This window comes from Equus przewalskii, chromosome 20 (genome assembly GCF_037783145.1).
Source record: "Equus przewalskii isolate Varuska chromosome 20, EquPr2, whole genome shotgun sequence".
Lineage (NCBI taxonomy): Eukaryota > Metazoa > Chordata > Mammalia > Perissodactyla > Equidae > Equus > Equus przewalskii.
The window spans coordinates 10,783,719-11,052,733 of NC_091850.1; the positions used below are offsets into that span (position 1 = coordinate 10,783,719).

The 269,015-nt window shown below is 40.1% G+C and overlaps 3 protein-coding genes and 3 long non-coding RNA genes across 16 annotated transcripts; 3 read left to right on the plus strand and 3 right to left on the minus strand.

Annotated features, from left to right (window-relative positions):
* Positions 1-7,074: 7,074 nt before the first annotated feature.
* Positions 7,075-10,102, minus strand: LOC103564710 (uncharacterized). Of its 2 annotated transcripts, none has more exons than XR_548145.2 (3): positions 9,963-10,102; positions 8,440-8,704; positions 7,075-7,313 (listed from the first exon to the last, which is right to left on the minus strand). It is a non-coding gene; the product is annotated as an uncharacterized lncRNA (long non-coding RNA). The 2 variants fall into 2 exon arrangements; XR_011530558.1 differs by having other exon boundaries at positions 7,075-7,558.
* Positions 10,029-20,596, plus strand: DIMT1 (DIM1 rRNA methyltransferase and ribosome maturation factor). 3 transcript variants are annotated; one of them, XM_008540608.2, is made up of 12 exons: positions 10,029-10,621; positions 10,971-11,044; positions 12,206-12,292; positions 14,027-14,088; positions 14,171-14,264; positions 14,348-14,397; positions 15,497-15,620; positions 15,755-15,847; positions 16,693-16,757; positions 17,399-17,462; positions 18,426-18,532; positions 20,046-20,596. In XM_008540608.2, the coding sequence occupies exons 1-12, from the start codon at positions 10,543-10,545 to the stop codon at positions 20,086-20,088; spliced, it is 942 nt and encodes a 313-aa protein (XP_008538830.1). In that variant the 5' UTR covers positions 10,029-10,542; the 3' UTR covers positions 20,089-20,596. The 3 variants fall into 3 exon arrangements, with proteins under 3 accessions (XP_008538830.1, XP_070443609.1, XP_070443608.1); XM_070587508.1 differs by having other exon boundaries at positions 10,384-10,621; positions 14,348-14,391; positions 15,490-15,620; XM_070587507.1 differs by lacking the exons at positions 10,029-10,621; positions 10,971-11,044 and having other exon boundaries at positions 12,228-12,291; positions 14,025-14,088.
* KIF2A (kinesin family member 2A) lies at positions 18,383-86,057 on the minus strand. Of its 7 annotated transcripts, none has more exons than XM_070587500.1 (21): positions 85,629-86,057; positions 51,513-51,607; positions 51,010-51,129; positions 49,163-49,217; positions 47,486-47,608; positions 46,807-46,907; positions 44,941-45,036; positions 43,386-43,440; positions 42,844-43,006; positions 40,203-40,293; positions 40,005-40,068; positions 39,350-39,441; positions 38,840-38,982; positions 37,998-38,202; positions 37,148-37,258; positions 35,736-35,803; positions 32,504-32,617; positions 31,458-31,608; positions 28,447-28,548; positions 26,230-26,365; positions 18,383-23,791 (listed from the first exon to the last, which is right to left on the minus strand). In XM_070587500.1, the coding sequence occupies exons 1-21, from the start codon at positions 85,690-85,692 to the stop codon at positions 23,706-23,708; spliced, it is 2,235 nt and encodes a 744-aa protein (XP_070443601.1). In that variant the 5' UTR covers positions 85,693-86,057; the 3' UTR covers positions 18,383-23,705. The 7 variants fall into 7 exon arrangements, with proteins under 7 accessions (XP_070443601.1, XP_070443603.1, XP_070443602.1 ...); XM_070587502.1 differs by having other exon boundaries at positions 47,543-47,608; positions 85,629-86,039; XM_070587501.1 differs by lacking the exons at positions 32,504-32,617; positions 85,629-86,057 and adding exons at positions 84,798-85,004; positions 85,495-85,556.
* Positions 85,997-193,310, plus strand: LOC103564714 (uncharacterized). Its single transcript, XR_011530559.1, has 4 exons — positions 85,997-86,232; positions 97,331-97,437; positions 170,628-170,713; positions 192,267-193,310. It is a non-coding gene; the product is annotated as an uncharacterized lncRNA (long non-coding RNA).
* OOSP4A (oocyte secreted protein family member 4A) lies at positions 163,681-164,970 on the plus strand. Its single transcript, XM_070587675.1, is given in 3 exon segments — positions 163,681-164,206; positions 164,209-164,256; positions 164,259-164,970. Coding segments are annotated over 3 exon segments (540 nt in total). The 5' UTR covers positions 163,681-164,157; the 3' UTR covers positions 164,702-164,970.
* Positions 193,311-225,599: 32,289 nt separating the features above from the next.
* On the minus strand, positions 225,600-252,728 carry LOC139077805 (uncharacterized). 2 transcript variants are annotated; one of them, XR_011530320.1, is made up of 5 exons: positions 252,557-252,728; positions 241,022-241,272; positions 237,981-238,069; positions 235,437-235,563; positions 225,600-227,682 (listed from the first exon to the last, which is right to left on the minus strand). It is a non-coding gene; the product is annotated as an uncharacterized lncRNA (long non-coding RNA). The 2 variants fall into 2 exon arrangements; XR_011530319.1 differs by lacking the exon at positions 225,600-227,682 and adding an exon at positions 228,456-233,019 and having other exon boundaries at positions 252,557-252,715.
* Between the last annotated feature and the right edge of the window lie 16,287 nt (positions 252,729-269,015).

Below are 269,015 nucleotides of genomic sequence, written 5' to 3' on the forward strand. Positions count from 1 at the left end.
GGTGCTTAGGTTGCTTCCATGTCTTGGCTATTGTGAATAATGCTGCAGTCAACATAGGGGTGCATAAATCTCTTTGAATTGTTGCTTTCATGTTCTTTGAATAAATACCCGGTAGTGGGATAGCTGAGTTGTATGGTATTTCTATTTTTAATTTTTTGAGAAATCTCTCTACTGTTTTCCATAGTGGCGCACAAGTTTGAACTCCCACCAGCAGTGTAGGAGGGTTCCCTTTTCTCCACATCCTCAACACTTCTTATTTCTTCTCTTGTTAATTATAGCCATTCTGACAGTTGTGAGGAAATATCTCACTGTAGTTTTGATTTGCATTTCCCTAATAATTAGTGATGTTGAACATCTTTTCATGTGCCTATTGGTCATCTGTATATCTTCTTTGGAAAAATGTCTGTTCATATCCTCTGCCCATTTTTTTTTTTTTTTTTTTTGAGGAAGATTAGCCCTGAGCTAACTACTGCCAATCCTCCTCTTTTTGCTGAGGAAGACTGGCCCTGAGCTAACATCCATGCCCATCTTCCTCTACTTTATATGTGGGACACCTAGCACAGCATGGCTTTTCCAAGCGGTGCCATGTCTGTACCCGGGATCCAAACCGGCAAACCCCGCGCCGCTGAGAAGCAGAACATGTGAACGTAACTGTTGTGCCACTCTGCCGGCCTCTGCCCCCCCCTCCCCATTTTTGATCGGGTTATCTTTTTTGTTGTTGAGTTGTATGAGTGCTTTATATATTTTGGAAATTAACCCCTTGTCAGATATGTGATTGGCAAATATTTTCTCCCAGTTGGTGGGTTGTTTTTTCATTTTGTTCATGGTTTCCCTTGCCTTGCAGAAGCTTTTTACTATGATGTAGTTTCATTTATTTTTTCTTTTGTTTCTCTTCCCTGAGTAGACATGGCATTTGAAAAGATACTACTAAGACTGATGTCAAAGAGTATACTGCCTATATTTTCTTCTAGGAGTTTTATGGTTTCAGGTCTTACATTCAAGTCTTTAATCCATTTTGAGTTAATTTTTGTGTATAGTGTAAGAAAGTTGTCTACTTTCACTCTTTTGCATGTGGCTGTCCAGTTTCCCCAGCACCATTTATTGAAGAGACTTTCCTTTCTCCATTGTATATTCTTGCCTCCTTTGTCAAAGTTGGCTGTCCATAGATGTGTGGGTTTATTTCTAGGCTTTCAATTCTGTTCCATTGATGTGTGTCTGTTTTTGTGCCAGTACCATGCTGTTTTGATTACCATAGCTTTGTGGTATATCTTGAAGTCAGGGATTGTGATGCTTCCAGCTTTGCTCTTTTTTCTCAGGATTGCTTTGGCTATTCAGGATCTTTTGTTGTTCCATAGAAATTTTAGGATTCTTTGTTCTATTTCCATGAAGAATGTCACTGGGATTCTGATTTGGGTTGCACTAAGTCTGTAGATTGCTTTAGGTAATACGGACATTTTAACTATGTTTATTCTCCCAATCCATGAGCATGGAATATCTTTCCATTTCTTTATGCCTTCTTCAATTGTTTTCAATAATGTCTTATAGCTTTCAGTGTATAGGTCTTTCACCTCCTTGGTTAAATTTATTCCTAGATATTTTATTCTTTTTGTTGCAATTGTGAATGGGATTGTATTCTTGACTTCTGTTTCTGCTAGTTTGTTATTAGTGTGTACAAAGGAAACTGATTTTTGTAAGTTGCTTTTGTACCCTGCAACTTTGCCATAGTTGTTGATTATTTCTAATAGCTTTCTGGTGGATTCTTTAGGGTTTTCTATATGTATAATCTTGTCCACAAACAGTTTCACTTCTTCTTTTCCGATGTGGATTCCTTTTCTTTTTCTTGCCTAATTGCTCTGGCCAAAACCTCCAATACTATGTTGAATAGAGTGGTGATAGTGGGTACCTTTGTCTTGTTCCTGTTCTCAGAGGGATGGCTTTCAGTTTCTCACTGTTAAGTATGATGTTGCCTGCGAGTTTGTCATATATGGCCTTTATCATGTTGAGGTACTTTCCTTCTATACCCATTTTACCGAGAGCTTTTATCATAAATGGGTGTTGCATCTTGTCAAATGCTTTCTCTTCATCTATTGAGATGATCGTGTGATTTTTATTCCTCAGTTTTTAAATGTGGTGTATCACATTGATTGATATGCAGATCTTGAACCATCTCTGCGTCCCTGGTATAAATCCCACTTGATCATGGTGTATGATCCTTTTAATGTATTGTTGTAGTCAATTTGCCAATATTTTGTTGAAGAATTTGCATCTGTGTTCATCAGCAATATTGGTCTGTAATTTTCCTTCTTTGTGTTGTCCTTGCCTGGTTTTGGTATCAAGGTGATGTTGGCATCATAGAATGAGGTAGGAAGCATTCTGTCTTCTTCAATTTTTTGGAATGGCCTGAGAAGGATGGCTATTAAATCTTCTTTGAATGTTTGGTAGAATTCTCTAGAGAAGCCATCTGGTCCAAGACTTTTGTTTTTAGGAGGTTTTTGATTACTGTTTCAATCTGTTTACTTGTGATTTGTCTATTCAGATTCTCTATTTCTTCTTGATTCAGTTTTAGGAGGTTTTATAAGATTAAGAATTTATCCATTTCTTCTAGGTTGTCCAATTTGTTGGGATATGGTTTTTCATAGTATTCTCTGATAATCCTTTGTGTTTCTGTGGTATTTGTGGTAGTTTCTCCTCTTTCATTTCTAATTTTGTTTATTTGAGTTTTTTCTTTTCTTAGCGAGTTTGGCTAAGAATTTGTCAATCTTGTTTGCTTCTCAAAGAACCACTGATCCTTTCTATTGTCTTTTTTTTAGTCTCTATTTCATTTATTTCTGCTCTGATTTTTATTATTTCCCTCCTTCTGCTGACTTTGGGCTTTGTTTGTTCTTCTTTTTCTAGTTCCATTAGGTGTAGTTTAAGATTACTTATTTGAGATTTTTCTTGTTTGTTGAGGTAGGCCTGTGTTGCTATAAATTTCCCTCTTAGTACCATTTTTGCTGGATCCCATAAGAGTTGATATGTTGGGTTTTCATTTTCATTTGTCTCCACGTACTTTTTGATTTCTCCTTTGATTTCTTCATCGATCAAATGGTTGTTCAATAGCATGTTGTTTAATCTACACATATTTGTGACATTCCCAGATTCTTCTTGTAGTTGGTTTCTAGTTTCATGGCATTGTGGTTGGAAAAGATGCTTGATATGATTTCAATCTTCTTAAATTTATTGAGGCTTGTCTTGTTTCCCAACATATGGTCTATCTTTGAGAATGTTCTGTGTGCACTTGAGAAGAATGTGTATTCTGCTGTTTGGGGATGCAGTGTTCTATATATAGCTATTAAGTCCATCTGTTCCACTGTTTCATTTAAGGCCACTGTTTCCTTGCTGTCCAATCCATCTGTCTTTTGATTGGTGAATTCAATCCATTTACATTTAGAGTGATTATTGATATATGAGGGCTTAATATTGCCATTTTATATATTTTTTCTGGTTCTTCTATATTTCCATTGATTCTCTGCCCTTGTATTGATGACTGCCATTTCAGTTTGGTGGTTTTCTGTGATAGTCTTCTCTATTTTCTCTTTATTTATGATTTGTGGCTCTGCTCTGACTTTTTGTATTGTGAGGTTTGTATAAAATATCTTATAAATGACATAGTCCTTTTTCTGATAGCCTCTTATATCCATTAGCCTAAGCAGGTTCCATCACATTCCTCTCTACTTCTGTGTTTTTGTTGCCACAAATTATTCTTTTTTTTGTGTTGTGAGTTTGTGAGTACATTGAAGTGTTTATAGTTATTTTTCGTGTTTCCTTTCCCTTTATCTTTTATGTTATAATTAAGTTTTTGCTAACCTGTTCTGATCGAGAGCTGAAATTTTCTGATTTTGTCTACCTATTTATTTCTTTGCTTGAGGCTTTGTAACCCCTTTCTTTTTTTTTGAGATATGAGAGCCTTCTTGAGCATTTCTTGTAATGGGGGTCTTGTGGTGACAAACTCCCTTAGCTTTTGTTTATCTGTGCAAGTTTTTATTTCTCCATCATATCTGAAGGATATTTTCACTGCATAGAGTATTCTTGGCTGAAAGTTTTTGTCTTTCAGAATTTTCAATATATCATTCCACTCTCTCCTAGCCTATAAGGTTTCTACTGAGAAATCTGCTGAAATCCTGATGGGAGTTCGTTTATAGGTTATTTTCTTCTCTCTTGCTGCCCTTAATATTTTTTCTTTGTAATTTACTTTTGACAGTTTTAATATTATATGCCTTGGAGAAGATCTTTTTCATTCATGTAATTAGGAGTTCTATTGGCTTCATGTACTTGTACGTCCAGTTCTTTGCTCAGGTTTGGCAAGTTCTCAGCTATTGTATCTTTGAACAAGCATTCTGCTCCTTTCTCTCTCTCTTCTCCTTCTGGAATACCTATAACCCTCATGTTACTTTTCCTAATTGAGTTACATATTTCTCAAAGAAAGTCTTCATTTTTAAAAAATTTCAGTTCTCTCTCCTCCTCCACCTAAAGCATTTCTAGGTTTCTATCTTCAAGGTCACTAATTCTCTCTGCATAAGTTCTAGTCTATTTTTTATGCTTTCTACATTATTTTTTGTCTCATTAATTGTGTTCTTCATATCCAGAATTTTTGTTCTTTGGTTTTTTTCATTCTTCAATTTCTTTGGTGAAGTATTCCTTCTGTTCATTAATTTTATTCCTGAGTTCATTGAACTGTCTTTCTGAGTTTTCCTGTAACTCACTGACTTTCTTTATGATAGCTGTTTTGAATTCTCTGTCAGTTTGATTGTAGTCTTCTGTGACTTCAGGTTTGGTTTCTGGAGAGTTGTCATTTTCCTTCTGTTCTGCAGTGTTACTGTAGTTTTTCATGGTATTTGATGATTTGATCCTCTGCCAGTGCGGAGTGGTAGTAATAACCTTTTCTTATTTGGGCACAGCTTTGGTTACTTTGCTTCTGGTCACCTGGGTCTTGTGTCCCTCCCCTCGTTCTCCATGGGCTCAGATGCTGCTGTCCTGTGCACCACTTGCAGTGCTATTCCTCGGTTGCCTTGGGGTGTTGGTTGCACCACTGTCAAGGGTCCTGGGTCTCAATGTCACTAGGGGGGACCTGGAGACCCAGAGACTTGTATCCAGTCCCCACTGCTGGTGGAGCTGGTGTCAGGATTGTCACCACTGGGGGCTGGGTCACTGCTCTGCTCTGGTCCCTGTTGCTTCTGGTCACAGATTCCACCTGTTACCATTGGGAGGGGCAGGGCCTGCTTTTTCTGTTCTTGCCCCATCTGCTCATGTTGTGTCAGTCTGCTACTCTGCATTTGCACAGGCCAGGCTGCAGCTGCTCAGCAGGGAGCATTTGGGTGGACAGGGCCACTGTGACACTAGGGGTGCTCCTGTGGGTTGGCCTACCACCACTCTGCAAGCATTCACATGCGGCCCAGGCTGCCCCTGCCTCTATTCACAGTTGCACTGGCTGCCGTGTAAGGATCCATAACCTGGATCACTGCCACTGGGGAAGGAGATGGGGCCCACTCCCCTAGTTCCACTGCTTCCCGGGGAGTCCAGTCCACCTTCCTTCAGATGTATAGCTGCATGGATCTCTCAAGCATCCTATTGTGCTATGTAGGGAATTCTTTGTTGGTTAATGGATGTCCATTTAGTTGTAACTTAGAGGGGAGAGACACAGGGAAGAACGCACTCTGTCATGATGTTGATGTCACTCCTGGACACAAATTATTCTTAAATTCATAGTAACCAAAGTTTTAATTTTTTAACTTCATGCTTTAGAATTCACTTGAATCCTATATTAGATTGTTATTAAAAAGTAAAATTGATTTAAATTTTATTTAGAATGATTCAGTATCTTTTGCTTCCCTGCCATTCCACCATGATGAGAGCAATTGACTGTGATACCAACACTCAGCTGGAAGTAGAGACCAATAGAGCCCACTGAAGGCAGGCTGATGTTCTGCTGTGGCAAGGGCACAGACTTACACCCCCACCTCTGCTGCCTACTATCTGAAGGACCTTGAGCAAGTACCTTTAATCTCTATGACACTCAGCCTCTTCATATGTAAAACACGGTGTTCATGGCTGCCCTAACAACTTCACAAGGTTTCACTGAAAATCAAGTTGTGTGGAAAATACTTTAAAACCCATAAAATGCAATGTAAAAATATAATATATAAATACAAATATAAAAATATAATATAAAATAGGTTCTATTATATTCCACAAACAGAATTCTCAGTAAAATAATAATTTAATTTTTGTTGTATTTGAATGTAATTTCATCACATTTTCTGTTAAGATTTAGACAGCACAGTAGAAACTAAGTCTCTAGGTACTCTTTGAAATTGTCCAGCTTGTAAATCAGCACTTCATCTTAGCATTTAGATTTGGATATTGTCACAATAACAATAACATTTCATTGTTCTAATCAAATTGAACAGCTTGATATTAACTAGATTTCAATTTGATTTTTTTAAGGCTTTTTTTTGCTGAAGAAAATTCACCCTGGGCTAACATCTGTTGCCAATTTTCCTCTTCTTGCTTAAGGAAGACTTGCCCTGAGCTAAGATCCCTGCTAATCTTCCTCTATTTTGTATGTGGGTTGCTGCCACAGCATGACCAATGATGAGTGGTGTAGGTCTCCATCCAGAAATCACACCTGTGCCATCAAAGCAGAGTGCGCCAAACATAACCACTAGGCCATGGGGCTGGCCCCTCAATTTGATTTTTGTTTTATCATATTCAGGAGAATTATATCCTTTTTTCATAGGAACATAGTATTTTAGTGTTAATGAATCTATGTTAAAAGTGTGAAATTCAAATAATCTTAATGTTTTCATGACTTTTAAATACATTAAAAGTCAGCGAAGAACTCTATTTTATACAAGAAAATGCTTAAATCATTTTATTTTTATTCTTTATTATATTTGCTGGCACATTTAAAATGTTATTTCAAGCATGCTGTGAATTTAAATAAGCCTCTTCTTCTACCAAATACTATTATACTTTTTTAAGTCATGATATGTTTTATTAATAAAAATGACAATGAATCAATTATGCACAACCAAATCAAGAAATAATTATTTTTAATTAACAAAAGATATAAACATGAAACCGAGACACATAAAATTGTTTTTTATAATCACAAAGCCATTCATACGTGCAGAGATAACTCAAAAACATTCCAGCATAAATTTCCAATGCTCATTTCCTTAATGCAGCCCATTTCCCAGCATCACACAATTCCTTAGGACTCATGGATCCATGGTGCACCCAATGTTGTCTCATATCTGAATGCTGCCTTGGTACTAACAGAAAAAAATGGATAAAATTTGGCCAGAAGAATAAATGATCCCAAATATAAGAACAATTTCTTTTTTTTTTTTTAAAGATTTTATTTTCTCCTTTTTCTCCCCAAAGCCCCCGGTACGTAGTTGTATATTCTTCGTTGTGGGTCCTTCTAGTTGTGGCATGTGGGACGCTGCCTCAGCGTGGTCTGATGAGCAGTGCCATGTCCGCGCCCAGGATTCGAACCAATGAAACACTGGGCCGCCTGCAGCGGAGCGCGCGAACTTAACCACTCGGCCACGGGGCCAGCCCCCCCCCACATTTTTTCATATCTGTAGGAATTCCTCAACCAACTACGTTATTTTGGTGAAGAAAGTAGTGAATCCCCACCTTCAGTGTGCATCATAACCTCCTAGAGGGTCTCTTAAAAACACATGTTCCAGGGGCCAATCTTATTCTAATTCAGAATGTTTAGGCTGGGGCTCAAGAGTGTGAAGTTCCATTATGTGCTATATTAGTTTGTTAGGGCTGCCCTAACAAAGTACCCCAGACTGGGTGGCTTAAACCACAGAAGTTTATTTTCCCACAGTTCTGGAGGCTAGAAGTCCAAGATCAACATGTCAGCAGGGTCGGTTTCTCCTGAGGCCTCTCTTCTCAGCTTGTAGACGGTCCCCTGCTCCCTGTGCCCTCACATGGTCTTTCCTCTTGTACACACATCCCTGGTTTCTCTTTCTGTGTCTAAATTTCCTCCTTTCATAAGGACACCAGCCAGATTGGATTGGGTCACATGCTGAAGGCCTCATTTTAACTTGGCCACTTCTTTAAAAGCCTTGTCTCCAAATACAGCCACATTCTGAGGTACTAGAGGTTAGGCTTCAACCCAAGAATTTGAGGGGGACACAGTGCAACCCGTAACATTTGCCCTAGAGTTTCTGATGCAGGTGGCTCAACGTTCACACCTAGACAAACACCAAATGAGTCTCTAGGTAAGCTAAATGTGCACACTCACTTCAGTCATTTAGTTTTATGTAGCTTAAAACACATGACCTCTTCCAGGAGGGTCTTGCTATTTTACTGCTAAACAAAATAATTTGGTTCCCATCCTTATTGTCTACCATGCTACATAAAATAGCCTCTCCCACTCACCTGTTGATCTCTTTCTCCTCTGCTTTACTTTTTTCTTCACACTGATCACCACCTGACATAATGTCTGTTTTTCCTCGCTAGAATGTAAGCTCCACTGTTGTTTTGCCTTCTGCTGTACGCCCATTGGGTAGAACAGTGACCCTGGAGACGAGTGTCCTTGATGTGATGTTGCATTCCTTCCGCGAAGGCAAGGTCTTCTGCTGAGAAGGAGCTAGGGAGGTCGTACGGCAGGAGAACTGAGAAGAATTAAGAAGGTTTGAAGAGCCTTTATGGAGAATGGGAGAGGAAGATTAGAGGGAATTCAGGAAGAGCTGGCTGGGCAGGGTTCAGAGCCCAGCCAACTGTGAGCCTATGAGTCCTACCTGCACTGCTGTGTGATGTCCAGCAGTTATCACAGCCGGGAGAGGAGCAGAGAGGGCAAAACGGTTATTCTGATTCTCAATGACCACCATTTCTCCTTAGCACAACATTTTAGGCCCTTCACAGTAAGTCCCTATTTACTCCTCAGCTATACCAAGTTTTTCTTCCTTAAACATCTTTGTACCTTGGCTTTGTGAGTGCTGTTCCTTTTGAATTCTCAACCTTCCCCTGGCTAATTTTTGTTTGTCCTTTGAAGACTCTACTCAAATATTATATTTTGAAAATATTCCATAGTTCCCTCAAATATTAGCCACACTGCTATAATCACACCTCTTTTAATGTGCACAGTCTTTGGAACATAGACCTAGGTTTAAGACAAGCCTGTCATTTTCACTGTGTGATCTTGAGCAAGATAGTAAACATTTTTGTCCTTCAGTTTCCTCATCTGTAAAATGGATATAATGATCAGACCTGTTTCAGAGAACTGTTTGAAAGGGTTAAATGAGATAATGTACCTAAAGTACAGGGCACATAACTGATCAGCAAATGGTGCTACTATAGTAATTATTTGCATGACTCCCTCTCCTGACAGAAAGTTCTTTAAAAGCAGGGATCATTTCATGCTCATCTTTTTATTCCTAACATTTGACACAGTGCCTGGCACACTGTAGATTCTCCAGAATTGTGGAATAAATTAATGATTAATGGAGTGAAAGAGGTGGTTGAGGATGCTACTAGGGCATATGACTTTTTCCCTCAGTTAGAATTACAGCAAAGACAGACCATGACTTGGGCATGCACACGATTAGTTGCACAGGGAAGAGTCAGCTTTGGTAATGACAGAGAAAACTGCTTCTTCAAGGAAAGAGGGTACACACAGAAACATTAAAAACTGAAAGCCATTATATTGGCAGGCAAAACAGACACAGAGCTTGTGCTCGTGGAGTTAACAGGCGGATACCTCATCCTATCACAATACCCAATGCATACCAATGACCACATCTACAGAGTTCCAGACTTTTTGTCTCTCTCAATCGCAAAAACTTTGAGGAGAGCAGTTTCCTATTTAACTTTGGATCTCCAGCACCCAGCAGTGTTTAACACACAGCTGGAGCTCAATAAATGAATGACGTGGCACAGAAGGAAGCGAAGGAACTACTTACTACATTCTCGAGGTTCCTTCGACGCAAGCAGCGGAGAACTCACTTCCCCAAAGAAGCGAGCTCCTCATCCCCACACCCGGGGTCTCCCACCCCAGAACCTGCTGGGAAAGATGAGAGAGCCACGTGACAAAAAGAAACCTTTGGATTTCAGCGATCCCAGAACGTGACTTCATAAGGCATCCACGGCTCCCCTCGCATTTGACAACTTAAACCTCCAGGATACCACACTCAAACCTAGTTTAACAGCTCGCGCAGAAAGGGGCAACAGGCCCCGCCCCCAATTCCAAACTAGCCAATCCAAATTGCCAGAATCAGTAGCGCGGTGCCTTCTGGGATCTGTAGGCTCCCGAGGTGACGCTTTCCTCCCGCTCATGACTACAATTCCCGGCGGCCACTTGGCTCTAAGTTCGGCCCTCTTTCTAGGGGCGGAACCCAGAGCGAACAGGGGGCGGGGTCCTCGCCCCTCCCCCACGTGGCCGGGAGTGGTGTGGGTGGTGCGGCGTAGGGAGCCACACGTGTGGGGTGTTTCGGTGTTGGTACTCGTTGATTTCCCGGACCTGAGGGCCCGCTGCCTGCGAAGATGCCGAAGATCAAGTCTGGGGCGAGCGGCCGCCATCGCGAGCGGCAAGAACAGCGCCGGGAGCTGAAGAGCGCCGGAGGTGGGGACAGCTGGGAGGGGGTGGGTCGGGTCGGGTCCTCCGGCGGGACCCAGGCGAGGGCCGCCGACCGAGACCTGGGCCGGGCCTGGGAGGCCGGTCGGGGCCCGCGCTCCCCGAGCGCGCAAGTCCCGGGCTCCCGGCTGGCCGGCTTCGGGCCCGGCGCGCCGCCTCTGGCTTCCTCCCAGGGCGGAGGCTTGGACGTCCACAGCGCCAGCCGGGCGCCCAGCGTGACGTTGGGTGGGTCTCGTTGGCTCAGAAATCTTCCCCCAGGCCTCCTACTTTCATCTTTGCGACGATCTAATATCTAATCTTAGTTGGGAAATTAAGGCTGTTTCATGTTTTCTTCTAGGACTCATGTTCAACACGGGCATTGGGCAGCACATTTTGAAAAATCCTCTCATTGTTAACAGCATTATCGATAAGGTGGGTGTGGAAGAGGAAAGGGAGAGAGTTGGTAGGTTATTGATTTTATTCTTAGGAATACTTAAGCGCAGAGAGGATGTCTGACACAAAACAGATAGTCTTGTTGAATGAATTGAACAATTGGCAAGATTCGTACGCTGTCTTCGGCATGATTTCCTTCATTCTGTGGGTCTGGGTTTCTCCTGGCTCCAAATTCTGTCTTTCTATAGATTATTTACGTCATACCTGGACGTTTGTACTTGTTCAATAGCAGATTATTACTGTTCTATTCCTAAACACATTTTCCAGGCACCATCTAACACCGTTAGTTTTTATTTACTCCGGAGCCTAAAAATGTGTCTAAACACCGCCTTAGGACGTTTGTTCCCCAGAGAAACTTACACGGTACGATCCAGTGCCCATATAAATTCTTTCCAATTTTCCTGCTGTATGGGTTATTGATGTTCTCTCGTTATGGGTGATTGGGTGTTAGGACATGAAATACAGGTGGTGTAGATTACTTTCATGGTTACAAAGGAAGCATCCTGGAGCTGTAGAAAGAGCATTAGATCCTTAAAGGATCTCATCTTGACTTAGTGTCATTTGCAAAATGAGGGCCTAGCCTTCTAACCTTTTTGGCTCTTGGATTCCTTTGAGCATCTGATGAAAGCTGTGGATCCAGAATACTGCAGCTGTGTGCACACAAACACCCAGTTTTGTGTATAGTTTCTGGGTACTCCTGTGTCCCTGAGACCATACATGGGATGAGAATTGAGAATTTCCAGTACAACACGCTATGATTCTGAGGCACGTTCATCATGTACAGTCCTTTCCGGTTTGAACTTGTTGATAACAGAGTTGGTAACAAGATGCTGTTGGAAGCATTTCCAAGGTAGAAAGCGGAATGCCCATCTCAGAAAGAAGTGCTCTTCCTACTTTTCTAACTCCTAGTTTTCTGACTCCGGACTATTGACCCAACTTAGGAGGCGTGTTACATATCCACTTGCACCTAATGTTAATGAGGTAATTTTGTTAAATACATGGATCATGAAGGAATCTCCTAAAAATGGAGTCAGAATAAGATCTCTTAGCCAAGTGCTTTTGAGGGAAGATATTCAGGTGTAAATGAAATGATGTGTTCGGGTGTGCCAGTAAAGCTAAAGTGGTTGTGCTTGCTTGTAGGCTGCCTTAAGGCCAACTGATGTGGTGCTGGAAGTTGGACCTGGAACTGGCAATATGACTGTAAAGTTGCTAGAAAAGGCAAAAAAGGTAAAAAGGGCATTTAGTGTTTTGGTATCAGAAATGGCTATGTGAGCAAACTCAGCTGGTTTACAAATATAAATCTATTTTAATTAATTGCTATTATTTTAACAACTCCTCTTGCTCCTTTGCTAGAAACTTTATCTTAGAAAATATGGGCAAAACGGGTGAAGGTGGTCAAAAGATACAAACTTCCTGTTATAAAAGAAATAATTCATGGGGCTGTAATGTGCAGCATGGTGACTACAGTTCACAGTGCTGTATATTTGAAAGTTGCTAAGAGAGTAGATCTTCAAAGTTCTCATCACAAGAAAAAAACATTTGTAACTATGTGAGGTGATGGATGTTAACTAGACTTACCTTGCACTATATACATGTATTGAATCATTATGTTGTGCACCTGAAACTAATATAATGTCATATGTCAATTATGTCTCAGTTTAAAACAATAGATAAAAGAAAATAGGGGTTATGTCAGTCAGGGAAACGGAAGCTACATTAAATATTTCAATACAGGGAATTTAATATAGGGAATTGGTTATGTGGTTGTTAGAGGACTCAAAGAATAAAATGGGAACACTGAGGTAACCCAAAAATAATAATTGCAAAGAGCAGCTACCACCTCTAGGCTTGGGGGAACAAAGCGAGGAGGGTGGAGTTACTGGAACCTAGAGCCTTGGAGGAGGAGATCTAAAGAGCTGGAGCCACGGGCCTCTGAGATTGTGCCACCTGGCCACTGCTGGTACTTTGGCTCTTGGCTAACCCAGTTTCTAATTAAATGGAACCACTGTGGTGTACTCTGGTGAAAGTAGGGAGCACATTTTAAAGACCTTATCTGAAAAGAGTTTAATGAAGAGACTCTTTACAAAATGTGGGAATGGGGTTAAGGGAACCAGTAAGCATTAGTGAAATGCCCAGGAACTAGCAAAAGTAGGAAACAGTTACCATCCAAAGGGCTCAAGGGGCAAGAGGAGGGAACTGTGTGCAGGAGCCCAGTAAGCGTGGGAGCCATGGAGCAGGGGCCACTCCTGATGGAACACAGCCACGACCAGAACTCCTGCAAGGCATGGGGCAGGCATTAGGAAATATTCCGCCTCTCCCCTTGCACCCTGTGATGCCGGTACCTTTCATTGGCCAATCCCAACTGGAAGTCAAAGGGCAAGGGAGCTGGACTGTATCACGCTACAGGGCATAGAGGAAGCTGGAGAATGGATCTGGGAGCCAGACACGCTAAGCAGCACATGTATCTATTCTGCAGACATGGTCTTCCTGGAAGTCAGTAAAACCTCAGCTGATATTGAATTAAGATGACAATTTCAGCCTTTTCTGCTGTCCCTTTTCATTTCCTTGTGAAGTTATCTATGCTGCATACTCTGGACCTTAGTAGACGAGACAAGTGACATACTCATGCTGGGAGCAGTTGCTTTGTATGCTTCTAAGAACATTCACTGCACAGACATTTTATGTGTTTTTTCATCTGCTGTTCAGTTACAAAGCATGGAGCCAGATGAGCACGATTGTCAATTATTTGGGTAGAACTCTGACATTGTCTGGTTGTCTACTTTTCTGGGTGGTGCTTTTTGTTGTTTGAAATGGTAGAGTACAATTGAAGGAATATTGATGATAGAATTGGGAAAAGAAGTTTAATTCATATAAATCATGTAAGAGTTATTATTGAGATAATAAAATTTAGAATCCATAATTAACCTGAAAAACTCTCCCCCCTACCCCCCCAAACTTTAGGTAATTGCCTGTGAACTTGACCCAAGGCTAGTAGCTGAACTTCACAAAAGAGTTCAGGGCACGTGAGTATACATAATAGAATTAAAGTGCATTTCAATCTCATGAACAGTATTCATTTTTAATCGCTTTTTTTCTTATTTTCAGGCCTCTGGCCGGCAAACTTCAAGTAATGGTGGGTGATGTGTTGAAAACAGACTTGCCATTTTTTGATGCTTGTGTGGCAAATTTGCCTTATCAGGTATGTTTTCAAATTGTCGGGAACATTTTACTAAATGTTTCTCTGGTCTCTTTCCCAGAAATAACTAGTTAATTCTCTTGCAGATCTCTTCTCCTTTTGTCTTCAAGCTGTTGCTACACCGACCTTTTTTCAGGTTTGTGACAAAAGCCAAAGTTGCTGCCAAATCTTAGAAAGATTGATGGTTTAGGCCGTGAACACAGCCAGCCAGCCAAAGATGAAAGTTAATTCCATTGAAAAACTACTAGAGAATTTGTTTTGTAGAAAATATCGATTTATGTGGAGGTCGTTCTCTCTCTTTCTCTTTTCAGTTGACAGAGTTATTGGGGGAGGTGTGGGGTCAGTCCTGCTTCTGAGACCAAGACGGCCTTTCCCTATTTTCTAATCCTCCTGCATTAGCCCAGGTCAGACTTTTATTACCTTGTATCTAGACAATTGCAGTGGCCACCTAACTAGTTTCTAGTACAGTCATACTAGTGGTTTTCAAACTGCAAGTCAAAAACCCCTTAGTGTTTATAAAATAAGTTTAGTGAGTCATGACTGTCCTTTTTATTAATGACATGGCTTAGAATATATCAGAGGGCATTCATTGCATGTGGTCCAGATGATTACAGTGTCATGAAACTTGTTTGAGTTACATAAACACATAGACATAGAGAGATTTGCAGCCTGGGTTGCAATGTCAAGTGTATTTCTTAGTGTGACTTATTGTCAAAAAGTTTGAAAGTCGTTGAAGCCCAGCTTTGAAGGTGCTCTTCTCCTGGTCAAGAGCCTCCCAGAGGCTTCCACATTGCTTGCTGAATAAGAAGTCCGTGTCCTTAACCTGTGAAATCAGGAAGACACTGATCTCACAGCCCGCCTCTCCTGCCTCGGCTCTTCCTTGAGGGTGTTCGCTGCCCCTGAATACAGTTCGGCTGCTAAGCCAGTTTTGTTTGTTTGGGTTTTGTTTTCCTGGCAGGGGTGATGGGCTAGTGGCAATCTGAAATACTTCCTCATCTGATCATCGAGGGCTTACAGGTGCAAGAGGTTAGCAATGCAGCCATTATAAAATGAAAAACAAAGCCAACTGGATCATTTTGTGGCTGAAAGTGTTCTCCTCCCTTCCAACCAGCTGGACTAATTATGAACCACAGATATTGCTTTGCTCTATTTCCCTCCCAAGAAAATTCATTACAGTGAAAAAACATTTACAGTAGCAAGTGACCATTTTCCTATCCTTTCTGTTGCCTTTTCAGATGTGCTGTACTTATGTTTCAAAGAGAATTTGCGCTCCGACTGGTTGCAAAACCTGGAGATAAGTTATACTGCAGACTCTCAATTAATACCCAGCTGTTAGCACGTGTGGACCATCTAATGAAAGTAAGTGACTGTTACTGAAATAACGTGGCTTAATTCATCCTTGAGCATCTAGCAGTGCCTTCTGTGAGCAGAGCCTACTTGATTACTAATTTAAAGTTTTTGAGAGAACTACTTAAACATTTTCTGATTAACAGGTTGGAAAGAATAACTTCAGGCCACCACCCAAGGTGGAATCCAGTGTTGTAAGGATAGAACCTAAGAATCCGCCACCACCTATCAATTTTCAGGTGAGGTTAAAATACTACGTCATTCACTAAAGGGGAAAAAAAGCCCAAGCTGGAAGATGTGTGTCTACAGTCAACCTAAATGCACAAACCGAAAAATGTTAATTACGATACATCCCTGTGATGGAGTAGATGGAATAATTTGACACAAGATAGTTGTGAAGACCACGAGAGAGCATGGAAAATGTTTGCAAAAGGGGAAAAGATTACATGTCATTGCATTTTGCTGAAGATTATAGCTGTGGAAAACATGTACCTATTTGAATAAGACTTGGAAAACAAGATAAAATGAAAATAGTTGTTAGAATAATATTATGGGTATAACTTTTTAATCAAAATTCTTGTTTTAGTAATTTAAAAAGTGACGAAAGCCAGATCACTTGATGTAAAACCTCGCTGCAATCGCTTTGGATAAAAACATGATTGCTTGCGTAGTCAGGAAGCGGTGGTAAATGGAGGGGTTTGTCAGTTACTCCTTCCGGGGGTTCAGGTGAGTTGCACAGCCTGTATTCTAAATCATTGGAAAATGGTACTTAGATTTAAATAAATGCCATGTTCTTTGTTCAGATGATCTATTTATCAAAGATGATCTCTTTGTTCAGATGATGTTCTAAAAATAGAACAATGATCTATTTTTTCTGATTTTTAAAATTGAGGATAAAATATTCAGTGAGGTGTGCAAAAATCAAGTATACACCTTACTTTTGCATGTGTGTCAGCCAGATCAAGATAATAGAACATTTTTATCACTCCAGAAGGTTCTTTTCAGTTTTATGTATTAAAAGAATACCTAGCAAGCATAGGCAAGGTTCGATATTTTGTAAGACAATACCCATTTTCTGTTTCAGGAATGGGATGGCCTAGTAAGGATCACCTTCGTTAGGAAAAACAAGACGCTGTCTGCTGCGTTTAAGTGAGTCTTTCCCTAACTTCTAACGGAGGAGGCCCCATGCTCCGTGTGCTGTGCTAAGTGCTGGAATTTGGTCCTTTCCCGAACAGACATCCTAAAGCATAAAGATTATCCGTGTCCAGACACACTTTACCTTTTTGACTAACTTTATACTTTGGGAGGCAGGGGAATTTAATGAAGATAGTTCCTGGAGTTGGGAATTAGATCAGGCTTTTTTGCAAAACAGGGAAAAAACCAACAACTGACCGGACATCTGCTTAGTTTTCCTTGGAAAAATGGGGTGGTGATAGATTCCTTCCACACTTGTGAAAGATTTGTGCCATTTTATTAACTTGGAAAAATGTAACAGCAATTTGGGGCCCCAGGGCAAAAGAGAGGTGAAAGCCATAATTTTAGCTTTTTTTTAAGGTGATGTTTTGTGGAGTCTAAAACATCTTTAGGAACGTAAGAGATGTGTCTTAGGACTTTACTTTTTAAATGTAACTAGTTCGTGATTGTTTCCTAAGTTTAAATATTCAGCACCTTTTTTAGCTCCTTAATTTCACCATATGGAACACTGACTTAATCTTACAGTAAACTGGAAGGAAATTATTTATAATCTCTGGTTTTGGGATAATAGTGGACATCACTTCTTTTTGCTCTAGGTCAAGTGCAGTGCAACGGCTATTGGAGAAAAATTACAGAATCCACTGTTCAGTCCATAATATTGTAAGCAGAAAATGTTTCTGTGGCTTCAGTGATTTGTTGTGTTTTAAAATGTCCCTCTGCTTGTTACTCTTTTTCATCTATCATTACAATATTCTTGATTTTGTACATTCCATAGGATCCTTAAATGCCAGTATGTAATAGGTAACTAGCGTAACTTGATCTTGAAGTCTGACAGGGCAGTGCTGCTGTAGTTTGTGGAACAGATCTGAGCAACGCTGATTACTCCACTCGATCCTCTCTAACTCCTGACACTGGTTTTTGGCTATAAAACAAAGACTCAGGGATTCAGCTGAGTCATCATTTTCTCAAACTAGGCATGTGTAGCTTGCTCAGCTTAACTTGTATACCATTTGCCATCCTCTGAATTGTGACCATCCCTTCTTGTTTCTTGCTCATGTAGCAATTACAAATTTAACATTACTATTTACTCAGTAACTTTTTTTAATACACATAAATTGAAATAATTAGAATAAAGTGTAGACTGCAGAGCAAACTTTTGGTTGTGAGCCTCATGCTTCTTATTGTTATTATCTGTGCAGCACTTTGAGTGTGTATGAGCACACATACACATATTCATATATAATGACTATGTGATGTTTGATAACTTACTAGTCATCAAATTATTAAACAGCAGACATAAAAATAAATTCCCTTTGTATTTTTTGACTCAGATCTATGGTTTAATATACCACAGTGCTACCTCCATTTTCTCTTTTATGGACAAAGTCATTAGAAATCTGCTTAAGTAGGAAAATATTCAACTGGATTAAGAAAAATCTTTGGATTAAAGATGTGAAGTATGAAATAGTTAATATTCTCAAGTCTTATCTGCACAAGTAGGCTTTAGAAACTCATGAACAGATAAAAGTGACTATTTTATGACTTACTGAACTAAAAAAAAAAGAGTCAAGGTGACTTCATTAAAGATACGTTGTTCATTTATTCTGAATCTTATATTGATAGATAATACCAGAAGATTTCAGCATAGCAGATAAAATACAGCAAATCCTAACCAGCACAGGTTTTAGTGACAAGCGGGCCCGTTCCATGGACATAGATGACTTCATCAGGTAATTACATTTTTCTTTTTCTGAGTGTTTACATTTCTTTCCTGTGACACCTTCAGATTAGGTTAAAGGCTTTTGAGCGGTATAAGGTGCTACCTGGGAGTTATTGCATAGCACTTCCATGGCATGGAATAGTATTTGGTGTAAAAGATGGAGGCTAGTTAGCTGCAGCAGAGTGAACCTTTCCTTTAAGAACAGTTCGAGCCTGGAGAAAGCCTCGCTGTCAGTGTGGCCTGCGCTCCTCCCGTCCAGCCCCCTCCCCCATTCATAGTCCCATTCACAGTCAGTCTTCATAGTTTGTCTCCTCACCGTAGCCTGTAAGGTAGAAGAATCCTAATACATGTAGTTGGACCTAACTCTTATTTTGTTGGGAATAGCTGTTGTCAAACAGATCCTAAGCATGAAATCATGCCAGTTAAATCATACCTGGTTATCATTTCTAACTGGTCTAGGAATACAGTTACTTGTTTTATAGGCCGAGGCAAGTTCTGCACACCTAAAGTAAAAGAAAGGTGTCATCATTATTTGGGCAATGTAGACCAAAATTTGTTTCCCTTGAATTAAGCAAGTCAGTCTTATGAAAGCAGAGTAAGGCTTCAATTACCCAGGTAATTATTAACCTGTACTCACTGCTTTTAATCACTAACACTTTGATTTCCTAACTAATAAACCATCACTTACCACACAGAAGTTTTTGCCTATTTAGCCAATTCATTTTTAAAGCTTCCATGTTCTAGGAGCTGAATTAAAAATGAGGGTAGATTGTTACAAAAGTCATCGGTTTGACTTTTCTAAGCTGGAAACACCGTTCTGTATAACTAAGACAGATGGGGTTAATATTTTATATTGGCGGCTAGCAGTACTAGAGTCTTTATTAGATATTAATCCTAGGAGTTGAACATTGTTCCTAAGTACCAATCTTCCTTTTTCAGACATTTTAACCCATCTTTAACTCATCTGTTTCTATGGGCCATCCTGAAAATAATCTCAGGTCTAAACAGAAACATTTCATCTTATTTCCTTCATTCTCAACAAATTTCTTCAAGGTTATTTAGCGTATGCACTTTGCTAACTAGGATCTCGTAAGTACATGGGTGTCCAGAGAAAAAGCCATGTGCATTAATGTGAATCTCAGTTACAGTGAGCTCCGAGGAAGAATGGACGTGTAAGATGAACCATTCATCCCTCTTCCGTCTTGTTCACGTACCATGTTGAAATGGAACAAGTGCCTGTGAGCTCTTAGGACTGGGATAGTGGAGGTCTAAGATATTTTTAGTCAAATTCATCATAACTTAAGACATATAGACAAGAGGCACCAAAATGATGTGGTTTTAACTAATATATATCTTACATAAATTTAGTGGAAGAATAAACTTGAATGACTAGTGTTAGGAGGGGGTGGGCTTCATAGGTCTGATATGTTCATGTTTTAGAATTCATGCTAATAGGAACTGTGCACTGTTATGTCCTACAAATTAGCTTTTCAATACTATCTCATTTTGGTTTCTTTTTTCAGATTGCTACATGGATTCAATGCAGAAGGTATCCATTTTTCTTAGGTATCTGGAAAACAGAATGTTTCAAACTCAAGTCAAGAAACTGGAATTGTATATTTTTAATAATTTGAGAAGATGAACTGTGCTTTTGTGTCTACTAGGACACTATGTGCTCGACTATTTTTGACTTATACTACTGCTGTCACCATTTATTACTCTAAATTTTCAGGGTAGTAAGTCAGTCAGTTCTAAGTACCCAGCGTTTTTTTTTGGTTTTGGTTTGTTTTTAATATCAAATATACGGCAGGGTCCAATCTATACCTGATAATCTTCAAGAGCCGCAGACACGCACAACTTTACACTTAAACTTATCATTTCTAACAGTTTATTGTATAAAGATGTTACTCTTCCATTTTCTATTATATATTACTGTGAGCTTCTTTAGGCCTTCAGCTCTTTAGGCCTTTGTCCCTCAAGTGGTGAAAAAGCTAAAATATGCTTAACTTAGTCACATATTCCCTATACCATTTCTTGTTATTCATGTGTACAGTAAAACAACTGTTTCTCAAAATGTTTTTATTTTGCTTCTCTCATTCTTTCTGTTTGCCCCTCACAGCTTCTATCATTGCTTCCCCCGTTAGCTACCCTGTCGCATCATAGGCTACGTCGGGGTTCTGAGTAAGCCTGAGTCTGCTCCTGCCACCATGTGGAGCAGGCATATCACCTCCGGGTGCGATTCCTAACCTGTGCAGTGAGGATGCTTGACTGGAATGAAATGAACTATAAGATTATTTTTTCTTCAGGAGATAGTCATAGGTTTCACAAAATTTCAAAGAGTTTTGTAAATCAGAACTGACTTAAAGTTAAAATCTCTGCCCTTCAATTTCACAACAAACAAAAAAGCCAACCAGTCATTTTCCTACAACTACAGGCTTCCAGTATTCATCTGACATCAGGATAATTAAAATTTCCAGTACCTTTTCATATACCTGATGCTTAGTTTTAGAATATTTTTTAAAACAGCAGGTTGAAAATTTCAATAGATGTCATAAAAAAGTCTTAATCAGCTACCAGGTTTAAATCATTATCAATAGGATACTAAATGTTAATGTCTTTTAATAAAGCATTATAGTAGCTGATTATTTTATTTATATAAGGAAATTAATAAAAAAAATCTTCACTGATATTTTGCTTTCTTTATACCTAATAGAAGGAGTGTTTCCAAATTATTTTAACAGAGGTACACTGAGTAAATTTGGAAGGGAAGATAAATTGTTTGCCTAAACAGACTTTTTTGAAATCTGGTTCCACGATGATAGAGTAAAACATTCCTACAGAATTAAAATAATGTATATTCTTAGTTACTTATTAATAGGGCTATCAGCTTTCAAGTCTGAGACAGTAAAGAATATTTAATCCAGATCCAAGAAATTATTCTTTAAATAACAGCTGCATCAAGCCACTTTTGTTACATAAATATTAAATATACTTCAGAGTAGAGTTTTCCAGTATCACAGAACTACTTTGCAAAGTTCACGTGTCCCATCTCTCTCCTTATAGCAACACTGTAAGACTTAATTTAGCATTCCCTCTAGTTCCTTTCCTGCTATGAACTGCTGAGGTGTAGTCCCCTTTCTGGCCATCGGTTTTCCCTATCTGTAAAACTGAAGGACTGGATTATACTACCGAGATCTTTTCTGGTACCAATTCTTTATATACCTTAGTTACTGATCAGAATGAAGCCATTACAGTATAAAGCAGCATATGTGGATATAAGGAGACCTTCCAGAGATAGTATCCATCTAATTTAAATAATAAGTTCAGACTAATCTGTTGTGCTTTAAAATGAGCAAGTTCACAACTCTTGATTGCCCTTTGAAGGTTGCTTAGCCTCAAAAATTACTTTTTAAATAGCCTCTGCAAGGTCAACAGTAATGGTTCTCCATTCCCCCTCTTCTTTTTGAAGTAAACACAAATAGAATATATCTTACAGCTGCAAGAAAACCTGAGTCCCTTCCAAAACAAAGGAGATTGTATTGAAGTAAATTATCTCTAAAACTCATTCCATAGATTTCACTTATTAATAAGCACACTGTGAAAATCTACCTTTGTTCTAGATTTCAAGTTTACAGAGGAGCGTTTCACCATGGTGTTAGGATGCCCAGCACGACCCTCTGACTTCTATCGACAGTGAAGTAGGAGTCTGGCTCACGTGACTCTCTATTCATAGCTTCCCTTTGGCCCGTATGAATGAGCTAGTAGTTCCCTGGAGTCAGTCAAAACAAGATATCCTTGGGAGACGTTCTGTTGTTGATCTACTCCTGGGCTCTACCCTGGGAACTGAGGGAAAACTCCTAGAGAGCGATAGAAATCTTTTAACAAAATATTTACATGAAAAGAGGCCAGTTTTCTTCCTTGGAGTAGCAATCTGTAAAAATAAGTGCCACCACTTAAAAAGTAGCATACCCTAGACCAATTTATTGGTGAGAATTTGGATATTCTCACGAAGTAATGGTGAAACATCACACATTAGGTAATGGAGGAAGCCTGGGTTAGATCTGCCTTTTAAGGCAAAGTCAGCTCTTTTTTTAGCTTAATTCTTTTTCAAGGGAGTTATGTACTGTCTACACTTGGCTTACACTAACAGTTCTATTACGGACTACTTTCGATGTACATGTAAATGTTCATGCATCAGAAGCCAATTTCCTTTAACAGTACATTTAAAACGTACATTTTAGGGTGCTAATGGACACTTCAGCTTAAGTAATGGTATTGGTAAGGATCAAATTGCACTATTAGTCTTGTTAATACCACACTGGAACACACACTGCATATATATGTATTATCCTAAGATAAAACTCTTCTCAGAATTTCATTACTTTTTATTATACACCAACTAGTTTATATTTTAGTTCTTTACAAAGAAATGCTAAGAAAATTATAACCACATATATGGTTTTAAAATCATAATTCCAGATTTCTTTACATATAAGATGGAATGGTCCAGCAGCTATGTCCACTGTCACAGACTTTAGTTCCATTCAATGATATGGCACATCCTGCAAAATTAACTAGTCACACACAAAAAATGTCTCAAATACAGTAAAAATGTACACACAAGAAAGGTAATTTACAATGACAAATACGGAATGTAATTTATCTTGGCTGTGCTTCAGAAATTTAGGGTCAATAGCCTTAATCAAGGCACAAAGCAGGAAGAGGTGAGCACAGCTGTCTCTAGGAGTGGTCAAGGTATGTACAATCACAGATGAGGTATGCATGCACGCAAAGGATTTAAAACTGCTCAGTCTTGCTACAAAAATCGAACCGAGTTAAAAGGAAATGCTGTGGCATCCTCCTACTATTCGCCTCTGGATCAAGTCCACAATCTTACTTCATCATATGGAAAATAAAATTGGCAAGGATCTCCAAAAGTAAATCACCATTTGGGTGAATGAAACAAAATGCTTCACTATTCCCAAATGTTGGTTGTGCCTCCTGGACTAGAAGCATTTTGTAGACAAAGGAGTGCTTCACAAATTGAAATGTCATTCAGGTGAAGGGACAAGACATTTTCCACAGACACTTAAAATTTCAAACTTTCAAATGGCCCTTACAACTGAATCGTTGTATGTTACAGTAGCGAGGGTTCTGGGGATCCTTTAGCAGCAAATACCAATTTAAAGGGCTCGGGGTCTCTTCGGGTTGATTTGCTTGCTGGCCTGTTCTTCTTCTTGCAGAGCTGCACGAAAAGATTTCACTTTATCTTGGAAAAAGAAAAGAACAAGGGAGTAAGTATTGCATTACATGCATTACAGTATACAACTTTGCGGGTCCTATCAAGTCACTTAACATTAACTCAGAATTTTTCCTTTTCTTCTTTGTGGTCCAGAAACTCAACTAAATACAATGCTCAACTACAGCAACAGTTTCATAGATACCTGGAAGTACGTTTTTTTCCCTATATCTTCAATAGGTTTCAGTTCTGTTTGGCACATTTAACAGTGTTTAATTTTAAATTTATTTGAATTCCTTTTGGAGTGTAGACAGGCTGTGTACATGTGTAAAATATGTACAGTCATGTCCAAAAGGAACACTGTGAATCCTATTAAACTGTAAAATAGAAATTTTTTCTCTCATCATTAGGAAATTTCTACTCCTAATTCCTATTTTACCTTTTTAAGCTATGAAATTTTAAGATATTTGAATTTTAAAAACAGACGTCATTTTTTGCTTATCAGGGGTTGTAAAAGGGGATGGGGAAAGGGGATTACAGGATAATACATTTCTTGATCTTACGATTCTGTGTTACCAGCTGTCATATACTGATTCAGAGTCACATAAAAATAAGAAAGAGGTAAGTAAACTGGCAGAGACAAGTAACCGTCAGCTGTGAAGACGACAAATCTTTCTATAACACTGGTTCTCAACCAGGGGTGATTTTTGCCCCCACAGGAGACTCTTGGTAATGTCTATAGACATTTTTTAAATGAATTAATTTTTTTTTTGAGGAAGATTAGCCCTGAGCTAACATCTGCTGGCAATCCTCCTCTTTTTTTCGCTGAGCAAGATTGGCCCTGAACTAACATCCCTGTCCATCTTCCTATACTTTATATGTGGGACGCCTGCCACAGCATGGCTTGACAAGCAGTGCTTGGGTCCGCACCTGGGATCGGAACCGGGGAACCCTGGGCCACTGAAGCGGAGTGTGCAAACATTTAACCACTGTGCCTGGGCTGGCCCATGTCCACAGACATTTTTGATTGTCACAACTGGGGTGGTGCTACTGTCATTTAGTCAACAGAGACCCAGGATTCTGGTAAGCATTATACAATGCACAGGACAGCACCCCTCATGAAAGAATTACTCAACTTAAAATGTGTTAATACTGCAAAAGTTATGGCCTTCAGAAGAAAAGATATAAAGTTGGAATTTCAATTTCTTTCTGCTCTTCAGAAGTACAATGATGTTAAAAAAGCTGACTTTTCTGAAATTTAGAAAGGAGTTCAAGGACTTCTGGATCTGGTGCCTGTTAATATATTCTAAGATAAAAGCTTTCAAACTTATTACCAAAATTATCTCTGGATGGTAAAAAAATTTTTTTCTAAGAAAGGACTGAATAACACAATATCTAGATAGCAATTTTCTCAAAGTTATGGATATGCTTGATAAACATGAATCCTGAGAAAATTAAAGAAACGAAGTCATCTAAGTTGAATGTAACATACTACAGAGAAAAAAATTAGAATGCACTACGAGCTGTCTTCTGAATAAAATGCATACAGAAAAGCTGCTTGTGAGTTATGGCAGATTAGAAAAATGATCAAAACACTTTAAATCAAGGCTTGAATATGAAGAACATGAAAAACAAAAGTAAATTTTAGAAACCCTACATCTGCACAAAAAATTCAGAATTGGGAAAATGGTGACTGCTGACTATAGGAAATGATTTCAACCAACTTCACAAAGGACCTAGTTTTAAAAATTAAGCAGCTTGTTTGGTGCTAAAAACTAGCAATTTCAATCTGATTTCATGTTGCATTGCCATGTACACACACACATACAGATGCCCACTTGCATATAAATGGAGACAGCTAGTTTGCCAATGCCTAAGAAATTAGTGCAAACAATAAATGTATATCTGAAGCTGCACAGATACGCTACTTAAAAAGCCAAGATGACAGGGCATGTGGGTGAGCCACATGCTTCCCTTCATAAACAAAGGAAAAGGGTAGTTGTCTTGAAATCTCCCCCTTGATTTTTTAAAGCAAGTGTTCAAAGGAAAAACGACACAAGATGCACAGAAAAAAGATGAAGACAGGACGCTACAGATGACCCCGAACAGATCTAATCCAAGGAAAATTAATTCTGAAAAGCATCGGCCTACTAAACTAAAAATATGGATGGGTATATAAAATTTACAAATTTGTCAGAATACATTTTCCCTCTTTAATCATAAGATGTCTTTATTTTCTCAAAAGACTAAAAGAAAAAAGATGACTAGACAGCACTTGAAATGATACTCCATTTTTTTTTTAAGAAAAAAAAGAAAGGTTGGTTTGTCTATAGGCCTCTAGAAAGATGTTAAATGGTGCCCATACTCTTCATTTCAGATGTCCTCTTGCAATATGAAATCCTCCCACTAATTACATGTAATAAATATTAAGCAGATTTCAGACACCATTAAAATGAAAAAAGAATTACCCCGCAGTTCAGTTAAAATGTCTATTTTTTGCTCAAGAATAGCTTCAAGTTGTGTAGCGTATGAATCTACATCATAGTCTACTTCTTCAGTCATTTCTAGAAGAGCCTTTTCATCTTCTAACCATCGAATAGATTCCTAAAAGGACAAAAATTCAATAATCCAATAAGCCTTTTTGTAAGAAGAAAGAAACCAATTTACAAATTTTATGTATGTTAAATATAATCAAACACACTCAAGATGGTATTCTCTAAGATATTAATAAACATAAAACATCTTTATTTACAGAGCAAAATTAAGAAATATTTCCTTAAATTCAAACACAAGTATGACAAGCCAAGCAAGATGACTTCAATTTTCTACTTTGATTCTACTTTTGGTGGAGGTTTGGGGGAAGGAATGAATCAAACACATAAATATCAATGACCAGAGTAAGTCTCAAAAAACTATCCCTAAAACAGGGAGAATGGGTGTAATAAAACTACTGAGCAATCTGCTGAAGTCTAGAGTAACTTAGAACTTGCAAATCAGATGGGATTAACACATTCATTTGGGGCTTCACAGTGGTTGGGCCAGGGGGTAACCCTAAATTTTAAACACTAGCTCTTCAAAATTATTGTGATTTCAAAATTGTGACCATAAGCGGCCTAGTGGATAGCCAATTTTAGAACAAATGAACCACTAAATAGTAGCTACTTACTATACTTCAAGGAAGCCATTCTTAACTGATTTTAGATAGGCAGAACTTATGTTTCATTTTCTAGCAATGTCATGAATCATGATTTATTAATAAGGTCAGATCATTCTGACTTAGAGTTTTTGGACAGAAAAATGGGCACTTTCTAGCTTTTTAGGGTACATACAATTTCAGTTTGCCAAACAGCAATGCAATTTAATGGCTAGTAATAAACTATGTATCACGAGACAGAATTGGTTAACTTAGGTATAGGAATTTATTAGAAAACTATATTTGTATTGATTAAAATCCACACACCAGTATTTTTTCTTTTCCTTCAGCTATACACTTAATTGTTAAAAACAAAACCCTATTTTGAGAGATGGCAGATCACAGTATGGAGGAATTATATAATGGAATTATAAATGGAATTGTAAAAAGAACACTGGACTGAAAGTCAGACACCTAGTTCTGCCAATAAACAAATAAAGAACCTTTAGACTTCATAAAATGGCAGAGTGGGAAATGATGGCCCTTGTATGACACCTTGTTCGAAAAGGGCAGACAGTAATTTTCTTAAATTACAAGTATCCTTCCTTTATTTAATCTAAACATCTAGGCCTCTAAAGAGATTCTCATAAGGGTTTGACTAAAATTTTAACAGTTTTAATGAATGTACATCCTTTTCTGAAATTATAAAATAAAGTGTTCTCATATTTTTGAGCCCTTCCCCCAGGTGCTTGAATGGCCTAGAGCTGAGGTATGTTAATATTTGTTCACAGATAAATAAAGATTTCTTCAACATCACAGAAGGAATACAGGTCAACAGGAGACTGAGTTATTCCTCACTTTTTTCTCAGAAGGTATTTATAGTACTATGGGGAGAGGGGGAGAAGAGGCCTACGGTACAGTCTCCATAAGAAGGGTCAAATCTTACCTTCATTTCCTCATGGGTTTCGTCCCCCAGGATATTTTCTTATGGGGGGGGGGGGAATGGGGAGAAAAGGATCATACACTAAAAGTGCTTTCAATAGGGTGAACTCAATGGGATGACTACCTAAGGAGTTGCTGCCACAGGCAGGGATATAACATCTCCCACTCACACGCCACTGACAGCTGTCAGAGCAGTGACTCTCCTTGGCCCGAAGCAGTCTTCCCTTTCCGCAAAGACTGACTCTCCTCAACTGCTCTGATACCCTTCAAGAGTTTTTCTTACTGCTTTCAAACAAACTGGTCTAACATGAGGAAAGGGGTAGTAGGGGGCAGAAGTTCAACCCTTTTCTAAAAATGGACAACTGACAAAAGCAAATCAAGTGGGAGAGTGGTGGTAAATAAACTGGATGTTTTCACCATAGTGCGAAGAAAGGTGTTTTGCAGCCATCGTGCATTCTATTCAAAATTTGCCACGTCATATGCCCTACAAATACATATATACATACATGCAAACAAGTATTTTTTGATTAGTGTGATATTCGAGGAACTCTGAAAGTTTTCAGTTAATTTCTCTAGAGAAACACTGATGCAAGGTCCCGTCTCACTTTACCTGGAACACCGCCCTGTGATCTTCTACAACTTGTTCTTCCATTTCTACCATCTGTGAGACAGCTTCGTGGAAAGTGAACAATTGTGGAGAAACCTCTTCTTCCTTAAAATAGAAAGAGTTTAAAAATTACGACATAAAGTTTATATTTTAAATGTTATGAAAAAGTAGTTTTTCTATGTTATTTACAAAAATATTCAGAAATTGAGGAAGCTTGAATGGTACAGACTACTAAAATATAATATGAAAGGCAAAGCCACAATTTCTTTTTATGGGTCAAAAATATTTAATGTTAATACTCAAGACAGCCGAAACCTAACCATATCAATAAGGGATAGTTTTCACTTAACCCAGGCTTTACTGCAGAATTACCCTAAAAAGGCAATCTCTTGGAATAGTGCAACTTTTCAGAAATACATTATAAGGCTACATATGGACTGAAATATTTCCTCAGTATTGTTTACTTTTCACTAACAGTTTAAGTCATATATGTTTTAAATTTCTTTTCATCAGAACAGAGATTTGAAGAGAATGTCTTTCATGTCCGTGGCTATCCAATTAGTGTGCTGAAGGTCTCAACTCTTACTAAATCTTAATTTCCAAATTGCACTATATAATTTGCTTACTGGTTTCTACAGAAATTTTAGTGGACAAGTCACAACTTTTACTTAAATGTTTTATAAAATGCGAGTAGAAAAAGCAACAGTTTTCAATAAAATACACGATTCTAAATACATGTGCATATTTTGGTTAACTGAAAAATTCTAAGTAGACATTTGACTCTTTCATCAATAAGCTACCATCCCTAAGAGTTTATATAATCAGGCTGGCCAAAAAACTGTTTATTCTCTTTGGGAAAAGAAGCATCTGCTTTTCATCAGGACATGAAGGGATTATTCTCTTACATTCTCTCTCTGATAAATACACACTCAACCACCTTTACTCATTTCATCTGCCACCTCCCCGCCAAGCCCAGAATGTCCTCTTTCTTTCCTTTGCTTCAATATATTATCCAAGTTCCTATCATTTCCAAGACTACTTCTGGAGTTCTCATGCACTTGATTATCCTCTAGGTGGTCTGCCTGTATTAGCTTTGTCTCTAGGGCATGTCTTAGACATTATCCCATTTTCACCTACCTTGGTAAGACTTAATATAGCAATACGGATACGTACACATGCACCAATACTTAACTAAAGGCTAATGGTGAACTATCTCACAATATGTCCCTGGGGATGGCAGGGCTGAAAGAAATCCACACTCTCTCAAATATGGAGGAGGCTGCCGAGAACTCATGATGTCATGCTTAAAGCCTCTTGATTAGTTCTGGTCACCCAGCCAACCTCTCTAAATTAAGGTCCTGCAGAGACCCACTGTATCCAAGAATAAAATGGAAAAGATCTGTTACAGAGAATGCCTATCTTGTTCTGGTTTTCCCTATCTTTGGTAGGCACCATATCTAGGTGCAATGCAGGGTTTGCTTTAAGAATTCTAAAGCAACTATGGTCTCCTTCAAAACTTTTGAGGACAGGGGATGGACTAAGCCCAGGATCTCATTTTTTGTTCTTTATCTTCTGTGGTTCTAAGTTTAGACCTCTTACTTTAAACCAGGTTTCTCAACTTTGGGACTACTGACATTTTTTGAGGGAGGGGAAAGGCTGTCCTGCGCATTGTATAATGTTTAGTAGCATTCCTGGCCTCTATCCACTAGATGCTAGCATCGTCACCCCAGAAGTGACAACCAAAAACATCTCCATACATTTTTCCCTCGGGGGTCAAGTTGCTCCTGGTTGAGAACCGCTGCATTAGCCCTGCTTTATAAATAGAGAGTAATTTGGAACAAAAAGCAGTATGTCCGTTTGTTACTCCAGAATATTTTGGACTTTTAAATACCTGCTAGAAGGAATAAAAAACATTAATTTAAGTTATATTGTTTCCAAAGAATACTTAATTGCAGCTAGCAATAAATTTAGTTGACATAACATTTGGCTCTTGAATAAGAAAGACCCAGGTTTCAATCCTGCTTGACTTTGGCACTTACTGCTTGCATGATCTTAGTCAAGTTACTTAACCTTTTAGAAAATCAGTTAAAAAATAGGGATAATTATAGTACCTACCACATGGAATTGTGAGGATTACATAAGATAATATGTAACATGCTTAGCAAATGTGTGTTATATAGTAAGCAACTAATAAATGCTACCTTTTATCATTATCAGAAAATGCCACTACAGGCCTCTTAGTGGGAAAAGAATGATACAAAAATATATAGACTATGAATTTAAAAAATGGAGTTAAGTAACTATATAAGCAACTTTTACATGTCACATAAAGAATCCCCTCAACATATTAAAGTAATTATATGGAAATGTGTATTATTTATGCTTTTTGGTTATTTCTTTATACCTTTTTGTCCTTGTACAATGGGCACATAATTTATTATTATTTTTTGAGTAACTGGAGAATCAAAATTTTAAATTACGGAGTGTCACTAAACATTTCAAACATGTAGAAAGCAACTAGATTTAACAAATGTTAGCATTTTGCCATGTTTGATTTTTGATATAGTTCATGCATCCTTTTTATACATATGCATGTGTCTATACTTAATTTTGTTTTTAAGCTTTATATATGACATACTGTATATATAATTCTTAAACTTATCTTTTCCCTATATTATTTAAAAATCCCCAAATTTTAATATTGGTATAAAATCTCAAAAAAAAGTTTAGATCAGGGCTCAGCAAACTTTCTTAAAGGACCAGATAATACATATTTTGGGCTTGTGAGCCATACAGTCTTTGTCACTTCTGTTGTGCTAAGAAAGCAGCCAGATAACATGTAAATAAATGAGCATGGCCATGTTTCAATAAAACTTTATTCTAAAAACAGATGGCTAGCCCCTAGGCTATAGTTTGCTGACCCCTGATTTAGATGATAGTTTTCAATTATTAAATTCTGCTATGGATGAAATGAACTAAAGATTAGATAATTACAACTATACTAAGTCACTCACATTTTGCTCACAAAGAAGTTTTAAATCGTCTCTCTGCGGGGAACTCCCCACACCCCACTGTGCCTCTAAGTCATCAATCTGATTTGGTGGATGGTGCATTATTGGACGGACATCACCAGCAGCAGTTGGATCCACTGTCAGTTCTTTCACCCTATAAACACAAAAGAGGTATCTAAAATTAACAAAGATTTGTGCAGAGGAAAAAGAAAATACCAACCTATTCAATATAAAGGTTATTCAATTAACATACTAAAATTGATGATGTCAGCTTTCCAGATCAAATTTACCTGAAATCTGTGGAAACACTAAAGGGATGTTTAGCTGTTTAATTTTACTTAGGAATTTACATAGGTCACTTTGTAACTACTTCAAATATAATTATTGTGCATAATAAGTGAGAATTAACAAAATATACAGATTCGGTATTTCAAAGTAAGAGATTGTTGTTGCACTTAAATTACATCAACAGAAAAATGCTAACAATGGCACTTAGATCAACAAATAGATCATTGCCAAAATCAAAGAATTTAATACACTTTGCATACTTTTGGTAGTTATAATGCTCAATTAAAATAGTTACATGTGAAATAATCTTATTTATAACGTATAAAGATAAGATGTTAAGTTCTATCATTTAAAAAATGTTTACCCATAACTTAAATTTACACATTTTGGAGAGGGTACACTTTCTAAGTCAAAAGGATTCTTGCAGATAAGGAAATTTGCAAGAGCATATAAAATCAAGGTTACTTTTCATTTTAAACAAGAAAGTTTACCTTTCAATAGTAAATATGCAAAGATGACATCATCCGTAAAAATATGAGGGAAAATAGGAAGCCTGAATTCTAAATCAACATTTTAAAGCAAATAAATTAATAAAGTACATAAAAACGAAGATCATGCAGTATAACCACAACCTGCCAAATGAAATGAAAATGAAAAATAAAATGGCTGAGGACAAAAGAAGTATAAATGAAATATTTATATACAGCACAATTCAAAAGAAACTATTTAAATAAACATCTTATGAATAGAATGAAGTAGACCTGGTAATCGAAGGAGAAAAGTCGTCATACTCATAAGAAGGAGAGAGATCAGGGCGACTGCCACTACCCTGTGAGAAGGGAATGTCTGATGGACTAATTCCAAACTCCTTTACTCTGCAGCACCAAAACAGCAACAAATTAAAAGAAAATGCTCTTGTAAAGACAGCAATGAACATTTCAAGTTTTCATTTACTACTCAGTTTAATTTGTTTAGAAAAGGATGTCAACATTGTTATGACAACGTATTTCTAAAATAATCAATTTTAAGAGGTGTTTGAACCTCTGTCCTATTGATTCCCTACTCCACAGTCCTTTTCTGGTGTATTTTCATGATCCTTTCTACAAGTTTAACTGGACCATCATCTAAATTTAAATGCCCCTTATTTAATTACATGACCAGTCAATCTAATTTTCTTGTGTAGTCAATATGATGAATATTTTGTTTACTGGCATTGAGTCCTTAACACTCTTGCACTATTTTCAAACAGGACACAAGAGAATTAAGTTCTAATGGCATCCACTGTTTGTAATAAATTACCTTCTTTCCTATGCATCTAGAATGTATTAGCTATGAAGCATCCTTGGTACAAACCGAGAAAACAGTCACTCAATTTTCTGTGTTCCATAATTCATATGAAGAACCCTGGCTGAGAAAAGCCTTTAGCAATGGAATTTAAACTGCTTTTCTAATGTCTCTAAATAGTTATATTTAACAAAATTATTGCTTTTCTGACCCAATCTTTGTGATTCCCTATGTCCCTTTTGGGCCAATCCCATTTCATAACAGTAGGCAATATTTATTAAGTACTTTCTATATGTCAGATATTATGATTAGTAATTTTTAGGCATTATATTTTTTAATCCTTATGACAATCCTGTGATAATATTATTACCATTTTACAGATGAGAAATTGGCTCAGAGCAATAAAGTATCTCACTCAAGAGGTCATTCGATGAGAATGTGGCATAAATGAGTTTCAAACCTAGCTTTGAGTACAAACCTTATGTTATTAAAATACTTCAATATACTAACCATATTTTCCTTTTTTCTCATTATTTCTCTTAGGTTGAACTAAACAAAATTATTGTTTTACAGGTCAAAAATAGTTACATAGATCAAACTAATAATTTCATGTAGCTCAAACTAATACATGTTTCCCACTTACAATCTTTCTTTGACCTATTGGTAATGTCTACCATCAAAGGTTCAATACTAGATTCATCTGCTCTTCATCCTTTATAGTCACTTTGGAAAGCTTATATTTACCACACATGCTGACAAATCTAAATATACCGACTTAACTCTTTTTACTCCCAACTCCACTTATTTTATTATTTCAGAATCTCCTAATTTAGATACCCTATTTGCCCCTAACCACGCATTTTCCTCTATCCAAAGCCCTCTTGCCCAATCTCAACTACACCATATACAGGAGTTATACTCCTCAAATGAGCTATCAAGGGAGCTTGAAAATCTCTATTCCTAGAGATTTGGAAATAAAGGGCAGAATTATTTGCCCCAGATGGTTAGTTATGTTGCAAATGAATTACATTACATGATAATAAATTAAAACATTTTACTTGGACCTAAACAAACCACAGGAATGGCCAGAGAGAGCATTTCCACATCAGAGGGATTCTTTTGCAGCCAGCAGTCTGAAGACAGGGAGGATCTGTATTTGTTTTAATTCTACAACATGGCAATATTCCACTACACTAGGCTGTCCCTCATTTCTCCTGTGAACAATTTCGAAATAAGAAGCATTTTAAATTAACACTAAAAACCCCACAATACCAAAAATGTTCACTACAAAGATCAATTAAAAGTACTATAAAGGTGTGCAGCTAGGAGCTCATAATTCAAAGCTTAAAAAGGATTAAATTTAGAAATAAAGTTCTATTATGTTTTTAAGGAAGTTATTATATTTTAGTATCTTTTTACAAAAGGTCAATAGGTTTATACTTTCCAACAGTTTTTACTATGATTAAAAAAAGTCTCTTCAGTTGAAGCAAAAGCAAGATGCAAAAGAACAAAGGTTATGATCTCATTTACGTAAAGTTCAAATACAGCTCCCTGTGTTGTTCAGGGATACATTCACAGGTAGTAAAACTATTTTTAAAAAAGAGAAGGGAAGAAGCATGAGAAAATTATTCTGCAGAAGTCAGGACACCGGCTACGTCAGGGTAGAGATTAATGGATTTGGGCATGTTATTCAGGATTCGTGATCAGGGAAGGACACATGGGGAACTTTCTCAGGAGCTTTGGAAATGTTCTATTTCCAGATCTGATGACAGGAATTTTCACTGTATAAGTGTTCATTAAATTATTCACTTATATTTTGGATACTATTCTGTATGCAAATGTATTTCATATTTTAATAAAAGACTAAAAATAAATTCTCCATAGTGATTAAAACTATGAAATGTGACAAATACTTGTGTTCAGCAAAATTAGGAGACTCTCCACACTAGAAATGGAATATAAAGAGGAATTTTATCTCTAGGTTAAAATTCACAAATGCAATATGTGATAACAGAAACTTAAAACTATATAAATAGTCATTCAAAACCAGAGCAATGGGAACAATCTATGGAACAAATATAAATATGCCCACCACAATCCAAAATTCCAAGGGCATTTCATGACTATAAGGAATAAACTGCTTTTTGTCCTTTCATCTTTAATACAGTTGTCTATTAAAGTGTGTAACTAAAGTGTGTAACTACTGACGTGAATAATAAATGTAACCCGTACAGAACAGCAGAAAGAACTGTACTATCACTACTTCCTCAAACCCTAGATTCCCATGTATGACACTTACTATTATCAGAAATAACTTTCAGCACATAGCAAAACAATTTAAGAAACAGAGCCTGGCACCCTGATACTCACTCACTTTTGAGTCTTAGTATGACACAAAGAATTTGCATGATTTAAACACAGTAAAATATTATAAAATATAACTTGGTTAAATGGAAAAATATAGTCATGTTCTAGGATAGAAAGACCAATTCTACTAAAAATAGAAACCTCTTCCCAAATTACACATTTCCAATTACTTTTAGAACTTAACAAAATGATCCTAAATATCATCTCAATTAACATCATGTAAAATTTTTGGTTTGAAAATTGAAAGAACAAAGTAATAAAATTTACTCTACTTGATATTAAATCAAACCACATAGTGTCCTACTCCCCTCCAATTTCAAAATGGATGACCATTTCTCATACCTATTTGCATATCTTAATGTATTAAGAGTATTTTCACAGGATGCCATTCCTGGAGAGATTGTGGCAATCTATGGGGGAAAAATGCAAAGGTAAAGAAAATGTTATAAATGATAAAGATAGTAAAACTGACATACAGATCATTAAAGTCTAATTTTAATAGTTATCTAAAAAAATTTATTAATGATATTTGAACTCTAAGATAATTCTATAATTCTAATAGCCATAATCAGATAATAACTATAAACGCTGGTTAAAATATAAACAACTCTCTGAAGGCACCAGAAAATGATCAAAACCAGGCAGAAATGGAGGTCAACATCTAGAAAAAGGGAATAGCACTGAGTGACTGCCCTCTTCCCTCTTTTAACAGCTTTTCTGCCTAAGGGCAAGCCCCACTGCTGTCACACAGGACAACTAAAACTTCGTTAAAACCTGGAGTTTCACTGGTTAAGAAACTAAAGGACAGGGTTTGGAGGTGGGGACCACAGCAGCTAGAAAGTGAAGTTTGCCCTACAAGAGAGACAACCACAGAGAGAGAAGCTCAGATTCTACATATAAGCTGCCTAAATCTCTCCTGATCCCTGAACTAGGCACACACAAGGCTGACTCCACACAACACAGCTAGTCTAGAAGAGCTACACGGAGACTTCACTTTCAGCTGCTGTCCACAGAAGGGGAGACAAGAGTTTGGAGTACGTTCAGCTAAGTTCACTTCCTGCTAAAGCAACAAAAAAATCAATATGCTTTAGAAGAACATAACAGAATCCAGAGTGTCTCTAAGTTAACTCATAATTCATATTATATCATGAAAATGATATAATACAAAATTACTTGATATATGAAGAAATAGAAAAGTGTGACCCATATTCAAGGAAAACAGAAATCAACAGAGACCAACCTCAAGAAGTCTCAGATGTTGGAATTAGCAGAATGTTTTATAATTGCAATACAATCCTCTCTATTAGACTGACAGGGACCACATCTTTTTTTTCTTTTTTTTCCTTTTTCAAATATCAATTTACACTTTTTTTTTTTAAAGATTTTATTTTTTTCCTGTTTCTCCCCAAAGCCCCCCGGTACATAGTTGTATATTCTTCGTTGTGGGTCCTTCTAGTTGTGGCATGTGGGACGCTGCCTCAGCGTGGTTTGATGAGCAGTGCCATGTCCGCGCCCAGGATTCGAACCAACGAAACACTGGGCCGCCTGCAGCGGAGCGCGCGAACTTAACCACTTGGCCACGGGGCCAGCCCCTGACAGGGACCACATCTTAAGAATCACTGTATCTCTCAGAATAGAAGGATTTAAATGATTGTCATTAATGTATATTATAATTTTTCCATAGATAGTGCATAATCATTCATTCAGGAGTATAACAAAATAAATAAAGAAACCAAAAACAAACATAAACTTACCATGCAGGTGCGAGAGTTTTCACCGATGAATGAATCTCTTAACACCTGAGTGAGTTTACTTGCTCTGAAAGGAGTATGAGGTTTATTTCTACCTAAGGCTCTGATGCACTCCTGAAAATTAAGAAACCAAGTTTCACAGATTAGGCTTCTTATAAAGAGTATCTTAAGTAACACATTTAGAAGATCTCTTACCATAACCCTAACATTTAAGATTTAATCAGCTCTGAAAATCCTACTAACAGGTTTACAGCATAGTAAAGATGTTCTCATAAATCCTAATTCAAGAAAGAGAAAAAAACAAAAAATACAAAACCCAACAATCTCCTTTATTATACCAAAAGATTCTTCTGGAGACTATGACTAGTGTTTAGAAGTGACAAGCAGTAGGATAACTGTAAAAAGTTAAACTTTTAAAGTGACACCACAAAAGAAAAAACAGAGAATACTTTCTTGTAGTCCTGCCAATCTTTGCTTTTCTAGTCAGGGAAGAGACACAACATTGGCCTAATTTTTTGAAAGCCATTCTACATTTTTCTGACAAACTATTTCGTAGCTCAGTTTTGTGGCTCCTTGCCCTCCTCCAAGAAAACGTGACTGATTAAGGCTGTGTGGAATCTCCCTAAGTAGCCCCGAACTGGCCTGCCAACTAACAGATCCTTTGTCCTAAAAAGAATGAACAATATGTGTAAAGAAAATTTCTGGGCACAACATAAATTTATAACTGCAAATATGAATGACTAAATTTTGATAACCTCTCTTATTAGACTAAACAAGTACTGTTTTGTAGCCGAGTAAACAAAATTAAAATCAAAAGTAAAAAACTTTTCACAATTAAACACATTATATTTACCTTGAGTGCTAAAAGGCTTTTATTAATTTCAGCACCTTCAAGCCTAGTTTGCCTATCTGCACTGGAAGTATCAGCTCCTCTTTCATTTCCAGCCAAATCAATGAGAGAAAATTTGCCATGTAGTTTTCCTTTCCTTCTAAGAATAATCTGAAACACCGCATGGCTCCGAGATGAATGTGCATTTGCAGATGTTTGACCGGATGTTCTACAACGTGATTAAGGACATTTTGATACAATAAAAACTTCAGTTTATATGTTCAAACCACAGTATTTTCATTTAGAAAAACAAAAAACTATCCAATTTCTATCATTTAAGCATAAAAGAGACATTTTGAGTTAAGAACACAAACATAACCAGATTCATACAATTTAATCTGACATACTTCTAGTATATTTGTAGTATATCAATACAGTAGCTGTCGCTCAAAGTTTATATGTAAAAAGAAGCTTTTATGAACAGTGATTTTTACTTCCAAGATGCATTAAGTAACATCTTACTTTGTTTTTGTTATACCCAAAGTATCTAAAACTGATTATGAAATTGTTTCTATTTCTTTCTTTCTTTTTTACAAGATTGGCACCTGAGCTAACATCTGTTGCCAATCTTTTTCTTCTTCTTCTCCCCAAAGCCCTCCTAGTACACAGTTGTATATTCTAGCTGTAGGTCCTTCTAGTTGTGCTATGTGGGACGCTGCCTCAGCATGGCCTAATGAGCCTTGCCATGTCTGCCCAGGATCTGAACCAGTGAAACCCTGGGCTGCTGAAGTGGAGAATGAGAACTTAACCACTCGGCCACAGGGCCAGCCCCTAGGTTTCTATTTCTTAATTAAAATGAGATGTACCTGCAACTGTTGCCTATGTCAATGAGTTTTAATACATCTTCAACACATTTGACCTCCCGTTCCTGTAATCCGACCACTTGAACCTGCTGTTTTCCATCTTCCAGCACTCTTAATTTTGTTTTCCTGTTTAGTAAGTCAAACACCTATTAAAAAAAAAAATTCAAATTAGAAAACTAGCTTTAAAGAAAAAAGAAACAGTTTTATAAAAATGAGTCATTCAGAGTCTGAAAATTATTTCCAAGAATTATAATAATAATTATTAGAATAACAATGCTTAATATTGAAGTTGAAGATTCAAAGGCAATTAAAAAAAATCTCAACACAAAATTCTAATATAATATTCTTAATACACATAAAAATTATGTTGTGGTAGTGGTCACATAATGTGAATATACTTAATGCCACTGAACTTGTACACTTAAAAATGGTTAAAATGGTAAATTTTATATTATGCATATTTTAACCACAATTTTAAAAACTAAAAAATTGTTTTTGAAAGTTTCTACTTACCTTTCCACTATAAATTTCAAAAAAGGTTGCATATACTTGAAGTTCTAACTTCTTGTAGTTTGGTTTCTTTAGCATTAAAAACACATCTCGAGCTGTCAAGAATTTTACATGTAGAAAATTTATTAAGATGCAACAAATACTATTTTTAAAAAACAATTCAAATTTTCTAGTTTTAGAGGAATTAGTTAATCTTCATCTTGAGTGATAATATCAATAATAAAATGAAAACTAAAGTGAACATTAATTTAAAAAAAAATAGTAACTTTTTTTACAGTTCTGGTTTAGAATGCCACTCAGCTTCATATGCAGTAAAAGGATGCTAATACTTATCCTTATAAATAGCATAAAATTATAGGTGATTATAATAAGGTTACCCTCATAATCATATTAAACAGCTTTTCACAAATCAGTTATTCAACAACAAATACTAAGCTCCAACAATGTGCCAATTACAATGACAGAAATATAATCAAGATTTCTGCCCCCAAAGCATAGTTTTTTCGAGCAGTCTGATAACCTAAAACTGACATAATATACAGTAACTATAGCACTATAGTTACCCTTAAAATCTTGGGCAATATTTCCAAGTCTTACTTCAAAGTCACCTGAATAATATTTGAGAATATTACAAATAATATGCAAAAAGGACAGTTACCTGCTAATGCATAAATTCCTTTAGAACAATCTTGATTCTTTCCTGAAAAGTCACCTCCCATAGTCTATATATGAAAAAGAAAATAAGGAATAATAGACATTATTCAGGAACAAATCTTAAGAATTTAGGTCTCAGAATTAAGCCATAAGGAAAATAAACTAGCTTCATACCAGGATGTAACTATAATGAATTACTTACATGAGTTTTTCCACTTCCAGTCTGTCCATAAGCAAAGCATGTAGCCATTCCTCTCTCAAATATAGTTTCCACTAGTGGTCTAGCTGTAAACCTTAAAAATAAAATGCACCAGTGAGAATGTACGGTCAATATTTAAGTTAAACCAATAACAAATAAAACTAGTACCAAGTCTTATTAACAAACAAAAGTTATACCAAGATTTTTTTTTTTTGAGGAAGATTCGCCCTGAGCTAACAGACATTGCCAATCCTCGTCTTTTTTTGGCTTGAGGAAGATTAGCCCTGAACTAAGATCTGTACCAATCTTCCTCTATTTTGCATGCAGGTCACCACCAGAGCATGGCTGATGAGTGGTGTAGGTCTGCGCCCAGGATCCAAACCTGGGCCACTGAAGTAGAGCGTACAGAACTTAACCACTAAGCCACAGGCTGGCCCCTATCCCAAAGATTTTTAACAAACCAATAGGCTCAACTTGTGAGGCTACAATTGAACCCACTGATTTGTTAAAATTTTAAATAATCATATCTAGAATTGCTTAAAGCTCTTTAAAGCATAATTTCAAACAATAATTCCATAATAAACAATGGTCACAATAATGGACAGAAAAAAACTGCAACTGAGCTAAGACATATATAGAAAACAACAGGAAAATTTTTATTTATTTATTTTTTGAGGAAGATTAGCCCTGAGCTAACTACTGCCAATCCTCCTCTTTTTGCTAAGGAAGCCTGGCCCTGGGCTAACATCAGTGCCCATCTTCCTTGACTTTTATATGTGGGATGCCTACCACAGCATGGCTTGCCAAGTGGTGCCATGTCCACACCCGGGATCCGAACTGGTGAACCCCAGACCGCCGAAGTGCAGCGTGCAAACTTAACCACTGCGCCACCAGGCCAGCCCCCAAATTTTTAAAGATAACAACAAAAGATGGTAATATTAGTCAGACAAGTAAGACATTTTAATGAAAACCAAAAAAAAAAGTTTCAACAGAAACAGAATCAAAAGAGTGGTAATCTCAACAGAGACAAGCTAAGGGAGAAAAAACTAAAAAACATGATCTAAGACTATCTAAACCAGCAGAAAAGTGGTAAGATTTCCTTAAGTGTGGATAAGTAAATATAAACTATGCTTGTAAGATACTGAGTTCTGAGTTGGTAGTCCTTATTCAGCAAAAATATGCAAGAATATTGTGGCTTGGATTATTTTTCAAATTGGTGTAGTATTGGTGTAGTCACTGCTAGAGTTAAAATAAAAAGGTAAGAAGTGACAAAAAATACTTCATTGAGCAGAGCACTAAACAAATACACTTGTTATACAGGCTTCAAAGTAATATATGTAGGACACTTTATACAGTTCTGATTTTTTTAAAAAAGGCACAACTGGAGAAGGTGCAGAATAAAAGGAGCAGAAAAAAAATTCTGGTCAAACAGAATTAGAAATAAGTCTGCAGAGTGATTAGACAAAAAAGGGCCTAACTCCTCAATCCTTAAAAGTTAAGGATAAGAGAAAGGGGATAGGATCAACATTGGTCAAGTTAAGAAGCATAAATATAGAGTGAAACACAGAATGTTTACTAAATCTAGCATACACACAGAAACATACCCTATTAAAACGATTTCTTGAAAATGATTATAAAGTCAAAAAGACAGTTTATGAGACAGTAGTAGAAGCAGAGAAGGGAGTGAGCGGGGAGGACTGTGCTCTCAGAAAAGTAAAAATATACAATGTATAATTCCATTTTAAAACAAATTCTCCACAATATTTCTAACATTCATACAGTCTTTAATTTTGTCTTTCTTTTTTTTTTTTACAACTGAACTCCCAGTTTACTGGCTTAAGACCATGGAATTGGTCTCAACGTTATTTCATTTATAACATCTTCAATTCTTAGGACTCTTATTAACTCTTTAATTTTCTGTTTTCCAGTCATATTTATAAAAGAAAAGGGCAACAAAACATAGCATTCAAGTGAATGCCAAGACAGTTCTATACAGACTGCAAGAGCAATGCTGATAAAACTGAGCTGTTAAAATAATTAGAAGTGAATGTTTACAAACTATGTATGAAAATCTAAATCTGGCATAAAAATTTGGGATATCAGTGTATAAAACATATAAGTTTGAGTTGTTTATAAGTTGAATATGTCAACATACAAGAATTTCATGTACTACAACTATTCCAAAGCTTAGAGATGATAAAAATCAAGCACATTGCAAGTAGATTTACAGAACTATTTTTTCCCCTTAAGTGGTAGTACATGCTAAATATTTAGACAAATAAATGACTGATGTCTAACAGATATTTCAAATTTCTTTATTAGTACAGAGATTAAAAAGCAGAAAATAAAAGTCGTCTTCTAATCACATCCCATTCTCAGAAGTAAAGGTCAACATTTTCCACAAATTTCCTATCCATATGTACAGTGTATGAGATATGTATATATAAGTGAATCAGTAATGAAAACTATGATTTTGGAGAACATTAATATTCATTAGAGTGTTTATTACACATTCTTGTTTAAACTTAGAATAAATAAGCATATTACACATCTGGAAAGATATGCCAAGATCAATCTAAGTTTCAAGGTGGTGATGAACACACGGCATAAGAACAAACTTCTGATGCAAAGCAAACTGACCTACCTGTAAACCATTTCATTAGGAGCTGAGTCATCAAAGGCATAATCAAAGCGAAATGTCTGGTTTTCTAGGTACCTTGTTAAATCCACTTTCTGTTTTGGTTCATGTACCATCACAACATCTTTACTAGGGATTGTGATTACATCAAGATCTTTCATTTGAGTTTCTAAAAGAATAAATGAAAATCAATGCCCAGTAATTTTCACAGCACTTCATTAAAGTACAAAAATTACTTTAAGCAGTAAGAATTTAGATTAAAAAGTACTAAGTTCTATAAATATAAATATGCCATTCACTAAGACAATACTTCAACAACAAAGTAAAAAAGCCAAGATTCCTGTCAAGTAAGAACCAGGAATGGCAATGTTTCACAGAGCAATAACAAATCAACAGATCTTTTAAGTATAGAAATCTGCCTAACGGTCATATGTAAATGAAATGATTTACATTTAACTCGTCCAAACCAATCTGATTTCTGCTATTACCAAAATAAACAACAAACAGGACAAAATCAATCTTTCATCAGAGCTCAATAAGCATCATACCTTTTTTATTGAGTGGGCGTTTTCTTACACAAACACATATCCTATGTTCATCAATCTAGAAATAAAATATCTTATTTCAGTGATCATCAGTGGTATGTAAAACACTGAAAAGTCAATTATGTAATACTTCTTCCAGAGGTTTAGAAATTTACGCATAGTATAAATATGATAAGTGAGCTTAAGAACAAATTAGCTTACATAAATCTTAATATTTATCAGACATTATTTCTAAACTTCTGAGTATAATGGAAACACCACCATTTGGTAAACCATTAGGAAATAACTTTGTAGAGGGCACTACTATTCTTAGTAGCATCAGGTTCATGTTAAGAAGCTGCCTGATTCACTTCCAGATGTGCTGTATACAACAAAAGCAAAATTTCCTCCGAAGTGACATATTTTCAGATTGATCATGGGGAAAGTTATTGGCAAAGATAACTAACTACACATAAGTAACAAAATTCCCAGAAGGTTAATAAGCAAAATAATTTGAAAAATTTTATAAAACGTCAAGTCTTACACAAATATTTTTTTCATAAAACTTATTTTCCCAATACCTGTCTTTTAATGATAATTAACATAAAGCAGGGACTGGCAAAGAATGGCTTGCAGGCCTAATCTAGCCCACTATCTGCTTTTGTAAAGTTTTACTGAAACAGTCGCACCCATTCATTTATGGATTGTCTTATGGCTGCTGTCATACTACGAAGGCAGAATTGAGTAGTTGTAACAAAGACCACAAGGTTCACAAAGCCAAAAATATTTACCATCAGGTCCTTTTCAGAAAAAGTGTGCTAATCTCTGTCCTAAAGTATAAGCTCAGATGTAGTAGGTTAAACACATGGAGGGGTAGCAAGGACTAAAATACATGAAATGCAAATGTTATGCAGAGCAACTCTATCAAATCCTATATATCTGCCTAACACAAATGTATTTTGTGTACCCAATACGTTCTGTATATGTTAGGTCAGATGGATTATTTTTCATAAGTAGCAATTACTCACAGAAGTATTGTCTGTCCAACAAATTCTCATTCTTCAACAGGAAAGGAAGTGAGTACTAAGATAGGAGAATATTTTTCCAGCACTAGATTTCTGGTCTACTGCAGTCCTCAACAAGCATCACTTATTGTTAAAAGCCAGAATAACATTTATTTAAAATAACTAACTAATAGTAAATTGGAATGACAGTGGGATCTATAGCCCAAGCCAAAGAGGAAATAAGCGTGAAACTGAGATCAAAGTATAAGTGATGGTCAGAAAGCAAACAGGGTCCTCTGCCATCACTCCTCTAGCTGCTGCTCTGCCCCACCACAGACAGGGTGGCTTTGCTCCCTAAATGGACATCTCTGTGGGAAGCATGTCTTGATACATCGAATTATGCGAGATAAGCATAAACGTGATTTCTTGATTTTCTTCTTAAAACATGGGGAATGAGCACCCACAAAGTGAAGAAAAACTACATAGCTAAATACACTATTAATTTAGTGGGTATCAAACATATTTTTATTTACAGCATAAAAAGTTGTAGAGCAATAGTTTACAAAGAATCTTACAGGATCTGCTGTTGTTAATGGTCTATAATCCAAACTTCCTCTAAAGTCTCTGATCATACACATAATTTCATAATTTGGGTTTGTAGCATCAACATCCTACAAGAAGACAGAATTCACCATTTATTATAATTACAATAATGTGGTTATCTGTATATTTATGCTATATATAGTTTGAAAATTAAAACTTAAACTAAATGATTGTATCACTTGTCATAGCCAAGCCCAAACTCAAACTGGAGATGGTACATAATTTCGTTTGAGAGTTTAGGATTACTAATATGTCCAGGAATCACTTTCATATTAAAAACACAATTCTCTTAGTCTACATGCATTCTGTTAACTCCAAACCAAACACTCATCATTAAAGCCACTCTGGACCTATTACAAAAATTCATCTGTTGTACATCTACCTTAATTATCCTAGAAAAAGGAGCAAAAGAGAAATACTGCTCATCTTAAACACTGATAAAGAACTCTGGAAAAACTGAAATTCTGGAAAAACTCATTTCATCAAATTCTTCCCAATTCTTAATCCAGTGTTTCAGCAAAGTAGAAATATGGATTCATTTATGTTCATTTCCTATTTCTGTTGACTCTCTAAAATAGACTAAAGCATGGAAAAACAGCCCCAAATTGATAGGACATAGAATTTAAAGGATTCAAAAGTCAACATAATACTTTAAATCTTTAAAATCCAAATTACTGAATGCTGACTGCAATATATTTTTTGGCTTCAAAACTGAAAAAATTCAGATTAAAATACAAATAGCAATAATTAACAACCTCTCCTAGCCATGAGTCATAAATTATGGAATATTCTAAGAAGTCAGATTTTTTTCACATACCATATACAGATTTGCTTTGAATGTAATTTCAAAACCATTTAATGAAACTTACTTTCAATTAACCTTTTCCTAGAAATAATACCAACTAGGTCAGTAGAGAAACAAAATGTAAAGTGAGAACTGAGTGAAAATATTATGAAGTACCCACAAGAAACACCAGGTGGCATCCGTGCTAAGTGTCAGAAAAGCTATCTGTTTTGTGTTATTCATTTATTTCAAAACCCAACTGGTCACTCTCAGGTTACTTTCAAACATAAGCTAATTTATTCAGACTGACTATTACACTGGTTCCACAATTCCACAATACAACATCACTATGACTAAGGGCACTCGAACATACCCCTACATAAAAAAACCAATCCTAATATTTTATTACAGGAAACAAGTTATGAGAATATAATAGATCCAAAACAAGCACAATGGAGGAGTTCTGTGTACAATAACAGAATTTCTCCTAGATGAAGACCTGTAGAGAGAGAAAAGACCAGTCCTCTATGCAATTTTTCACTGCCAGTAAACAGTTTGCTACCATGAGAACATGAGAGGGGCACAACAGAGATACATTCTCGATATCTAGTGAAAAACAAAACACAAGCAATTTCCCCCTTTTTGTTGTGATACGTTGAAATTATTAACCATTGGAAAACAATAACAAAATTTATAGTATAAGCATTTATTTTAACTGGATATTTTTCTGAATGTATTTTTGAGCTCTTAAAAACTCAAAATCCTATTATTTTTGAACGTTATATGCATTAGAATTCTGTAACACAATGGCTTATTATTAAAAATGGAACAAACTTTAGGACTAATACATACCTAAAATATGAAAAGTACATGTAGGAAAAGTCTGTTATGATAACTTATTTTCACAAGAGTTTGTACTATTCCTCAATATCAATTTAAGGAACTATATTGAAATCTTTAAATGAATGCCTCAACTATTTTTTCATAAGCTAATCACTTTCACAGTCTAATCTTCAGTTGGTGCATAAACTACTTGTATGTTTCTATTACAAACCTGGGCTCTCTTTTCTCTCAGTTCTTGCTGTTGTAGTCTCCTTTTTTCTCGTTTTTCCTGTAATTTTTCTACTTCTTTCACACAATTAGATTTTCTACGTGCTGAAAGAAAAAGACGAGTTGTAGAAGTACAGTTTTCTTTTTAGAGTACTGTACTTACACACAAAAATTTTATGTATAATTTTACCACATACACCAAAAAAAGGTACACAGTGACAAAGCATGCCTATGATAACTATGTGAACTTTACTATGAGCTGCTTTAACAAAACTAGGAACAGGACAATAAACAAGTAAGAGTCAAGAAAAATGACTCTAACATATTGATACATGTCATCTCTTGGTTTAGAATCACAGATCTTTGAATTGGAAAGAATCAATAAGTACAAAAATTTCTTCAACATCTGTCAAATTATCATCTGGAGAGAATTTTTAATTCAAAGCAACTAAAACCTTGTTATAATTTTATATTTACAAAACTTTTTCCCTCCAAAATACACATATAAAAACCCAATTAACAGACTAAACTAACAACAAAAAAAATAATTTTCCACAGTGGTAAATGAAATCTGCGATCAAGTTTGTAATTAGACCGTTTACCATTTGGGGACTTATAAGGACGACCAAGAGAGAATACATGTATGCCTAAAATGACTAATCCTTGATACATGATTTACATACAAGGGGGTCCAAATTCCTTTTTTGCAGCTTGAACTGGAGATATATCTGAAACACTACCATTCTGTTGTGCAGAGGAAGACTGCTCAGGAAGCTGACTAGGCCGTGCACGTGCAGAACCAACCACTGTAAGTAAAACAAAATTTTTAAATTCAGACTGAAAATTAGTAAAGGAGAATTTTGGTAAAAAGAACAGCGATATATCAAAATAACTGATACTTAAAGTTGCATTAGCAAATTGCCAGGTTTTCTACTTACAGGTGCATAAAAAGAATATCTAATAATCAATTCTGTCCAATAAACTGACAAGCTAAGAGCCTTTCAAAGTAATATGTGCAGACTTAGGTAATTTTAGCTACAAAACTCATTCTGAATAATTTATATAAAAACCAAAGGCAAGCTTGATTTTTAATAATCGTTTAAAAAATCTAAGTGCAAAATATGAATTTTAAATGCATTCTCATTTTGAAAAATTTACACAATTCAGAAGTACATAAAGTAAAGCCTTGAGTCCTTCAACCCTCCCTGTATTACAAATCCCACTCTTTGCTCCTCAAATATGCAAATTGTCAGCAGGGAATTTCCCACCACGAATGTTATAAAAGTGGAAAAAGGAATACAAAGTTAAATACAATATCACATTTTATAAAGAAACATCAATTTTCACAAGACTCAAAGGATAGTGATTAAAAGTGGACCTCCCCTCTGCCTTCAATCTCTCCTCTAATAACTATGTCCACCCTGCCTCACCATCCACCCATAGAGAGAAACATCGCTATTAGAAAGGACGTTCTGAACTGCTGAATAGTAGAAAAAGAATTAAATACACTTTATATCTCCTGGCTGAGAATATACAGAAGATCTTCAATTAACTACAATTTATACTTGTTCGATTTTTCTTTAGCCGACTCCAAAGCTACGCATAACCCCTTTTAGAAGACTGTTCACCAGAAAATCATGCAGAACATTGTGATGATTAAATTTACCCTTATCAAATCAAGCAAGTGACTGCTTCCCCATTCCTTTCTTTCTCATAATACTCTCCTCAAATCTGAAAAGTTATTGGGTAAATGAGACGAATCAAAAATTGCATATATCATGGAGTTTCATATTCATCACATACCTTTATAAATCATTTTTTGATATTATTGTATTAGGAAATAAAGAAGATACTGATCTTAAAATTAGCCATGTAGGAAGACCCAAGTGCCCATCAAGGGATGAGTGGATAAAGAAGATGTGGTATATATATACAACGGAACACTACTCAACCATAAAAAGGACAAAATTGTCTCATTTGCAACAACATGGATGGACCTTGAGGGTATTATGCTAAGCAAAATAAGCCAGACAGAGAAAGACAAACACCGCATGATTTCACTCATATGCAAAAGATAAACAAACACATGTACAAAGCAGATTAGTGGTTACCAGAGGGGAAGGGAGTTGGGGGGTGGGCATAAAGGGTAAAGGGGCACATATATACAGTGACTGACAAATAATAATGTACAACTGAAATTTCACAATGTTATAAACTATTATGGCCTCAATAAAAAAAATTAGCCACATAAAGTTTAAATGAATAATAATGCTAAGGGTAATATTTTACTTTTGATTTACCTTATCAGAGCCATACTAAAAAGTCAATAGGAAGAACTAATAGGTAAATTTTTACTTTACCTCTATTATCTCTTGGAGGAGGCTCATTCTTAATAGAAGCCACAGTCCGTCGATTCTATAAAAGAGAAAATGTTCATCTTACTTTCTCTTCTCTCTTTACTCCTCATGTACATGTCATAATCAGCTTCCTTTAAATAAAAGTATGTGGATATACAATATAAAACTAAATGGAGAAAAACTACAAATAATCTTCTAGTGAATTATTACTCACGCTATCAATATTCTAGTTTCTTTATATGAGTATTCCTCCCCCGACCCTGCAAAAATATTTAGGAATTAGGCACTGCTCTAACGACTTTATATGTACTGATTCATTTAATCTTCACAATAATGCTGTGAGGTCATTATTATTGCTATTCTGGTTTCACAGATGAGGAAAGTGAAGTAAACAAAAGTTAAGTAATTTCATGAAAGTGTGTATTTTTAATCATCATGCTACCCTGCCAAAACTAAGTAATACGTTTCATCTTTGGACATCAGGGGGTTAATAATAAAACATTAGCTTTAAGTAACTTACGACCCATTGTTAAAATGCAACATCAAAATACTATGAAACGCACACCATCAGTTAAACTGAAAGGTTTCATTAGACTCTCCAAGACACTGACTCAGCATAGCTTAGGGTAGCAAATTTTTGGTCCTATTATTTATCTACCAAGACTTCATTTTATTTACCTGAAAAAAGACATCAAATAATGCAGTTGTTCTCAATGCTAATGTACATTCAAATCAGATGGGTACTATTAAAAAAGGATATTGATTGGCCTCCCTTTGGATAAAATAAAACAATCTCTGGAAATCGGCCTAGGAATCAGTATTTTAAAAAATTCTCCAGGTCATTCTAATGCACAGCAAAGGCTGCTAATGATATATCAAGAAGAATAAACTATGAAGATCCTTCAAGGTGGTGAAGGCAAATATGAAAAAGTTGGTTTCTAAGTGGTAACTGATAACCCTGAAGTAGTGACTCTCAATAGCTGAAATCACATGAACTAACAATCTGCATGGTTTAAAAAGTAGAATGTTTTGCTGATATTGTTAAGCATATTTGGATGCTTATATATGTCTTCCCTGCACAACAGCAAGTTCCTATAGGGGTACAGTCATGTCATATTCATCTTTGTAGATGACAGAATCAATAATGTAGAAAAATCAACAAATGCTTGTTGGATTGAAAACAAAAAATTGAAGATTCAACAACTTTAAGGGACTAATTGGTTTAAAAAGAGCTATATTTTGATACAAAGTTTTAACAGTGAGAAGTTTCAAAAGAAAGGAAGAATTATCTTCTAAAATAATAAAAATAACATGCCTTTCATATTTTGTAAAGGTTAACTGTTAGGGAGGATATACTACGACTTTAAAGTTCATCTTCACAGATAATATAGAAGTAGTTCAACTACACTCTATCATTTCCCATCTTTAATAAACAAATAGCAGAATTACTATTTCAAAAGACTATCAGAGTAGGAATTTATTATGACTAATAAACAGTCACTCTTTCTTTATCAATGTCATATGTATTCACTCAACAAACTGACAAGCAAATGGCTTCGACTCATATCTCCTGAGAAGCTATTAGTCTTAGGAAAAATCCTAATCAGGCAAGGAATTTCTAGGATCTTATCTAATGATTGTCATAACTGTGAATTAAAACAACCTCAATCCTTGAAAGTATGTGTGTATATATATGCATGTGGATGGCAGAAAGAACTAAGGGTTTTTTAAAGAAAGCAAACTAATTTTAAAACATGCTCTTTACAGCTTGCCAATTTCAAACCAGAATACACACACACACACACACACACACACACACACAGAGCCTGCTCTGAATTTTCACCACTAACCTTTACAATTTTGTTTACTTTGGCTGAGGATGTTGGAGGTGGAGGTGTTTCTGGACTGGGCTCAATTTCCTCATCAGGTACAAGGTCAGGGTTAAGTGAAAAGATGCTCTCCAGGTCGATCTGTTTTAAAAAACACATATATTTGAGAGTGTATCTTGACAATTAACCTTTTATTTTTCAAATAAATTTACAGAGAGATAATGTTAAATGATTCCAGCCTAATGAATGGTATTGCCTTGAAAACTAAATTGTCTAGAATTATAACCCATGTATATTTTAAAAAATCTCTTAAGATAACATTTTCTGGTCTTGATTATATGTCCAATTTCATAAGATATGCAGGAAGAATCTACCTTTTCTTGATGAAATTATTCAATGATTTGAGTTTTTCAAGGAATGATAAAGAATACATGCACTATATAAAAATTAAATACTTTTGTTTTGTCTTATATTCAGAATCTTGATTGTAGGACTAGAAATAAAACTTAACCCAGTGATCACACCTCTTTGCCTTTCGTGTCTCCATTCTCTATCCATTCAACAGTTACACTTTCATTATCTTCATTTAAAGATGTTACCATTGCTTGATGTATTCGGCCTAAATGGGAATAAAACACACATTTTTAAAATTATAGCATTCCTAAAACTTTCAAAAAGACTATGATACTACTTTTCTTACAAAGGATTTCCACAAACTCTCAGGATTAGAGAATGAGCTTTGTTCATGGAACCATAAATCAATCTGCTACTTGTCAAGACCAGGAACTCAAGAAACTGAATTAGACTGAAAGTTTATTTTCAGTATACACAATAAATGGTTACACACTGGCATGGAATGCCTGAAATTTTATACTCTTAAAGAGTTCTAATTATTAGAAAGTTTCCTTACTATGAGCCAACAATGACTCTGTAGAACACAGAATATTTATAAAGCAATTTTTAATACTATATTGATATAAAAATCACTATCATATACTGTACAAATTGATAATATTACTTTAAAATTGAGAAAAGGAATGAGTCCAAAAATGTTGAGAAATGCTAATCTAAAACATTCTCTTTCTGTACGTTGCCTATCCAAACCCATTCTACTCCTTGCTTCATCTGACAACTCCAGTACTTACCACCTACAGAGAGAGGACATTATACTATATAATATATTAGACTTGTTTTCCCTCTCTTAAAATATTGTGAATCTTACCTATTAATACTTAATAAATATAATTTTTAATTATTACATAATATTCCACTATGTTTATCACAACTTATTTAATACCTATTGATGGTGACTTAAGTTATATGAAGTTTTCTTATTATTATAAACATTGCAACAAATACTGCTGCACATTTGTCATTACGTACCTGTCAGAGTATTTCTTTGGGACAAATTCCCAGAAGCAGATCAGTAAGTTTTATATATGTATGTATGCGTTTGTATGCATGTGTGTCTATTTATATATTTTTTTATTTCATGTTTTATCATTTTAACTTACTTCACCCACCCATTATTAGTCAAGTGAGGAGAGAAAGTATTTGTCATATATCTGCATTTCAATATTACCTAGTAAAATGATGAACATATGGAATTTTCCTATGTATTTCTTAAATGAAATCCTTAGGGCATCTATAATTTACCCTAGCTCTTTAAATATCTAAAAAAGCTACAGCTCTTAAATATCTAAAAAAACCCAGATATATAGTATATAAAACAATGTTACTGTAATAACGAGGCATACAATATATTTAAAGAAAATACCGATACTCATTATTTTTATAAGTATTATTGTTTATACATGACTATCAATCACTCTCTTTTCTATATGGGCTCATATAAAAATCTGAAGAAGTAATAAATGAATATAATCTTGTTAAAAATTCAAATATTGAAGATATAAGTACTCTCAAGTGATATACTTGTGCTTTTTTTAAAACTAAAATATATACTGGCAATCTTTCCATGACAGCATTATAGACCAACATATTAATTTTAACAACTGCATAGCATTCCATAAAAGGAACATATCACAATTTAACTATTTCTTTACTAAGAGTAATTTCAATTATCTCCAATAGTTTGCCATTAAAAGAGGTTGCACTGAGTATCTGTACATAGGTGTGAACATTTTCATAAATAAAATTTCTAGAAGCAGAATTAATGGGTCAAGGAAACCGAAATTTTGCTAAATAATCCAAAATTGCCCTCCATTTACATTCCCACCAACAATGCAACCTATTCCTCCACACCCTAATCAACAGTGAGAATTACTAATTTAAAAACTTTTACCAATCTCAAAGCCAGTTCTTTCCTTCAGCTAATAATTTCTAAGCATGTATATGTCAGAGACTGGCTCATTTACTCCATATTGGTTCATTTCACATAACAAATATACCTATGAAGTAGATATCTCCATTTTTAAAATGAGGAAACTGAAGCTCAAAGTTAGACAGCTAATGAGCAGCATGGATTTGAACCTTGGTCAGATGCAAAAGCACTTGCTATTACCACTAAACTTCTCTGCTCCCTTAAATTAAGCTGATGAAGCAGAAGCCTATGTGGCTTAAATTCCAAACACCTCTGTAAAAATTTATAAACTGTAGCATAGCACAACTCTCACCGTGCACCAAAAACTCCTAGGGAGCTTTTACAAAACAAAATGATGATGCCTGAGTCTTATCCCCCAGATAATGAGTCATTTCTTACCAATTACACTGCAATCCCCTTGGCAAGCCACAAATGCCTTAATCTTGGATTATTGCAATTCTCTCCCAACTAGTCTCCCTGCTTTTACTCTATCTTCCTTTCTGTCTACTCTCCATAGAACAGCCTGAATATTCCTGGTACAAACTACGTCAGATTATATTACTCCTTTGCTCAAAACCTTCCAGCAGCTACCCATCTCACACAGAGTAAAAGCCAAAGTCCTTCCAACAGCCTTTGAGTGACCTACATAGCAAGACCCTACATAACCTGACCCCTCATTATCTCTGTGACCTCATTCATCCCTGACTATGGTAGTTCTCCATTTACTGACTGATTCCTATCTCATACAATACTCCCCCTGGCCCCCAAAAAGTTCTAGATGGTTCAAGGACTTAAATGTGAAGACAATGTAAAAGCAACTGAGTAAATAGTGGTGCCATTTACTGAGGTAAGTGGACATTAGAGAAGAAGCAGGTGTTGGGGGCTGGAGGGAAATGATGAGCTGGAAAATACTGGCAAGATTCAAAGGAGAGGCTTAAAAAAGGGAAATGAGATAACCCTCACACAATTTGATTTGGACAGAAATTAGGTAACTAACCAGTAGAAGTGGTATGTGTCAGTTGGATCCTCTAGGAAGCAGATGTTGAGACAAAAGGACGAGAGGTTCATTGTGAAAGATAAAAGGAGGAAACAGGATGGAGCATGGAAAGTTTTCAGACCATGATGCAGATCTGAATGCTGTGAAGGAAAAGGTATATAAAGCAGGATTGCGCAGAGAAAGCCTCAGACCTTGATGCAGATCTGACAAAGCCTTGGCCAAGCCAGCAGCGAGCTGCAGAGCAAAGACTGCCCATTAGAGAAGGCCCACACTGACCAAAATGGAAATACCCTAGTACCCACACCATCTTCAATCACCAGCTGGATGTTTCCCAGGAAACGCAAGGCCTCAGCTCAAAAGCTAAGGAGTCTGAAGATATTAAGAGCTAGAGGCTGTCAGCTAAATGCACTCCCTGGAGCTGAAGGAGAAGTTTTTTCTTAAAGGGAGATCCAAGCAGTGCATCTACATGGTTGCCACAGGATATGAAAAAGAGAGAGATTGAGTTTAATTGGTCGTGGAAGTGGAGAGTGGACCCCAGAGAGCCATGAGCTGCTCTGCTGGTCACCATCACAATCTAGGAGGAGCTACCAGTGCTTGCATTAAGCCTCACATTTATCAGCATCTCCACAACATGAGTAGTGAGGCTGAGACCCAGCAGCCACTCTCCCCACCACCCCACCACCCCTGGGAGCCTCACAACAGTAATTCCCGCTGGTGAGGACAAGATTACTGCAACAAAGGTTTTGGGAAAAGTGAAGCAGTTTAACATAAGACATTGATAAGACTTCATCAATAGGAAATTACACCAAAGAAGATGTATTTGAACACCAGACTACCATAAAAACTTCCAGCAGGAAACAGAGAGGCTGTGGTTGAGGTTGTTGAAGAAAAAAGTACAGATGGGGTCTCCATGCAATTACCTACAGAATTACCCCAAAAATGAGAATGAGGAAAAGCCTGTACATGTTTCAAGACCTACACCAAGAATCCTCCTGTTAGGCATCTTCCACAGTATTCCCACCTTCCTGAGAAGGGAGGAATGACATAGTGTACTGATAACTAGGTGTGTGAGAAAAGGCAGACCAGTAGAACAAAATCTGTATTAGTACTTATAGATCATAATTTCACAGGGACCTTAATCTCCAAAGACCTCCTAGAGACACAGCAATGAAGAGGATAAAGAAATTCAAGGAGATAACACCCAGTATCAGCAGTCTTCTCAACATTGGTACCTCCACAACTTCAATTACCAATGCAGACACCCAGAAAGCCTTAAGCCACAAGTTATCAGAGTCAAAAACAGCTGATCTGCCAGTTATGACTAAGCTCTAGAAGTTTAGTAGGGCAAGATTGAGAAAATGTTGGCTTATCTCTACCATGGTCCAGTTTACTCACCCAATGAGAAGAAATGAATATGAAATTCCAGTAACAAGAAATGAATAGAAAGATGGAGTTGAATGAATGAAGTCTTAAGGGTGGCTTTTTGTGGGTGGATCAGATAATTAGAAATATCTGCAGTACCTGTGCAGCATGGGGTTTTTATCATTTTTCCCAGATGTCTCTAAAAAAATTTTTTTAAGCCTGACTTTTCCCAATATGCCTTTAAAGGGTTTTTTTTTTTTAAGAATTTATATATAGTTCAATTGAGATACTCAAATACCTCATTTTTAACTGTAATAAAAATCTACAATTTCATTTTTTCCAAAGTCAAATAATAAGCACCTGCTAACAAAGGTGTTAAGTAATAAAAATATATGATATTTTTGATATATATGAAGTTTTTCAAAGGAAAAGATCATTATGATAGTGATAACAAATAGGTATAATAGGCAAGTTTTGAGCCTGGATGACTGGGAAAATGATGGCACTAATGGCAGAACAATAAAATACTTTATCCTAAGTCTCAGTTGTTAAGAGAGATCATGCAACGAGCGTTAATAAGACAACTACAGATATAGAACTACAGCTCAAAGACAAATCAGGGTTGGAAATTTCTTCCCCCAGAACCTGAGTCAATATGCCTACATGGCCCTCCAAATACCATCCCATTTCTCTGGTTGGAGAAAATTCCTGTGCTCCATTCCTCACTAACTCATCGCCCTTTGACTCTCTGATTCTTCATTTACTCTTCTGTGAATTATATTATATATACTTCTACATTTAAAAAATAGAGCAAACACCTATGTATCCACCACCAGCCTGGTTAAGAAACAATACCTTTGAAACCCCTTATGTCCCCCTCCCTAAGTGAATCTCCCTTTCTCTCTTTTCCCTCCACCAGAAGTAACCACTATCATGATATTTGAGATAATCATACTGTGGCTTTTCTTTATAGTTTTGTCACTTATAAACGTAACACTAAAAAATCTAAACAGTTTGCCTATTTTTAAACTGTATATAAATGGACTGACACTACTTTAAGACTCGTTTCTTTTGCACAACCACTTTTCCAAGATTCATGTTGTTATATATAACTGTAGTTCACTCATCTTCACTACACATGAATATGCCAAAATTTATCTATTCTGCTGTTGATGGACATTTGTTTTTATGTGTTTGCTGTTAGGAACAACGGCGCTGTAGGCATTCTTATACAAATGTACTAATACAAATATGCAAGAATTTCTCTGGGATATATAATAAAAGAAGAAATACAATGTATGCACATATATAACTTTTCTAGTAAGTGCTACGTTTCCTATAGTGGCTATACCTACAATGATTTGTAATCCCACTAGCAATTACTTCACATCCACAACAATACTTCATATTTGTCACATTTACTGTATCATTTGTGGTTCTAATTTCTCTGACTTAATGAGGCTGTGCCTATTTTCGTGTTTGTTAGTCCATCAGGCCTTTCATGTGTTTGTCTTTTTCTTATTACTTCTCTACAGAAATTCTCTCTGTGTTCTTGGTATTAATCTTCTGTTAAGTGTGCTGCAAATATTTTCTCCAAAGTTGTGGTTTATCTCTTCACTTTCTTTATCGTGTCTTTTGACGAATTTAAGTTCTTAATTTTAATGTAGGCAAATACGTATTTCTCAATTACGATTTTCTATGTCATGAAATTCTTCCTGAGACCCAGGTCATTAACAGAGTTTCTTACATTTTCTTCCTAAAGTTTTACAAAGCCTTTTATATTCAGGACAGTGATCTACTGTCGTTTTGATCTTTGTGGATGGTAATACAACTTCCGTTTTTCCCCCCATGGAAAACAATTTGTTCTAGTGCCATTTCCTGAAAAGCCCTTCCTTCTCCTATTTATCTGCAATACTACCTGTGAAATTTCATGCATGTGTCTATGTCTTTATGCCTGAACCCAAATTACACTGTCTTAATTATTGTTACAGCTTTGCAATAAGTCTTGCCATCCGGTGAAATAAGCCTCCTGCCTTATTGTTCTTTAAGTTTCTTTGATCTTTTTAGCCTTCTGCATGTCTGTATAAATTTTAGAATCAGCTTGCCAAGTTCCAAAAATTAAATAAACAATAAAATAGACCCACCTATTAGAATTCTGATTGGAATTGCATTGAATATGCTGTTTTGGATTTTTACATTATGATCAAGGGTAATACAGGGGAGTATTCCTTTCTCATACCAACCTTATTCAGGAATAGTTAGCGTAAAATTAGAATTATTTGACCCTTGAGTGTGTGGTAGGCACTGGTTAAAACCATTGTGGCTTAAGGTTTTATTTGTGAGAAGATTCAATTTCCTTAATAATTATAGGATTACCGTAGTTTTCTATTCTTGACAGTTTTGGTAATTATATTTTTCTAGGAGATTTGTATAAGTTTTCACATTTTGGCAATAAAGTTATTCATAATTATGTTGAAAGCCTGCGGCATCTGTAATGATACTTCTTCATTCCTAATTTTTCAACCTTTTGTCTTGATAAATCTCACCTGAGATTTGTCAATTTTATTCATCTTTTCCAAGAACAACTGTTGGTTTTGTTGAGTCCTTTTATTATGTGTTATTAAATACTTAATTATTGGTCTTATCATTATTTCATTATTTCAACCTACTTTGGACATATTTTGTTGGGTTATTTTTTCTTAAATTCTTAAGATGGATGTTTAGCTCGTTCATCTTTATCCTTTCTTTTTTCCGCATATACAATTAAAGCTACACATTTCTCTCCAAGAACTGCTTTAGCAGCATCTTAATAATTTTTATATGTAGTATTTTTGTTACTGTTCAGTTCAAACTATTTTCTAATTTTCTTTATGATTCTTTGACTCTAGGTAGCCTGTTAATTATTTCTAAAGGTAAGACACCTGACCAACCAGAACAGACAACGTCACAAATAATTGGTATGACTTCCCCAGTGAACAGTGGTTGAGTATCACCCCTGTATTTCTACCTTAATTGCACTGGACTGCCTACCTTGGAGGAAAATTTTCTATAAACCTAGCTCCAGGGAGCAAATCAGGAGCAATTTTTTATCAACATCTTTAAAGAAGAGTGACACAAGTCACTGTCTTCAAACAATGAACTTGACTCTGTTTTTTATTTTTTATTTTCTGTGGGTTTTTTTGGCTGAGGAAGACTGGCCCTGAGAGAACATCTGTGCCCATCTTCCTCTATTTTGTATGTGGGAAGCACGGCTTGATAAGTGGTGTGTAGGTCTGTGCGTAGGATCCAGGCCGGTGGACCCTGGGCCACCAAAGCATAGCACGCAAACTTAACCACTGCGCCTCTCTGTTTTTTTAATCCTCCCATCATCCGATAGCAGTCAAACTTTTGCCATCCTTGCCTGCTCAGCCTCACCCATCCCTGAGTATTTCTGATCCATTTCTGCTCCATGGTGATATCTTATTCTGGAGCTCAACTACGCCTTCTTGATTTTCTCTTATGAATCTGGGGCAGAAGGATGTCAATATGTGAACTTTATTGTACTATTTTGACCAGAAGTCCCAATCCATCTTTAAGTCACACATCATATTTACAGAAAATGGGAGTCAGATTTGAAAACTGTAAGTTCACATTATATAAAACCAACATTATATAAATTAATTATAACCGTTAGTTTCAAGATTATGATTTTTTGAAAGTTAAAAATCTAAAGACCTATTTAAAAGTTTTCAGCTTTATTCCAACCTACTTGTAAAGATAAATTATGGTATAGAGAATGTCATCTCTTGAGAGTGAAGTAAAAAAATACTTGCAAAGAATTTGGAGAAGTACGGGCAAATCCTGCTGAACATCTCAGCAATTATTTTCCCAGTAGAACACCTCTTGGTTTTTAACACCCAAACTTCGCAAAACTTCTTTCTTAATGCAAGATATTTTGGCCAATGTTTATATGTGAAAAGATTTATATTTGTATATGCCAAAACTCAATTTGCATTTTAAACAAGAGTGTCCAAGAAAAATTCCAAGTTACACTCCAAATATAATTGATAGACGGTCAGAACATACAAAAGCATACCAAGTAGCAAGTGATAACAAAATATAGGCACAGGATGATGTCTGCATCATACTCCGTGTGAGCCATTTTCTGACACTGTGTGGTTGCCCTGAATGTATTTCCACACCTTCTATCTATTTAGTCTTTGTTTTGCCTAGTGTTGAATGAGTCCCAAAGTATTTAAGAAAATGTTCAAAGAAACTCCTGGGGATAGGCAAAAAGCAATTATGACGGAAGAAAAGATTTTACTACATATAAAACTGATTTGTTGCCCTTATTTATTGTTTGTTAAACATAATAGTATTACAGTTACATTTTTGAAAATAGTTGGGGTTTGGGTTGATAATTAACACTGCAATTTTTTCCCATTTAAATAAAGGGAATGAGCATTTTCACACACAATATCTGATTTTTAGAAACAGATCACTGACTTTAGGTGGAAGGTGACTGTGTATTGTTTAAAATCAGGAAGCTCATAGGTTTCTGTTATTGAGACCTTTAGACTTTTAAATATAATTAAATCATATGAAAACCACAGTAATTCTAAGAAGGAAAAAATCAGTTTATATTTGACCATTTTTAACCCAAAAAAACGGCAATTTCATATGATTCAACCTAAGAGAAATGTAAATTTCACCCCAAATTTAGATGTCGGGATAATTTATAAAAATATTACCTGCTATATCAAATAATATAAATATACAAAATATTTGAAATCATAATCTTTCTTTCAAAGCCATTTTATGTTCGGTTCATTTCAAGAAATATCTTTATATCATTTAAGTCTCAACTTTTTGTTATGGTGAAATCAGAGGGAAAATAGTTCAGATCTCAACTGTTTAATATCTGTTAGTAAATATTAAGACAAGTGATTTTTTAAAAAGAAAAAAACCACAAATGACTGAACAGAAGAACAAACACCTGAATTCAAGCCATTTTTGCCCCAATGAACAAAAATAACAAATACATGGATTCTATATTTCAGGACCTTCTAATCTTTAAAATTAAGATTGTTGCTTAAGATTGCTATTAGTTCTAGTTAACTTGCCATAAAATCTCATATATTTAATGAGTTGTCAAAAACAAGTTCTACATGTTGACAATTGCCTTTTGGTCTTTGAAAACAGGATCCTATTATATGTTTCCTAGTTCCACAGCTGAATCCACAGCAGCTGTGAGGCTAAGAAATGCCAGCAACTAATTAGGCTGGCATAAACCTTGTCTAGCACATGAAAGTATAATTTGGTTGCAAATGCAGAAGATAAGAGCCAAAATAAAACAGCCAAGAATACTAATAAAACATCATTACAAGCACTTAAAAATCTGAATATTTAAAATGCTAACAAAAATATATATTTTATTAAAAAGAGACAGTGGTAGAATATTTGGAAAAAGATGAAAAGGTAACAATCAATTCTTTTCAGATTCACACTATTTTTAAAAAGGTTGCAGCTGTTTCTGACATACCTAAGATTATAAATTCTATGTTTTCTTTCTATTTCTAATTACCCTAATCATAGAGTTGAGGTGTACATGAGCCTACATGTGACAAGTCTCCCCAAAAAGTAGACATTACTTTTATCAGTTCTTCTTGAGCTGTTTTGATGAAATTTTCTTTTCATACTTCTAAAAGAGTAAGACCTTGAAGGCTGGTGTGGTGGTGTAGCAGTTAAATTCGTGTGCTCCACTTTGGCGACCTAGGGTTCACAGGTTAGGATCCCCAGCATGGACCTACATACTGGTCATCAAGCCATGCTGTGGCGACATCCCGCATATAAAATAGAGGAAGATTGGCACAGATGTTAGCTCAGCAACAATCTTCCTCATGCAAAAGGAAGACTGGCAACAGATGTTAGCTCAGGGCCAGTCTTCCTTACCAAAATAAAATAAACCAAACCATGTAAGAATAAGACAACTAAAATGATTAGTAAAAATAAAACTTGAATTATAAGATTGTTTATAATGACAATTTCCAAGCCCTATGAAGTTGTTACAATCTACTGTTTTTGTTTAAAGTTTGATTAACTTAAAAATATAGCAAAAATTAATGCTTTGTAAATATCACTAGCTAAAAATATTATTTAAAAAATTTTTACACAAACTTTGAAAAAACTAGTGGTCATTGGTCATTCACATGTATATAGCCATGTAATGAAAATTAATATAAAAGTTTAGCTTATATATGCTAATAAATTAAAATATATAGTCTCTAGTGTATTTATTCTTGATAAAACCTCTAGTAACCTCGTTAATTTTCAATCAGAATACCAATGCATAATTTGAAAGGCTCTTTTTTCACTGACTTGAAAAACTGGTAAGAACATGTAGTTTTCTACTCCTGTACTTTTGCAAAAGCAGGGACTAAGAGGAAAAGCAAGCATAAATATCCATTCTCAGAAGAACAAAGAAGTAAATACTAACCTGAATTATAAAATCACACATTCAAAACAAATGCTTGGGGTGCCAGCCTGGTGGCATAGTGGTTAAGTTCCCATGTTCAGCTTTGGTGGCCTGGGGTTCACCAGTCAGAATCCCAGGTTCGGACTCACGCACCGCTTATCAAGCCATGCTGTGGCAGGCGTCCCACATATAAAGTAGAGGAAGATGGGCATGGATGTTAGCTCAGAGCCAATCTTCCTGAGCATAAAGAGAATTGGTGGAGGACGTTAGCTCAGGGCTAATCTTCCTCAAAAAGCGAAAAAAAACAAGTGCTTGGCAGAATAATGCTTCCAGAGGGTGAGTAAAATACATATGCTTACTCAAAGTAGTTGGTAAACAGATATCTGAAAGAAGCACTTTATTCTAAGTCAGTTCCTACCAGAAGAGAATCCTGATAAATTAAAACACACTGACCTCAAAACTTTTTCGACTTCATATCATGTGGTTGATTACAATCTCTTAAATAGGTTTCTTATTTTTTCTTAAATTTTGTATAAAACATTGATTCCGGCAAAATAAATCAATTGTATATTGCATTATAAGAACCAAGTGCTAGTGTAGAATGAAAATTCAAAAATTTGAGTGCATCCTGTTTACAATAGCCAAGACGTGGAAGCAACCTAAGTGCCCATCAACAGACGAATGGATAAAGAAGATGTGGTACATATATACAATGGAATACTACTCAGCTGCAAAACAGAACAAAATCATTCCATTTGCAATAACATGGATGGACCTTGAGAGAATTATGTTAATTGAAATAAGCCAGCAAGAGAAAGATAATCTGTGTATGACTCCACTCATATGAGGAATTTAAAACTATGGACCAAGAACAGTTTAGTGGATACCAGGGGAAAGGTGGGGTGGGGGGTGGGCAGAAAGGGTGAAGTGGTGCACCTACAACATGACTGACAAACATTAATGTACAATTGAAATTTCACAAGATTGTAACCTATCAATAACTCAATAAAAAAAATAATTAATATTAAAAAATAAAAAAAATAAAAAAAATAAAAATTTGAGTGCATCTTTCCAAGTAGAGTCATAGCAAAACATGTTATCTTAATTAGCTTTTGTTGTCTAAGGAGGTTTGTTTAATGCTGTCTTTTAAAAGTTACAATTCCTTTCTTTGACTTATTAAAAAGATGTTCCTTCAGGAACATGAAAATGATCCAAAAATAAAAAGTTGGGAAAATGGAGATTGCCAAAATGCTGCTCTAAAATAGAAAGACTAAACATGACAATCAAAGGACACTACTAAAAGCATTATTTAGAAAATGAAAAACATTAACTACACAGTAATATTCACACATTATTTCTTGTCTTGCCAACTACCTCAAAGCAGTTTATAATTTAGTACTGATATTCTCTCCAACAGTAAATGTCAATCTGTTCCTAGATGGTAATGATCAGTAAATGAAGAGAGAAAAGAATCTGGCGATTTACTGGAGATCATTACAGCAGATCCCACCTAAGTCAAACTCCCAAACTCTGATATCTAGGTTTTGTTAGCTAATCTAAGCAGTGATGAAAAGAATCCTTAATGAGGACTATGTAAGCATCACACCTTCTCCAATAGCTGTGATGGAACAAGGAGCCATTAGAGAAGGACACAAATAATGCCTCAGCTGACACTGGTAACAGTGCTGTTGCTGTTTAGTAAATCCCTGGGGAATGTGACTCTGCCAAACATAGAGACCTTCTTGTTTTGGTTTATCACATTTAAGATGTTAGTGTTTATAACTAAATAAAAAAGTTCCATCATTTCCCTTTTTAGACTTTAAACACAAAGCTGGAATTCTGACACTAGAAGAGAAAAATAGGAATTGGGATAGCTAAGAATTTTCATGAAGAAAATACAACTTAAAAATGGGACAAACTCCATTCACATCGTAAAAAAAAAAATACAGATTTTCAAATTCTTACCTCATCTGTCCACTGTTTTGAAAAGAGATGTGAAAATTTAATACTGCTCATTCTCTCTGGGGTGTTGGGAAACTTCAGATATTGTTGGGGTTTTTTTGGGATGACTGAAACACACTGCACACTAACAATTTGGGTAAAATGATCATTTAGAAGGGCCTATTGTGCAGCTTTTTAGAAAATTTCCAACATGAATTTGCACAAAGTAATAAGAAAAAACATCATAAAGGGGCCATGATACCATTAAAAAGTACTAAATCACTGTAGTTTCCTGATATTATTCTGCATATTTAGGGTTGGGAGAAGGGAGGATTAAAAAACTGTCCAAAACCACTAGTAAAGAGAACATAAAAACTGATTTTCTAAAATCATGATAAGTTATATGATTAGGATTCTAGCTGAAATAGTGATACCAAAAAAGCATTAAAAAATTCATAAAGCTTATTAACTAAAGTTTAACTAAATAAATTTCAACACATTGTAATTAAAAGACTGTTCTTCCTATCTACATTCCCCTAAGGTGACAGAATATCTGAAATATGTCTTTATTCATTTGTTAAAGAATAAAAGATCTGCTATCTAGAATACCGTATTTTCACAAGCGGCATATTGTTAAAATACCATGTTGCTGATAGTCCAAAGTTTTTTAGTTATGTGCTGTTGAAGCGAGCACTAATCCAAAATTTTGAGGAAGAACTGGCCTTCACAGATGTTCTGCTGGATATATATTGAGCAAAGATATTCTGCTGCATATATTGAGCAATGCTAACTGCTCTCTAGTTTAAATTCTAATTTACTCAAAAGGGAATTCCATACCCATACAGCTGTGCTATTTCGTGAACTTTTCATAGCTACACGTAGATATCATCTTCTCTTATGCTTAAATACATCCTAACAGGACATAACGATCTTTTGGAATGTTTCTGAAGCATTTCAACAGCAGTAACCCAGACAATGTACACTTGTATATATACTTATATACAAAATTTAAACATAACTCAGGAAGCTGCCAAAAACATTGTAAAATGTTCAGCCACTGCAACTATTTTCAGCAAACCTCCTAACTTTCATTAGGGAATTTAAGGCCTGAATTCAGGTGACTGAGTGCAGTAAGTATTTAGTAAAAGTTGCAGACATGCTAATGAGGACACCAAACCGACTGATAACATCATGATCTTTCAAAAAAAAAGACCACTCACTGATAAAGAGGCTAGGCAATCTGAACATTCTCCTAGGAGATGAATCTTACCATATAACACTTAGAAGAGAAACTTGCTACTGTCTATAGAAACAGCAGCATGTACCAACACTAATAAGAAAAAAAAAAAAACCCAGTATTGAAAAGCTATGTCTACCTTTCCTGTCTTCCAGGATAATGGGACAGAAGAGCTTCCCTGGAAACTTTAAAGCATGTTATAAACACATAAATGATTTTCAAAAACACATATTCCAAAAATGTATTTTGTCGCCAGAAAAGGAAAAATACGGGAAATGTCTATCCAAGCTAAATAATAATGATAGCTACACTTTAAAAATAAAACTGCTACATAGATGAAATCTTAATTGAAAATGCTGAGCCTTTGGTCATACTAGTACAGTGTTAAATCAGTCAGCACTGGAGATGAATTAGTTTAATTTTAAACTAGTCATTCTTAACCACTATACAAAAATGTGTTCCTTCATACATTATTGTGTTGCTGTGGTCTTGAACAAGAGTTCGGGCTCAGAACATTTACTCATAACTCCTTTGCTATAGACTGAATTGTGTGTCCCCCCTAAATTCATATGTTGACATCCTAAATCCCAAAGTGATGGTCTTTAGAGATGGGGCCTTTGGTAGGTAGTTAGCATTAGATGAGGTCATGACGGTAGGGCCCTCACGACGGGATTTGTGGCTTTATAAGGGAAAGAGGGAGATGTTCCCTTTCCACCCTGTGAGGACAGAGTGAGAAAATGGCTGTCTGCAAGACAGAAAAAGCGCTCTTACCAGGAACCCGATCAGCTAGAACTTTGATCTTAGTTGGACTTCCCAGCCTCCAGAACTGTAAGAAATAATGTCTACTGTTTAAGCCACCCAGACTATGGTATTTTGCTATAGCAGCCCAAGCAGACTAACACATCCTCTCCCAAATGGTAAAGGCCATAACCAGGCAGTAGCAATACAAAGATGAGTAAGGCACATTCTTTGCTCTGTGCCAAAATCTCAATCCCTGATTGCAACGGCACTACTTCCCCCAGGAATTTGCCATCACAATTTCTGCTCCATTCTACCTATGGGAGCCTATGATGGCAGTGACTCTGAGCCAGGGAAATTTCTACTTTCAATACCTCACCAATTTGGATTAAGAGAATAGATGATCACTCCTTTAAGCCCTTTTACCACTAGGGTAGAATATGGAAAAGCAAATTCAGCACTGTTAAAGCAAAAGGTACACAAAGAAAAGTAGAGCCCCCAGAATCTCATTGTGGAGAAACAGGCTAAAGACAGATTATGAGCTTGGTTTTGTACGTACTAAGTTTGAGGTCTCTATTAGACCTCTAGCAGAAATACTAGTATCTCCATACATATAGTATATGTCTGACAGACTGAGGATGGTCCAGGTTGAAGATAAAAGCTTGACAACTGTCAGCATATACAGATCATGCATCCTCAACAGGGAGCAAAAACTGGCTCTTTGGAAGGGGAGATCTTAGATAGTACAATAGTCTGCAGCTCTCCAAAGGGCTAAACCACATAAACAAATACACAGTATATGTGATATTAAAATTCCACGGGAGGATGTGATTAGGAAAAAAAGTCCAAAACAGCTCTTTGGAGTGTGACAATAGTGAAAAAAGGTTTGAAAAACACTGATATAAATAGTATTCAAGGCAATGAAAGTGGATGTGATCCAAGAGAATGAAGGTAGAATTCCTGGCCTTCAATGTGAAGAGGTCAGGGAGATGATGAGATATCAGCAAAGGAGATCAAAAAACTGCCAGAGAAAAAGAAGAACAATTAGGAGATTAGAGTCCTGGAAGCCAAGTGAAGAAGTTATTTCAAGGAAGAGTGTTGATCAACTGTGTCAAATGCTAAAAGACCAAATAAAATGAGAGCAATGCCAAAAAGTGAAAGTGCAATCAAGAGGGGTTTTTTTTTTAGATGAGAGAAATAACAGCATTCCAAGATTTTGACAGAAGTGATTCAGTGAAGAAAATGTTGATGATGCAGGACAAAGAGAACTGATGGAGTGGTACCTCTGGACAGGACAAAGGGGACAGAATCCAGTGCACAAGTGGAAGAATTTGGCCATAAATAGGAATGGAGTTTATCCATGGCAAAGCAAGGAAGGCAGAGTTACAGGCGCAGATACCGGTACTCGCGTACATGTGGTAGCCTTGCAGAAGTTCTTTTCTGATTGCTCATATTTCTCAGTGGTGAAATGGTAAGCAAGGTCATCGGCTTAGTGTGGGTGAAAAAATAAACACTAACAATTGTATGACACAAGTCAGCTAGAAGGGGCTGGCCCTGTGGCTGAGTGGTTAGGTTCAGGCGGTCCACTTCGGTACCACAAGGTTTTGCCGGTTTGGATCCTGGGTGTGGACATGGCACTGCTCATCAAGCCAGGCTGAGGCAGCGTCCCACATGCCACAACTAGAAGGACCCATAACCAAAAATATATACAACTATGTACCGGGGGGCTTTGGGGAGAAAAAGGAAAAATAAAATCTTAAAAAAAAAGTCAGCTAGGAAACAGTGAATGGGCTAGAGAGATATGACTTCTTATTCAAGGAAAGTAGCCATGAAATTAAATTGTGATCAGTCAGCAATAACTATGATTTTTCCCCCTCCAGTCAATTTCAGACAATGAAGAAAGGGCAAGGATGTTTAAAATATATATAAGGGAGTGATCTGAGGTTTTGCCAGTCAAGAGAGGGGCAAGGTAATTGAAGTTACACATACAAGGGAGTGCTTATAAGAAAGCAAGTGAGGACACGAGGGGAGGAAGGAACAATAAAAAGTAGCAGGATTACATATCCTGGTGGGGTCAAAAGATTAGAGGAGTCAGGACACTAGAGGGAATATGCTGGAAAGACAGAATGTGACTGAAAACTGGGATGCTTGAAACAGAGATTATGGAGATACTGCATGGAGACGTCAGAGTATAGTGAGCTAAGGCCAAGGGCAAGATCACTGAAAAGAAGGAAGGCAAGAAGTTCAAAGAACTGAGAGGTCAGGGCACTAGAAGGATCATCTATACATGAATGTTGCAATTAGGAGGGAATAACAGTGACTCAGGAGCAAAAAGCTTCAAAGAATTAGGGAAGTTGGCAACGTCTGATCTTATCTTGGGTAACCAAGTAAGGATGTTTCCATTAACGAAGATAAGAAATACAGGAAATACAGAAATCCAGAGATAAAGGCAATGGATTCCATTTTTTATTAATTTAATTTGAAATACTGGCAGGAAATCCACGTGAAAATATCTAGAAAGCAAACCTGAAATCCAAGAGAAAGATTAGATCTGAAGGAGCATTTTAAGAAAGTTTTTATTTAAAAAAATTTTTATTACAAAAAATTGCAAACATCTATACTATAAATGCCAAATATCCTTCACTTAGTTTCAATTTTTAACACATAGCTAATCCTGTTGCCAATCCTCCCACTACCATGAGTGGATTATTTTGAAGCAAATACTAGATATCATATCAATTCATCCACATTTACTTCAGTATGTATGGAGATACAACTTTACAGATTTTTACATCCTGCTTTAAAAAAAATCCCTTCTAATGCATCTATTTTTCTTTTTCCCCCAGATATTTTAATACAGCTAGGAGGGTTTTTAGTAAATTAGACCACATACTATTGATGTGTTTTAAAATTACATTAGGGATATGATCATAAAAAAACTAAAACAAATCATCCTTACCACAGTTCAAGTTTCAACTCCACTTCCCATATATCTCTACGCCTGGCTTTGTGCTGTGCTTACTATGGTTTCTCTCAATCCCAGATACATTATACTATATATGCTCACCTACACACAATGAACAACCCCCTTCCACCCTTCAACCCTGGTAACAAAGATAGCTGACCTTAAGACTAGGATATCAATATACCCCAAGGCCTTATTTCCATCAATTGATAAATGGAGTATTATTCAGGCACAGAAAAGAATAAACTACTGAAATATGCTACAACATGGATACACTCTGAGTGTGAATTATGCTAGGTAAAGAAGTTAGACATTAAAGGTCACGTAATATGATTCCACTTATCCGTAACATCCAGAACAGGCAAATCCATAAAGATAGAAAGTTGATTAGTGGATCAACAGGAGCTAGAGTGAGGTGGGATGTAGAGTGACTGCTTATCTGTGTATGGGTCTCTTTTGGGGGCAATGAAAATGTTCTGAAATTAGATAGTGATAATGGTTGCACAACTTTGTGAATATACTTAAAATCAGTGAATTATACACTTTAAATGGGTGAAATGTTTTTCCCATCGGGAATTTTAGTTTTTCCTTCTTTTTCTTTATTGAGATATAACCAACATGTAACATTAGTTTCAGGTGTACAGCAAAATGATTCAGTATTTGTATATATTGTGAAATGTTCACCACAATAAATCTAGTTAACATCCATCACCACACACAGCTATATATCTTTTTTCTTGTGATGAGAATTTTCAAGATTTGTTCTCTTAGCAACTTTCAAATATACAATACAGCATTATTAACTATAGTCACCATGCTGTACATTATAATCTATTACTTATTTATTTTACATTTGGAAGTTTGTACCTTTTGATCCCCTTCACCCATTTCATCCATCTCCCACTTCCTGCCTCCAGCAACCACCAATATGTTCTCTTTGAGTATGGTTTTTGTTTTGTTTTTTAGACTCCATATATAAGTGAGATCATATGGTATTTGTCTTTCTCTGTCTGACTTATTTCACTTAGCATAACACCCTCAAGGGCCATCTATGTTGTCGCAAATGGCAAGATTTCCTTCTTTTTATGGCTGAATAATATTCCACTGTATATTCACACCACATTTTCTTTATCCACTCATCCACTGATGGACACTTAGGTTGTTTCTATGTTGTGGCTACTGTAAATAAAGCTGCAATGAACACAGGGGGCAGATATCTTCCCAAGATAGGATTTTGTTTCCTTCAGATAAATACCCAGAAGTGGAATTACTGGATCATACAGTAGTTCTATATTTTTTGAGGAACCTCCATACTGTTTTCCATAGCGGTTGCACCAATTTACATTCCCATCAACAGAGTACAAGGGTTCCCTTTTCTCCACATCCTTGCCAACACTCTCTCTTTCTTGTCTTCCTGATAACAGCCATTCTAACAGGTGTGAGGTGCTATCTCATTGTGGTTTTGACGTGCATTTCCCTCATGATTAGTGATGTTCAGCACTTTTTCATGCACCTGTTGGCCATCTGTATGTCTTCTTTGGAAAATGTCTATTCAGAACCTCTGCCCATTTTTTAATAGAATTGTGAGGTTTTTTGCTATTGAGTTCTTTATACATTTTGGGTACTAACCGCTATCACATATATAATTTTTGACTATTTTCTCCCATTCAGTAGGTTGCCTTTTCATTTTGCTGATGGTTTCCTTCACTGTGCTTTTTAGTTTGATGTAGTGTCATTTATTTTTGCTTTTGTTGCCTAAAGAGGGTGAATTTTATGATATTTGAATTATACCTCAAATAATAAAAAAGAAAAGAAGCAGGTCACAGTAACTAGGGAAATAGAAGAGGACCAATGACAGAACTCTGGGAAACACCAACATTTAAGAGGGAGACAAACAGCAAGAACTTAGGAGATCAAGAAGAATAGTTCAAGAAGTAGGAAGAGAACTCATATAACAGGGTACAACCAAGTCCAAGGAAACAATTTCAAAAACTAGGAGATACAGAAAAAGTACCAAAATTGACAAAAAATTATGAAAAAATTTCCACCTTTACTAGTAATAATGTAAATTTAAATAACATTCACTATTTTTGCCTATGAAAAGATTTTTAAAAAACAACTTTCCTGAGAGAGTAATTCACCTAACACCAACCCTGGTGGTCCAGTGGTTAAGATTCTGTGCTCTCGCTGCCAAGGCCCCAGGTTCATTTCATGATTAGGGAATCACACCACACCACCCAAGTATCAGATGTCATACTGTGGCTGCTGCGTGTTGCTGTGATGCCGAAAGCTATGCTACTAGTATTTCAGGGTCACCCATGGTGGACAGGTTTCAGCAGAGTTTCTAGATTAAGACAGACTAGGAAGAAGGACGACTTCTGAAAAAACCGGCCATGAAAACTCTATGAATAGCAGCAGAGCATTGTCTGATAAACCACTGGAAAGTGAGAGGATGGTGCAAAATAATGGGAAGGGTTTCACTCTGCTGTACACAGGGTCACTCAGAGTAAGAATCGACTCAATGGCACTAACAACAAAATTTACATCACATAAAATTCATCCATTTAAAGTATACAATTTAATGGTTTTTAGTATACTCACAGATATTTGCAACCATCACCAGTCAATTTTATAACATTTTAATCACCTCAAAAAGACATTCCATGTCCTTCAGCTATTGCTCCTCCATTCCGCCAAAACCAGCGACCCCCACCCCATTATAAGCAATCACTAATCTACTTTCTGTCCCTATAAATTTGCCTATTATTGACATTTCACATAAAGAGAATCATATAATGTGGTCTTTTGTGCCTGGCTACTTTCACTAACCATAATGTTTTCAAGGTTTGTCCATGTTGTAATATTCCATTATACAAATAAATCACATTTGTTTATTTATCCGCTGATGGATATGTGGGCTGTTTCCACCTTTCGGCTATTACAAATAATGCTATAAACATTTATGTACATGCTGTCATATGGACAGATGTTTTCATTTCTCTTGAGTATATTCTGAGGACATAGCATTGTTTTGTTTTGAAGACTACTTTTTTAGAGCAGTTTTAGCCTTATGTAAACAGCAAAACTGAGCAGAATGTACAAAGATTTTCCATATATCTCATGCCCCCACACATGCATAGCCTCTCTCATTATCAGCATCTCCCACCAGGATACTACATTTGTTAAAACTGATGAACCTACACAGACATGTTATAATTACCCAAAGCCCATTATGATTCACTAGGTGTTGTACATTCTCTATGTATAATGACACTACAGTATCCATATCCACCATTATAGTATCATACAGAGTATTTTCACTTTCCTAAAAATCCTCTGTGCTCTGCCTATGTATCCCTCCTCCCACTCCCTACCCCCGAAAAGATTTTCAAAAACATAAATTGTTGAGGATGTGAAGACACGGGTAATCTATTCATCGCTGGTATTAAGTTCATAATTCATTCAGTCAATATTCAGTGAATGCCTGCTATGTGCAAGCATCATACTGGATGTTAGGTTTATAGTAGAGAACCAAAGAGACATGGTCTATGGCTTCAAAAAAAATCATAAAAATAAATGCATACTTACAAAGTATGACAAAGTTTATTAAGGAAATGTAAAGTGTACTGAGAGAGAATAGGAGATCAAATTGTGATTTGAGAGTCAGGAAAGGCCCCTCTGAACAAGTATAAAAATAATATTTGAGCTGAGAACTAAAAGCAAAAATTTAGTCAGGCAGAGGGGGTAAAAAGAAAGTTTTAGGTGAAGGGAACAATATGCGCAAAAGCTCTGAGGTCGGAGAGTCATTAAAAGAGGGCCAGCGAGGCCAAACACTGGGAGCAAGTGGGTAAGTGTGGGAGATGAGACCGGAAAGCTAAGAGCTTGATCATACAAAGCCTTAAAAGGTCATGTGAAGGATCATCTGTTGCACATCCTCCAAAACCTTGATATTCTGATAATCTTTCCTTGTTCTTTATTTTCAGTCTCTTCTCATCCCTTCAGCTTCTTTCCTTCAACTACAAATATGCTGATTTGATTTCTCTCCGTTAATCAAAGAACAAATCACTGGGTGGCTGTGCACCTTCCACTTCCTCTATAAAAATAAAAGCTCCATGTAGACACAAATTTTTGGTCTGTTTTTTTTCCCCATTGCTGTATCCTCAATAGCTAGCATGGCACCTGAAGTACTCAATACATATTGCTTGAATGAACACACAAACAATACACATACTCACCCAATCACCCTTCCAATCAAGGGGCTGGTGTTTTGAGTAATTTCCTGGAATTAAGGAAATACTCATAGAACAGTTAAAGAACAGAGAAGTAACTGGCTTTAAGAGATTAAGTTCATTGATTCTGGACTCAATAACAAGGCAATCTACTTAAGTGAGTTAACCAACTACAAACTGATAGAAATAGAGAAGTAATTCATTAGCATAATTTATTTAACGGTGTTCAGAGTTTAAAAAATCCCAATAAATTATTTAGTAAGGCTGTTCAAGTTTATTAGGTTAAAAATTTTATTTTTCAAATGTTTTGAATTAAAAAAAAATCATATTCTTCTCATAATTAGACATAACGCATGACATCTTGTTTTTCTATATTGGCTGTCACAGAACTAGAACTTAGATGTTTTTCATTATATGTCTGGACCTCATTAACACTTGATAAATTAAACATCTTTTACGGGCCATTTAACTTCAGAAAAAAAACACTACAGGCACAGTATGAACTCCATAACCCAAGCTGGCAAATCTCCAAAGTGTATGTTGTATACTGTATGTACAAGGGAATGAGGAAACAGGCACTTTCGCAGATAGGAAGGTAAACTCACATACTCTCTATGGAAGTAAATTGGCAAGATCTATCAAAATTAAAAATATACAATTCTCTGACCCAGCAATTCTACTTCTAGGACTTTATCCTACAGATACAGTCATGTATGTAAAAAATGACAAAAGTTCAAGATTATTCAATACAGTATTGGCTATGTAGTAGCTACAGATTGGGCACAATCTAAATTGTGGTAATTTAATCACTAGTAAAATGCAGCTATGAGAAAGAATAAGAAGATTATTTATATATTCAAAGGTTCTCCAAGATATTTGTATTAAGTGAAAACAAAATTAAGAAGCACCAGCGTGTATAATATACCAACTGTAGGGAAAATGTACATATTCACACATCTATATATATATAGATACACAAACACACACTTGCTTGAAAACGCAAAACAAATACCTCTGCGGAAATATAAAAAGAACCTGGTAATATCAGTTTCTTGGAAGAAGAACCAGGTGGCTGGGGCCAGCACAGGTAGGATAGAGACGTCTCAATATATACCCTTTTGGAACTTAATTATTAACCATGGAACTATAGTGCTATTCAAAACAGGTAATTAAATGTAAAAAGAAAGTTAAAAGTGTACATTAAAAGTAATGACACGGGCCAGCCTGGTGGCACAGCAGTTAAGTTCGCATGTTCTGCTTCAGCAGCCTTGGGTTCACCCATTTGGATCCCAGGTGCGGACTTACGCAGCGCTTGTTAAGCCATGCTGTGGCAGGCATCCCATATATCAAATAGAGGAAGATGGGCATGGATGTTAGCTCAGAGCCAGTCTTCCTCAGCAAAAAGAGGAGGATTGGTGGCAGATGTTAGCCCAGGGCTAATCTTCCTCAGAAAAAAAAAAAAGGCAATGACACATACCTTGTCATGTCATACTCTTGATGCCCAGAGAATGAACACAAACCAATTTTTTTCAGAATGTCAAAATTCAAATAGACAAGAGTAGTGAAAGAACAGCACAGCTGGAAGTTCACTTCATTATTGGTTCAGCAAATAGATAATTTACTAAGGATATAGGTGCCCTCTGCAAGGCACTGCAGATACAAGGGCACTTGGGTCTGACTAGAGATAATTAAACAGATAGTATAATCCTTTTGGTGATTTGACAGAGAAAATAGAAGGGACTCAAGTAACATAAAGCAGGGGATCCATCCTAGTCTAGGAATCATGGAAGGATGGAATGTTTAACAGGGACAAAAAAGAGCAACAGCATTAACTAGGTTAGGTAGAAGTGGAGTGTTCTAAGAAGAGTTCAGGGTGTCTAGAGGACCTCAAGTAAACAGCAAGAAATGAGACCAGAGAGGGAGGTCAGATGGGTCAGAGACTAGAGTAAGCTACGTCAGAATTGAGGTTTATCCAAAGGGCAACAGAGGCAGAGGGAGAGATCAAAAAGTTTTAAGCAGGTGATCAAGGGCTCAAATTCATATGTTGGAAAGATTACTCTGAAAGAATAATCAACCAAAGGTGGAGAGACCTAGTAGGAATTTGTTGTAACAGTACAGGCAAGATATAATGCTAGCCTGACCAAAGTTACAGTGTGGGGATGGAAAAAGTATATGGATTGAAGAGGTACTTGAGCAGTTAAACTAAGAGAACGTGATGATAGGATAGGAAGTTAAGAGAGAAGAAGTCGTCAAGGAAGACATCCAGGTTTCTGATTTGGGCAATAGGGTGAAGGGAAGTGATGAAACATACTGAAGAAGTAGATTTGGGGAGTGGGTGATGGGTTCAATTTTGGACATGCTGAATTTGAGACATCCAAGTGCAGATAATCAGTAACCCGTCAGAAATACAAACACTACACATCTGCAGCTAGCCTAGGGTAAAGAGAAGCATTTAGTTCACCCAGAGAGAGAATACAGTGTGAGAAGTATTCCAGGGTTAGGCCCAAGCCCTGAAGAACACCAACTTTTAGAGAACAGAGAGAGAAAGCAGCACCTGTAAAGATTAAGGAAAGTTATGAGGGGTTGGAGGAAAACAAGTCTTTATCTACTTTTAATTTAGCTAAGGAATGGCTCTTAATGAAACCCAAAAAAAGCATGTAAGGTTAAAAGCAATGTATCACTCTTAATAAAACAACACCCCAAAGAGCATACAACGGAAATACATAGATAATTAGGGCCATGTTGTAGTCCACTCTCAATATTAGGTAAAATTGGAAAAAATAAAAAATGCATCCCATATATTATCCCAAAACAATTTCCAACAACAGATCTACAAAAACAAAGATCACTGAATCTAGACAGGCCCCCAAATTCATCAATTATGCCAGCAGACTCCTACTTAATTGCTACAATCTGTTATGTTTTCCTGACAATATAGCTGCTCCTCTAATAAGAAGCATTCTTTCACATGATGGCTTTTGTACCTGTCTAAACTTTGAAAGTTTTGTGAGCAAGGAGGGCCTAAACTTAGACAATGGCGGAGAGACAGGAAAAGATCAGAATGTCTTTTTCAAAAGAAATTATAGAGCCACAGAGCACTTGCATTGAGTACAACAGCTTTTTCATATTCTGTTGTAACCGACATCAAAGCCTTTTCTAGGGTAAGGTCCTATTATCTATTCCCTGATGCTCAAAGGCATCAGATGAAGGGTCATGCAGCAAATGCTAGTTGGAGTAATAAAAACACTTGAAGGCAATCTATACCACAGAAAGAAAAATGAAAGCATTATTTAACTAATGATCTTACTTCCAATGCCTGGAACCTCCACAGTACACAAAGAATTCTAAACGAATTAGAGTGTAGCGGACTTTAGAGGCAGACAATCTATGTTCTAATCTCATATTTGCTACTTACTTTATATATGACCTTGGACAAGTCAATTTCCTCCTTGTAAAAATATATGCAAGTTTTGAACAATAGCAGTATTTCATCAGAGAGCTGTCTTGTGATTAAATTCTCAGACTTACTTCACTAATTAGGGCCTCTAATTTGTTCTCATTTCCTAAAAATCATATCAGTAAATCATTATATCCATATCTCTTTAGTAGTCCAGAGTAAACTACAGGCTTAAAAATACTAGCCCCCCCCCCCACCCAAAAAGTTTAAAGCTCTCACACCCAACTCACTTTTCATGAGATGACACATAATTAGATTTCACGTGAATATCTTGCAGCAGGAATTCCCTATAGTTTAACTAGAACAGGTAAAGTCTTATTTCAATTCAACCCTGGCTAACCTCACGGATGAAGCTTCTAGATACTGCTTGGACATTTGTCATGGCATTCAAACTATAAACTCAAAATGTCCATGGGCCAAAGTAAAGAAATGGGGCTAAGGTTGCTTAGCAAATCTCAATCTTCTCACTGCACTATAGCTCATTTTAAAAATTTTGTCAGCAAACCTTAAATCTCTCATATTGGCCAAGAGACTAAGCCTAACAAAAATGAACAGCAAAAACTGACCATAACCACAACCCTATATGGTTGATCCTCATTATTAAAATATTATAAGTTCTTGTTCATTAATTGGTCCATTATTTCAAGAGGAGCTTTGACTTTTAACATCCAAAGTTTGCATATTCCCTCCTCTTTTTAAAATAGATTTACTTTTTAGAGTAGTTTTAGGTTCACTGCAAAATAGGGCAGAAGGTACAGAGATTTCTCATATACCCCCTTGCCCCCACATACCCACAGCCTCCCATACTACGAACACCTCACACAGGGTACACTTGTTACCACTGATGAACCTACACTGACACAATACCCAAAGTCCATAGTTTACATTAGGGTTCACTCTTGGTGTTGAATCTTCTTTGGGTTTTGACAAATATATAACATGAATCCACCATTACAGTATCATACAGAATAATTTCACTGCCCTAAAATCCACTATGCTCTGTCTACTCATCCCTTGATTACCCCTTTTTAAGTCCTAAGCTGCAAATTACAGTTGAGAGATTCTAAATGCTGAAATGACATTCAGAATCTTAAGGATGAAAAGGGAAGGCAAAAGCCAAGGCAGAAAAAAATAGGCCAAAATAACAGCAAAGGAAAAGTAAAGGCGAGCAGTTGCATTTCAAGAATCAAAACACTACATCCCTTAAAGAGCTGAACCCAGATCCTTTAAGTACTGGTTCTCCTTCCCATTCCCTTCCAGGAATTCTGAGAGGTCTTGGCTAATATACTGTAACTGAGGCTTCTTAAGTAGGCAAAGCAGTTAGCTATAGCTTAAGTAAACTCCTGATCTATATTTAAACATTTATTGGAAGTGACTCATACCTTAGATTCACTTACTTTTAAGATATTAGTGGCAAAGACTATAAACAGACTGAGTTGAATGCTCTCTCTGATATTACACTGGACACAGGCTCTAAAGTCCTCTACACTGTAGTCACAAATAAGATTATCTTGATTAAACAGAACGAAAGAGATTTTATAACCTATACTCAGACTTTCCAAATGTGAAGTCCATTCCTTTCAACACATCTGTCCTTTACTCAACACAAGTGACACAGCAGCATACAATATCAATTCTTTTTGCAGTGCTCTGTATCTTATCTGTTCCTTAATCACTGCTCACCCTCCTAGACTGATGCAATCTTATCCTTGCTGGCTCTCATTTTCAGTACTACTCTCCCTCTAATCTATCACTAATCATGAGCTAACTCTTATTACTGCTCTCAGGAGATTAAGCCCTACAGTAGTTTCCAAGTGTCCTAGAAATTAATTCCAAGATGCCTTACCTTACCTTTGTTTCCAAGTCTTTAAGAAGGTGCCTTAGATTACCCCTCCCTTTCCTTATTTTCCTCACCTATCAGCCTCCCATCTGCCAGTTTTAAGTGCCCTTTACCTGACAATTCTCCATTTCCAACTCAAGGATCTCTCACATGTTGTGCCACATGCCTGGAATGCATCCTTCACCCCATGGCAATCTGCTGGTCATCTTCCTCCCACTTTTAAATTTAAAACTTCACTCACCATCAAGTCTTGTCAGATCACTGTTAGGAGATGCTACTTTTTCTAAGATAATGGATCACAACCCTGGGTGCACACTGAAATCACCAGTGTGTATGAGTTAAGTTTCATCAGTATATGAGGCATTTTAAAATAAAATACTGATGGCCGGGCTCCAGCTCAGACCAATTAAAACAGAATCTCTAGGCAAAGGACCCAGATATTGGTGGTGATGGGTTGAGGGTTGTTTGTGTATTGTTTGGGTAGTTTTTTCCAAAGACCCTCTAGGGGTGTGAACCTATACTAACGCTACCCAGTCTAGAAACAGAATGCCCACAACTACATTTATCCAACATGTTCTCTTTTGATAGCCTTTAGATATCAAAACAAAGGTTAAAAGTGGGGCCAGGCCGGTGGTATAGGGGTTGAGTTTGTGTGCTCTGCATTAGTGGCCCAGGGTTCACTGGTTCGGATCCCGGGAGCAGACCTATGCACTGCTTATCAAGCTATGATGTGGCAGGTGTCTCACATATAAAATAGAGGAAGATGGGCATGGATCTTAGTTTAGGGCCAGTCATCCTCAGCAACACCAAGAGGACTGGTGGTGGATGTCAGCTCACAGCTAATCTTCCTCAAAAAAAAGAGAAAAGGTTAAAAGTTATAAAGTTAAAACTCAAATGGGTATTAGAGAATACAAAATAGGCCAGTAATGACAAATAATACCAACTGCAACCAACTCATGGGGATACCATGACTGGTGATGCTGTATTAAGAAGAATTCTGAGGCTGAATACAGGTTCATCAGGAAAGCATGCCAGGAGGGATAAGGATATTGGTCATGGGCAGGAGAGGTGAAAGAAAGGCATGACTAAAAGCTTGATTATAGTGGGTAGGGAGAAAAATAAGTAGTACCAAAAATGAGAAAGCCCTAGGCAAGGACTAGATTCAGAAGCACCAGGGTTTTAAAATAGACACCTCCCCCATCATTTTACTCTTGGGAGACAGAAACAAAAGTTAACTTAAGGTTAACCAACAATGAAAAGATATTCCATTTTGTGTAAGTTTTGACTGGACAAATCCCAATGACCATATAAACTTGAATTTATTTAGCTCTCTATATTAAGTACATGGCCTAGCATTCACTATATGTAATGCAAGCACTTAAATGTTTAATATGGTGAGGTCCTAATGTCTATTTTCACCTAGGCACTACAATACCATTAGTGTTGCTTTAATCAAAAGAGCTGGGGTGTGATGGAAGGGCAACCTAAGCTATGCGTGTTCCGCAACTGGATCAGAAGAGTGCTAGTTTTATCAAGGGCTTAAAAATTATAGCTAGTCTTAAGCTCAAAACTATGATTTTGGTGCCGGTCCAGTGGCATAGTGGTTGGGTTCGTGCACTCAACTTCAGGAGCCCTGGGTTCAAAGGTTCAGATCCAGGGCACAGACCTATGCACTGCTTATCTAGCCACGCTGTGATAGGCGTTCCACATATAAAACAGAGGAAGATGGGCACAGATGTTGGCTCAGGGCAAAGCTTCCTCAGTAGAAAGAGGAGGACCGGCAGCAGATGTTAGCTCAGGGCTACTTTTCCTCAACCAAAACAAAACAATTATGATCTCAAAACAAATAAACACCTTTAAAGATTATTTTAGGTTACAGGAGAGAGGTGTTAAAAGCAAAGTGGGTGGTGGGGCTGGCAGAGTTGTTAAGTTCGTGCACTCTGCTTTGACAGCCCAGGGTTCACTGGTTTGGGTCTCGGGCACAGACCTACACACCACTTATCAAGCCATGCTGTGGCAGGCGTCCCACACATAAAGTAGAGGAAGATAGGCAAGCATATTAGCTCAGGGCCAATCTTCCTCAGCAAAAAAGAGGAGGATTGGCAGCAGACGTTAGCTCAGGGCTAATCTTCCTCAAGGAAAAAAAAAAAGCAAAGTGGGTGGTTGAATTCAAGAATTAAGCTTTGCAAAAAAATTAATGTAAGTATACCTGTGACTAGAAAGAATGGGTCGGAATCTCTCTCAAGAAATCCTGTTCTGGATTTTCCACACTCACTTTCTTCCCTATTCAGACAGACACAGGCTTAACTTGCTCTTCGCTATTTTCTCTAGTTTTTTTTTAAAATCATGACACATAAAACAAGTTGACACATAGCCTTTCTCCAGAGTTCTAAAATTTTTATCATAAGAATCAAGTGACTGGGCAATAAATATAGATTCCTGACTTAACTGTGGTAATTATGGAAGCAATAAGTGACTGACTATTGAAAAGGGCTTTAAAGCCTTAGATTGATAAATCTTAACCCTCATAGCTAATACACTGTCAGAAGTCAATCTGGCAAACTTAAGCAATGTTATCAATTACAGGTTTCCTGAACCTCTTGGGTAGTCGCAGAAAGAATTTTACCACAGGGGCTTTTATATCTCAAAAAAAAAAAAATCAAAGTACACCAAAGTATACAATGTCATACCCCCATCAGCAAACATATGCCAGCACTTAAAGAGAGCGCTAGGAGTGAAAGACTCAGGCATTGGTCCAGGCTACGACCTTTACTAAGCATGTGATCTCGCCCTTTACTAAGCATGTGATCTCGGCAAGTAACCCAGTCTCAGGTTCTTCATCTGTAAAACAATGAGTCTACCACCTTCCTATCCTGCTTACCTCATCTCTGTGAGGATCCAATTAGATACACCTGTTTGGAAAACCATGCAGGCCTAACAAATACATATATGGAACCATTATCATGCTAGTTACCTTGTAAAAGCAAATTATTAATCCACAAATTTCCCTATTCCACCCACTCCATAATTAGAGTCACACAGTTGTGCCTAAAGAACAACTATATTGCTATATGGTTGATTTTTATTACCTAAATTCACACAGTCTGTTCTCTAAAAACCTACACAGTACTTGAATGATCATTCAAAGATATGTAAAGATGAACAAATGAAAGAATAAATGAGGCAAAGTAAGTAGAGAATTAGGCCATTTAAAATCTTTTCTAAAGATTGCCCGCCTTAAACTCCAAGATTCCTGATGGCGTCTTTGAAATCTTCAGTTTCCTCTGGATTTCATATGCTTAATTAAAGCACTCTTTTCACCAACGTTTAATTAAGAAACAGGAATATTTTACTCCCACAATTTTGGGTTTTCTGACCTTCTAGTAACTATTCCCTGTCATTTTTTTACCAGATCATTCCAAGTGGGCTCCCAAACACTGCTCTCTATTGGCTATCCCATGAGTGAGAAGTAATCTCCTCCATCTTGATTGGGCTGTAGAAAGCTGTATATGGTTCCCAAATAACAGAATTCTCCCTTATACTGTCACAGTTCTTGATAGTCTTACTTGTCTATGCCATGCAAGACAAGTTTCGGCTGCCACTGACAAGCTCTATGAATCTCGACAAGTCACTTATGGTGACTTGGAACTCAGTTTCCTCAATTACAAAAATAAGAACTAGATTAACTCCAAGGATCTTTCTGGTTAAAATAGTCTATGATTCTCTTCTGATCACATGTATCAATACTGTGACTAAGAGACCCCAAAGAACAATCCCATCTAAGTTACAGTGTCCAAATATTCAAAACATTTCTCATCCCTCCTGCAGTCACCAAAAGGCAGTCACAGCTACTAGAGAACGGGAAAGAAATGTTTTAACAGTGAAGTTTTCAAATTTCCCCTAAAGACCATCTAACTACACAATAGTAAGATTGTAGTTTCTAGAATCACTAGATTCTAAAAAGAAATTGAATCAGAAAAATAATAGGAAGACACATGCAAGAAAATAAATTATATATGTCTGTCCATTTCCAGAAACTACTCTAATTTCATACCAGGTTCTCTCCTGCGCTGAGAACAATCTCAGGAGTCCAAGTCTAACCTCTGTCACTTCTAACCTTAGAATATAAAAAAGGATTTGCCTCAGCAGATCACTCTATTTCAGTCAACTCAGGGGATCTTTAACTAAGAGGCCTGTAGTGGGTGTTGGGGGCCAGAGTAGGGAGGTGGTTGCACAGAATGAGCATATGGAAGAATTTCACTTCCTGCTAAGATTTCATCTGAACGGGTAACGAAAACAACATTTCAAAACCAAAAATCCTATAATGAATGATTCACTCAAAAACTATATGCAAGGAACTCTGCTAGGCACCTGGGGGGATACACAGATAAATTTAGGGAATTTAAGAGTCTATTACTAAATATTTTAATCCTGTAACACCCTGGGCTCTAGGTGAAGTGGGCATGGGTAGCCTGCCATCCCTCAATTGCGTTATCCACACCACCCCTTCTCCACTGCAGTTTGAAAATATGATATTAAGAGAAATGTACTCAAAAATCAATAGTTAAGGAAATATGCTGTCTCATAAGTGATACAGAATGACTTAGGATTTCAGAGGCTGACGGGCCATCTGATTTTAGTAATCAGTGAAGACTTACTGGGATTAGTTTTGAGCAGGATCTTGAAACATAGGAATAAATCCATTTTAGTTTGCCTGTTTGCCCTTGGAATATGTTTTATTAATACATGAGCATCACTGATAGCAGAAGCATGCTCTTAATCAAGGACACAGATCCCGATTAGCAAGCATGCACAAAAACTTCAAGTCACCAGTTAACAGCAGTCTGAAGCATGAAGCAGCCCTTCTGCACTCATATGATTTCCATTGTCTCAAGCATTACATTAGTGATTTTCCAACTACAGAGTTTATTTTTGTTACAATCACCACTAGAATTTTATCCAATACAGATGTGCTATAGAAGTGGGAGGAAACAAAACAGCTTTTTTAAAGTCAAAAAGGGAAAGCTTGAGGGGAGCCTCCCAGACATCAATTTCTACAATGAAACACCACCGTCCAATGCAAATGATCATTCCCTTCTTTTCAAGTTCTCTACTTATCTTTTAGCTTCCACCAACTCCATCATGCATGTGAGGCGCACAAATATGTACATGACTATAGGTTACGATAATTACACAATGCCATGATTTCCATTATTTCTCGTGGGCAAAATGCTTTCAAATGTTATTTTTGGGTTACTAGCACTTAAACACAAAGCTCTTATATGTCTGGGTTTCTGGTATAGACAGAAGGTGAAGGCTAAAAGAGTATTAAAAGGCTTTATCCTAGAACCCTAAAAGAACCATAATGGTTTCAAGTCCAATACGGTTAAATAAAAAGATGTTAGTCCAGAAAAAATAAAAATACACAAACCTTTCAAATATCTTATGACAGTTTTTTCCTGACAGATTTTATAGTAACATTTATAATCATAATTAAAGGCTTAGAATGTAAAGGACTTACACCTTTTACTGCACCCCAAAATTTTAAATAATATGCAAATCCTACTTTTGCTAGTGTACAGTGAACCTGCATTCACCTAAAACAGAAATGAAAGTAACAGCACTGTTTAAGAAAGAGTAATTTTAAGGGAATATATAAAGAAATCCAACCCAAGTAAAGGAGATATCTCTTTCCCACTAGTGTTACTGGTAACTTCTAAAGCCCCAAGTAGTATAATTTATCTTTTCACATACAGGATAACGACGCTTCTAGTTGTTAACACAAATTACCTCAAACTTAATGAAGGAAAAAAATCATTAGCTATATACAGTCTTCCAATATATCGCACAGCTAACATGAGAGACAATCTAGCTTCACATAACTCGGTCAGACTTGGTAGAAACCAAGAGGGTGTGGATGTGATAGCAACGTTACTAGGCTGGGTGATGATAAATAAGCCACACATGAAAGGTATGGGTATAAGGGAGATGGAGTCAAGAACACCACACACTTCTAGATGTTACACACCTCTAGTTCTTTCAATGTTCGAATTGAAAGAAAATTTTACTTATCTCCCTCTGTGCGTTTTGTCCTTTACCATATAAATCATTTCCATGCCTGGGTGGTGTCTCACCCCGCACCCCAAGCTAGTGACATAAAACATTTTCCCCAAGAGGAACCTATAGAAAGGTACATAAGCCTAAGGCTTTTTTTCCCGGAATGAAGCACGTACATTCACCCCGCCTTACACTTTTCTCTCGGTTACCTCTCCAGAGGGTGTGAAACATCAACATCCGGGGCGGCCCCCACCCCTCAGGAGTGCTTCGCACCGCAGTGACCAGGCTCATCCCTTCTCCGGCCCTTTCAGTCTCATCACCTTTGAGCAGCTCATGGAATACTTCTTCCCATTGCTCCCCCACCCTCATTCATGGCTGAACGCGACCTTCTCCGCATCCTTCTTCCAAGGAAGGGACTAGCAAAAAAGACAGATGCATGCTCGAGAAACGAAAGCCGAGGAAGCCTGACAACCAGACAGCAGTTGAAACCAACGGGCTTGGCCTTTCCCCTCCTCAGCCTCTGACCAGTAGTCGGTTCTCTAAATACTGAAATCCCTGGGCTGCACGCATCCCCGCCCCCCACCCCCTCGGAGACGAGGCCGGAAAATGAAAAGGCCGGGGCGAAACGCGAGGCTGGGTCATCCCGAACGAAGCCCACGGCTCCTGGCCCCAGCCCCGGGCTGGAGCCCCCGGGGAGGATGGAGATGGCGGGGGTAGCTGGGGACCTCCGGGCCGGGACCCTCCACCGCGCCAGCCGAAGCCCCCAGGGACGACGTGGCCCGTGACACCCGGGCCCTTCCCCGCCGCCCTCCCCCGACCGGCCCCCCGCAGGGCCCCTCCCGCCCCGGCACTGCAGCGGCCCGGGGCGGACCCCACGCCGGCCTCACTCGCACACAAGCCACACACAAAAGCGCCGCGGCCGCCGCCGCCTTCCCGCCCCCACAGCCCGGCGGAGCAATCAATGAGGCGGCGGGCGCCCGCGGCCCGCCGCGCACACCCGAACGCGGGGCCCGGCCGGCAGGGGCGGCGGCGCGGCTCACCATCGCTGCGCTTGATCTCCACGTAAATCCCGATCTGGATCTTGCCGAAGTTGGCCGTTGCCATCACCTCATCTGGAGCAGCGGCGGCGGGCCGAGGGAGGGGGACCGGAGGGCGGAAAAGGCGGGGAGGGGGCGGGGTAGGTGTGGGAGGGGGAGCGGTGGCCCGCGGCCGCGCCGGCCCGGGCGACAGCGTGAACGCGAGCCGGGGCCGCGAGGAGCAGCGGCGGGCTGGCGGGCGGAGGCCGCGGGCCTGCAGGCCGGCGGGAGGACGCGCACGCCGGGGCGTCGGGGTGAAGCGAGGGCCGGGGCTGTGAGGCGGCGCGGGGGAGAGTGGGAGGGCCCGCGCCGCCCGCCCGGCAGCCGACGCTGGGTAGGCGGGGCGCCGCGCGCCTGCGCAGAGAGCGCCGCCCGCATCTCTTCCTCTCCGGCCGGCCTGGCGCCGCTGCCTCCAGGCGGCCCCGCCCAGCCCCGCGGCGGGCAGGGTGGGCGGCGGCCGCCGTTTGGCCGGCGCGGGGAGCAGAGCGCGCGCAGCACTGCAGCCAACGACCCGGCGTCGCGTTTGATTTCAGCGCGCGGCCTAGAAGAGGCGGGAAGCCGCCGGCTGGTGCGTTCCTGTGTCTCTGGCTTCCGTGAATTGGCGCTGCTGCGGGGATGGATTAAGGGTCCTGTGGTTTCAGGGCTTTCCGGGGGAGCGTGGGGCTGAGGGATGTGAATTTAGCGGTTGCCCATTGTCAGCACGGGCTCAGGGTTTCATCTGAGAGTGTCATCTCTATTGCCACTTAGAGATGGCTGGCCCAAGTAACTGTCCCAAGGTTTCCCATCCAGTTACGGAGGAAGGGAAGAACTTTGAGGTGTCACCCACCCTAAGTCAGAAGGAAGATCTGCTTCTTCGTGGCTTTGCCATGTAGGTCATTGCCGCTCAAAAAAGAAACCCTGCGGTGAGGCGGCCTTGACTGTTCCGTGTACGATGCATCTGATGCTGGTGTCCTGTCTCTGCTGAAGGGTTCACGACTTTATTGGCCCTGGCCCATAAACAATAACTATGATTCGAGGACAGAGGGCAGACATAAGGTTGACTAAGGAATGTGCCTTTTCTGCAGTCACTTGACTAGTCTGACCACCTCGTCCTGTGGAAAGCAAGACTGCATCCTGGCAGAGCAGGAAGGCCATGTGGACAGGGACCATGGAAACTGTTTACAGCACCGTGTAAAACCTCCAAACGTGTCACTTTTGCTTCTAGTATTGGGACCTGATGTGAAGGAAACACACTTTCCGTGCCCTACTTTCTCTAGTCATTGTTAATCTCCCTGTAATAATAACTAAAACTATACAGCTTTAAAATTAAAAAATTGGAAGCTGGATATATGTATGTTAAGTGCATATGTGTATATATACACGTGCCTAGAGTTTTCAACCTAATATAAGTAATCAAGTCAAGGAGACACTAAAACACTGTTAAATGACTCAGGCTCCATCTGTAACTTGAACATATTGAAGGCATACTTGTCAAAAGAACAAAGTTTCTTAAATCCATTCTAAAGTAGGAATGATTTTCTATGAAAAAAATACTGGATAAACAACTTAGAAAATAACCTCTGATTTTACATTCCAGAAATGACATTAGTGTAAATCTCCCTTCAGGACCTTCACTTCAAAATAAGATTTGGCCAAGAGTCAGCTTTTATTTTTTAAAAAGATAGTCTTAAGAGTTTTATCTGAACTTTTTGAGCTCCTGTCTAGTAGAACTCCTTCTCTGATGTCTCTATGACTAAGGTATAAATCATCTATTTATTTGCTAGCAGATTTAAAGAATGCAAAGAAATCAAGCTACATAGCTATTAAATTTAAAATTGCTTCATAAAATATTATGTTTTATCATAGTTGCTGACACATACCTCACACCCTGTGGGTCTAAACCTTTAATCCATATACAAAGGTATTTTAAAAATATGTACATCATCCTGGTCCATAAAAAATGTATGAGACATGCCACTTGTCAAACACAAAAACCTTTCTTTTATAGGTCATATCTAAAAGGCCTATGGTTTTTGGCACACCCTAGCATATGTATTTACCAAGACTTGCATCTTGGGCTTTGTGTTCAGGTGGCCTCCTGAAGAGCAGCCGTAAATGAATGCAATGTAGCTATGATTCCATCAACATCCTGGGTCAAGAATTCTGACTCTGGCTTAGGTATTAGCAAGATATATAACCTTAACTAGAACAGTGACTGGCACATGGGAGGCGCTCAGTCATTTGTTCAGTGAATTAACTTGTTAAACTGCTTCAAATCTCTGTTACCTCTTTGAACAGCCTGGAAAAGTAACTTCCATTCTCTTAACTTCAGAAACTTTTTGTGAGGGTCAAATGGAATAATAAAATGTGGTAATGCTTTAGATATTTATCAAGTATACAAGTTAAAAAACAAAGTAAAACCATCCTATAAAAAAATAACCTGGTACTCTACTGTAATCCTCAAATCATTAACTGGAATTTTATGTCCAGTGTTATAAAATTAAACACATTTTGCGATTTGACTCTGGCCTTCATCACCTCATATGTGAGAGGATAGCAAGAGCTATCTATATTCTTTTACCCACTTGAGTCCATCCTACCTTAACTGACAGAATACTCTTGCTCAAGGATCATTTCCATCAAGTCATATCCTATTAAGAATGGCTGCTGTTGATCTATGCTATCCTGAGTCAATAAACCATTCAAAAAAAATCATAGTTATTGTAATCCAGCCAAGCCAATCTCCTCATTATGCCTAGATTTTTAAAAAAATTTCTCTGCCTTGTGTCGTTAGTACATAAACCTTAAGAAATTGTTCCAAGGAAGAGGCTGTTGTGTTAGTGAGTGAGATTTGAGGCAGAAGCTGGCATTCACCTTAACCACTTACCTGCTCCTCTGGGGAAGAGCAGAGGCACAATTTAGCTCCAGTCCTAGTTTAGATTATACGTACTTGTCTATATCTTCTTACTAGAAATTTTCCATCCAATGTTTGCATCTATTCTCAATTACTTCCACAAAGTTCGTGGATCTAGGATCAAGTGGAGAAAATGGGTAGGGTTGGCAGAAATTTTCTTTGACTTTGTTGTCCACTTGCTACCCTGGACTTTTTTGGTTGTCAGTGATTCCCATTCCCATTAAATTTACTCAGATTTTAATTCTAATTAAACTGGTGTAATTTCACTGTAATTTACTTTTAGTCCTTAAACAAATACATTAAAAAACCTGGGAGATATAAATCCCAATTTTACCCATTCTAAAATATCCACTCTTTTCTTCTCCATTGGATTCTTTCCACTACTTACAGATATGTTCAGGCTCTTTTCTCTTGGGAAAAAAAAAATCTCATGATCCTTCTCTTTCTATTTAAATTCCATTCAAGTTTTTACTTTCCCTCTCACGTCAAATTCTCAAATGACTGCTCTGAATACCCACTGCCTTGATTCCTATCTCTCATTCATCTCCTAACCCCCATATCTGGATTCAATCCCCTACTGAATTGTATTTTCAAAAGTCAACAATTACCTTCTGATTATCCCATTCAGTGGACAATGCCATCTTCATTTGCCTTGAAATCTTTGAAGAATGACCTACCTACTCCCTCCCCACAGTACCTTGCCCATTCCTGCCTCAGTTTCTGCTCGTATAGTAAATTATTTGCCCTTTTCTTCTCTATGTAAAGCCTTTCTGTCTGGCAAGACACAGCTGAAGGCTTCCTTCCTTATGGAGCTTTCTCCACCCAATCTATTCTATAAGGACTGTCCTTTCTGGGTGATTCTCCTCCAGCTATGATCATCGAGAAGCACCTAAGAAAGATTTAAAACAGGGGCTGGCCCCGTGGCTGAGTGGTTAAGTTCCCACGCTCCGCTGCAGACGGCCCAGTGTTTCGTTGGTTTGAATCCTGGGCACGGATATGGCACTGCTCATCAAACCACGCTGAGGCAGCATCCCACATGCCACAACTAGAAGGACCCACAATGAAGAATATACAACTATGGACCGGGGGCTTTGGGGAGGAAAAATAAAAAAAAGAAAGATTTAAAACAAATACAGAAGCACAAACCCTACTCCAGGCCTAGTGGTTTAAAATCTCTGTGGGGGAACTTCATGTGGTCTATTTTCTAAAAACTCATCAGGAGATTCTGAGGTGTATGTACAACTGGTTGAGAATTATTGATTATCCTTGAATTTCCATAATTCAATATTTTCTGTACATTGGCCACTTAGGGACTAGGTACTGAAAGACGTTGATTGATTAGAGTCCTAGTCCATCTTCTTCATTATAATTCTTTAGCTTATACTTTTTGATAGTATACTTATCAAACATTTTGATAGTATACTTTCTTTTTTTTTTTTTTTAAAGATTTTATTTTTTCCTTTTTCTCCCCAAAGCCCTCCGGTACATAGTTGTATATTCTTTGTTGTGGGTCCTTCTAGTTGTGGCATGTGGGACGCTGCCTCAGCGTGGCTTGACGAGCAGTACCATGTCCGCGCCAGGATTCGAACCAACGAAACACTGGGCCGCCTGCAGCGGAGCGCGCGAACTCAACCACTCGGCCACGGGGCCAGCCCCTTGATAGTATACTTTCACTTATACTTTTTGATAGTGTATTAGATTGTATTAATGGTAAGTTATTGGTAGAGAGCTAATGTATAAAACCTTTTAAGGTCCATATTGAACTTAGATCTACATAGAAATATCAAATAATACGGTATCATATTCAATTACTGTCTACATTGAGATATTCCTAATCTTTATGCTTATTAATGTAGTGTTTGCTTTAATTTTAATTTACTTGACTAATTCCTCTCAAGTATGGGAGGGGTACAAGTTTCCCCTTATATCAGATTTTCAGTAATTTATGAATATGAACTCAGAAATAACAAGAAGTGGTCTTTTCACCACTTGTAGTAATATGTCCAAATTCAAAATCATTTATATATCCTTACAAAAGTCCTTATTAAGTCATGAGTTTAGTAAACTCTTTTATAGTGGTCACGGAGCATCAGTGATGTAAAACAAAATAATTGATGGTGTGGTATGCATCCTCATTATTTTAAAAAACTATGACCAGTATTAGTTTTCTCTGTATTTAGTGCAAGTCAAGCGTAGCTAGAGAGAATGGGTTTCACTGAAATATTTCTTGTTGTTAAAGGATAGCACTTGATTTTTTTGGTTGTGATTTAACCAACTTTAGAAAGTAAACATTTCAATAAATATTAAGCCCCCAAACATACCTTATTCTAATCTTTGTTAATATAGAAACGTACCTTTTATGTCTAAATTTCTTCTCTAAATTGAAAATATATGTTATATACTATCGATAGAGCATAGCTAGAACAGAGTAAATGCATTTTAGAACAGTGGAAATATATTAAAGACATTTTTTACATTGTAGATTTAGTTCTCTGTTAAAAGATTTTTTTTGGCTTGACTTCATTTCTTACGACTATTTCAGTGTTTTTATAATTCATGCACTTACAATTGTTAACAGCCATATAATATGCCATATATTCCTAAATCATTTTTTGCTTACACATTCACTGTATTGTTGGATCGTCTTCAATATTTTACTAATATAAAATTCTCATTATGAACATCTTTGTAAAACTTTTCTCGTGGGCAAATTCCTCTAAATGAAAATATCAGGTCAAAAGGTATGAAAGTAATCACTGAAAACGCAAAAGAGAGAATATCACTTCCCTTTTAAAACCAGTCACTGGCTTCTTAGAATAAAATCTAAATTGTTTACAGAACTATAGGTGACCTAGCTCTGGCTGCCTCTCCAGCCTCGTCGGGTACCATTCACTTGCTCACTCTACCCCAGCCTCACTGAGTTCCTTTCTGACCCTTAAATATGCCGAGCTCTTCCCCAGACCAGGGTTGTGGCTTTTGCTGAACTTTTCATATGCCCGGTTCTTTTCATCTTTCCTCTCAGTCAAAAATCATCTCCTGAAAATAGCCTTCCGTTGCACGCTGCCTCACCCCTACTTTACTCTCTATCACGTCACTCTGTTACTTACCACGCCCTGCGGGGCCTTGCTCCGTTGTTTACTCTGTCTCCTCCCCCACTCTAAAGTAAACTCCTCGAGGGTAGGAACCTTGTCTGACGTTCTTCCCTGTATCTTCAGCACATAGAACAGTGCCTGGAACACATGCTCGGAAAATATTTGTTGAATAAATGAAGGAAGAGCATAATTACTCCATTATATATTGTCAAGTTTATAGCCTTTGATTTAATAGTCTTTTCTCCTCCTGAATGAGGTAAATTGGTAATGTATTTCCTCATTAGCATGACACAGAAAATTAATATGTAATGTTTCAGTCTTCTAAACCTCAAAAATCTCTAGTAGATAGAGATTATTACATATGAAATAAATGCTACAAAAATTTTTTTAAAAAAGAAGAATATGGTGGCCAGCCTGGTGGTGCAGCAGTTAAGTTCTCATGTTCCACTTCAGTGGCCCGGGGTTTGCAGGTTGGAATCCCAGCGTGGACCTACACACTGCTTGTCAAGCCATGCTGAGGCAGGCATCCCACATATAAAGTAGAGGAAGATGGGCGCGGATGTTAGCTCCGGGCAAAAAGAGAAGGATTGGCGGCAGATGTTAGCTCAGGGCTAATCTTCCTCAAAAAAAAAAAATATATATATAAACTAAAATGAAAAGGAAGCCCTGCTGGCCCTCCCAAGTTCCTTGGCCTGGGAGGAGCCTCTGTTAATACCATATTAATCCAGTAATCCACAAACTGTCTAGGGCACAAGATTCATGTGGGTTGATCGTCATGCAGATTCTAGGGTCCCATCCCCAGAGACTGTGATTCGGTAGATCTAGTATACTAGATCAGTAGTAAATCTAGTATGATCTACTAGATTAGTAGATGTAGTGTGAAGTCCAGGAATGTGTATTTTTAGCATGCAGTCTGGGTGATTTTGACATAAATAGATGATGCTTGAAAAACATATTTTTCAAAATTCCATTAAACCATATCATTATACCTGTGTAATTTGTATTTTAAAGAAATTATGCCATGTATGCAGTTCTGAAAGTTTCTTTTTAAATACTTTTTGGACCCCTTTCCATGCCAGTGTTCATAGATATATCTCCTGTTGTAATAGCTGGCTATTATTCTACTGTACATGTGAATAATAGAGGAAAATATAAACAAACAGACATTTAGATAGATATTTGGATTGTTTTCATTTTGTCTCTTGCTCTTATCAACAATGTTGAATACATACACTATGTAGAGTTGTGCAAATATTTCTTTAGAATAACTTCATAGAAGTGAGATTGTTGAGCCGGAGGATAATCATATTTACAACTTTGGTAAAATTGAGCAATTTTCTATGTTGTTTTGATGTTATTTTGATGCTTTTGATGTTGCGCATCAGTTATGTTTCACACAGTATTTGAACTAAGCATAGTATGTCATCATTTTTATTATTAATCCGTGCCCTGATATACCCTCTCTCATTCCTACAGATTTCTGGATCTCTAAATTCTTGGCCTTGACTGCCTTGTTCTGACTTCAAGCTCATGTAGAAACCCTGCCTCAAGACTTACTCCAGACTCTGACTCTAAATTCACAACCTAATTTCTGTAGTTTTCCAGAGCTAGCTGTTGCCATGCCTCCCTTGCACTCATCACTATGTCATGACTGTGAATCCACACCCTAGCCCAGGTCCCCATAATGCTGTTCCACCCACATCCTTTCACCTACTCTTACACACATGGAACAATAACAAACAATATGTAATTACACGCTAATTATGTAGTAGAGGCTCTAAGTAGAGAGTAGAAGAAAGTCAATGAGAATAAGAGCAGTCAGGGAAGATTTCCTGGTGCTACATTTTTAAAATGCCTTTTATGTTTTGTCTCTGAGCATCGAAGAAGTTCTATTTTAAAGAGGGAGTAGGGGTCAAGAGGGGTGACTTCAGCTAGGCCCTGAAAGATGACTGAGATCTAAATAGGCAGACAGCAGAAAAGAAAGCAAACAAAGCAAGAGAAACCAGAAGTAGGATATTTTTTTCCATGGTCACTTTGATGCAGCCACTTTGATGGACAGCCCAGCAAAAATGTAAAAATCGTGATTTCTTTTTTTAATTAAAGTGATGTGTGCAACCAGATGTCCATGGCCTGTATTCTATCCCTAATGCTCATTCTAAATGTGGTAGACTTCCATTTCCTACTTTAGTCACTTTTATATTACTTGATCTTTAGGTAAGCATGTATTATTTTTATAATTAAGATTTTTTCTGGGTTCAGCCCTGTGGCCGAGTGGTTAAGTTCGCGTGCTCAACTTCGGCAGCCCAGGGTTTCACTGGTTCAGATCCTGGACGTGGACATGGCACCACTCATCAAGCCATGTTGAGGCGGCATCTCACATGCCACAACTAGAATGACAACTAAAAATATACAACTATGTATTTTTGTGTGTGCAGCCTTGGTGAAGTTACTAACTTTTCTAAGTCTAATATTTTCCTCTATAAGATGAGGATAATACCTATGTCACAAAGTTTTTGTAATGATTAAATAAAATGAGGTAAGAGCAGTGAAACACTTGGCACAAAGTAGGCCCTTGGTAAATAGTTGCTATAAGTATTTAAGGAATATTAGTATAGAAGTATTTTGCTGAATAGATTGGAGTGAAGAGAGCTTTGCATCAGGACAGTGGCTGAGAAGACTTATGAGAAATCCAGGCATGATATTCAAATTAGTGGGATGGCAGGGAATAAGAGAAAGGACAGATAGCCATAGGAGCCATCAAGAAGAGAAACTGACTCTGTGGGAAATATGGAGGATAAGGAATAGTAGTATAAGCAGGGTTCTGATTCTTAAGAATGGAGGAGATTGTCATTACCAGATGTTGGAATTTTTCTGGTGTACAATTCACCAAAGTAGGAAGTAGTCTATATTTGTATCACTATAAAATGTAGTTTGGGAAGCATGAACCAGGAAAGATAGAAGTCAAAGAATGTATAGATAACTGATAATTCAGAGAAATATATTAAAGAATTTAGTTTCAGATGACAAGATTTTGTTGGAATCTATTATTCTAGTTTACTAACACTAAGTGGTGGTACCATGAAAATTTTACAACCTCGTTTAACACGTATAAGAAGAGATTACCTACCAGCAATAAAAATTTAAATGAAGCATATCTTCACCTAAACCCTTTTTCAGAGTTCGAATTCTTAGAATCCAAAGCAAAAATCAAATTATTTGAATATATTTCACTTTGTTTTATTTTATTTTATTTTATTTTTAAAGATTTTATTTTTTCCTTTTTCTCCCCAAAGCCCCCCGGTACATAGTTGTGTACTCTTCGTTGTGGGTTCTTCTAGTTGTGGCATGTGGGACGCTGCCTCAGCGTGGTCTGATGAGCAGTGCCATGTCCGCGTCCAGGATTCGAACCGACGAAACACTGGGCCGCCTGCAGCGGAGCGCGCGAACTTAACCACTCGGCCAAGGGGCCAGCCCCACTTCGTATTTTATTTTGATAGAAAGTCCAAGTCAGTCACTTTGGATTTAGTGCTATAGTGAACATTTTTTGTTGCCTTCTCAATAATCCCTTCTCTCTTCCTAGCAGTACCTTGAATTTCTCAATTTCATGGTTTGAGTGGGATTGACCCCTCCTCCAGCAGCTTCAAGGTTAGGTCCTGACTAGCTTAAGTCAGTCAGTGTGTTTTGGCCCCCTAACCCAAGGATTGGTTCATAGATGAAAACATGCCTCACTCCAGGCCAATAAGGTACAAAGAGTCTCAATTCTCAGAATTGGTTTGACTTATTGGGGAAGTAAACTTTTACTTTTCTACTACAGAATGGGCCTGAAGAAAGTAGCTCCAAACTGTTGGCAACCATCTTTGTGACCACATAGAGAGCCTGGTGAAAATGGAGTCAACATTGAAAAAGCAGAGCCAAAAACTTGAAGGCGAGAAGCTGGCTACTTGGCCTTGTTCTTGAGCTGTTGGGGTGAACGAAAGCTTGTCTGGTCAGATCTTTGAATTTTTCTGCAACATAGTGCATAAAATCACTTCAATGTTTCAGCTAGTTGAAGCTAGATTTTCTGCTACCTGCAGCCAAAATCCCAAAGAATACAAGTGCCAACCCACTTATGAATGTTAGTATTGCCATAACCTCTGCAGGACATTGTCAATATCATGTATCACGCATAGCAAATGGATCTCAGTTAGAGTTTCAATTTGTCTGTGCTTTGGCAGAGTTTACGGCAGAAACTGAAGTCACTGAGGTGCAAATTTCCATAGGGATATAGAATCTTTAGTAGAATTAATGATTGTCTCATTAGTAGATATGTTACAAGTTAGCTTCTAGGAATATTTTCAGAAATCTCTTATCAAGGTTCATTTGACTACTTAACTGAATACTAGGAGGGATGGGGGTAAAGTAGCTTAGGTCAGTAATTTCAGTTTATTTTCTAACCTCTTTTTTTGTTTTGTTTTGTTTTCATGCTTTTTTAAAATTGAGGTATAATTGACATATAACATTATATTAGTTTCAGGTGTACAAAATAATGATTCAATGTTTGTATATATTGCAAAATGATCACCACAATAAGTCTAGTTAATTTCTGTGTTCTAATCTCTTAAGAAGTATTTGTGCTACTTTTAAAGATGTAAAAAACATGGAATTTAAGTTTTCATTTTGAAATCAACTCACTCAGTTTTATATAAGATCTCAACTACAATCTGAAGACATAAGACACTGTTTGAAACAAGTCATTGAGTAAACATACGTCCTTATTATTGAAGGTGAAGATTTGGGAAATCTTTTTAAAGAAGTGGTTTTTCTGAGAGGGTAGAACTAGTTCCCTGTAAATCACGTTAGTCCTGAGGAGACCGTGGCAAGAGTGGCCCCAAGCCTTGTGACATTTGTAGGAGCTTCTGTGAAGGGCTAGCCAGTGCTATGGCTAAAAGGGTAATAGCTAAGAAAATAGATGAAGACTATCTGTAGAAGAGAAAAGAAAACACAAACAAACTACCAGCTGGTCTCAGAGAATCCATGAAGCTTTAGTTTACAGTTTTGAAAATGGCACAGCTATACTTGTGCAAAGTCAGAGCGGTTCAAAGAGAAGGAGTCAGTACATCCTGCAGAAGTTGTGGGAAGATCTAGGTGCAGCATTGGCATGGCCAGTTGCTGGAGCTACGACATAGCTATAAGCAACTGTTCAGGAATTAAAAGAACTATAGAAAAAGACTTCTGAGGAACAATCAGAGGAATATATACACATACTGAATACTACACATATTAAGAAATTGTTATTAACTTTCTTGGGTGTGATAATGATGTTGTGTGTTTTTTTTGAAAGCACTAGTTTGTTAAAGATACACACCACACACACACACACACACACACACACACCCCTACATAGGCTTTTATTAAAGTGGAGGGACCATGACTCTTTTTGGATCTTTAATAAAGGTAGAATTTTCAGTCCTTAGAAGTTGAAGGGTGATACAAGAATGTCACCTGTCATGGAGAATGGAAGATTTGCAAATCACAAGTTTTCTATAAATGAGTAGCAGAGACTGCTAGTGATCATCAGCCTCCCTTGACTTAGTGTGGCCATATGACTGAGTCTGGCCACTGGAATATTAGAACTGTTGTGTGCTCGTTCAACCCATCAAACCTTCCATGCATCTTTCTCATTTTCTTTCCTCATCTGTCAGCTGTAGGACAGGACTCCTAGAAAAGGATGGAGCCAAAAGCTGGAAGGAGTCTACATCTCTGAATGACTGCCCCTCTCTGCATTGAACTACAAGGCTCTATGGGATAGGTAAGAGGAATTTTTATTGGGTTAAGCCACTAACATTTTGAGATTGTTTATTACAGAAGTTAGTCCACCATGACTAATACACAAATCACCATCAAAATTTTAGATTATTAAATGATAACTGAAAGTGGTGTTTTGATTGTGATAAAAGAATTCTCATAGGTCATGTTTCCTAGGAAAAAGACTAAAGTAGAGATTAGCATGTAGGGAGTTTACTGGGAAGTGGCTTTGGGATGAAAACCTGTGGGAGAGTGAAAGAAGCAGGACTGGGCGGAAGGAGAAGTTGAACTGTGATGCAGTGACAGCAAAAGGCTCTGCGATTCCATGAGTAACCTTAGAGCTAGGATGTTCTTGTAAGTTGTCTCAAGTTGTGATGCAGGTGCAATTGTACCCCCGCACATGGGCCAGTTTTGGCCTATGGGTACTCCCAGGTGAGGGAAGTGGACCTTGGATGAGGCAGCTTCCTTTGGTGGGAGGCCATTTCTGAAGAGGAACTTGGCTGTGAGCCCTCAGTAGCCAACACTCCTGCAACTAGAGTGCCTTGGTCTTACTGGTGGATCTGGCAGTGCAACACTCATCCACTTCAGGGACATTCCAGAAGTTGGTTTGTGAGTGGCAATATGATTTTAATGAATAGGCCAAAGAGCTATTTAGTGTTCATAAAGAAGTCTACCTACTGAGGCCAAGGGATAAGTAAAGTCTGTATTACATGCCAAGGAGTTTGAGAAAATAAATATCAAGACAACAGATGGTGGATAGAAGAAGCAAGAGAATCTTCCCTGAGGTTCTAACTGAGAAAAAGAGAGATCTGGCTAAAGATAGCTGCATAAAATGAAATAAAACACAGCTTTCAGTTGTTACACTCCACTGACTTTCTGATTATCCATTCGATGATAGTAATCAAGTTTCATGGAAAACAAGTTGGAGGCTGGTAAAATGATCAAAACAGGGTTCACTGAGGCTTTTAAAACTTCATTCTTAACACATTTTTTAAACAGGTGATCCTTCTCTTATTGAATGCTGATTATTTGCTGCAGAACAATATCTTGAAAGGATAGAAAAGTTGCCCAGAGATAAACTCCATTTGGACCTGAAGTCTAATGTTTTTAAATTACATTTCAAACTCTGCTTGCTTCACAGAGCCTGAATGAGTGAGGGGTAACTTTGCTCCAGGGGTAACGAAAGAACTTCAGTGATGGAGTTTCTACCTTTTTTCCTTGAAGTTATTAACATATGTCCCAAAACAAAAAGAGTAATATAATTAACATCTGTATTCCCACCACTCCTTATTAATAGCTAATAATTAGTTAATAAATAATAATAGTAAATATTTTTTCCATAATCAGTCCAATGATCTTTTTTACTTTCAAATATTTTAAAATTATTTTCTTTGTTTTTAAATAAAAAATTATTAGTTTGAATTATACTCAATCATAATTTCATGACTACGTTTCTAATTCACATAATGACATTTAGATAACCTTTGCTAACTCCTGAGATGAATGGTGAAAAAAATGGGAACTTGCCCAGGAGAGGAAAGCCCCTGGAGGGTTCAGAGCTACAGAAATAAATCCTCAGGCCAGCTCCATGGGTGCTCAGTTGATCTAGTTCATGGTTTTAATGGAGTGCTGACTTCAAAGGAAACTTTCTGAAAGCTCACAAATACTGACCTCTTTCAGAAGCTGGTAATATGAAACAAAACAAAGTTTCCAACAACTCAGTTGCAATGAATTGTACTTGAGAACAGACAGTTCCTTTTAGAAGTAACCATATCCTATCATGTAACCCAGCAGGCTGTCCTGGATGACTACACTTGAGAATTGCAGGTTTGCTTTTTCTAAGTTTTCTATTCTAGAGAAAGTCACTCTTTTCAATGGCCATCTCATCGGAACAGAAATCGTAGGCCTTATCTGTGAAATAAGGCATCATAATATTTAGATGTGTATATGTTTATGTGTGTGTGTGTGAGTGTTTGAAAATGCTAATGAATATAAACTATAAAAGAAGTGACTTAGGGTACTCCATAAAAATATATGACCAATTTTTTTCTTATTGGATAATATGAAATACATAGTAGTGAATCTGCTGCCAGAATTCACTATTCTTTCCAAGTCATTTTTGGAATTGAGGGTCCTGAGGAGTGAGTATCTGCAAAATTCTTCTTGAGAATTATTCACTTACTCACCCATTCAACAAATATTTCTTGAATGTCTGCTCTGTGCCAGGCATTATTGTGGGCGCATGGGATGCATCAGTACAGAAAAACAAGATCCCTGTCCTCACGCTATTGGGACCTTACATTCTACTTTGGGAGAGAGAAAGTTTTAAAAAAGCTTAGTAAATAAGTAACTAAGTGATACAGCATATTAGAGAGTGATAGGTTTATGGAAAAAGAAAGAGAGCAAGATGAGGAGGATCAGGAGTGTTGGTGGGGCGGGATTAAGTAGGATAGTCAGGACAAGGCTCAGTGAGCCTGGTAAGTTTTGAACAAAGACCAGAGGACATGAGGGAATTTAGCTCTGTGACTTTGTGGGTGAAGAGCATTGCAGCCTGAGGGAGCAGCCACACCAAGGCCTGTCTGGTTGGTTTGAGGAAGAGCAGGGGTAAGCAGAAGAAAAAGTCAAGCCGTGACGCAGCCCCAGTGATAGCCATGGCCACTCCCTCAGAGTTGTTTTGAGTTAGGCCAAAATAGGCAGGCCTTTATACTCCCACAGTGATCTGTCATTGGATGTGGGCCACTCTGGAATGGCTGTGACCTTGAGCAAGGTGGCTCTCTGCAGCTGAAGGGGCTGAGAGCAGCGGGCTGTATACTGATATCACTCCCAGCAGCCTTCATTGAAGGCAAGAGATAGGAGGTACATCTCAGGATCAATCCCTGTGGCCTTCTCGTTCCCAAGGTCACCTGTGATCCCAGATGGCTGTTCTAACTCCAGCATTCAAAGAAGGAAAAGAAGGAAAAGTGAATATCGTGCTGGTTGCATGCATTACTTCTGCTCCGTCTATTGCTAGAATCTAATCACATTGCGTCAAGGAAAGCTACATTATGTAGGCTTTATTCTTGGTGACCTGGGACCAGAAAAACAAACAAACAAACAGGATACTGAAGTACAACCGGCAGTCTCTGCTACTCTCATATGGCCCATTTTTCTAATGAAGAGAATGTGGCTTCACCACATGGATGAATAAATGAAACGCCGTCTTTTTAGTTCATTCGGGATTTTGTGCTTTGGGGCCTTGGGGAATTGAAAGGCAGCAAAGAAACAATATCCTCTTGAAGAACTCATAGAAAAGAAGACTCTAAGGGAGAAGAGCGACAACAATTACACAGATCAGGGGTGGAGACTGTGAGGTTTGGGAATTAATGTGATCAGATTTGTGTCCATAGGCTAGTGGGTCTTGGGATCGGTCAGGTGGCATTTATGCAGCGTAAATTGCTGTAGCATGGCTTCCTTCTTGAACCCCTCCCTTGGCTTGACTCTTATGATTTTTCAGTCTTCTTTACTGACTTTTCTTTTCATTCTTGACCCTTTAATGTTGGTATGCTCCTAGGGTCTGCCCTTAGTCCTCCTCTCTTCTCTTCTCACTATGCATCACAATGTAATCTTTACCTTTATTGGGTCACATAACTCTTTGAGAATGTGATGACCTTCAACCCCAGAAAAATGTCCATCTGAACATTACCAGTTTATTGAACAGAATAAACTTGATGAAGTACAAATATTAAAGATTTTATTTTCTCCCATCTCTGTCCTTAGCTGTACTGTATCAACTCTCCTTTACTAGGTAGGTCCTTTATGATGTGTCAAGATCCCACAGCTTGCTAGACCCTTTTAGGTATTAAAAAGCCAGTCGAGTCCACGTAAAACTCTAATCTCCAGTTTCCCACCAGCTGAGACTTGACCCATGACCTAATGACCTTCAAAGTCAGCCCTTTCACTCTTCTTCCATCTCTCTTCTGATTCATTGGGTTGGAGATTACTAGGAGGGAAGGTAGGATTTCCTTGTGTAACTGGTCTCCCTCTTGCTCTGCTGGTCATGTCCTCTGCAACTGGACTCTGCCAGGGTGATGGCCACTGCCTTGTAGATGGTGAGTGAGGTTTTCTCTGGGTACTTCTCAGAGTCACCTTGATCCCGTCTGATGCTAAGGACCTTTTTCAGCCTCTATTCCTGTTATTGACTCAATGTTGGTGTCACCCTCAAATTTGTGTGTTGAGATCCTAATCCCCAATGTGATGGCATTGGGAGGTGGGGCCTTTGGGAGGTGATTATGTCATGAAGGTAAAGCCTTCATGACTGGGATTAGTGCCCTTAGAAAAGCTACTCCAGTGAGCTCTCTAACTGCTCTACCATGTGAGGATGCAGTGTGAAGATGGCTGTCTATGAACCAGGAAGCAGGCTCTCACCAGGCACGGAACATACTGGCACCTTGATCTTGGAATTTCCAGCCTCCAGAGCTGTGAGGAATAAATTTTTGTTGTTTATAAGTCACCCAGTTCATGGCATTCTGTTACAGTCATCTGAACAGACTAAGACAACTTCCAAGACCTTTTCTGAAAAGACATCACCTCTTTTTGCTAGTGGCTGCCTGGACAGCCTTACAGCTTCTGTTTTGTCCTCTGTCCTCCAGGCTCCTTCAATATTCTATTTTGTACACATAATTGCACATAGCACAAACATTTGTGTTGTACAGGCAGGCAGATCTCAAAGGAAGAGGAAAGAATGGGTTGAGCTGCACATACCTCAATTCCTTTCTCTGAATCCACCTGTCAGTTGCCTCTGTCCTCTGTGGAAAGCAATGAGTGAAGGGGAAAAATGAGAACTGAAGTGTTACTCTAAGGGAAGTCCCACAGCATGGAAACATCAGGTGTGGGGGGAAAATGCTCCTGATTTATAGTTGACACGTAATTATCTACTGTACATATATGTCACACAGGCATACTGAACTTAAAATCTATCATACTGAGCTCATTATTTTTTAAATATGCTCCAACCTCAGAATCTGCGTTTCCATCCTTATTTTCTATCTAACAAACCACCTAATTACTCAGGGAAGAAATTAGAAAATCATCTAAGATCCTCCCAACCATTCTGGTCAATCACCAGGAGATTTCATCCCTAAAATTTTACTTTTCTCCATAATCTTGTTGCTATTTCTACTGCCTTAGTTGAGCCTACTGCTACCTCTCATTTGGATTATTACAATAATAAATAAATCTCTCTAAATCCAGATTTACCTTCCTCAAATCCATTTTGCCATGCTGCATCTGGAGTAATCTTCCTAAAATTCAGATCTCTTCAAGTGATACTCTTGCCTAAAACTCTCCACGTGGCTCCCCATTGTACTATGATGTTTATCCAAGTGTGATCCTTAGATCACCTTTGACTAGAATCGTTAGGATGGCATATTAAAAATGCAAATTCCTAGGCCCTAGCACAGACTTAATGAACCAGAATCTCTGGGATGGTATCTTGGAGTCTGCATTTTTAACTTGTATTTTTAGAAAGTGGTTTTTATGCTCAAAATTTTTTTGTGAATGCTCATCTATAAGCTAAGTCTAACCTCCTTTCCGGGGTATACAGGGCTCTTCAGTATTCAGCTTGTATTACCTCTTTAAGTTTGTGTCCTACCACTACCTCTGCCATTTTTGTTCTAGGAAAAATATGTTTCCTAATGAGCCGTTTTATACTTCCTGGCCTTGAATACACTGGTTCCATAGCTTGGAGCACTTTTTGCCCCTAACTCTCTTCAATCTTATGAAAAACTATTCTTCAAAACTTCATTAGACTTCCTTGAGATATATACTTAAATATATAAAATATATCTCCATGTATCTCTATCTATCTGTCTATCTATCTATCTATCTATCTATCTATCTATCTATCTATCTTTGGCCTTACACAACTGTGAGGGCTAGTTAAGCAGTCTCTGTAAAGCTGTTGTCTCTGTGTCTGCTAATGCTGGGAGGGAAGATAGATATAAAGTGGGAAAGATGAGTAAGGGTAGGCTGGAATCCATAAGCTTAAGATGCAACTCCACAAGTCCAGACAGAATTCTTTGTTTGTTCTTGTTGCCTCTGACCTTGGTGATAAGGATATCCTGCAGAAGCTGGGCCTCTTCAGCACAGAACTAAACATACGCACTTGGACCAGGAGTTGGAGTTACTAAAGGAGGATCCAGGGGAGATAGAGCAGTTGCAGGCCCAGCTGCTTTTTCCATATCGCCCTTCAAATCCCTCAAGAATCTTCCTTGTGGCCCACTCTAATTGGAAATATACAAGAAAGTGAATTCTAAGAAATGTTCCACCTAGCCAAGCTGATAAATTAAAAATCCGTCACACACTGAATAATCTGTTTTAGGCAGGGTGTTCTCGTTGGTGAGATGACATTTGCACAGCAACTAAAGTGAGGGTTTGGACCAAGAGAATAAATGAGAGATGACTAACATACCCAAAGGCCTTGAGGCAGTAATATCAGGATGGAGGACTCTGGAGAAGAATCAAATATCTAATCCAAACAAAGGGCAGATCCAGCTGAGTGTCAGGAATAGTTGGAACTAAGATCCTAACACCAGCATGGCTTTCTCCCTGCCATTCTGTTCCTTTCTGTGTCAGCTTCATCCTTTTTCACTTAAGACTGATTTTCTTCACCTGGTGGAAACATGCTCACTGGTAACATTTAAGTTTTGCATCTTATAAGTTCAGCCATGAGAAAGAAACTGTCTTTAGGTTTTCCGTGAAAGTCCATCAAAATTTGGGGGAAAATTACTCATTGGCTTAACTTGGGTTAATTGTCCATCCTTGGACCAATTTTGTAGTACCAAAGGACAGAATATGGTATTAATTATCTGTTCCCGCATAACAAGTTACCCCAAAACTTAGCAGCTTTAAACAACATAGAACATCTATTATCACACACAGTTTCTGTGCAACAGGAATTTACGAGAACCTGGATGGTTCTGTCTTGGGCTGGGGCTGGACAGATCTCTGATGAAGTTGCAGTCAAGATGTTAGCTGGAGCTACAGTCATCTGAAGCCTTGACTAGGCTGAAGAACCTACTTCCAAGAGGACTCATTTACATGCCTGCTAAATTAATGTAGACTGTTGGCAGGAAGCCTCAGTTCCACGCCATGTGGACATCTTCATAGGGCTACTTGAGTGTTCTCACCACATGGCAGCTGGCTTCCCCCAGAGTGGGTGATCAAAGGAGCAAAACAGAAGCAGTAGTATTTGTCTTTACTTATTATTTTTATTTTTATTGAGGTATAATTGGCATCAAAACTAAAAAACTGTAATATTTTCTATGACCTAGACATGGAGCTTATACTCTGTTTTTCCTTAATATCCTGATAGTTATACAAGTCAGTCCCATTCAGTGTGCGAGGCGACTATACAAGTGAATGAATAACAGGAGGTTAGACTCATTGCAGGTGATTTGGGGGGTTGGATGCCAAGGGAACTGTAGTTTGAACAGCTTGCATTAGGTTCCCAATCTTTGTGGCTAGAGTGGAGAGGAATATAAGATCATGTGAGAACATTCAACTCCTTTGGGTGAAGAGAAGAGGCACTATATGGCTGGAGAAGGTGAAGGAGAAATTTCTAGAAAAATTGGAGGAAGAGTGCTGGGGAAAAAAATAAGTGTCTGTTACCAATCAGAATGTTAATAACTCCTTTGTTCATACCTTGAATGCACTTCTGTGGTACCTCTTAGCACACCACATCTCAATTATTCATTTACAAATATTTCTCTTCTACTAGATTATAAGATCTCTTCCCTCATCTTTGAGTCTACAGCACCAAGTTCATTGTCGGGCACCAAGTAGACAACCAGAAATGCGTAAACAGAACTGAACTAAACAGACAGAGGATATGAGAAAAGTTCTTAAATAACTAAAGGTATGGTTAATGTGGACACAAAATTAACATCAAATCTCAGATCCGAAGGCATTTCGTGACATCTGAAAGATCTGCCTTTTAGATGAAATGAGTTAAAAGCTTACGAAATTGATACCTTCAAAAGGTAGAACAGACGAAAGTATAAATCATTTATATGTTAAATGTTAAATAAATAAAAATTTATTGAATAAATGAATATTAGTTAGAACTTTTATTTGTTGGTGCAAGGAACAGAAGCCCAGTTCAAACTAGCTTAACAGTAAAAAGAAGATGGGCTTATTGGAAAGTAATTGGAGTAATTAATGGAATCCAAGAGGTGCTAGAGCCTCAGGAATAGAACCACCAACTGGAGCACAAAAGGAAACCAAGAAATTCTTCTCCTTTTGGCTCTTATCTCTGGCCCTCTCTCCACATCTGCTTCACTTTCTCAATGCAGACCAGCTTTCTTGGTTGCAGTCCACGTGTTGGTAGGAACGGTTCCCAAGTTAGCATTTATCATGTAGCCACTTAGAAAGGAATGATCTGTTCTTCTCAGTTCCATTTTAAAACTCCTGAGGAAGGGACCAATAGACCCATTTAAAGTCAGATGCCCACCTTCAAGACCAATTGATCATGCCTAGGGACAGTGTCACATTACAGAAATATTGCAAAACCTGCTGTAATCTTAGAGATTGGACAATGAGATGGAGGCACTTCCTGGAAAATAGTTGTCAGGTAGAAAAACAATAGACATATGTTCAATGAAGGTTTAGCTAAGTTACGGGAAGACATTTTCATTATAAAACATGAAGGTTGTGGGGCCGGCCCAGTGGTGTAGCGGTTAAGTTCCCATGTTCCACTTTGGTGGTCTTGGGTTCAGTGGTTCAGATCCTGGGCATGGACCTACACACTGTTCATCAAGCCATGCTGTGGCAGGCGTCCTACATATAAAATAGAGGAAGATGGGCATAGATGTTAGCTCAGGGCCAATCATCCTCAGCAAAAAGAGGAGGATTGGTGGAGGATGTTAGCTAGGGCTAATCTTCCTAAACAAACAAACAAACAAACAAAACCATGAAGGTTGTTCAAGGTCCAACAACAGAATCAGGAGTTTGATGTGAAATCACAAGATAGTCTCAGTCTTACTGGAAGAAATGATTGGTTGGAATCTTGGTCTGAGACAGGGTAACACTTATGTTCTAGTCATTTTATTACGATGTCATCCTGGCTAGGGTGAAAGCACTGTCTTCACTGCTACATCTAATGAAAAGAGCTTAATTAAGATTTCAGTTTCCTTTGCTGACATGTTGAGGAAAGTTTCCAAAGAGGTAAACTATAGATTACAGCCTTAACTACATTTTTTAGCCCAAAGGAGTATTCACATGGCTTTTATAACACCTACCTCCTTCTAAGATTTTGGTGACAACAGTAGCAGATTTGGTAATAACTGACTTCAGAATCTTGGGGTTTAAAGCCTGTGTTTAAACTCAAATGTTTTTTGATGCTACCTATTTTCTTTTGTTTTGCGTACTTTGGCTAAAAAGAAAGAGTTCTCTAAAAGGTGTAAAGTCTGCATTACAGATGTTATTATGGTAAAATAGAAAGCATAAAGCTATTGAATGTGAAAGTGTGGAAGAATATGTTCCTGATCCAGTTTTTAAAAGGAAGAGAAATTGTGATCAGAGTGAAGTTATCTCTGTAAAATGTTACTGAGTCCTTTTGGGCTGCTATACAAAATACCAGAGGTTGAATACTTCTCACAGTTCTGAAAGCTGGGAAGTCCAAGATCAGGTGCTGGCAGATTCCATATCTAGTGAGAGCTGGCTTCTTAGATGGCTATCTCTTTGCTGAAAACTTACATGGCAAGAAGGGGCAAGGAAGCTTTCTTGGGCCTCTTTTATAAGGGCACTAATTCTACCTATGAGGGTTCTGCCTTCCTGATCTAACTCCCTCTCCCCCAAAGACCTGCCTTCTAATACTATCATGTTGGAGGTTAGGATTTCATCATACGAATTTTGGGGGAACACAAACGTTCAGACCATAGCAGTGAACAGCTTCTAATCAGCAGGGATATTGTGTGTGTGCGTTGGGGCCGGGGCAGGCAAGAATGAAGACTATTCTTAGATTCCTTCTTTAATGCCCCCAAACCCAACATGCCGCTTTATTCTTTATCGTATACTACAGTCATCACTTTTTAGATAGTACCGCTGAACTCAGCATTAGAACCGGGCAAACATGATCTCAATGCCAGTGTTCTGTGCTCATACCTGCCTTTGTGTGGGCTGAGGGAGGAGAAGCATATACCAACCTCCTTCACCGCCTGTGGGGTTGGCTTGCTCATTTTTCCCCCTGGGTTTCCATGTTTCCTGGCTTCAGGCCTTTTCACAGTGCTGGGACTGTGATTAATGCCATTAGCTCTTTCCATCGAGGTCTAGCTTTCATCTGCAGTCTTGTCATTCATTCACCTGGTTTATACTTTATCAAATTTTGATACAGTGATCTTCTCAATGAAACTCATCAATGCCAACGTTTACTGCCCATTATAATTAAGATTCTATTTCCTTTAAATAATCAAGGGTCAACTCCTAAAAGTGCTAGGAATTTTGGCAGATTTTACATTTTTTTCTATCTTCTCTTTCTTTTCAGATATTTTATTATCAAAATGTCACACATTTTGGAAAATCTGTATGTTCTCTCCACTTGTGAATATAGTTCTTTAAAATGAATGATAGACAAAGTAAATGTGCCCTAAGCTTCTGGGTAATTACTCCATACAGTGTCTGTAGTTTAGAGGAGAAAAATTATAAAGCTTTTTTCAGTCAGACGGAGGGACAGACAACCCAAAGGGAGGTAGAACCATCAAATTCCACAAGGCTCTGAGCAAAGATGGGGAGACAGAGTCCCAAAGAAAACTAGAATTCACTTGTTTGGATCTGCCCAGTATTAGTCATTTGTCAGCCTGATTATATAGTAATCAGAAGCTTAGCAGGAACAAATTACACAGTGCTAAGAAATCCTTCAAATGGATTTGTTCTTAAATTCATGGCTTTCATCGTGTCATTATTTTTGTAGCATTTATGTTGTGGTTTAAATTAATACTTTACTATGTTCTATGTTTCCTTTTTAAATTTGTTCCCCCAAGTTCCTCCAAAACACTTTCTGAGTTAGGATTATGTGCACAGAGCAAAGTAAGCTCTAATAAACATTGTTAAATGAGTGAATGTAACTGGAACAGAATAATAGATTCTTTTATCCAAGGGTTCTTAACTTTTTTGCATGTCTGGACCCCTTTGGCAGTCTAACGAAGCCAATGGATGCTTCTCAGAATCATCTTTTTAATGCATAAAATAAAATACATAAGATTACAAAGAAAATCAAATATATTGAAGAAATAGTTATGGCATTTTTGAAAACTGAGATTAAATAATACATAGATTTCTTTATCAATCCATTAAATTACACGGTCATGTCCAATAACTACCATAATTTTGAAATAGTGATGAATATAATGAGATTTTGAGATATCTTATCTGCAACAATCGTAATGACATATGGAAATATCTAACATTTCTATTGGTGACAATGCCTGTGCTAAGCTCCTGATGTTGCCAGAATCTGCTCCATAACCTCGGGTCTGTGTCCTTTCTTACCTGGGCCCCAAAGTAACCCTCCCTGTGCCTAGCGTCTCTCAAAGCCTCTCACGAAGTTGATCCTTCAGACTTTGGCTCTTTGCTTTTCATCTCCTCCAAGCAACTCTCAAAGGGTCCCCTATTCCCTCTCCAGAGGAACAAATGATAGCTCAGAAAAGTCAGGAATATTTATCCCCACCCCTCCTCAGTCCCCACTCAACAAACTTTTAAAGACATAGTCTGATTTTATCTTTCACTCTGTGTGGTTTCGATTCCTTGGATGACAACAACACCTTATTTATTTGGTTCTCATTTCCAGTCATTCTGGTTTTAGAATTTTGGAATTTATATTTATCCTGTCTCCCTGTGCTTACTAATGTCATAGCCCAGAAGTTATGCTGCCAGTTCTACATCAGTCTGTCACCCAGCTGGCTGGAATGATGGTTCCAGCAGCTCCTAGACTTACTGGGCAGCCATCTACATCTTAACACCAAATGTAGAGGGGTCAGTAGTTTGCAACTACATTTTAGGGTGAAGCTCAAGACAAATCCTTTTATCTAAGACCTGAACCCACTTTAAATATTATAGGTATTCCCAGGGTTCAATGCTGACCAGTCCTCACTTCTCTCAATAATCTTTAGCAATTCCTGGACTTGGTTTCTCAGGGTCCTTCACTCTACTCTCTTGCTTCTTTCTCTGGAGAACTGGATCCTGCATTTTGTGTTCTATCATGCGTACACAGTGTGATGGTTAATATCACGTGTCAATTTGTTTAGGCTACAGTATCCAGTAGTTTGATCAAACATAAGGCTAGATGTTGCTGTGAAGGTAATTTTAAGATGTGATTTGAATCAGTATACTTTGAGTAAAGCAAATTACCCTCCATATTGTGGGTGGGCCTCATCCAGTAATTTGAAGGCCTTAAGCAAAAAGACTGAGGTCTCCTGAGGAAGAAGGAACTCTCTTCCAGCCTGCTCTATGGGCTCTTCCCTGGTCCCTAGCCTGCTGGCCAGCCTCCATGGTTGTGTGAGCCAATTCCTTAGAATCTCTCTTTCCATCCTAGTGGTTCTGTTTCTCTGGAGAACCTGACTAATACTGAGTCATTGTCCTGATCTGCAGTGACTTTACCCACCTGACTGAGTTTTGCTCTTGTCTGAGCTTCTCCCACTGTCATCTGATTTGGACCTGTCCCCGCCAATGTCTACATCTGCCTGTCCCAAACATGATTTTTTTCATTTTTTAGAATATTGGACATTTTATTATACAGTGGTCCTTGGTGGCACGAGTTACGCAGCCAGATCCGTTTTCTCCTAACCTTTTCCCTTTGTTTCTGGTTCTCTCCTGTCTTCTCCCCAGACTGAGCTGATGAAGTCCCAGAAAGTCTAGTGCCTAAGCCTGGTTGTGAGAGGAATCTTGTTCCTTCTAAAAATACCTCTAAATGTTCTAAGCATATCTTCAGTTCCAGTTATTGAAACAAGGATATTTTCCTTGGTCAATGAATAGATTTGTAGTCTGGTTGTCAGTCTGTTTTTTTGTGAGTTCGATAGAGGGAAGTAGTCATCCAAGACCAGTGCGCTTGTGATTGAACTAAGGACCAGGACCAGCAAAGTTGAGGACCATGGGGAATTCAGTAAAAGTATTTGTGTTAACTTCGTAGGGCTGCTGTAACAAATTACCACAAATTTGGTGGCTTGAAACAACAGAAATTTATTCTCTCGCAGTTCTAGAGCCCAATTGTCCAAAATCAAGGACTTGTCTCCAGAGGAATTAAGGGAGAATCCTTCCTTGCCTCTTCTGGTGGCTGTTGGCATTCCTTAGCTTCCTTGACTTGTGGTTCCGTGACTAACTCCAATCTTGCCTCCATTTTCACATTGCCTTCTTCTCTCTGTATCTGTGTCAAATTTCTCTCAGTATGTCTCTTACAAGGACACTTGTGATGGCATTGAGGACTCACTTGGATAATCCCAGGCAATCGCCTCATCTCAAGGTAATATTCACAGGTTCTGGAGAGTAGGACGTGGACAGATCTGTGGGGAGCCGTTTTTCAACCTACCACAGTACCCTTTTGCAACAGCCAGCACCCTCTTTGACTTATCTTAATTGTAAGAGCAGCTTCTAATAAAAGTTCTGTCTGAAAAATGCAGGTGGAGTTCTTTGAAATGAGTCAATAGAACACAGAAAATACACTTTTCACAGAATGGGGGTGGGAAATGTATCAAACCAAAAATATTATATCAACATTCTTAGCAGATTTCTTTGCAGATTCAGTGATTTGAAGTAAAGATTCTGTAAGAAGTTGACCTTGATAGAGCTTGACATGCAAAATGCATCAGAACAAGGCCCAAGAACAAAAAGCATCCATCATTTGACTTCTGGTGATCCTAATTATTCACAAGATAATGAAATCCAAATGTATAATTTCAGGTTTAAGATGAGATAGATGCTCTAATAAAATGGATGTTTGTAACACCATTAATATGCTGGCTAGAAAAGAAAGAAGAAGCAAGAAGTCAGGTCCAGTTGTGATTTATGAATAGCTGGCAAAAAGACTTTCTACAAGATTTTTGCTTAATAATATTTTAACAATCGATGAAGTTTTGCTCAATAAATATTTGCTGGATGAATGAATGGATTTCACGGATATTGTGATACAGTCTGTCCTTGCCTTCACTGTTACAGGGCTGTAAGGTGGTTTAAAAGGAACATTTTCACACCAGTGGGAATCTGTGTTAGGAATTCTAACACCATTCATAACTTAGATTTAGATTTTTCTCCTGGATGAGTAATCTACAAGAAATAATCAGTGCCATGCCTTTTGGATTCAGTCCTTGCATCAATATCCTTAAAATTGGGAAATAAGCTTTTGCTCAGTAGATTATTGATGAATTTGAATATTAACATGTCACACTTAACCAGTGACATTTACCTAGTGAAAAACACCAGTTATATCAACACATTTGATTATATTCAATGAAAGTTATGGCTTTGCCTTAAAATATACTTTAAAATGTTTTGAATTTGATTCATGCCCCTACTAGTGAATTCTTATATCCTTTGGTTGTGCGCACTCTCTCTCACTTTGGTTTTTGGGGGAAAGTTATTTCTCTGCGCATATCGTTTCTGTAGAAGATTGCTTTGATTATTAGAGGGTGTTAGTCAAGATGCTGAAGAAGCATGTAAATTTTTTTTGAGAGAGTAAAAGCCGCGGCACTTTAGGAAGTATTAGTAGTTTGTAACTGCTCTGACTAAGCCTCACAGATGTTTGCCTTCATTGGTGGCTATTTTGGGTTCACAATATCAGCAGGAACCAGAAGTGTGATTTTTTTTTGAGCCTCAATTTTAGCAGAAAATGTACACTACAGAAGCATATGGATGGGGGAAATAGGATTAGGAAATACCAGTAGTAGCAATGTAATCAACATGCTCAACTAAAGATATTTTCCTATTTTAAAATATCCCTGAGTCTTTATTTTAATACTTCAATAAAATTGCACTCTCAAACATTTTTGGCTTTAGAGAAGACACACATGGTAGACTGTGTTGCACAGACATTCTCAAGACTCAATATAAAATGCTGTGGAGGAGGAATTAGACTCTCTTCACATTAGGCCAAGTGACTTGCCTACTGGTCATGTTTGAACAGAATGAGATGAAATATACTTCTTCTTGGATTGAAGCAAATTAAACTTTGTTATTAAACATGATGGTTGTTTTTAAATACCCAGCACATGTTTTTCAATATTTTCTTTTTATTGTCACCTGAATTGCTATTTAAAACAAAAATATTTTCTTTCAGTATAGCTCATTTTCATAACTTTCAGAACACTGAAAATCTTTCAAATTGATAAAAGCAAAGAAATACTTTTTTGTTCTCCTATTTTAAAATTTTTTATGCGTCAAAACTCCCTTGGATTTGTTTTCTTTTTCTAGAGTTTATCTGAAGGTAATATGCACACTCAAGTACTAAGGAGACTTGTAAATATGTCCACATTCATAGTTCCAATCAAAAGAAAGAAATCTCTGAAAAAGGTTATAATATTCTAAATTTTCTTACCAGGAAGAAAAATTTTATGTATTCCAAATTCATGCTAATTACCTATTACAAAAGCCTTGTGAAGCCAAATGTTTTTGTGAACCCATATCTATATTTTCGTCTCTATCTATATCTATACAGCCATGTGTCGATTAACATGTTAGATGATTTCATTGTCGTGTGAGCATCACAGAGTGTACTTACACAAACCTAGCTAGTATAGCCTACTACACACCTAGGCTATTTGGTACCAATCTTATGGCACCACCATCACATATGCGGTCTGTTGTTCATTGAAATGCGGCGCATGACTCTATCTATATCTAAATAACATTTGGTATATAGACAGACTTTTTTCTTGTCTGTTACATCAGCAATTCAAATTTGTGCTTATACTTAAGCTGCCCAGAGTGCCAACTAAATGATTACTACTGTCATTTCAAGTTAATGTGCAAGGTGGAGGCAAGGGGTTCAAGATAGAAATAGCAGTTTCAGAGGAGTCAACATGCTCAGATGATTAATTCCTCAAAAATAGATCCTGGGGTGGCCGGCCCTATGGCCTAGTAGTTAAGCTCTGTTCACTTTGCTTTGGGGGCCCAGGTTCACGAGTTTGGATCCTGGGTGTAGACTTACACCACTCATCAGCCATGCTGTGGTGGTGACTCACATATAAAGTAGAAGAAGATTGGCACAGATATTAGCTTAGGGCTAATCTTCCTCAAGCAAAAAGAGGAAGATCGGCAACAGATGTTAGCTCAAGGCAAGTCTTCCTCAGAAAAAAAAAAAAAAGAAGAAGATTCTGTGTAGCAATCACACTAGGTTGAAATGATATGTTTATAAGATTGTATACCATAATTGCTGTCATGGGTCGTCCTAGCTCTCTCTCCAATGTAAAAATATACCCAGGAATCAGGAGATTAAATGGTATAGTAGAAAGATTATGGACTTTGGAGTCATACAGACTTGGATTTGAACCCCAGATCTATCCCTTTTTTTTCTATCTCTTGGTAAGTTAATTAATGTTTATCAGCCTCTGTTTTGCCATCTTTAAAATAAAGGTAATATCATCTTTTGTAAGTTAATTTAGAAAATGTATGTAAAATGCTTATTAGAGTACCTGATACATCGTCAGCTATAAGTATTAATATTTTCCTACCTTTTAAAGACCTGAATTAAATTAAAATAATTTTAGATATAGTCTAATAAAGCTAAAGTCTTAAATGTACATTATTACAGTGATTAAAATAAACATAGGGCCGGCCCCTTGGCTGAGTGGTTAAGTTTGCACGCTCTGCTTCGGCCGCCCTGGATTTTGTGGGTTCGGATCCCGGCACGGCTTATCAGGCCATGCTGAGGTGGCGTCCCACATAGCACAGCCAGAGGCACTCACAACTGGAATATGCAACTATGTACTGGGCAGCTTTGGGGAGAAGAAGAAGAAGAAAAAAAGAAGATTGGCAACGGATGTTAGTTCAGGTGCCAATCTCTAAAAAAAATAAATAAATGTAGATTCCTAAAAGGAATATAATTGGGTCTGTTAGGAATTAAGCTAGGGTCTCCAAGTAACTTAAACTTTCTCCTTTAATAATAGCATAATGTAAATAAAAATAATAGTAGTACAGTAATGATAATAGACATTTATTGAGCACTATAAGCCATACATTTTGTTATATGCACTATTGTTCAATCCTTACAACAATCCCATGAGGCATATACTACTATTACCCCATGTTAGGAAGATTCAGTAACTTGGCCAAGGTCACACAATTAGTAAGTGGCAGGGCTGGGACTTGAACTCAGGTCTGTATGACTTCAGGTTGTACACCTGAATTAAGATGTGGCAGCAGAAGAAGAGAGGAGGGGATGAATTAAAGAGATATTAAGAGCTAAAATGGATTGGACTTCCTGGTTGTTTTTATGGGGCCCAAAGAGAGAGAGCAGAGTTAAGGCAAGTAAGCGCATCACTAGTGGTGCCCTTCTAGGCAGATCAGTTGCAAGTAACCAAAACCCTTATGAGTTAACTGAAGTCCCCCAAAAGAATTTATCGTAAAGCTCCTGGGGTGACCCACAGAACCCAAAGCCAGGAATGCAGCTGCTATAGGAACACAGGAAGTATTTCGTTCTCTTCTCTGAACATCTGTTTCACTTCTCTCTGTGCAGATGGGCATCCTTGGCTCCTACACCGCATGGAACAATTCACGACTCCCAAATTTGCATATTTCAGGTTCAGCTACATAGAGAAACACTCTCTCTTTCTCTCCGAATTCTAAATTCCCAGTGCAGGGAATCAAACTGATCCAGTTGGAATCAGGTGCCCCGAGTCCAAGAAAACTGTTGCCAGGGTACAGAGTTATATGATACAAACTTGGCTTCCAGGAAACAATCCAGGGCTAGGGAGCAATCCCCAGAGAAGAGGGTCTGGGTGGACAACTCCATGTATGGCCACCACAGTGCTATCCACTAAGAGGAAAAGCCCAGGGCCCTAGGCAGTGGTGGTATAGAGTAGGCAGTGAACTAGGGCCTTCTCTCTGGAAATGTTTATTGTACTTATGGGGAAAAGTTGGTGGATGTTAATGGTGAGTTGGAAATAGTTTCGTATTTCAAGACTTTCCATCCTGAAGACATCCTTTGGTATAGAGCCCAATCTCTGTTCCTGGCTATCAAGAGTATCAATTCTCATGTCATCAAAGATAGATAATATCCATCCTGCATTTCCTCCTCTTAAACCTAGTTTGACTCTAGAAGATTTTAAGTGGGGCTATCGGGGTGCTGTGGTGTAATGGGGTGCTCAAAACGTTAGTTTTTTGGGAGAACTTAATGGATGTGGCAGCTGTAAAAATTTGCTATTTTATTGTTGTAAGCATGTTTTACTTTCTGGGGGTTGAGACTGAAACTTACCTCTGGAACAGATTTGTTGTTAGTGCTGTGGAGATAATTCGGACTCCTAGTGACCTTGTGCCCTGCAGAGCAGAACCCTGTCTGGTCTTTTTGTGCCAATCCTCTCACCTGGCGCTGTATCAGACAATGCTCCACTGCTATTCGTAGGGTTTTCATGGCCAATTTTTTCAGAAGTGGGCCACGTCCTTCTCCCTAGTCTGTCTCGTCCAGAAGCTCTGCTGAAACCTGTCCGCCATGGGTGACCCTGCTGGTATTTGAAATCCCGGTGACATAACTTTCAGGATCATGGCAACAGGCAGCTCCCACTTTATGCCAACCGACAGATAGTCCCTTTATTTTGAGGAAAGTTACCCTACAAAGCAAACTGAGTTCTTTCCCATTATTCTTGGGGAAAATACAATGCAGAGGAGTAATTCAGGAACAGATGCATCCAATGGAGCAGCTCTGTTTAGTGAGATAAACTGGGTACACCTTTTAGGAAACCTATGTCCCCACCACGGATATTTCCTTAGAAATGGGATTTAGGCCTCCATTCTGACCCTCTTCCTACCACCCTCCATAGGGTGAGGAGTCCACAGGGCCAAAGGGACATGCTCACTTGGAGCCTGTTCTTCCACGTCTTGACCACATTCTGAGTGTCAAAGACCCCTTAGTTCCCTGCCTGATCACCCCCGACCCTGCTCCCAGGGTCTTTGCAGGCCCCTTTACTGAGCTTGATTTCTTGAGAACACTCCTAGGCCCGGAGATGTATGAACAGAGCTTAAATGAGCAACTTGGGGTAACCACATGTGAGGCCCTTTGCTGTGTGGGTTGGAGCTGGGTGGAAGGAGAAGAGGTGTGAGTCAGGGGCCTCCATTTATACTCTTGCCTCAGGCACCACAAAGGTTAGGGGTGGGGCTGCCCTCAGACCAGTAGGTCTCAAACTTTAGTGTACAGAATATTACTGGAAGGGCTTGTTTAAAATATGGATTCCCTGAGCCCTGTCATCAAGAATTCTCATACGATCTGGTCTGGCATAGGGTCCAAAAGTCAGTATTTTAACAAATCCCCCAGGGACTCACACAACGGAAAACACATCTTTTGAATTGTTTATTTCCTTCAATTTGAATTTAGAAGTCCTGTGCTTGTTTATTGTTTCTTATTCTTGTGGAGTCAGTGATTTCTTATCCAAGACTTTCCCCTCAGGATACCAGCAGTAGAACTCTCCAAAACTGTAGGGAATATACTTGGGCTGACAGTTCCCCTTCTTGTTGGGGGAGAGACCTTGGGCAGACTTGGCGTGGCACAGCTTGGTGCAGGTAGCACTGATGGATCATGGGAAATGTGCTGATGGTGAACAAGGATGGTTCTGATGACTTTTGGAGGCTGGAGCATAAGAACCGTGCCTGTTTGAAAAGAATGGATCATCTAGGGAAGAAGTCAGTCCTGTGGCAGAAAATGGGGGCTTGAGAGGTGAGCTGTAGACTGAGTCAGAAGAAAAATCTCTGTTCTCTTTTTTGAGCTTGACAGTTTGTCCAGGAATCTACGCTGTGGAAATATTTGGATCATTCTTGGAGTGATGTTTTGGAGGCTGTCTGGCCTCCAAACAGGGAAATAGGCTATATACTCTTGGGGTTGCACCCCCATGGTCTCTAATCGCCACTTCAAATGGCAGGTCTAAGAATTTGCTGGGTTGTTTTTCCCTCTCATTCTACCTAAACTTGAGGAATTGGGTAGAGGTAAGGAGAAAATTGGTGTCCTCTTCTGAGGCCAGAGCAGTGGTAGGGAGGGCTCCTCAGTGCCCAGGGGAATGTCAGTCTCAAGAGGCCATTATCCCCGAAGTGGCAGCATGCTGGGAAGATGAAGAGGCCAGATACAAAGATGTATTCCTGAGCAAGTTTGAGGCAGTATTTGGGAAACTCAGAGGTAGCTGGGGACGCTTTGAAGACAGCTAGTTTCTAGCAATTAAGCTGAAGTGGCTCGTGCTTTTGTGAGTTGGCCTGATCTTATTTAGTAATCACAGGCTGGGGTCAGGGACTTTTGGGTCAAATTCATGGCCATCTTGAATGTTTGTTGGCATTTTTATGCTCTGACCACGTTATGGTGGGGAAAATGTGCTGGTTCCACGTGGAACTCTGAACAGGACAATTCAGTTCTGCACTTCCTGGAGGCACAGCCTGACACTAAAGAAGCATTCCCATCATGCACTTTGCTGTTGGAAATAGGATGGTTAGAAACTCATTCCCAGAGCCAGAGATGCTACAGAAATCATAGGAAGGTTTTTAGGCTTGTTAGAAAAGGGGGAACTATAATCATAAAAAGGTGGTTGATGAGGAAGATAAAAATGAAAAGGGGGAAAACCTGAAGTCTAAGTAACAAATTCAAAATTTCATTATTATCCAGGAGGCCTTAATGAAATAGTCTATTACAGCTAATCAAAAGGGAATCAATACCTGAGGGCCCGGAAAACCCCCAATATTTTAAGGGATGGAGATTTTGGGAAAGTCATAGAAAAACAAGGGATTGAAACTTACCTGGTTATTTAAGCTGGAAGGGCAGGTTTAGGAAGCCCAGGAGAAGTGGAGATAAAATCTGATCATAAACTGAGGCCCACCTCAACGTTCACTGGCTTAATCTTGGGAGAGGTACCGACACTCTATGTCTTATGACAAGTAGTCTTGGGGGGGTAACTTTGTTCTCTTTGCTTGGGTAAATAAATGTGTAACCTCAAGAAGATATAGCAATAATGAAATGATAAACCCAAAACCTATAGTTTAATATTCTTCTATTAAATTGAAGAACAAGTTTAGTAACTAGGTTTGTAATCAAATTACTTTGTATATTCCTTTTGTATTTTAGGTCTAAGAGGATTTGAGCTTCTAAATTTGATGATCTGGTTTATCAGACATGTAAAATTGCTTATGAGAAAGTTTTTTTTTCTTTTGGTGAGGAAGATTGGCCCTGAGCTAATATCTGTTGCCAATCTTCCTCTTTTTGCTGGAGGAAGATTGTCACTGAACTAACATCTATGCCAATCTTCCTCTATTTTGTATGTGGGACACCACGAAAGCATGGCTTACTGAGTGGTGTGTAGGTCCACGCCCAGGATCTGAACCTGTGAACTCTGGGCCGCCAAAGTACAGCTTGTGAACTTAACCACTATGCCACCTGGCCGGCCCCATGAGAAAGATTTTATTTGTTTTTTAACACTGACTTGTCAGGTGATTCAAGTGTTCATTGTTGTCATTTAGGATGTCTAAGAGAATCTGATTAATTAAATGTATAAACAGCTAAATATTTACAGGAGTTTGAGCTGTCAAATGTAAAAGATATTTGAGTATTAATCAAAGACAAAGTACAACTGATTGTTCTTATTTGATATAAAAATTTATAAAGAAAAATAGATTTTCAAAGTTATATTTTAGTAAATTGAGTGTTAATCAAAATATAAGTAATTGTAAATATGCTTTTCTGTACACCAAAGCCCTCTCAGATAATAAAAGCTTGCTTGGGCCTCACATAGTACAAATCCTGGCTCCACTACTCCCTCTCTTGTGACTTTGAGCAGGTTACTCAGTCTCTCTGTTACTCTTTCTTCATTGTAATATGGAGGTAATATTAGTACTACCTCATGGGGTTGTTATGAGACTTAAATGAGATAATAAAAGGAAAGTCCTTAGAACAGTGTTTGGAATATAGCAGGTGCTCAATAATTGAATACTATTTGATCACTATGAATTTTAAAATTTAAAAATCTCAATGTGCAATAAATAAATATAGCCACACATTGCTGCAGTGGCACTGGAAGGAGTTCTGGTTCAGGGCTCTGAGATGGAGGGACACAGATGACCCTGGTTGGCAGCAATAGAGGTTTCACCTCATTCTTCTCCTCAGCAGCTACCTGGGTTTTGAAACTCAACTATTATACAAATTTTTTTTTACTTGAATAGTTTTAAATCATCTGTACTGTAATAACAAAATTCCTAAAAGAAATGCACAGATAGATGATTCTGCACCGGCATTTGTCATGGTGGTGATGGAGTTATCACAGCACATCTGTAAAACATAGGAATCAAAAAATATTCGACTTCACAGGTAAAGATAAAGATTGCTGCTATGTTCACCAGATGGCAACAGTTTGGTTAAAACATGTGATAACTACAGTAAATTGTATGGAAAAGTCAAGGATGGAAACTGATCGTGTTTGTGTCAAAGCAAAATTCTGTTTTGATTTAATAAGAGATGTGGGCAATTTGTCTTCATATCTCATCCTCTCCTATACTATAGAGATGGAGATAGAGAAGAAGGGAATTTGAGTAATAAAGAGCCACATCCTACATTCTACCCACATCAGAAATTCTCTGTGTGCTACCAGAGATTGGAACTACACGGAAGAGGGAGAGAGGTTGCTATCAGATATTAAATAGCAAGTTCAGCTTGCTATTTGTGTTATGGTGATTACTGCACTGCAATTCAGGTGGAAATTTTATCAAGTCCAAAGAAGGTGAGAATGTAGTTAGCGTAAATCTGTGGTTGAAAGACCCATGGAATGCTGAATCACCAACTCCATCAATTGATTGTGGATTCTTACTTTAAGTAGTAGTCCATCTGTTACTACAAATCATAACTAACATGACACTTCACCTGTTTCAAGTCCCCCATCTCCTCCTAATTCTGTTTCTCAACAAGACCCAGTTGATATTGCTTTTCACAAGGACTCTCAGGGAAGAGATGTTATGACTTCCCTTGTTAGTGCTTCTATAGCTGTCAGCCCACATCATCAGAAAATCTTTCCTGCTGTCTCTTAGGAAATCCCCTTAAAATTAATGAGGAACTAAATCTTGCTCCTGAGTGGGAGGGAAAGATAGTGGAGTATGAGTCTGCTGAACCAAAAGTGAATGGAGCCTCAGTTCGTTATTTGATGTCTGAGCTTCCAGAAGTGGTGAGGCAACTTCTGCAGGTGAATCACAGACTAGGAGAAGATGTGATTGGTTCCTGGCCCACCCTCTCTGTTTCAGGGAGAGTCAAATGGAACTACGCCAGAGAGTACTACTGTAGAACACAACAGAACCTCAGCTCACTTCGGAAACATTTACAAATTTGGAGACAGCTGTGTATGTAGTATTTAACATTTTAAAAAATTTCATTGTATAGTAAAGAGACCTTAAAGGATACATACTTCCTTGTATTTAAATACATATATATTCAATTTTCAATGACTACTTTGAAATTATAACATATAGTTCAAAATAGAATGGCTGTTAAAAAGTCAGGTTGCTGAGTTAGGGTTGGGGGCAGATGGCACTGTTTTAGAAATGGTGGAGGTGATCTAGTGACATCATATGTCGTGGCCATTAAGGCATGGAAGATAAGGAAATACTGCAATGTATCTCCAAATGGAAGCTCCTCAAGAAAAAATAGGCCAGATATGAATAGAGATTGAAAATCAAGTTAAATTTAGATTAGATGACTCCTGGTAAGTTGGTTAGTGGCAAAGAAGTGCTGAACAGCTGTTTAAACCCTGGAGTGGAGGTCTAAGAGAATGATCGCAGTTTCTAAGCTGGGGCTAGCGGAATGACAGGTGGGATAGACCAGGAAAATTCGGGGGCAGGAATCCGTTCTAGTGAAGAACCCTAGAACAATGTCAATGGATTGAGGGTTTGAGCATCAGTAGTCCTAGCAGGGTTTGGAGGTGGAGTGAGGAAGAGAGATAGGCAAGAGCCAAGCATCAAGAGCTTAGCTCCAATTCAAGCCCCAAGTTCAGGTTTCAATACTAGTAGAAGCGGTGAAGACAACACCCAAAAGTTTCCAGTGGCAGAAAATCAACACAGATCCAGACAAGCAGGAGAGGGCCGTCTTGGTCTTAACGTGCTTTGGTACAAATTAGTAAAAGCCATCCCTTCTCCTGGGGAGATGGGACTCAACATCAGGTCTCAAGGCTTGGTGAGTCGATCATAGGCTGGTTTTCAGTCCCCATCCACCAGGGCCCACGTGTGGGACAACCTACGCAAGTGCACACAGTGGCTCTGCAAGAGTAGTTGCATCAGTGCATCACTGTATCATTGATTCTCACCCCGGGACCCCATTCCAGATCCATGGATTCAGAGTTTCTGGGGTAAGTTCCTGGAATCTGTATTTTTTCCCTTAAAATTTAAAAAAAGTATATATATATATATTTTGCAAAAGTAGTACCTGCTTATTGAAGTCAAAATCAAACAAGAATATGCATGAAGAAAAAAGTGAAAGGCTACCTTCCCCTTACGACCCCACCCCGACTCTCCAGGATTACCCACTCCTTATAGATTTTCTCTGTGCACATAAAAATGTATCCATATTATCTATATTAATGTCTCACGTGGGGTAAAAAATTATGAAGTAATATTCACAAAGTAACATGAAGTAATATATACATTCCCTACTCCCCCATCATTAAAACAAAGAGTTTTTGCCTACTTGGAACTCAATATTTTGGTTGTAGAGATGAAGACAATGAGTTAAAAGAGATATAGAACTTGAAGGAGGCTGAGATGTTTGTATCACTGAGGATTCTGGCAGGAAATAGATGGCGTACTCAAACTGGGTCATTGAGAAGGGCTTAATTAAGGGACTGTTTATAAAGGGGTGAGCAGGGTTTAAAGAAGCTAACTAGAGATGCAGAAGTACCCCAGCGCTAATAACAACTGGGAGCTGTTACCTCCTTGAGGCCTCATGGGGCAAGGAGTTGGGGCTGCTCCTGGAATCCATGCCGACAACTCAGCATGGAGGTATCCAAGGGAAAAAATAACTTGACCCTACTCTCCTCCCTTCCTTCTACTTCCTGCCAAGGCTCCCCACTGGCCTGACCCAATTGGAAGCCAGAAGGCAAAGGAGCCTGGTAATACTATCCATTTAGGTCAGCCGCCCAGGCCACAGAGCAGAACAGAGAAGGGGTTTGGAGGGGCAATAGGAGGATATCCAGCGCATGTTTCTGAAAATTTATATCTTAGGAGGCAGAAGGAGGGATGGAAAAAACCAGCTAGAGCCCTGTACACAAAGAAAAAGAGGGGTTGGTATTTAGAGAGAGCAGAAGACACTTGAGTTTTGTCAATGTGCTGCTGCTGATTCTGCTGGGATGTGTGTGTGTGTGTGTGTGTGTCAGAAAGACAGAGGAAGACAAAGGCAAAGGGGATTTTAAAGAAATTTGATACAGATTATAAATTGAATGCTCTTTAATGGTCTACAAGACACTCCTGTAAAGATTGTGTTTCATTTTCAAATATTCTGGGTTGTCGGAATGCTGTTTTTTTCTCTTCCTTCAAAGATGTACAGAGATATCTATACAAAGAGATTCATAATGGCGTATTCTTAGATGTGGAGAAAAAAGACTGGAAGGAAATATACCAAAATATCAACAGATTTAATCTGTAGAAGTAGGATTCTAGATGATTTTTATTTTTTATTTTGTGCTTTTTAGCATTTCCCCAACCTTGGCCATGAACATGCATTATTGTGTAGTAGTCTGGGCTTAGTCCTAGGCCCTTTTCCTTTCCTAATTTATACTCTCCCTAGGTGATCTCATCCATTCTCGTGAGTTTAAACGTCATCTATATGCTGAAAACTCCCACATTTATATTCCTATAAATCTCTGCTAAGATCTGGACTTACATGACCAGCTGCTCCCTGACGTCACCTCTCGGTTGTCTGGTAATCTCAAAGTCAACATGTCTAAAGCAGAAGTCTTGATTTATTCTCTCTCCCTTTAATTGCCTGACTTCTTCTTTCCCAGGACTGAGGGTTTAAAATATACATTTTGTTAGTCAATTCACACGGTAAGAAAGGTTAATCATTATGAAATATGTGCCTGTCCTAACTCAGATTTTATCTCCCTGTTCCCCATCCACAGAGTTTTCTTCCCCTAAAACATTATCTGGGTTTTTATCTTCTTTGTGCATACAACTATACATGAATATACATCTTTTTCATTTTACACAAAAGTTAGCACCTTTTGTCCACTGCTTGGCATCTTGCATTTGTCTCCTAATGACGTATCTCAGAGATATTGCTATATTAATATATAGAGAGCTATTCATTCTTTTTAATACCTGCAGAGCATTCCATTATGTGAATAGGGCTAACTTTTTTTTTTTCAACAAGACCCTATCCTAAGGCTAGACTATTTACATTTTAGTTATATTATATGTAATAAAAATCGTACCATACCAGACTTACTATTGTACAACTGTCTTTTTTTTGACCCATCAATATATTGTGGGCATTCTTCCATATTAGTACACACAGACCTTTTTACTCACAGCCTCCATATTTTATAACATAGATATATCATAATTCACCCAACCACTCCTTTGTTTATGAGCACCTAGGTTGTCTCCAGTCTTCTGTTTTCGTAAGCAAGGCTGCAGTGAACATTTCCCTCCAATTCCCCGTGGCAGTGTTCACCAAATGCTATTTCTTTTTCTCCGAGCCCACAGCTCACCCACATTTCCCAGGCTCCCTTCCAGGTAGATAGGGCCTTGCGGTCAAATTCAGGCAAAAGAGTGTAGGTCAAAGTGATGTTTGCCGCTCCTAGACCTGGTCCATAAAAATCTCCTGCATCATCCTCTCTGTGTGTTCTCTCCTTCTTCAACTTCCAGCTTACTGGAGGGGACTCCAGGCCCTAGAGAAAGGCGGAGTCACCAGATGGGTCTCTGAACGACTTTGTGAGCGGTCTCCTTGCTGACTTGCGTGGGACTGTGATATGGGTACAAAACACACATTTATTATAGTGAACCACTGAGACTTTTTAAGGTTATTTTTCACTTCCATTAGTCTACTCTAAATAGTGAGCAGCATATGTGGCTCTACCAGTATTCTTATGGAATGGATTTTGAGAATCACTAAGCCTAAAGAGGCTAAACATTTTAAATTTGACATTTGTTGTCAATTTGTTCTCCAAAAAGCATACCTCAGCTTACACACCCTCCAACAGCGTGTGAAATAGTCAAGGAGAATGAAAATATCTCTTGAATTTATTTTATAAAATAGGTATAAAGGAGTAATTACAGTGAAATCTAAAAGACAAAATTAAAGTGAAATCTAAATTATAGCTATTAGATTGCAGTAACATTAAAAGTTTAAATGGTAAACATAAAAATTACTTTTGTTTAAAAGATATTTGTTTCCAGTGTTGGTGGGTGAGAGGGTATCTGAATTTTGTTCAAAAGCTCTCTAGGTGATTCTGATGCTGGGTTTGGAAACCACCAGCCTGCTGTGTTATGGATTCCAAGTGGTTAAATGCTGTATGTTCAATGGTTCAATGGTGCCTCTCAGAAAATGTCTTGGAGAGAAAGAAAAACATCCCACGATTTCACTCATATGTGGAAGATAAACAAACACATGGACAAAGAAAACAGATTAGTGGTCACCAGAGGGCAAGGGGGTTGGGAGGGTGGGCACAGGGGTAAAGGGGCACATATATGTGGTGACCAACAAATAATAATGTAAACCTGAAATTTCACAATGTTATAAACTATTGTGACCTCATTTAAAAAAAAGCATGGAGTCGTATGTACCAATAGAAGGATCTTTTCCAGTTTGGACTCAATCTAGAAGTTGTGCTTCTACTCTTGTTGCCTCTGGCAGGCTTTCGAACTCATCCTGTCATCATAGCACAGACAGGACAGCAAGTCAGTCGCAGAGGGCCCTCAGAGCACTGATTAAAAGCCATAGGATCGAGTGAATAGACAGAGAAACAACTCCTACATAACAGCTCACTGGTAGCAGATATTTTGCAGAAACATCCTGGTGAAAAGTAAAGTTTCCTTAGGAATCAATTGATGAGGACTTTGTCTGAATTCAAAATTCAGATTAAAAAATAAAAAACAACCTAAACTAGAAATTAAGTATATCCTACAATCGGCATAGACGGCTACAATTCAAGAAATGAATCATTTCTGCAGAGAAGAAGTGAATCAACAGAAACCACCCAATAAGTAAAGGAAAAGAGAACTAGATCAGAGCAGACTCCTTCCCTACTCAACATCTGCCGGAAGGATTTATTAAATCCGATGAGAAAAAACTGGAAGTTAAAATTAGAATTTTAATATATGTATATTTTGCTAAAATTGACTACATTGCAGACAGTATATGGGTCTCATTTCTTAATGTGAGCTGAATTCTCAACTAATCCTACAGTTATCTTTAATAAAATCCCAAGTTAATTCTCGTCAGAGAGCGGGATCGCATGCAATCCTAACTGACAAGTTAGGTATGATTTTGGCCCTCAGAGTGGGCATTCTAGATTTACCACATGTCTTCAAAAACAGTGTCTTTATGAGACACGCTCCTGTCAAGGGCATTACATTTTCCATATGCTGTCAACTTTGGGGGGGTCTGGTGGCAGCGTTAACTCCCAGTCATAGGCAAGTTGGGATTCGAGGACAAGAAATAAATTTGTTAGTGGTAGGGTTCTAGGATGCCCAGAAAGGGCTGTATTGCAGAGGAAAAACCTGGGGCATGAAGATGATTGAGGAACAATCGGAAAGGTTATTTGACAGTAAGCTACTGACCTACGGTTCCTCAGTCTCTTAAGTTAACAAAAGTACTCAACTCAGAGGCTGAGGAAAGAGGGCATTAGATAGCTCTAATTGTAAATGTCGGAGGATGGCAGAGATAGGCGTCCTGCTGGGGTACACTTAGTGTCTTATTGTTTATCTTTTGTGTCATTTCATTCATTTATTTATTGAACACATATTTGCTGAATACCTACCATTTGCTGGTCATTGTGCTATGAAGGATACTATGGTGGACAAGGTGGATCTGGCCCCTACTCTCACAGATTTTAGAGCTGGAGACATTTGTCTAGAAATCATGATCAAATTATTCAATGGCTGGAATGGTGTATGGGCATCGACAGTTAGGACAAACACCAGCCATTGTGCCATACTAATTTCTACAACTAAGTATCAGCTCTGAGGTCTACTAACTTTATTAATTTGTTTTATTATAGGTAAATATTAGTTTTTTAAATAAATATTGTTGTAGTACTTACTGGAAGACTGAGAGAAAAACCAGATTTTGATTTTCAACCCTGAAGTAGTTATGTATAACTGTGCAGACACTGTAGAAGCTAAACATGCATTCCACCTTCCTCTTTTATTACAAAACCCCACTTTCTGCAGGGAATCCATCTTCTTCCACTCTACCGTGTGCTTCATGAAGCCAGTCATGGTAATTCCATTTCTATCGCTACTGATCCATTTAGGAATGACTATGTGATTCAGTTCTGGCCACTGAGACCGGAGGAGATACAGGCTGGGAGGCGTCTGAGACAGGTTTCCTTCTTAAAAAGAGACACAGATGTAATTGTTCATGCACGGCAGCTACCTTGCAACCATGAGGGAGCTAGCCTGAAGACAGTCAACAGAGGAGATGACAGATCAGAAAGCTGGACGTACCTGCGTCCTTAATAAGACACTGAGTCACCGAATGCAGCAGCTGTGGAGCTGCCTGTCTGTGGACTTCTTATTATGCGAGATAATAAATGTCCATTGTTTAAGGCAATCAGGTTAAGCTTTCGGTTATTTGCAGTTAAAAGCCTGATACTTTCCTGAGAAGAATCACTGCAGATCACCTGATGGCAGCTACTTGATGGGAAGCGCGTGGTTCTAAGAACGAAACGAAAGGTCTCCTGCAGAGCTGGCCACAGAATTGTAGACAACAGTGAGAAGGATTTCCACTGCTTGCTAGAAAAAACTTCAAGAGGTTTCCATAACTTTTAGGAATTCCGAAGACAGTTATGGGTGTATGTTTGTGTGTGTGTGTGTTACAGTGATTTTAAACCTAATGGAGAGCTCTTTTCACAGTTTTGTTTTATCAGTAACTTAAATGAATGTTTTAAGGCTATGGCACTTATTATTTCTTAGAAATGGGCACTAGATGAAAAAATGAAGATTGCTAACACTTAGTGCTTACTAAACCCTGGGCATATGTTAAGTGCTTTATGTACATTATCTTTATTGTTCTTCAAAACAACCCTATGAAGTAGATACTGTTAGTAATCCCATTTTACCAAAAAAGGCATTATGGCTGAGAGAATTTAAATAACTTGCCCAAAGTCGCATGTAAGTAGTAAAAACCATGGTCTGAAACCCAGGTCTGTGTGACTCCAAACCCCACGCACCTAGGCCTTATGCACAAGGACGTATTTGCCACTTTCCAAAGTCTTCCTTTGGCCATTTTCCTTCATGGACCCAGCAACACTGTCTGGAGGTTGCCTTGTTAGTTATGCAAACAGCCAAGCTGGTTACACAATCAGGGAGAGAAGGCCAATTCTGGCACTAATTTTAGGGCAAACCACAGATGTCTTTGATGTTTTCATTGTACATGAGAACAGAGCCAGTGATCCGACAGCTGCTGGCAGCCCTGATCAAATATGCAGAATATTAAGGCAGCTTTATCTCAGCGCCTAATTACAGCTGGCACAGAGGAGATTTATTTTGCAAAGGAGGAGATGTCAAATGGTATCAATGCAATATATAACCAAATATGATTGCCTCATTTTATTTTCTCAGGGCTGTCCAATTACAGAGCCCTTTTTGGAAAAGCGTTTATTAAATGATGTTCCTCTCATCCATGTAACCCAAACTTTTAGACATTATTGGAACAGCTCAACTGCTTTATTGTCTTATGCCTCAATTTACTTTCTTTTCTTTTTCTTCATATGCAAAATAGATCCAGCACTTAATTCCTAAAGCGCATGTAACTATGAGATTCTTGTCTACTCCAGGTTTATATAGCCATATAACCAACGTGATGGGACCATAATTTAATGTATTTTTACCATCAAAAATTGTTTCATATTTGTAATGACAGAAAAATGTCTGTATAATGCTGATATGGGGCAAAGAACTAATAGGGCTGAGTGAGGCAGGGGTACAGAGGCCCATGCGCTGAGCCGCGTATGGGACATTCTGAGGGGCAAGTCTCACTCTAGAGCTCTGTCTCTGCTCAACCTTCCTGCTTCTCCTTCCTTTCAGTGTTGATCTCTCATAAACTTCTTACACCCCAGAGTCCATCTCGGCATTTCTTGGTGTCTGCTTCTAGAAGACCCAACCTGTGACACCACGTAAAGTGAATCGCTTTAGAGCACTTCTACTTTTGAGGGGATGATCTTTCATCCATCATTTGAGAGTAGACTATATATTGAGTTAAAGTCCCGTGATGACTTTCAGTATTAAATTGCTACATTAAAATTTATCAATTATATACCAGAAACTTAAATTTTTCTCAACACACTGAAATGCATTGCTAAAGCAATATGCATTTTTTTTTCCCATTTTTATCTTTCTTGGCTTGATTGTAGCATCTGACACTCTAAGCCCCTCCCTGCTTGAGCCCTTTTCCCTGTTCCATTTCGAAGAAAAAATATACTCTATTTTTCTTTTGCCCTTCCTGGTTGCTCCTTTATAACCTTGCTTATTGTCTACCTCGGTGTACACCAAGATTCCGTCCTTGGCCTTTGCTCGTCTACCTTTACTTCCTTTTCCTGGATGATCTCATCACATGGCTTCAACATCTGCTCATGTGCTGGTTATGTCCAGTTTTTGAATGTACAGTTCAGACATTGCTACTGAGCTCCAGAGCCATACTGTTTCTCAAAACAAGAACATTCCAAATGGAATGTTGTATCTCCACATCCTTTCTCCAAAAACATCCCACAATGAAGGTAACCGGCAACGGCAACCTGTTCATCCTCCAATAGTCCCATATCCATGAATAGCACCACTGCTAGCTCTGTGATCTCAGCCTGAAATCTGGGAGACAACTTAGACTTCTTCCTCTCACTAACTCTCCATATCCAAGCTATCCCAAGATCTTAGACTCTCCCTTCTGAGGAGCTGACTCTCTTCTTGAGTCATCTCACTTCTTTCTTTCCACTGTCTCTTAGTCCTTTTTCCACGGGTGGCTTAAAGTCTCCAATATTGTCTTATAACCCTTCTCCTTAAACTCATCCTTTTTTTCCCCTCTACCATCTGATCATGCTATGCCACTGCTTAAAATCTTCCCAGGGCTGCCAGCTTAACATGCAAGGTCCTTAGTGATATGGACCTTGTCTATCTAGTCTCGTTGTCATTCATTCTTCAGTGTCTACCCTGAGCCCTGGGCATACATGCATCAGGCAGAGCCACGCTCTAGTGCCTTAGCAAGATGTGGTTCCCTCTGCTTTCTGCAGGAATACCCTTTCTGTTCCCATCATCCTCTCCTCAACTAACTCTTCCTCATCCTTCAAAACTCAGCTCCTGGGGCTGGCCCGGTGGCACAGCGATTAAGTTTGCACACTCTGCTTCCGTGGCCTGGGGTTCACCGGTTTGGATCCCAGGCACGGACCTAGGCACTGCTGCTCAAGCCATGCTGTCCCACAAATAAAGCAGAGGAAGATGGGCACAGATGTTAGCTCAGGGCCAATCTTCCTCAGCAAAAAGAGGAGGATTGGCAACAGATGTTAGCTCAGGGCTAATACTCCTCAAAAAAAAAAAAAAAAAACCCCAGCTCAGCTCCTGCTGAGATCACCTTTGGAAGGTCTTCTCAGACCCCCTCCGCCGGCACCTGAGCACATATCTATCAAGGCATTTATCATATTGTGAAGGGACTTGTTCTCCCAAAGGGGTCTACAAAATTCCTTGAGAACAGCAGTTATACTTTATTGGAGTTTATATCAGGCTATATGCAGAGTGCCTCTCATATAGTAGACTTCATAATGTGTTGGTGAGATGAATGGAAATGAAGTTGTATAAAAATGTAATTACTTTTCAATGAATGGTTGTAATGGTAGATTTCCAAAATGCACATGCACATATTGACTTTCTGCCATGTAGATCCTTGGCACATTTTAGAAAAGATTTTTATCGATACTATATATTACACACACATGCATACATTCACACACATTAGCAACTTTTACATTGGCTTTTACTTAAAAAATTATCTATAACAAAATTATTGGTATACAAATTATATATAATATGAAAGTATTTTTATATAATTTTATAATATATAATATTTATTACATATAATGCAAAATTATTTCTATATAAATTATACAATATAATACTTATATGTTATTTTATATAATTTAATATTTATTATATATTTTAATATAAATTTCTATAGCTATATAATATGTATTATAAAAGTATTTATATATAAAGTATAATTTTATATGTAATGTAAAATTATTTTAATATAATTTTAAAAGGAAAAGCTAACGTTGAAGTTGCTAATGAGGACGTTTGAGTAGGTGTAGTGTTTTTCATGGAGGAGCTGACACACTATTTCTGCTTCTTCAAACTGATTGTCAACATATGGGTAAATAACAATCTGCTGACTTTGAAAAATTAGTTATAATCTATTTCACATAATACATGCAAAGCACAGCGGGCAATGGCCCATAATTGAAGGATTAGTTTTGGGCCTTAGGGTGGTTTTTAAAATTCACAGGCTGATAGAATGTTACACCCCATATGGACCCAGAATATTCTCATCAGGGAGTTTCCAGGACTCTCCTTCTACAGAATACCACGTGTACCGGGTATCAGGAGAGAGCAGCATCCTTCCCAGCAGCTGGAGATCTTCCCTGGTGATAAGGTGAGCAGGAGGCTGAAAGTGCCTTAGAAGAATCTGAATAGGGCCTGAAATGGATTAGACCTGTAAAACTACTTAAGTCCGTTCTAATTTTTCTGCTGTCAAAGGCGCACTGCAGCTTTTTCTTGTCTCCAGTCTGAATCTTGCATCCTGCTAAAATTGCTCTACGCACGCTGCTCCTTTCAGATCTTAATGGCTTGCCAGCGTGGAATAAGAGGCTGCCCATGTGACTGGTATCTCTTACATCCCTTTGCTGACTTTGTCTCTTGCTCCCACCTGTCTGCATCGATCTGCACCGTTTCCCTTAAGATTGCGTGCCTGCCTTTTATCTCCAGTTACTTCTTTCCTTTCCTGATACTCTGGTTGTTTTAGGACCCTTTTTGAATCTCCCAGGAGGGACCTTTTCAACCCCAAGTTTCACCAGTCTAATCCTAACCAGCACAGGCTGGTTGGGAAGTGAGAGAAAAGAATCTCTTGCTACTACTCTATGTGGTGCAGCTCTCGGCTCCTGGGTAGGGGTGCGGGTGTTTCTATTATGAACTGTCTCATTAGTTTGAAACACCAGAACAAAGCGGTGATTTGGCAAGCCTGAAGTCACAGGCGCGCTCATAGCAACTTGCTTCTACTAGCAACATGAGGATTAGAAACACTTCCTTGCCAAGTGGTTTTGAATCAGCTAGAAGCGGGGGAGCGAGTCTGGCTTTCCTCTGCTGAGGGTGACAAGGCTTTAGAGTATTTGTTAATTGTCAAATCTTTTGTTTAGAGAGGCAAAATATACATACATACACACATCAAAAAAGTTTCTTGGTTCCTTACTAGGCTTTATGCTATTATTAGTAAGAATGTTTGAGTTTGCAAGGGAGGCTTATAAATCAGCTCTCAGATATCTTTGCAAAACAAAGCTAAAACACAGTTTAAGGAATCAAAAACAGCATGTATCTACAGGGATTTAAAGCTGAATCAGGAATGTATTTGATGTTTTTTAAAAGGAATAAGTAACTAAAATTTAAATTAATCTGCTTTCCCTAAAAACCCAGAGCAATGAAAAGACATGATGACAATTGTGCTGGGCGTGTGTGAGGGGTAGAGGTGGGGTCTGAACTGGGAATGAGATTTCTTGAAGGAAATCTACAAACTGGGCCAAGCACACATGGATCGTGTGACTTCACTGAGTTGGAGGAGTGCTGAGAGCATCGTGCTGAACTCAGATGTCTTCCCCTAGGAGAAATGATCTCTCTTTTCTTGGAATGACTGAAGCACTGAAAGTCTATTCCACCCTTTGGCGCGTATTTTATGCTATCCTGTAATGTCATCTCTTTCAGCAATGTTTTATCTCTCCCCTAAAACAGGTATCTTTTTATGTGTCTGACTTCCCTAGGATGTCCATTCACTCCAGGTTGCCTGAGGCAGTTCTGATTTATGCCTGTTGTTATGGTGTAGTTATTAATAGTGCCCCTTTTTACTCTCAAAGTGTCCTGGTTTGGCTGTTTACTCATAAGGTTACCTTAGTCTTAGTCCAACTAAACTGAAAACTCCTGTATCAGTTAAGGTCCCAGCAAAAAACAGCATTCTCTACTGGGATTTTGAAAAGATCTCAATGAAGGGACTCTTTATCAAAGCGTGGGCAGGGTTAGGGAAATTAACCCCTAGGAAGGATGCTGGGGCACCAAGCCTGAAAAGCCAAAGGGAGGAAATGAGGTTACGGGAGCCCATTCAAGAGGCAGAGCCTTAGGAGTCAAGAGGCAGAGCCTTAGGAGAGGGCCCACCCTAGAGAAGCCATAGTCTTGGAAGGACTCAAACACTGCAGAACTGGCCAAGCAAGGGAAGCAATTCCCTACCCATCTGTCCTCCCACCACGGGTCTCCTGACTATCCCTTCCATTGGCTGAACCCAAATGGAAGCCAGAAGGCAAAGGAGCCCTGGTGAGAAAGTTGGAAGGTGTTAGCTTCCCTCTGAGAAAGGGCAGAGAAAGGCAGAGAATGGATGGAGCGGGTCAGGGAGTTGGGGGGTCAGTAGGAAGGCAAACAGAGAATACGGCCCCTTCAGTGGAGTTTCTTTGTCTCCAAGTTAATTAAAAAACATCTCTGGGTACATGAATGCAAAACACTGCAAGAAAGACCTCGATGAGCAAGACTTGGCACCTACTTCAGGGAATATACTCTCTTTGTTGGAGGAACAGGAAACAAACATAAGAGAGTTAAACTGCAAGACTGAAGGTAAATAGCAGTTGAGTACAACAATATAAAAGAGGTGCTTAGCAGTGTATGGTGATTGTTGGATTAATGGTATACACTCTAGATGTTAGAGGAGTTCAAAGGATAAAAGACCACAATGAGTTGGAAGAATTTGAAAAAGGATTTGTGGAAGAAGAAAGGTTTTCAGTGGCATCGAAATTAAAACGGACTTGATGTGGGCAAGAAGGAGAGGAAAGCCTTCTTTGGGCCAATGGGGTGAGCAACAGCACAGTTGTCAGCTCGAAACACACCGTCCTCTGGTAGGAGGGCTGGGAATTTTTCTGAGATTTTCAAAAATTCCAAAATTATCCCAGGCAATTTCCTGCGGAAATGTCTAAGAAGAGTTAATTGGATTGGAAGAGGTATGGGTTGTGAGTTTATTCATTCCTTCAACAAATATTTCTTGAAGGCTTCGTATGTATCAGGCACTGCTCTGGATCTGCTGGTGCCAAGTAAAGTAAGATATGATTCTTTCCCTTGAGGACGGGAAATGGAAAAGGTAGCCAAGGAAGCAAGTCATTATTTTGCTCTGTGATTGTAGAGGTGAGCCCAGAACATGCGTGAGCACATAGGAGATCATCTAGATGACACTGAGGCAGGACGAGGGGCGGGGGAGTTAAGAAAGACTTCCTAGGGGAGGTAACACACTCTGAGTTCTGAAGGGTGAGCAGCAGTCTTACAATTGTGTTTCCATTTATTTTTCTTTATTCTGCTGCATTCTAAAAAAAGGAAGTAAAATGGTTGGTTTAAGAAGCACGCAGAACAGGACGTAAAGAAAATTAGATAAAACAGGGGGTGAGTTATTTACCCTTTACATACATAGTCACATTTGATCTCAGACCAGCCTAACAAAGTTGTAGTTTTATCCTCATTTATTGATGAGGAAGCTAAACCTCAGTGGTTAAAATACCTTGCCCAAAGCACACAGTCTTGATGGGCAGTGGCAGCAGAACAGAACCAGGCCGGTTTAACTTCAGTGTCTGTGATTTCTGATACAAGAGATGTGCTTGTGGCTTACCTCACCTGCACTGAGCTTGTGGCCTGAAGATGCTTCACTGGGTAGTAAAGGATAGTTGTGCAATTTGAAGGACTGAAGCGTGAGTCAGTGAGGGGAACTGGGAAAGGCGGTCTGAGCAGAAGAATCCATGTGTTCAAAGGAAGACGGGTGTAAGGGAGCATTGCGTATTGGAAAGATAATACAGTAGTTCCCCCTTATCCAAGGGAGATACATTCCAAGACCCCCAGCAGATGCCTGAAACTGTGGATAGTACTGAATCCCAGGTACACTGTTTTTTCCTATGCATACATACCTGTGGCAAAGTTTTTATAAATTAGGCACAGTAAGAGATTAACAAAAATAATCTCTTCTTTGGCATATCCGAATTGCTAGCATCACTACTCTTGCACTTTGGGGCCATTATAATGGTTATTTGAACACAATCACTGCTATAATGTGACAGTCAATCTAATAACTGAGACGGCTACTAAGTGACTAATGGGTGGGTAGTGTATACAGCATGGATACCCTGGAGAAAGGGATGATTCAGTTCTGGGCAGGATGGAGCAGGATAGCACAAGATTTCATCACACTACTCAGAATGGCACACAATTTAAAACTTAAGAATTGTTTATTTCTGGAATTTTCCATTTAATCTTTTTAGATTGCATTGACCACAGGTAACTGAAACCACAGAAAGTGAAACCGTGGATAAGGGGGAGACTACTGTGATAGATCATTATGATAGGAAGAACTAAAAGGAACGGTGAGAAATGGGGCTGGAGAGGTTACTGAGGGGCAAATTCTGAAGGGCTTTGTATATCCCTTCACCTGAAGGTGGTAGAAGCTATGGAAGGAACTTAAGCACAGAGTGACATGACTAGCTGAGAATTTCTCAAAGCTCACTAGGACAGCAATGTGGGCAAGTCTGGGTCAGGACAAGACTGGAGGCAGGGGGGCCATTTATGGGGCTTGCTGCAGTCATGGGGCAAGAAGTTGGTGGAAATGGGAAACGAGGGGGTTGGAATTGGGAGTGATTATGGAGAAACCACTAGACAGAAGTAGGCACCTGGATTTGGGAGTAGAGGAGACAAATTCTTACTCGAGCAGCTACTTGGGTGATGCCATTCACGATAAAGGGATCCTAGAGAAGAGCTAGTGTGGAGTTTGGGGGTGAATTCAGATAATGATGGCAAACGGTACTAACAAAGATAAGAAGCTTAGCTTTTTTTTTTTTTAAAGATTTTATTTTTTTCCTTTTTCTCCCCAAAGCACCCCGGTCCATAGTTGTATATTCTTCATTGTGGGTCCTTCTAGTTGTGGCATGTGGGATGCTGCCTCAGCGTGGTTTGATGAGCAGTGCCATGTCCGCGCCCAGGATTTGAACCAACGAAACACTGGGCCGCCTGCAGCAGAGCGCACGAACTTAACCACTCTGCCATGGGGCCAGCCTCAGAAGCTTAGCTTTTTAACCTTCCTGTTCTGTCTAGTTACTTAGCTTATTATAGGCATAGAAAAAATATGGCAGCTCCAGAAGAATATTGGTTCTCAATAAAAGCTAAATGTATTTATTTAATTTGATAAGGTTTATTGTTTTTGTTACAAAAGTAACATACATACAGAAAATTTAGAAGATACAGACAAGCGAAAAAAGAAATTGTTACCCAAATGCAATCTTACAATGACTTGTAACATTTTGGCATATATATTTTATATATATGCATATTTTTCTAAAATCTTGAGTAATGTTCTCATGACTAAATATATCATGCACACCTGTCAATAACGTTAATAATTCTGTAAGATCTTTTTGGAGACTGTGTGGTCCTCCATTTATGAGTGTTCTGCATTTAATTGAACCATGTTCCTGTTGTGAACATTTAGGTTGTTTCCAATTTTTTGCTGTTATAAACAGCACAGCAATAAAGTAATTAGAATTTAAATTTACTAATTAGCCTTTGGCTTTTTCATAGCACAATTGAGATTAGGAAATCAAGTTTGGGCATGCATTGTTTTAATAAAATGGTTGTACAGAGGACAGTTGTTTTAAAAGTGCTCTGAAAGAAATATATAGTGTTCTGTTTAACTCTCAGGTATGAGAAAAAACTGATATAAATGTGTATTAGAGGAAAATAGTTATAAAAGAAATTGGTATGGCTACTAAAAAGGAAGTGTGGAAACTACCTGTGAGTTGAGTTGCCCTCTATTTTTGGCGAGGACAGAGACCATATTTCCTAATGGGATTCCTTTGCGTTAATGACTTTTTCAGTGTCTCCCCAAGGAGGGCAAGCAATGTGATCAGCTCTTCACAATGATCTAGGAATTGATTAACATGGTGAATAAATGCAACTATAGTTGAGTTCAACTTTCTTTTGATTATGTACAGTGAATCTTTTGTGTATATCTTTTAAATTTTTCGCTTAAGTTAGAAGCAACCCTTGATTTAACCCTACGCGTAACTTTAAAAGACAGGGGCCTAAGTGTAACATAAAGGAGAAATTAAAGAAAGTAATTTATAATAAAGAAACTCAGATTGTAGTCAGGTGCTAGCAGTTACACACAGAATCAGTGTGACTGTGACAGCTATAAACGCAGACTGATACTGGGATGTCATTAGACTCAAATACCACACGCGGCATCACCACTGGTGATGTGATTTTCCAAAATGATGAACAGCTCTTGGTGAAGTTGTGAGTGAGACAGCATCCAATCTTCCTTGCATTTATGTGGTGGTTGCATTCCTAGAAAATTCGGTGTTTTTAAAACGATTCAAAAATACTTTGTGTTTTATGTATAAAACAAAGTTAGGCTCAGATCACTGTAAACAGGTTTTTCACCTACATGAGTGACATTCAAAGCTCATCTCTGACACGAGACAGTTCTTTGTTTGCACGACTGACCCACATATTATTGGACATCTCTAATCCTGGCCAATCATACCCCATTCACTGTATAAATTGAAAACATCCACAAAATTACAAAATGTCCCTTTAGGGGGCTATATTTCCCGTATCTTCACTCCAACCACTGCTTTAACAGATTCTGGCTCTTTTTGACCTAGAAGGATTTGCTCTGAGGTGGGGAAAACTAGGTAAACCTGAGTTATCTCATAATTTTTTAAGAATTATGAGGTAAAATACACATCATAAAATTTACAATTTCAACCATTTTAAGTATACAGTTCAGTGGCATTAATATATTCATATTGTTGTGCAGCCATCACCAGCATCCGTCTCCATAACGTTTTCATCTTTTCCCCCGGATTTTTTTTAAAGAGATCATGTCGTGTGTTTTATTTCTAGTTTCTTTACATCTTCCCAGTGGAGCCTACCTTGGGCTGTTTCTTGATTTTGATCAGGCTAGATTTGTGACTCAATTTTCTGTCAAGTTGGCCATGCGTTGTCCTCTGCCTGTGCTGACCACACTCCTACCCCTAGTACGAGGTAACAACACATGCCCCATTCCCACACGCCCTGTCCCCACAGAGTTCAGCAGCTATATCCAAGGCTGAGTAACCCTATGATCCTCATCAATCTCCATTCCAGAAAATTCATTTCTCCCTTGTTACATCATTTCACATTAATTTGGTCATTTTAGACTTCCTCATATTCAACCTTACATTCCTGCTTTGCTTGTCTACATCTGCCTATCTGAAATAGCATGTTGTTAGGCTGCATAGTTGTCAGAAGAGGCAACTTGGCAAGGCGGAGAGAGCATTGGACCTGCAATCAAAAGGCATGAGTGTAACTCCAGCGCTGTCATGTCCAGTAGTCCCCACTCATCTTCAAGGATATGTTTGGAGACCCCCAGTGCATGCCTGAAAGCTCAGATAGTACTGAACCCTATGCATACTATGTTTTCTCCTATACGTACATACCTATGATAAAGTTTGATTTTATAAATTAAGCAGAGCAAGAGAGTAGCAATAATAACTAATAATAAAATAGAACAGTTATAACAATATACTATAATCAAAGTTAGATGAATGTGGTCTCTTTCTCAAAGTATCTAATCATACTGTACTCACTCTTCTTCTAGTGAGGGTGTGAGATGATAAAATACGTGGTGAGATGAAGTGAGGTGAATGACGTAGGCATTGTGACGTAGAGTTAGGGTGACCTTCTGACTATCCATCAGGAGGACTTTCTGCTTCTGGATCTCGGTTGCCTGCAAATAACTGACACCGCAGAAAGCGAAACTGCAGATAAGGGGGGACCACTGTACTAGCTGGATGACCAAGTCCAGGAGCCGTCACTGCTCTGAAGCTTGATTGCCTCATCTGAAAGCAAGAGGGCTGGTCATTAGATAATCTCCAGCTTTAAAAATACAAGTTTATAAATTAACTTCTGTAAAAGATAATATCTACTTTACCTACTCCATAGGACTTTCACTTCAAATGTAAGTGAAAATCAAAAAGTATAAGGTATTATTAGATAGCTCTGATTGTAATAGAAGATGCTTAATACATGCTTTTTCACTGACAAGATATACAATGATACACACTAGTAACTGGGATTCTAAAAACATAGGCTGGATAATACAACTTGTAAACCCAGATGCAGTTTGCTTTATTTAGTAGAGATCTGCTGCTCAATAAATATTTGTTAAAAGAATGTATGTGCTCCAGAAAAGTTATGTAAAACCTCAGACTTTGGGTATTTGGGAGACAGTAATTAGACATTTAGCATGAGAAGAAGGTGGAATTCCAGAGAGAAGTCCTGGGGTGTCAGCAGATGTGGGAGGTTGATTTATGCCTGTGCTTGTGAGAACATAGCTTGTCTTTATTGGCCCTTAGGAACGTTATCCTAAAAGTGGGCCTGACAATGATATTATCTATGAAAAGAGAGGCAACCATCCGACGGAGCTGCAATAGAGGCGCTGAGGAGTAATATGTTATCGAATGTTCTATTCCCATGTACAAAGATGTTTGAGGCTGGTTGTTTATGTCACAGACCAGCCAGTGCTGTTCTGAGCTGATTGGCAGTCTGAGGTAAAATTTTGAATGTGTGCTCCATACTACACAGAACTATATACATTGATTTATGTATTTTAAAAACTGGATTATGTCCTTAATGAAAATAGATGAGCTTGCTTCCATTAAGGCTAGGAAAATTATAATAAATTCTGTTTTTGGTATAAATTAAATGTTTAAATTTAAAATAATGTGACTTTTAATACATTTACTTTTCAATTTTTTACTATTTCTTAACTGTTTTAATGTTCTGGAAAAACTCATATGTGTATAAGGTATTGTCACATAGCCCTTATTGTAATTACACATTAAAACATACATAAAACAGTACATCAGGGTGCACATTTTCCCTTTGCCTTAGGCTCTCATATGGCGTGGCATAGCACTATCAGATCTGTTCTCATTTAAAATTTTGTTCATCATGGACTTTTTGGCATTAGTTTAGATTCTTTAAAATATTTCTATTAAAGTATGATTTATCTTGGTTACTGAGGTTTTGTGTCCCCTTAAATTTTGTGCCAGAAGTGAGCATTTCATTTGCTTCACTGAGTCCTGGCCTTGGTCCCAACCCTTGATCCCAACCAACAATAACACAAAACCTGCTATAGGAGCGGGAGCTGTGTCACTGTGCTAGAGGACACATTCAAATCCAACTAATTTCCCCACAAGCCAGGCAAGTTGAGGAAGCAGCAGCTCACAGGGAGGGAAAAGGGTGAGCTTTGGAGGGAGACAGATTTGGCATCAAACCCTAGCTTGCTTCCTTACCAGTCCAAGCAATTACTTAACCAACCTGAACCGGTTTCTTGTCTTTAAAAGGGATAATTTTTTAGTGAGAGTTAAATGAGATGGCTTATGTAAAGCATCTGGATTCAACAAATGTTAACTTGTCCCTTTCTCTATTTTAGTGATAGTAAACTGACTCACAAACACTGAGTTTCCCAAAGACATGCTCCCAGAGGATCTAGCGGCCAGATTTGCACCTGGGTGTAGGGAGTAGAAGTCCTGCCTGTTTTCACTAAATCACACTCCTTAATCCAGCTGTGCAGGGCCGCCTCTTTCCAGGGGCGTACTTCCTGCTTCAACTGCCCCAGAGAACTCGGATGAGCAGCTCCAGAGCAGAGGCGGGATGCGAGCCCTTCAGCCCCGCCAAGCAACAAACAGCAACACAGCTGGGAGTTCCTTCTCCCTTCTCTGACCCTACAAAAATTTATTAGCAAGAGATGGGATCCCCAAAAGATTAGAGGGAGGCAAGGAACTGGAAGAGTTTTTCAATATTCAAGACAGTTTGAAAATAGGAATTAGATATGTTTATTAATCATACACATTTTGGTAAATTCCTTATGATGATTTAGATTTTACTTCATTTTAGAGGCTGATTCTGTAGAATAAATTGAAAATTTCTTGGAATGGCCGAAAGCCTTGTATCTTTCTTAGGGGCGATTAGCTGTGCTTACAGTAAAACTGTGCATGTGTATATTTGGGACATCTTTATAACAAAAAATACTTTATAGCAAGTAATCTACATGTCCGAAAATAAAAGAATGTTTCTGTGAATTATGGCATACCATAAACTGTTATGCTGTCATTAGAAATGATATTTTCTGTGACTAATTGAGGGAAAAAGGTTCATGATAAAATGTAAGATGAAAAAACCAGGACATAAACCTGTATAATATGAATATGACTTTGTAAAATTAAAACAAATAGTCACATATGTAGAAAAAATAACTAAGATATGAAAACGTTAGTCATTAGCGACATGATTATAGGTGATTTTTAATGTTTAAAAATTCTTACATAGATTTTTTCCAAAATGTTTATAATGAGCAAGTATTATTATTCTACAGTTAAAAAATATTTTAAAATACGCTTTTTATGATTGAATTTAAGTGGCATCCAAAACAGACCTGCTCAATTTTATTTTGGAGCAAATAAATTTATCAATTTGAACAATCCCAAGGTATGTTTAAATAGTCATACTGACCTTCAGGCAAAGGAAATTTTGAGTCACTTTTGACCCCCAAGTAATCATAGTTCATAATGTTAAAAAGAGCTTTATTTCTGGTGCCACAATGTTGCCACAGTTTTTACTAATTTGTTCTTATTTGCTTCCACTTCAGGAATATAAAAGAAGTTAGGAGAAAAAAAATATAATGGAATGCTGTATGGAGGGAGAAAATTGATTGACCATACATTCAGAAAAAGAGGAAGAATACATCACTCATTTGCAAAAGCAATAAATAGAAGCAAAGCTTTGGTTTGTTTCCCAGCTAGGATGTTAAAGAAGACATTTGATGCGTAATGGCATATGCTCCTTTCTTGATCTCTTTCCTAACACTCTCTTTCTTGTGAATGAATATTTCCCAGTCATCCTGCTGAGATGACTGTGTGTCTCTTTATCCTCTTACATTGATCTGTCTCCTTGTAACTAGAAGGGAAGTAAACATGGGCATAACTGTTGCATGTCACTCTTTCCTGGGGATGACTGTCCCCATCTATGTGGCCACTGCAGAAAGGCCCATGTTCTCATATGACTGCTGCCTTAGTTCAGTTGATTGGTCCAGGGGGCGGGGACTCCATACAAATTGGATCAAGGACTCCTGAACTTTTCCTCTGGTGCAGGAAACTTTAGATGCAAATATTGGAAACTGTTGTTGTGGTTTGAATTGTGTCACCCCAAAAGATATGTTGAATTCCTAACCCCCAGTACCTCAGAATGTGACCTTATTTGGAAATAGAGTCTTTACAGAGGTAATCAGGTTAAAATGAAATCATTAAGGTGGGCCCTAGTCAATAGGACTGGAATCCTTACAAAAAGGGGAAATTTGGACACAGACAGACGTGCACAGAGGGAGGCAGTGAAGACACATAGGGAGAAGATGGCCGTGTGACTAGAGTGATGACTCCACAAGCCGAGGAAGGCCAGGATTGCTGGCCGACACCAAAAGCTAGACGGGTTAAGGAAGGATTCTCCCTTAGAGGCCTCAGAGAGTGTGACCCTGCTGACACCTTCTTTCTGAACTTCGAATCTCCAGAACTGTGAGACGGTACAATTTCATTGTTTGAAGTCATCCAGTTTTTGGTATGCTGTTATGGCAGCCCGAGGAAATAATCCAGCGGTTTTGTCCATCCTGTGGAGGGAACTGGTGAGGGGATTTGAGTGTTGGCAGGCAGTAGAGTTGCAGAAGAGTCACAGAGAGGCGTGGTAGCTTTCGAATCTTGGTTTTGTGTCTTTCCTGTGGCTTAACCGCAGAACTCTCCTTTCTGTGTGTTGGTAAGTCAATCCTTCCTTTGTTTCCATGAAGTACTCATCTTTTCCCCATTTGGTCTAAGTTAATCGAATTGGGTTTCTGGCACTTGCAATGAGAGAGCAACTAATGAGGAAAAATCCTGAGTGTCCGAGTAGTCCAGGAATGTGATGTCCTTTAACACAGATGATGTCAAACCTCTTTAGGTGTTGTCCACTGAGAGTCCACTTTCTTCTTTCCTGACGCTAGGAAACACTGATACATTTAATTCCCTCATAAAATAGAGGAACATTTACTTGCAGAAAGTATGACTTCATTATATGAATGCAGGCAGGTCTCATACATCTGAGCTTTTTGTTTGTTACTTGTTCTTTTATGTTATCTTCTAACTTTCAATCACACCTGCCAAAACCTAAGAAAAATAACCGGAGAAACAAATTTTTGTTCGGTGATCAAACACCCAGCGTGTGTCAGGCATTGAGCTGGTGCCAGGTTACAACTGTGAACTAGACTAAATCCTTGTCTTCAAGGAGTTTATAACCTAGTGGGTGTGGGGGAGAAGTAAGCAGGCAATTGAAATGCAGTGGCTTAAGGGTTCTGATGTGAATGCCATGTAAAACCGTGGGTCATCTAGTCAGTGTGGAGGGAAAAGAGGCTTCTCCAGAAGAGTGACGTCTAACCTGGGACCTGAAGTCAAGTACACAGAATTAACCAGGTACAGGAACGTGGGTGAGGGAGTGGAGGGGGCAGGCATTCTAGACTGAGGCAAAAACATGTTAGAAAGGCCTAGAGGCAAGAGAGAACCTGGAATTTCAAGGAACCCAGAAGGACTAGATTATAGAGAGCAAGGGTTGAGATTATAGCAACAAACTGTGGCTAGATCAAGAAAGGCATTTTATGTCACACATGAGTTTGGCTTTAGACGAAGGGCACTGGGGAGCGGATTTTGAGCAGGAGGGTAAGAAAAATCAGATTTGAGCTTTTGAAAATGCTTAGAAGTCTAGCTAGGAAGCCTGTGACGTAATGCAGGTTTGAAATGATGGTGGCCTCCTTGACCAAGGGGTGACAATAGAGATGGAGAGGAGTGGACTAGGTCAAGAGAAATTGAGGGGCCGGCCCCGTGGCCGAGTGGTTAAGTTCACGCGCTCTGCTGAGGTGGCCCAGGGTTTCGCCGGTTCGGATCCTGGGCACGGACATGGCACCGCTCATCAGGCCACGTTGAGGCGGTGTCTCACATCCCACAACTAGAAGGACCTGCAGCTAAGACATACAACTATATATGGGGGGGATTTGAGGAGATAAGGCAGAAAAAAAAAGAGAAATTGAGAGGCGGAGTTCATAAGACTGGGTCGTGGATTGGAAGTGAGGGAGAGAAGGTCAAAGACAATATTCAGGTGTCTGACTCAGGTGCTTTGCTGGATCAAGCTGCTGTTCACTGAGGTAGAGAATATAGCAGGGGGACTAGTTGGGAGAAGTGAGGGAGATGATAAAGTCATTGCTGAGTGTGAGGGGCCTGGAGGACAACTGGTGGACATGTCCATCACGGGGGTGGATATATAACATTGGTGCTCAGTGGGGGATCTGGCGATTTGAGAGTTGACTGAATATAGTTAGTAACTGAAACTGTGGATAAGATTACTCAGGGGAATGGATGAGATTACCAAAGAAGAATATATTATGCAAGAAAATCACGGAAGTGAGGACAAACCTCCGGGAAACCTCAACATTAAAAGATGACATTTTTGGTAGCTATTCCAAGTAAACAGCCTGATCTCTGGAACTCTGCACTAAGAGACAGGTGCCCATGGATGGTGGCATCTCTAGTGGATTGTCACATATCCTGTGAACAAAGAATGCATTACAACAATAACAGGAAATTTACAAATGAGAAAGAAAAAATAATTTCTCGGTGTCCCGCTGCCCTAAATTCTGACCCAGTTTTCGTTTGTTTCCTCGAGTTCATCTGGGTTTCTCCTCAGAGCTCATAATCAGTGTGGAGTCATTCTTGGAGTGCTCAGATCTGGCTTTTGTTTCTGTCAAAAGGTGAGCATTAGTGTCATGTTTGAGGCAAACACGCTGAGTTTTAGGGGCCATCGACATTTGAGGGAGGACCTTAGAGACGCCTGATCAACGGCTCAAAGTGTATGAGATGAATTGTAGACTAAATCTTAATATTTGAGATCCCTGCTGGCAGTCTGAAGCGTTTTCCTATTTCAGGCCCCTTCAGTCTGTTATTTCCTGGGCTTGTTTTTAAATGCCGAACCCAAGCTTATTTTTGAGAAAGGACAGAATTAAAATTCAACCGATAGTGGTTCATGCTGTGTAAATAAATTCCTCCTCAGATGGTGAAGTAATCCTTTTCCTCAGGGACTACAGAACTACTTATAATTACTGTTGTCTTCACATCCAGAGTTCAGACTTTGTGGCACCTTCGCTGTCTTGGAGGAGGAAGTCAGTAACTGATATCTAAATGTATGTCGCGTATACATTGATTTTTACTGCTGCATCTGAACATTTGGGGATATACGAGTAAATGTTCCTTGATGTGTGATCTCCCTAAAGAGAACGTAAAAATGCTACCATCTTGAACTGAGGGATAGAATATGTGGCTAAAATGGCAAAGACAGCAAGTTCTGTTGCAAATATTGTCATCCAATAATCAGCTGACACCAAATGAGGTGTCTCATTATGTCGTGTCTTTTCCTCCTCATTTCTTATAGATCAAGGATTCCAAATTCTCCATATGTTGTCATTTTGGCAGCCTAAGTTAATCAAAAATAGCATTTTTTCACACACTTTTCCTCTGAACAATATGACAGCACCCTATTTTGTCCTGATCTATTAATCTGACACCACTTTACACAGACAAATAAGCAAACACTCTGCCTTTTTTTTTTTTGGCCTCAGGAAACCGCTCACTCATCAGACTTTGGTGGGACACTTTCAACAAATAGCTGACGTAACTCAGTTTCGACTCTTTACATGTGAGAATGTCATTTTCAAAGCGAACAAGCTTCTGGCCACCACATACTCTCGGAAACTGAATCCTAACACCCTCAGTGACAGTGTTGATTCCTATGGGAATAATGTAATAATTAAAGATTGCATCCCTTTGTCAGGGACATTTGGCCAAATACTCAACAATATTATTAAAGAAAAGACATGAAAATATGTTTCTAAATAAAAAAAATACTAAAATTGTTCTCTAGTTTCTATATACTGGGCCTGTTGATGGTATTATGACTCTGATTACACCACAGACCCTGAGTATAAAATGTATTCCGAGTACACGGAACTGTAACTCCACTGTGGTGTAAATTCGATTTAAAACTAATATACTGTGATAATAAACATTAAGCATTTAACTAACAACAATTTTGCTTCTTTCTCAGGATAGAAAATCTTTTTGGTAGCATTTTGGAAAGCTCAGATCTTTTTTGAAACATCTGTCTAGGGAAATTCGAACTAATTTCTCTCTTATTTCCCTCTCGTAAAAATTCCCATTAGCAAGCAAATGCATTCAAAACCATTCTATTCATGTTATAACTGTATTTTACAAAAGTATCCTCCAGCTTTTCCTCTTTGTCCTACAGCCTGAATACCCTGCGGTGCGGTGTCTCAATGGCACCGAGGAATGAAGGGAACTTGAAATTGGGGACAGCCAAGCTTGGAGGGGGACCTCAGGTCCGTTCTAGTAGCTCAGTAGACATACAGGGGAAAGGGTTTGGCTGCATCCTTTCTGTTTTCTGACCTTGTTTCCAAGGACATATTGTAAAAAGTGAAGACTTCCTGGAACTCACTTAAAAATATAATGGAAATTAAAGAATGATGTTACAATGCTGGTTTCATGATAAAATCACAGTTTGTCACTCTTCCTCTCTCCAAACCAAACAATTCCTGCAAAAGAAACCACCCACCCCAAACTCAGTCACACCCCGTCCTTACATTCCCCCAGCACCTGATGGTCATGTCAGTTCAAAGTCGTGCTGATGACGTAACACCCAGTCACAGACACGGGCCGGGGACCCTTCCATTTGCCTGAGGTAACCCTGTTGAGACTGTCTTCTTCCATGGACATTTAATGAAGTCACAGGGCAGTTTAACTTCCTTTCCTCATCTCTTCTGCTTCCTGATTATCTCTTCCCCTTGTATCCCCTATCGCAATCCTGGAGAGAAATTTGACCCGTATAATGACTACAATAAACCGAGCACTTACTATGTGTCAGGCATAAGGCTAAGTATATTACATGTATTATTGCATTTACTGGCCATGTGAGTTAGGAATTTTTAGTTTTACTACAGTAAAGAAACTAAGGCTCAGCAAAGTTCATTAACTTGCCCAAGATGACACAGCTAGTGAGTGATGAGACCGAGATTCTAACACAAGTGTGTCTTGCTTAAAGCCCATACTCATAACCGCTATGCGATGTGATCTTCCTACTCGGCCGTTGTCTTCATCTGGGTACTGCAGTGTTCTCATGAGGCATTTCTGGCTTCTGAGACGTCTCTCCCTCCTGTGGCAACTCATGCTTAGAACCTTGCCTAATATTCTTCTCCTCATTCAAACTTAACACTCACTCATTCAACAAATTTTAACAAATGCAAATTTGTGCAAGAAAGCCCTCTTTGAAACCAAAGCTCTCCCAAAGGAATCCAAGGCCTCCTTAGAACCAAGGTTCTGATCTGGATTGCTGTGGAAGAAACTTAAACAGCCCTGGTCCTCTCCACTTCTATTCTTGGATGGGTTTTGGTCTCTAGTTGGTTCAGAAATTCTTCATCCTCATTTAGACTCTCTGAGGGAGTGGCTCATTCCAGCGAGCCCAGCCTCATTCTGCCCATAGCAGGCTGCCCTCCTAACTCCGCAGCCCCCACAAGGCTTGTCCCAAGAGTGGACAGCTGTGGGGCCCACTTTGTGTAGGGGCATGCATAAATGTCCCCGGATGGGATATGTTCTCATCCTCTGAAAAACCTAATGGCTGCCTTCTTGCTTTGGTCACATTCTTTATCTAAACCTTTTGGGTATGACTAAGATATTCTGTGCCCTGAAATTGGAAGCAGTTTTGAAAAGTGACCTCAACTATTAGATTCCAAAGATCTAAGCTTCCACGCCCATTTACAGTGTTGTGCGGCAAGAAGTCTTGCCCTTTGCCTGCTTCTCTCTCCTGTGTGCAGACACGTTGTGTCCTCCTTGTGTTCAAAGTGGCTCGAATTTCAAGTACTATTCGCTAGGGATGTTGATCCCTAAGTACATGGATGCTTTGGTCTACATATTCAGGTAGTGTGTGGGAGGGAGGTAAGAGATGTTGAATTCTCATCAGGCTCTGTTCTATTCTCTCTTCAGACACCTGTTTTTCCTTATTTTCCAGTTGACAATAGTATTACTTCAGAATTTAGGGGTAACTTCTAAGTGCCCCTTGGCTGAGAGTACTTTTAATATCTAATAAACAACAATAGGACTTAACATCAAGTTGTAGGGGAATTGTGGACAAAGCACATGGGCAAATATATTTATTGTCGCCATGTGGACAGGACAACATACTCACCTATTAATAAGTGGGAAAGCTACTGACATAAGATCCTTTTCCTAAAATGGCTGTTTCATAATCATGTCAGGGTGGCAATAACTTCCATCATTAGTTACTTCTTTTTTTAAGCCTGTTTTTCCCATGCTAGCGTTCAAGGAAAAGTTAGTAAGCATATAGTGAAAAGTGCTCAATGCTCAAATAAATCTGGGAAATGTTGGGATTAAACTAGGCTAAGTAGTTTTCTCAGCCGCAGGCTGCCCAGAGCCTTCACTGTGTGAACGTGTGTTGTAACTGCTCACACAGGTGTTTGTCGTGTGTGGCATTTCCCAGTTATTTGACCATGGAACCTCTATTTCATAGCAAGCCTATTAATAGCTCCTAGAACAGAGTCCCAACAATTATAGTGTGGTGAACGCTGAAGGTCTTTGTCAAAAGTTTTGAAGCTTCTTGTCAAAACTACATGTATTCTCCAGGAGAGGTGATGGGATTGGTCACCAGTATCCAAGAATACGTTGGCTGAGATGAGCTAGCTGGCCACTTGGCAAGGCTTGAGGGATGGCTTCCTCTGTCTTGACTTTGAATCCCTATTCTGTCATTGCTGTGTGACCTAAGGCTAACAGATGCTCTTTCCTCCTCCATAATTTATTATCCTCACCTTTCAGGGTTATGGTGGGCTTTAGAGAGAATGCTGGTAAGGCCCCAGCAACAGACACCCTCCCGCCTCTAGTCTCCACGGCAAAACACTGTGAGAAGCTTTGTCTATTTTAGACATTCCCTGGCTTTGAAGGAAGAAAGATTTTCCCTCCTTACCTCGCTGAACTTGATCCTGACCTAAATCTTCTCATAGCTTTTCACTCTGAAAAATGTGGCCTCAATCAAACATGAGTGCTAAATATTGAGCAGGTTGAGAGTGGGAGGGAAAGGAAAAATGCCGACGGATATTTTTATTAAAATTTCCTGGGCAATTTAAGAGGCGTTTGATGTGGAACTCTCACAGGAGTAGTGGCACGAAGGTAGCATCCTTGTACCGTGGCTTGGACTTTGTAGAAATCTTTTCAGTCGGTAGTGAAGGCAAACTGCTCAGAGATGTCCACCCTCGCTCTGTCTTGACCAGCTCTGTAGACAGGAAGACAGGTAATTACGAAGTAACTGTGACGCAGAGCAGACTCTCAGCGGACTTCTGAACGAACTTTCAAAATTAAGTTCCTTAAGATCATTTGGGTGTTATGCCTTAAGTTTACATAGCTCTCTAGAGTTTGTAAAGCACGTACTTTCAAGTGTCTTTTCTCAATTGATGAAAAAAAGAGACTTTATTCTATTTTTTAAAAAAAATTATTTCATTGTTATTTATTCATTTTTTATTGAGGTATAATTGACATATGGCATTATATTACTTGCAGATGTACAACATAATGATTCGATATTTGTACATATCATGAAATGATCTCCACAATAAGTCTAGTTGACATCTATCACCATCCATAGCTACACATTTTTTTATTGTGATGTGACCTTCTAAGACCTATTCTCTCAGCAACTTTCAAATATACCATACAGCATTGTTCACTACAGCCACCATGTTGTATGTTACATCCCCAGGACTTATTTATTTTATAACTGGAAGTTTGTATCTTTTGACCCCCTTCACCCCTTTCATCACCCCCACCCCGTGCCTCTGGCAACCACCAATTTGTTCTTCGTATCTATGAGTTTGATTTTTTAAAAGTTCCATGGGGCTGGCCCCGTGGCTGAGTGATTGAGTTCACACGCTCCACTTCGGCAGCCCGGGGTTTCACCAGTTCGGATCCTGGGTGTGGACATGGCACCGCTCATCATGCCATGCTGAGGTGGCATCCCACATGCCACAACCAGAAGGACCCACGACCAAAAATATACAACTATGTACCAGGGGGCTTTGGGGAGAAAAAGGAAAAATAAAATCTTAAAAAAAAAAATCCACATATAAGTGAGATCACAGGGTAAGACTTTATTTTTTAGAGCAGTTTTAGGTTTACAGAGAAATTACCCAGAAAGTACAAACGGTTCTCATATACCCATCCCCTCCCCCTGCAGTTTGTCATATTATTAACATCTTGCATTAGTGTGGTATATTTGTTATAGTTGATGAACCAGCATTGATGCATTATTATTAAGCAAAGCCCATAGTCTACATTAGGGTTCACTCTTTGTGTATTGTAGTTCGATGGGTCCTGATAGATACATGACGTCATGTGTCCACTGTTACAGTATCACACAGAGGAAATTCTCTGCCCTGAAAATGCCCTGTTCTCCACCTATTCATCCCTGACCTCTTGGAAACCACTGATCTTTCTCCTGTCTCCACAGTTTTGCCTTTTCCACAATGTCATGCAGTTGGCCAAATGGATTTTAATCTTCATGACAACCCTGTTGCTAGGTGACTTTTATTACCCTCATCAGAGAAGAGATAAATTCAGCGAGGTGAAGTGACATATTTGAGGTCCCACAAATGGAGAGTCCGAAGCCAGGACTGGAACCAACCAACAGTATGAACAGCTGCCAATCTCAGAAAGGGGTTAATGCCGAGGACGTAGACCGTTAGCTTCCAGGAGACCTCTCAGCCCAGGCACTTCAGTTTCTAATGGTAGCTGGAAGCAGGAAGATTGCACATCTTCAAAGGAAACTGACTGTCTGATATTGGTTAGATGAGACTCAGAGGTGACTTCAGAGACAATGGGTCTAGTGCCCCATAATTAAGAAGGAAGGCCAGTCTCTGCCGGTCTGACTCAGAAAGCTGACTGACTCATCCTATTTGTCCTCTCTGCTGCTATTTATGGGCTTCCCAGTTGCTAATATTTGTTGGTTAAATGCTCACACAACCAGTCTTGCCGAAAGCAGTGTCACTTATGGGGTGTTGAGAATAAATAGGGTGACAGGTGTTGTGGGAGTGTCATTTTTAAGAATCTTTAGTAGCTGATTCTTTTTTAAAGCTCTCTATGCTTAAAATATAAGTATTCTGAAAGGAAATAAAAGCCAAGACTCTCTGTCGAGAGCTGCTGAGCGCTACGACTTTCTAGGGGTGCAGGCTTGGGCAGAAGCACGGGTGGCGTGAGCGAAGCTGTCAAAAACAGCTCAGGAAGCGAGGCGAGTCAGACCGTGAGAGAAGAAGCCTAATGTAGTCGTTGGGCAACTTAGGTGTGTGTATCGCTACAAAGACACAGCCATCAGCACAACAAAACCCTCTTAGGCCATGTTAGTCCTGGGGTAGACGCATTGCTCATCCAAATGATGTCATTGAAGAAAGACTGATGAAGGGACTCTACAAAGGTGCGGGCAGGGTTAAGGGAAACATCTTGTAGCTCGTACTGCAGGGACCCATCACCACCCCCAGGCCTAAAGAGGCAAGGGGAGGGGACAGCCACCAGAACCCAGAGAGAACTGTAGTTGAGCAGAAGGCCCCCTGACTGCTCCAGGTCCTTTGGTCAAGGAAAAGCCAGTCCATAGGGAGGGAGGCCGAGAATGAATAACCCATCTTCTCTTTTCTCTGATCCTCTTATCTCCTGATGACTCCCATGGGCCAAACCCCCATATAAGACAGAGACCAGGGAACCCGTACAATGCAACCCATGAAGGTCCGTGTCCTGGGCCACTGAGCAAGGGCGGAGAGCGGGTGTGGAGGGCTGTATGTCAAACATCTCCAACTGCAGGGAAGAGGCCCGCGGGAACACTCCGGGTTAGACAGGGCCGGAGGTTGTGTAGAAATCTGTGTCCTTTAGTTTATATTAATGTTAAAGATATTATTAATTAAATAATTAAAATGTTAATTTGAAATGTATTGAGCATGCTGTTTAAACGTCATATATCCCTTGGTCCCTGAAAATTCTGAAGCGCCTTTTTAGAAGAGTGTGTCTCTCCCCACACGCCTGCTAAAAATCACCCTCGGAAAGAAGACGAGGGCAGGCTGCCTTGAGGTCGAGGGTATATGGAAAACTTAGTTAAAGAGCCCCCAAATAGTTGAAACAATGAAGAGGGGAGCCCAGTTTGCACCTAGATTTAATATTTTACCATTTTACACCTAGATTTAGCTTAAATTTTTCCATTAATTCATTCAACAAAATGTACTGTGCTCCTGCTTTGTGACTGCAAAAGGGCCTGTCATAATCTCTGTCTCACTGATAGCCCAGTCCCCTCCCTGGGCCCCCAGCCACCCATGCAGGGCTGATGACTGGTGGTGAGAGAAAGCCTCTCTCAGCAGGTGACCTAAAAGGAAAGAGGAAGGAGCCAGCCATGATGATGTGGGGGAAGAGCAGAGGGAACGGCAAGCTCAAAGGCCCTGAGGTTTGCTGGCAGAACGGCAAAGGCCGAGGGCGATGGTGCTGGAGAGCCAACTGACGTGGCAGTCAGGGGCCTGTTCACAGGGGGGCCTTGCAAGAAATTTGGATTTTATTCTGAGGGTGACAAGTAGTAATTCAACAGCTCTGAGTACGAGAGTGAGATGACAGGATTTATTTTTTAAAAGGTCACTCCAGCTGCTATGTGGAAAATCAATTCCAGGGAAACGGAAGCAAGGAAACCGGTGAGGAGGCTATCGCACGGCCGAGCTGAAGGATGACCGGTGGATAAGCTCAGGAAAAATCAGCAAAAAAACCACCCGGAAATTTAGTAGAATTTACCAGGAGGGTAGGAGTGGTTAGTGGAGAAGCTAATTACTGTGCATAAAATTGGTAGACGGGGCAAAGAGTGGCTGGCGTGGATACACCTTATATGGGTATTCACAATTTCCTTTTGAAGCAAGGATGATTTAGTTTTCTTTCTTTTTTTTTCCTCCCCAAATCCCCCCAGTATACAGTTGTATTTTTAAAATTTTTTTAGTTGCGGGTCCTTCTAGTTGTGGAATGTGGGACGCCACCTCAGCATGGCCTGATGAGCCGTACCATGTCCACGCCCAGGATCCGAACTGGCGAAACCCTGGGATGCCGAAGCAGAGCGTGCCAACTTAACCACTAGGCCATGGGGCCGGCCCCGTTTTTAATATATATATTTTTTATTGAGGTAACATGGGTCTACAACATTATATAAATTTCAGGTATACATCATTATATTTCAATTTCTTTGCAGATTACATCACGTTCACCACCCGAATAGTGACTTTTCTTCTGTGGAAGGAGTTCAGGGAACTTACGCCAGTTAAAAAGCATTTAATTACTGTTGTCTAACTTCTGTTGCCTCAAATTCTCTCAGGAAACTTCTTAAATAGACGGAGTTCCCAATCTCACACCCCCGAGATTCTCATTCTACCAAGCTGAGGAATCTGCATTTTGAGACTCTCCAGTTAAGTATTTAGCAGCATCCCCTGATGGTGGCTATTTTGAAATCGCAGATGTAACAAATTTATGGTACTTTGGACTCTTCATACATAATTGTCATAGGCAAAGTAACAATCTTTTACGTTTATAATAGAGCTAGTTTTATGGGAATAACCAAATGGGGTGGAAACTCCTTCTTATTCAGTAATTATCTGGAAAGAACTCTCAGAAGTATTAAGATAAAAAATAATTGAAACTTTGTAAGTAGTAATTAATCGGCTATTACGGGGTCAGAGGGCAGTAATAGCTCGGAACCCACAGCCCAGCTGATTATTAGGGTGCTGTAAGATTAGAATAATTGCAACTGTGGAGACAAAATAGAAAGATAGTGGCCTTTTCCAAAAGGTATAAAAAGCCAATACTTCCTTCGGCAGCAGAACTTACCCCAGCCGCAGAAGAGACGCAGTCCCATCCCAGGGGTGTGTATTTGTTTGAAGCAGTGCTCTAACTAGGCATGAGTCAGTTCTCGCTGAGAATTTTGTTAGTGTTTCATTTTGGGTTGGAAATTGCTCCTTTAGAGCCCCGACCAAGACCAGCCCTCCACACCACTGGTGTATCTTTGCTTAACTGCTCAGATACCTGTCTCCCCTGGACTTTCCAGAGAGTGGAACAGAGGGCAGCTCAGTGTCTGAGAGCTCTGGCCATGTGAGGAGAAAATACTGCAAGGGAAGTCTGCCTGGGAGGACTGTTTCTACACTCAGGTTGGCTGGAGGAATCTTCCAGCTTCATGGCTTATTTGTTGGTTGGTTTGCTTGTTTCTGTTTGAGGGCTATTCTCAGAATTCTCCATGAACATTCATCCAACATCCCCCTCGTGCCATTTTTCTCTCATTCACCCTAGGCTCATATTTGAATTAGAAGATCATCGAGGATAATTTCTTACATTCTAGACAAGGCAACTGGGGTGTGAGTAGAGTGACTGCTCTAAGGTCACATAAAGCTGGATCAGTGCCCAGGACTACTCATGGTGGCCCAGCAGTGTTCACAGGCCAGTGTCCTTCTGTGACCATCTGGTCCTCATCACCTGCTTGTCCTGTCCTTCCTCCATCCCTGCAAATACCGACCCCCACCCCTATCTGTGCACACACGCACACACACATACACTCTCTCTCAGTTTTCTTCTTTCTGCAAATCCCCTTTCCCCTTCGCATTTTACCAAGCTGACCAAAACATGAAAAATAAATCGAACAAAAAAATTCTTTATTTTAAAATAACAAACCCAAATGCTCAGCTTTCCAACCTTAACTAAATTGTGCAGGGTTTACTTGTGTTACTTCCTCTTGATTTATTTTTGTGGGTTCAGCCTCTAAAAAAAAATATAAAGGTTTATCTGTTACAATCCAAAGGAGAACAACTTGAAGGAGGAAATAGAAAACAAAGGGAAAGGTGAGCAGAAAGATCGCATAACTACCTAAGGGAACACGAAATACAAATCTAGACATGCCCACATGTATTTTTCCATTTAGAAGCAAGCCTTAGCATCCTTGGTGCCATCCTTTATTGTTTCCTCTAGACGCTGGCCCGGTCTCAGTACGCAGTGCATCTGGACTAAGCGTTAGCCTGCCCTCTGGTGGTGCCTGCCGACATGTGCATGTACATGCGCCCAACGCCCAGGAATAGGCGCTTGAAAAACTCACTGCTAGAAGGAAGGCTTCGGCTGCTTTCCAGTAAATACAGCAGGTGGAGACACACACTGAAAAACTGCAACGCAGTCCACCTTGCTTTCATTTGGCTCTTAGGAGATTGCTGGGCACCCACAGTTATTGAAACTAAGTTTGATCGTAATTTATTTGTGATGATTCATATTTCCTGCTTGTTTTTAATTCTTGAAAAATGTTAAGATCTGGAGATTTCAAGCATATACAGTTTCTAAATCCGTTGACTCCACCCCCACATCATTCATTCGTATTAAATACCTACCATGTGCAGAGATTCAGGGTGAGATGGTGGTGCAAAGGTTGGTAAGACAGACTCCATCCTTAAAACTCACCCTCTGATTGGGGAGAAGACATATTTGGACATAATTACAATATATGGCGATGGTATAAACAGAGAATTTAAATATATACATATTTAATATTATGTATTTATTATATAATTATGTATCGATTTTATTATATAGATATCGTCTATCAATATGTACTAATAATATACAAATACATACTGATTTTACTATATAAGAATTTAGTTATTTATATTATATAAACATATCAGTTTAAATATAATGTATAAATGTATTTTATATATAAAAAATGCATATATGAGCACAGGGCTACTGTGGGCCAGGCCCTGCGCTGCGTATGTCCACATTTCGTTTAATATTTATCACAACTGTTTCTTTTAACATAAGAGGAAAGGGAGATTCAGAAAGATTCAACAACTTGCCCTACTTCACACAACTGTGAAATGGCAAGATTGGAAGTGAATTCAGGTTCTCTGATTCCAGCTGTATTTCAGTTAATTTCAGCAGACTTCTACTGAGAGCCTACCAGATGCCAGGCGCTGTGCCACCAGCTGGAGGTGCAAAGATAGAAGACGCTGCCACTGGCCTCAGTGTTCTGGTGTTGTAGGAGACTGGGCGTGTGGAGAAATAGGCTACGTTATGATGCACTCAGTAATGGGAGTTTGTATGAATTACCTTCTGAGCAAAGAAGCAAAGGCTGTTCATTGTTCAGACGTTGTCATGCTTTTCATCCGTCACGCAACCCTGTTACTTGGCCAAAACTGAACTGACCAGAAGTCTGTAACTTGGCCGAAGGCAACTGTTTTTAGGCTTAACAACGGCTCTGGGGAGTCCTACACTCATAATTCTGCCCAACAGAGGAGATGGCTCCCTGCCCCAGCTGATGATCTCTCACAGGCAGTTTCCAGTGTCAGAGACTCGGAAAGCAGAGTAGGACTGGGATGAGATAGAGGTGGAGGTGACAGATGAACTGGTAAGAAGCAGAGGCAGAGAGAGAGAAAGAGAGAGGCTGAGTGGGGAGTAGGGCGAAGTCACAGGGGGAAGAAGCCAAAGGTCCATTAGGACTCCATGGAACTGGCCTATGTAACCCTTAGACTGATGCCTGAATGTCCTTCCAGTCACCCACATCACCTGAGGTCAGCCAAGACTGTCATCCTGGCAGCAGAAAGAATCTAAGTCCTGCAGTCCTGAAGTGGTCCGGGGGGAGTGAGGAAGAGATGCCAGAAGGGGGGGCTCAGCAAAGGCTTCACCAGTAGGTGACGCCCAAGCAGAGTTTTGAGGTACGACTAAGAAATTGGAAGGAAGATGAAGGTGTGGAGAGTGTTCCAATAGTTCAGAGTTCGTTCCAGTACTGAACCCGACCAGCGGCAAAACTTGAATTTCCCGGTTCTGCTGGTTTTCCAGAGTGACGATTCCAGAAACTCTCTCTTCAGAAACCCCAGCTTGGAGGGAGGGCCGTGGGAAAGGGGAATTTTCTCTTTCCTGGAGGCACTAAGTCCTGAAACCTGGTGGCTCTGACCGTATCACGTGCCTTCAAGCGTTGGCTTATTCTCAGCTAGGCTATCTATGCCTTTAGGAGCATGCGGTACTGTGTCCGGTGGTAACGCCAACCTGCAGGACACACTCCACGAATCTTCTCGAGGTGTCGTTATTACAGATGATTTTGGGGGAGAAAAGTTTTACATTTTTACAACCTTTAAGGTTTTGTCATACATGAATTAGTATAAAGCTACTTATCCATGTTGGCTTAATTTTTTTTATTCTTGCATTAATTTGCATAAAAGCCACGAACTGCCATGATCCCAGCATGGAATCACACTCAAAGAAACATGGAATTTTCCTCTTCATGGTAATTAAATGTTATTTCTCTATAAAAATAAGTCTTGATCCAGAATGAAGTGATAGGCAAAATTTGCATGTCCTTTGGAGACAAAGCACAGACTTTAGAGGTGCTTCTGCTCCTAGCTACGAGCTACGGCCTCCAGGCAGATGATGAACTTTCATCCGAGACAGAGAGAGAGAGAGACAGAGAGAGAGAGAGAGAGAGAGAGACAAAGAGACAGAGAGAGAGAGAGAGAGAGAGAGAGAGAAAGAGAGAGAAAGTCAGGGGAAAGCCGGGGGAATGCTCTTTGAGGCTCTTGCTTCAACTTCCTTACTCTGCCTGATTTCTACACTCTAAAAATTCACAGAGGTTGATTTTTTTATTTTTAATTTGGTGAAAAACACATAATACAAAATTTACCATCGTAATCATTTTTCAGTGTACAGGTCAGTAGTCTTAAGTATCTTCACATTCTTTGCAGCATAACTCTAGGACTTTCTCATCGTGCAAAACTGAAACTCTACACTCATTCAACAACAACTCCCTCTTTCCCCGCCCCCCAGCCCCTGGCAAATACCATTCTACTTTCTGTTTTCATGAGTTTGGCTACTTCAGAAACCTCATATAAGTGGAATCATACAGTATTTGTCTTTTTGTGTCTGGCTTATTCCTCTTAGCATAATGTCCTCAAGGTTCATCCGTATTGTAGTGTGTGACAGGATTTCCTTCCTTTTTAGGACTGAATAATATTCCATCACTTGTATATACCACAGTTTATTCATTCATCTGTCTATGGACACTTGGGTTGCTTCCATCTCTTGGCTACTGTGAATAATGCTGTTATGAACACTTGTGCAATGATCTCTTCAAGATCCTGCTTTCAATTCTTTCAGATACATGCCCAGAAGTGGGATTCCTGGATCATATGCTAATTCTATTTTTAATTTTTGAACAGCCACTTACTGTTTTCCATAGTGGTTGCACAGCACATAAGGATTTCAATTTCCCCACATGCTCGCCAACATTTGTTATTTTTTAAAAAATTTTAATAATAGCCTCCTAATGGGTATGAGGTGACGTGTAGGTTGATTTTAAAGTTCAAATCCCCTTGAGGTGGTAAGGGTATCTGTGAACTTTCATGCCTTCTAGTAAACTCTGATTTGAGCAGCCAGCTGAGAACACTCACTAAGTACGTGTTACCTTGATGTTTGGGGAGGTGTGAGGACGCTGGAAGAAGATCCCACACCTCCTCAAAGACGATAAGGCAGGCGTCAAGCCTGGAACGTAGGAGTGGGGCTGCTGAGAAACCCCATGCAGGATATTTCCCTCTCAGTTGTTTTGACCCTGGGGACATTATTATTGGAGGAATGCAAACACTTCAATCAGAATTATTCCAACATTGCTGAGAATGTCATCAAGAAATTGTTTTCTGGAGACAACTCTTTTGAGTTAATTTAATTCTTTGATCAAGTTTCTTACTGTGGAGTCAAATAATTTTCAGTATTTTTATTTTACTGAAATAATTTAGATTTAATTCAATAATCACATTTTGTGCTCATATTAAATTTTCCCAACTTTAGCTTCAGCAATTTTGAAGTTTCTTTTCTTTTCATTTTCTACCAAGTCTAATTTTCCTGGGTTAGGTTTTGCAGGTCTAATTTTTGGCAAGAAGATCTGATTCTTTCGTCGATTTTTGAAGTCAATAACAAGTTTTGCTGTGTGCAGGTTTGCCTTTGTCAGTTTTCTTTTTGTTATTTCTACAAAGTGCAATTTCAACTGGGTCAATTTTTGTAGTTTTGAGAATTACCAACACACTGAGATTCTTCAATCTGTTTTTTGTCAATATCAAATTTAACATTTATAGTTTGGGCTATTATAAGTTTTATTCTGTGTTGATTATTTCTACTATGTCTAATTTTTTTTCTAATGACCAATTCAAAATGTTTTGAAGTCAAAATATCAAGGTTGTAACATCCTGTTTTCATCCACAGCTGCTCTGATTAAAAAATTAAAAAATGTAGCATCAACACATCCTCCTGGAGGCCTGGGTTCTGTGAGTAAATCGTAGGTCTTGAAGTGGGGAGTTCTGGGTGTTTGTCCTTGTTCTGTACCATGTCTGTCCTTGTGTCTACAGTCTAGTAGTCCTCATCTAAAAGTTAAGTGATTTAAATCTATGATTTCTAAATTCCCTTTCAACTATGGTAGTCTATGATTTAAATTCCTATCTGTAGGGGTTGACTATTTGACCATTACTTTGCTTCCTGTTTGATGCCCCCCCACCCCTCAGTCCTCTATCAGTCAGCCCCTCCCGGCAACCAGCCTGCACTCCCTCAGACCTGGGCGAGAGCCCCTGACTTTCCCCACACGGTTCTGAATTTTGTTCCTACTCAGTCGTGGCACTTGACCTGCCCGAGGGGTTTTCTGAGCTCAGTCCTCACTCTTTCTGATTGAGCACCTGTTAGCTTGCCTCAGAACAGCCTTCTTTAGCTCTGACTTTCAACTGCCTAGAAGCCACAAGGTCAACAGTGGCCCTACTGAGCCTTCTCTTTCCCTGTCCCCTACTCCTTGATCCATCTTCCTCCTCCCACCTCTCTTTTTCTGTCAGGCATGGAGCAGAATCTTGGGTTACGTGGATGTGGTTTAGGGTAGACCATCCTTGGGGTGGGGGTGGTTGGATGAGGCTCAAAGGCTTCCTAGGCAAGAAGGGGAGAAAGGATAGACCACACCCTTTAGGGACTCTTACATCAGGGTGCCAGCAGGAAACTGATGTGGTGCTACGTTAGATTAATGTGACTATTTACAAAGGTGTGGGCAGTGTGTAAGGAACCCATCAAGGCCAGTGAAGGACCACTGGATTCACTTACAACTCCTGAGCTCAGAAAGACAGGAGAGGGATCCCGTCTGGAAGCTGGAAGGAGAGAATCGTGCAGAGATGACTGCAAGGCTGTCCTGTAGGGGAGGAGCCAGAGGCCTGAATTCCCCAGCTCCTTCTCCACCTCTCTCTTTATCTCCTCTCAGGGAGCTCTAATTGGCAAAACCAGGTTGGAGTCAGAGGGCTGGAGAGTCCACAGATGAAACCCACTCAGGGTCCTCAGACACTGCCGAGGGTGAGAAGGGTGGGGAGTGACCACGGCATGGGCTGCTCCGCTTACCTGTTCACATGTGTCCCAGTGAAACCATTAAAAGGAGCTTCCATAGAAGACTTCTAGAGAAGGGGTCAGCATACCTGCTTCATCTTAGATTCATAATGAGTTGAATGCATGTGATCTTTGCTAATTCCAGCTGATGTCATTGTTTACATCTCCTGTTTCCCTGCCCCCTGCTTTCTGAGTCATGACTCTGGTTCTGCAGTGGTTCCGGGTCGATGGAAGCCTGGGCTGGATTGATCAGCTCCTTTGTTGGTCCCCGGGAAGCCTCTGAGGAGTTGGCTGTAGTGGGAGCTTTGGGGAGGGCAGCATGGAAACCCTTGGATATCTGGGCGGGGTGGAGGGAGTTCTAAGACTAGAGGAAAGGGGAAGGGAGAGATGTTGAATGGGTGTCAACCGCGTACCTGGCCAAAGAGTTGACCTGGGCTTACACGGGGGCATTACACTGGGATCAGGGTTTATAGAGCACTCTGACGTGCTTTACATGGAATGATGCTGCCTCCAATGCCTGAGAGGCGGGGCACAGACTGAGATGCCATTGGAATCGCGGTGGGGGCGCAGTAGGCACACTCTACCTTCAGAGTCTGTAGCACAGAGTTGTGCCAGTGAACACCACATTTCTGCCGTAAACACCATTGCAAAGGGTTGGTTTTCACCTTAGCTCAATTTGTGGAGAGGGAGAGAGAAAAGAAGAAGAGAGAGAATCTGATTGTCCAACTCACTTGCCTATAGACGAGTTGGCTCTGGTGCTCACCTCTGATTCAATTGATGATTCTTATTTGTGGGTGTTTGGGTGGGGAGGATGCTGCATAGGCTGCAGGAGCAGAGTAGGCTGTAGGCTGAGCAAGAGCTAAGAAACATGTCTATTACAATCATGCTTTGCTTCTTGTCAGTGACACAATATATATTTAGCATCTTCTCTTGGGAATATTAAAATTCCATATAATATAAGCCAGTGGCAAGTAAAGTTTCTTTTCATTATATGCACTGGGCAGTGCCTGGAAAGAAAAGGGTGGGTTGGTCGGTTAGTAGAGAGAAGAGAGATCAGAAAGCTGTGTGAGGAGATGAGCTCACCTCACGTCCTTCAAGATGTAGCATCCCCCTTGATCATGCCATGAGTTCCAAGAATTCATGAGAAGGAAGAAAAAGGGAGGTGAGAGGAAAAGACAATGGAGAGAAGAGAAATATAACCGATAAAAGCGAGCTCTCCTAGGAAGCATCGTATGTCAAGTAATTTCCTGAGGGAACAAAGTCTTCTGAGAAGTATGAAGCACACTTTCCCCTTATGGATTTTTTCCCATATTCCCTATGAAAAAACTTAATTTTGTATTAAAAACAAAATATGTTTCTTTTTCTTGAGTACTCTATAATTGCATGGGACTGTGTATCTTTTCCTTCCTATAATTTTGAGAATATTTTTGAAGACGGTGACATATTCTGACTCTTTAAGAACAAAACAATTCAATTTAAAAATCACTGAATGACAGCAATCAAAGTTCTGAAGTGATGCAGTTCGCTGCAGCACTTGTTCGAAATGTCGTTAGAAAACCAACATATAGCGGGTTGTTATGGCAACTGGAATACCAGAGTTTATAACATCACTGTAATTAATGTTATCCAAACGTTATTAATCTTTCAACATCACTCACATTCTCTGAAGGAACAGCAGTTCTGGTTCTCCCAGGATTTTTCAGTAGTGTAATCTGTTGCAGCTTTCTTCACATTTTATTTTATTTTCAAGTAGATTGTAGTCTGACTTTGCTTTAGTGAAATTCGCTATTGTTTCTACTCCTTTACGCATTCTATTTTGGCTGCTATTTTTTGATAGAACTTGAAAGAAAATGGAAAAAAGGGATAACAGCTGAAAAACAGAATAAAGGCTAAAGATGAACAGATTTATGTATTTAAGTGTGGAGAACCTGAGAAAAATATTAAAATATTTTGCATACAGATATGTGGCATTAACTCACCGTTGCACAACACTTTATGACTTTTAAAGCAGTTTTACATAAATTATTTAGTATAACAACCCTGAGAGGACAAGTAATATTTTTGGGTGCCTACTATGTGACAGTTAATGTGATCTGCATACGTGAATTTTTTAGATCTCACAACAACCTGTAACATAAGCGTGGTTTAAAAATATGCCTCCACAACTCAACAAGAATTAAAAAAACGATTAAAAATGGGCAAAGGACTTGAGAAGACGTTTCTCCAAAGATGATATATACAAATTGCCAACGAGTACATGAAAAGGTGCTCAACATAACTAATCATTAGAGAAATGCAAATCAAAACTACAATGAGCTATCACCTCACACCCATTAGAATGTCTACTATTAAAAAAACCCCAGAAAATGACAAGTGTTGGGGAGGACGTAGAGAAATTGGGACCCTTGAGCACTGTTGGTGAGGGTGTAAAATGGTCCAACCACTATGGGAAACAGTATCATGGTTGCTCAAAAAATTAAAAATAGAATCAGTGTATGATGCAGCAATCCCACTTCTGAGTATATATCAAAAAAAATTAGAAGACAGTCTTGAAGAGATATTCGTACACTCATTTTCACAGCAGCATTATTCACAGTGGCAGGAGGTGGAAGCAAACCAAATGCCTGTGGATAGATGAATGGATAAACAAACAGATGGTGGAATATTATTCAGCCTTAAAAAAGGAAGGAAATCCTGTCACATACTACAACATGGATGAACCTGGAGGACATTATCCTAAGTGAAATGAGCTAGACACAGAAAAACAAATACTGCATTATTACACTTATATGAGGAATCTAAAGTAGTCAAATTCATAAAAACAGAAAGCAGAATGGTGGTGGTTGCCAGGGGCTAGGGGAGGGGAAACAGGGAGCTGTTTAATGGCTATGGAGTTCAGCTTTGCAAGATGAAAAGATTCTGGAGATCTGCTCAACAACGTGAATATACTTAACACTACTGAATTGTACATTTTAAAAATAGTTCAGATGGTAAATTTTATGTTATGTGGGTTTTTTCCTCCAACAATAAAAAAAACCCCTCTAAGTTGACACTCCTTCCTTTAAAAGATGGAGCTAAGTCATCTCTCTCTGAGTGTGGATTGGACTTAGTAATTTGTTTCTAATGAGTAATGTGGAAGAAGTGGCAAGGTATGACTTTTAAAACTAGGTCATAAAAGACATTGCTGCTTCTGCCTTATTCTCTTTTGGCTTTTTAAGGGAGCAGCGGGTCTTCCAGCCCCAGTCGGGCCTTCAGATGACTGTAGCCCTGGTTGGTATCTTGATTGCAACCTCATGAGAAACCCTGAGCCAGGAACTGCCTAGCTAAGCTGATTCACAGAAAATCACCCACAGAAATAAGTATTATAAATATTTATTGTTTATTACCCCCACTACAATTGGGACTAATTCATCACACATAATACAATAAATATTTTCCATTAATCTGAAGCAATGAAGATCTCTGGTGTGTTAGGAGGGCTCCTCAAGCTTTTTGTGTTGACTGTGGTTTTGATGACATGTCTCTAGTCTGTTCTGAGCACTAGCTCTGGGTCAGATCAGACAAGTGCCTTGTGTGAATAACCTACAACCTTGGCCTCAGGAATGATACCTGGGAACTGGCTGTCCTGTAAGCTGAGGGCTGCTGGATTTCTTTGAGTTCCTTTATCCTCTCTCTTTGTGTGGCGTCAAGAAATATGAATGCCCATGAGGTATTCTCATTGAAAGTTCAATCACATGTGAACCAGTGAGTACAGATATCAGAGGTCATATTCCAATATCGTACTATATTCAGAGAAAGTTTTTATTCACCTTTGTAAAGAAAGTGAAAGGGCATAATAGCAATACATCTGAGAATATCCAAAGGCAAGCAAGAAAGAAAAACTCAACATCATCTAGAGTAGAAAACATAGGGGTCCACCCAGGAGAGTCATTTGGGAATAGTTTCTCCCCTGTTGGACTACATAAATTCTATCCTTCTCTCTTAAGTCGGAATTAAGCTATAAATTCTGGAGAGTGAGGCATCTTCACTAACCTGCTACTCACTCTGGCTGCCTGAGGATTGGGTTGCTTCTCAGAAGTTGGCAAATGCCTATGTATATCATCTTTTACTGTTTTGAAAAAGCCCTTTTTAAATGAATGAACTTGTTTTACTGCCCGTGTTGATGAACTCTTTGGGTAGGAAAAAGGAACTTCCCAGGTTTTCAATTTGTAATAAAGGTGTTTTTTAAAAAATAAAGTTTTGCATAACCTAAGCAAAAAAGGAAATTGAAGCTCTCAGAATTTTAGTTTTCTTTACTAAGTTCACATATCCAGAATGAGGGCGGCTAAGGCTACAAACCCAGACTTTTCTGCTTCTAAAATTTACCAGGGAACACCAGGGAATTATTATCTTCATTTGAGGGATGAGGAAGCTGATCCCGAGAGAGGCTGAGTGACTTGCCCATGGTTTTATTGCTGGTCAGTACCAGAATTAGGTCATAAGTCTTAGTCCAACAGTCTTTCGCACGACACCTTATTACTTTTCTGTTTAATGTATTTTGTAAAGCTCTTGAGACATAAATTTGAATAAGATAATCCAGTGGAAAATATCCCAGCATTGAGGAAACATGGTAGGTACATAAATTAAAGTTGGTTTCTTAGATTTTTAATTGAGAATTTAAAATTTTAAATGAGGTGGTAGCTTAAAAACTTATTCCATTAAATCATTAAATTGTTGAGAAAATAACTATGTATAAGAGCAAAAATACAAACTAATGTCTCATTTTGTTTACCGTTCAGTTTACATTTTCAGAGCATTTACATACCCAGCAGTCCGTGTGGCCTCTTTGCCTTGTAGCCACTTGGTCATTCAGTGTTGGTTGTAAATTAAACATAGTCATATGTCTTAAGCTAACATCAACATTCTGCAGCCAACATGTCAAAGGTGACTGGAAAGATAATTGAATGGCCAACGTGGTTTCTCTAGACCCTTGCCAGGCAAACTGGAAAACAGATGGCTTACCTTGCTTTCCCTCCAACCTCCTAGCATCCTCATGGGTCTTGCAGGAACCAGGGCTCTCCCGTTGTCCTCAGACATGCCCACCCACCCCCAACCTTTGCTCCGAAATAATTCTCCTTCTCCTCCAATCATAGCTTTTTTTTCTTTACTCTGAAAATAGGTAATCATGTATTTCCTCCTCTCTTTTTTTTGAAAAGTGTAGTTCATTTCCAGTTGATGAAGGAAAGCTCCTTTTTATAGAAGAATGCCAGCTAAAAAAATACAGAATGAAAGAGTGAGTTAGAAAATCTCCATTTTGCAATCCCTACTGAAAAATTGGACCCTAAAGCTATTAACTGAAAAGTTGTTGGGGAGCGGTGTATTCTCCAAGTATCAAAGTATCAAAGTAACTCCCTACAGATTACCTGCTAGTTGCAAAGGGAAAGTGGAGATACGTGGCCATCACTACCTTAACCAAGTGGTCAAGTTTCTTGGTTTACTAGAGAGAAAACAACGCTATATGTCCCTGATAGAATGCAATGTGAGGTATACAGAGTAACTCATGAAGTATTCTTGTTAGAAATGTTTCACCTGACCCTAAGCAAACCTTTAAATCTAACTTACAGTTTAGAAGAAATTCAGGGGACAGAAAATAAATTAAACAACACGAGGAAGAAACAATTAGACAAATCTAGAATATGACTCAATCTATAAAGCAACTAACTCAATTTCTTCTAAAGATCAATGTCATTAAAATAAAAAGATTGGGAAGGACTTCTCTAAATCAAAAGAGACTAAAATGACGTAACAGTCAAATATTACCTTGATTGGATCCTGGTTTAAAAAAAAACTATACAAGGTGTCTTTAGGACGATTAGAGAAATTTGAATGTGCCTGGGGATTAGATGATATGAGGGAATTAAGAATAATTTTATTGTGTGTGTGCCAATTATCAGCTTGTTGCCTCAGCTCCAAGTCACCCTTCAGCACTCGCTCTGCAATAACGTACTGGCTCTTTTCACATTTCTCATTTACAGTGAGCACGACGTTAAACTTTGTCAACAGAGGGCACAGGAAGGAAATTGCAGGAGGAAGAGGGCTTCTCTTCCTGGTTTCAGAAGGCTACATTTTGCTTTTTTTGCTCCTGTTGTCCAGTTGGTTAGTGGCAGATGTATATCTGGGGACATCTGGGGGCACACTGCCTCAGCTGTGTGCCTAGAGTGCACAGTCTCTTGGTGACCTTGCACCCCGGTCCAGACCCTGTGACCACCTTGATGTGACTTTCCCATTGAGGACACTGTGTGCTCCAGACCTCATGCCTGCTGAGGCATCGGACTTTCTCTGCACACCTGTTCTCCGGCATGGCCTCTAGAAGCCCCGAGGGTGGTTTCCTGCGTGCCTGGTGCCTGTGGACCAGTTCTGGCCTGGGAAAGCCAATAGACTTCTCCACTGTCCGTTGACTGTAAGCACACCTTCTCCAGTGAGGTCTGAACCCTGCCGTGTATGAACTCTTTTCCAAGTGGATCTTTCCTTGGGTATTTTGTTTCAGCTCGAGTGTAGTTTTTAGAGTTCTCTTTACATTTTTATAGTTAGTCTCTCATTGTATCTGAATAATTCTTTATATTAAACTTCTCTTTTTAAATAATCGTGTGGTTTCTGTCTCCTGTTGGGTCCAGGTGGATATAGTATGAAGCTGGTATTTTGGTCACCTAGGAGATGGTTCTTGTTTTTAGGAGATGCATGATAAGTCTTCAGCAGTGAAGGGTCACACTGTCTGCAACTTATTTCAAATGGTCCAGCAATATATACATATGTATACTGACCTATCTGTATGCAAGCATGTATGCGTGTATACAAATAATATGTATATATAAATTCATATGACAAAATACAAAATCTTAGCAATTATTGAATCTAGTGGGAAGGCATGTGTCTTTATAGAACCCATTCTTCCAATTTTTCTGTATAATTGAGAATTTTCATAATTAAAAGTTCAGGGGAAATCCTCTCCTTCCTTCAGTACCCTTGTTTAGTGCAAAGCAGGAGAGATTCTTTTATTATTTTATTGAAATAAGGCACTCCTGGTAGCAGTGGTGGAATATTCAGCCCAATTTCTTAAGCCTGGCTGTTCTCTAGAAATAGCTAGGAAACTTTTAAAATTATGGATGCTCAGAACCCACAAAATCTTGTGAATTAGAGTCTCTAGGATCTGGTTATTATAAGGGGAATTAGAATTCTAAAGGAGAAGATCATTGATCATTAAGGTGAGGGTGGAGTGCATAGCTGAATTCTTCAAGAGCATTTTGCAAATTACATTGGTTTGTTCTCAAATATTCTGACATGCTTTCTTAAGGAGCCATGCTCAAATTGGAGGAAAGGGTTGTAGTTAGAAAAAGCTCTTCCCCATGTGGCTGAAATGTCCTCTCGGTTGAAAGCCACCCATCAAAATAGATCTCTCGTTGACAATGTATGTGGCTGAAAATTTGAGCAGACCTGCTCACGGCAATGCTCTGCTGGTCCCATCCTATTCTGTCCCCAGCAGAGTCCCAGCAGAAATCTACAGTGGTCCAGCATCAGTCATTCTCAACTTCCTTTTGCAGCAAAGATGCTGAGGGAAGCTTAGCCCCGTGTAGTCCCCCTGATCAGGAAGGTGCCAGCTGGCACCCGCCATTGAATAGATAGTTCTCACACCCACCTTTCATTCGTCCAACATTTTCCACTATCAAAATTCCAAACATTTCAAAATCTTCCTTTTATATTCATTCACTCACCCATTCATCCGTCCATTCACTCATTCATGTGTCACACATTCTTTCAATATGATAGTGCCTGCTGTTGATCCCCTGCCCAGACGCTCTTGGATCTCTTTACCAGTTTTCATTACCTGGCTGCTAGTGGTGGATATTTGTTTCCTTCAGAGGATTTCTCTTGAGCTACTGGAGCTGAGGGCCTGGGAGTTTACACCCCTGCAGTGGCCAGGGACTGGTGAGGGAGTAGAAAGCTCGGCTTCCTTGCCCCTGGGCGACTTTACCTCTGAGCTGGAACGGTGCAGTCTAGAGCTCCCCTTGGATTAAGCTGAGGCTGGGACCTGCCCTGCTTCCCTGTCCCCTGTGCCACTTCCATAATAAGTCAGTGACATGCTTGCCCTTGCCTCGGGGTCTGCTTCAGAGACCCAGACCTAAGACAAGCCCCATTCAAGGTGCTGAGGATACAGCAGGAAACAAAACAAATCCCCTGTTCTTAAGGAGCTTTCATTTCAGGAGGGACAGACAGACAAACACCTGACGGATGCATGGGTCTGATGGTAACAAATGCTGTGCTGAAATATAAAGCAGGGCACGGGGCCTAGATTGATGGCAGTGATAGTGAGGAGCTGTGTGAAATGGTAATCAGGGAAGGCCTTTGATAAAACGATGTTTGAGCAGAGATCCTGAGTGGAGTCAGGGAGTGAAGCATTTGGATATTTAGGGCAGGAACATTCCTAGGAAGGCAAACAGGTTATGTGAATGTCCTGGGGCAGGAATGCATTTAGCCGGTTTGAGAAATAGCTTGGAAGCCAGTATGGCTAGAGCAGAGTGATGGAGGAGGAGGGTGATGGGACATGAGATCCCAGCAGGCAGGGAGGGAGTCCTTTAACAATGCTTCAAAAAATCCCCTTATCCCTCTCTCCCTATCTGGTGTCGGGTATAGGGTCTTGCAGTTCATTGGGATGACTTTGGCTTTTACACTGAAATGGGGTGGAGACCCACTGGAGAGTGCGAGCAGAGGAGTGGTGTAATTGGATGTTCATTTTAAGAGGATTGTTCTGGTTGCTGTGTTCGGAATAGACTATGAGCACAGGGAGGAAGCAGAGAAATAAGCTAGAAGGCTGCTGGGCAATAACCCAGTAAGAAATAACTGTGCTTGGGACCCACGTGCCAGTGTCTGGGCTGAGGAGAGGTGGGCACGTTCTGGACGTAGGTTCCAAAGGTAGATCTGATAGCTGGAGGTGTGAGGTGAAAGAGAAAGATATCATTTTGGACTCCAGGGCTCTTGTCCCGAGCAATTGGGAGAATGGGTCATTCATTGACCTGGAGAAGGTTGAGCGACAAGACCATTTGTTTCCTTTATCCCCGTGATTCAAACTTACAATTTTACTTAAAAAGATGATGCACATCCAAAGGTAGAAAACATAAATAAAAACATTGATTTGATTATGTAAACATTTCAAACCTCTACATGTGAGAAAGAACTTGCAAGATAAATGAAAACTTAAAAAAGTATTTTAAATGTACTTGACAAAGGATTTATATCCTTATTATATAAAGAAACCTTACGAATTCATGAAAAGAAGTATATTTTCAAAGAAAAAAGGGAAAAGATATGAATGGGTAATTTATATATGTCTATGGGAAAAGATGTAAAACTTTACTTTGATCAAATAAATACGAAATAAAAATGGCATAACTTTTTACCTGTAAAGATTTAAAAAACTGATTATTCCTAATTTTGGTGAAGGTTCAGAGAAATGAAATATTCAACAACTCATGATAGGAAATGCATAATATTTTTGTAGCAACAAGACAATAAATGTCAATATTCATACTCTTGACCCATTTATTTCACTTTTAGGAATTTGAGGAAGAAAACCTGTGATCTGCCAAAAGATGCTGGTGTAGCCAAAGAATGGAATTTTAATAGTCATAAAAATCATAATTTGAGATATTTGTGAAAAAGCACAATAAAAATATCATGTAGAGTATGATCTTTATATTCATAGAAAAAGATGTAGAAAAATAGTGAAAACGCTAACAGCAGTAATATGAGGTTATAGGATTATTTTCATTTGCTTCTTTGTACTTTTCTGTATTTTCAGCACTTTTATTCATAATGAACATTTGTTTTTTTAATCAGAAAAAGTCCTTTAATAATACGCTTTAAAAAATTCTTTCTGCCTTATGCACAGAAGTGGAAACCACAGAGCCGGTCCTGGTGCAGCCAGTGTGGCAACAGTGGATCCAGTTTCCACAGGCAGCAGCGTTTGTTCCACAGGTGGGTGGTGCCCTTGGCAGTTGTCCCTGGTGGTGTCCAGGGCTGTTCCAGTGGTGGTGGGCAGCATGTTTGGTGTTGGCAGTGTGAGCCAAGTAAAGTGTCCAGTGCTGAGGCGCTGGTGTCTTCCCAGGACCACTGCTGAGCAGTGGGATTGAGAACCTGTTGCTGGTAGTGTGGCTTCCAAGTCAAGTTCTCTGGCCCTGCTGGAGATTATGTGAGCCACCAACAATCTCTTACTAAATGTCTTTTCTAAATACATGAGTCAAGAGTTGGTCAATGTGTATTACTACCAAAAACTTTGATGGATACACTTGTTTCTCGCTTTTTGATGTCACCTCCCTCAAAATCTCATCATCTGAAGTCATTCCTTTCATACTGCACCAGTGGTGGCGGAGGGGTTGTTTCTCTGCCACGTCGAGACCACTGTCCCTGTCCCTTCACCACAGTTCCATGGTGGCAGCATCTGCTTAAGCTCCTCACTGCTGTTGGTTGACTTCCAGAATCACTTTTGTACCCAGCTCCTCGATTTTGTTCTCAAAAACCTCTACAGTCTCATTGGTGACCCACCATACTTTTCTCAACTTCAACAACCTTTATTAGGAAATGTGGTTTTTTTTGTCTTTCTGTTAAATGGTACTTTTTTTTTTGATTTACCCTGAGTTAACATCTGTTCCCAATCTTCCTCTTTTTTTTTTTTCCTCCCCAAAGCCCCAGAATATAGTTGTATATTCTAGTTGTAAGTCGTTCTAGTTCTTCTTTGTGAACCTCCGCCACAGCATGGCTGCTGAGAGATGAGTGGGGTGGTTCCACGCCCAGGAATGGAACTGGGCTGCTGAAGTGGAGCACACCAAACTTTAACCACTAGGCCACTGGGCAGGCTCAGGAAATGGTTTGGAGTGAACAAGAAGACACCAAGGTGGGAAGGACAGATGTGAAACTTGCTGTGAAATGCAATGCCTCTATCTAGAAGCTAACACTCCTCAATAGTGTTCATGTTAAAGCTCAAATCAAAGGAGCTAAAGCTAGAGAAAAGATGATATGAAAGGGAATGTAGAAATCTGACCAGCAATAAAAAGACGGATGGGTTGGCATTTAGTGGCTGAGTTTGTAATTGCGGTCTAAGAGAGAGATGATAATACGTGCACCACCACCGCCTTAAAGCTGGCACAGGCGCATTCTATTGACTTAAGGATAAAGATCAGTAGCATTGTTATTTGGCTATTCTCTGAATTTTTAGCAATAAAGTCCCCTAGAAACCCTCAAGTCAAACTTTATGTTTGTTTAGGGGCAGAGGCCAGGGAAAGAAATTTCAAGAACACAGAGTTTTGCAGAGAAGGAGTGAAACTCAGGTAGAAAAGCTGATGGAAATGGAATGGAGCCTGGTGGAGCACACGGGTACCTCTCCTTGGGTTTGAAAGCACAGTGTGCGGCCCACATCTGAGGGACGACTTTGACGGCAAATCTTGTTCAGGTCTGTTCCAGCTTCAGGGACTCAAACTCAGAGCCGTTTCTCTTCCCCCCAACGCAATGTCCCCACCCCCTCATCTTTCATAGATACCTTCCTAATCTTCCACAGGTTCAGATGACATGTCCTGAAGCTTTTCTTTACCTTGATAACAACTCTGAGTCTCTTGAGTCCTCCCTCTTCTCTTTATTATGCTTCTTTGGCATTCACTTGCTTCCCCGACCAGAACTCATCTGGAAGGTTCATGGTTTGGAGCTGCTTTAAATCCGCAGATTCCCTTCCGCTGGTCACCCCTGCTGACCCTCCTCCTTGAGTTGTTCCTATGATTTGCTTTCCGTTAATAGCGCTGCTTCAACAATAGTGGTAAGAAGAGGCATGAAAACATACTAACTAGGTCCATTGTGTATGTTTGCCTATTCTCTTTCAGACTTTTCTGTGCATATACTAATATACATATGTACCGTTTTAAACTCACGTTTTATTTTTTTTTCAAAAGTGGGATTATATTATAAGTATTGCTCTATTTTTCTCTTAAGAATATCTCCTGGGCATCTTTCCACGTCATTATGTGTATACTACTTCATTCTTTCTTGAACAGCTGCATAGTATTTCATTGTGTGAATGTATGTACTTTATTGTTCCAATTTCACATTTAGGTTGCTCCTAATTTTCCTGCTATTTCAGACAATGCGGCAGTAAATAACCTCGTGCATATATCTTTTTGCACCTGTGTTTTTCTGTAGGATGATTTCCCAGTAGTGGAACTGCTAATTTAGAGGATCTGTGCATTTTGAATGCTGATAGATATTGCTATACTGCTCTCCAAAAAAGTTATCCCAATTTACACTGTTACTAAATATGTTTGAGAGTGTGGCTCTTCTCTAAATTAATGCTGGGCTCACCTGGGCTCTCACTGCGCCTTGGGATTATTACCATTTATTTTTCATTGGTTCTCTATTTTACTGCCTAAATAACACTACTAGGCCTTTTATATTTCCGAGACCCCTAATTTAATCCTGCTCTTTTAATCTCAGGAACTGATCTACCTTCTCCTCTGCCATCTTCGATGTGATCACTGTTCATCTGCTTGCTTGTTGCCTCATGATCTTGAGATTGCTGCTGCAGCTCCACCCCTTACATCTACATTAGTAAAAAGGGGGAAGAATGGCACCAGCTGCATCTCTCTCTCTCTTTTTTTTTTTTTAAAGATTTTATTTTTTTCCTTTTTCTCCCCAAAGCGCCCCCCCCCGGTACATAGTTGTGTATTCTTCGTTGTGGGTTCTTCTAGTTGTGGCGTGTGGGACGGTGCCTCAGCGTGGTCTGATGAGCAGTGCCATGTCCGCGCCCAGGATTCGAACTAACGAAACACTGGGCCGCCTGCAGCGGAGCGCGCGAACTTAACCACTCGGCCACAGGGCCAGCCCCTGCATCTCTCTCTTTTATCAGGAAAGTAAAGCCTTCTTAGAAGGCCCTGCTGGACTTCCCCTATTACATCTGTTTAGCCATAACTGGGTCCCATGGCAATTTCTAGCTGCAAAAGGAAATTGGGATGTTTAGTATCTGGCAAAATGGAACAAGATTGTGATGAATACGTGCATTGCTATTGATTTATTGCTCAGTGGCGTTGCTTCTAATTTGCTGCTATTATAAGTACTTTTAATGAACACCTTTGTAACTCAAGTTATTTGTCCCATTTTAGGATATTTCCTTAGGATAGATTTCAAGAGGTAGACTTACCAGATTGAAACAAAGTAGAATTATTTTTAAGCCTTTTCATAAACATTGCCAAGTTTGTTTACCAAAAAGTGACTGCAGCAGCTATGAGAACATGCCTCACAGTCCTCTGAACGCAGAGAGTGTAGTTGACCAATGGCCTATCCCAGGCCTGTGGGCTGCTCCTGGCCAATGATCTGGTGAGGCAGGGACACTCAAGCAGGCCTATTCCCGGGAGACACAGGACTCTTCTGATGGCTGCCATTGGCTGGAAGACTCCCCCATTGCTTTTCTGACTCTTCCTTAGGCTGCCAGGCAGTCCAGGATGCTGACGTCAGCCTTCCCTCTCTTCCTGTGGTCAGATGGCATCGTGGTCTGATGGCTCTCAATCTTCCTTGCTCTCTCTCCGTTGTCTCACACCGACATTTCCCCTAGTAAAATTCTTGTATGTGTAATCCAGTCTTGGCATCTGCTTCTCTAAAGACCCTGACAAACACAGTTGTATTTGTTTCTACTTACTTTTCCAAATAATCTATGAGAGTGAGTATTTTGCTTCATCTCTGTCAGCATTTGATCGTTTCAAAACTTTTGTTACTTTGAAAAATGAAGAGAAGCATCTTACTTTAACTTGTATTTTTTAATAGTGAAGTTTTACATTTTTGTCACATGTTTTTCAGCCATCTGGAGAATCTGTAAATTGTTCTTAGGAGTCCACAGACACATAGCACTCACTTTGCAACAGGCACCTTTTGAGAGGAGTGGTCCCCACTGGCTCTTCCCAATGGTATGGCCCGCACTCCATCAGCAGAGTTCAGTGGGGTGGTGTGATCAGCTGCTACACCCTCAGAGCAGTGACCATGACTGCAGAGGAGCTCCAGGCTGAGGGACACGAAGATAACCCAGTCAGTTCCTCTCTGTGAAGTATCAAGAGCTAATCGTGTGTTCCAGCACGTGGTCCCCATGACCTCACATCTCCTGTGGGAAGGGGAGGAGGCCGGCATTTAGAGAGCACCCACCACGTGCTAGGTATTTCCCTACTCTCATTTCATTTTATGTTGGATGTATGATTTGCAATATTTTACTGATGAGGAAATTATGTTCAGAGAGTTGCCTAAGTCATACTTAAAGGCAAAAATCAGGTTTGAAGTTGCCCGCATTCTTTCACTAAATCAAACTTCTGAGACTCCTCTGGCCTGAAGTGTTTTGCCTCGCTCATACGGTTTTTCCACACTCTGCATTGCACTGCAGAGCTGTTTGCTCACCTGGATTGTAAGTTCATATCCTCAGTAAATATTCAGTAATAAATCACGTGGATGGTGGCTTGGGTTGACTTTCCAGAATTTGAGTCAGCCTGAAGAATTGACCATAACACCATCCTAAAAGTGGACACCGTGTTTAAAGGGGAGACATGTAGCATTCATTTATCAACCCCATTTAAAGTATCTTTTGAAATGCAATTTAAAAGCAATCCTCTGTCTCAAAAAAACAACCAACCAGAGAGAAAGAAAGCAAAAACACACCCCTGAAAATCCTTATACAAAGCGTGACCATTTATTTTTAAGTAAAATATTACACTATTCAACTCCAAAACCAAAGGATTTCGAGGATAAAGGAATCATGTTTTTCTTTGCAGAACCTCAGTTATTTTCAGGGCCATGAAAAGACCCAGGAGCTTGGTCTCATCTCCCCCCACTGTGGGTCTCTGAGGGCTCCAAGTTCCCATCTCCCCCTTGGTACCATGTGACGAGTTAATAAGGAGAAAATATTACTGCATTCTTAGCTTGCACGTCCCTAATAAAGCCCATATTTTAAAGCAGTTACGGAACTTTGCACAGAATCCAGGTTTAAAGGCAAATTAAATACATAAAAAACGAAGCCCGACAGCAAAGTTTAGTTACCTGAGAAACAACAACTAAATCTCTCTCTTCAGTCAGGAGCATAAGATAAATACTTCAAAAAATTCACTCTGCTTTTGCTTTCAATTTTACTTTAGGCCTTATTAAATAATACCTCTGGCAGGAAGTGTACATGTATAATTTAAAGCTATCCTGATCAGAATGTGCTGTAATAACTTGACTAGGTAAAAAATTTGTCTTTTTGTTACTGTAATGAAGCTTATCTTGCTGTCAGTTTCACGGAGGGATTGAGGTTACAGAGCGTTGCCGTGTCACTCTTTCTTGAGTACAGGGGATCAAAGTCAGGGATGGCAGCAACCTCAAGACTTGTGCAGCCCATGGATGTCCCTCCTCTACGCGAGTCCGCATCCAGCTGCAGCTGCTCTTAGCTGGGTGACAGGTGGCCTCCACGCTTTGCTTCATCACCAGTCCTCCTTGAAATTTTTCTTACTCCTCCTTCCTTTTCCCCTCCACTGATGTGTTGTTGCTGAGAGCTGCCATCTTTCTTCGACTTCCTCTCTGCTTTTGTCTTACCCTGTCCAATAACCTACCTCACCTGTTACCTTGGGTCCCATCTCCTGAGCATCGTCTTCAGCTTCTGTCCCTCTTCTTTGGGGGTTCCATTCCTCGTTGGTTCCCATTGTCACAACATCTGTAATGAAAGACTCAGGAAAGGATAAAAGATGTCTGGTTTCCTTTTGAAACTTGGTGAATCTTATTTTCTGTGTAAAAGAATTGTGTATCATTTATTACCTTAGTGTGACTTTGTGAGCATTTAAGTTAGCTAAGAGAGAGGCGATATAAAAAACTGTGAATCCTAAAGGCTCCTACCTCTGCTACTGGCCCAGGTCCTCTTCTTAGTATTTGACTAAAGTTCTTCTTTCCAAATCACATGGGTGGCATTTTCCTCTTTGGGGATTTTTCAAAAGGGAAAGCAATCATCTCAATCACTGTCATTCAAACAGGATGAGATCTGAGCACGGTTGTTATAAGTCATGCCAGCTGGCCGAGCAAATGTAGTTGGCGTGCTGCACAAGCACGATGTGTGGATTGTGATCATAACACAACTTATTTTTCCCCCCTCCTACTGCTTCTTTAAACTTTGTTCTGTGGGGAATAATCTTCCCCCAGTCATGGGTGGAAACTACCAAACCCATGATTTTTCTGCTCACTCTCAAGTAATAGAAATCCTGGAGTTACTTTAAGTCACAACTAGAGATGTGCTTTACAATTGGAATGCCCTGGCTAGTGATCCAAACTCCAATCCTACTGATGGTTTCCCCCCATAGACCTGTTTCTTCCTGAAAGTCCTGAGTGGGCGTGGTCCTTCAGTTCCCCATCACCTTCCAGTATCGGGCCCCACTCCTTTCTCCTAGAAGAGGAAGCTCAGGAAGAGAGGAGAGCACACTGGCATAGCAAAGTTCTTACTTGACTGGAGGGCTCCTGGACTGTGTGGCCTGGCAGATGATTAGGCCTGCAGATCCCTTTCTCTCCTTTGTGAGCTCTGCAGAGGTGGCCCTCCTGGGTGTTTCTCTTCCAGTTCTCTGTACTTGGGAAGAAGCATCTGTCTTTCGGGTGATTTCCTGTGACTCTTTTCCTTAATTTGGGGCATTAGGTGGTAAGTCTCTGGCCTCTTCCTGAGGTCTCTTAACAACTCCAGTTGACTCTATAACCCTATGCAGGCTCTTTTTCATCTGGCTACTTGCAGTCTGTGGGGAACCATCACTCATTCTGAGCCCAGACAAACTCTGGGAGATCAGCCTCATCCCATGCCTGAAAGCCTTTCCTGGGACCTCCAGGGAAGCAGTTGGTCAGTCAGCCCTTCTGGCCTCTAAATTTCCCTGGGGGGAAGGGAACCAGGTGTCAGACTCCAGTCCATAGTTCACATTAGCTTTATCAGACTCAGGCACCCATCCTCAGTGTCACCCAATGCAGAGAACACATTTTAAAGCTCTCTGAGAGGTACCCTTGAGGCCTTTCTCAATTAGCTGAGACTCACAGTAAGATAACTTCTCTCTTCAAAGTCTTTTTATCAAACTCTTTAATCCCTTTCTCCTACCCCCTTCAATGTCTGTGATTTCATTGATGGGTCTTGTATTAGTTAGGATTCTCCAGAGAAACAAAATCAATAGGCTGTATTAGGATACACACAGACACAGTCACAGACACAGACACAGACACAGACACACACACACACACAGAGTCTAGGATGCTGACACCAACCTTCCTTCCCTTCACTTGAGGTCAGACTGCGTTGTGGTCCGACAGCTCTCAGCCTTCCTTGCTCTCTCTCCAGTTTCTCTCACACCAACATTTCCCCTAAGAAAATTCTTGTATGTTTAATCCAGTCTCGGCATCTGCTTCTCTAAAGACCCAGACAAACAGTTATATTTGTTTCTACTTAGTCCCCCAGGTAATCTATGAGCATGAGTATTTTGCTTCATCTTTGTCAGCATTTGATAGTTTCAAAAAATCTTTGCTTCTCTGAAAAATGCAGAGGGTGTGAGGAAGAAAAGCTTCAGATCCCACTGTGGGAGATGAGGTGGGTAGTCTGCATTTCAGATGGGAAACTAGAATCCATTTTTCCTTTGGGACTTTATTATAAATGCTGCCCAGGTTCTAATTTATTTATTGTTAGCACGGATTCAGGTACATTATGGCTAAGTGGGATTGTGTGGGCTGATTTGTGGTTGTAACTACCTGGATGATATTATTTCAGGAAAAAGCATTTGAAATTCCAAACAGTTGGCTCCTAACTATGTATATACACACATGCTAAGCTGGAGTGGCCTGTATTTATGTTTAGTCTATAAATGTGGTAGAATATAAAACATAGGGAAGTAATAACTCAATATCATAACAAACTAAAGGAAAAAAAGGAAGTGTGATCATTGAGAGAATTCTTAGCAGCAATTTCATATGCCAGTGAATTTCTATCTGTTTAAGCTGAGAGGCATTTTGTTCAAGCAAAATCTTACATAGACCCAGAGTGTAAAACAGATAAAAAGCAATGCTGCTCTGGCTTCAGCAGAGACGGAGGTGGGAGCTGATGTATTCAGTCCATGCTGCCTGCACTCTAGCTGTAGAAGAGCTCCATGGAAACTCTGGGTCTACAGAACACAGTTTGAAAACACCGTTGTATACCACTCTATGACTTGGGCTCCTAAGTAAATCCAACAGTCACGCTCAAACATATCCAGGTGCAAGAATACCTAGATGTCATAGGAGTATTGCGGGCATGACCGAGAAAGGGTGATATTTTAAACGTGTCATAACTAATCTGTGAATTCTTGCTAAATCAGATGCCATATGTGCTGGTCCTTGCTCTCATGGCCTTTAGACTCATTTATTGCTCTTCGCTGCTCACTTTTGTTGCTCAGGAGGTGAATCCTTGCAGGTTCTTGTGACAAGTGGTTCCTGTTGGGTTTGGCCAATGGAAGGCCAGAGCGGGAGATTGCGGGCAGAGAGAGAAGGAGAAGGCGGGGTATTTCTCCTTCCTGTTCCCCCAGCCCAGCCCTCTCACTCCCCCCATCTCCCACCCATACCCTCCCCATTTCCAGTGAGGTCTGTGGCAGGAAGCATGCCTCCTCTGTGGCTCCAACTTTCCTGGACTGGTCTGCCATGACTCTAGCCTCCACTGATAGCAGGTAGCAAAAATCTAAAAAACATTTATGAGAGAAAAATCTTAAAACTGAGAAAATTTTGTCCATTTTCTTAGGATTTTTTCCCCTGAGAATTGCAAAGGGGAAAAAACATCATTTTTCTATTTTTACCAGTGGAATATCCATTTCCCAAAGAGACACAGTTTGAAAATCATGGCATCACCAAAGCCAATTTAATATTTTGGTTTTAAGAGTCTTTGGACTGTAAGACAAGACAGTGTTGAGGATTGTTTCAGTTGGAATTTGGGGCTATCTTGAACCCCTCCCTATGACAGCAGTGGTCTGGAGAGGGGCCCCAGGAATAAGTGATCCCACAGGACTGCTGTGCTCTCCCAGCATTTCCCTACCCAGGAAACACAGCACCTGATGCTTCCCTGAAGTGCTTACAGTCTTAGAATATTCCATCTTTACTTTTTCCCTAGTTTATGTATGGGATCTATATTAATTTGATCTCTTGATTCTGGAAAGGGCAGGCACTAAAATGCCAACACATTCAGTTTAATATCTCAAGACGCTGAGAACTTTTAAGGAGAAGCTAGGAAGGGGTCAGCTTTCCTGGGCAAACAGGTGTGAATGAAAGGGAAAGATCACAGCCACCAGAGGAGGAAGGATTTTTTCCTCTTCCAGACAGAATCCTTATTCTGAATGTTACTGAGAAGGTGACTGGAAAGGCCATATGCCAGTTCCCTGATTTCCACATGGGCATCATGCCATTGATAAAATCTAAGATTCCGTGAAATGGACTTCTCTTTGTCTTCTTTGAAGTTAACTCAGGACCTCAAAGGCTCACAGCTACTGAGCAGGCAGTCCTGGCCTCGGCATTAGGAGGTTCTGTAAATTTTCAGACCTATTCTTAGGACTAAACTTCATCCTGTTTGTATTTAACTGGTGAGAGTTAGAGGAAAAATTCTCTTAATTTTGGTGAGAAAGACCAAATCGAAACTACTGGTGTCATTCTTGCCAGCCCAGTGCTGCCCTAATCTAGGTAATAAAACCTTTCAGTCTGTGGCCCAATCCCTAAACCAGGAGGCCCAGCTTGGGCTAAACGAGGCACCTTTCCTTCACCAGCACAAAAGTGTGGAATCTGGAGTGACCCTGTGGATCTGGGGGTTGGGGGTGCCCACCTAGCCGCAGCCCACCACCTGTCCTAGGCCTGGCTCCTGGTGGAGTTCAGCTCCTGCCCTGAGTTCAGCTTTTTGTCCAGGGCTGGCCTTGCCGAGCCTTGCCTGCCCTCTCTCCCTGATTGGCTGAGGTCCTGCTTCAATCAGATGAACACATCTTCTGCTTGTTCTCAAAGTAAGATGCTGCTGTGCACCTGGAAGCCAGTGTACACTGTTGACCGGAGATGCCTGCTTGCTAGGTTCCAATCCACAACTCAGATTCTGTGGGTATCAGTTCTTCCTGGAACATTGGAATGTGGACATTAGGCTCCCCTTCTGGGGACACACACTATAACCTATCGGTTCTCTCTTCGCCCCGGTCTCCATCACAGCTTCTCCCCTCCAGACGGACGTTAGGTTCCCAATCTAATGCCACCTCATTCCTGACAACTGAGCCTCGATATCCAGGCAGCCAGAAAGAGATGTAATATCCAACTTGATTTGCACTGGTATAAATTTATATATGCAAATACAGTGAGTGTATATGCATATATGTGTGTGTATTTTAAAAATGAAAATACCTTAATTTTTCCTGATAGAATGAGATTAGTGTAAAAAATTCGAACACAGAGAATGTGAAAGTTCCACCTACCACAAGTCGCCCCTTGGATTGATAATGTCAACAGTTTATATTGATATAATTCTCCCAGACCTTTATGATGTAAGTATAAACTCAAATATATCAATTATAATATATCTAAATATATGTAAGTAAATATATATATAATATATATTTAAAACAGAAATTAGATTGCATTTTTCTGTAACCTGCTTTTCACTTCAACTTTATCATTTACTGTTGAACATCATCCTGCCCTCATTTTGAATCTGGACTTGCTTTGGCTCAACTCAAAGGCAGTCTGTGATTTAAGTATGAAAGAATAATTCTTCCTCTCTTTTTATAGTCTTTTGAGGAGGTATGTTTGTTAAATTATTTATCGTGATAGGTTTTACAGAAATAGATGTTTTTTATTGAGACCATCAAAACTCTCAGTGCCTTAATGATTCTGTTGATTAAGTGGAAAACACATGAAGGCATGTCAACCTGTCAAGCAAAAGAAAATGCTCTCTCTCCCTAATGTAAATGGATTGCACAGAGGCCTGATTGCCCACTGCGTCAAGTCACGGGCTTTCATGCTCTACAGGCCAGGTAAGTCTTACTTTGCCCAGTTCTTGTGGAATGTTGAACTTTTAAGATGAAGAACCAAATTTTAAAACTGTCATAAATCTGAGTCTGGCTTTCAGAAGGCACGAATGCTATTTTTAGCGTGTCTGGATTGCATCCCTTTGGTAGTTGATGATGACTGCACAGTAAGAATGAAAAATGAAACTTCTGGAGATTGGAGAGCCAAGGAGATTGAAAATAACACCCAGACAGTGCAGCCTTTGGGTCACTAATTTGAATTCAGCTCAGATCAGTGATGGCTACAAACTGTTCTGTCTGATGGCAGTGAGCCTTGCAGAAAATACATTGCTCATCCTTAGCCCCGCTAATTATGTCTCTAGGCTGGTCGGAGCCAAGTTTGCCAGTTTTAGATAGTAATCCCCTAGAGGGCAGGGACCATATCTGCATAATGCACTTTTCATGCCTTCACTCAGGTGAGTGTTGATTAGGGGTTTTGATTAGGGAGATGAAGGAAGGCTCCATCTGAGGGGAGCTGGCTGGTGTGAAATTGTGGCTACCAAGCACTCCTGTGAAATATGAGCATGACATCCCTTCCAGTTTGCTCTGGGTGGCCTTGGAAGTAGTTTAGTCCCACACAATGACAAATAGTCTCCTTTTATAGTCCTGTCAGCAAACACTGCAGCTCAGACTTTGAAATTTAAAGACACGTCTCTTTCCTTCTTTTCTGATTTGAACACATCTCTTGGGGTCCAGCTGAGCACTCACCTTTTCCACTGTCTTCCTTGATCACTTCAGCATACCTTGATCATAACACGTTATTATGAATTCCATTTGTTTTGCTTGTTAAATATTATCCTTCACTGATATTGATCTCCTCGTGAATGTGCCCTATCTCCCTATGTAGAGGCAACCTTTCTGAGGGTTAAGATCATATCCTATATCTTTTTGTAACTGCTCCAGCTACTAGGACAGTGTTTGCAATAGTAGGTGTTAGTTGTAGATTTTATTAATAGTGTCATTAAAAAATTGAACAAGGGGCCGGCCCAGTGGCGCAGCAGTTAAGTTCGCACGTTCTGCCTCTTGGTGGCCCGGGATTCACCGATTCAGATCCCAGGCTCGGACATGGCACCGCTTGACATGCCATGTTGTGTCAGGTGTCCCACATGTAAAGTAGAGGAAGATGGGCACATGGATGTTAGCTCAGAGCCAGGCTTCCTCAGCAAAAAGAGGAGGACTGGCAGTAGTTAGCTCAGGGCTAATCTTCCTTAAAAAAGAAAAAAAAAAAAAAGAACAAAAATCCTCCTTAAAAGTTTGCATGGTCTTTTGTGTAAACTGTAATGGTGTGAATTATGTTTCTTTTCTGACTTGTTCAATATCACATTACTGATGCTATGGAGGTGGTGCTCTTATGGTCATGCAGGCTATACACTGCACAACTCCAGAGGGAACTATTCACATAGGCATTGGCTGTGGTGTTTGCCTCTGATGGCTCTGAATAAAGGGGGTCAAAGAGTGACAGCACTAGTGCTTAAAATAAAACGTATGTTAGTGAAACCAGCAAACAGCCATTGATGATTAAGTATCTAGGTACTAAAGTTTTTTTTCATTTTTGCAATTACTGATTATAGCTTTTAGCTGTTTAACCCACCCATTGTTAACTGTGCTGTTTAGGCAGTATGCTCTCTGACTCCCACTAGGCTCCTATAGATAATCTCCCTGGAGCCTGGGTCACTATGGTAATGGGTGTGTGAGCTGTTTTTCAGGAATTAGAACCCCTTGTCCACTTCAGGCTGGTTGAGACCACCAACTCATCAACCAGGCCCGCAGACGTCCAATAGGAGACCTTTTGACGTCAAAAGGCTAAAAACTCCACCCTCAGATCATGCTAATGCCGCCATTTTGTGAACATGGGTCCTATGAGGAGGCATGGAGTCTGACTACGCTTGCGTAGATCGTCAATTACCTCACCTCTCCTCACCTCCAATCACCTCTCTCCACATTTCAGACCACCTTGCCCCCTATCCCATAAATATCTGAGTCCCTGTTTTCGGGGAAGTGAATTTGAGGCTCATGCTCTCGCTTTCTCACTTGGCTGCTTTGTGAGTAAACCCTCTCTCTGCTGCAATCTCGTCGTCTCAGTGTTTGGCTTTCAGGGCTGCAGGCAAAAATGAACCTGGTTCGGTAACTTTAGCAACTGCAACAGGCTAGGCAGGTAAGAATAAGTTACTAAAGGGTGAATCCTAACACACTTGTTTTGGGACCAAAAGCAGATGATAGGGGTAACAGTTTTCAAGTGAGTGTTTCCAGTCTTTGCACCTCACTTTGTCCATCCCAGAGGGAATTTCTTTTTTCCCTTGGAGCCTCAATTTATTCTGCATAGAGTTTGACTTTTGTCAATCCAGCTTTTGGGCTTTTGCAGAACCAGGAGATTCTATTGAGACAGATAGGATTAGAGAGAAGGGAGGACAAAGCAAGGAAAAACAACCCAGGATGCTGATTGATGGGCATGGCGGGGAAGTTGAGAGAGTGAGAAGCTCTAGACCACGGTAGGTGGAGAGAGGAGCGCACAGGAAGTGCTGCAGAGGGTGGACGAATGGCCTCCCTTTAACGCTTACGTGTCAAGACAGGCGAGGTGCTGCTGTCATTGCAAAGTTGCAAACAACTAAATTTCTTTGGCTTAACACAGCAAAAGTTCATTTCTTACTTGAAGTCTGGTGCAGGTCCTGGGGACTCAGCTGGGCAGGAGTCCTCCATGTGGTGACTTGGTGGCCCCAGCTGCTTTGATCGTACGAGTCTGTTGTCATAAGAATGGCAGGGGAGGAGAGGCTATGGAGGCCTCACAACCATTCTTCCAAGTTTTAGCCAGGAAGAGACTTTTGCTTGAAGCCCATGACCTGGCCCTGGCCCCGTGGCCTGCCTGACGGCAGGGACCTGGGAAGCAGTGTTCCGTGAGGCTGGAAGGTGCGAACTTATGTAGGTGTGCTCTGCTAATATCCCTCACAGGCGCTTCAGAGGCAGGAGAAAGGACTGGAACTGCTTTCACTTTTGGTGGCTGGACAGTATCTCTTATAGGCGGTACCTCTGAGACCGGGCCACAAAGGGCCTTGGAATTTATCTGGCTTCTACAGAAAAAGTCAACTGTATGTAATAAATCTTCCTCAGGAGTTTCGGAAAAACACAATAAAGTAGTTGTTATCCTGCTAAGTATTGTAAGAACTTTTGGAATTTTTTGTTTGCTTGCTCTCTTTTCTTTCCTTTAGTGAGAAAATACTCACAAACGCAATTACTCCCATGACTTATTCAGCGGAAGTTTTAAATTTGGTTTTATTTCCTTTGCTTCCTTGATATTCACTTTATTAGGCATCTTAAAATGGAGAAAAGGTTATAAATTCCCTTCAGTGTCATTAAAAAGAAGCCTGTCTAGAATGACATAAACGTGATGGTCATTCATGATTCCTTTGAGCTTCATGACTCTTTCAAGAAAATAAAAAGTCTCTATCACGAATCCATAGGAGGAACGAAGCTGCATGATGTGCCTAACATGATTGTTAACAAGTTATTTCAGGAGAAGACAAAAGAATGTAAAAGTCACACAATTTTTTGAAAAATAGCGTGATAAATTAGGAAACAATTTTAGATCTTTCTACAATTTTCTCAACAGGAACAACTACATTCTAGGAGAGATCACTTGATTATTTGTGTCTTGACAACATTGCAACAATTTCAACAGGTGGTACGTACCATTAACAACAACAACAGAAACCTGGTTGCCGTCAATGAAAGTGAGAGCAGGCACGATTGAACACTTCAGTACGCAATTACATTTTCTGCATAATTAGTCAGAAATTGAGCATCCAAACATAGACGCATGCGTAATTAATTACGACATTTAAAATCATGCTAGTTGTGACACTTCGTTCTTCGTTTCCTGCAAATCAAATTACTGAAGTTTTCATTTCATTTCAAAATAATTTTCCATGCTTTATTTTTTTTAAATTTCACCTGAGCTATAGGGTTGATTACAACATAAATAACTGATGCAGGAAGGTAAATACCAGTGAGGGAAGCCTGGAGAGGGATGATAGCTGAGATATAAGATTGCAGAGGAGTAGAAGAACCCACTGTGAGGCTGGAGGGGAAGTTGAGGCTGGGCTGGCGGAAACCTTTTCACCATGTTCGTGGTTGGGTTATCTTGGCCGAGAAAACATATCACATCAAGAGAAATAACACAGATGAAGAAAGTCTACTGATTAAGAGATCTGGCGATGAAGCTAACACTGCCATCTTTTAAAACACGTTCAGCTGAAGTATTCTGTCATCCAATGAATATTTTATTTTTAGCGAAGTTAGATCGTGTGGGTTCCAGACTGTGTCTCTTTTGTAACAGAGTCCATTGATTGTTTGAGAAAAGTTGAGATATGTTGCCTGGACATGCATGCTGTCCATATTATTGCCTTTTATCCAACACTGTGTGATGATATCTCAATAGCTAAGCCTATTGCAAGGGCTTTTCTTGGGTGGCAGGTGACTTTCCGGCGAGATGAGTCATGAAAGCTGAGCGATTTACACGTGTGAGGCTTCTCCGTACACAGACTCCAGGCCGCTGCTTCTTGACCTTTCCCATTAAGTATCCCTAATTGCGTGGACACTGAATTGTTATTTCTGGGAGCCTGGGGCCATATTCTAAACTCATGCCCTCAGAAAATAGGAAAATTCCTTACATTTTAAATGTTAGAAATTCATGTGAATTTTTTTTTTATAATATGTTTTAACAGAAACCGTAACACTTTAAATCATAAACTGTGGGCCAACATAAAAATGTTTTTCTATGTGACTCAGTGGTAAATGAGTGAGATTCTTCTCCAATGAGTCTCTCCACTGGGTAGAACTCAGATGAGCGATGGAGACCTCGCACAGCACATCAGTGTTGGTGTCCAGGCAATTTCTCTTCTCTTAATATTTCAAGAGCCCAGACTTATAAACACCTGCAGACTCTTCAGAGTTTTATAAGCTGCGTTGACACTACCAGAGAGGAGGTTCAGGGCATTTTCATGCAACTGTTGGTGAAATCTCACTGATTATATCTTCTCACTGAGCGCTGGTTGAGTCGCTCCTGTGATGGGGCTGGCTGAAAGCATCTGACCCAATTTCACCACTTTGTTGAAAACAGTGAGATGATCAAGAGGCAGCCCCTTTGGGGCGAGGCATTCTTGGTGAATATGGTGTCTACTGTTATAGTTGGACTGTGTAATGGTTTTGATCCATTTTACTGCTCCCACAGTATTGCTCATCACAGATTTGAAGCTCTTTGGATGTGCGTCTGTGTATCTCCCCGCCTCCCCCAGTCAATAGCAGGTTCTGTTAAAAATCGCGTTGTCTAGTTGGAAGTTTCTTCACCAGGTAGAATGATGTGAATATCATTAAGCACTTTGGAAATCAGCACAGGGCTTCTTCGTTATAGATATAAGAAGTGAAAAACACTCTCAGGGCAAAATCCTTTATCTCCACGCTTTCTTTGAACTGTAAGGTAAAAAGAACTGTGTTATCTTCAGTTAGTCAGTTACCTAAACGTATGTTTGGATCACATTACCCTGTGTGAAAAAATGGTGGTCTTTGATGGGGTATCTTTTCTAAATGTCCCTTTCTCCCCCTAGGCTCATTCAGTCATTTCTATGGTACCAGAATCTCCAATCCGTTCTCTTATTTTGGGCTTAATAGGAGCAGGAACGACGAGTCCACCTCTACTTTGGCTCAGAGGAAACTTTGCAAATGATTCTCTTCTGTTCTGTTGCCACCTTCGTCAGCGGCAAGTTTTCCCTCCTCATCCTCGACCATACTTCTGGTGTCTGGGTCTCCCACCTCCAAATCCGAAGGATTCCCAGGATTCTCGCAGGATTGTCTTCAATCACTGGGTCAGCTTGCTTTGACACCCTTCCACTCCTCTCTCCGGTCCTCAAGACATGCAGAACGCCCATTTTGTCTTTCCCACTTTGAGGAATTCTGGGAGTCCTCCTTCCTTTTCACTTTAAATTTATCCTTTGCTTACTGCTCTTCCCTCCAACCCTTCCTCCATCTAGCCTATAAATGGAAGGGATTTTTATGTATAGGCTTCTTTTAGTCCCATTCTCAGGCTAGAAACTTCTTTGAGTTTTGTTTTTCCTCCCATTCTGGCTAGAAGAAGGAAAAGAAACAGCCTGGAGTATTGTCAAGAAAGTGGAGGGGACTAGAACCTACACGCAGATTAAGATTTCAAGATATAATTCTGCTACAGTAGAGCTTTGCCTCAAATTTCTTCTATTAATTTTAAGGTGACTTTGAAACTGACTTTGAAGGAAGCCTCAAGCAAATCTTTGTTTGAAAATGCTTTTCTTTTCTTTTTTTTATTGCAGTCATAATAGTTTACACACTATGAAATTTCAGTTGTATGTTATTATTTGTCCATCACCATGTAAGTGCTCCCCTTCACCCTTTGTGCCCACCCCCAGTCCCCTTCCCCCTGGTAACCACTGAACTGTTCTCTTTGTCTGTGTGTTTGTTTATCTTCCACATATAAGTGACATTATATGGTATTTGTCTTTATCTGGTTTGTTTCACTTAACATAATACCCTCAAGGTCCATCCATGTTGTTGCAAATGGGATGATTTTCTCCTTTTTTATGGCTGAGTAGTGTTCCAAATTGAATATATATACCACAACTTCTTTATCCCATCATCAGTCGATGGGCACTTAGGTTGCTTCCACATCTTGGCTATCGTGAATAATGCTGCAGTGAACATAGGGGTGCATAAGTCTCTTTGAATTGTTGATTTCAAGTTCTTTGGATAGATACCCAGTAGTGGGAGATCTGGGTCATATGATATTTCTATCTTTAAATTTTTGAGAAATCTCCATACAGTTTTCCATAGTGGCTGCGCCAGTTTGCATTCCCACCAGCGGTGTATGAGGGTTCCTTTTTGTCCACATCCTCTCCAACACTTGTTATTTTTTGTCTTGGTGGTTATAGTCATTCTAACAGGTGTAAGGTGATATCTAAGCATAGTTTTGATTTGCATTTCCCTGATGATTAGTGATGTTAAACATCTTTTCATGTGCTTTTCTTTTTTTTTGGTGAGGAAGACTGACCCTGAGCTAACATCTATTGCCAATCTTCCTCTTTTTGCTTGAGGAAGATTGTTGCTGAGCTAACATCTGTGCCATACTCCCTCTATTTTGCATGTGGGATGCTGCACCAGCATAGCTTGATGAGTGATGCACAGGTCTGTGCCCAGGATCCGAACTGGTGAACCCTCGGCCACTGCTAAAGCTGAACATGCAAACTCAACCACTGTGCCACCGGGCCAGCCCTGAAAATGCTTTTCTTGATCTCATCATTAGCCCATCCTTTTCTTTAGCTGTAGCCTCTCTCAATATCCCTGAACTCAGATGAACAAAGTTTGGAAATCTCTGGAGGTTTTCAGGGCTCCTTGGGGCTCTGAAAAAATGATCCTTGATTCTTTCTTTGGAGTAGGAAGAACACTGCTTTTTCTTGGCCTCGGTTAGTTTTCTGGAAGGAACAGCTATGTGGCTGCTCCTTATGCTACAGAGTATCAGTTTCCCTGGACTTAGTGTGAAAATATAGGCCACTTCTCTTCTCTAAGTCAGAGGTCCTGTATTGACAAGGTGATTTTAAAACTGCGAATTGGGAGGAAAATTTTTCAGGAGAAGAAAGATAGGGAGGAAAGCTTCTGAGTCACAGTTAGCCAAAGAGTACCGCTCTGAGAGCTGCTCTCAAGCCTCCTGACTGGAGGCAGCTCGGCGGTGGGCTTTTGCATCTCCGAAGCTGGGACCATGGATGTCTGGATCTGGACAAGGGCCTGGTGCCATCAAGGTTTCCCTTTGATAATAAGAGTCCTTCACACTCTGTTGATTCAAATCAGAGGGATCTACATCTGTTTTCACATCTCACTGATTACTTTGTATATGGCACTGCATGTTCATTTAGGCTCAAAATTGCATCCATATATTTCCGGCTTTCCATGATCTCTTTTGCTCCATTTGCTCTTGTGAAATATTTCCAATTATTTGGGTGCCCAATTGTTCGTGAAGTGGTCGCTCAGTTTGTGCCAAAAAGGCATTTTTAGAAAAAAAGATTAATCACCATCATGATGTTATATGCTGATTTCAAAAAGACCTACCATTTAAGCTCATTGAGAGATTAAATGATTTCCCTCTTCCCAAACTTTGAAATAATCTTTCTTGCAAATCTTTTAGTGATTTTTCTTTTGTAGTTGAAGTGTTAGCTGTTGTGTCGCGACAAGAGTGTCTCGTGTCAGTTCAGCCTGCACTCGGGGATCTTGGATGGAGCCATGACACCCAGGGACAACCAAACCTTTAGTTCATAGGCCAAGTGACCCAAGTGGCATGGTAAGCGTCCTTTGGCGATGGTGGCATCAACCAGAATTGAGGCGGCCATTCCAGGCTGAGGATCTGGAAACATCTTTTTCGCCTCCAGTTATAGTCTTCTGACATCCTACTTTTCCTTATATAGAAAACAAAGCTACCTGAAAAGAACCTGTGCGCCCTCATTGTCTTAAAGGAAACTGTGGTCAGATTCATTCTAGCTGATGTGTAGGATCCATGGTTAGAGGATTAGCTTTTTGGTATAAAAACTTGTTTATTTTAATCATTTGGGGTAGAAATATTTTTGAAAATGTATTACAGATTTTTAGTAGACATACGTTAGTGGCCGCTTAACTCACTAACATTTCTCCTGTCTTTGGACATTATTAGTATTATTAGTTATTACTGCATAACAAATTACTCCAAAACTTCAAGGCTTAAAATAACGGACATTTGTTATCTCACAGTTTCCGTGAGTCAGGAATGCAGGCATGCTTAGCAGGTGTCTGTGGCTCAGGTCGCTCATGAAGTTGCAGTCAAGCTGTCAGTGGGTCTCATCTGAAAGTTTGACTAGGATGGGGGTGGAGATTCACTGCCAAGGTCATTTATGTGGCTATTGGTAGATCTTGGTCCCTTGTCCCATGGGACTTTTTGTAGGGCTGCCTCATAATGAGGCACAAGGTAGACCCAAGGCAAGTGACTCAAGAGATCACACATGCCTAAGACGAAAGCCGAAGTCTTTGTATAATCTAATTTTGGAAGGGACATCACTTTTTTCTATTCTAATCATTAGAAGTGAGTCAGTAAGTCCAGCCCACACTCAAGAGGAGGGGATCACACAGGGTGCGATCTAGCAGTCTGTGCATGCTAGCAGTCTACCAACCACAGGCCCTTGGGAACCTTGTCTATTTTGCTTGCTTATTGGTTGATTGATTGGAGCGGGGGTGGAGAAAACTCTCTCTCCTGGGAACTTGAGGGAAACCTAGGAAGAGTTAGCCAGCCTCTGCGTATGTCTAGTCCTGAAATAGAAGCCTTAGGAGATGCACCCTCTCTCTTGCCTGGGGAGGGAGCTGGTCTGTTCAGACTATGAAGTACATGTGCAGAGAAGCAGAGACAAGACGCGGGCAGACAGTGTTCTCCGGCTTCCCACCTGTTCTTCTGCCTTTGGGTTTCATGAAACACCTCTGTAGCCTTTTAATTAATGCTTCCTCTGACTCCCCCAGGAGCTTCTCAACTTAGTCTTGTTGGTTCAGATACTTGCACACAGAGAGTCCTTCTCTGTCATCTGAAATAGAATATAGTAAACAGCATTTATTTTTTATCATTATGACATTAATTTTGCCGATATTCGGTGAATGCATACTTTGTGCAAAGCACTGTCCTGGACAGTGGGAGAATGATGGTGAACAAGATGGGCAAGACCCCTGCCCTCATGGATCCCACTGTCTAGCCCAATTTTTCTTAAACTCTGATGAAATGAGAACCTTAAGATTTATTGAGCTATGTGAAGCCATTTTCCATTCTTTTGTGCTTTTTTTTTTTTTTTAAGATTTGGTCTCCATATTTTATGCTTTCCTTGTTGATATCTGTTAGTTGTGGGTTTTCTTTTCTTTGTCTTTTGGTGTTATTTTATTGTGGACCTAGATAGGAGGCATTCAACATTGTCAGAACTATGTGTCAAGTAAGAGTAAATAGTTTATAGATGAGGGTCTAGAGAGTTCTTTTATGAGAGTTGTCTACACACCTTAGTTTATCTATTTTGGTGCTTGCTAGCCTTTCTTGCCCGCTTCCTTGTTTTCACTTATATCCTGGATAAGTCAGGTTGCTTTTAAAAGAGTCACAATGAGAGGTCATGTGCTTATTTCATCAACCTGTAAAAGCTCAAAATATTTGGAAGGTATATAATCACTGAGAAGTTTCAAGCTGGCTAGTATCCCACCCAACGAATGGGAAATTGAATTCCTGTTCAGCAAATATTCACTCTCTTCCCACTCCTCCGTGGGGTGCAGTTAACGTCCTTACTTCAGTAACTTTGCATTTGGCCGCGTGATTTGCTTTGGTCAATGAAATTTGACTGGATGTAATGCAAGTAAAGGCTTTAAAGGTGCGTGTGAGGTTTGACTTGTCTTCTTGCATTCTTGTGCTTGTACAGAGAAGAACATGCCCCAGATGTTCATGGCCTCTTCTGCCTGGACCCCAGATTGAAACATATGGAGCAGACACAAACCCACCCTGAACCCTGGAACCACGCCACCTAATTCTCCGCAGAAGCAGAGCCACTCCAGCTGATCTGCGACCCTTACATGAGAAAAGTACACTGCATGAGCCTTTGAGTTTTGGGTCGTTTGTTACACAACACGATTGCAGCGATAGCTGTCTACTACATTGGTTGAATTCAGAGGGGCAAAATGATAAGAGTATTCTAGTAGACAGAATAATGACCCCCCAAAGATCTCCGTGTTCTAATCCTGGAACCTGTGAATGATGCCTTCCAAGGCAAAAGGGACTTTGCAGCTGTGACTAAGTTGAGGATCTTGAGATGAGTGGGTCACCCTGGTGGGTCCAATGTAACCTCCAAGGGTCTTTATAAGAGGAAGGCAGGAGAGGCAGAGTAAGAGAAGGAGATGTGACAACAGAAGCAGAGGTCAGGGTGATGAGGCCATGAGGCAAAAGATGAGGGCAGGCTCTAGAAGCCGTGAAAGGAGAGCTTTTAGAAGGAAAGCAGCGTGACCAACATCTTGATTTTAGTTCTGTGAGATCTGTTTCAGACTTCTGACCTCTAGCACTGGAAGACAATAAAGTTGTATTGCTTTAAGCCACTAAGTTGTGGTAACGGTTACAGCAGCAATGAGACTAATACAAATATATTAAGATTAAAAGGATAATTGCTATTGCTCTCCCTGTTAAAGGAAAATATTTATATTTAAAATAATACACTATGAAATCATCCTACTAATGCATTTAGAAAGTATCCTTTCCTGGAGTCAATCACCTCAGTGTATTTCCATTAACTTTTCACTTAATGTGATTGAAGAATCAAGATGGTAGCATTATCTTTTAAGTAGATTATAATCATCCTATGGAAGAATAAATGTGTAATACATAAATACTTCACAATTCATATTAACTGCATAGGGGTGAGGGTGGGGTAAAGCTTGTCCAAATTAATAAAATATTAAAAATATTAAGTACTTTATGAGAAATACAGATTTATTACTTTTAAGTAATGCAAGTGACTAAAATTACATTAATGAAGAGCTAGTAGATGTTGCTAGCTATTGACGCTTTAAAAATATACCTGCATATATCCTACGCACAGAGACTTGGGTTCAAAAAGGACAAAAGGGGTAAGAGGTTGGAGAATCTGTTTTTTATATCTATTACTATTATCTATTATTTATAATTTGCAAATATACTAAAGTATGGAATAGTTCTTAACTTTTGGGAGATTACATACTCTCGCTAAGATTTAATGATTATTATCATTTTGCTATATTTACTTTATGTGTTTTAAAAACTTTTTTTTTATTGAGTTATTGATAGGTTACAATCTTGTGAAATTTCAGCTGTACATTAATGTTTGTCAGTCATGTTGTAGGTGCACCACTTCACCCTTTGTGCCCACCCCCCACCCCACCTTTCCCCTGGTATACACTAAACTGTTCTTAGTCCATAATTTTAAATTCCTCATATGAGTGGAGTCATACACAGATTATCTTTCTCTCGCTGGCTTATTTCGCTTAACATAATTCTCTCAAGGTCCATCCATGTTATTGCAAATGGAATGATTTTGTTCTGTTTTGCAGCTGAGTAGTATTCCATTGTATATCTGTACCACATCTTCTTTATCCATTCGTCTGTTGATGGGCACTTAGGTTGCTTCCACGTCTTGGCTATTGTAAACAGAGCTGCAATGAACATTGGGGTACATAGGACTTTTGGGACTGCTGACTTCAAGCTCTTTGGATAAATACCCAGTAGTGGGATGGCTGGTAGTTCTATTTTTAATTTTTTGAGGAATTTCCATACTGTTTTCCATAGTGGCTGCACCAGTTTGCATTCCCACCAGCAGTGTATGAGGGTTCCTTTTTCTCGGCAACCTCTCCAACATTTGTTGCTATTAGTTTTAGATATTTTTGTCATTCTAACGGGTGTAAGGTGATATCTTAGTGTAGTTTTGATTTGCATTTCCCTGATGATCAGCGATGATGAGCATCTTTTCATGTGCCTATTGGCCATCAGTATATCTTCTTTGGAGAAATGTCTGTTCATGTCTCCAGCCCATTATTTGATTGGGTTGTTTGATGTTTTGTTGTTGAGTTGCGAGAGTTCTTTATATATTATGGATATTAAGCCTTTGTCAGATATATGACTTGCAAATATTTTTTCCCAGTTAGTGGGTTGTTTTTTTGTTTCAATCCTGTTTTCATTTGCCTTGAAGAAGCTCTTTAATCTGATGAAGTCCCATTTGTTTATTCTTTCTATTGTTTCCCTTCTCTGAGAAGGCATGGTGTCCGAAAAGATCCTTTTAATACTGATGTCAAAGAGTGTACTGCCTACGTTTTCTTCCAGAAGGCTTATGGTTTCAGGTCTCACCTTTAGGTCTTTAATCCATTTTGAGTTTATTTTGGTGAATGGTGAAAAAGAATGGTCAATTTTCATTCTTTTACATGTGGCTTTCCAGTTTTCCCAGCACCATTTGTTGAAAAGACTTTCTTTTCTCCATTGTATGCCCTCAGCTCCTTTGTCAAAGATAAGCTGTCCATAGATGTGTGGTTTTATTTCTGGGCTTTCAATTCTGTTCCATTGATCTGTGCACCTGTTTTTGTATCAGTACCATGCTGTTTTGATTACTGTAGCTTTGTAGTATGTTTTGAAGTCAGGGATTGTGATGCCTCCCGTTTTGTTCTTTTTTCTCAGGATTGCTTTAGAAATTCGGGGTCTTTTGTTGCCCCATATGAATTTTAGAATTCTTTGTTCTAATTCTGTAAGAATGTCATTGGGATTCTGATTGGGATGGCATTGAATCTGTAGATTGCTTTAGGTAGAATGGACATTTTAACTATGTTTATTCTTCCAATCCATATACATGGAATGTCTTTCCATCTCCTTATGTCGTCATCCAATTCTCTCAGAAAGGCCTTGCAATTTTCATTATATAGGTCCTTCACTTCCTTAGTTAAGTTTACCCCAAGGTATTTTATTCTTTTTGTTGCGATTGTGAATGGTATTGTATTCTTGAGTTCTTTTTCTGTTGGTTCATTACTGGAGTATAGAAATCCTACTGATTTATGCAAATTGATTTTATACCCTGCAACTTTGCTGTAGTTGTTGATTACTTCTAACAGTTTTCCAATAGATTCTTTGGGGTTTTCTATATATAAGATCATGTCGTCTGCAAACAGCGAGAGTTTCACTTCTTCCCTCCCTATTTGGATTCCTTTTATTCCTTTTTCTTGCCTGATTGTTCTGGCCAGGACCTCCAGTACTATGTTAAATAAGAGTGCTGATAGAGGGCATCCTCGTCTCGTTCCTGTTTTCAGGGGGATGGGGTTCAGTTTTTGCCCATTGAGTATGATGTTGGCTATGGGTTTGTCGTATATGGCCTTTATTATGTTGAGGTAGTTTCCTTCTATGCCCATTTTGTTCAGAGTTTTTATCATAAATGGCTGTTGGATCTTGTCAAATGCCTTCTCTGCATCTATTGAGATGATCATGTGGTTTTTATTCCTCAGTTTGTTGATGTGGTGTATCACGTTGATTGATTTGCAGATGTTGAACCATCCCTGTGTCCGTGGTATGAATCCCACCTGATCCTGATGTATGATCCTTTTGATGAATTGCTGAATTCTGGTTGCCAAAATTTTGTTTAGAATTTTTGCATCTATGTTCATCAGTGATATTGGCCTGTAGTTCTCTTTTTTCATGGTGTCCTTGTCAGGTTTTGGTATCAGCGTGATGTTGGCCTCATAGAATGTGTTAGGAAGTGTTCCATCTTCCCTAATTTTTTGGAATAGCTTGAAAAGGATAGGTATTAAATCCTCTCTGAAAGTTTGGTAGAATTCCCCAGGAAAGCCATCTGGTCCTGGGGTTTTATTCTTTGGGATGTTTTGGATTGCTGTTTCAATCTCTTTCCTTGTGATTGGTCTGTTCAAATTGTCTGCCTCTTCTTGAGTGAGCTTTAGGAGATTGTAGGAGTCCAAGAATTTATCCATTTCCTCTAGGTTATCCATTCTGTTGGCATATAGTTTTTCATAGTATTCTCTTATAATCTGTTGTATTTCTGCAGAGTCTGTTATTATTTCTCCTCGCTCATTTCTGATTTTGTTTATTTGAGCTTTCTCTCTTTTTTTCTTTGTAAGTCTGGCTAGTGGTTTGTCAATTTTATTTATCTTCTCAAAAAACCAGCTCTTTGTCTCATTGGTCCTTTCTACTGCCTTTTTCGTTTCAATAGTATTTATTTCTGCTCTGATTTTTATTATTTCTCTCCTTCTGCTGACTTTCAGCTTCATTTGTTCTTTTTTCTCTAGTTCAGTTAGGTGTGCTTTAAGGTTGCTTATTTGGGATTTTTCTTGTTTGTTAAGATGTGCCTGTATTGCGATGAATTTTCCTCTTAATACAGCTTTTGCTGTATCCCATATGAGTTGGTATGGCATGCTATCATTTTCATTTGTTTCCAGGTATTTTTTTATTTCTTCTTTAATTTCTTCAATGATCCATTGCTTGTTCAGTAGTGTGTTGTTTAGTCTCCACATCTTTGTGCCTTTCTCAGCTTTTTTCTTGTAATTAATTTCTAGCCTTATAGCACTATGATCTGAGAAGATGCTTGTTATTATTTCAATTTTTTTTTAATTTGTAGAGGCTTGCCTTGTTTCCCAACATATGGTCTATCCTAGAGAATGTTCCATGTGCACTTGAGAAGAATGTGTATTCAGCTCTTTCAGGGTGGAGTGATCTATATATGTCTATTAAGTCCAATTGTTTTAGTTTTTCATTTAGCTCCACTATTTCCTTGTTGATTTTCTGTCTGGATGATCTGTCCATTGATGTGAGTGGGGTGTTGAGGTCCCCTACTATTATTGTGTTGTTTTTAACATTTTCCTTTAGGTCTGTTAATAGTTGCTTTATGAATCTTGGTGCTCCTGTGTTGGGTGCATAGATATTTATAAGCGTTATTTCTTCTTGATGAAGTGTCCCTTTGATCATTATATATTGTCCCTCTGTGTCTCTCTTTACCTGTCTTATTTTGAAATCCACTTGGTCTGATATGAAAATTGCAACACCTGCCTTTTTTTCCTTGCTGTTTGCTTGAAGTATTGTCCTCCACCCCTTCACCCTGAGTCTGTGTTTGTCCTTGGGGCTGAGGTGTGTTTCCTGGAGGCAACAAATTGTTGGATCTTGTTCTTTAATCCATTTTGCCACTCTGTGTCTTTTTATTGGAGAGTTCAATCCGTTTACATTGAGAGTGATTATTGATGCATGTGGACTTAATGCTGTTAATCTGTCACTCGTTATCTTGTTTTCCTGCGTTTCTTTTCCTGTGTGCTTTAGACTACCCATTTAATACTGCAATGTCTTATGCTGGGTTTCTTAGATTTTTCCTTATTTATGATTTGTGACTCTGTTCTGTACTTTATTTTAGTGTCTACCTTGAAGTTTGTATTTAGAATCTCGTGTATAATATAGTCTATTCTCTGGTGGTCTCTTACCTACTTGACCAATACTGATTTAGACCCTTTGCTCTTCCCCTCCTAAATAATTATTTTCATTTTTTATTCCAACTCGTCTTATTCATTTGTAGTTAGAGTGCTAAGATCGTCCTTGTTTTGGTAGTTTCCTTACCTTTACCCTAATGCTATAGTTGAATATTTGCTATCCTGTTCTGGTTCTATCCATTGGTCTCCCTAGTCTGTGGATTGCGTCCCCTTTCTCCCTTTTTTCTTTTTTCAAGTATGAGAGCCTTCTTGAGGATTTCTTGTAATGGAGGGCTTTAAGTTACAAATTCCCTTAACTTTTGTTTGTCTGGAAAAGATTTAATTTCTCCCTCATATCTGAAGGGAATTCTTGCTGGATAGAGTATTCTTGGCTCAAGGTTTTTATCCTTTAAAGCTTTGAATATATCACTCCATTCTCTCCTAGCTTGTAGGGTTTCTGTAGAGAAATCTGCTGACAGTCTGATAGGGGCTCCTTTATAGGTTATTCTCTTTTTTTCCTTACTTCCCTGAGTATTCTCTCCTTATCATTCCTATTTGCCAACTTTACTACTATGTGCCTTGGGGTAGCTCTTTTTACATTGACAAATCTAGGAGATCTAAAACCCTCCTCTACACACATTTCTCCATTGATCCCTAGATTTGGGAAGTTCTCTTCAATAATTTCGTTAAGCACACTTTCTGCTCCATTTTCCTTTTCCATATTCTCGGGAATTCCTATGATCCTTATGTTCTTACTCCTCATTGAATCCATTATCTCTCGGAGATTTTCCTCATTTTTTTAAATTCTTAGTTCTCTTTCTTCCTCTGTCTGGCGCCATTCAGCCTGTCTATCCTTGATTATGCTAATTTTCTCCTCTATGTTGTCTACATGGGCATTCAGGGAATCTGTATTCTGTTTTATCTGGTCCATTGTGTTTTTCATCTCAAGTAATTCTGTTTGATTCTTCTTTATGATTTCAATCTCTTTTGTGAAGTAACTCCAGAACTCGGCTTGTTTCTCTATCTTTCTCTCTACCTCATTGAGTTTTTTGATTATAGCTGCTCTGAATTCATTATCACTTAGTTTACCTAATTCCAAGTCCTCAGGACTTAATTCTGTGTTTTTATTGTTTTCCTTCTGGTCTGGGGCTTTTATAAATTGCTGGATGGTAGAGGAGTGGTTTTTTCTCATGGTGGTAGAATTCAGTTGCAGTTACAGCCTGTCGCCACTAGATGGGTGTCGAGAGCGGCGTGTTGTGAGCTCTCCGCCTTGGGGCAAGATGGCTGCGCCCACTGGCTTTGCTGGGGGGGAGGGGCCGTTACTCACATGCGCTGGTCTGGGTTCAGACCAGTTATGTTCTCTGGTCTCCCAAGGCCCTTGATTTATGGGGTCCCTGCGGACGGAAGCTTTCCCCCCGTCAGCGGGTCTCCACTGAATCAGCGGCTGGAGTCCTGGATGATCCCCCTGTCGCGTGGCCCCTCCCCCGCTCCCTCCCGACCTGCGCCGCAGCGATCGCAGACTCTAGGGGAGGGAGCGATGTTCTCTCCTACCCTTCCAGCACCTCGGAAGGTGTAAGCAAAGTTTATGATCTCCGCCTTCCTGGTATGGTAGGTCTCTAATGAGCTGGCATTATTTTTGTTCTCTGAAATTCAGTTCTTCCAATCTTTTGTTGTATTTTGGAGGGGAGAGAATCCCGGGTCAGCTCACCCCGCCATTTTGCTCCACCCCCTCTCTTAAAAACTTTTTATCATGACAAATTTCAAACATAAAAGTAGAGAACATAGTGCATGAACTCGTATGTCCCAATGGCAAGTTTTTTCCACAATCACCAACTTGTGCCAAGCTTGTTTCACCAGTACTATCTCCCACTCTCTCATCTCTACAACTTGTTTAAAAGCAAGCTGCAGATATATCTTTTCTAAACAAATATTTCAGTCTGCATTGTGAAATGGTAGAGAAGTCTTTTAAAAAAACATAACCACAATGACAGCATCACACCTAATAAAACTAACAATTTTTTAATATGTTCACAGAACCAGTTCAGATTTTGTATAATCTGTATACACATTTTTCGTTTTTTGCTGAGGAAGATTCGCCCTGAGTTAACATCTGTTGCCAGTCTTCTATTTTGTATGTGAGCTGCTGCCACAGCATGACCACTGATGAGTGGTGTAGGTCTGCACCGGGGAACCAAACTGGGGCCACTGGAGCGGGGTGTGCCAAACTTAACCACTAGGCCACTGGGGCTAGCCTGTTTAACCTGTATTTTTAATAAACTCCACAGGAGATTTCTTTCTTGTCCGTGACTGTGAATCACTGCTTTGAGCACTATTTTACAAGATGATATTATGGAGGTACAAAAGAAGTTTTGGAGGTTTGAAGATGCTCAAATTCAGTTTGTTCTTTGAACAATTTCATATGTAGATATTGACTGCTTATTGATATTTAATTATTTAATGGATCAGTTATTAAATGCTAACCAGATCCTATGGGAAGGTAGAGAAAAGAGGAGAGGCATGGTTTCTGATCTACAGGAGACTGGAAGGTGAAACAAGGCAAGGAGAATGGAACAGGAAGAGGACATAGCTGAGATGAGCAGATGACCATGGGAGCTGTCTTGGGCGGGCACCAGGAGGCAGGACACGCTCAGTTGCCAGGGGTGGGTGAGGCCTGGCATCCTGGATAGGTAGGACCAGCCAGCAGCATACAGAAACCGGGTCAGAGCCAGTCAGTGGTTCAGGAATCCAGGCTGTGAGGAGGCAGGGTGAGAAACTCCAGTGGAGACACTAGGAACATGACAAAGGCTAGCCAGGAGCAGGGCTCCGGCATCATGCCCTGCCAAAAGTGGTCTGAGCTCTTGGCCTTGGGTGCACATTCACACTAAATAGAGATAGAGTATGTATGTGAATTGTGTCTATCAGATGTACGTCTCCTGCCAAGGCACAGAGGGATCTCAGAGCGGGCTGAAAGTGGGATCCTTGCCTGGACCCCTGGCAGGAGAGGACACTATGGAGCTGAGGAAAAGGTCCTTCACCTGGTCATTACCAGAATGGATTGTAGGTATGCCTCCTCTTCCCAAGGTATTTCTGACCTGCTCTCTGGATGATTGTGCTCCTTTAGGGAGCACACAGAGGCAGCCACAGTGAAGAGCACCTGCTTTGTCTGCTCTCCCCCAGGCTCCAGCCCTCGTCGTGGCAGGCTCCCTGTTTCAGGGAATAAAAGGTGCCCACGTGACAAGTGCACGCTGGTCAAAAGAAGGGGCGGGGAAGGGACGCCCAACAGCAGTGCTTCATTCACTGTGGCAGTTTCCAGATAAGCTCGTGGCTCCTGGGCCAAGGTCACAGGGTCACCAGGAGAGGCAGGATGAGAACCCAGAACCTCCAAATCCCAGACCCTGTGGGACCCCAGTTCATTCCTTTCTAAATGTAAAGTTGAAGTAATTACCGATCAAATGTGCCACTGAGATGAATAATGAAAAGCTAATAATTGTTTTCCTTCCCTTTTAAAGAAACACACCACACTCAGACGCCCATTTACAGATATTTTCAGTTAAAATGTCACATAATATTTGTTATATCAGCAGGAGAATGGAAATTGAGTTGGCAGTGAGGCATCACAGTGACAACTGTTACCTTGGAAACTGTAGTAAGCAATCATAATTACAATTAGCAAGGCTCACACAAAGTATACATAAATATTCACGTGCCAGAGATGAGTGTCACGTACGTCAGACAGCAGAGAAAATGGTGGGACCGTCATTTCTTTCTCTTTGACGTGTCCTTGTGGAGATTTAGGTTCTGTTAAGAGAGATTGCAGCTTCTTTGAATTTAGGTGAATATGTTTCCTTATGTGCTGGTGTTGGGGCTTGTAACATAAAGACATTTGACACACAGCAGATTAGAAGAAGCTTCAACTGACCCTTAGTTGAAGTATGACCAGTCCTGAATAGACTTTTAAACAAAGCCTGATCTCAGAAGAAAATAAGGCAATTGTAAATAATAAATGGTGCCGTAGCACAATTACAAGGTGCTCTAGGTGAAAGTGTTGCAACGCGGAAGGAATGGTTAAAACGTGCGATTTAATCATTCACTGCTACTTGACTCTTGGTTTCTTCTTTATTGCCATGGAAGTGTTCTCTTTGATTCAGACTTCCCTGTCAAATCGAAAGAAGTCGGAGAAGAATGACTGATAGATTTCTTCTCCTTCAGACTCACCAGGTGTGTCCCGTCCGCTGTGAATTCTTTTCATGAACAAGGGAGAAAAGGCCGTTAAGTCAGGAGTGTGTGTGAGTCTGTATTTCTATACACTTGTGGGAACAAAGCTTTGAAGGTAAATATATCTTCATAGCAAAACCATTGTTATTTTCAGGGCCAGAGGGCACGCCAAAACTCCATTCTCCCGCGCACAGAGGAGTTTTCCGTTCGGCTTGTCTGAGCAGGTTGGCTGCCTGGGGCTTTCTGGATAAACACACGTTGTGAGTGGTTGCCGTGATGTGAGGGGCAACAAGGGGAAGAAATGTTGACATGCTTCCTTTGAGAGCAGAGGTCTTGACCTGAGCGTGAAAGAAGTCTGCTAAAATGGATAAAAGAAAGTGAACTTGGCATACACACTAAAATAATTGGAAGAACTCATATTTCAGGCAGTGGCATCTGTATGGAGAGTAGAGGGGGAGGAAGGGTGGAAGTGAGGACACTGGATGCCAGGCAAGCTGCCCTTTCTCTCTGGATCACGTCAAGTCCTGCCCGTATGCTTTCCATAGGATCCCTGTTCTCTTAGCAACAAAAGTTAAGTCACACATCATGACCCCCTCTGACCTATGGGTAATGAACTTGCACCTGCTATCTGGATGATTCTGCGCTTGAGGAGGGGCAGTCTCTGCTGAAACAAAAGGCAGCCATAATGCTGTGCCTGTTCTCCCTTGGGTCCCCAACCCTCATCACTCCGGGCCGCCTGTCTCAGAGAATAAAAGGTGACTGGCTTTGTGTGGGGCCCTGGCAGTCACAACCAGGTTACAAAACTGACAGGTGAAGTGTGTTAGGTTCCCTGTGTCACAATTCAGGGCAAGGAAGGGAAAGAAACTTGTTTCAGTTAAAATGAGAACTTCCTCCACTACTTTCTGCTACAACTAGAGTTGATCTTTATGTTCCTTACTTCTGAGTTATTTTGTCAGATAACGTGACATTAGGTGCTATATTTATATCTCTCTATTTCCTGTTTTGTTCTCTTTATTACGTATCTCTGTTCCACTCCTCCCTTGCCAACTCCCACCTCGTCTCAGCCACGTTTCAACCTTTTCCTTGTCGAGATGGTTAACATTTACATCTGTCCTGAAACCACAATTAACTCTTGTGAGCTTTTACCATAGATTGAAAACCAAAAAACAGCATTGACGTTATTGTAACTAGGTGAATATTGTTCACTGCAAAGCCAAGTTGCTATGTTAGGATTGCAATTCCTTCTTTACAAGCCCAGTGAAGTGTCCTCAAGATACTACAATGGTTGTGGCTTCAAGGTCAAAAGGTTTCCCTTCTCTTACACTGCAACAATTGCTTAAAGTCATAGAATGCTTCATAATTGATCCACGAGTTTCTCAAACATCTTTTGGTTGTTTCTTCTGTTGCCTTTTCCCTTTGGAGTTTCCAATGAACTCACGTTGCTTATTCAAGTTTAAAAGAAAAGGACTAAGTGGTGGATATGGATTTCCTCTGCCCTGTGGAAGAAAGTCTTCTGCTTGATCACTGTGTCCAGGTGCAGGGTACATCACGGGCAGGATCAGCTCCGGTATGAGCAGGCTGAGAGCCCCTCCTCAGGTCAGAGTGAAGAAGACTTATCTTCGGGCAATAACATCCAACACAGAACTTTAGCTTCTTCCAATCGATATTTACTCAGTTTCCTTAAAGAAGAGCCCTCCAGAATGTTTGTCAAGGACAAATGCTGGGCTAACTGTAGCAAAAGGGGAGAGAAAAGGGGAGATGGTGCTCCCTAATACAACTATTTTGTGTATAAACATTCAAAGACTCCTCCTGCTAGCCCAGCATGTCACCGGTCCCCTCGGTCTTCAGCGCTGGCTCTAAGTTTGGAGGCTTGCATGGTCTTCTCTGGGCAGATCAGGTTCCGCCTCCCCTGCAGCCTTCTCAGTCAGATGCTTTGGGCTGTGGGTCCATGTCTCTGTTTCCTCTCTCAGCAGGCTCCCAACCACTTTCCATCTTCCAGAAATTTGTTGAAATGTCTCATCCATTAATTACCCACTTTCTTTCTCTAGGCTTCAGAAAAAGAATGGCTATAAAACTCACCCTCTTGCACAGGAAAAGTCATACTTCTATTTATGGCACCACTTTTGTCCCTTTACCTCTAAAACATTCCAGTCTTTGTCTTCGTTTTCTATTGCTGCTGTGACAAATTACCACAAACTTAGTGGCCTAAAATAACACAAATTTATTCTCTGATAGTTCTGAAGGCTGAAAGTCTGAAATGAGTCTTAGAGGGCTAAAATCAAGGTGTAAAATCAAGGGCTGGTTCCTTCTGGAGGCTCCAGGAGAGAATTTGTTCCTTGCCTCTCTGAGTTTCTGGTGGCTGCTGGCATCCTTGGCTCACGGCTGCAGCATTCCAACCTCTTGCTTCCATTGTCACATCTCTTACTTCCTCTTCTGTAGTCAAATCTCCCTCTGCCTTCCTTTTATGAAGACACTTGTGATTACATTGAGGGCATGCCTAGAGAATCCAGAATAATCTCCCTGTCTCAAGACCCTTAATTTAATCACATCTGCAAAGTCCCTTTTTGCCATATAAGGTAATGTTCACAGGTCCCAGGGATAAAGACCGAGATATATTTGGGGGCAGTTTTTCTGCCTGCTGTAACCTTCTTTGATTTCTTCCTTTCTGTTGCCACACACACTGGTCAGTAAACAAGTCCCACAGATTAGTCCGTTGGCTTTCATCCCCGAAGTTACATTAGAATCCCACGGACAGCTTTAAAAACTACTACGGTCCAGGTTCCATTTAGAAGCTAAGAGAATTAGACTTTCTGGGGAGTTAGATCTGGGTGTTATGTTTTTAAAAAAACTTATTTGGATAAAATTTAAGGTTACAGAAAAGTTGCAAAAAAGGTACAATGAACTCACACATTTTCTTGGTTCACTGTTTACATTTTGCATCATTTACTTTATCATTCTTTCTATTTGTTCTGAACCCTTTGAAAGCAAGTCCTTTACCCCTAGAAGTCCTTCAGTCTGTTCTTCCTAAGAATAGGAGCATTCCCTCTCATAGCCACAGTACCTTTACTCGAATGAGGAGTTTGACGTGGACACATTGCAGTTTGCTTTCCCAGGAACGTATGTGATGACATCAGGATTGCGGCCCCTGCTTTTTTATTGTTTCCATTTGCCTGGAATATCTTTGCCCATTCCTTTATTTTTAGCTTTTCTGATTTACTCTGTATTAAGTGTGTTTTGCATAAAGCATATAGTTGGGTCTTGCTTTGTGAGCCAAGTAGAAAATCTTTTAGCAAGTGAGTTAAGTCTATACATATTTATTGAAAAAGCTGATGTGCTTTGATGGCAACTCTGCCACATTATTTTATGATATTATTGTTATTATATTTGTTATATTTGCTATGTTTCTCTACATAATGTGTTTTCTTTCCTTTTTTAATTATCTTGGTATTTAGGATGATACATATTTTTGATTTAGAGATTATCTTTGCATTTATACCTTTTAAAAATGCCCTTAGTCACAGCCATTAGGGTGGCTACTATCAAAAAAACAGAAAATAGCAAGCGTTGGTAGAGATATGGAGAAGTTGAAACCTGTGTGCATTGTTGGGGGGATTGCAAAATGGTGCAACTGCTATGGAAAACAGTATGGCAAGTCCTCAAGAAATTAAAAATAGAACTACTATACAATCCAGCAATCCCACTTCTGGGTATATATCCAAATGAACGGGAAGGAGAGTCTCAAAGAGATACTTGCATTCTCACGTTCAAAGCAGTACTATTCACAATAGCCAAGAAGTGGAAGCAACCCAAATGTCCAACAGATGAATGTGTAAACAAAATGTGCTACACACACACACACACACACACACACACACACAGGAATACTATGCAGCCTTACAAAGGAATAAAATTCTGACACATGCTACAGCACAGATGAACATGGATGAGCATGGAAGTGAAATGTCCATTACAAAAGAACAAATACTGATACAAGGTATCTAAAGCAGTCAAATTCATAAGTGTAGAAAGTAAAATGATGGTTACCAGGGACTGGGTGCAAAGGGAAGTTGTTGTTTAATGGGCATAGAATTTCAGATCTTCAAGATGAAGAGGTTCTGGAGGTCCGTTTCACAACAATATAAATATACTTAACACTGTTGAACTGTATACTTGGAAATGGTTAAGCTAGTAAATTTTATGATATGCGTTTTTACCACACACACAAAAAAGATGCCCTTAGTTTCCTGTTTTTTATTTAACTTTTTCTGTCTGGTTTCCTTTTAGTGAAAGCTTTAAAGAGCATCCTTTGATTCCCACCTATTGTGTATACAATAGTCAGGGAGTTTACACGTTAGTAGTTTTCTAAATATCTCTGGGTGACTCTATATGCAGTTAGGGCTGACAATCTCTGTGCAGCTCTCCCATCCACCCCTTCCCTTCCAGTCTTACATCACCATGCTATTCCAGCTTGCATCAGTCCTCACATAGTGTAGACTTCCCTATCTGGCTTTTCCCAGACTGTCTATTCAATCCTCTCTAAACACTATACATAGAATAATCTTGCAAAAGTCCCACTTTTGGGGGCTGGCTTGGTGGCGCAGCGGTGAAGTGTGCACATTCCACTTCGGCGGCCCTGGGTTCACCGGTTCAGATCCCGGGTGCAGACGTGGCACCGCTTGGAAAGCCATGCTGTGGTAGGTGGCCCACATATAAAGTAGAGGAAGATGGGCACGGATGTTAGCTCAGGGCCAGTCTTCCTCAGCGAAAAGAGGAGGATTGGTGGCAGGAGCTCAGGGCTAATCTCCCCCCCCGCCCCCCCGCCAAAAAAGTCCCACGTTGTGTCACACTCTCCACTCTTAAAGTCATTAATGTTTCTTTTCCGTGACCTCAAACTCAGAGAAGGTGAACTGATTTGAGTCCAAGCTGGGTCATCTACCAGTTACGTGACCTTTGTTAAGCAATTGAAGGGCGATAACACACCTGCTGGATCGTCACAAGTGTTTGATAAGCATCCTGCCACCCTTCCTCCTCAAACTCCTATCCCACTGTTCTTCTTTGGCCACCTGCTCCCTCAACCCACCCTCCTAACCTCACCCACCAACTCTCACAGCATTTTGGGGTTCTAGAATCAGATTTAACTTTCAAGACCAAATTCAAGCACCACCTCTTGCCTGAACACTTTGCCAGAAATGATCCTGCTTTCCTCTGAGCACCCTTGGCACTCTCGCTAACACATGGTACCTTTTAGTGACTGTTGATTGTGTCCTGCCTTTTTACAAAAGTGTAAATAAAGTTAGTTAAATGGAAACAGAAACCCAAGGACAGGTGAAGGAGGGAGCAGGTTGAGCACTCCCCATCAGAGAATTGAGGAATTAGGTCATTTGCTTGGAAAACATGGAACCTTGCCCAGACACTCAGAGTCACGTATCACCCAGCCCTCGTAGATGGTTTGGCAAGTTACACATTGTGCAAACCCATTATACTGGAAGCTCCTTGAGGGCAGGGATTCTGTCTTAAGCATCTCTGTGCTTGCTACAACATTGTTGGAAAGCAAGAAATATTTTTGTGTAAGAGGTTCTATCAATCTAACATTAGCTGATGCTCACTGAATGCTTCTGTCTACTTACAGTAAATCCTCACAGAAACCATATGAAGTAGATCCCATTATTAGCTTCATTTTACTACCATTAGGCTCTGAAACTGAGGTTCAAAGAAGTGAAGCAACTTGTCCAAGTTTGCACAGCAAGGATGCGACAGAGGCTGAGTTGGGGGTATGAATCTGAACGGTCTGTCTTCAGAATTCATGCTACATTGCCTGCTACTGCCTCTCGTTGATGGACTAACAAAATATAGTCATTGAATTATATGCCTGCAAATTATAATTGTTCATATTTTGTTCCCAGATGTAGACCATATTGATATTTTCTATTTCACTGAATTTCTAAGCAAATGAATGTCAATGATCCCCTCAGAGTCGACCAGGTGCATGGGAGTGCCCTTTGGGGTCAGCACCTCTGCATTTCAAAGTCGACCCTGCCACTTACTTGATGTGTGGCCTTGAACGAGTCACTTAACCTTTCTTGTTTCTCATCTCCAACTTCTATCATTGGGCATTTACATAGGATTTGTTGCCATAGTAATAGAAGTAATACTGACCTCTCTCTCAGGAGTGAGTGTCATGGGGATTAACTAATTTACAGCTGTGAAGAGCTTTCAACATATGAACTGCTAAACAACAGTGAGATCGTAAAGAGAATTTAAAACAGCATCAGCTGTGGAGCGCGTCCATTCGATGCCCATCATTATATGGTTAACTATTAGTATTACTACTCATAATAAACTTTTATGAGGTACTTTAGGTGGTTGAAGTGTTTTTATGAGAGCTAATTAGTTGTTCCAACCAGCTCTATGAGGTAGGTCAGTATTTTTATCATCCCTGTTTTGGAAATTACATTAAATCGGTGCATGCATCATTAAAAAAATCTTAAACTTCTAGAGGTTTGGAAGCATTCTGTGACTGGAGACGATGCTCAGGCAGCGATCACACCTAACACAAAGTTCTAATGGCAGGGCAGCGGAGAGCAGATCGCTCTTGTGGTTCCCAATGTAGCCAGTCAAAGTCAAGTCTTTTTATTTTTAATGGTTTTGATGCTTGCACACGAACAATGTGACAGTTAATGTGTTAGGTTCTTTTGTATATCAGTCAGGGTGCATTTGAGAAAATCAAGCTCCTTCTAGCTATTTCAAACAAGTTTGATACAAAAAAATTGGTTACGCATGTTTTGAATGGATTATAAGAACAAATGGAAGGATTAGGCGCTGGGAGAGCAATGAAAAATAAGCGGTGATACCAAGAAACCAGTAACTTCAGGAATCTGTCCTGCTTCCAGCTCTGGGGGAACAAGAGAGGGGAGATCTAGTTCGTAAAGTCTTAGAGCACCATTGCTGCTGGGCTGGAACCACGCAGAGGAGCCCCACGTCAGGAGCTAGAATCACAGGGGGAGGCAGCCACCTCCAGAGCCGCTGCCAAAGCAAGAAGGAAAAGCTTCTCCTCTGCTCCCACCCTCTGATCTTGCACCAGTGCTTCCTCTGGGTAGAAACTCATAGGAAGTCAGCGGCGAGGGAGCCTGCCCATGTGGGTTGCAAGTTTCTAGCTCTAGCTTTACGCAGCTAAATGGAGAAGGGTGGCTGCAGGGCTGAGAGAGAGCGGGTAAGTAACTGGCTCTCTTGTAAATTCTCTGATTTTTCCTGGAGGCTCAGGGAGATTTAGGAGATTGCTGCAGGGCTTTACACTAGCAAGTGGTGGAGCTGCTCTTCAAGCCCAGGTTTGCCAACTCCAAGGGTAAGTGTATTCCAGGCGCCACCCTTGATCTCTCGCAATCTTAGCGTGCTCACCTTCCCAACGAGGCTCCGGTGTCGGTGGTAAGAATGTTCATCTCTTTCTATCTTCAAGGTGGAATGAGGATTAAACCAGGTACGTAAAAGCACTTGACTGTCGCTAATGCAACCCACAAATGCAAGTTAGTGTTGTTCCTTGTAAATAATTTTTACAAAAATATTTGTAAACAGAAATCCAAGGTTAAGGTGAGATTTCTTTTCCCGTAGAATGAAGTTGTAACTCTTTATGTTTAAACAGTGGCTGAAAATGGAGTGTGTGTGGGGACCGTCTCTCACTCGGTAGTTGCTGTTCTTCTTGGACTCACAGAACAGGTTGAAGTATTCCTCGGAGCTTCTAATTTATCCTGATAGGCTTTAAAAAGTGTTGCCAGGTTTCAGTCATACAGCTGTTTTTTTAAAAATAGGGATTGTTACACTATTATTGATAATCCCATTGTATAGAAAGGGAACCAAGGTATACCACATGTTCATTAAACAGTTGGTTAGAAACAAATAACAGATGTCCAGTCTCCTGATTTCACTCTGAGTGGACACGCTGTTGTATCAGAAGTAATATTCTTGGCTGGGTAACCTGAGGCAAGTCATTTACCTCTCTGAACCTCAGTTTCTTCATTAGTAAAATAGGAGTGCTTGCCTCACCTATCCAGGCTGTGAGTTTGAGGGTCAGTTGTGATCACGTGTGTGAAAGTGTCTGGTAAAATTTAAAGTGCTGTCCCCATGTCAAAGACTACGGTGCTCGGTTGGCTTGCTGCCTCCTGGACTGTATAAGAATACAGCTTCTGCAAACGTTGAGAAAGCCTTAAAGAGGAAAGAAGACTGTAGCATCCTCCCATCCGTCATCGCCCAATGTCGTGAACTGTACTTAATGTTTATGCCCACCCTTCCCCATGGGAGACAATGAAATCGCTCTTATGGCCTGTTGTTTTCCCAAGGAACAGCCTTATCATTTGTATTGCTCTGAGGAAGGCTATGTTGGAATCACTCACCCCAAACTCCTGCTTATCATCAATCTCTTTTTGGCTGCAGAACCCCATAGAGGGAGACAATATCTAAATTGCTTTCAGTCCAATAACTCACCCCAGACAACAGTAAAAGCAATGACAGCAAATCTAAACCCAAAACCCTGGATGTTAAGTGACGCACGCACTGGAAGGTGAGCAGCCATTTGCAGGGGTCCTTGTACCACCTTTGTTCTGTTTAAGGCGCTGGGCTACGGTTGTCATCTCTGAGATCTTTTTCTTTTCTTGCAAGTGATCCAACTATTTTCCTCCCTGGAGGCTCGACACCGTGACCCTCCCTTTGACTGAGCTGGGTTGGCAAGGACTCAAGCTCTGCTCTCTCTCCCTTCGCATGTGACCCCAGTGACTGAGGCCGCTCAGGGCCACAAGCACATTTTAATGAGTTGCAGGATGGAATCTCCTTCCTTTTGGACGAACCCAGAGTCCAGAGTCCATTCTCCTGCCCAGACTGATATCCTGGCCAGCAGGTGATCTTGAACCATTTCCGTCTGTCTAATGGTCCTAATGTGACCAGAAGAGGGACCCACGGAAGCATGTGATTCCTGATTTCCTGGGCAACCCCTTTCATGTCAATGAACGTTATATAGGAATGCTCTATTGTGCAACAATGATCGAGTTTGCATTTGCATCGACTAGGGCAGGATGACGAACAATAATGGCGCCTTTAAATTCCACCCTCCATAATTCATGGACGGGGAAGGAGCTACAGGAGAGACCACTTTGACTTGAACTTCTCAATGCCACAGATGCTTCAAAAACCGTTTGTGGGTAAATAATACAAGTCTCCAAAATTAATGTGCTTATTACAAGACAACCATACCCTAAGGAAGCATTTCTGTTTGAATTTAATTGATTTAAAATGAGTGTTCCCTTTCTTTTGATGGCTCCATTCTTGTTTACTGGGAAAACATTTGTAGCAAAACACATACCGCGTGTGTACCTGGGCATTCATAGTCTCCCTGGCAAATACTCCCCAGCACAGTGCATGGATCCATATTTGCCTCAGAGACCGGAACCACTCTGAAGGAACCATTCGAGTCCCCCCAAGGAAATGCTATCTTTACTTGATAAGAACGATGCTGATGTTTAAAATAACCTTCCAGGACAGTCCTCAGGATGTTTCTTCGCCTCTCCAAGCTGCTGAAGTTGTGAAAAACAGCAGAAAATATTCTGTTAGGAAAGCGTTACTGTGAAGCTGTATTGTTGGTTCCCCCTTCTTACCTGGATTTTTGGGGGGATAGAAAATAAAGGAAGACAGTGTGATTGGTTGTCCAACAAGGACTGTTTGTCTAGAAACAGGTTTTTTTGCTGCTCTAATCCCTTTGTTGCTGCTTCATCAAAGGAAGGAGAAGATTCTTCAGGGACTTCACAGCGTGTAGAGGTTTCTAAGAAATGGGTAATGGATGCTCATGATCATTTTAGATCGAGATTCTAATTTCCTTTACGGTTTCTAGTGCTCTAACAGTTTAAACTCAAACGTGTGTGTGGGTGTACATATATATCCACATATATGTATATATACATAAATACATATATATTTTCCTTTTTACAAATGTGATGCTTGTTCATTGTGGAAAATAAAAGTAAACAGAAAGAAGAAAATAAATATCAGCCTTAATCTTACCATCCAGAGGTATTTTTTTTAAAGTTTCTTCTATCTATAACCTATAATGTAATATTTTAGTAAAAAAGGGATCATACGGGATATCCTTTATGTAATTTTAATTCATTTTTATTCACTTATTGTATTAAATGCGTATTTCCTTGTTCCATGCTCTACATTATTATATTAAGAATTTTATAGAATTCTATCATATGATATACCGGTCCCCTATTATTAAACATTTAGAGTATGGTCATGGGCCACATAACAAAGTTTTCGTTGATGAACCCCATATATGACTGTGGTCCCATAAGGTTGGTGCCATCTAGCCAAGGTGTGTAGTAGGCTATACCATCTAGGTTTGTGTAAGTACACTCTATGATGTTCATACAGTGATGAAATCAGAACATATCCTCATCATTAAGTGACGCACGACTGTGCTTCCAATTTTTCCAAATTCTAATGCTATGGTCGTATTCTGTAAGCTACAGTTTTGGTATTTCTTTAGGATAAATGGATAGAAATAGAATGACTGAGTCAAAGGAAATGCAAAATTTTTAGGCTTTTGATGTATATTGTTAAATTTCCATCCATAAGAGTCGAGCCAGTTTTATTTTATTTTATCACCAGAAGTGTAAGAGAGTGTCCATTTTCCCATATCTTTACCAATATTGGGCATTTAAAAATATCTTTTCAATCCTTTGGGAAATATAGTGTGAGGGACACACCACTTGAAACTGATGCAACACTAACAAGGACACTAATAAAAACTAAATTGTGTTCCTCCCCCAAATTCATATATGGAAGCCCTAAATGCCAGTGTGACTGTATTTGGAGATAGGGCAAATTTAAGGAGACAATTAAGGTTAAATGAGGTTATAAGGGTGGGGCCCTAATAAGATAGTACTGGTGTCCTTATAAGAAGAAGTAGAGACACCAGAGAGTGCTCTCTCCACACACACACACACACACACACACACACACAGAAGGTCATTGAGGACACAGCGAAGGTGGCCCTCTATAAGCCAGAGAGGCCTCACCAGACACCAACTCTCCTGGCACCTTGATCTTGGACTTCCAGCCTCCAGAGTTTCAAAAAAATAACTTTCTGTTGTTTAAGTCAGCTCAACGTATTTTGTTACAGCAGCCTGAGCTGACTAAGACAGCACCTTTGTAGCTTCTTGGCAAAGCCCAGGCATTCAGCATGGCCAGGGGCTACACCCAGGGATATTAAAAACAGCACAAAAGCAATAGATGGAAATGCTGATGTGGGGGCACTGAGACAACGGAGATGGAAGTGGAGCTCTGAGCTAGTGGGGCTCTGCTAAGGTGGGCACAAGAGGAAATGCAGCCCAGCACAAGCTGGCCACACAGCTACTTCTTTTTATTTGTTTATCTTTAATAGAGCTAGGAGGGCTCCTGCCTGTACCACAGCTGAACTGAGGGGCTTTCCTTCTATTTCCTCCTGATATTCTGGCTCTCCTTGCCTAAGAAAAGCCATATATAAACTAACAGAACATCCATATTTTACTAACATAATTCTCCCATATACCAATCGTGTATAAGATAATTGGTGTTTTAGGGACATCTTTTATAGGAGAACTGGCCATAACCTACTCTGTGACCTTAGTTTCCTTACCTGTACTTTAAGGAGGTTGGAATAGATAAGTGAGTTTTTATGCTTGTGCACTGAGTAATACCTAAGGGGGAGGGAGGGCTGTGGGGCTGGGGCCCATTGTGGTGTAAATCTAGCTGGTCCTTGCTTTATGAGAATAGCTTTTATTTTTATTTGTTACGTATAATTTTATTTGGAGAAAAGATCTGTGATGGACTGAACGTTTGTGTTCCCCCCAAATTCAACAGTTTAAGTCCTCACCCCAATGTGACGGTATTAGGAGGTGGGGCCTTTGGGAGGTGATTAGGTCATGAGGGTGGAGCCCTCATGAATGGGATTAGTGCCCTTATAAAAGGGATCCCAGAGAGCTCTCTTGCTCTCTTTTTACCATGTAAGGACACAGTGAGAATACGGCAGTCTGCAACCTGGAGGAGAGCCCTCACCAGAACCTGACCACACTGACATTCTGGTCTCGGACTTCTAGCCCCTAGAACTGTAAGAAATAAATGTGTTATTTATAAGCCACCAAGTCTGGGGTACTTTGCTATGGCAACCCACAAGGCCCTTCATCTTAAAAGATTTGAAAATCTTAGGCCTGGATGATATTAAACTCCCTTCCAATTGTAATTCTGTGATCTCCAGATTTGGCTTATTACCTGTGTGGGACTTGCATGAATGCTCTTTAGCATATATATTCTCATCTGTTCTACACAGGTCCTTCATGAAGAAGTGCATCATCACTCATTTCATACACCTGGAAACAGTGAGTGACTTCCCTAGATCACACAACTGGATAGAATCAGATCTTAAACTCAGGTCTTCTAACTCTAAGCTTCCTCATTTTCCCACCACTCCTGTGAGAAGGAGCTAAGAGTTATATTCTCAGAGGCATAAGGAAAATAAGAAAAAGAGAAATGATCCTAATATTTAAAAGCCTAATTATAAAGTATAAGCATTTACATAAATTTTTATTTTTTGAAAGATAATTCTATAAGATTGTTTTTCTATTTATTTATCATTCCTATTTATCTTAATAAGAGTTACGTTTTCTTGGACATAAGGTCTAGAATAGCCATTGCTATGAATCTAGTGCGTTTGAATAGGAGGCCGTCATTTTAGGAACTGCAGTTAAGCACGGAGCTCTCCTGGTCAGCATACTTTACTGACCACGAACAAGGAATCGAAGGAAAAGGGTTCCTGAGCTTTGAATTTGCAAACTTACACTTAGGAATGGCAAACATTCTCTCTTCCCAAAATGCTCATCACCCCCCTTATTCCAGCCTATATATCCTTCTCATATCCAGTAACAATGGTGCTTTCCTCTCTTTAGTTCCATCATCTTTTATTTCATGAAATATAAATTTTGTTTATTGTTAAAGGATCCATCTTATTACACTCATTTAAACAGACTCTTTTCCAATTTCTACCTACACCCCACAAGAATTGACTGAAAAAGTCTGCATAGTCCTCCAACTTGAACTTCAGTCTGTTTACTGCTCAAAAATGACTATCTTTAACCTAAAACCTCAGGTTGCATTGGTTGCTACCTGCAAGTGGCTCTTACGTGATGCTCACCTAGTGTTGGATGTAAGCCAATTGTACTTCAGGGCCCCTAGCAATATTTAACTGCAGGAATGACTGCTGTTCTTTTCTCTAATCTCTGCTGAGCCACAAGACAGCCCATTGAAAACAGACCAGTCCCTGTCTCTGGCTGGGCCCCTTTCTGCCCTTACCACTTCCTTTCTGTCTCTCTTCCACCTTCTCTCACCTGTCAACACTTACATTCCCCATTCTAGATGCAAGGAACTCAAAGAAGAAACTGGAATCCAGCTCCAATTTGACATTTCTCTGGAATACCTGGTAGTTAGCATGGTGTGTGTCTCAGAGATGGACACATAGTCAGGGATTTGGACTAAGGAATAAACAAAGAAGGCACTCCATTCAGCTGAGAACACAATAGCCTAGAGACAAGTATATCTTCTGATTTTATAGATGCACAAACCCACAAAAGCTTAATGAAAAGAAACTTGGAAGGAAAGGAAGATGATCAAATTGCTTTAAGCGCCCAGCTTGATTACTTTTAGGTACTGAGTTCGTGTGCCAATTTGTGTGACTGATTTAATGGTTTCCCTTTATGACATTGTTAATCATTATAATTATAACTTACAGTTGTATAGTGCTTTACAGTTTTTAAAGCATTTGTATATCCATTATCTTATCAAGTCTTCACAACAAACTTGGGAAGATACACTTGCCAAAAGAACGGTCTTTTCGCTGGGAAAGACATCTTCTTTAAGTGTGCGTCTTCAAGAAGGGATGCGTGAAGAACGTTGGGGGAAGATGGGGACACCGAGCCAGAGAAGTCAGCTGGGGCTGGGCGGATGTCACCCTGCCCCTGCCCCTCCACACCCTGGGTGGGAGTAACCAGCCTCAACTCAATTTAGTAAAGCATCGCTTTAGTCTCATTGAATCACTTTACTGAACCCAGGGTTACATCCAACGGACCAGCCTTAGATTTGCCACATTTCTGACCAATGGGTGTCAGTGGGCACTCCCCTACTCACGTACTGACATCATTCTCCACCTAGTTTTTATTATTTATGGTATTACTTCCTTAGCAACTACTCTATCTGTGGAAGACTTTAACTCTCAGAATATATGGCTTAGTTCCTCCAGAGTCCTACAGATAAGGGTAATGGTGATCAGAGCAACTCCATTGTTTTTCTTTCTTGTATCCAGCTGTAATGGAGTCCCAAGCGTCTATGTGGCCTATAATAATTAGCCATGGAGCACCCAAGCTCTTCTTAATTCCCGTCTCCCCGACATGTACAGCAATACATCCCCCTCTTATGCAGTCCTGTGACATAGACGGGGTAACTATTATTATTTCTTATTTATGGATGAGAAACTATGTTAGGAGATTACATCATTTGTTCACACAGGTTGGTGCAGCCAGAAGCAGTCCTCAGATCAGCTAGCTCCCAAATTAGCGATCTTTCCACTAACACATATTAGAGAAATATATATATATATTCTATTGTATAGTAGAATACAATTTGGTGCCCCTTCCACCTTTCCCCCCTTTTAAAAGTTTTCAGAAACAGTCAAAATTCTAGTAAAATTTTTTCTAAAAAATTGCTCATTATTTTGCCATTTCATAAAATCACTTCAGCTGCACTTCAGGGTTCCTTAGAGTCAACGTGAAAATGTGTTTATTATGAGACCTTATTCCCAGTCCATACCCTCTTCTCTAAGAACTGTCTCCCCATGCACAGGGGTGAATCCTGACAGCCGAGTTCATAGTGCATGGCGTCTCCTTCTTTTCATGGCTGCTTGGGAAACAGGTGAACTTAAGCAGGATGGAGCAAATCGTCACTCCCGGAAATGTGGAATTGGAATGAATGGATACCAGTTAGTCAGTTTTATGGATCCTTTGAAGTGAGGACAGTCAAACTCTGGGGACGTGGCTCCCGTGTTTGGACATAAAAACATTAAGCAGAAATTAGAGAAGAAAAGAGCAAGGACAAAGCAAGCCGAGGGATGAGAAACCACGCGGTGCTGGAGGAACATAGCTAGGCAGGCAGCAAGAGCGGCCGCCTGGTTTCTTAACTGCTTTTTAGTTGCCGGCTCCAGACACACAAGCAGCCCAGCCCCCACTTTAATTCCTGCCCTGGATCCAATGAGACACTCTGGGAGGCTTTCCAATAAATTCCTGTTTTTGCTTAAGTTAAGTTATGTTAAAGAGGGTTTCTAACACTTGCCATCCAAAGAGCTTTAACTTGTATGTTCTGAAAACTGCTTTCTGGAATTATTTGCTCCAAGCATTTCCGTCATTGGCTAGGTCTAGAAAATATCCTGCCCCAGGCATTGCCATGGCAGTGTACCCCCTTAGCCACACACATCCAAGGTACACATGGCTCCAAGTGCACACAGCCCCAGGTGTACACGTCCCGAGGTGTACACGTCCTGTGGCTCCTGCCCAACTGTGTGGCCAGCAGACAGCATTCCTCAACTCTGCTGGCCACACCTTTATCTTCATCCTGAAGCTCCCAGAGAAGAGGGAGCATCCAGTCTGATACCTGGATCATTTCTCCTCATTGACACTCGTCTTATAATTCCCCGTGTGCTGCTGCGTGCCCGTTTCCTTTTTCTTTTGCAGTCACCCTGTCACTCATTGTTTGCTAATGACTAGTTGGCAGGCATAAAGAAGAGAAGTGGCAGCCAGCCTGGCCTTCAGACTGGAAAGAAGCATGTTTTCTAAAGAATGAAAACATTCTTTGGTAAGAAGCACGTTCCAGCACTGAATATTTCTCTTTCAAAGTCCTGCTGGGCTCCTTCTGTCTCTGAGTGTCTGTGCTTTCCTTTGTCACTCCCTCCCCACCTCCTTCCCAGATGGAGACTGGCAGGGCCACCTTATTTGGGGATCGTGTTTCTCAAAGATGGGTGTGGGCTCCCTAGAAGACTCTAATGTGATCTGGGGGAAGCAAAATATTAGGGTAGTAATAGTCCTAAGAAAATAATAGGCTGCTATTAGGAAACTTTTGAAGCCCTCTCAGGTATTTCTAGAAAAAGCCAGTAATTAGCAAGAAATACCAGGTTCTCTCCACTACCCACTCAAAAAGAAGTTTCCTGAACTTCTAGAATGAATTTACCCTTGTCTTGGATTTAATATTTGTTCCTGAGAAGGCCCAGACTCTTGACACCATTCCTCTCAGTACCTTCCTGCTCCCCTGGGGAATGGTCCACCCACTGAACTCCCTCCAGAGCTCCTAAAAGCCGGCAACCGGGACAGCCCTCCGAGGTCAGGCCTCTCTCCCTAGAGAGAATAACATTGCAAACTTTGACAGTAACGCTGATTATTTGTTCATCATTCACCATATACCAAGCAGTCTAAAAACGCCGCTCAGGTTTTCACCTCTAAATGCTTCTCAGCCAGAAGAGGGCGTTACGTCCTTGATTTTTTTTTTTTTTCCTTTTAAACTAAGCAAAAGCCCTAGGAGAGAAAATGACTTTTAGATCCACGTTGTTCTCTTCATGTAAACAACACCACCACAACAAAAAGTTCATCTGTTGATGACAAACAGTCAAAAGACATATTAGTAAATCCAAACCAGGCAGTGAGTACTGCTCTGAGTACTGGGGTCACAGCGGCTTCCAGTGACCGTATTTCTTATGCTGCTGGCTCAGGTTAGAAACGAAGTGACAAAAAAATGCAGCAAGGGCCTCTTGCTAGTGAGGAGCAGTGGGTAATATATTTGTTTGTATTATGGGATTGCAGTTCTACCAGAAGGAACACTTGACATTTTGATGAGTGCCTCCAGGGAGAAAAGGTACTAACTTCAGAACTTAGTTTTAATTATCCTAAGGAGATTACATTATTCAAAAGCATCCCACTGGTAAGGTGCAACATTTCCTGAAACAGTTTAGTGGAAAATGCCACATTAATCAGTTCAATATTTCACTCAGAAGGCTTAATGACGGGAGAAGTTTAAAGTACCGTAGCAGGATAACGCAGACGGGAAGGGAAAAAATGAAGGTTCACTTAGAGGAAAAGGCTGACATACTTGCGAGTCCCTCTTGTGTCTTTCCCCATTCAAAGCTGGCTGGCTGTGCTAGAAACCCAGTAGAGACCAACATGTGGGACCCCACCATTTCTGAAATAGAAGGATCTGGAAAAGGCAAGTCACAAGGTGAGAGAGGAAGGATGTTGTGTGCGAGCCCTGTCCTCTGCCCGGGCAGGTTACTCTACCCCTCTGTTGATTGGTCCGGGTGGGTGATGAATAGCTGAGGCTGTCTTCCTCCCCACCCAGAAGGACAAAAGGTCTTTGTAAATGTGTGGTGTTTGATGGTAAAGGGAGATGAGCACCACGAGATTCCAGTGATTTTGTCTCCTTGTTCCCATTCTTTTCTCCAACTCATATTCTAATTACCATCTTCAGTCTGCAAAATTTGAATGGGAATCTGGCTTGAAAGTCAGAAAGGTTTATACTTACTGTAAGGACTCTTACCTGAAAGGTGGCCAACACACACGGGCCCATTGGGATGTTGAAAGACTGAGTGACACTGAGGATCGGAAATCCAATCCAGATCTTAATGTTTGTAAATGTACAAATCAGCCTTATGGTTAGTCAAATTAGAGGAACAATTAAACAAAAAAACAAATCAACATCTATTGTTCTCATAGGGCAGTAGTCCAGCAAACAACTGTGGGGCCTTAGTGGCCTCTTGGCTGAATTTGTGACGGGCACCGGTGAAGGGGCAGAAACATTGTTTGTGGGCATATTGTTAACATGTTTTGGTCCAATTGTTGGTTTAATTTCTGTTTAGCACTCACCACAAAGAAGCCTAAGTGTCTTGGCATAAAAACTAAAAAGCAGTACCAAAACAGCATAGCTAACTTGTCTAGAGCATATGCCCTGTGACCTTTCCCCACCCTGTTTTCTTTTCTTTTCTTTTTGTTGTTAGTGCCGTTGAGTGGATTCTGACTCCTAGCAACCCTGTGGACAGCAGAGCAGTACCTCGCCCAGTCTTTCGGTGCCATCTTCTCACCTGCTGGCGCTGTATCAGACAACGCTCCGCTGCTCCTCATATGGTTTTCATGGCCAGTGTTTTCGGGAGTGGGTGGCCAGGTCCTTCTTCCTAGTTTGTCTTGGTCTGGAAGCTCTGCCGAAACCTGTCCACTATGGGTGACCCTGCTGGTATCTGAAATACCGGGGGCATAGCTTTCAGCATCACAGCAACACACAGATGCCACAGTAAGACAATGACAGACGGGTGGTGTGGTTCCCTGACAAGGAAACAAACCCCCAGCCGCAGCTGTGAGAGCCCTAAATCTTAACCACTAGAGCACTAGGGCTGACTTTCTCTCTATTTTTCAGTAAATACTGTAACAGATTTTTACTAAAAGTGTGCTGTGGGCTCCTTCCTGCTTTGTGTGTCAGCATCACCTTTTGTTTTTTACCTTCAAAGCTTTCTGCTTCTGCTGTGACACCTTTTCTCTTTTCTTCCTCCTGGAATTCCCCTTGTTTCTTTCTGAGAAGCAGGTGCCTGTGCAGCTTTGCTCTGTATTTCCTTCTTTGTGTATCCTTCCAGCTTTATACATCCTCTGTGGAAGGAGTCTAACCTTAGGGCTCTCTGAAATGCTAGCTAACTTTTCCTAAGTCAGGAATTCCCAACATAATGGCAATATTATCCCTTTACTGTCCTATTCTTGCTTCCAAGACCCTATCAAAGTGATATAATACATATTTACTGAAAACATTGCAGTGAATCCGAATTTTGTCATAAGATGTGTACAACAGACCATGAGATTTTAACAACCTTCCAGGGACACAGTAAATATGATTTCCCCATTAAATTTACAATTTGGATGTCATGATACCAAGGCTAATACACAACACACACGGTTGAAGGAAATTTAAGCAGAAATGTTCTGTCTCTTGCCAGAAGCTTCTATCACTGTCTTGATGATGTTGGAAAGTCATAGTTGGATGTTCCTATTTCTGTGTCCCTTTATTTACTATCACACAAAGTCCTTTGTCTGGTTTTGGGCTAATTCTTCAAATTAGATCAAATGCAGAGTATTTGATTAACTTGTTTTGGGCTCCTCATTTGTTCTTCCTTGGAAGCCCTGGGGCCTGGTCCTGATGCAGGAGAAGGGATGCTGAAATCCATGGACTTATCATCTATTTTTTTGTCTTCATCACTGTTTTTTAGTTTTAGCATTCCAAGTGCTGTTCTAATATTCAAAATATGGTTGACTACACGTGTGGGTTTTTACCAAACGAATTTTCTAAGCCTCATAACCGTACCCTAGTCTCAACAAAAGGGTGAAAAGGCACGGAACACTGTTTTTATAACAAAATTCGAAAGCAGAATTCTAAATGCTAAATTACCTAGGACTCCCTGGATATGGCAGATCAGAAGATAGGCTGACTGACTTGAAATATGGAGTGCTCATTAACTACTAGGAAAAGACAATTACACTGTACATGCTGGCATAAAATCATTTTTGTTGGTTCAAAATAGCTGACTTTTCACTTGACACAAAGATTCTAGGGAGAGGAAAAGATAAAGGCCACCTCACTCAGGGTCTATGCGGAAGAGGGCCTGGGTTTTAATCCTATAACTGTCCCTCCCAAGTCCCTGTTCCACAACTGCCTTTTAGGACTTTATGAATCATTGCTGGCTCTTGACAAGAACTGAACGGGCTGCTGGCCTGGCCTCCTCTTGTGAGGACAAGATTATTTTTCCTCTCTTACAATATGATTTCACTACCACCATATTAATGATCATTCACCAAGGCTTGTTATCGCCTCTTATTGGGCAATGCCCATCTATGCTTGAAAATTGAAGCTCAGCGAGCCCTGGCCTTCCAAGGAATTTTCCATGGCTTTGGGTTTCAAAAACTTCTGTTTGACTCACACTCTATGCATTAATCCTGCACAGCTCCCTCTCTTGTCCTTCTATCTTTTCTTCAGCTTTCCCACTTATTCTATTGTTTGGTTTTCTCTAGAATCACACATCTCTGATCACAAATCACAAATACTCTGATCCTAGTTATGAACAACTATTTTTTGCATGATGATTAATTCAAGAAAATAAAAAGAATTTGAGGTTGCATTTCTTTTTGTAAATTCTATACCCTTAAAATTCAGAAAATTTAATATTCTTGGGGCCGACCCAGTGGTGCAGCGGTTAAGTTTGCATGTTCCGCTTCTCGGTGGCCCGGGGTTCGCCGGTTCGGATCCCGGGTGCAGACATGGCACCACTTGGCAAGCCATGCTGTGGTAGGCATCCCACGTATAAAGTAGAGGAAGATGGGCACAGATGTTAGCTCAGGGCCAGTCTTCCTCAGCAAAAAGAGGAGGATTGGCAGCAGTTAGCTCAGGGCTAATCTTCCTCAAATAATAATAATAATAATAATAATAATATTCTTTTATTAGTGTTCTTTTATTATTGCAATGCCACTGAACAATTGCATTACTGTTTTGCTAAAATTTCAGGAATCACAAAATTACCAAAGCCTGTAGCTGTGGTTCTCAATCTCCCCGTATTTCAGAATCACCTGGAAATATTTAAAAGTCAGTTGCCTAAGGCCCCTCCCTGACCCCTCCCCTCCCCTCCCCACTGCCCCAGAGATTCTGATTCAAATTGGTCTGAGGCTTCAACAACCTTTTAGAATGACTATGAGAAACACTGCAGGGAAATATCAGGCAATGATGAGATTCAAACACATCTCCTTATTGAGCAGAATACTGTGGAAGGGGTTCATTTTGCCTTTCTTTGCTTTATCGTCTAAGCTTTAATTACAAAATGTGGTTTGCTTAATGGTGTATCTTCATAGTATATTCTCCAAAGCACAAGTTTAAAAAAATTATTTAAAATAAGAAAAACATTTTAAAACAAAGAAGTATCATCAATGCCCTTTCTCTGAAATGTAAAATTCTTATGTCACTCTTTCCTTTTTGACAGCAATCATAACAGAAGTCTGCATTTTATTTAGGAAATGGTTCTCACTTTGGAGCATCTATTAAAATTTTAAAAATACATACATATTATGACCCAGCAGTTGCATTTCTAGGAATTTTTCTTGCAGAAATACTTGTACAGTGTATGAGGATTTTCACAGGAACGTTGAGTGCGATGGCAAAAACCCAAACTGAACAAGAATAACAACAATAAAACCCAAAATGACCATCATTGGGGCCATGATTAAATAAAACTTGGAACTCTACATGGAGGAACATGCGGATGGTAAAAATGAGTTACGTGGGGGCTGGGAGGGTAGCATAGTGGTTAAGTTCTCATGCTCCGTTTCCACAGCCCAGGTTGTCAGCTCTGGATCCCAGCACAGACCTAGCACTGCTGGTGGAGCCACGCAGTGCTGGCATCCCACGCAGAATAGAGGAAGATGGGCACAGATGTTAGCTCAGCAACACTCTTCCTCAAGCAAAAAGAGGAAGATTGGCAACAGACGTTAGCTCAGAGCCAACCTTTCTCACAGAAAAAAAAAATTGTGTTCCGTTATCTGAAAGGTGTACAGATATATATATATATATATATATATATATATTTGGTGAAGAACATTGTCCCTGAGCTAACATCCTCTGTTTTTTTATGTGGGACGCCAGTGCAGCATGGCTTGATGAGCGGTGTGCATGTTGGGACCCCTGTCACCCGCGGACCCTGGACCACTGAAGCTGAGCGGTGAACCCAAAGACTACGCCACCAGGCCTGCCCCCAGATATATTTTAAGTGAAAAAAATAAGGTGAAGAAAACTGTAAACAATATGGTCCGCCCCATCTGTCCCCTCCGTTTTGTCTTTTTGTAAAAGGAGATCACTGTGTGTGTGAGTGCGTGTCTGTGTGTAAAAAGGTTTACAACAGTCTGAAAAATAAAACACTCTCCCTTTTGCCGACGGGTTTTCTGGGCCGTGTGATAGAGCAGCGGGGTGAGGACGGGCGTCCCCTGTCTCACTCCACGACTGTCTTCAGCCAGCGGACGTGACCCAGGTAATTCAAAGCAACGGGGGAGAGAAGACCACCAGAAGGAGTCGCAGCAGCGCCCAGGCCTTCGCGGGACTCCCCGCTCCGCGAAGGGCAGGGCGCGCCGCGGGCCGCAGGGATGCGCAGAGCGTGGGTGGCCCCCTCCTGGTACCCGGTCCCGCTGGCCGTCTGTCCCTGCCGCTTGTCACGCCGAGCCAGGGTGCCCTCAGGACGCCCGGCCGCTGAAGCCGCGGCCCTGTCTCTGGTGGCCCGTGGGGAGCGTGTGTGCACTGAGTGTGCACGATGCCCAGGGCACGGCTGGGGCTGGAGCTGGGGCTGGGGCTGGGGCTGGGGCTGGCCTGCCTGAGTCGGGTCCCCGAGGCGAGGGGTGGCGGCTTCCGAAATTAAACTGCAGGGTCACCTCTCAAAGTTGGGCAGGCCTGCCCGCTGCCCTCCTTGATGGGGGTGACAGACACGAGTCCCCCCAGAGAACTAACAGGAAGCAGAGACTGGCCCTATCAGTCTGCGGTCTGCGGTCTCATTCTCATTCTGTCCCGCCGCCCAATCTCCCTACTTTCACGCAGCGCTCGCTGTGGGCCACGCACGGCGAGCACCTTATGTGTATTAGCTCAATTAATCTTACAACCACCTCTGAGTAGGTAATATTATCATTCCCGTTTTATAGATCAGGCAACTGAGGCACAGAAAGATTAAGGACTTTACTCAAAGTCATACAAATAGCGGCAAAGCCGGGATTTGAACCCAAGTGCTGATCACTGTGCTCCGTCCTCCTGTGTAGGCCAAACCCTTCCCACCTCCACCCACCCTCCCGTCTTTGAAGTTATAAAGCAGATGAAGACAAAAATGAAGCCCCACCAATGGATGTGTGGCTCCTTCCTGGAAGAGAAAAATGTCTTAGAATTTAAGGTTAATTAGATAATGATTTTAAAAATAAGATTTTAATGGAAGCAACCTGTAAAAATATGTCCAGGCACACGCATTTTCCTGAATTGTAAGTTGTCATTGTCTTTTGCTTTCATAATATTTTCCTTATGTTCCGCTAAAAACTGCCTCTCCACATTTGTGAGCATAATTTATGTAAGGGAAGCAGCGTAACATAGTAGTAAAAATAGGGACTTGAGCCAGACTCCCTGAGTTTGAATCTTGGCTTTGCTGCTCGTTAGCAGTGTGACCTCAGGCAAGTTACTTAACCTCTCTGTGCCTCAGTTTCCTCATCTGTAAATTTCTTCTTCTGTAAAATATTAATGCCTATCTCTTAGGGTTGTTATGACAATTGAATGAGTGATATTGTTAAGCACTCAGAACAGTGTCTGGCACATGGGAAGTGCTATACATGTATTTGTTAAATAATTAAAATAATTAAGAATAAAGTACTGTACAAGTAAACTATAGAATCTAACCCCCTGGTTTTTTTTTAAGAGGGAGGAAAGGATAAAGAAACTCGTTTTAATTGAACTTTTCCTCTGGCAGCTGACAAAAGCTAGTACCAAATACAGCATTTAGAATTTCAAGGTAAGTAACAATCTCCTTCTAATTCAAGCAGATGATCATGATTCTTAAGAAATGGATTCTGGGTCCACAGAGAGCTGGGCTTAATAACAAATGGGAAGCAGGCCCCGAAGACAGCACACTCAGCAAGCTACTTGGGCTTCTGGGGCGTGGGGCCCGGGGACTTCAGAATTTGACGCTGGCTCAGAGTTGTTAATGCGGCTATTAGCCTCGAGACTTTTCTGCTTTCACACCACACATGTCTGTGCTTTTCTATTTCAACTTTCTGCTCATTTCCTCTAAATCGAATACTTTAGGACCTTACCCCGTGTTTCTTTTGTGTTTCACACGCTTAGAGTTGGCATTACAGTTTTAGTGTCTTTAGGGCATTAAAATCTATATTTCACTGTTACAAAGAGGAGCACATCTTCAGATTTCTAGCTGAAGTTTGTTGCAGCCTTTCCCCTATTGATGTTTGCGGTCTCATTTTGCTCTAATTGTCCCCGGTGGTACAAGTGGGCGGGAACTCAGCCCTCACCAATGGATGCTGAGCTGCCACCACCTTTTCCTGCCTGGAAAATGGAATGGATCGTGGGGGCAAAGAGGAGCCCCTTTTTAACACTAGGCAGGGTTGGGGGCAAAACTTTAGTGTCTAACTTGTGGCTTTATCTACTGATTATTGCTACTGTCCCTGCCTCTGTGTGAGTAAGAGGCTCCTCGAGAGGCAAGAACAAGCAATGGCCACACGATCACAGTGAAGCCGCAAGCAGAGTTCGCAAAACCTTTTGGGAATCTCTCCAGCTGAAAAGGAGCTGTAAAATGTAAAACAGCCTCATTAATAATAATACTTTTATGATAATAAATGGAAACAAGTAAAATCAAGCTGCCAGTTCTCTGCTCTTTTCACTGGACTCCCCTAAACAGCTAGGCCGTGGCGTCCTTCGTCTCCTGTCTCTCATCTTGCATTCTCCAGCACATCCCTCTGCAATTGCCGTAAGCAAATCATTTACCCCCTAAGAATAATTCTGGGCGGGTGGTGTCAGTGCAGAGCTGTGGCTGTGAAGACCAGCCGTGCACAAACACCCGAAGGAGGGGACTTGCAAATATGAGGTGCTGTAGCGACATCAAATACTGCTGGTAACTGATAATAGCAATATACACGCAGAGCCCAAAGCGGGTAGGGAGCTGTATTTCAGAGTTCTAGGCAGAACGAGCCAGGCCAGGAGGAACGGGAGAGTTGGCGTTCTGAGCTCTGTCTGCGCAGCAGGGCCACACTCCTAAGCCCGGATTTCCTCTCCTGTGGGCATCCAGACAAGCTCCAGTGAGGGTGTTGACAGGTGGTTTACAGTCTTAGGTTTGGTTAGGTGCCAAAAACAGATTTAGCCTCATTTGGTGAGATTATTAAGTATATTAACTAAATTACAGTGGAAGATACAGAGAAAGCTGGTCCCGGAGAGAAGTGCTGCGGAGCAGACAGCGTGCTGTTCTCTCTCACCTCCAGCTCTGTTGAGGGCTTCCTTCATGAAATGCCCTCGAACGCTCAGGGGAGCAAGGCTGCCAGCTTTGGGGTGTCAGGAAGAGAGCAAGTGATTGAGAAGTTCAGAGCATGGCTGGGGCCGAATTCTGGCCTCACCACTTAATGGTTGTCAAAGCTGGAGAAAGTTATGTTACTTCCTTGTGCCTCAGTTCCCTCTCGGAAATACCTACCTCATAATTACATGGGAGACTTCAATGAATGACATGTGTAAGAATCTGAAACAGTGCCTGGCATTCCCTAAAGATTACGTGCTTCTCATACCCATCTTAAATAATCTGAGAGAAGGTTCGTAGTGCCCCAAATGGACACAACCTACTTTACCAGCTTAGAGGTGTGATATAAAACTGTGTCTCTTTTTACGATTCCAATTAAATGGCTTGAGGCTAAATGTCTGGCTTCCCTGGTTCCATCCTTCTGGGATGATCTTTAGGAGGCTTGGTGTCCTGAGGGTCTATCTTGCTGCTAGAGCTGGAGTTCAGGCAGGCATACCCTGTAAGAGTGAGAGCATGTTGTCACTGCCACCAGAAACTTGTCTCTGCTTGGGTTAAGGCATCACCAAATTGCAGACCTGGTGACACAGCAAAACCTGGGAAGTCAGAAGGCCTCCTGACCCATCGTTCCTGGGATGACATTATGACAGCATCTGAGCTAAGTGGCTGATGGCCCAAGCACCAGTGCAGGCCCTCTCCCAGGCTGGTTCTTCAAAGTGTGAGGAAAGACCATCCTCCACTCCTCATCAATGACTGGCCAGAGGAACCTCACATCAAAGTTGAGCAGGTGGCCCAACTTGACAGGCTTTCTTTTCACCCACACAGCCAATTCCCCAGAGTACAAGATAGGTTTAGAACCACTACCTCTTTGACCACCTGACTTCATACGGGGAAGGTCCCCAGACTCAGTCTCTTTCTGGTCACCATGCTGATTTTATTGTGGTAGTCTCCTTGACTTTGTCATTGACCCTTGATCGGGGCACCCCTGAGAGGTTTCAATAATTTTGAATTTCCCAGAGAATGGTTGGAGTGTCTCATCCTTTTACTTTAAGAAAACCTATGTCTCATCCAAATTTGCCTACTTCTGCCAGCCTGAATGTCAACAGTTTCTTTATCAAGAAAAAGTAAAGTTCTGCCTTACCAGAGACCTTGCTACAGTCTTATTTTAAAGTCATTGCTTTGCTTGATAATTGTTTTTATGGATTATCGGTAGTGAGGGAATGTTCTAAGAGCTATCAACAAAGTGTCAAGTAGAATGACTGAGCAGCACATATCATTTCCTTGTGACCTTTATTTGATTATGCATTTGAACAACTCTACTTTCTCAAGAGAAGGTAAAGAGGAAGAATATTTTTCAGGAAGAGGAAACATCTTTATCTACTACAAATATTTATTGAACACTACTACAGTATTTTGAGTCTATTTTAAGATAATTGGAATATTTTAAATGTTTCTCAGGAGAGGAAAATTCATATGGAGAAACATAGACATTATTCAATCTTCTTTGGATGGTTTGTTTTTACCAATGTCCAGAGCCATTTAAGCCATGTGCTAGAGTTTCAATTAGCTATGGCTGCACCATGAACCACCCCAAAACTTGGTGCCTCAAAACAGCAATTGTTGTATTATCTTTCACAACTTTATGGGTTGCCTGGGCTCAGTTGGGAGGTTCTTTTGCTCCACGTGGTATCAGCTGGGGCTGCTGTCATCTGGGGGCTCAACTGGGCTGTAATGTCCAAGATGCTTACTCATGACTAGCAGTGGGTGCTGGCAGTTGGTTGGGAGCTCAGTGGGACAGTCCACCAGAATGCCCTGGTTTCCCTCCACGTGGCCTCTCCGTGGGTCTTGGGCTCCTCACAGCATGGTACCTGGATTCCAAGAGGGAATATTCCAAGGGAACAAGCCCCAGTTTGCAAGTGCTTACTAAGCCTCTGTTGTATCTGGCTTGCTAAAGTCCCACTAGCCAGAGCCATTCACATGGCCAAGCCCAGAATGTGGTTGGCGACTACAGGAGTGTATAAATACTGGAGGGTCATACTGAGGTTCACTGAAGTCACAGCTGACTACACCCAGAAACTCTTTTGAATTCTAAGAGACCAAAGTGGCAGTCCCAGAATGTTGGAGCTGCTGGGGACCTTAGAGACTTTACAGTTGAGCTTCCTTGTTTTACATATGAAGAGACAGAAACTAGAGAAAGTGATTTGCTTACTCAAAGTGACAACCCAGGGCTGGGCTGTTCATTGTAAATATGATTTTGACCTACTCCGGGCAGGCCCAGCCTCTAGCCTCATAGAGCTCACAGTCTAGAGGGCGAGCCTGTAGTTTAGCTCTCCTAACGCCCAATGCTGCACGTGATCATGGTACTTCTCTGCCTTCCCATTGTTAATTAAGTATGTAATGACTATATTAAAGTTAGTTTCAGGTTCTAATTTATGACACAGTAGTTATATTTTAATGTACACTTTATGGTACATTGGAGTCCCCGAATAATCAGTGTGTACTCGCTCTAATCCCGCCTGGTTTATAATACTTGAAGAAAATTTTATTATTTTAAACAATTATAAGGATTTATAGTTCTCAAATGTTTGCTTTTGTGAAATATTTTTGTTCATGTCTACTATTTACATGAAGCCAAGTCCTTTGTCAGGAATACAGCCTCTAATTACAACATTGTTCCTGTGGGAAAATGTAATTTGCTTTTCAGTGATCCGCTTTATGACATGGGCTCCAGGAATGTGCTGTTCTGCAATAAAAAGCAAGTAGAGACTGCATACTCTTGTAACTTCTAGCCCATGGCCTGGCACGGTAGAACCAATGTCGTTAAAGTAGTTCTAATTTTTTGTTGACTTGTGAAATCTGAGCTAGGAGATCACGACGGATTTCACTGAGATGGAGTGAGAGGGGCTAGATAAGGAGGCAAAACAGCGAAGCAAAGAGCAGAAGACGGTTTCTCTGCAGTCACCCCATCAGCAACCAAGGCCTGTCTGTTGTTCACAGCGTCCCTCACTTTGGTTCTTCCTTTCCAGGAATAAAATGGCGGTTACAGTAACGAGTGGCCAATGCAGCGAGAGGGGACCTTCTGGGGTGCTGTGGGATGACAAGGCAGGCTCTGGGTGGTCCTGAAAGGCAGCCCGTTGGAAAGGGAACACCCTTACTCAGAGCCCAGTCCTGCCGCCTCTGAGGGGACTTTCCTCATTGCTTTGCTCAGGGATAATGTACAGTGACTTCCATTTAATGTTTGCTCGCAGAGGACAAGTGTTAACTGAGGCAGAATATTTTCGGCGGTGAGATTTCTAACCATGGGCTACCGCACCAGAGACCCAGTCAGCTGTTCTGTTCCTCACGGATGCTCCAATCTTCTTGACTTTGGCTTCCGGAAGCTCCTGCTCCATCTCTGTTTCTGATACTCTTTACCACTTGGCCCAGAGCATAGCCTAGATCATGCCTCATGATTAAAAACAAATACTCCATTGAAAAGTAAGGGTTAGAAGAAGAAATTATAATACAGACTCCCCCACCCCTTAGCTTTGAATGCTAGATATGAATTCTTCTGCAGTCCAGAGACCAAGGCCTCCCACAGGATAACACACTGGGTCTCTCCTCAGTTCTTGGCCTGCCACCTTTTTTCAAGGGCCTGATTATCTCCCTTCACAAAGACAGACCTCTGCTGTCTCCCCTCTCTGAAGTTCAGGCCACACATATGAGCCCCCAAAAGACATGGCTGAAGAGGATCCACATTCCTCCTCATACCTGGTCTCCACTAGCCCCTCCCACAGAAACGTAATCTGTTGTGATAAATTCTACCCACAATAAAAACAATCTTCTGTACAGTAGAGCCGAATCTTTCCTGGGGATTAAGTTCTAAAGTTACTGTGTAAGGCAGAATTTGTGTAAGAAATTAACTTTGGAGACCACTAGAGGAGAGCCGCATTGTAGGTGGACGCACTTTTCTCTGTAAGCCTAGTAGAGGCCACGATTTCCTCAGCAGAACACCAGAGGAAGTAGCTGGTCTGGGTTTAAGGTTTATTTTAACTTCAGAATCCCATTTTCCGTGGTGAGATGCTCATACTGCTTAAGGCACAGGGGCTGAAAACCGTGGAGAGAAAAGGCGAATCGCAGTTCCTACCTGCTCCTGAGGCAGAAGTGTCCACGCTTTCTAGCTAGTTTTTCTCTCTCTCCCTGTGTCCTTTTCTCTCCCCGTTCCTCTCTAGGTGTCTGTGGGTAGAATCCTGGGAATTTCGTGCAAGCCTGATGGGATGGCCTTAAGGTTATCGTGCAAAGCAGTTTAGCATGTCATTGTGAAGGAACACTTTCAGAAATGGTGTATTTAGATTTATCTTTGTAGGACCAAAAGCTCATTAAAGTGCTCTGTTTCTCCCTCCAAAACTCAAAAGCAATACACTTTCAAAGGTACATTCAAGCCATTGTCTGTAGAGAAAGAGACTTTGCTGGCAGCTTTGAAATACGGCCCCTTTACTCACTCCAGCTTTTGGCCCCAGAGATGCAGGCGGAGATGAGCTATCCCACCTAGATCCCTACTTACAGCGCCCCCACCCCCTCCCTGCCCCCACTGTTTCCACTAGGAAACTCTGACCCTTCTCTTCATTCTACCCCAAATGTGCCTCATGCGAACCTGGCTGTGAGCCTTTGTGCAGGCCGTTTGACCTGTCTGGAATCCTCTCCTGTCTAATCCCTCATCCCTTCACTCCACCTCCGCTGGCCCTTCCCAACCTTCCACCCCCAGATCAGGACACCAGAGCCACTTGACCGTAATCTTTAGTGCTCTCTCTCCCTCTTGGTTGTTGTACCACAAGGTATCTTTATGTTCAGCAAACATTCATTAAGTGTGTCCTATGTATGTGCCAGGCACTGTTCTGAGAATTATTGATATAGTAATACATTTATTCCTCACAATAAGCTTATAAGGTAGGTGCTATTCTTATCCCCATTTCACAGATGAGGAAACTGAGGCATAGAGAGGTTAAGTAACTTGCCCAAGGACACATGGTTAGTCAGTGACAGAGCCGGGCTTCAGACCCAGAAAATGTGATGCCCATGCCTGCACCCCCAATCCCTGGGTTATAATACCATCTCCCATTTGGTATTTAGATATGGGCTCTGTCTCCAGTCATCTTTTTATATGGGCGTGCCTTCTCGCTCACTTTGTTTATAACCCCTCCAGGGCAGGCATCATATTTTTTCCCACAGCCCTGAGGATTGTGCCTTGCATTGAATAGGACCTCAGGAAATATTTGTTGGATGATAAAATGACAAACCCCAAAATATAGATCCTTATAAGTTATATGATTCTCTGGATGCGTTTTGGGTTTACTAAAAGACCTCCCATTGTCTCTCATGGACATAGCAATAACAGTTAACAAAATACTGGAATATGATTTGATTCTCAAGACACTCCTATGATGTGGAGGGAGCAGATATTGTGCCTATTTAACAGCTGGGAAAACTGAGACAGACACAAAGAAGTCGACTTTCCTCCGTCACATTCAGTGGGGAGCTGAACCCGGGGACCAGAGGCGCTTGACATCTAGTCCCCTAAGATTGCTCTTCAGATTTTGCTCCAGTCTAGCTCAATCTAGTGCAAGCCATGGTCTGGCTCTGGGTTTGTCCATTAATGAAACCAGAATGTTCTATTATAAAATGGATACAAATAGCAGCATTGAAAGCGTTGAGGCAGGTCGAGGTGGGGGAAGGACACATTCCCTTCACACACTGGACTCCGTCTAAGAGGAGGACAATGCCCTCATCATGATCATGGGAACAGATGTAAATTGATGCCGTGCTAATCAGTGGTGTCTTCATCCGTTGTCAAACGTCAGCTGGTGGGAAACAGGTAAATACCAGAACAGGTAGGAAACAATTTTAGAGAAAGAAAAAAAATGAGTCAGTTACAGGGAGGTTTCCAGGATCAGAGAATTTTTTTTACTTTGGAGGGAAAAGGTAAAAAGAGGAAATATTTGATCTAACAAGTGAAAATTCAGATCAAAGCCACAATTTGAGTTGGCAGACCTCGCTTGGAAACTCCTTTTGTTTATAATGTAGGTTTTTCCCCTTTATGAAGCAGATGCTTATACAAGCATTACCAGTGTTGTCAATAATACTGTAACATTTGCCTTCCATCCCTTTGTTGCTCAGGGAACGTGTCGGGTTTCGGCACATTTAGCTTTGCCATTTACTTCACAAATCGCAGCTGTGTAGTGCTACAATAAAGTCGATTTTACTGAGAATCAAAATTGAAGAAAAAAATTCTCCTAACAACCTTTCCAGTCATCATGGGCCTGAAATACTTTGGAGTGGGTTTTTTCGTTTTTTTTTTTAAACAACTTGGTTTCACTACAATGATGCTTCACTAAGAATCTTCCCGCAAATTTAATTCAAAAGGGAAGGCTTTGTTGTTATTAAACACAATGGCAGTTTGTACATCTCTACATCATTATGTTGCTTCTCATTATGGTAATTCATTTGCTTCTGCTTTGTATGGATATCAAATAAAAATCACTCTCGCTCCTGGCAAGTGATTGCCATTATGGAGACACTCTGGGAGCCCAGCTAAGCAGCGCTTGGTGTCATAGCAAACACAATTAGCAAAACGGCATCCAGAGTGGCTTTATGGAGCTGCCCTGTGGCGAGTCTCTGTGTTTTCTATTTAGCAGGGCCGTAGGTGACGAGGCTTTGCCGGCTGCCTTCTCTCTTTTCATCTTTGTACCGTTTTCTATTCAAGAGGAACAGTGTGAGGACTTGGTATGAATTTTCCTTTCTCTTTTTCTCTGATGGGCTCTTCCTCAGCACGTGCTGGCTCGGAGAGCCCTGGGTTGTTCTGCCTTCCTAGGAGCCCATGTTTCTCTAAAGGAGGGTCAATGACAGCATCACCAAATATCCACTCTGAGATCACTGTGGATTTCTTTTTGTTTCTTTTTTGTTGTTGCTCTCTATTGACACTTGTCAACTGTTTGAGAGGTACTGAGTTTTGTATGAAGTTAAATAAAACTTTAAAGGTTGTTATTAATTACTTCTATACTTAAAAAGAAAACAATTTACACCCTCCTGCAGTGGACAAATTTGAGGTGGGGCCTCAACTCTGGCTTAGGTACCTCAGCCAATGATTAGCCTAGGTGGGATTGACGGCACCTGCTGCCTCTTTGACATGAAAGACAGACGTGGTTCTTGGCTGAGCTGGGAGAAGAAAGAGGGTCTGGGTTGGAGCTAAAATGCTCTAAAAGGTGACCAATGCATCATTGGTCAGAATTAATCAGGGACTCAAATTTCTCTCCAAGTGATCCATTTTTTTCTTTTTTGAGGAAGATCAGCCCCGAGCTAACATCTGCTGCCAATCCTCTTCTTTTTGCTGAGGAAGACTGGCCCTGAGCTAACATCCGTTCCTATCTTCCTCTACTTTCTATGTGGGAGGCCTGCCACAGCATGTCTTGCCAAGCAGTGCCATGTCCACACCTGGGATCTGAACCGGCCAACTCCAGGCAGCCGAAGCAGAATGTGTGCACTTAACCAATGTACCACCAGGCAGACCCTCCAAGTGATTCATTTAAGCGTGGACTTGAGATACAATTCTGGCCAATAAGACTTAAGGGGAAGTCTGCTGGGGGACTTCTGGAACAATTTTCCTTTCTTATTAAAAGAAAGACATGTTAAGAGAAACTGTTCTTTTCCTGCTTCTGTGTGAGTGCAGCTGTGTGAGGATGTGATGCCTGGAGCTGTAGCAGCAATCTTGTGACCGTTACAGTCAACCATAAGGACAATAATTAACATGCTGAGCGAGACCAAATGGAAAGGTAGAAATAATCTGAGTTTTTGATGAGTTGTTGAGTCACTGAACTAGCCTACCCTGAACTTCTTTTTGATGAGATAATAAATTTCTTATCATTTAAGGCATTCTTAGTCAGATTTTCTCCTATTAGTAGCCAAAAACACCATGACTGATACACTACTACTTTACTTTGTACTTTTAGAAATGGTCTTACAGGAAGGGGCTGTAATTATTTTTAAAAGTCTAGCTCCTTGATCAGATGGCAGTTTCTTGAGCTTTATTCATTTTGTAGCCCCTGGTGCCTAGCACAGAACCTGTTAGGTACAGGTGCTCAACAAATGTTCATTGGATGAGCACTAGATATGAGGGATGCTCATCCTCAGGCAATCCAGGCTCACTGGCTGAGCATTGCTCTGTATTTTAACCCAGACCTGTCAAAAAAGGAAGAAAAGTCAATTGAAATTTCTCTTGTACCTAAATGTTGAAGTCAGATGCCATCTTCTTTCTGTGCTATCTTTTCTGCTGAAACTGGTCAATGTTTCTCTAGATGAGCTATACCCATGAACATTTTCCTTTTGGGTCTTCTTCAGAAAATACATTCCTGAAAAGTCATTCATAAATATAAGAGTGTAAATATGTTTTACTTATGATTCGGTCAATATCTAAAGGAATCTCATGTGTCCCACCCTCTCCCCACCGAAAGCAAAAAAAAAAAAATGCAAAGACAGGGAAATCTGAATAATCGTTCTCTAATTTATCAGAATTCCTAAAATTTGCATGTGTATATACAAGAAACTCATTTTTATACAGAACTCAAATAATTAAGTCAGTACCCTTTTTGGGGGCCTGTATTTTATTTTTATGAAGAGAGAAAAATGACAAGTAGCTAAATTATCATGAAACTGGTTTTTAAAAAAACCTTCCAGGCTTCATAGGATATGTGCACATTCAGCTCAATCTTCCAAGTTTTCATAACTACAGTACAGGCCAACTTTTAGGTTAGTGATGCATCTTTTTTAAATTGAAAGAGTGTTTAGAACAGTGGGTGCTCCCAGGCTGACCCTTACAAAGCACAGCCTGGCCGCGGGGAAGCACAGGAAAGCACAGGGGCGGCAACTGACAGACCCAGGCCTTGCAAACCTGTGCCCAGTGTCAGTGTCGTCAGCGGCCTGGTCGCCAAGGGAAGCCCTTTCCCTCTCTGCTCCTACCTCTTGGGATTTTCTTTAAAACTAAGAAAAGCTTCTTATTTTGTTATTTTAAAAGGTTTTATTATGCATTTTTATTTTGATCTCCCCTTGGGATTGAATTTCCCTTTCCAGAGTCGCCGGCCCCTCTCTTGCTTCCTGTCTCCCCCCTGCGCTGGGATGGGACCGGGTTTGGGGCAGAAACACAAGCAGAGCAGAGTAGGGATGACGGTAAGCCATGTCGCCTCTGCCCCTGGGCTCCCTGTGGCCGGGCTGGAGCCTCTGCATCTGTGCTCCTGCCCTCCCATCCTCCCACGAGAGCTCTTCTTCCTCCACGTTTCTTCTCCTGGCCTCTCTCTCTCTCAGGTCCACTCTCTGTTTCATCTCCTCCAACTTGCACTGTACCCGTACCTTGTACGTGTTTCTCTGAAAGGCAGGAGAAGCTCCTCCCCATCCCACAATCAGAACATCAGTCAGGTTCCATGGGTCACAGTGGTGGGGTGGAGCTGGTCCTTCCTGTGTCTGCTGGTTCCCTTGCAATCTCTTCTCTAGCGTGTGAATGGAGGAATGGAGATTCTGCTGAACGTGGATCCCTGTGGGGCTCAGGGCCACAGTGTTGTGCCATTTGTGCTCTGCATAAATGCCTTGGACTAAGGGAGTGAGTGGAGGCTAAAATCTAGCCCATAATCTGCTCACAAGCTATGAACCCTCGCATATGTCTGCTGGAAGAAGGGGTGCCTTATTCATCCAATGAAAACACCTTTTTCAGCTGGCTCAGCTATCTGTGAAAAAGCAATGTGTCTTTTTCTAGTCTGCACAAAGGCTCTGGAATGGCTGGCAGAGTCCCTGGCACCAATACTGTGAATGAGAGACCTGGCCTAGGAATGCACGAGAGGGGCTGATGTCCTCCAGTCCTGTCTCTGCCAGAGCCTCTGCCAGGGCTTTTCAGGCCAACACAATGCACACTATGAAAGGTGTATAACATGTTCTTCTTTTAAAGGCCATGTAGATCTCAAAACCCAGCACAGTGTGGGAGGAGGAGAGGTGGTAACTTAATCTGAACTTATGTACCATGCAATGGAAGGACCCATAGACTGAGGCCTTGGGATGCTCTCCCCAGCTCTCCCTCCCTTTCCACACAGCTCTCTCTCTGTAATTCCTAGTTCAGTGCCTTCAGCCCCTTCCTGGGTCAATTTTACCCTCCTTCCACAGAGGACGAGAAGTTTTAGGCCTGTCCTCTTAGGCATCTCTTGTGTCTCACAGTTGAGAGCCTGAGCCTTTGGTTGGATGAAAATGGCGTCTCCTCTTCATTTGGCCATTGTCAATTGCCCAGGGTTGGGATGTTGGCTCCTGTTCCATGAATTGAGGGTGCTCTATTTCTGGTTTAGTTTTCCCATGAGCAAGAGCTTCCTCATTAGTTGTCCTAAGAATCCAGCCCAAGTGGTCAAGCCTAGCATTGGTGTTTTTGATGTCAACACTGTTTAGTCTCATATAAAGAAAGCATATTTTTTTTGTTTGCATTACTCTGACCTTTTTCATTTTAAAACCATAACCCCTGGCCTTATTGTGCTAAAGAACATTTGACATTTCTGTGGCTAATTTAACAAAGGTCACCATACTATGTCTAAATGGCTTTCTCTTTCCCATTCAATGGCACCAATACTGATTACATTATTTATTGATTCAAACCTTCCCTTAACTTCAATAGAAGGTCAACATAGGTCTACTTTGTTAAGTCATACTGGCATCTATTTTTTTAACCCCAATATGTAAATGAAGGTGAAACGTTGGACTGGCGTAGGAGAGAACCTGTTTATCCTTGACATTCCCTTACCTTCACTGGTAGGAAAACATTTGAGACACGTTGTGCATTTCCAAGGGAGAGTAGACTGGTGCGGAGGAACACTGGGAGTGACTTAGGCCCTGCAGTGCAGAGGACACAGAGATGTGACAGCCATTTATCCACCCCGTCTCCTCCCATCCTAATCCTCTCCACTTCATTCCCTTTCCTTCGTTCGCTTTCCTCTCTAACCTGCTCCTGGTCTTTTTCTTTTCCCTTCTCTTTTTATTCATTATCACCAGAAATTCTCAGAAGCCAGGTGAAGAGCAGGATACAGGGCTTTTGAGATGGCCCTTGAATGTTCTGCAATGGAATTGGGAGGGGAAGATGGAGAGTAGGGACCCCCTAGCAGCACCGTGAAAGGGTATGTCTTACTCTCTTTAGCGCCCTGCCTGGGGCCAGCCTTTATACACGAGGAGTGCAGATAAGCCAAGCCAGATGGTTAGGAACTGCCTCGACTGTATGACAACAACTGATATTGTTGATGGGGTGCTACATTTGTTCCTCCCTTCCCACGCCTTTCCCCTTTCTGATCTAATCACTCACTAAATTCAGTTGATGATACCTCCTAAAATCACCCATTCTCCTCCTAAGGCCCTTAATTCTTAAAAGCAAGCAAGTCAGCTTTCTTAATGTGGGTTCTCCATCAAAGCAAAACCCTAGAGTGAAGTTATAGATGCCAGAAACAACAACAGGGGAGTAGGAGGAAGGAAAGAGGGCAGGACAAAGAGCTGATATAAGCGTGTGTTACTGAGATTGCCGTGGGGGGCGATGGGACACAAGTCCTCTGAGAGGCAGATAGAAGGCCTCCTAGAGCTGTCCACCTGCAGGATGGGCCATTGGGGCAGTTATCCACCAGCTCCTTCTCCTATTTGCCGAAGATTGTCTCCAGCGATGTTAACCCCAGCTCGCGTGTGTTATGTGGCTGAACAGGCTCCAGGGGCATGGGAGAAGGTCCTGAGGCAGAAAGAGGAAAGATGTGCAGCACAGTGAGGTGGCATGTTGCCACGGTGCGGTGAGTCTGGCTCCCATGGGAAACGTCCACCATGGCTGTGGCTGAAATCAGAAATGGGCAGGTGGAACTTGGCATAGAGCATCAGAGGTGTCTGCTGCACGACCAACAGAGTAAAAGTCGGGGGTCTTAAGGTTTGTCTTCAACCTTGGCCTGAAATGCATCCTCGCTAACCATGAGGTGACAAAGAAAATGTATGGTCTGTTATTGCTTGTCTCTCAGTCTCTCCTCATGCTTTGCCGGAAGTTTCCTAATCAACTATTATTTCGACCGTAGTTGATTTCCATTTCCAAAATCAAAATTAAAAAGTAATTAAGGAATAAAAATATTACAAAATAAGCTTTAGAATGCAACCATACATTTTACTTTCCATGAGGCTACTTTATAAATTATTTAGAAGAGTGAAATAAAACAAAACAACACTATCTCAAAGGGGAGTTAATTTTAAAGATGTAATTAAGTATTACGACTGTGTAAGGAGAAAGGTTTAGGTTTGCCGGTGTGATAAAGGAGGGAGATGGGGGACTCAATTATCCTGAGAAGGTGAGACCAAGGTGAGGGTCATGTCAATGGGAAGTGGTGAATCCTCAAACTCCTCTAAATCATAGACTTTGACATCTGAGTCTTAACTTCTATCATGAGGCCAGAGGAGCCGCCCTGTGTGGATCTTCTGAGAAGGACAAGTGCTAAGGGGAGAGCTGCGGCTGGTGATTGGAGAGATAGAGAGCTTTCTGTTTAATAAGCAAGAAGAGGAGAGAGAGAGATTTGAAGACAGTTTTTCTATTTGAAGATCATGCAATTCTTGGCAGCCCCCATGCAGTTTTTCCCACCCTTTTGAGTTTTCAGGCTCTTCTGTGTCAGAGGCAGGGATCTGCCTAAGCTGTGAAGAAGGAAGTGTCCAGCAGGTGATTCTGAACACTGGAGAGCAGTTGCAACCTGAGGCTTCGTGCCACCGAGAGAGCTGCGGTGCCCGTGTAGAGCTAAGGCTGTTTCTTTTTTGGTTATTTTGAAACATTATTTGCAAATTGTAAAAATGAGTACAGATTCCTATAAAGCAGTCTTCCGGAAAAAAATATTTAACAGGAATTTAAATTTCCATGTGCACGTGGTTTGTACCTGTTACACCCATTCATTTCTCTCGCTCCAACTGCATCTCCAATCTCCACTTATTTTTGCTGCCACCACACTAGTTCAGGCCGTCACCAGCTCGTCCCTGGATTACCGCCTCTAGTCTTTCCCCTCAAACTTTTTTCTCTCATGTCTTTTACAGAGATCTTTCTAAGAAGAATATTGTATCATGGCTTAAACTCCTTCAAGCTCTCGTGGTTGCTCTTAAGATGAATTCCAAACTCTTTAATGTGAAATAATTCTTAAGATCAGGAGGGCAGGACGGTATGCCTTCGAACCCAGCACACTGACTGAAATAGCAGGAGCTCTAGGGCAATTCTCTCACAGGAAGTGACTCAAGGAATCAGGCCATTTATATCTGGAAAACTTAATTCTGTGACCACTGTGGCAGGGGAAAAGAGAGACGGAGGGTTGTACAAGGACTTTTCACTGTCTCATCCAAGAAGACCACACTTGTATCCCATTGGCCAGACTGGATGTATGGTTCCAGCCCACCTACAAGCGACTCTGAGAAATGTCATCTTCTCGCGTGCCCAGGAACAGGAAAATGAAATGGAATTTGGAGACTATGTGGCATTGTATCTGCCACAGAGTTAATGAAGAATGAACAACCCAGACTTTGGGAAATGTGCTGTCTGTTCTGTGATAGCCCTGTCTGGGGCCTGGAGGTCAGATTGCAACCTGTGAGTGAGTGTGAATGATTCCGCTGAAGGTCCTGGCTGTTTCCACTCTCAGTCATGCCGGTGGAAGAAAAATGGGCCTTGAATTTTGGGAGGAAAGGACCATTTTCACTATCTGGGCCAGAGGATTAGGAGCCCGTGACTATGGGGTAAAGCAGTGTAGAGATTCCCATCAAAGGTGGTGGAAAGCAGAGTGCAAGAAGAGTCCCTCTCACCATTACACTGGAGTCACCTGAGAGTAAGGCAGGGACTCTGGAGTTGGCTTTAGGGTTTGTGAGCTCTTGGAGTGACAACCACAGTGGAAGAGTAGATCATTCTCAGTACCCACTTCTATACATGCCAAACTTCCACTATATCTTTGGCCAACACCACTGACTGGTCTTAGCTGCATCTTTAAGGCAATCGGAGAGAACAGTGTCCATGCTTAGATCAAGTCTGCACGGTGAGCAGTTTGGGGGAGTCCATTCTGTGAAGACACAAGGAGACATGAACGCTCTGGTGTTGTAGGGTTGGGAGGGAATAGTGGGAAAAAGGACAAATAACCCCTAGGCCCGGTTTGTAAAACATATACAAATGGTCAATAGAGTCCCAGAAGTTACTGGGACTGGAGGAAGACCCACAGAAAGTTCTGACTTTCTTTTATTGTGGGCACTTGAGAGCCTAGAGTCACCATGGTTAGGACATGAAAAGAAATATGACCTTACTTTGTAACTTAGTTGGTGAAGCATGACATTTAAGTTTCAAGTAGAGTGAACATTAGAAAAATGCTTCATAACCCGCTCTGACATACATTAGTCTGGACTTTTCTCTTCTGATAATAGAAATTACACTCAGCAAAAGAGATGGAAAAGCACTTTGCAAGAAAAGTTAAATAATGTTATTCATCCTGTTAATGATCAATAGTAACCATAACAGTAGCAACAATAGCACTCTTAACCGCGGCAATAACAAACACTGCAAATTTGTTTGTACTTGGTATTTTCTGGAGGCCCACTTCTCTTATTTTAATCTTCGGTTTGCTTTTAAAATTATCCAACTCATTTCCGTGTCAACTTTAGTTGCCTCATTCATCAACTTGGAATGCCTGTAGCCTTGGACAAAAGTGTCATTCGACATGTTTGATGTATTCAGCTCTGCATCAGTAATCTATTTGCAAAATTGTCCAATTTGAAAGTGACACATTTGATTCACTTGACTTTCCTTTTTCTAGCACAGTAAAATCTGAAGGAATTCAAGAGGCGCTGGGTACTAGTTACCAAGGAGAAAGGACAATGAAGGCATGTGCAAAGTCCTCCAGAGAAAATTGTTGTGTGTCATTAGTAGTTGAACAGAATGAAGAGCCCTTTTAAGTTGAACTTCTTCCAACAAAAGGCAATGCCATCTGGAAGGGGATGGGGTCTTTTGAAGTTTTTTTTTGTTTGAGGAAGATTAGCCCTGAGCTAACATCTGCATGCCCATCTTCCTCCACTTTATATGTGGGACGCCTACCACAGCATGGCTTTTGCCAAGTGGTGCCATGTCCGCACCCGGGATCCGAACCAGCGAACCCTGGGCCACCGAGAAGCGGAATGTGCAAGCTTAACCGCTGTGCCACCCGGCCAGCCCCTCTTTTGAAGTTTTTGATGTTAACTGATTGATTTAGATTTTTCAACTTTTTAGCATAATTTATTCTAATTATTTAAGTATGCGTATTCATACAGAAAATTTGAGTATATTTAATATGAAATATAGAAAAACAAAAAGAGAAAAATAATTACCCATAATTCTGCCACAAAAGAGAGCTGTTATTCTTATTTTGTTATAATTCCCTCCACTCTTTTTGCAGTGTGCATATAAATTATTATATTTTTATAAAAAGAAAATAATTTTTACTTAAAATGGAAATCCTTATGCCAAGAATCATGATTACAGGTTGATCTCACACTGTAAGTTCATGACTTAATTTTTGTTGGGTCCCCATTACATCTCTGTAGGGTGAAGAATTACCAAACATAAAGAGACCCAAAGAGCTTACATACTATGATCTGAGTAAGGAGTCGAGGCAGAGAAAGGTTCAATTAAATTGAGGAGTACTTACTTATTGAGAAACTGGGATGTGATCAGCACTGCATAGGGTAACAAAGCTGTGGACACGAGGCAGTAAAAACCTGGATCCTGCCTTCAAGGCCTTTACAGGCTCATGGAAGACAAGGGACCTGACTTACACACAATACAATAAGTAAAGATCCTAACTACTGCTGCAAACAATAAGTACGTCAGGAGTTTGGAGGAGGGAGCAATCATCGCGGGCTGAGGCCGTAAAGAGCATTTATGGGAAAGGTAATCACCTTTTCAGCTGATTCTCTTAGGATGGAAGGGATTTGGAAAGAAAACAGTGAGTAAGGTGACAGAGAACCTCAGCCAAAGGCCCTTGAGCAGCCTAACAGGAGCTGTGGGCCAGGAGGATGGAGGGAGAACAAACGTTAGTGGGTATGAGGGTAGCCTAAGGGAGAAGAGAAGATTCCGTCAGTGTAGTCCAAGGCCAATGCTTCTTCTTTGTTGTCCATTCCTGAGTTCCAAAGGAATCGGTTTCTATTTTGAACCTGGATCCCAGCAGTTTTAATGAGTGACCCTTTGTTTGTAACATGGTCTTATTTCTTAAAAGAAACAAAATTATTTTCTTCCAGAATAGTTCATGGACTTACTAAGACCCACAAGAAACTACAAGGATCACTGTAATCTCGTCTCACAATTTAATTCTGAACTTGCAATATTTTGTCTCTATTCTTATATAAGTTAATTCCAGTGAAAGGAACACCTAGTAATACTCAATGTTCAGAAATTCCATTTTTTTGAAATAATCCATGAGAGAGACTCATACCAATGCAAACTCATAGCAGTGTGCTTAGAACACGTTACTGGAACAAACCCGTAACTAAGAACATAGATGTCAGATTCTGCCACTGTCCAGCTGTGTGACCTTGGATAAGTTACATAATGTCTTGGAGCTTCAGTTTCCTCATCTGCACCACAGGGAAAAGGATTCGCACTGCATGGGCTTATTGTGAGGATTAAATGAAATATCTATGTGGAAAAATTTCTGGCATAAGAAACATGCTGAATCAATGGTAGCAACTACTATTATAGACAAAGACTATAGAGATGACTTCTTCACAGCTTGCTACTGGATTACTTAAGCATTAGAACTGACTGGAAAGTGAAGCAATTTGAATGTGCTGCAAACTCTGCTACAGCAGTGTTTCAAAATGGCGCTTGGGCCAATGTAAACAACTATAGTGGTGTAAACTCTTAATGAGTAAGCATTAAGCTCTTGAACTTAAACACCCTGAATTCATAACCTATTAGATGGTCAAGGAAACTCAACCACCCAAAGCATTTTTATCTTTTAGCATGAGAAAGGTTTACTCCTCATTTTCAGTACTACAATAGGAAGACATTCTGAGGTTATACACTAAGGAGAATATAAAGCATCTGTCTGTGTTGCAGATAAAGAGAAGACAAAAGATGTATCTATTAGATCCTGCATGAGCCATTAGGAAATTTAGAAGCTCAACCAGTGTTATTGCCCAGATGAAAGACCAGTCCACCAACACAGAGGGAGACTGCAAAATTTTGAATATTTTCTTGCCTCTGTGCCTTTGCACATGCTCTTCTATTTGCCTGGATACAATCTGTATCACCACCACTTCCTGCTCAAAACTTTGCCTAACTCCTGTTTATCCTTCAAGTGGTCTTCTCTGGTCCTCTCAAACCTTGCTTTAGAGGACTCTCCTATGTGTCTTCACAGGATTTTATTCTTTAATTAATGTTACCCTTTTCACATTTGTGGAGGCTAAATAGTGGTGATGTGGCTGAATCATACAAACTGTTTATACATTTATACTATAAATATTTGGTATAAATATGCTTTTAGCTACCAGAAGGATTCTCCTCTCCCCAAAGTCCCGGGTGCCTCTAGCTTTTATTAAATGTAACTTCTGCAGCTCAAAAATAGGTAAGATGAAAATGTTCCAGGCAGTTTCATCAAGCCTTATTCCCAGTCCTTCAGAAGACAGCTTTTGAGTCCGACAGCAGTATACGTTCCAGATGGTCTGTATAATTCAAGTAAATCATGCACGTCATATAACAAAACCTAAAAAGTGTATTTGAAAATGTGTTTTATGGACCTTACCCAGAAACCCTTTGGTCAGATGAAATCTGATGACTTGGATTCTCTTACTCTACTGGTGGTTAAATGATGCCCACTTACCACCTACTGCAGAGAGTGGGAGGGGCATTTCCACGATGTTCTGGGAGGCAGTTGCCTGTTTGTGAATCTGCCCTCCTGTGGCAGGGTCCCATGAAGACAAGGCCCACACCTTGCTCTCCTGTATCCTCTGGGCCCCGTACAATGCCTATCACATAGTGGGTGCTCACAAATATTTGTTGAGTGAAAGAATGAAGGACTCATCTGTAAGGCCCTGGGTGGTCCTTTCAACCGGAGCCCAAATTATTAGAAACCAAAAGCTGGCTTCCTCCTCTTTAAGGTTAGGAAAGACTTAGCCTCCAGGACATTATCATCGCTCAATTGCTTCTTCAGGGAAGGGAGGACATCTGTCTGCCCTATCCAGAAGAGTGGGTCAAAAAACTCCTTTTAATACTGCAGAGAAAAAACAAAAGAGGAAGATTGGCAACAAATGTTAGCTCAGGGTCAATCTTCCTCACCAAAAAAGCACAAAAAGAAAAAAAAAGAATCATTGCTCCAGAACCTTCCTTAAAATGGGCTCAGAGGGATCCCTTTTGATACTGTCACCAGGTAAAAAGCAGTAATATGCTACTGTTGGAATATTTCATTTTCCTCTATGGATCAGTGCCATTTTGGTGGCAGGTGATGCTGTCTTTGCCAAAGAGAGGTCTGGTGGATATAAGTCACCTTTCTTCTTAATTTTACAATAGCGATCAATGGCCTGCTTACCTGTCCTGCCCTACCTACCCCTTTCTATCAAGTTCTCTACTCAAAATTGAGAGTTAGGATTCTGGTTTTATTGCATAGAAGTCTTGTGCCTTAGCAACTTGCCCGCCCTTTCTAAGGCTTGATTTCTTCATGTCTAGATACAATGCCCCTCTCCTGTTAGTAGAGTGTTCTTAGTTTACAACATTGTTCATTCATTCATTTATTCACTCAGCAGGTATTTATAAACGGTGAACAGGACAGAAGAGGTGCAAATATTTCAGGGGAAGGAGTCAGACGAATAGGAAAACAGGATATTATCAGACTGTGATGAGTGCTATGTAGAGAATTCAAATAGAATGATGCAATAGATAGAGAGTGACTGCGTGGCTGGTCCAGACTGGGTCATCATGGAATGCCTCTCCTAGGGGGTGACGTTTAGGATCTAAAGATCAAGGCAGAGGGAGTAGCTAGGGCCCCAGTCCCAAGGCAGACATGGACTTGATGAGTCTGAAGAACGCCAGCGTGGCTGGTGGGATCCTAGAAGTCAGCGGGTATGCCTTCAAAAGTCACAGGAAGGAGCTTGGAAGGGTTTTGAAGCACAATGGGAGACTTTGGAAGATTTTTAAGTAGGAGAATGATGTGCTCTACAATCTTTTGTAAAAGATCACTCCAGCCGCTGTGTAGAGAATGAACTGGAAAGAGCTAAGAATGAAAGCAAGGAAACTAATTAGGAGGCTCCTGCAGAAGTCCAAGCTGTAGACAGTGGTGGCTTGGACCAACGTGGAGGTGCACCTCCAGGGATGGGAGACGCGGTGAATTCTAAGTATGTGTGCAGAGCATTTGGGCCTCTGCTTGATGCACAATGAGCACTCAATAAACTCTAGCTATTATTATTCTCATCATTATTACTATTGGCTTGGAAAAATGAAGTTGGACCAAGTAATGGGTCAACATAATGATGGTTTTAAGAATATTACTGAATTTAGAGCAAATTAGGTAGGATGAACCAAATATTATTTGTACGCAGAGATTTAATTAATGTTACTTTTCTGACACTGTCTTGGATGCAGTGTTTTCAATACTTTTCTCTTTGTGTTTTGAGCAGAAATCCATCATTTACTTCTTTCAGGACACACTGTTCAGTCATTTTGTAGTGAAAGAATCCTGATTATCTTCAAATGACAGATGTGAAACAGTGAATTCTAAGTTGTGTGGAAGATGTAATATATTGCATTGCTCTGGAATTTATTATGAGCAAGGAGTTGGAAAAAATTAGGGAGTTAATATCCAGGAAGAAAGCAAAACTTAAAAAAATGACACAGATTAATATATTTATGGATACATGTCATGCAGTTTGATGCCGGAAAAGCCAAATGAGGAAGTAATGTTCTGAAAACAACTCTCAATTACCAAGACCACTAAGCTCTGAGCCAGAGAAATATGAGGACTAGCGACATCCAGATGTATACAGTTGCTATGGAGTGATTTAAAATTATAAGAGACAGAGAAAGAGAAAGAGAGAGAGGGAGGCAATGGTTCTTTCTCTTTTTCCCCCTTTTCACAGTTTTTCTTTTTCCCCTTTTTCAGAAGGGAATCTTTGGCTCTACATTTTAACAAATGCATACATCTTTTCAATCTACCCTTAGCAAGCAAGCTCGTATTTACAAGCGAAATTATGCTGAGACACAGAAGTTTTAAATGAAAGACAGATATCATTACAATCCTTTAAGGTCATGCTGATCTCTTTAAATGTTAGAATTCACTAGAGTAAGGTTGGCTTTTCAGCTAAGTGACCCCATCACTTTAGAGCAATCCCTGTAATCAGTATAAACGTAGCAACGCATTCTAAGAAAACACTAGGTTCCAAATGATAATATTCTACCAGGCCAGAGAGAGTTTGTTTTCAAAATGTGGACACTGGTATTCTCCAAGTAGTGTGGTTTCTAGATATACCACAGCAGTTATTCAGGTTTACTGAGGACCCATGGTAGGACGACAATTTTGGCAGTGAATTTTTGCTACTTCAAAATTCTTCTTTCTTCTTTTTTGTTTTGAGAGAATTCAGATGATAAAAATGAAAGTGTCTGTCTGTACTATAATGAAGAGATAGTTGGATCATTAGAGATACACCTTTTAAATCAACAAAACAAAATCGTCTAAAACACAAGCAAAAAATAGCATTCTGAAAACTACCTTCTACAGATCACTGGTTCTTCAAGGCATCGCTTGAAGGAACTCTCAGACATACTGCCTGCTGTATTCCCATCTCAGATCTGCTTGAGTTCCACATTACGCCCATTCTGACACTATGTGGCATGACCTCTTCAAGGTCATGGTCAGCCATAATCTCATTAGAACAACATAAGAAATTTAGCAGAACCGGTACAGTACCTGCAGCTGGTCCCCAGGCTGTAATTGATATTTATCATCTCCCTCCTCCACCACCCATTCTAGATTCCCTCTACCCTTGGCATCATTTGTTGCTTTAGGTTACTTGCCTGATGGAATAACCCAGACCTTTGTCTCTGAGAGTCTGACTCCCTTGGTAAGGTGCCCTTGTTAGGCCACGATTACTACAATTTCCCACTCACCATTATCATCAAGAATGGATGCACCAAGAGACACCTCAAGGAATCTTCTGAGTTCTACGCATATTCCTCCTTGCCCCCATTATGTAACAGCAACCCCAGCGCCTCAAGATAATTAAGAAAGATTTCTCCCACTAGTCTAGTAACTCCTTCCTTTGATTGCTGGACCACAGACGTGAAGAGCCTGGAGTGACCAGGAGGCAGTTGTGGCTGCAGGTTCAGTGGAATCCTTACAATGTTCCCTGATGGGAGGGTAGCCTCACTGGGAACCAGGACCTCTAATCCAGCAGAATCTAAGTTGTAGGAATGGGAAGCACAAATATGAAGTAAGTTGCTGGGAGTGATGGTGAGAGGGGCCAATTTTGCTTCCATCCCTTCCTCCCTAGACCCATATATTTCAGCTATTGGGATGCAGCACCATGTATCAGCTGTGAGCGCAGTGCATCTGATGGAGCTCCCCAACCTGGAGAGTTTTGTCTCTGAACTGCTGTCTTATGTGAATCTTTAGTGGGCATTCCAACATTCTATCAGATCTCCTGCTTCTGGATGAGTTGGTTTCTGGTAGGACAAGTGGACCCCGTGGTCATGTACCCTTACCATTGATACACATCCTTTGCTGCAAAATGTGTCTTTTCATGAAAGGCAGTGTTATGTGCGATCCCGTGGAGGTAAATCAGGAATTCTAGAAGTCCTCAAATAGTGGGCAGGGAAGGCAAACACTTATAGAGCAGGTTTCATTTCTGCTCTCTCCAGAGTGGAATGTCTCAAGACGTGGAGAGTGGCACTAACCTCTACAACTCTACCTAGGGTGTGAAATTGCTTCTAATTTAAACTTTCTGCTTAATTGATTAACTTGGTTATTGTTTTTTAACTATTGAATGTCCATGATGTGGTAAGCTTTTCAATGTTATGGAAAAATGTTTACATTACACAATGGATTTCTGTCCCTTAAAACTTAGGCCCCACTGATGAGACAAGTGCATTCATGTAATTTTGTATTTTTGAGGATGCTGTTTTTACATAAAGTCACACGAGGACATTAAAAATCTGATAAGCATACAACAAAGAATTTGTTTTGTTGTTCTCTGGTGGAACTAATTAAATAAATGGAGGGACAAACAGGTCAAATCAGTATGTTCCTCTAATTCATCCAAGAAGTCCCAAGAGAATGAGATCTGTTTCTATTGATGTCTTAATTGCTCTAAGTCACCTTGGCTCTCCCAGATCTGGGTAAATAATAATCATAATACCCACTTTTGTGTTTTTGCATATTGTTCTTAGAGTGGCAACCCAAAATTTATTTATTTATTTTTTTTATTGGGGAAGACATTCCTACTCTTATATCTAAAAATACAGAAAAACTGGGGCCGGCCTGGTGGCGCAGCGGTTAAGTTCGCACGTTCTGCTTCTCAGCGGCTGACTTTCGCTGGTTCAGATCCTGGGTATGGAGATGGCACCACTTGGCAAAAAGCCATGCTGTGGTAGGCATCCCATGTATAAAGTAGAGGAAGATGGACACGGATGTTAGCTCAGGGCCAGTCTTCCTCAGCAAAAAGAGGAGGATTGGCAGTGGTTATCTCAGGGCTGATCTTCCTCAGATAGCATGGCATTCACGGGTCAGCCTGAGCAATCAAGATGTGGGCTGTGTTGCCTCCCCGAGAGACCAATGTGGGTGAGCACATGCACATTTCTTTTCACATGGGATGGGGAATGGGGTCTGATTTAAAGATATACAAGACCAGCTAGCTGGTTCTTTCCTGCATTCATTTTTGGGGGATTGGGTGGTGAAAGTTCTTCTCTAGATCAAGAAGCTCCAGGTTTCAGTGTGATCACACTGAGGCCTTCAGAGTAGAAGCTGAGGCTAGACTTATGGAGATGCTGCAGTGGTGTTACTGCTGGCTGTCCTGCTCCAACTAAATTAACCTTGCTGTGCCTCAGTTTCCTCAACTGTAAAATAGGGACAATAATAGAAACCTTCCTCATGAGGTGGTCATAAGGGACTAAATGCGTTGATACACGTAAAGTATTTAGAATACCACCTGGTTCGTAATAAGCATTCAGTTAAGTGTTAGCTGCCATCATCACCATCATTGTCATTATCCTCATCTCATGTAAAGTAAGTAAATTGAACTTTAATAAATATGACTCCATTAACTTGTACTCCAACAAACTGAAGGAGTTCAGATGGCCTAAACTGACGAAGATTTCCAATAACTAACTTTTATAATTATTCACTAAGTTCCCTGAATACCTTTCTTGATACTATTTGTGAGACAAGGTGTTATAGGTTGAATTGTGTCCTCAAAAAGATATGTCCTAACTATCTTGTACCTCAGAATGTGAGTTTATTTGGAAAAAGGGTCATTGCAGATGCAATTAGTTAAGCTAAGAAGAGGTCATACTGGAGTAGGGTAGGCTCCTAATCCAGTGTGACTGTGACCTTATAAGTAGAAAGACATTTGGATGGCGGGATTCGCAGAGGGAAGGTGATACGAAGACACACTAATAAGATGGCTATGTGTTGATGGAGGTAGAGATTAGAGTGATGCACCTCTAAGCCAAGGACGACCAAGGATGGCTGGCGAATTCCAGAAGCTAGAAGAGCCATGAAAGGATTTTCTCCCTACAGGGTTCAGAGGGAGTAAGACCCTGCTGGTATCCTGATTTCGGACTTCTAGTCTCTAGAACCGTGAGACAATCAATTTCTGTTGTTTCAAGCCACCGCGTGTGTGGCTTTTTTGTGATAGCCCTAGGAAACTAAAACAGAGGGGGGTGGAAAAATACCACAGAGGGAGAACACGGCACTCAGACTGAACCCATCAGGTCATTGGAAGCTTAGGATGATGTTCTGTCGCTGGAAGTTGTCACTGTATGTTTTCTCTGACTGTTTTGACAAAATCCTACTGATCTGATCCTTTTTTCCTCTCATTCTAATCTATCCCCACATCTGCTTTTTTTTTTGGTTGGAAGATTGGCCCTGAGCTAACATCTGTTGCCAATCTTCCTCTTTTTGTTTGAGGAAGATTGTCCCTGAGCTAATGTCTGTGCCAATCTTCCTCTTTTGTATGTGGGATGCCGCCACGGTATGGCTTGACCAGTGGTGCGTAGGTCCACACCTGGGATCCAAACCCGTGAAGGCCAGGCCACCGAAGCAGACTGCACAAACTTAACCACTATGCCACCAGGCTCGCCCCAACATCTGCTTTAAGGGAGTACTTTCCTAACCATTGTAGAAGTGGTAGGCTTAGGGACATACATTCTTTCCTATCAGATGTTTAAACAAACCTCCTCAAATTTTGTGCCATATTTGTTCGTTTGTTCATTTATTCATTCAAGTTTTTTTGTGTCAGAGCAGAGCCAAAGCAACAGGCAGCCTTGTTGAGATTGCCCAGAGTCACAACCACTCCTGCTTCTGCAGGTCTTCAGGAGAGAGAGGACATATCTACTCTTTTGTGCTGATTTCCCCGCCATGATTCTTGCCTCTCCTCTCTCATCTAACTTCAATACCACTTGATTATTTCCAGGGCAAAAGCAGCCTCTCTTCGTGCTGCAGGCATCAACTAGATACCCCTGTAAATTTATACCACTTAAGTTTTCCCAGCTCTAAAAACAGCTATTGGGCACACATCATTTGTCAGGGCCAGTCTAATCTTTCCACAGCTATCATCTCAGATCCAGGGTAGCCAGGCCAAGATTTATTTGTTTTCAAATGCTTTTTTACTTGATGCCTGGAAAATCCTTCCACAATCACCAATAAGTCCTATTTTCACTTTGCACAAAGGACCACACAGTTGAATTAAAAATTTCATAGCTGCTTAACCTGAAAGTAATAGAAGAAAGAGGCAAAGTTTATAAAAGTATCTTAATTCATTAATTTTCTCTTGACTCACGTTTACTACCCCTCAAGTTCTCTAGAATGACAAGGTTTTGTTCAAGTCAGCAGGGACATTTTTTTTTTCTGGTAGTTTTCATGCTTATTCCCCAAAACACAATCTTCAGAAAATTTGTAGTCAGCATTACATTCTTATCAGTAAAAACGACACTGTGATTCCTGATTCCACGGTGCTATTTTGTAAGGTATATTAAATAGAAAAGTAGCTTTAAAAAATACACAGTATGCTTTTTCAGAGGTCTTAAGCAAGGGCATGGACAAAGGCATGAGCCCACACATCAAGAAGGATGCTGCTTGGTATATTTTGAAAAGAGGGCTGCTGAAGTAGCCCTAGTACCTTCTGCTCCTTGATTAAATCTTGATTAAAATCAGCGCTTCAGCTGGAGAATGGGAGGCCGTCTTCTCCTTCCTTTCCCTGCTGTAGGTAACATCACTTGATTGCTTGAGACAGTTAAAGGTGCTTTGGTAGTAAAAGGACAGCAAGATTAATAGGCAGGCATTTCCATAGTAACAGCAAAGCACTCTGGGAGACAGAGCCACTTGGGGGCGGAGCTAACCATGCCAGGATTTCGGCTCCCATGGCAACAGCAGAGTGTGGGGTGGGGATGAACACAATACAAAACTCAGCAAAGGTCCGTTTAGTGAAGACGATGTATAATCAGAGTTGTCAATCTGTTTTAAAATCTGAAGTTAGATAAATCAAATTTGAGACCACAAGCTGATGCAAAACATTTAGAAAAAACTGTACATCCCCTGAAAATTTCAGAAGCATAAGCACAAATAGTTTAAGAACTATCCAATTGTGACAACTTGTTAGTTTAAAAAAATCCAATTACCGAGATTTTTGTCCCAGAGTAGTTGCAGAAAATTACACAATTAGAGCAATTTTTCTCAGCTGCTCTGCTACAGAAAACGAAAGTAATTATACAAAAATAGTGTAAAATACTTTTTACAACTGTAAGTTAGATTTTTGCTTTCTTTAGAAAAAATTCTGTTTTTCTCTGTAGATACCCATCTCAACTAAAAGTTGAAGAGAGACAGCAGTGAAAAGAGAAAGCAAGAGCTGGAAGAAGAATAAAGAACAGAGCAAAAGGTGAGTGAAATACTAAATGACTCAGGAGACCCTGAAAAGAATTCAGAAAGACCTAAGAACTTGGCATTCCAATTAAAATGAGTAAAAGAAGTTTGACACAAAATCGTATTCCTCCCGCTTTTATTAACATCAGATTAAAGTTTTGGAAGGTCTCCTTTGTCCTACACAAAATTATAATGTATTCAGGGAGCTCATCATCCACTTAGGAATAAACATTATTTTCTCTGCAGGCCTTTTGAGTCAGGTCTACACAGCCAGTGAAACAGAAGGTTGGAAATTACCTGGTGAATTGGGGATAGGTTAATTACTCATCAAATCCAGTATGGTAAATCGGTATGTTTGTATTTGCTCTTTACTAAGAATACTTGTTACCTTGATGTATTTACTGAGCTTTTACTCATGTTCACTATGAATTTGGAAATTAGATCTTAGTAATTCAACCTATTTCTTGCTCTGGGTCATCTATTCTCTAACTGTACCTTGTGTCCACTATGATCTGGATGCCAAAATGTCATTTAAGCATGTGGAGGATCGGGTCCCAGTGTCTCAGAGAACAGTGATGCCTGTTTGGTAAGCATCTAACATCCAAATCCTACATCTGCAAAAGAAGGTTTGCTATCAGGAACATCTATGGGGTTGCCTGCTGAGTATCAGCACCTGGAATCTGAGAGCTGGCCTCCTCCCCGACCATCCACAGTTAGTGCTATTATGCTGTGACCCCGATGTCCTGTCTATAGTTGATTGATCTAAGAATGGGCACCTAACTCGGACTTGGCTAGTCAAAGTCATCACCCAGGATTTTGGGATTTGGGACTTGGAGAGCTGAGTCAGTCTCTTACCTGTGACTAAAGCTGTAAGATGTAAAACGTTGGAGTTATTAGTGACCACGTTCTTTGTCACATGGAGACAAAACTTCAGGAGAAAAGAAGAAAGGCACCAGAGAAAAGCAGAGACGAGAAGTGGAGACTTGATTTAGATGGTGGTCAACCTCCAGTCCTGTTGTTTCTCACGTCCAGTGGAACGCGTTTCCTGTGACTTGACTGTATCTGCCCAATAAATCTCCCCGTTCCTCTTGTTTTCCTCAAGCTGGGTTTCTACCTCTTATAACTCACAGTCCTAACTAATCTAACAGCCTGTCCCCAAATCCTCTAAAAAACATGATAAAAGGAAGAAAGTGGAACAACCACTTAGACAAAAAACACATTGTGAAAAGTAAACCAAAGGCACAAAAAGCAATTGCTGAAGTTTATTTGCAATTCAATGGTTTCTGAGGAAGGAAGAGGGACACAGGAGGCGCTGTAACCAGGAAATCATCAGAAGAAACAAGACCAGCTAGAGTAAAACTGCAATAAAAATCAGAAGGTGGCAGCTTTTCTAACTACCTGTGGAGGACGATGAGAATCTGAGCTGAAATCCTAACCTAGACTCCTTGCTTTATGCTGCCCATTGTAGGATGTGCTGGGTAGGCTCTTTAAAATTTCAAGGGACATTTACACACTCAGGAGACAAGTCCAACATCCAGATAATAGGAACTCTTAAAAGAATGAGCAGAGAAAATGAAGGGGAAGCTTTGATTTAAGACAATTCCTTTGGACTGAAGGAGTTTCCAGATCGAACATGGTCACCGAGAGCCCAGCTCAATAGATGAAGATAGATCTTCACCAAGACATACTAGTGGGAAATTCAGAACACTGTGGACAAGGAAAGCATCTTAAATATCTCCAGAGAGGAGGAAAAGAAACAGGTGATATACAAAGTAACAGGAATCAGAATTTCTTGCAGTATCTCAATAGCAAGCCTGTTGGAGCAATGCCTTCAAAATTATTTCCAATCTAGAATTCTATGTCCAGCCCAACTACCAATCAAGTAGAAGTGTGGAATGAATACATCTTAGATTTGGAAGATCTCAAAAATGTACTTCCCACACATAGTCTCTAAGAAAACTATTGACTAAAGTGTGCTACTAAAAGGCGGGGGGGGGGGGGGGGGGAAGAAAGAAGAATAGATGGGAAAAGGGAATAACAAGGCAAAGGGTTCTGTAGGACTCTGAGGATCCTAGGATGGCAGCCGTGCACCAGACTATCAGAGCCACTAGTCCACTTGGAAGCAGATTCAATAGTTGGTGACTCTGGTTCTGTGTCCATAGCCACCCTTCCCTCTAGAGTGAAAAGATAGGCATAGTGACAGCCTGCAGTGCTCTACTAGTTATCTGTTACTGTGACAAATTACCACAAATGTAGTGCCTTAAGACAACATACGTTTATCATCTTACAGTTTCTGTGGGTCAGGAGTCCAGATACAGCTTCGCTGGGTACCCTGCTCAGGGTCTCACAAAGCTGTTACCAAGGTATCAGCTAGGGCTGGTTTCTTTTGTTGAGCTCAGTTTTGTTGAGCTATGTAGTTGTTGGCAGCTCAAGTGGTTGGTGGCAGATTTTACCTCCTTGTGGTTGTAGGACTGAGTTCTGGTTTTCTTGCTGATTGTCCTTTGGGGCAACCCTGAGCTACCTGCAGTTTCTTACCAGCTGGCCCTCTCACAACATGGCAGCAAAGCCTGCAGGAGAAGCTCTCTCTCAGAGGACTATGGAGTCTTTTATAACATAATCCTCTCAAGGGAGTAGCTATCCTGTCAGCTTCGCCATATTCTATTGGCTAGAAGCAAGTCACAGGTTCTGCCTGCCCTCAAGGGTGTGACTCATCAGGAGTCACTTTAGGGTGTGTCTACCACAAGACACAATGATGATGTATACCACAGTGTAAAATGATGATGGTAGTGACAGGCACGGAGGGACAACACAATAAAGAGGTATTTTCTACCAGGAATGATCACATTGATGTCTGATGTTCTTCTAAATCAACATCTTGGCAAGAACTTTTAGATGGCTGAAGTGCAGGAAAAAAAATCTGCCCAAATATGAGGAATTATGAATATGTATGTCCTGTCACTGAAGATTATCTCATGAGAATCACCACGTTGTTGAGGAAAGCAGTAGATCAGCCTTTTATACTGCTCTCTAGTATTTGACTGCATGGCTCTAGCACACTTATCTGTCCATTCTATTGTTGATAAATGTCTAGTTTGTTTCTAGTTTTTGACTCCTATTAACACTGCTCCTATGAATACCTTTATGTGTGTTTTGGTATACCTATATATTTCTTAATCTGATAATAAGTTATCCATAAAAAGAACTATAGTAAAGATAATATTTAATGATGAAATATTGAAAGCTTCTCCTCCGAGATCAGGAATGAGATAAAGATGTATAATCTCACTTGTTTTAGACATTTTTCTAGAGATTCTAGTCAATACAAATGCCCAGAAAAAGACTTAAAAGGTAAAAAAGCAGAGAGGAAAAAATAATATATAATTTGTACATAAAAATTAAAAAGTACAGATAAACTATTGCAACTAATAAGTGAACTTACTAAAGTCAATATATAAAAGTCAGTTGTAGTTATGCTCGTAATAAACAATTAACCATTTTTATTAAAAAGTAATCATGTAACTTAAAGTAAAATAAAAATATCAAATGCTTAGAAATAAGTCAAATAAAAGACATATAAGATATATAAGATTTCTATACAAAAAACTACTAAATATACTGAGATAAATTAAATAAGACCTAAATAAATTCAGAGATACACCGTATTTGTGGGTTTGAAGATTCAATGTAGTGAAGATGTTGGTTCTCATCTTACTGACCTATAGATTCAGTACAAACTCTGTGAAAATCCTAGGAGATTTGGTTTAAAGAACTTGACAAGCTGATCCTAAATTTTATATAAAAATTCAAAGGGTCAAGAATAGCAAAGACATACTTGACAAAGAACAAAGTTGGAGGACATATACTACCAGATTCCAAGGCGTATTATAAAACTACAGTAATCAAGACAGTGTGGTAATGGCATGAGGATGGACAAACAGGCTGATAGAAGAGAATGTAGACCCGGAAACAGACCCACACATATAAAATCACTTGACTGAAGACAAAGGTGCCGCTGTAATTCAGTGGGAGAAAAGAATGTCTTGGCAATAAAGGATGTTGAGAAACTGGATACTCATGTAGGGGAGAATATGAAAATTGATTCCCAGCTCATACTATGCGCAAAAATTATCTTGAGGAGATCACAAATTTGAAGGCAAAAGCTAAAACAACTTTTCCTTTTTAGAAGAAAAGATAGAACATAGTCTTAGGGGTAGACAGAGATTTCTTAGGACAAAAGGCATTAATCAAGAAAAAAATGGTTAAACTGGGCTTCGTTAAAATTAAGAACTTCTGTTCATCATTAAAAACATGAAAACCTGAGAACGCAAGCCAAAGAATAGAAGATAACTGCCATGTATATACATAAAGGACTATTTCCAGAATATAAAAAAAGATCTACAGATAAATGAGGAAAAGACAGGTAATCCAGTAAGAAAAATGAGAAAAGACTTGAACAGGCACTTTGTGAAAGAGACACCTCGATGGCTAATGAGCATAGAAAAAGGTACTTATCATTACAAATTAAAAAGGTATTTAACATACTTACAAATTAAAACTACAAAACCACTACCCATTCACCAGAAGTATTAAAACAAAACAAAGCAAAACAAACTAACCAGCAAGTGAGTTTTGCGTGTAACTAACAAGCAAACAAAAAAAATCACTGACAGTTCCAAGTGTTGATGATGCTGCAAAGCACCTGGAATGGTGATACATGGCTAGTGGGAGTGTAGTGGTGTACACCCTGGGAAACCCGCTGGGTGGTATCTGATAAAATATATGCATATCTAACGACCCAGAAATTTCACATAACATAATTTAGGAATAAACCCAACAAAAATATGTATATACACATGCCAAAGTATTTTGAATTGAATTAAACTAATTGAAGGTTTGTTTTTCCCCATTAAATGGATAATCCATAGATCTAATCAACAATTTTTGTGTACTGGAGTGTTGACCATAATCTGTTACACAAATAATCCTTTCAGAAATAGACTGACTTGTCAACTACAAAATTCTACTTCAGTTGTAGTTTTGGCTTAGAGGGGAAAGGAATGGGAATACGTATCTGGCTTGGTTTGTTCCTAAAGTTTATTTTACTATAGGTCTAATATCTGGGACCTAACTCAGAATTGGCACAAAAAAGCACATATAAAGACATAGATTGATCACAGGAAATGAACTTGAATGTAGAGTAAAGGAAGGCTTTGTGGTTTGTGTGGGGTCTTGGTGGTGATGGCTAATAGCTGTGTGACTTTGGCTCACATGCAATAAGAAATCACCAAGAGTTTGAGGATTCTGGCTAAAGAAACTGAAGTTCTCTGATTGTTAATGATTCGATTATGAGAACAAAAAATAAGAATGAAAAATGTAAGAATAAAAGGTAATGAAAAAATAATGGAATATAGAAAGGCTCTGTTACTGACTAGTGAGGTTTCCTTCAAAATTGAGAACTCTTCACTATTTCTGAAAAAGGGTTGGCAGAAGCAGTCCAAGAGGGATAGAGGAATTAAGGTCATTTTACCCAGCATCCCTACTTTTCTCTTTATTTCTCTCAGTGTATATTTGCATGGCTTTTTTTTTTTTTTTTTGCTTCCTTCAAGGTGCGTTCATATTCTGCAATTTTATTCTTACCTTTTCTTTTTAATTCAAATAATATTCTGCTTCAATTTGAGTATTTGGCAGGAAGATGAAGGGGGCAGATTTTATCCATTGCCTTTAATGCCCATTTCCTCTTTCTTCTCCCAACCTTTACTTTGTACAATCTCTTCTTACCTTGTGATCTCCATTATCGTCGTGATTTCATTCACTTTTTTCCCATAGAAACCTATGTACAGGAGAAGGTTGATCAATTTATTCACTGAAGGACAAAAGTTGCTCCTTATTATGCTTTATGTGTGCATGATGTAAATTGCATTCAGCTACTAATAAAAAAATATACAACTGAGGTGGGTTTATTTTTCTGATGTAATGAGAGATCTGGAAACCAATAGTTGATGGCTTGGGTATAATGGCTCAAGGTGATTATATTGATGCTTTCCTTGGGGTCCTAAGATCACTGCTTCTGCTCCTACCATTATATCTGTGTTCCATGCAGGATGGTTGGAAGAGGAAAAGGTCAGCCAAGTCAACTCACTTTAAAGAGCTTTTCCAGAAGCCCTACCTAATGACTCCTGCTACACGGGTCGGAACTGTGTCACGTGACTATCGATAATTATCCTCCTTCATAAAGGAGGCTGGTTGCCTAATCTTTTCTCTGGATTTTGTTAGTTCACACTAACAAAGGTAGAGGAGAATGGCTATTGGGTAGGCAAACAGCTGCCTGTGCCACATGTATTCTCTTGTTTGCGTTCTAAAAGGGGATCAAATTTAAGGTCAAACGAATGAATCTCTAGCCTTAGAATTTCAGGCATTGGCCTGGGAGGAGGAGGCATTGTGTGTGAGGGATGCTTTTGGTGGGATCTCTAAATTCTCATCCTGTAGGCAGTAGCTTACTCTATTTCCTCTTGAGTCTGGCCTCTATAAAGGTATGATTCAGCATTAGTATGTGACCTGAAATCTTTTACTGTGGAGTGGAAATTTATGCAGCTTCACCTCTGGGGTTGGGAGACGCCTGGACGAGGTGGGGGAAAGAGTGCAGGTGAAAGGGAAGAAGTGGCTCTGATTTTCTGCCTTATAGACCATGTGAGTCAAACATGGGTGATGCCTCAGGTGGGCCACTCTTTTTTTTTTTAAGATTGGCACCTGAGTTAACATCTGTTGCCAATCTTTTTTTTGTTTTCTTCTTCCCAAAGCCCCCTAGTACATAGTTGTATATTCTAGTCATAGATCCTTCTGGTTGTGCTATATGGGACGCCACCTCAGCATGGCCTAACAAGTGGTGCCATGTCCACGCCCAGGATCCGAACTGGCAAAACCCTGGGCCGCCGAAGCGGAGCATGCAAACTTAACCACCCGGCCACGGGCTGGCCCCTGGGCTACTCTTAACAAAGGTGGAATCAAAAATATAAGGGAGAAAAATCTTGTATTTTGATAATCATTAAACTGGTCTAAACAAATACCAGCGAATTTCCTGTAAGCTGTTACTTTCTAGAAGACTAAGGTTGTGTCATTGGAATGGTTCCAGGGAACACAGGGACGAGTGCAGGAAGTGCTGTCCTTTTCAGGTACTTCTGGGACTCCCCAGGGAAGCCCTCACATCCCCAGTGATGAGCTCTGGCTGTTGTCTGACACAGTCTAGGTGGCTGCAAGGCTGTAACTTGAGGAGCTACCGTTCCACAAGGTGCTTCTCTGGGGCTAAATCCACCTCTGGCCCATCACTTTGGATGTTGCCATTGCTGCCACCTGGACACCACTTGGAGCTGGAAATCTCCATGTCTGTGGAAATGGATCGCACCTGCCATGTCTCAAGGCTGGTGATTCTTACTGCTTTATTTGCAAATTGAGAAGAAAAATGCTCCCTGTGTACTATGCTCAGCTGTAGGAAGTCCCACATCAAGGCTTCCCGAGGCCCCAAAACTATAGGGATTAATATGGCAGTTCTTTAGACTTACAGCCCCTTTCTGCCAGTGTGCATCCAAGCCTCTGGGTGGGCTATGTCTAGGTGAGTTCTGGTATCAGCCATTGTGATTTCTTGCCATTCACCATCGGCAATCAGGATCTGTTGCTGAGTCTAACTTCTCTTCTTCCCTCGTGGTAAATTCTCTCAGGAGGTCCCTTCATTCCTGGTCCTCATTGGATCAGCCCAAACATGTCTATAAGAGTCTGATCTGCAATGGTCCAATGGGGTCAAGTCTTTTTCAGTGGAGGCTCCTTAGCAACTCTATAAATCAGGAGATGTATTTGGGAATGCCTATCATATTGAAAACTTTAAAACAATCACTCAAAGGCTAAAAGTAGATAATTTTGCTTCAGAACACACATGTTTTCAATAGGATTAACCTCTGCCTAATTCTGGCCACAAAACATATACCGTTGATAGGATCAGACCCTGGAAAGAAACCATCCACCTTAATTACTCCAAGTGGGTGTGTGTTGGTAGTGGTGGATAAACCCACTTAGTCTAAACCTGTTGCCCACCAATGGTTCTGAATAATTTGAGGAATAAAGAAGGAGGAGAAGCAGAACAAGAACCAAAATATGACCACTATTACTGATAGAAATCGGATGGAAGGGTGTGACTTTATGTCTATTAGACGAGACTAATAGCTCTGCTTACCCACCCAGTCCTACCGCACTGGCCGGGATGGCCCAGAGGAGACGTGGCATTGCTGCACTAAGCCTGCCTGGCTTTCCTTCCACAGGAATCAACCCGGGAATCACTCCCCCTCACTGGGGGTGGTGTGAGTAAAGGCAGTGGACAGCCAGGGGTGAGCTTAAGGAAGACTCCCCTCAGAGAACCTAGGAGTGGGCGATGACCTCTCCTTCTAACACTCACCTGTGGGTTTAGAGCTGGCAGGGTGCTTATTACACCATCCTGCTCCCAGCTGCGTATTCACATCTTTGCTTTTTCTACCTTATTTGCAGTTTCCTAGATTCAGTTTCCTCTTCAGGGCCTGAGCACTTTACTCTCATGCTCCCTTCGTAATCATGAAGTGCTCAGTTGTTATAAAGTGTGGCTTTGATGCTGGTAGACACCATCTTCCCCTCAAATACTTCCTCCCTCTGTGACTCTGAGGAGAAAACTTCCCATTCAGACCGGAGCTCCGTAGCAGAGGATGCAGTAAAGAGGATTTGCCAGGACCTGCAGGGGCCCTATGTGACTGCACTCCACTTCAAAGACCCTTCGCCCACCGAGCCCTCCTTTCACTCACGGCCTTGCATCTGAAGATTATGCCCCCCTAGAATATTCTGAAGTGGCTACTAAAGAATCTTGTGAAGTCAAGACACAAAGAGCCATTCTGTTCTCGTAAATGCCTACATTTATACTACTCAGAGTCTCGCACTTATACATTATATCTCCTGCTCCCTAGCCTGCTGATTTCAATCTGGCGGGACTGCCACATGGCTTTGTGCTCGGAACTGCACATGTGCATATGGTGCCTGCTAAATATAAACGCTGTTTGGCAGGATCCTTTTTTCTCTTCCTTTGTTTCTGAAAATGTAGTGGAGAAAATCTGTAATGTGTGCCCTCTCCAAAATGAGAGAGACTTTCAGGAAGTGGAAGTATCTTGACAAGAAGCCACATATTTTACATATCATCTCGACATGTGGCAGAAGTGGCAGCAGTGGCAGCAGTGACTGTCCGCTGCTTCGTCTGGTCGAATTGGGGCTGCTGAGCGGCTTCGTACTCTCTCTTCAGCAGAGGTCAGGCAGCTTCCTGCATTGCTGGACCGTTCGGCTGAGCTTTCAGGGGCTCGTTTTCAGATCCTGCTGGTCCCTCCCTCTACTCATGTATCAGTCAAGTTAGGTCAGTTTATGCAGCAGAAACAAACTCAAAGCCCTCAGTGGCATCACACCATTTATCTGTGTTTCCTCTTCATACTACGTGTCCAGTGACAGTTCGTGGGGGGGGGGGGTCTCTGCTCATCACGGTCACCCAGGTTGGCGCTGACGGAGGCTTTATCTCAACAAATGTCTCCATCATCACTGCAGCCATGGATCAGGAATGAGGTGAGTCATTCTCTGGCTGTGAGAGCTTCCTCTGGAAGTGACACATGTCATTTCTGCTTTCACTCTGTTGGACAAAGTAAGTTCCATGCTATGCCTGACTTCAGAGTAGAGCAGGGAAGTGTGTCCCATGGGTACCTGAAAGGCAGACAGCTCTAAGAATTTGCTACTGCCACTGATGACCACCACATTTCCTGCCAGAAATAGGAAAAGAGTGGACAATTGTTGATGCTATTGCTGAGTGCCCAGGTACTGTCTAGGTGCACCAAGGGTGCTATTGAAGGAAGAGAGCAAGACATCCCAGGATCGAAGCTCTTCCATACAGGCATTTCAAAGAATAGCACTGTCTTAAAACAGTGCTTAGATTTCTAAAGAAGTGTCATAGTTTATAGCTGCTTGGATTGGGGATAATAAGGTGAGAGACACAAAGGTACACAGACGCACGTTCCACCTTCAGTCTCTGGAACAGAGCCAAGGTCACATACACACGGCGTCATGGCCAGAATGGAACAAGTGTGAAAACCAGTAAAATACTGCTTGGGCCTGTTAAGAGCTGACCTGCTTCCGGCTCTCTCTACCGGGCTTCCCGGCACCCCCATGGGCTCTGCTCCTGCCATTCGAGCCTGCTCTGACTTCTTTTGCTGGTGGCGGGAACCTCAGCAAAGCCGTGATTGCAGGGAATGAGGTTTGTTAGATCTTAAGGACTGTGGAAAGTCCCAGAGCCACTTAGCAGGTGAAGAATCATGACTGTGTCTGTGCCAGCTTTGAGGGCCTCTCATCTCTGAACTGATTGCGGTGAGCATAGGAAAAACCCGAAGGAGGAGTTCAGATTCAGAGGGCAGTTGAAAGGGTTTTGCCTAGTGACACTGATCATAGCTGGCAGGGGGCCGCTTCAGCGGAGGCAGCGGCTGTTGCTTCTCATCCACGGCCCCAGACAGATCACTCCATGTATCAACGGAGAAGAGCTAACGAGAAGAGCAGTGGGCTCTCCGGAGAAACTGAGGAGAGGGAGCAAGACGGATTTGACTGTCCACGACTGCTTGGTGCAATGTGAATCTCAGCAATTTTTAGCAGGATTCTGCTAATGAATGTGGAACCCAGGGACTGGCAGCTCCATTTCCTCTGGTATTAACATTTTTTATTTTATTTTAATGAGGAAAATGAGATTCTTCGCAGTTTCCTATCACTGAACCCGGTTTGGGAGGGTATGACATTTAACAACAGGGCTTTGAAAAATATTAAGCATTATACAAACATGAGGAATTGTTGCTGTTATTATACTGATGAGGCACACACACAGCTTCGAGTCGCCTTAATATTGAGGGGATATTTAAGGGATTAGGAGGGACTCTGTAACTAATGGGTTGTGGGTCGGGATGGCCTTCGTAAAAAGGGCCAACTAATCTGGCCATATTAAATCCATTTTTAGAAGCTAAATACCCAAACTCTGAGTCAATAAATGGCAAACGCAGATATAGATCATAAAACTTGATCATCTCACATCAGAGGCAACACTTTCGTAAATTATAAAATACGTCAGGTGATTAATTCTAATTCAAAGCCGTAACTTGGTTAACTTCTGGGTGAAAGGAGGAAACAGCTTTGGGCAGAAGTGGTCCCACATTTCTCAATACGTAGGTGCAGCTAAAGTGGAATGGGAGGGGAGGACGGCCGTTATATGGTGGGCTTGGGGATGAATCCAGGTAATTCAGGGGAAAAAGATGTGGGTACCCTTAAATCAGCCCCCAAAGGCTTTGAGAAACTACAGTTAAGCCTTACTAATTTGGATGAATAGGGAGTTAAGGTCAGTATGAACTAGTGAAAATTTGAATTACGAACTGTTTTGAAAGACATCTGCTTGCATTGTATTTCAAGTATAAAGAAATGCAAAACTAACAGATAGAAGAGTGAGGCCAAATATATAGGTCCATCCAACCTGTTTAATTATCCTAATTATTGTTTGCATGCAAATACTACTACTCCAAAACAGTTCATTCTTATAATAGGTCTACTGTTTGCTTTTTTAAAAAAATATTAATTCATGCAGGAAGTCTTTTTTATTGTTCAGAAGAAAATTCCAGCCCTGTTTAGAAGGATATACCCTCAATTTTTGATGCGCTTGTACAGATAGGAGCCAGCAGGAGGCCAAGATGTCTGTCCTCGCTGTCCTACTTGTCTCATTTTTCCATGTGCAGTGGACACAGGCTGCACAGCTTTTTGAGGAATTCAAAACCATCCACTATTCTGGATAATAAAGCCAGATATTGATTTGTTTAAAAAATGCCTCATAATTATCTAAATGTTTTATATGCATTGTTTCCTCACCTGTGAAGTCAGCCAGGGCAGTTCCGGGTAACAAGGTCGTGTAAAGCTCTCATTGATATCCTTCATCCTTCCAGCATTTAGTTGCCTTGCTCTGCCCTTCATTTCTCTCTGCATCTCTACTTTCTCTCAAGCAAGTACACAGCGAGACTTCAAGTCCACCCGGGGCAAAACCCTTGAGCATTTTACTCATCTCTGTCACCAAGTTGTCCTGTAGAGTGTCTGGGTCATGGGAATGCCTTACTATATGATTGCTACAGGAGTGAATCAATGCACAGTTAGTGATTAGGGCTAATAAACAAATTCACATTACGCAGTAAATACTGACAGTAGATTAACGTGTTGGACCTCATAGTGGGGAATAATCCCTAAACCCATGGGAATGAATTCTATTTTGGATTTTAAATGCTGGAACAAGTAAGCGACTACCTTCACCCTAGGTGGGCGACTGTTGACTCTGCTCACCTGGGTCCAAGCTTTCTCTAAAAATAATAGCAGCAGCAACTATTACCAGTTATTAAACACTTAGTACGTGTCAAATGTGTAATGTACCACTTGTGTGATCATCACAGTATCTACTTGAAGTAGTAATTATCTTCCTTTTATAGATGGTGAAATTGATGCTGAGGAAAGTCAAGTACTTGCCCAAGGTCACACTATAAGTAGCGGTTTAAGGAACCAAGTTCTGACTAATTCCAAATCAGTCTTCCTTCCTCATCATTACTCTGCCTAGTCTTTCTATAATCGGAATTTAATAAATGTTTGTTGAAATGAGCACACCTATAGCCTGTTCCATTTGAGATCCCAAACGGAATCCCACATATTCTAATTCCATGATAATCATTATCATCAACAATTGCCATCTATTGAACACCTATTATAAGCAAGGCACTAACTTCTTTTAAAATAAACAGGTGTTCATATTGACATCATAACACACTGTTGTCCTGGAAATCTGTATTCCATGTAATTCCTTTCTTATCTGTGAATGCTATTCATTAAGTGTATGATACTTTCATATGAGTAAATTCAGAAATTGGAAAAAATTCCTTTTCAGACCATGTTCAGATGTGGTCATTATAGCCATACAACGTGGTCCCTGGTATCAAAGAATTTACAGCTCCCCTAGAGACACAGCATTTATGTTTCTAAAGAAACAACAAAGTGAATGCATTTGTGACACATCCAAATTGGGGATGCAAATAGTAAACACCATCAAAGTTCAGAGAAGGGAGAGCTGAATGGACGAGAGCAATGGGAGAGGGTTTTCACGGTGGAAATGCCGCTCAGCTGGGTCTGCAAGATGGGAAGGCTTGAATAAATATGGAAGAAGAGGAGAGTTATTAGAAGAACGTGTGTATGACAGACGACAATGAGTAGTCCCTGTTCCAACATTCTCATTCACTGGACAGTTTCAACTAAATTTTGGCTGCAGGCGGGGCCACAGAGGGCTTTTATATGGTGATCATTTGTGCCTCAAATTCCTTTTCACGTTAAACATGTAAATTGTTGTATATTTGATTTATAAAAAGGAAATAGTATTTTTTCAGCTGGTGGAATTCACAGTTGCAGGAGGTTAGAGAATTAAATACAATCACTAGCTGGATCAGAGGCCTGGATAGAATTTTCACTAATAATAAATTAGCAATATTGCTTCAATACAAAGAGAGTTAAAGGTGAATCATTAAGTGGAGACTGTTCGAGAATGTACTTTATGAACAGTTTTCTAGCTATCTAAATATCTGAAATATTCACCAAAATGTTGGTATTTTTAAAAAAATAATTGCCTATGTCTGTGGAGGCCTGGCCTGAAACGAATGTATTATCGTGGATCTACCAGGTTTTTATTCTATTGTAAATGAATTACCTTCTGTTGGGCAGGATAATGCAGGACACCGTGTGTTTTGTTACTGATGGTAGAGATGGCCATCCAGGAGTTCCGGGACCTGTTATTGGAGTCCAGCATTTCTGAGTGTTTCCGTATGGAGCATTAATCTCATGACATACTTCACCCTCAATGGGTTCCGTGCTCAATTAAGTTTGGGAAATGTCCCTCACTTGGAAATTTGCACTGCACAGTAGTATTTGAACAGACTCTGGTAAGTCCTGTTGCAGAGAAACCGTTTAAAACTTTGCTTAACTCAGCGTTTCCTAAAGTTATTTGACCACAAGCAATCCCTGTTCACTCCTCCACTTTTCTCTTGCCCCAGATGACACCTATTACACTCAAGGGTCAGTCAGGACTCTGGAAGATGGAAAACACCCTAGCTATTTTAACGGAGAAAATGTTATATAAGAGATTGGTTAACAGGTGTTCCAGTACAGAAAAAACTTGACAGAGAACACTGATGTATCTCTGGGATAAAAACTGCAAGAAGGGAGCAGAGAGGGAAGAGGTTGGGATTGTCAGAACCTAGAGACTTCGAGGAGGGGCCCTGCAGAGCTGGACTGCACCTCTGAGGAGGGGCCAATGCCCAACTGCTGCTTTAGTCTAGGACCTGGAAGGCAGAGCTGCCTGGCTACTGCTGACACCCGGGAGCTCAGAAAAGGGGGGCCTTGGGGAGCTCGGGTTCTGCAGCAAGTACCAATGAGAGGGGTGTGATGAGGCCGGTTCTGGAAATGTGGAAAGAAGCTGAACATGGAAAACAGCTGCTGCTAGAACTAACCTCTGCTGCCTGTGGTGGAGGATGGTAGATGGAGCAAGCTGACAGGAACAGCCAGAAGACAAATGGGAATGAGCATGTATGTCCCTTCTCTCTCCAACTGCCTTCCAGTTTCTCTCTAGCACCCCCTATTGTCAAGATCCAACATGGAGCCAACTGACAAAGGAGAAATGGGGCCTTCAGAGTCCTAGCCCTGGTATAGAAATGTGGGTGTGGACCTCATTTAATAATAACAACAATAATAAATATAATAATATATATTGTATATATTGTATATGGTAATATAATAGCTTACTATTTGTCACAGCCCACTCCTTTAGGGGCTCAGAGTCCACATACACCCTTCTACACATATTTGAACTCCTGTAGAGCGACAATAACAACTTTGTGCTTTTACCTAACAAGATGCAAATATTCTTCCTGTGAATAAAGATGCTCCCACTCTCCCAAAAGGAGTGCTGCAAAACTGTCACTGTCATTGTCTCTGGGAAATGTCAATTCTTCCTCAAATTCCGTCATGGACCCATCTGAATATTTTGTAACTAAAGATTAAATTAGAAAGTTACCCACCACCAATAATATTTATATAAAATCATGAAGGGAAAGAAGTAGGAAGGGAAAAAATGGATTTACTTAGAAACATTGGAAAATTTGTTAGGAAACATTGTATTTTTAACTATCACTATTTAATTTTCTTCAAGGTTAACCTGGACATCAAGCTTCTAGATCTTATTTGAGCCCAGTTATTCATAGGATGGAGTAAAGTGGAGAGCTGTCATTTCATAAGTGAATTTAAGCTCTGTAGATAAGCAGGACACAAATTTATTTAGGCCATAATTTTTCACCTCTCCTAATCACAGTAGTTTCAGATGGAAATGTCCTATTATTGATTAAGTGCATTTAAAGTCTAGTATATGCCTGAATACCTCACAGTTTCTCACTAATGACTGGTCCTGAGTCCCAAACTGGAGATTTCTACCGGTGGCAATATTGAGATGGCGACGCTAACAATAGTCTGTGCAGAACGGAGCCTGTTGCTCTCATCTGGTGTCATAAGGTAGTTTCCAACATGGGCAGCAGCAGCAGCTTTTAAAAATGTGAGGTGTGACCTTTGCAAGTCCA

Bases quoted from the DNA above. Each gene is read 5' to 3' on its own strand.
- KIF2A (XM_070587499.1), bottom strand. From the start codon at position 84,957: ATGAGGGTGGGGGAGCAATGGGAAGAAGTATTCCATGAGCTGCTCAAA. The intron at 43,007-43,385 runs GTATGATGCTTA...TTATTCTTTTAG, and splicing joins ACGCCCACTCAATAAAAAAG to AAACTCAAATGAAAGATCTT. The intron at 26,366-28,446 runs GTAAAGTGAGAC...TTGTCCTTTTAG, and splicing joins ATCACAGGGCGGTGTTCCAG to GAATCTATTCGATGGTTAGA.
- DIMT1 (XM_008540608.2), top strand. From the start codon at position 10,543: ATGCCGAAGATCAAGTCTGGGGCGAGCGGCCGCCATCGCGAGCGGCAA. The intron at 14,265-14,347 runs GTATGTTTTCAA...ATTCTCTTGCAG, and splicing joins TGGCAAATTTGCCTTATCAG to ATCTCTTCTCCTTTTGTCTT. The intron at 18,533-20,045 runs GTAATTACATTT...TTCTTTTTTCAG, and splicing joins GACATAGATGACTTCATCAG to ATTGCTACATGGATTCAATG.